Source organism: Castor canadensis, chromosome 2 (genome assembly GCF_047511655.1).
Source record: "Castor canadensis chromosome 2, mCasCan1.hap1v2, whole genome shotgun sequence".
NCBI lineage: Eukaryota > Metazoa > Chordata > Mammalia > Rodentia > Castoridae > Castor > Castor canadensis.
This window is the reverse complement of record NC_133387.1, coordinates 150,830,832-151,119,189: the sequence shown is the minus strand read 5'-3', so window position 1 is coordinate 151,119,189 and position 288,358 is coordinate 150,830,832. Positions and strand designations below refer to the sequence as shown.

At 37.2% G+C, this 288,358-nt stretch overlaps 2 protein-coding genes, 1 non-coding gene and 1 pseudogene across 8 annotated transcripts; 2 read left to right on the top strand and 2 right to left on the bottom strand.

Annotated features, from left to right (window-relative positions):
* The first annotated feature begins 14,165 nt into the window (after window positions 1–14,165).
* Window positions 14,166–14,238, top strand: Trnas-aga (transfer RNA serine (anticodon AGA)). The gene has a single exon. It is a non-coding gene; the product is annotated as a tRNA-Ser (tRNA).
* Window positions 14,239–62,029: 47,791 nt separating this feature from the next.
* On the bottom strand, window positions 62,030–67,209 carry LOC109701562 (C2 calcium-dependent domain-containing protein 4A-like). The gene is given in 3 exon segments (XM_074066106.1): window positions 62,030–65,720; window positions 65,722–66,649; window positions 67,114–67,209. Coding segments are annotated over 2 exon segments (1,056 nt in total). The 5' UTR covers window positions 66,603–66,649; window positions 67,114–67,209; the 3' UTR covers window positions 62,030–65,545.
* Window positions 67,210–76,354: 9,145 nt separating this feature from the next.
* Vps13c (vacuolar protein sorting 13 homolog C) lies at window positions 76,355–265,223 on the top strand. Of its 6 annotated transcripts, XM_074066100.1 has the most exons (86): window positions 76,355–76,570; window positions 85,628–85,671; window positions 88,177–88,219; window positions 95,913–96,008; window positions 99,138–99,239; window positions 105,365–105,427; window positions 106,197–106,232; window positions 109,985–110,050; window positions 110,322–110,431; window positions 113,787–113,846; window positions 116,247–116,306; window positions 117,661–117,741; window positions 118,541–118,598; window positions 121,157–121,284; window positions 126,367–126,473; window positions 127,592–127,763; window positions 128,982–129,044; window positions 139,249–139,378; window positions 139,838–139,932; window positions 141,809–141,951; window positions 142,760–142,952; window positions 144,114–144,228; window positions 144,519–144,655; window positions 144,838–144,961; window positions 145,307–145,424; window positions 148,066–148,195; window positions 148,851–148,929; window positions 152,427–152,566; window positions 155,481–155,634; window positions 157,323–157,402; window positions 158,426–158,485; window positions 160,295–160,454; window positions 161,320–161,436; window positions 162,879–162,982; window positions 163,184–163,351; window positions 163,819–164,123; window positions 167,885–168,032; window positions 168,799–168,907; window positions 169,759–169,892; window positions 171,810–171,966; window positions 172,965–173,044; window positions 174,459–174,518; window positions 175,195–175,357; window positions 176,820–176,936; window positions 178,295–178,398; window positions 179,036–179,203; window positions 185,513–185,817; window positions 186,831–186,978; window positions 190,014–190,164; window positions 192,793–192,902; window positions 195,317–195,486; window positions 197,134–197,381; window positions 198,497–198,726; window positions 199,946–200,038; window positions 202,325–202,690; window positions 203,059–203,145; window positions 204,424–204,573; window positions 204,736–205,000; window positions 205,963–206,123; window positions 207,082–207,203; window positions 208,065–208,359; window positions 209,490–209,879; window positions 211,301–211,405; window positions 212,078–212,242; window positions 217,328–217,456; window positions 217,693–217,826; window positions 221,198–221,324; window positions 225,605–225,840; window positions 238,358–238,499; window positions 239,601–239,741; window positions 240,591–240,672; window positions 240,791–240,860; window positions 241,422–241,533; window positions 241,654–241,767; window positions 243,602–243,741; window positions 246,779–246,860; window positions 247,752–247,865; window positions 248,814–248,889; window positions 249,261–249,424; window positions 250,867–250,912; window positions 253,239–253,362; window positions 253,848–253,962; window positions 259,196–259,284; window positions 261,417–261,540; window positions 262,883–262,966; window positions 263,266–265,223. In XM_074066100.1, exons 1-86 carry the CDS (start codon window positions 76,471–76,473, stop codon window positions 263,365–263,367), a joined length of 11,289 nt encoding a protein of 3,762 aa, XP_073922201.1. In that variant the 5' UTR covers window positions 76,355–76,470; the 3' UTR covers window positions 263,368–265,223. The 6 variants fall into 6 exon arrangements, with proteins under 6 accessions (XP_073922201.1, XP_073922202.1, XP_073922203.1 ...); XM_074066101.1 differs by lacking the exon at window positions 106,197–106,232; XM_074066102.1 differs by lacking the exons at window positions 106,197–106,232; window positions 109,985–110,050.
* LOC141416865 (NADH-ubiquinone oxidoreductase chain 4-like) lies at window positions 218,626–220,054 on the bottom strand (annotated as a pseudogene).
* Window positions 265,224–288,358: the final 23,135 nt, after the last annotated feature.

Below are 288,358 nucleotides of genomic sequence, written 5' to 3'. Positions count from 1 at the left end.
CCCAAGCTCTGTGTGCATTTTACTACCCAAGCCTGGTTGCAATCCCAATTCTGAAGGGTTTTCCATGCAAAAGAAAGGAGGTTATCTTTAGAATTATTGGGCCTGTCACTTAACTGAGTGTAGGGTCATCTTCTGCTGAGGTAAATTCTGCCTGGTAGAAAATCAGAAAGGGGAGATGAGGTGGAGAAGACCAGAAGGACTTCAAATATAGGCTCTGGGGTGATCTTGGGGCAAATGCCTAATTTCCTTGAACACGGGATTTGATTTTTTGAAAACATTGAGGATGAAGTTGGGAACAGCTGAAAGATGTAACTGCACTTGTCACATCACTATTCCTAGTAACAGAGATAGGCAGCCTTTCATTTTCTTTTTTATTTTATTTTATTCATATATGCATACAATGTTTGGGTCATTTCTCCCCCCTTCCCCCCATCCCCTCCCATATCCCCCCAACTCCTCGCTACCAGGCAGAAACTATTTTGCCCTTATCTCTAATTTTGTTGAAGAGAGAGTATAAGCAGTAATAGGAAGGAGCAAGGGTTTTTGCTAGTTGAGATAAGGATAGCTATACAGGGAGATGACTCGCATTAATTTCCTGTGTCTGTGTGCTAACTTCTAAATTAATTTTTCTTGAACTAACCTTTTCTCTAGTTCCTGGTCCCCTTCTCCTGTTGGCCTCAGTCACTTTAAAGTATCTGCATTAGTTTCTCTGTGTTGAGGGCAACAAATGCTATCTAGTTTTTTGGGTGTCTTACCTATCCTCATACCTCCCTTGTGTGCTCTCACTTTATCATGTAATCAAAGTCCAATCCCCTTATTGGGTTTGCCCTTGAAATAACGTCTGCATATGAGGGAGAACATACAATTTTTGGTCTTTTGGGCCAGGCTAACCTCACTCAGACTTATGCTCTCCAGTTCCATCCACTTACTTATGAATGATAACATTTCATTCTTCTTCATGGCTGCATAAAATTCCATTGTGTATAAATACCACATTTTCTTAATCCATTCATCAGTAGTGGGGCATCTTGGCTGTTTCCATAACTTGGATATTATGAATAGTGCTGCAATAAACATGGGTGTGCAGGTGCCTCTGGAGTAACCTGAGTCACATTCTTTTGGGTATATCCCCAAGAGAATTGCTGGATCATATGGTAGATCTATGTTTAGATTTTTAAGAAGCCTCCAAATATTTTTGCAGAATGGTTGTACTAGTTTACATTCCCACAAGAAGTGTAAGAGGGTTCCTTTTTCTCCACATCCTGACCAACACCTGTTGTTGGTGGTGTTGCTAGTGATGGCTATACTAACGGGGGTGAGGTGGATTCTTAGTGTGGTTTTAATTTGCATTTCCTTTATTGCTAGGGATGGTGAGCATTTTTTCATGTGTTTTTTGGCCGTTTGAATTTCTTCTTTTGAGAATGTTCTGTTTAGTTCACTTGCCCATTTCTTTATTGGTTCATTAATTTGGGGAAAATTTAGTTTTTTGAGTTCCCTATATATTCTGGTTATCAGTCCTTTGTCTGATGCATAGCTGGCAAATATTTTCTCCCACTCTGTGGGTGGTCTCTTCAGTTTAGAGACCATTTCTTTTGTTGAGCAGAAGCTTTTTAGCTTTATGAGGTCTCATTTATCTATGCTATCTTTTAGTTGCTGAGCTGCTGGGATTCCACTGAGAAAATTCTTGCCTATACCTATTAATTACAAGGTATTTCCTACTCTTTCCTGTATCAACTTTAGAGTTTGTAGTCTGATATTAAGATCCTTAATCCATTTTGAGTTAATATTGGTATAGGGTGATATACATGGATCTAGTTTCAGTTTTTTGCAGACTGCTAACCAGTTTTCCCAGCAGTTTTTGTTGAAGAGGCTGCTATTTCTCCATCGTATATTTTTAGCTCCTTTGTCAAAGACAAGTTGGTTATAGTTGTGTGGCTTCATATCTGGGTCCTCTATTCTGTTCCACTGGTCTTCATGTCTGTTTTTGTGCCAGTACCATGCTGTTTTTATTGTTATTGCTTTGTAATATAGTTTAAAGTCAGGTATTGTGATACCTCCTGCATTGTTCTTTTGACTGAGTATTGCCTTGGCTATTCATGGCCTCTTGAGTTTCCATATAAATTTCACGGTAGATTTCTTAATCTCTTTAATGAATGGCATTGGAATTTTGATGGGAATTGCATTAAACATGTAGATTTCTTTTGGGGGTATAGACATTTTTACTATACTGATTCTACCAATCCATGAGCATGGAAGATCTCTCCACTTTCTATAGTCTTCCTCAATCTCTTTCTTCAGAAGTTTATAGTTTTCCTTGTAGAGGTCATTCACATCCTTTGTTAGGTTTACACCTAGGTATTTGATTTTTTTTGAGGCTATTGTAAATGGAATTGTTTTCATACATTCTTTCTCAGCTTGTTCATTATTACTGTATAGAAATGCTAATGATTTTTCTATGTTGATTTTATATCCAGCTACCTTGCTATAGCTATTGATGGTGTCTAGGAGCTTTTGAGCACAGGTTTTTTGGGTTTTTAAGGTATAGGATCATATCGTCTGCAAATAGGGATAGTTTGACAGTTTCTTTACCTATTTGTATTCCTTTTATTCCTTCTTCTTGCCTAATTGCTCTGGATAGGAATTCCAGTACTATGTTGAATAGGAGTGGAGATAGTGGGCATCCTTGTCTGGTTCCTGATTTTAGAGGGAATGGTTTCAGTTTTTCACCATTAAGTATAATGCTGGCTGTAGGTTTGTCATATATAGCTTTTATAATGTTGAGGTACTTTCGTTCTATCCCAGTTTACTTAGAGAATTCATCATGAAATGATGTTGGATCTTATCAAAGGCTTTTTCTGCATCTATTGAGATTATCAAGTGGTTTTTGTCTTTGCTTCTGTTAATGTGGTTTATTATGTTTATTGATTTTCGTATGTTGAACCACCCCTGCATTCCTGGAATGAAGCCTACTTGGTCATGATGAATGATCTTTTTGATGTGTTGTTGAATTCAGTTTGCCATTATTTTATTGAGGATTTTTGAATCAATGTTCATTAAGAAGATTGGCCTATAGTTCTCCTTTTTGGAGGTGTCTATGCCTGGTTTTGGGATAAGTGTAATACTGGCTTCGTAAAATGTGTTAGGCAGTTTTCCTTTCCTTGGTGTTTCATGAAACAGTTTAAGGAGGGTTGATATTAGTTCCTCTTTAAAGGTCTGATAGAATTCAGCAGAGAATTCATCAGGTCCTGGACTTTTCTTTTTAGGAAGACTCTTGATTGCTGCTTCAATTTTTTCTTTTGTTATAGATGTATTCAGGTGATTAATGTCCTCTTGGTCCAGTTTTGGATGATCACAAGTATCTACCAATCTGTCCATTTCTTTAAGATTTTCTAATTTATTTGAATATAGGTTCTCAAAGTAGTCTCTGATGATTTCCTGGACTTCCATGGTGTTTGTTGTTATCTCCCTTTTTGCATTCTTGATTTTACTAAATTGGGTTTTTTCTCTCCTCATTTTAGTCAGGTTTGCTGGAGTCTATCAATCTTGTTTATTTTTTCAAGGAACCAAGTTTTTGTTTCATTAATTCTTTGTATGGATTTTTTGGTTTCTATTTCATTGATTTCAGCTCTTATTTTTATTATTTCTCTCCTTCTGTTTGTTTTGGGATTTGCTTGTTCTTGTTTTTCTAGGAGTTTGAGATGTGTCATTAGTTCATTGATTTGACATCTTTCAATCTGTTTAATATATGCACTCATGGCTATAAACTCTCCTCTCAGGACTGCCTTTGCTGTGTCCCATAGGTTCCGGTACGTTGCGTGTTCATTTTCATTGACTTCCAGGAACTTTTTAATTTCCTCTTTCATTTCATCAATGATCCATTGTTCATTAAGTAATGAGTTATTTAGTTTCCAGCTGTTTGCATGTTTTTTGTCTTTACTTTTGTTGTTGAGTTCTACTTTTACTGCATTGTGATCAGATAGTATGCTCGGTATAATTTCTATTTTCTTATATTTTCTGAGGCTTGCTTTGTGCCCTAGGATATGATCTATTTTGGAGAAGGTTCCATGGGCTGCTGAGAACAATGTATATTGTGTAGAAGTTGGATGAAATGTTCTGTAGACATCAACTAGATCCAATTGATCTATGGTATATTTTAGATCTAGGATTTCTTTATTGATTTTTTGTTTGGATGCCCTATCTATTAATGATAATGGGGTGTTAAATTCTCCCACGACCACTGTGTTGGAGTTAATACATGCTTTTAGGTCCATCAGGGTATGTTTGATGAAACCAGGTGTGTTGACATTGGGTGCATATAGGTCGATAACTGTAATTTCCTTTTGGTCTATTTCCCATTTCATTAGTATGGAATGTCCTTTATCTCATTTGAGCAATGTAGGTTTGAATTCTTTTTTGTCAGAATAAGCATTGCTACTCCTGCCTGTTTTTGGGGGCCATTGGCTGGGTAAATCTTCTTCCAGCCTTTCATCCTAAGCCTATGCTTATTTCTTTCAGTGAGATTGGTCTCTTGTAAGCAACAAATTGTTGGATCTTCCTTTTTAATCCATTTCATCAAGCAATGCCTTTTGATGGGGGAATTAGGTCCATTAACATTAAGTGTTAGTACTGATAGGTATGTGGTGATTCCTGTCATTTAGTTGTCTTAGTTGTTTGAAGGCTTGATTGTACCTAAGTTGAGGTTACTCTCTACTTTCTTGCTTTTTCTTTTCCTGTATTTTGGTACTGCCTGCCCTTTCATTGTTATGTTGCATTTCAGTTTCTGTGTGAAGAATCCCCTGAAGTATATTTTGTACTTGTGGCTTTGTGGTCATATATTGTTTTAGTTCCTTGTTAGCATGGAAGACTTTTAATGCTCCATCTATTTTGAATGATAGTTTTGCTGGATAGAGTATCCTAGGGTTGAAGTTATTTTCATTCAGTGCCCGGAAGACCTCACCCCAAGCTCTTCTTGCTTTTAATGTTTCTGTTGAGAAGTCTGCTGTGATTTTGATGGGTTTGCCTTTGTATGTTATTTGTTTTTTCTCTCTTACAGACTTCAATGCTCTTTCTCAATTCTCTGTACTTGTTTTTTAATGATAATATGCCATGGAGTAGTTCTATTTTGGTCAGGTCTGTTTGGTGTTCTGGAGGCCTCTTGCACCATAGATTTCTCTAAATTTGGGAAATTTTCTGTTATTATTTTGTTGAATATGTTACACATTCCCTTTGCTTGCACTTCTCCTTCTTCAATGCCCATGATTCTCAGGTTTGGTCTTTTCATGGAGTCAGTCAGTTCTTGCATTTTCTTTTCACAGGTCTTGAGTTGTTTAACTAATAGTTCTTCAGTTTTTCCTTTAATTACCATTATCTTTGAGTTCTGAGATTCTGTCTTCTGCTTGTTTTATTCTGCTGGATTGGCCTTCCATTTTGTTTTGCATTTCTGTTTCATTCTTTTTTCCTGAGGTTTTCCATATCCTGAGTTTCTTCTTCTTTAATATTGTCTGTTTTTGTCCTGAGTTCATTTATCTCTTTATTTATCATGTTCTTTGTTTCACTTTGGTGTTTATACAGTGCTTCTATGGTTTCTTTTATTTGTTCTTGTGCTTTCTCAAATTCTCTATTTTTGTTGTCTAGGAATTTCTTGAGTGTCTCCTGTACATTTTGGTTGACCATATCCAGTATCATCTCCATAAAATTCTCATTGATTACTTGCAGGATTTCTTTCAGGTTGTTCTTGTGGACTTCACTGGGTTCTTTGGCATAGTTTATCTTCGTTTTGTTGGTGTCTGGATCTGAGTATCTGTTTTCCTCATTTCTTTCTGGTTCCTGTACTAATTTACTACTGGGGGGAAACTGGTTTCCCTCTTTTATCTGTCTTCCCATCATTGTCCTTGCTGTTGTTACTGTCCCTGTACTGAGTGTAATTAGGTATTTTCTAGCTTGTAATAATAACAATGGTGATATCTAGAATGGAAGGGCGAGAGGAGAGGGAAAGCAGAGAATGTAAAGAAAAAGGGAAAAACAAACAAACAATTAAAAAAACTGAAACAAACAAACAACAACAAAAAACAGTGCCAAAGAAATAAACAGGGAGAGATAGTGTACTAATCAACAGTAAGCTAAACAGGCATTAGAGAGACAGGGAGAGGATTAAAAGAAAATTCCCAAGTTCAAATGCAATAAAGTTTCAGTCTTAATAATTGTACTGTTAGGCCTTCAGCTTCCAATCCTGGAGATAGTGTCTCAGAAGTAGTTCTGTCATTGTCTCATCAAAGGGGAAAAAAACAAAACAAAATATCCCAAGTTCAAATGCAATACAGTTTCAGTTAGTCCTTAAGCATGCAGTTTTAGTTCAGTCATTATCTCATCAAAGGAAGAGAAAAAAAAAGGGTCTGGAGACAGCCATGTGAATGTCTATCTGAGGCTGTGGCTCACCTGCCCGCTACTGTCAGCCAGCTGTTGCTGGAGGCTTTATTGATTGCAGATCTCAGGAATGAGCTTAACACTCACCTAGCCCCATGGCTTTGTTTATTAAGAGTTCTCCTGGGTGTGACCGCCACTGTTACAAGCTTTCTCCTCTCCAAGCACACTGGGGGAGGTGGCGCTACACCTGCCTTCTCCTGCCAAGCTTGTTTATTTGCAGTTCATGTGGGAAGTGCCCCTTCCCCACCTCCAGTGGTGCTTTCCTCAGGACAGCCACTGTTACAAGTTTTCCTGCTCCAACTTTGTTGGGTGGTGTCCACCACTCCTGCCTTCTCTGGACAGCTTGTTTATTTAAAGTTCCATTAGGAATTGCCCTTCCCCCCCTTCAGGGCTCAGTGCACCCTGCCCTCTTTGCTATGTGTCTTTTTTTGGTGTTGTTTATTATTCAGTTTGGTTTTTTCTCTTTTTTCCATGGGTGGGGGTCAGTCTGTCCAGGGGGCTATGCTGATCTGGCCCAGGGTAGTTTGTGGGTGTACTGCATGCTGCTTAGCTCACCTGGTAGTCTGCTTCTCTCAAGCCAGTAGGAGCTGGCAATGGGCAGCACGGGACCCCCTCCTGGTTTCTCCATTTAATGTGGAGTGGGGATGTTATGTGTGGATGGGGGGTGTGGAGGTGTTGGAGTTTTGCCTCTTCTTGGTGGTTTTTCCTGCAAGGTGTTTCTCCAGTGTCTCTCCAAGATTTTACTTTAGGAAGCATGCTTTCTGCTTCCTCCCTCTAGTCACCATCTTCAAATCCCAGCTTCTCATTTTCAAATGTGATTTGGACCCCTTCCTTAGTTCATGAAGAGGAGTATAATTTTACAGAAAGGCTTCAGGCACATCTGTGATTCTAATCTTATGTCTGTACAAAGGACAGCTCCACTGGGAACATGTCTGGGTGACTGTGCTAAATGGCATAAACACCAAGAATTGCCTCTTCCATCCCACTGACTGTGCACTTCACACTCCATCTGCCATGTTCCGGGCAGAGGAACAACAGCTTGGCTGATACTGCTTCCCAAATCCAAACATCACCAAGAGGACTTTCATCATTTGTGAACATCAGGGCCTTGGTATCCCCTCCTCATGTGACCAGACACTACAATTTTCCTAAGGGGGAATCCGCACCTTGTTTGGCAAAAAGAGTGGGCTTATTTTGCAATTCTTAATTTTAAAAAGAACCAACATCTCCTATTTCTGTGCATCAGAAGGTGGTTCCTCCTTTGTCAGATCCTTGGTGCAGAACTCTGAATCCCTACCTCCCTCTCCCAGTCAGCTGGGCCAGAGCCTCCATCCTTCCCCTTTACTCAATCATATCACACTAAAGCAAAAAGGGCTGAGGTATGGCTTAAGTTGGTAGAATGCCAGCCAACATGAGTAAGTTCAAACACTAGTATTAAAAAAAAAAAAAGGCAGGCAAAGGCCAAGCTTTAAGAAAAAGAAGGTGAACCTCTGGGAAATTTGGAAGCCAGTTGAGGATGATGCTGACTTCATCATGGAATAAGAAATGTGAAGAGAAAAAACTTATCTCTGGTCTGCCAGGACCTTGAACAAGACCCAAATGTGCTTGCTGAGGAAAGACATTTAAAGCCCTCACTTTCAGATGAAGGTGAAGAGTGGAGCACACTGAAGGGTCCTAATTATTTAGGTTAAGACTCATGGGTGATGGTAATTATGCAAATTTTTCTAAGAGACTACATGCAATACTACACAAATGCAAATTAATGCTCATGTATACATTTTTAAATTATTCATTATGTGGAACAAGCAAAACTGAGGGCAAATTATGCTAATTTTTCACTGATGTTCACCCAATGGAGCTGCATCTTTTCCCTGGTCATGAAGATCAGTGTCTGGTCCACCAGGACTTGAGGCCCAAGCATAACATCTCTTACCACCACCATTCTCCCCACCCAGCATCCCTTACCCCTCTGCTCTATGGCCCTGCTCCCTCACCCATCTTAACTCCTCACATCAGCCCTCCTCTTAAAGTCCCCCCACTGTTCTCCCCACCTCGCAACCCCAGCTCTACTATACTGCATCCTCTCCAACCCCTTAGATGGCCTTCACAGAAGTAAGGAGGGCACCCATTTCTGGTCTGACCCCAGCCTGAATGTACAGAGCTGTGCCCGTCACTCCTCCCTAGGACTCTCAGATCTAGGAAAGGGGAGGTGCATGTGGCTCCCTGGGTCCCCTCATGCTTCTATGCCTTTGTGTCCACTTTTGTGTCCTCCTAGAGAACAGCCCACTGTCCATTTGCCTCAAAATCCCTGCTTATCTGCAGGCCTAGCTCAGACATGCAGCCTGAGCCTGTCTGGAAAGACCGCACTTTCCCAGTCAGTGATCCTTCCTCTCTGGGCCCTCAAGCTGTGTGCAAGTCTATTGTGCAACTGTCCTCCTGCACCTGCCTTGAGAGGAGGGACCACGCCATTTTGTCTTCCCATTTCCAGCACAGGGCATGATGCATATCAGTCACTCAATAAATATTTAGTGAAGTTTTTCACTGTTATGGACAGAGCTTCATGTCTTTGGAACTTTAAAACATGTAGGCAGCTTGGGAGTAACTGTGAGCCGTCAGGGTCTACCCCTAGTGCAGGGAAACAGGTAAAGGGGCAGGCATGCTGACAGTAAACCACTTGGGGGCATTTGGCACTTAATAGCATTAATGATGGTGAAGGATATTGCATACTGACTCTTAAGCTTTCATGTTGACGAATTTATACACAGATTTTATTTCTCACAACAATTCTACAACTAGGACATGAATATGAAGAGAAAACTGAGGCTCACAAACTAACCTGGGCTTTGCAGTAAGGCAATTGCGGAGCTTGGGGTAAACAGGTGCACATAGCTAGGGTTGGAACGCAAGGCTTTGTGCTTGCAAAGCAGCCACTTGCAAATCAGGTGCTCTGCTGGTTGAGCACACCTCCAGTTCATTTTTCTCTGGTTATTTGGAGATGGGATCTTAAGCACTATTTGCCTAGACTAGCCTCGAACCAAGATCCTTCCAACCTCTGCCTCCCAAGTAGCTAGGATTATAGGCATGAGCCACTGGTGCCCTGCACCAATGTGGTTAAATGTGTGCATTTTGGAACCCAGCTGTCTCTCTTCTACCCTCAGGTATTTGTTTTACTTCTCTGGGCTTGTTTCCTTCTTTTGAAATAGAGATGAAATACCATCTACTGTGGGAGCTTGGATGAAGATTAAATAAATGTATAAAGCCAGCCCATTCCCAGTCTAATGCACACATTGGATACCTGGTGATGGGTACCTGGTGACATTGTTCCCACCCAACCAGCACTGAGCTGAGGTGAAGGGACAGCTGACGAGAGCTCATGTTCAGTGGGGCTTCATTCTTGGCTGCAAGTTTAGAAGTCTAGCTGTCCTGGCCAGCTTAGCTGGAAGTAGACTCTGCTCTGGCCCCTGATCCTGTCCCAACACTGGCCCCCATTCTCAGGCTTGGGTCTGCTTTCCTGATCCTGGCTGCTGTGGCAATGCTCAGGTGAATTTATGTGTATGTTAATGTTCTGACCCCAAAGCCATCATCTCTGCAGGGACTTCAGGCCTCAATGATGTAGGTAAGTATTACTGCCTTTCAGAGAACAGAGTGTGAGCACAGGACCTCTGCATGCACCCCAAGTCATTAGCATCAGTGCCTCACACTGCTGGGAGTTGGAGGTGGGATGGAGCAATGCTGGGGAAAGGTGGCCTGCTGCTGGGGGGCACCAGGTAAGGGAAGAGTCTCAACTATGTGCCTAGGAGCCAAGGAACCATATAACCCTTAGGAGTGTCCTGGGCTGTGTCCCTCCTCAACAGGAGAAGAATCCCTGATGGGGGAACATGCAGTAAGGGACAAAGCATCTTCTGGAGAAAGGTTCCCTAAGAAGAAGGGCAGTGCCTGGACATCTTAGACTCTTAAGCAGAGCCAACCTTGGTCTCAGAGGAGCAGGCTTACACCTTATTTCACTCCTCTCTGTAGGAAGGAAGCCTGTGCCCAGGTCTCATCAAATCCTCTTGGGGCTGAAGGCCTTCCATGGTGGGCACCTTTGAAGATGGGCCTTATAAGTTCCAGGCTAAGCAGGATAGGGGAGGCCAAGCTAGATATGGCAGGTACAGTCCATACCCAGAGCTTCATGGCAGCAAAAAAACACAAAGGGGCAAAGGAGCCAAGGTCACTGACAAAGGAGTGGGCAGTGCAGGTGGACAGGGAAGCAAAAGAGGAAGAACTGTCAGACTATGTCCATGAGGCTGTCTCCAACTGTGCTCCATGCAGCTGTCAAACAGTGCAATTAACACAAGACACAGGAACAGGAAGGACAGGGAAGTATGACCATTAATCAGGCATTTTGAGTGTGAGGCATGATTGTAAATGCTTTACATCTAGCAAGACATTTCGTTCTCACAGCAACCTTTTACTACCATGCTCTGCAGATGAAAAAAGCAAGCAACAGAAAGGTCTAGCACTGCCCAAGGTCAGCAATCAGTGAGGGGTACAATGTGGATTTGAATCCAGCCAGTCTGGCTTCAGAGGTCCAGCTCTGAACACATTACTCTCTAGAAGATTCTAGACATGATGGCTGGGGTATGTGCTCCATGGAGTTGAGGAACAGTAGGGTGGTGGGGAGTTGAAGAACAGTAGGGTGGTGGCGGAGGGGGGATATTCACAACAAACTTCACCCATATCACAATGTGTTTCCCCAGATAGTAGCCTCGAATTATAAATCCTGCACGAATCAAGACTTAGAATATCCTAACTCAGTTGACCTGTTCACCTTGAGGTTTTACTGATGTAACTCCAGGAATCAAATACATCTGCCTGTGTTACAGAAACTTTTTCGCAAAGATGGAGAACATAGTGCCTGGCACTGTTTAAAAAAATAAAATAGGTACATACATGCTTAGAAAGGGAACAAATAAAAATGATTTGTGAAACAACTAACTTGAGACAAAAGCAGAGGCTAGCTGTGAATGGAACATCTGATATGGTTTATTTCTGTGTAGATCACATGACAGGAAGCCCAAACAGCTTAATCAGTTCTGTTCTTTGTGTTTCCATTCTGCACAATATGGTCATGGCCGTGGTGTCATTTTTATTTCAACAAACAGAAACCCAAAAAGGGAGAAGACTGGTTGAGAAAAGGAGGTGAAGCTAGGGAAGGAGAGGAGGGAGGTCTCCTGAAAGCCTGTAGGTGGGCTGCTGGGCAATACTGTCCTATAAGGGGCTGCTGCCTGCTCCCTCCTCTGCTAAAGAGGACTGAATGACATGTGTACAGGCTTTAGAGAGGGGGTGTGGAGCACAGACTCTGCACAGTCTCAAGGAACTTATAATCTCATGCAGGAGAGAGGCTGATGTCCCCCAGCTGATGCAGAGATGAAGGTTGATTGGATTTGATGGTCCAGGGCCCTTTGTACACAGCCAATCCTGTCTCTTTCCCATCTGCTTTCTCCCTGGGACCCAGATAGTGCTGTAACTCAGCTCACAGGGTGCTTTACTTTCTTTTCTTTTTCTTTTTGTTTGGTGGGACTGGAGTTTGAACTCAGGGCTTCCCATTTGCAATGCAGGTGCTCTACTACTTGTGCCATACCTCCAGTACATTTTTGTTCTGGTTGTTTTGGAGATGAGGTCTCAAAAACTATTTTCCTGGGCTGGCCTTGAACTGAGACACTCTCAACCTCAATCTTCTAAGTAGCTAGGATTACAGGCATAAGCCACTGGCACCCGGCTCACAAGGAGCTTTTCTTTGCACTCTTTGAGGGTATCATGAGGGAAGATGATGTGGATGGAGAATTTGATTTCTATAGAGGTAAACAGAGAGGGCTGGGCTACCTCAGTACATAGGGAAGCCTGGGCAGATGAGTGGTGTGGGGTACCCTGCTTGTGCCCTAGAGTCAAGCCTAGGGATATGAAGAAAGCGTTTGTGTCCTGTAGGAAGGATGGCTTACTGGGGGTGGAAGGACATGCAGGGCAAATTCATTTAGAACCAGAGAGTGGGCTTGTGAGGAGGAGGGTGGACTAAGGGCAGCAGTTGGACAGATGTCCACAAATAACTGAAAAGGGACCACCCCCATTTCCTGCCAAGCTGCTTATATGGGAACTGAACATTTGCAAGATGTTCTACCCACCTGCCTTCCTCCACTCTGCTTTCTGACAGGCTTTGTCCTTTCTATTGGGTCCTCACTGATTAGTGTTGGCACAAACTTCAGCTTTAATCAACCTTATCCACTTCATTCTCTCCTCCTCATGCCAACTCTCCTAATGGCTCCACTTACACATACACAGCCTGAAATATGAAGGGCAAAGTTGTTTAAAGAATCACTCCATACTCGGAAAGTGAAGATGGCAAGCTCCATGTGGTGACTCATACCTGGAGTCCCAGCTACTCCTACTCGGGAAGCAGAGGTAAAAGGATCGAGGTCCAAGGCCAGCCCAGGAAAAAGCACCAGACTCTGTCTGAAAAACAAAGTGAAAACAAAAAGGACTAGTGGTACAGCTAAAGCGTAGAGCGCTTTCCTAGCAAGCTTAAGGCACTGAGTTTGGACCATTATTGGAAATGCTCCAATAATTCCTACCTATAATTTTGCTTTTATTATTTGGAGGGAAAGCAGAGTGACATCAGACCATCTGTCTTCCACTTAGGCCTTCCAGTCAAACACAGAAAGGCACAGTAAAAATAGGATATGCATCATCTACACTGGCACTCCTGTGTAGGGCACACATGGATGGGGCTGGCAGGAGTAGAAGTGAGTGAGTGGTGAGTGAGGGTGAAGGCATAGGACGTCACTGCGGACTTCCTAACACTGTGCACTCAGGCTACACTAAATTTATAAAAACAGCTTCTCTCTTTAGGAATAAATTAAACATACCTTACTCTAACTTTAATTTTATAAATTTGTTTTTTGTTTTATTGCCAGTATTAGGGTTTGAACTCAGTACCTCCCACAAGCTAGACAGCCACTCTACCGCTTGAGCTACACTCCAGCCCATTTTGTTTTAGGTTATTCAGACAGGGTCTTATGTTTTTTGCCAGGACTTGCCTTGAACCTCAATCCTCCTGTGCTTGGGATTACATGCATATGCCACCACACCTGGAACTTTTTTGCTAGGGTGATCTTACTCCTCAAAATCTCTGCCTCCTGAGTAGCCTGGATTATAGACATGAACCACAGTGCCCTGCTCTCAACTCTTTATTTTAAATGGAAAGTTTTGATAAATATTGCCAAGTGTAGAAAAGCAAGACTCAGAGGGGAAAATTATATGCAGAATGCTACTTGGAAGTTATATATCCTCTGTGATTACAGTGAGAAGTGCTGTTTGAGACTCCCTAGTTAGGAAAGGTAACTGTACCAGCAGCAAAACTCTTATGCTCTTTTTTAGCAATTCTTTGGCAACTTTCTCTTTCCACCAGGAATGTTTATCTTCTCCTTATCTCTTAATCTGTTGAAAAATTATTTTCATGTTTTGCTCTGGGAGTCAATTCTGTGAAGTCATAGCTTAAATTTTCTAATTCAATGCGTTGAGTATGGTGGTGCTTGCCTGTAATCCCAGTTACTCAGAAGGTAGAGACCAGGAGGATTTCAGTTCAGGGCAAACCTAGGCAAAAACTTAGTGGGATCCCATCCCTGTAAACCCAGCTATGCAAGAGGTATAAGTAGAAGAATCACAGTTTGTGGAAGACTGGACAAAACGCTAAAGCAAAAAGGGCTGGAGGTGTGGTTCAAGTGGTAGAACACCTGCCTAGAAAGCAAGAGGCCCTGAGTTCAAACCCCAGTACCACCAAACACCCCAAACTCTCTAACAACTAATGGCTACCCATTGGAGGAGGACTCAAGGAAGAATTGATGCAATCCTTCCTTGAGTCTTCTGGATTCACATCCAGAGCCGATCCTTAACACTGAATTTCTATATACTAAATGACCTGTATACTGTAGTCATTGGTCTGCCTGAGCCCATTCATTCTCCTCAGCAGTTTGAGGAGAAAGAACCCCTCACACTTACCTCCCATCATTTTTCAGGCAGTTCTCTAAAGAGATGCTCCAATTTCCATCTAACTCTCCAACTTTACTTCATTTAGGTTTGCAAATGTTAACAGGTGTTCAGCTCCTCTGTTGGAATCAAAACTGACCCTCTACCCTGCCATACAATTACTTCTTTTTCCCAAATGGGAAGGAAAATATAAACAAACCAGGTTGCATTGGAGATAAGCCAAAAATAGTGAGCTCACCATGTCTACTTTGGTCCCTAAATTAAATGTTTTGTTTTTGTTTTTGTTTTTGTTTTTTGGCAGCACTGGGGGTTGAACTTAGGGTCTTAAACTTGCAAGACAGGAACTCTACCACTGGAGCCACTCCACCAGCTGGTCCCTAAATTAAAATGAAGCTTGAGCTGCCATAACTAAGTCCATGATGTTTTTTCCCTTTTGTTTTTAATTATTGCTGTACTGAGGTACATTGTGACATTTACCAAAGTTCTTAGACTATATCATAGTTGAATTCAACCCACCATCATTCTTTTTTATTTACCCTACCCCCAGTAAGTCCATGTCTTGAGCCTTTGTAATCCCTTTCTCTCCCAATAGGGAAGGGAGGTCACTTGATTCTTTTCAAACGCTAACAAAAATTTTACCCTGACTTTTGCAATGCTGGTATCTGACTATCTGTTATGACTTTCGAGGACACAATAATCATGTAAGGAAAATCACCACGTTTCTACCATGACAAGCAAATGCAAACTAGGTAACCTTGCTAGTATCGAGGACCTCTTCTCTTTAAATATCTGTCCTGAATGTATTTGTTTATTTGCCAGCCTTCCTTCTGAATCTGACTCTGTTGAACTCCAGGGAGAAGAAATTTCTTCTCATTCCTCAGCATTTTCTCTGAAACTTTTCTCAAATACTGTGTGGATATACTAGAATTTCACACTGAAATGTGGGAGTGGTGGGCACCTGTTGCTTTGAAGTCTCAGCCAAAACCATTCTGTACCATCCCACTAACAAGCCAGGTGCAGAACTTGGATTGGAAGCTGGGGAATCTGAAGCAAGCCCGGGTTCTACCAGACAGGTCCCCTGCCTGCCTGAAAGCTAAGTGCCCAAGTCTCTCTTCTCAGTCTAATTGCCTTTCAACTTTCCCCTCCCCTGGTATGATGGATGGTTTGGTCACCAAAGCCTCCATGTCCCTTAGGTGACTTTGGGAAAGGAGGCTGGTTGTGAGAGGCAACTGTCTCAGCATCTCCAAAATCCCAGCATTGGAGCTGCCATGCATAAATTTAATTCTTGGAAAAAAGTAAGTCAGCATTAATCTCATTTTGCAAATGAGCAATAGCTCAGTGGTAACTATGTGATCATCAACAGCCATTCAAATTTCCTAAGCTTTGATAAGACCCTGCCTTCCAGCATTGGAGGATGAAGAGAGGTAATCTGTATGAAGGAGAGTTCTTTGAAAACTGAAATGTGTGACTTGCAATGACTCCAAGATTTGAAGTGTTTATTTAGAGAAAGCCATACACTGGCTCCACAGACAGCCTCTTAAATACCTCTAGCTCTTGGAGAGCAGAGGAGTTCGGCTATGCCCCCCTTCCTGTCTCCTCCCTCCTTGTGTCCTGTGCACACCTGGGGAGAACTGGCCTGGCCCTGCTGCTAAAGTTGCAGGGATGTCAGCTGCTTCTGGGAAACCAAGAAGAGGCAATGAAGAAGAAAGGGCAACAGGCTAGGAAAAAAAGGAAGTTGGCACAGTTGGATGATGATGGGAATTTTTTTTTTCTTTTTTGGCTGGGAGACAAGAGCATTTTTGTTAGGTTAAGTGGGACAGGGGCTCATGGCATTTATCTGGCCAGATCTTGTTTATGGATGGCTTCAGACTTTGCGACCTGACAAGTGCTGGCACTAGGCAAAACTGAATGTTTTCAGCACAGAGGAAAATCCCCAGTCTTCTGATTGTCACTACAGTGCTCAGCCTGCAGAGGGAACAAGCACACAAGTTATATCAAACACACTTAGGAGGTCTCAGGGATGCTGCAGAGTAGCTGCCACTTTTTTTGTTTTTGTTGTTTCTACTGTGACAAAACCAAGGGGCTATCATTACAGTGTGATCTGGAATGAACTACCTGTAATAGCTAATCAGAAAAATATGAACAGGTTTCCCAAGGGCCCAGAGCCTTGGGTGGATGGCTTGACACAGACTGTACACTGTCCTTGCTAACCAGCTATCTAGGCCAGCATCAAAGCCCTTTATGATGGGCTCATTCTTGCCTTCTACCAACCTCACACCTGCCCTCTCTGTCATACTGGGAAGGGAATCTTTGGATGTAAAGAGTGGTGTCTTCAGACTGAAGGAACTCCTGTAACTCTAAGCACATCTGTGACTCTTATGGCCACTGCATTGAAGTCCATAGGAGAGAGGGAGATGTCCCCAATGAGGGTCTGCCTAAGAGTGGCTTGCAGTTGAGAATATGGCATCCAAAGGGATTTGGCAAACCCGAGACGGATTCCAGCAGTGGTTAGCATCCCAGGGACTTCAAGTTTGAGAGCAGCTAAAGCAGAGTTTGGCAATCTATAGGCCTCAGATCAAGTCAGACCTGCCTCCTGTGTTCCTATGGCCTGCAGTCTAAGAATAGCTTTTACATTTTTCAAGGCCAGAAAAAAAAATCAAAACAATAACATTTCATGATGTACAAAAATCATATGAAATCTGAATTTCAATGACTATAAGTAGAATTTCATAGGAACATTGCCATGCTCATATTTTATATGCTGTCTGTGGCTGCCTTCATACAACAGAGCAGAGGAGCTGTGGCAGAAAGTGCTGGTCCTCAAAGCCTAAACTATCTGAACCTTCACAGAAAGTGTGGGGACCCCTGGGATGAGGCCTGCACATTGAACCTTAACTTTTCACTCTAGTTCTCCCAGTTCTAGGAGTGATAGTTTAGACTTTTTCGTTACTACTTTATAGAAAAAGTACAACTTTTGTACACATCTCATCTTTTCAGTCATAGGGATAGAGGACGATGCTCAATTAGTCACCATCAAAGATTCTGCTGGTCAGCCTGTCCTGACGCCCACAACAGCCTTGCTGTCCATTCTGTTGACCATGCATGCCTTGCCTCTAGTAGTTAACTTCTGTCACTTGTCTCGCCATTTAGGGTCCCATTAGCTCCACTGAAACCAGAAGTCAGCAAGACTCTGATTGTCAGCTCCCCAATGGTAGCTGACAGTCACCACAGAACTTTTAATGGATGAAGAACTGGTCTTCCTCAACATTTGGCTTTGTTGAGAAGAGCGCCCTCTTCTCAACCTCCTAGGAGGTATAACCAGAGTTGCTTGTGGGGACCCCACATCCAAACTCATTAATAAGCTACTTTCCCCTTAGCCTTTGGGTTCTTTCTTCTACATTACATGAAGGAAGTGTTGGAAACTCAACTTGACTTTTAATGGAACCATGATTGGGTCCAGGTTTCATCAGAATTTTGCTTCCTTGTTCTATTAATTACCAAGAGTCTTCAACTATAATTATGAATTTCTGTATTTATACCCTCTGAACTTTCCATTTGGGCCATATGCATTTTTAAACTCTGGTGTTATATGCATATGTATTTAGGTTTTGTTACCTTTTTGGAGAATCAAACACTTTATCATCTTATAATATTATCTCAATAATTTTCCTATTGTGAAATTTTTTTGTCTAAAATTAATAGTAACCCCAACTTTCTTTTGACTAGTGTTTGTATGGTATATTTTCCCCATTCTTTTGTTTTTAGCTTGCATCTTTATCTTGTCAACTCTGATAATCTTTGCATTTAACTAGTGTATTTAAACTACTGGCATCCCAACTGATTACTGATGTGGTTGGGTTATAATCTGAAATCTTTCTACCTATTTTTATTTTCTACTTGCTTTTTATGGTAATACTGGAGTTTAAACTCAGGGCCTTGGGCTTGCTAGGCAGGTACTCTACTGCTTGAGCTATGTGTCCAGCCCTGTTCTATTTGGTTTTTTCCCCTACTTTGTTGCCTTCTCTGAGTTATCTGAAGATCTTTATGATTCCACTTTGTCTCCTCTTATTTATTATTTACAACTCTTTTAAAAGCTTCTTCAGTGTTTCCCCTAGGTTTTATAATGCACACCTTAAAATAATCTGAGTCCTTTTTCAAATACAAGTTCACCTGTAAAGATGTGATAGCACTCTTTTCACAATGTCTTCCTCCCATCCTTTTTGCCACAGTAGTCACACACTTCCCTTTTACATATTCTATAATCACGAAATCCTTATTACTGTTATTGTTTCATATGGTCAAATGTTTAGAGCAAATAAAAATAAGAAAGGGAGCTAGGTGTGGTGGCTTCCATCTATGTACCTGGAAGGCAGAGACTGGGAATATTTTGGTTTGAGGTCAGCCTAGTCAAAAAGTTCAAGATCCCATCTCAACCAATAGTTGGGTGTGGTGGTGCACACCTGTCATCCCAACTGTGCTGTAAGTGTAAATAGGAGAATCACAGTCCATGCAAAAAAGGGAGTACCCTATCTCAAAAATAACCCAAGCAAAAAAGGGATGGGGGTGTAGCTCAAGTGGTAAAGCTTGAGACCCTGCGTTCAAAATGCAAATAAATAAATAAATAAATAAAACAGAAGAAAAAGAAATATTTCATTTGACCTTTATTACACTTCTGACCTCTTCATTTCTTTGGGTAGATCCATACTTCTAAGTATATAATATTCTTTCTCCTTGAAGGGCTTCCTTTAATACTACCTATGGTATATATGTCTGCTGTCAACGAATTACCTCAGCCTCTGTGTATCTGAGCAAGTCTATTTCTCTTTCTTTCTGAATGATTTTTCACTGGATAAAGAGTCCTGAGTGGACTCCACTCTCTTCCTGCTTTTATGGTCTGACAAGAGCCTGCCATTCTTTTATTGTTTTCTTAAATGTGACTTTTCTTTTCCTCTAGAGTTGTTAATTTTTTTCTCTTTTTCTTTGGTTTTCAGCAGCTTGGATATGATTCAAAGGTATGACATGTGTGCCTTTTTTTTTTCACTTTTCAAATCTTACTTGATTTTTTTTAAATTGCTATTTTGGTAGCACTTTATTTTCTTTAATCTCTAATAAATTTTTTCTTTCTTTCTCTCTTTCTTTCTTTCTGTCTGTCTTTTGTTCTTTCTTTCCTTTCTTTTTGGCAGCACTGTGTTTAGAACTCAGGACTTCACACTTGGTTGGGAGGTGTTCTTTCTGCTTGAACCACTCCAACACCCCTTTATAATAATGGGTTTTTTTGGAGACAGGATCTCTCGAACTATTTTCCTGGGGCTGGCTTCAAACCACGATGCTAATGATCTCTGCCTCCTAAGAAGCTAGGATTATAGGCGTGAACCACCAGTACTGGGCCTTAAGAAATTTCTTATTAAACAAATGCTATTGGGGGGTTGTTGGTATATATTAATTGTACAAAATAATGGGTTACATTTTCATATATGTAATAATGTACTTTAATCACATTTACCCATGCATTATCCTCTCTTGTTCTCCTTCCTCCCTCCAACTGGTCCTCTTCCTCTTCCAAACACTCCCCTGCTAATTATGAAAGTGGAATCTAATTATTTTAGATTAATCTTTTAAATCTTGATTCCACGTATAACAGAAATCATACCACAAGTCGTTAATTTTTTCCCAGTTCTCATTTGTCTATTTATCTTTTGTGGATATTTCTCATTAAAATTATTTTTTATGTAGTGAGCTTTATCAATATTTTTCTTCCTGTGGCTGGATGTCACATAGTAGGAATATTTTCCATATTCACTGTTTTCTTCAAGTACTGCTGTGCATTTATTTGTGCATTTATGCCAGATCCACATTGATAGTATCTTGATAAATCATGAGAATAACAGATAATAATTCAATCCTTTGTTCTGTATGGTTGCCCAGTTATCCTCAGTACTGGAGTATTATAAAGTCCAGCTCATCTTTACAATTGCACATGTTCTTATGCTGCTATAAAAAGGGTTATCTAATACAAAAAACCAAGCCAATTCTAAAATCTACATGAAATATAAAATCAGTAGACTAGTTCCCCTTCTAAAATAGTTTTGCCAAAAATTAGCAGTAAAGAGGCACTTACCCAATTGAATACCAAGTGTAATAAAAAACTGTAAGAGATAAAACAGTGTAGCATATATATTGGGCTAAAATTAAATATTGAAGAACCTTAAAAATATAAAAGCGTAGTCATCCATAACAAAGATGATATTTAAACCTCTGCGGGAAGGATGGGTAATATTTACTAAATTTTATCAGGGCAACTGGCTATTCTTTTATAGGGAGAATTTATTTCTGGTTTGTTTGTATACATATGTAATGACATGGTCAGAAGAAAGAAATTTTGGGTCTTCTCTTTTGATCTAGAGATTTGCTGGCCTCATGTAATCAGACTCCTTTTGAAGGATTAACAGAATAAACTAGAAGAATTTTAGGTTTCCAAGCATAAACTGTCTTATTATGATGAGCTCTGATGATCTAAGAGTGAACAATAAGTAAGATTGATTGACTGGGATGAGGCAGAGAAGTGCTCTTTCCAGGTACTTCTGGCAATGATCAGCCTCTCCCAGATAAGCCCTTGACAAAGGAAGTGCTTAACTTAGCAGTGCCATGCTGTCCAGGTGTGCTAAGTGCTCCTGGAGAGCTGCTAGTGCTGGGAACTCTGGATGCAAATACTCTGAGTCCCTAATTGGAAGAAGCTGCTCCTCACCTTTGAGGGCTTTTGGTCCTTCTAGCAGAGAAAACAGCTGACGGATATAATTGTGTAATGCCTTCCTGCTTCTCCTCTCCCTCTACAAACTCTTTGGGCCAGGGGATATCAGAAGGCAGCAATAACACAAGCTAGGGGTGTGTGTATTTGTTTGTTTGTTGTATTTTTAACTCTTGGTCCTATTTGCTCTTTGTCACTAGGTCTAACCTAACCTTCACAAAAGCCAGATGTATTGTAATGCAACTGCAGAAACTGGAGGATACAGAGAAAACCTTCAAAGACTGGATGGGAGGGAAGGGGGTAGTAACTAGGGAAGACTTATGGAGAGGGGAGATTTTAGGTTTTGTTTCAGAAGATGAGATTTGATGCAGGAAACTATTTTTAAAAAGGTTTAGGATAGCAGAGAAAGTTCTACCATCTCACCCATGATACAACTTCAGTTACAATTGAAGCCACTGTTCCCAGAACCCTGCCTAATGATCCACGTTACTAACTACCCCCAGCCTTTAGTCTTATCTGAAATGTCTCGATTTCCTTTTCTTTTAAATTAGGATACATTCATTGTATAGGGGAAATTCACTGTGACAATACCAAATAGGCTTATATTGTATATTGGTTAGATCCCCAACATCGTCTCTCCCCCCAACCTCCTCCACCCCACTTAAAGGAATTGCAAGAGATTTCATTGTTTTATTTCATATAACTATATAAAGTCTATTAACCATATCCCCTCATCTTAGTCTCCTCTGTTCATCCTCCCTCTCCCACAAGTACCCTCCACTGTACCTATTTTATAGTCCTGAAAATAGGAAAATAATGAAATGTCTTAATTTCTTGAAAGAAGAATCCATTTGTGTATTTAATGAGTACTTGGAAATTAATTTAAACCCATACTTCCATAGGAGAAAAGCAAGTAATAAAGAGTGAAATACAGAGCCTTTGTGATGAAAGATTAGTCTCAGAGAGGAGTGAGTGAGGACAATGATAATAAATTGCTGTACACCAGTGGCTCATGCCTATAATCCTAGCTACTCAGGAGGCAGACATTAGGACTTGAAAAAAAAATCACAAAAAAGGACTGGTGGAGTGACTCAAGGTGTAGGCTCTGAGTTCAAACCCCAGTAGCACCAAAAAAAATAAAAATGCAAGAGAACAAATGTTGAGAATCCAACAAAAGCTAGCATCTTTCTCTGTGAATTGTAAATACCCCCTTGCCCTCTGGCATGAGTGTCAGTGGTCTTTTCTAATTGAGTGGGAGGTATTCATTCTGGTTTCAATGAAAGGACGTATGGACAAGTCTCACGCTCCACCTACTGGCCAGCTGAATTTGGGAGAACTGAACGCACATAGTCATTTCTTGTAACTTGTCATGCTGAATTCTGTGAATTAGAATTCCTCCTCTAATCTGAGCCAAGAAGAGCTGCTCCCAGGTTAAGCCTGCTGTTATGGACTGGCAGAGGTCTAATGCATGGATAAGCCTACTTGGCCTAGAGGACTAGGAACAGAGTGGACAAATTAGAGAGAAGACCATCTGCTGAGTGTCAGGAAGTGTGGACCAGAGAGGCAGCTGAAGATGGTACATGAATGGAGAAGTTACTTATTGATACCTACAAGACTGATCTGTTAGCATCCAGGCCCAGCTGAAGTTCAAACATCTTAATTTCCTGTTTCATTTTACCTAAAATATCCTAACTTCATTAACTTATTAATACTGCTTAAAAATGACTGTGTCTGAATTTTTCAGGGTGGTGTGTATTTCAAATGCTCACCTGTGTTATCAGTGATTCAGGAACAGTCAATATTTGTACTGTCCTCTCTTACTTAAGGTGTAGCAGGGAAGAGGACCAGAAGAAAACAGACCAGGCCTGAGTTCTGACAAAGTAGCAGGGAGGTAGGGATGTCAAAGCAGAAAGATAAAACCTGAGGAATCTGAACATGGAGAGGGTCACGTAGCACTGGGAGGGGAAAGTCATGTAGCACTAGGGTAAAGTAGCGAATAAAATTGTATATAACCATGTATGGGTTAGACCTTGCTTTCTGCTTCTGAAACCTGCTTGAAAGGGTACATAAGGTGAGACCCCTTTGTTCTCGGGCCTCAGCCTTTGACATGAGTCCACTGGGTCTATGCTGGCACAATTAAACATTGCTTCCTGCTAAATTGCCTCACTGTCCCATATCCCAGCTTGAGATTCCTGCAACAAAAGTTGCAAATCATTGGCTATCACGGTAAAACACAAGATGCTTATTGGTTTTTTTTCTTTTCTTTTTCAGATATTACCTTAGTCTTTTTGTTGAAAAGGAGGTAAAGCGCGCTGGTTACCTCAACATAAGAGTACAGTTTACAGAGAAAGCAAGGTGTGTTAAAGCCCTGTGAACTTGCAATCCATTCAACTTCTCTGGGCCTCAGTTTCCTCACTCTGTATTATGTGAATAATAACAGCATGGCCCCTAGCATTGTTGTGAGGATGAAATGCGACAATCCATGCATCATATTTGCACAATGCCAGGATCTAGCAAACCCTGCGTACATCCTGGCCATATATAATGTGAATGCTATAACTGCTAAGAGAGCTGGTTCTCCATGAATTAGTAACAAACAAATCAGAATTTTAGAGCTTGACAGGAAACCTCGAGAGCATCTTCACTAGGACAGCAATTATCTGACTTCTTTTCATCACTCACCCCCATCTATACCCTGACTGCTGGAAGACTAATGGCACAAAGCAATGTTTGCCACAATGACACTTTTCAGCAGGTAATTTTGTGCATTTGCCTGAAAGGGAAATGTACTTCCTTGTCTCACAGACTCTCCTCATGTGGTGTAGGGCTAATGTCGGGGGTTCAAGCTGACACTGGGTGAACCGACCATGCATGGCCCAAACCTGTGTGAAACCACCGCCAAGACCAAACTGATGTTTGAGCCTGTTTGACGTCATGGCCGTTAAATCAAATTTGCTTACCCTCATTCTTCTGGTGTTAAATAAATTCTAGTTATTGTTCTCTGTTTAGGTAAGGGAAGAAGATAAAAAGCCTCTATCCTGAAAAAACCCTGGGTTATGAACAAACTCACAGTGGCTTCATACCAACCACCCAGATGCCCTTGGGCAACTGGTGGCTGGAGAAACAAAGCCAAGTAGGTTACTCAACCTGTTAAGATTAAGTTGGTAGGCTAATTTATAAAAGCTTTTTCATTCCCCTTGGCAGGGATGAGGGGAAATACATTCATTCAGAGGCCAAGAAAATCAACTGGGCCCTGAGTTCCATGTCTAATGAAAAGCTCAACCATAATGTAGGCCATGAAAAATGCCACTGACCTACATTCTCAGCTGAATTAACACCATTAAGAGATACTGACCCGGTTTTCAGGTGACCTTCTCTTTCTCTTTTCAAATTTGGATGCCTTGGTTTCAGAAGATGCTAAGAGACAAGGGTTCCATTGGGTTAAAGATGGTGTGATTGCCCTTATGCTCCTTTAGGCACCATTGAAATAAAATTTAGGACTGAGCCTGGGATGTTCTTGGATGCTCATGGGATGTACACTGGAGTTTTGTTATTTTTGAGGAAATGGAGTTGAGAGAAATGTCATTTTTAACCAGTGGGAGTTCTTAGTGCCTGGTAGTGATGACAGAGACCAGCATGGGGGGCAAGGTTGACAGCTGGGGTGGATTAGGAGAAATGGGGCGTTGTCAAATAAGTATGGGGCTGGTGGGAGTGGACTGAGGTGCACAAGCAGTCACACTGAACAGAATAACAGCTTAGGGATCCTTTGGAAAGTGATGGAACATTTATTTAAGGAGCAATAGCCCAAGGGTAGATCATCAAGCTAGTGTGTCACTGCCCAGAGCCTCTCCTCTCTGGACTGGACAATTCAGTGTATACTTCCAGTTGTGAGAGCTGTTGTCCTGAGATGTCCCCCCACATTATTGCATTGCTAGTGGAGCTGCAGGACCGCTTTCCTAGACTGAACAACGGTTGGTTGTGGGACTGCCATGTTGGAGGCTGGAGTGGCTGGGCAGCTAAGGAGGCCAGCACACCTGTACTGAGGGTGCAGTGGGCACAGCCTCCAGAGAGGACTCCTGAGAGGGACCAACAGGGAAAGGCTCAAAGCATAATCCTGAGGGCAGAAGAAAAGCCAACCAACTCTAGCTGTAGCCTGGGCTTACCCAACAATGGTCCTGTCAGGCCAAGAGCCTGTGAAGTACATTTTAAAATGTGATTAAAATATAAATTTTAAAGAAGCATGAGCTGCTCACATTAGTGACATACTCTTCTGTGTTGTGGTCTGACTGCTGACTCTATGCCACTTTACTCTGCTCACCCTGTGGCCTTCATTTATGTCATACCTGTTTTCACAGCACCTGCTTTGTTTCAGGCACAATTGTAGGCCTTGGAGGTGCTACAGTGACAAGGAAAAACCAGGGAGGGACAGACAGGAGCCAATGCAGAGTGCTAAATGTCTCTCCCTGGGAAGGAGAGAATGAGGGGCCAGACAGGAGTGCCCTTCTATATTGTACCCCTTGGGGCTCAGCATGAAGCCCCACCTTTTCCTGAAAACGTGGGATGGGGGTGCATATTCCTTTCCATAGGAACCATGTAGAGACAGGAAGTGTGGTGAGATCAGAAGACAGGCACTTCTGCCCCACAGCAGTGTGCAATATTCCTAACCCCTCAGTCTGGCCTTACATATGCTGGAGAGGATGTTTTCAAATGTGGGTTGCCCTGGTGATCATGGTGGTTTAAGGGGTAGCTCCCACTCAGGGCTTCCTGTCCTGCACTCACAGTTTGGAGACCTGGTCACTGCGGACATCAGTTAGACGAGAGGCTGCGGTTCCTCTGTGCTCAGAGGTGACCTGTCAGTCAGCGGAGCCATCCTTACAGTTAGTGAAGTAGCAGTAAGCCTGGCCCTGGGGTTAGCCAGAGGAACTTCATCTCCAGTGTCCTGCTGGTGACAGCTTGGAATTTGGGTGGCAGGGAGGAGTGAGAAAGAGTAAACAAAGCCAGATGGTGTCAGCACACAGTAAAGGGCATGGGGAGAGACTGCTCACGGGTATGGTGTCACTTTATGTGGGAGATTAAAATGTTCTGGAATTAGAGGCTACAGTTGCACAACTTTGTGAACATGATAAAAGCCATTGAACAGTATCCTTTCTGAGAGGAATTTTTATAGCATGTGGATTGAATCTTAATTAACAAAACAGCTCTGGATTTATCAGAAGGGAGGAGGAAATTGGTCTTCTGACTTCAGCTTTTCCTCCCATCATGCCACAGTCACCTTAATTATATTATCATGTTGCTTTGTCATTCATCCAAGAAAGACAAAATCAGAACTGTTTGACCATTCCTGGTGTCTTCTGATTATACTTTTCTAGAAGCTCAGTCATTTAATCCCTGTGCAGGTAAAAATAAGAGCAATACACTAACAGGAAATCAGGCCTGTACATAATAGCACAAGCAAGAATTATCAGGGGAACAACATATTTCTGAGTCACAGGTGTCATCAGTGAGCAGAAAGAAGTCAGGTAGGGTTACAGGATGGCCAAATGTGACAGCAGCACTTTGTTCCCCTAACCAATGTGCTCTGGAGAGAGCTGAAAGGGGCTGCAATTAAAATTAGTAACTCCATATTCTAAAATACACCATGGTAGCACAGCTTGTTAGCAGAGGGAAGACCCTATCTGGAAAATGTCCAACATCACACAGGGCTGGCAGAGTGGCTCAAGTGGTAGAGCACCTGCCTGGCAAATGTGAGACCCTGAGTTCAAACCCCAGTATTGCTGGCTCACCCCCCTCCCAAAAAAAAAGAAAAAGAAAAGGTGATAGCTCTTCTTATCTCTGTGGCTTTAGGAGGAATTATGACCTAGTTGAAGGGAGAGAAAAACCATTGTTAGAATGTTTCCCAAGTTCTTAGGGGCAGAGCTCTATAAATTCCTGTTTTGTGACCTGGCTTAACAGACTTTCAGGGTTCTCCTAAAGACACCATACAGAAGGGGTACAGGGCAGAGGATGGGGCTTCCAAAGCCATTCTCCAGAGAGCCCAAATTGCTTGACATGTGATTCTCTGGTTGCAAAGAGAATATGGAGGGGCAAATATGCAAATGGCAGAATTTGGCAAAAGAAGGATGTAAGACCAAGATGCAATACCTCAATTATCTCCGCAGGGGATAAGATGGAGAAATATTTGTTGAATTATGAGAACACTGACATAAGAATCCATTTCCCTACCAGTGAGGTGCTCACTCTTTGCAAACAGAGCTACAATTTATCCAGCTCTGTAGCTGTAGAGCAGGGTCATTATAGATTCCCTAAAAGAGTTTGTCCAATGGGTGTGTGAGTTAATACACTTTGTCAGGATGACCAAAGTGCAAGATGATCTTATACTTGAAGACAATGATAACAACAATAAAACAAAAGACTGTTTTTATTTGATTCTGAGAAGAAAGAAATGCACAAACCTATTGCTTAGAGTTGATAACATAATGCTGACAGGTGTCAAAGAAAAAGCATTACTCTTCTTTTTAACTTTGCCGTTCTTTCAAAGGTTAACGATCCTGCAGAATGAAAAACATAGAGACTAGGAAACTGAAGCCCAGGATAGGGGAAAGGAATGAGAAAAACACTCAACAGTTTTGAATAGGCAAGTTGTATGCAAGTGAGACTGGAATGCCTGTCAGTCATCTGTGAGGAATTATGAAAAACAGAAAATTACTAAAAGATTAGAGAGGGGGAAACCCTGCCCTCATTGTCAAAAAAGTAAAAGATAGAGTCTAGAGTCATTGTTAATGTATGTACTCTGAACTCTTGTGCAGTGAGAAATTCACTAGGAGCCAGCACAGTTTGTTGTAAATCACACCCAACTTTATTTCTCTTTAAAACAGGACTCTAAGCAAGAGAGATCAGGGGTATGCAATAAGCATAGTGAATCTGGATTATAGAGAGAAAGTAAACAAACAGTTTCATGTAAAGATGTATGATAGTGAGTTGGATGGAAGAATTAAGACACAAATAATTTCAACATGGAGGAGCAGGGCCGATTTCAGCAAGGTGGAATGTCATGAGTGAATGAAATACAATTTTTTGTTTAGGCTTTAAATATGAACCATCCCAGTAGAGAATGGGAGACCTATGATTTGAGTACAGTCCAGGTTCAAGTGACTTTCTTAACCTCAGAAAGTGTTGTATTAGTGTCCACTAACCAGAAAATAATTAATGACATTAAGAAATTGGAGTGTGGTATCTGGATGAAAAACATTCCATCCTGTGTTTTTTGAGACAGACAACATTGAGAGCCCTGGGTCCTGTTTTGCTTATGGTAAGGGTGCTGCATTAAAAGAGTCTTTGGTACACGGGAGGGGATCAGAGGCAGACATTAGGATGACCTGGGGCTCTGCAAACACACTAGAGGGAATAACTGGAGGACCCTGTGATACTTAGCCTCCAAAGGAGACGTATATAGGACAAATGAGAGACATTTTTATAGACCTGAGGAAGACTAGAGGAAGTGAGACCTGCACAAGAAAGGAAGAACTTTCCAAAGGCCAGAACAATCTGCAATGGAAAGAAACAAACTCCCTGGTTCTAGAGTCATCATGTGAGCAGCCAGCATGGCCTCCAGGTCCTGTTCTTATTGCAGGAGCTGCCCCTAAGTTCTAGGTTTCTAGGGGCTGATAGTTTTGATCACAGTGTATCTTTTGTCCTGAAACTATCTTCTTTGGCCATCTGTGGGGACTTTGGGCCTCTTGACTCCTCTGGCCTTTGTTTCTACTTGTCTGTTCTTGGACCTATTGTTCCCTGAGCCTGTGAAACAGCAGTGGGGGTCAGGGCAGGAGGATTTGCTTGAGATGCTGGATGTCCCTAGCTGAGTAGTGTTGCTTCTCACAGGCAGGGAGCTGGCCAGGGAGATGTGACAGCCTCTGGCTCCATGGCCCTGTGACTCAAGATACAGAGTCATGAGCCAAATCCAAGATTGGAGAAGACCTGGATCTAAACTCTAGGGAAATCAGGGTAAACACCAAGTCTGCAGGAGCTTGGGTGAGAGATCATGGTGTGGGCCGTAAAGCCAAGAGTTGGGAGTCCAGTGGAAATGAGACCACTTTTACCATGACAGTCAAAGTAGATGGGATGGGAGAGGGTCATGATAATGGTTTGGGGCACCATTACAATCTGAACTTGTGGGAGGCATGGATGGGTGTGAGACTAAAGAACCAACTAACAAGGCAGACATCTGCAGGGACAATCACTGTCAACCAAAGGACAGCAGGGCTTGTTCTGTGCTGATGTGTGTGGGTGACGGTAATGGAAAAGATGGGACCAGAAAGAGTCAAATGTCAATTACTACTTGACAGAAAAGTGAATGAGGTAATCGCTAAGGGTGGAGACAGTGACTTGTCAAGCTAACTTCGAAGTCAGCAATTCAGGTTTGAATCCTTGCCCTGCCATTAGTCAACTACATGTCCTCAGGCAAGTCATTTCACTCCAGGAGCCTCTGTGTCCCCTCTGGTCTAAAGTGGACAATAATTCTGACTCATGTACTGTAGGGAGGGTTTGGTGGGTTCTCAAGGCCCATGGGAGGCAGGTGCCTTCAAAGGAAATTATGTGGGCTTTTCTCCCTTCCCTTGCTTTCATGTTTTTCTTTCTTCTTTTTCATTTACTTTCTCAACTGCCTTCGGCCAGAAGAAGCTGGTGCAGTGCCCCATTTCTAGGCAGGGTCAGGGCCAAACAGTCCTGAGGCCAGGCATGGACAGGGTCAGCAGCTCTGTGGCTGGCCAGTCACAATCTCTAGAGTTGTCCTTCCAGGGCCGTTATTACAGCAGAATAGCCTGTAGTCCAAGGGATGGCGTGTAGGCTCCGGCAATGTGGTCATTGTACCTGACACTTCCAGAAAGGCCACCTGAGCTCCAAGGGTGTTAGTTCAAGTGGGATCATCTGTCTTTTCTACTCACATGCCAGTGTGTCTTTAGACTACAGGCATCATCCTCATGGTAGAACAATATGCAAGCCAAGTTTCCTGCTTTTTTCATGTCCCCTTCCTTCTCAGACTTTCCCCTTGTCTATCTTTCAGTAGACTTGCTCTGCCTTGCTCCACTCATGAGCATACATGGTTTATATATTTGAGAACACTTGATGCTAGATAGGAATGTCTATATTCCCAGCTATGTGGGAGACACAAGTAGGAGGATCATCACACAAGGCCAGCCCCCAATGAAAATTGTGAGACCTGTGTGAAAAGTAACTGAAGCAAAAGCAGTTGGAGGCATGGCTCAAGTGATAGAACTCCTGCCTAGTTTTTTGCTTTTTCCTTTTTTGGCTGGGGTTTGAAAAAAGGGCTTCATGACGCAAAGTAGGCATTCTACCACTTGAGTCACACCTTCAGTCTGAGGACACCTGTCTAGTCCTCAACAGAAATAATTTAGAAAAGCAAAAAGAGGAACTCACTGGATTTCAGGCAGTTTAGGGGTTCCTGAAACCCAGGGTATAGCTTTAGTCCAACCTTGGGGAGCCACTGAAAATGGGAGAGCCTGACCCTTAGTGACCCATGGTGAGCTTGGGGCTAGCTAAGGGCATGACCTGAATTACTGGTTGGTGGACACTGTGTGCCACCTTCTCTATAGGTCACAGGTATGACCACTGGTGTCAGTCATTATTAGATACACACATCTCTGGATCACACTGCTTCTCTAACTTTTCAACCTAGGCAGAATGACCATCCTACCAATATGTCCCATTAAATTGTTGACAATGTATCTATTTAGAGAAGGAGCCCAAGGGGTGTGTGACCTCCCCCTCCACTGCCCCAGGTGAGCCCGACCTCAGAGCTCAGCCCCACTTATTCTCCTGTGTTCTCTGAGACTCTCCTGTTTCCTTCCAACATAGTCCCCTTGTTTTGTTGAGTTAGTTTGAACTGTTTCTTTTTTTTTGTTCACATGACATAGGGACCAAATGGCAGCATTTTCCTGGAGGAAGAGGGAAGTCTGAGCAAAGAGGATGGTGCAGAGTTGTGTCCCAAGTCCTGAACAGAAGGAAGGTGCCTGTGGGTTGGAAGGGGGGTTGATTTTAGTAAGGCAGCACTAGAGAGGCATTTTCAATAGTTAGGATGGGGGGCGGATGGTGGAATCTATTAATTCAAATGTTGACAATCATCCTTGGTTTCATGATTAGAAATTGTGGGCTTACCCTTTAAAAAACAGGGCTTTCCCAGCATTGGAAATGCCTTTGATTTTATTCTTGTGTTTACTACATCTTTGCTTAGTAGAGAGAAAGCCCAGCCTGCTGGTGACATTCATATTAACACGTACAAAGGGAAACATGAAAAATACTTGGCCTTAGCAAGGAAAAATACACAGTAAAGCTGAAAGAAATGTGAGCACATGATTCTACCAATGACTCAGAAATTCTGCTGCCCCAAATGAGTCATCATAGGAACAAAACAAGCACTAATGCCAAAGACATCATTCCAAACAAAAGGGCACATATGACATTCTGTAATAGCTCTTTTTATCATTTATGTTCAAAACAGATGAGCTTTGGACCACGTAATTTTATTGCTGAAATCAATAAAGGCTGGCCTTGAGCTAGTACTTAGAAAAGCTGTTGCCACTGCCTAGCAGATGGAGAGACAGCTGCTGCTGGGCTCCTAGGAACACCCTTCTACTGTCCCAGATTCAAATAGGGTCCCGGCACCCATCACCTTCTATCCCAGTTCATACAGGCCTCCTCTTGTCCCCTTGTTTAGAGTGGATTTTTTCAGGTGCTAGAAAACTCTATACCTTAGAGTAGTGAGTGCATTTCAGCTTCTCTCTCAAACACCAAACCAAAACAAACCTGACCATTGCTTTTCTAAGTTCTCTAGCATAGGCTCTTGCAAAGGTCCTTGGCTATTCCAGGACTTTTCTTTCCCATGTAACAAAAGGATTTCATGTGTGGCCCTGTGTTGACATCTCCTACAACCCTGACTGTGGAACCTGGATTCTCCAAATACTTTGTGTAGTTGTCAGAACTCTGACCTGGGGGGTTGAGCCCTGAGGTTTTCAATGTGGTTCTGTTACTAATGGGCCAAGACCCTGAATTCATCTAGTCCAGCTTGTCTGCAGAGATGTTTCAAAGAATATAACAACTCTTGAATCAAATGTAATCCAAAAACCAAAGTAACTGTAAGCCATAAGAAAGGAAAACAAGAATAATCACATAGAGTATGTTCTAATTTTAACTATTAGGATGTTTGGAAATAGTCATTTGTATTTCCTTGTGAACTTATTTTGTGGCCTTGGGAAAAGGTCTGGCAGCTCCCTTGTGCATAGATCAAATATTTCCAAATTAAAGATAAGGAGATTGAGAAATGAATAATTTGTTCAAAGGCATCTGGCTGGTAAAAGACAAATTGGAATAGAAAGCTTGGTCTTTCCCCCACATCTCACATTTGCAGGCGGACACAGCCAATAGCCTTTCTCCCTTCTGTACACCTGGAAGCATTGGTGCTTGTCATGGTGGATGATAGTGTGGGCACAGCCATCAGGGAGACCTACCAGGGAAAGTAGAGGTCAGCCGAGTATGGATTATAGGACTGAACTCTTCAGCATGTAGATTTGATGTACAGGGAATTGCTATCATCTGATTTGAGGCACTGTCCTGGTTTTGGCCTAAAGAAGTGTAGATAAAGTTCCTGGCAAAGAAACAGTAGGGAGGAAATAGGATTCTTTCCTATCTTTACACCTATGCATGGGAAATGTAATTATTACTGATTGATAGTAGTTGCACTCCTTGCAGCCAGCTGACTCTGGTTAATGCTTTAATCAGGTGTGAAGTGTTAGGTGGATGCCATTCTAGGAACAAGGCTTTCAAAGACAGCCTGGAGCTCCTCATAGACAGAGACTGTACTATTCAGTGCCCCTCCCCCACCAACCCGTGGCACACCCATTCTCTGGACCAGCTGCCCTAACCAGAGATGTAGTCCAGAAAAGTACACTAAAGCTGGGCCCAGTGGCTCATGTCTATAATCCTAGCTATGTGGAAGGCACAGGTAGGACAATGGCAGTCCAGGAAGTCGCAGGCAAAAACATGAGACCCTATTCAAAAATAGCTGAAGCAAAAAGGGCCAGGGGTTGGCTCAAGTGGCAGAGTGTCTGCTACTCTTCCCAGCACACCAAAAAACAAATTTCCCACTGGTGGATTTGTTGAAGTACAATCAGGACTGACACTTGCTTACCTCATAGGTGGCCAATTTATTTTTTGAGCATATTAGTAAATGCAAGTTTGGATGTTGTAAGCATGGAAACATGCCCCTCCTCTTGCTGGCAGAAGATAATTAGCTGCCAGCTCCAGCTGTGGCCCCTTTGCTTCTACCACTGTTGTGCAAAGTGGGTCCCTTCCCACCAGCAGCTGAGCTTGGTGGGGATAGTTCAGCAGTCCCATTGCTGTGAGATGCTGGGCTTCTCTGAGGGGCACCATCGGCTAGAAAACCCTCCATCAGCCTGTCAAGGGCTGACTTATATGTTGAAATCCTTACCCTCAGGACCTCACAATGTGATTGTATTCAGAAATAAGGTAATTAAGTTACAGGTCAACACGAATCCCATGACTGCATCCTTCTGAGAATATGAGGTATTGATATATACATGCACACAAAAGAAGACTATGTAAAGACACAGGGAAGAAATGGCCATCTGTACACCAAGGTCAGAGGCCTCAGTAGAAACTGAACCTGCCAACACCTTGATCTTGGACTTTTAGCTGCCAGAACTGTGAGACAACCAATTTCTGTTATTAAATTCACCCAGATTGTGGTCCTTTGTCATGGCAGCCCTGGCAGACTAAATCCACTTTGAGTGACATGTCCTTGGAACTGTGTGCTGTAGTCTGAGGCTCTTCCTACCAGCCCTCCTTCCTTCCCCGACTCCAGTCATGGGTGGCTGACCTGTGTTCTACCTCCTCTGGCTCCCCCGGCTCCTTCACCCTCACAGTGCTTCCCCCAGATCTCTTGCATCCCTGATTCCTCTACTCTTCAGAGGATCCAAGCTATAACACATGTCAGGAAGAGACAGTTTTATTCAGAGATGCAATATACTCCTGAGATTATTAAAGATAAATTCTAAGACAATCGTCAGTGGTTCACTCTGGTAATCCTAGCTACTTGGGAGGCTGAGATCTGTAGAATCACAGTTTAAGACCAGTCCTGGCAAACAGTTCACAAGACCCCATCTCCAAAATACCCAAAGCAAAATGGTTGGAGGTGTGGCTCAAGAGGAAGAGCATCTGCTTTGCAAATCCTTGAGTTTGAACCACAGTCCTATTTAAAATAATACAAGAAATTAAAAGATAAATTCTAATACCAGGTGAAAGATTTCTTTTTTTTTTTTTAATAGTTTTATTTTTTTTTGGGTTATTTAGATTAATTCTTTTTTTTTTCATTTTTCTTTTATTATTCATATGTGCATACAAGGCTTGGTTCATTTCTCCCCCCTGCCCCCACCCCCTCCCTTACCACCCACTCCAACCCCTCCTGCTCCCCCCCCCCCAATACCCAGCAGAAACTATTTTGCCCTTATCTCTAATTTTGTTGTAGAGAGAGTATAAGCAATAATAGGAAGGAACAAGAGGTTTTGCTGGTTGAGTTAAGGATAGCTATACAGGGCATTGACTCTCATTGATTTCCTGTGCGTGGGTGTTACCTTCTAGGTTAATTCTTTTTGATCTAACCTTTTCTCTAGTACCTGTTCCCCTTTTCCTATTGGCCTCAGTTGCTTTAAGGTATCTGCTTTAGTTTCTCTGCATTAAGGGCAACAAATGCTAGCTAGTTTTTTAGGTGTCTTACCTATCCTCACCCCTCCCTTGTGTGCTCTCGCTTTTATCATGTGCTCATAGTCCAATCCCCTTGTTGTGTTTGCCCTTGATCTAATGTCCACATATGAGGGAGAACATACGATTTTTGGTCTTTTGGGCCAGGCTAACCTCACTCAGAATGATGTTCTCCAGTTCCATCCATTTACCAGCGAATGATAACATTTCGTTCTAATTCATGGCTGCATAGAATTCCATTGTGTATAGATACCACATTTTCTTAATCCATTCGTCTGTTCTGGGGCATCTTGGCTGTTTCCATAACTTGGCTATTGTGAATAGTGCCGCAATAAACATGGATGTGCAGGTGCCTCTGGAGTAACAGTCTTTTGGGTATATCCCCAAGAGTGGTATTGCTGGATCAAATGGTAGATTGATGTCCAGCTTTTTAAGTAGCCTCCAAATTTTTTTCCAGAGTGGTTGTACTAGTCTACATTCCCACCAACAGTGTAAGAGGGTTCCTTTTTCCCCGCATCCTCGCCAACACCTGTTGTTGGTGGTGTTGCTGATGATGGCTATTCTAACAGGGGTGAGGTGGAATCTTAGTGTGTTTTTAATTTGCATTTCCTTTATTGCTAAAGATGGTGAGCATTTTTTCATGTGTTTTCTGGCCATTTGAATTTCTTCTTTTGAGAAAGTTCTGTTTAGTTCACCTGCCCATTTCTTTATTGGTTCATTAGTTTTGGGAGAATTTAGTTTTTTAAGTTCCCTGTATATTCTGGTTATCAGTCCTTTGTCTGATGTATAATTGGCAAATATTTTCTCCCACTCTGTGGGTGTTCTCTTCAGTTTAGAGACCATTTCTTTTGATGAACAGAAGCTTTTTAGTTTTATGAGGTCCCATTTATCTATGCTATCTCTTAGTTGCTGTGCTGCTGGGGTTTCATTGAGAAAGTTCTTACCTATACCTACTAACTCCAGAGTATTTCCTATTCTTTCTTGTATCAACTTAAGAGTTTGGGGTCTGATATTAAGATCCTTGATCCATTTTGAGTTAATCTTGGTATAGGGTGATATACATGGATCTAGTTTCAGTTTTTTGCAGACTGCTAATCAGTTTTCCCAGCAGTTTTTGTTGAAGAGGCTGCTATTTCTCCATCGTATATTTTTAGCTCCTTTGTCAAAGATAAGTTGCTCATAGTTGTGTGGCTTCATATCTGGGTCCTCTATTCTGTTCCACTGGTCTTCATGTCTGTTTTTGTGCCAGTACCATGCTGTTTTTATTGTTATTACTTTGTAATATAGTTTGAAGTCAGGTATTGTGATACCTCCTGCATTGTTCTTTTGACTGAGTATTGCCTTGCCTATTCGTGGCCTCTTGTGTTTCCATATAAATTTAACAGTAGATTTTTCAATCTCTTTAATGAATGTCATTGGAATTTTGATGGGAATTGCATTAAACATGTAGATTACTTTTGGGAGTATCGACATTTTTACTATGTTGATTCTACCAATCCATGAGCATGGGAGATCTCTCCACTTTCTATAGTCTTCCTCAATCTCTTTCTTCAGAAGTGTATAGTTTTCCTTGTAGAGGTCTTTCACATCTTTTGTTAGGTTTACACCTAGGTATTTGATTTTGTTTGAGGCTATTGTAAATGGAATTGTTTTCATACATTCTTTTTCCGTTTGCTCATTGTTAGTGTATAGAAATGCTAATGATTTTTCTATGTTGATTTTATATCCTGCTACCTTGCTATAGCTATGAAAGATTTCTTGAAAAATAAGCCCAAATTTGTTGGACTTATGTCCAACTTGCCAGTGTAGATAAGTGAAGCTGTGTTTTCTACCCTGACCCTTGGGGTCCCTCACTGTCTTGGGGCGGCCCCTACTGAAAGGGGTGAGAAGGGACATTGGCATCCCATCTGGCAGAATTATAGCATGCCAGAGCTGGAAAGGACCTCAGAAATGGTTACTCTAGTCCAGCCCATTGCCTGGAACATGGGAAACTGAGCCCCCCAAGTGACTCATGCAGGGTCTTATTGACAATCCAGGGATGTATTTTTTAGAAGGAAATAGAAATTGTTGTTTTCAGGGATGTGTTTGGGTAACCTATGAGTGACTAGTCTCTGATACTGGTTTTGCCTGGCTTCCACCCTTGCTATCTGGTCACATATGTGAATTAGGAAGATGCCTTTCCCTTGCATCAGTGCCTGGGACTATTGCTGGTTACAAGCTCCTAACAGTGAGTGGATGGACTTATGAACTGTCAAAGAGGGTAAAGCCTGGCTCAGTAACAGAAGCCATAGTACATCTGCCCAGCACAGCAGGCCTGCTAAGGGCTGGCATCACACTAGGTAGGGGCTGCCTGTCTGCCCATCTATCCTAGGTAGATGCCCTCATCCCCAACAGCTGGCTAAGTCCTCATTATCTTCTGCGTGGGGCTAGAAGCATTTGGCAGAATCCTCAACTGAGTGCAGGGAAAGAACGCCATTCCTGTTCCTTCTACATCCTTTGTTAGTTGACAGCTTGTGCTATTCATATGGCAGATGCTCTGTTCTTCATTACTAGTGAAATGACCATCTTCTCCCTCCCCACACCTTGGATGACCAGGAGGCCAATTTGGAACTGAGTCACAAAAATATTTCACAATTTCTGGCTTAAAAGAGGCCTCAGGACCCAGACAGTGTCTTTTGAAACATTAACAACTTTGTAGACAGTGATGGGACAGGACAATATCTCCCAAAGGAGGTAGCCCCACCATCGTAAAAAAAGTTGTAACAGGCAGCTGGGGAGGGAGGTGGAGTGGCTTAAGTGGTAGAGCACCTCCCAAGCAAGCATGAGGCTCTGAGTTCAAACACAGTACCACCAAAAACAAATGACAAACAAACAAAAAACAGGCAGTTGGCCTGCAGGCTAGAATTTGCCAATTCAATTTATATGTATATATTAAAATACTGGTTTTTTTTTAATGTAGAATATTACTTCTATTGTTATTGAGTTTTTGGTGTCCCTTAAATTTTGCACCTACGACAAGCATTTCACTGGATCCATCACCTCACAGCACTGAGATACCTCTTGATTTCTGTCCTCTCTGGTAACAACACATTAAGTGCTTCAAATGGTTTGAAAATAGTTGCCCTATCTTTATTCTTAGTTATGTGGTTTCTGAGGACATAACCCCACCCCACCCCTAGGAACTGATCTTGATTGGCTTAACTGGTCAACATATTTCTTCCCCCCTGCAGGATTGTTGATTAAAGGGGTGAGGAATTAGGCTGGCTCAAGAAGAATGGAGCTGGGCATGGTGGAGCATGTCTGTAATTCCAGCTGCCTAGGAGGCAGAGGCAGGAGGATCTCAAATTTAAGGCTTGCCTGGGCAAAGTTAGAAAAACCCTATCTCAAAAACAAAAAGGCTTAACTCAAGTACTAGAGAGCCTGCCTACTACGCATGAGGCTCTGGGTTCAATTCCCAAAATCATCAAAAGAAAAACAAAAACAAAAACAAAAAGCAGACTGGTATTTGAGCTGGGAATTCATGACCACAGACTCTTTATCCTCCCTGGGTTTGTAGTGGGAGGATGTATGGCCAGAACTGTGGGGACCATAAGATGCCAGCATAAAACACCAGGACAGCCATTGGCCCCTGCAGAAAATGTAGAGCCCAAGGATGGATGCAGGTTTTGTGAGGCCTGTGGCTTTCACAGTTTTGCTGCTCTCTCTGAAGAAATGAGTGTATAGCTGTGAATACTTGCTTAGAACAAGAGAAGAAATCATAACTAATTGGAAAGAGCTGACAAATACTACAAACATCACAAAATTCAGGGAGGATCTCAGTTCCAGACCAGCCCAGGCAAAAAAGTTTTCAAGATCCCATCTCAATGAAAAAAAACTAGGCATGGTGGTGCACTCCTGTCATCCAGCTATGGCAGGAAAAATACAGGGAGGGAGGAAGAGAGGGAGAAAGGGGGAGAAGGAGGGAGGGGGAGGGGGAGTGGAGAGGGAAGGAGGGGGAGGGGGAGAGGGAAAAGAGAAAAATACCACGATACTGGGAATCTCCATTTTTGTAGAGGCATCATGAAGACTCCAGCCAGAATCATCATTCAGCCTTATGAGCAGTCATGGTACTTTGCAGATTTCAATCACCATTACTCTTTCCTCAGTCTATGTCCGCATATGTTCACAGGTCTACCTTCCTCATAGACTTGGAGCTACTTCAAAAGATCTTGCTGCTGCATTTCCCCCAGCAGTGCCTGGCATATAATGGCCACACAAAGTACGCTAGACTTTAGAATCTCAGTTCTTTCCCTGGCTGACTGTCTATCTTTGGGGAAATTAATCTTTAGGAATGCTTTTAGCACATTTGTTGCTCTTTCCTCTGGATGAATGAAGAAAGAAAAGACTCCCTCCAGTAAACTTAAGGACAGATATGGCAAGAACTCATAACTTTTGGACTTTTGACCCAAGAGTCTTAATGGTCAATCTTTCTTCTGTCAAAAGGAAGTCATTTCTAGAACTCATCTCCCAAAGCCAGCCTTTCTGTGTTTGACAGAAGATCCTGTAACTCATAGCAACATCTAGCCAGGTTGGCTAGAACTCTACCAAAGGAACCATGCAGCTGGATTCTATGCACTGCTGATTAAATATTTGAATGACTCATTTTACAATGTGACTTTACTAAGTGCCTACCTATTGCACCAAAGCCATCGGCAATTAGACGACTCAGAAATAGCCTAAGAATGCGAAGGTACATCTTTCACAGCTTACAATAGAAAAATCAAAAACACTCTCTGAAGGTCGCAAATAGAGATGCCAGGAGTGTGCCATTTGTAATGACTCAGCCAGAAAGAAGCCCATGTCAATGGACTCCTTAGAGGCTGCCCAATGTTACCATTTGATAAGCAGTCATAAAGCAAGATTTAGAATGTGTGTTCTGGTGGTAAAACCCAGTGAACGTAGCCAAGGTTGGGGATTTACATTTATGTTAAGCTCCTGGAGCAATCATTCCTTTTGAGTTGTCCATGGCTGCCTAAATTCCTCTGACGTCAATGAATTAGGCAGACTTCCTTCTAAACACATTTAAAAAAAGGAACCTAATGAGTTGGAATTTTTCACTCATATGGAGCACATTGGGTTATAACCAGAATTTTTAAAAAGTAAAATGGGAATGGAATGGCATAAAACAGAAAGCATCAGTGTTCACATTTTCTAAGTAGGCGCTGTACTACTTGAGCCACTCCGGCAGCCCCAACACTTGTGTGTTAAAGGCATTTCTGTTGTACATTTGGCTTCATCTATTGCCCAAATATTTCAGTGAGGATTATATTTTGTCATTGCTCATTTTGGTAAATATACTTAATATTTGTTGGCAACCTACTTCATTCCTAACAGTGTGGAAGAGTTCATATAACTTGTTTTCAAGCTGGGGCTCTAGTACCTCTATTTTAGCATTACAGCATCTGAAGTTTAAACCTGTTGATTCATGTGTCCATTACCACATCACTAGCAAGTATCTTACTCTAACCCCACCATCTTTTCCTTATGTATAGTATGATATTGAAAAGGTGATTAAGCAGAGCATTTTAATGAAAGGATGAGTAAGGTACTCAAAAATCTGTTGATTTGGGTTTGCAAGAGGTCTGAACCTTGAACTTGAACATGTGGGAATTTTTCCTGGACCCACAGATCTGGACCTGTGGGGAGATTGCTGGGGAAGACAGTGGTAAAAGAATAGATGTCCAGCTGCCTACATTGCGGAGAAACTGACTCCAGTGTTGGAAGGAAGATAAAAATGGGAGAAAGCCTGTATCAACCATGAAATCAGAAAAATCCCCCTCCATGTCTCGTACCTCCCTTAATTTAGAGGGTTAATAAACTTGTTTCTCCAATGATGGTCTTCTTTTTTCTGCCTCTTCCCAGAACTCCTTCCTCCAATACTTACCAGCACATGCACTATGAGTTTGCTATCTGGGCTTGCTTGCTCTTAGACCCCTTCCTTGTCCTTTTCCTGTTTTATTGGGGAGGATTGTTGCAGAAGATAGAATACAGGCAGAGAAGGGACTTTCTCCTCTGTAGGTTGTGTTTCTCAGGTCCCATGTCACTGGCTGCTACCAGTAGAAGATTGGCGGGTGCAAGGGAGAAGCAAGAGCATTTCTTCTCCTCTCTGTGCCTCAGGGTAATCTCCCCCAACAGCTTATTTTCTCTGTGCCTTTTGCTCCTGGCTGACAGACCAAGAACTGGACAAGTCCCAGTTTCTGTTTGTCCCACAATAGGGAACATCATGATTGTCTACCATTGCTCATCTCTGAGTTGCCTTGTGGCACCCTTTCGCTCTCTGATTTTCCAACACCCAAGTAACTTGTTCCCTGCATTTCTTGGTTTTAAGTAAAGTCTCAGGGTTGTTTCTATTTTTCTAGTTAGACCCTGATTGATACACTGCAATGTGTAAACTGGACCAATTAGGTTCAGCTAGAACACCTTCTTATATGTTTATTTGAAGATAGATACTTATGGCAGAGTGAATGAGTAAACAATAAACTGTCTGAGACATATTCAGGGGTGATAGAGAAGAACTCTCTGGATCTCCGGTGATTTATTTCCACAAACAGCATCATGATGGTGTTCTAGGTTTACCTCTGTAAGGTGGTCTCCCATCTCTGGATGGGAACAGAAAAAAGGACTCCACAGTCACCCCCAGTACCACCATCCCCAGCACCCCTACATTCAACATTTCCTGCCTGGTGACTGCAGATCAAATACAATCTTGCCTTATGACTCAGGACAAGGAGCTGGGTGATCCAGAGTTTCCAGCCAAAGTGTATACTTTACCTCATCTCTGGCAGTTTCTCTTTCTTGATTTCATAATAAGTGAAATATATCCTGAAATAAAACATACTTGCTCATATAGCTTTTTAAAAATCAGTATAATGTCACAACTATAATAAAAAGAAATAAAAAGGGCAAGAAACAATACATTTTTTCACCATGTAAATGTAAAATGGTGGTAAATAGAAGACATAATGAAGTGGTTAGATGGCTGTACCTGTGCATAATAAATGATTTGGGCCTTAAGCAAAGGCAGCAGATAAGAAGCCACTCAATACACATGATGCAAAGGCAAGTGAAATGGCATGGGGGTGCAGGTGGGGACACAGAGGGTTAGGATGTGTAATAGCAGTCCAGAGTCATTTGTCTATGATAAGAGAAGGCAGGAAGTAACCTAACTGGAGCAGGGATAACAGACTAAAATAAGAGACATACTGGCATAGTAGAAAAGACAAGAAGTATGACATTTTCACTAATGAGCTGGGACTTATTTTTAGGTGCTGTCATCTTCATTGTCTTTGTTACAACATGGACTGAGGAGGGACAAAAGATTAATGGAAGACACAATCCCTATCTTGCAGTACTGCCACGTGTCAAATTTTACTATTACATCTCTACTCCTTAAAAGGTCTTTGGGGACCATATATGTACTTTAACTGATGATGGAGATTTGAAGATTTTTCTGGAAAAAAAATCATTCAGGAGGCCATAGAGAAGACATTGAGTATTGCTAATAGAGCAAGATTAAAAAATAATAAACCCTGAGATGAGTTTGTGATTTCAACACCAGATTTCTTATCACTGTTTTAAAAATTAGAAATAAATGATGGCAAAACTTTAAATGTTAAAAAAAAACTTTTATTAATGAAATTCAATGTGACTCTTACATGTCATGTACATCCTTAGGTCACTTCCAGCTATTCTGGAGGTAGAGATTGGGAGGATCATAGTTCAAGACCAGCCTGGGCAAAAGTTAGAGAAACACCCATCACAACCAATAGCTGGGAGTGCTGGTGCACGCCTGTCATCTCAGCTATGTGGGACAAGTAAATAGGAGGATTGCAGTAGAAGCCAGCCAGGGCATAAACATGAGAACTTATCCCAAAAATAAGTACAGCAAAAAGGGTTGGGGTATGGCTCAAGTGGAAGAGTGCCTGCCTAGCAAGTGCAAGGTCCTGAGTTCAACGCCCAGCACCACCAGAAAAAAAAAATGTGCATCCTATTTTCATAACATTTAGATATAACTACCAAAGAATCTGGCAAATCTGCTAGCCAGAGTCTCAAGACTCTGTTGCATTTTTTACGCATGACAACTACAAGTACAGACTAACACAGTGTGTGCAGCCCAAAGTATGTGGTGTGATTCCCCACCATGTGAACTCTTGGTGCATTTTCAAACAAAACAAAGTACACACTTCCCCTGATTCACATAGTGGTTGTATTCTTGGAAAATTAGTGTATATACTAAAATGATGCCAAAACAAATTCATGTTATATGTAAAGCACAGATTCTAGGCCCATGTAATTATACAGAAGCTTTTTTTTTTTTCCATTATATGGTATCTGCTGCAACATTCAAAACATGTACCAGACTAGAGAAAATTCTTTTTGGATGAACCTGTGCACCTATTACAGGTTGTTTAGCACCCCAGTCTACCCACCAAATGTGCACAGTCAATGTGCTGCCAAGCCTCCCCCCTCGAATTACCCACCCGCCCCTGAGATAAACTCTCAGTCCACTGAGAACCTCTGCTTTAGGCCATGATTTATCTAATCTGCCTGTTGCCCAGCTGCTGCATACAGACCGCCCCCTCCCCGCCCCCTCATGCTGGGCACAATCCCAGGGACTGAGCTGTTGCCCTGCACCTTACTGCTGTGGCTTGCCTGGGACATGACACAGCTGCTGTGGTCGTTAACAGCCCACTCTATCACCCACTCCCTTCCCCTAGCAGCAAGTGGCAAGAAGTTCATTGACAAGAATATGAGCAAGAGAGGGCAAGGAGCAAGGATTTTTTTTTTTCTATCATTCACTCTGTGAAGCCGTATAGCAGGTCAACTCCTAAGCCTTTTACAAGAATGTTGTGTAAATCACTGTTTATACAGCAGGATTCCTTTTGTTGCTTCCCCAACTCCACCAAGTAATTTAATGGCTTAAGATCTCTTTAAGGTTGAGTATCTGACCATTAATTCCACTATCCAGTGACCACTCAGGCTGCCACTATCACACTAGCTAGTGGTGTCATGTGTCCTTGTGCGAGCTAATAAAAGACAACCATCCTACATGTTTCTGCAGGAAATGCCAAAATATGCTGATATAGTCATAATAAATCCATAGATCTGTGGTAAATACACTGGGATTGCTGCTTATCTCACCTCTGTTCCCCCAACCTGTGATCTGCTGAGCCATAGAGGCAGCCCTGATCTTGTCTGCTGTATGATGCAATTCAGGCCACTGTCACATCCTGATCTTTGCTGATGCTAATCATCTTGCATTAAATTAACAAGCACCCATTGTGCATGTAAAGCTGTGTGCCCGGCACTGAGGGAAAACTGAACGGGATCGAGAAATGATCCCGTGAGAAACTAAGTTTGTGAAAAGAAACTGTACCATAGCTGGGCGTCAGTGGCACATGGCTGTAATCTTAGCTACTCTGGAGGCAAGATCAGGAGGATCACAGTTCAATGCCAGCCCAGGTAAATAGTTGGTGAGACCTTATCTTGAAAAACCATTCACAAAAAAAGGCTGGTGGAGTGGCTCAAGTGTTACAGCATCTGCCCAGCAGCTACAAGGCCCTAGTTCAAGCCCCAGTACTGCCAACACAAAAAAGGGATTATAACAAGCTAAGACAGTGGTCAAGTAATAGGGTTCCTTATTGGTATTCTACATCTCTTGTCACTTCATGCCTTTGACCAAGAACTGACAGGGACTCTGCGTGGCCCTGCCAATGAGTGCCAGCTCCTCTCATCAATTTGTGCCTAGTCCTATCTGGCCACCCTGCCTCTTGATGAATGGACACTTTGCCCATTAACCAGACTTCAGATGATGAAAAGCTAACTCCTTTGTGGGACTCTCCAGTCACTTCCCTCTGCATATCCCCAAGGGAAGGCCAGACACAGAAGTGATCCTAAGCTAGTGTAGCCAGTGTGAGCTCAGAAAGGTCAATGCCTTCTGGATGTTTCAATAGTGGAAATCACAACTATTGAATGGGCTATTGTATTTTAAATGAATATGGTATTAACTATATTAGTCCTGAAAGAAAGTTGTGCTTGGATAGGCACCAATGTTAGCTAGATTTTCTTTAACCATGGCATTATGGCTCTGCTGCCTGGATTTTGATTTACATACTACTAATTAAGGAGTTAATATGAAGCCGGATGCAATGGCTTATGCCTGTAATCCTAGCTCTTCGGAGGTAGAAATTGAGAGAATCACAATTTGAGGCTAGCCCCTAGAAAATTACTGAGGCCCTAACTCCACAAATAAGCTGGGCATAGTGGTACATGTCTATAATCCCAGCTACACATAAGGCAGAGGTAGAAGGATGGTGGTTCAAGGCTAGTCCTGGGCAAAAACATGATACACTGTCCAAAAAATAACTAAAGCAAAAAAGGCCCCAGGGATGGGGGGGGTGGCTCTAGTGGTAGGACACCTGTGTAACAAGCATAAGACTCTGAGTTCAAATTCCAGTCCCACCAAAAAAAAAAAAGTAAATATGGTCATAGATCACTATATTACTCTGTATAACTCAGATTTCCTCTACCTCTGCCAGACTGTTCCTCTTTTATTAGTCACTTGTCAGGATTTTGGAATAGAGCCCACCTAGGTTATAATGCTCAGAGCCCACCACATCAGTTTCACCACTGAGTCCTGACCCTTTCTATGTAAGAGCTTTTGATCTTTGTAGTCACCAGGCAGAGGTTCAGAAGTTTCTGACATCAGTCACTGTCAAGGTGACAAGTAGTCCTTTGATACCTGGCCTCTTTTGAGTCAAGAGGATGTGGACATCCTGATTAGAATCATGTCATATTATAAATGTACAGCACTCCTCTAAGGCCAAAAGGAAATTTATTTCTCAATCTTTTCCTCCAGCAGAAAAGTTCTCTTCTCTGACCTTTATCATATTCAAAGTTATTTTAAATTTTCATGTAAAAGATAATATGCACCAAAACACAAGCAAGGAGCAAAGAGGCAGTGCTGTGATTAACCTCAGGCAAGTCTAGCTGTGTTCCAGCCATGTGGGTCAAGAAATGAATGTCCTTACACAAAAACCTATACACAGCTCCCATCATAATCACCAAAGACCAGCAACACAAATGCCCTTCAGTGAGTGAGAGAATGAGCCACTGTGGTACCATGGAATACCACTCAACAATAAACCATAACTAACTAGGTTGCTACATGGAGCAATTTCTGTGAACATCAAAGGCATCGCAGGGCGTGAAAGAAGCCTTCAAGGCTGACATGCAGTATGATTCCAGAGACGTGATGCTCTTAGAGAAACTGATCTACAGTTACAGAGAGCAGACCCGTGATGACCAGGACTTAGGGGGCAGGGGAGGGTGTAATTACAAAAGGCTACCATGAGGGAGTTTTCTTTGGATGATGCAACCCCAAATCCTCATTGGGGTTGTGATCACATAAATCTATACATTGTTAAAATTCATAGCACTGTATACCAAAAAACCAACCAACCAAACAAAAAACCAAACCAACAACCAATCTTACTGTAAAAGAAGAAAATGGAGCTTGACCAGCACCCCGAAGCCCTCCTGCTTCCCTGGCCCAGTGACTGTCCTTCCTCTCCCTGAAGAGTCAGTCATTTATTCATTGATGTTTTAAATATTTTATATCACCTGTGTTGGCTTAGCAATAGGCTGAACTCCACTCCGACAGCTGTCAGGTGTGTGGCAGTTAGTGCTTTAAGAAAGGGACACGAGTGAGTTCAAGGTTTCAAAAGCTAAGAGCCATGTTGGCTTGTCTGCCCTTCCTGCTCCAACAGATTTCATTCAACTTGGTAATAAATAAATAAATAAAAACACAGGGAAACCCAAGAAATATTCATGGGATCAATAAATAAAATTTTGACCAAAATGTACCATATTTTCAAGTCACGTACAAATCATTTATCAAATCAGTTGTAAATTTGTTGCAATAGCATTACATACTGTCAAATGAGGGTAAATTTTCAAAAACCATACATACTTTCTGGGGTAATGGTGACTGAACTCAAACTCAGGGCTTTGAATTTATTGGGTAAGCACTCTGCCATTTGAGCCATGTCGCCAGCTTTTTGCCTTTAGTTTGTATCTCAGGTACAGGTTACTTTTCTCTGGGCTAGCTTTGGACTGAGATCCTCCTACCTCTGCCTCCTGAGTAGCTGGGATTACAGGTATGAGCAATTACACCTGACTTAAACTATATTCTTTACAAATTTTATTTCTGATAATTTGCCTCCCTATTTCTACAGCAAATAAAAACAAAACAAAAAAAAACCCCAAAGAATTCTGTAGGACAAAACACCTTAACAAGTTACTGCTGCTTATAATAAAACTTAAGCAACCAATTGACAATCATCTGATTAAGATCTCAAAAATTTCTTATATTAACAGAATTTATGTGCTTTATCATTGTTTTCAGTTTTAAGCTTCTAAGTTGATTTACATAGTATTTTTTTCATCACAAAGAATGTTATTTGTAAGCACTTGTGTGTGGCAGAGTAAGCTTATCTTTATGTGCAAGGGTGGTTGTTAGAGACATCTAACATCCCTAACATCCAACATCTGCTGTTTTTGTCTGGCCAGCATTCCCACCTCTCTTCTGGAACAGCTCCCCTCTTTCTTTGAGGACCTGCTCCTCCTCTGCTCCATAAGATTTTATTCAGCTGCAAACAGAAGTCCCCCTTCCCTCTGCCACTGGGTTTGGGGGTGTGGGGGGCAGAAGGTCACATGACTAAGCCTGGCCAATTAGAGGCTTCCCTAGGGATTGTGTTGCTCTTTCCTCTGACACCATTAGCCTATTTTGATATAAGCTATAAACAGCCATGGCGCCCACTCATTACTTCCTCTAGTCTGTGGAAGAAACCTCATACGAGGAGAGGAGATGGAGAGTCAGAAAGAACTGCAGACTGTCTTTGCCATGGCTGAACTTGAATCTTTTAAAGATCCAAGTTCCAGCCTTGCTGGACAGTAAGTCTCTGGACCCCTGCTGCCAGTATGAAGGTGACAGTCAACCAAACCCTGTTCCCAGTTATAAACAATAACAGGATGATAACAGTGAATGCTCACTGAACCTGTATGATGTTTTAAGCTATGCTGAGCCCTTCAGCCTGGTGTCATATTTTGTTCTCACAACCATTCCAGAATTTGTACAAGCTCAATTACAATCCCCAGTGTATAGTGGAGGAAACTGAGGCACAGAGAGGTTAAGAAATGTGTCCTAACACCACAAAGTTAGTAAGAGGTAGAACCAGGATTCAAACTGAAAAGTCTGAGCCCAGAGCCAGATCTCTGTGCTTCCCATGAGAGAGAGAAGCAGATGCAAAGTGTCATGCTTCCTTACTTACACAGGCCACATTGACTCCCTGTGTCTCAGCCTTATTTGCTCTTGTGGCCATTTGACCTCATGGTTAATGTAAGTGGCAATGCAGTGTCATGGTTCCTACTAACAGTGTGACCTCAGCCTCAGTTTCCTCCTTTGGAAAAATGAGAATAAAAATAGTACCAAACTTCTAATGCTGTTGCAAATACTGTATTACAAATGGTAGCACATGCTACACACTGAGAATAGGATCTGTCACTTGAGAAACTCCTACATAAGTGTTGGCATTTATTATCCTGCTGTTCTCCAGACGTTTTTGGTAACCCCTTGGCTCCCCAAGTAGAGTTTAAAGTCTTCCAGTGCTGGCTTTCTTGTTCCCCATGGAAGGAGCTGTTAGTAGAGAGCACACAGTAAGTGCTTGTGAGCTAAATGGTACTGGATGAAGCTTGCCATGTGTTTCTTTTGAAGGCCTTACCTAAAAATGCATTAGGCAAAAATGCTCATTTAAAATTTTGGTTCTTATACTCAAAATTCAAAATACCTGTGTCAATGGACACTCACAATTAAATGTTTCTGCCCTGCAAAGAGCAGAAATGCAGCAGGTTCTGGGGAACCTCCCACTCCTGGCTCAGCATTTGGAAACCTGACACCTGACTGTCCTTCCCAGCAACCATTCTGGCAGGAGGTGGTTTGGGGAGAAGCAGGGAGGGGAGGGGACAAGAGAGGAAATGTGAGCTAGGAGGAAACAGTCATCACTTTCAAAATATCACCAGCAGAATGAGGCACATCACATCCACCTGACATTTCCATTTTATTGAAGAGACGCAAGCAAGTGACTGGGTAAGGGCTCAGGCCTTTATTGAATCATATTAAATTGCCCTCAGGGTTTACTGAGTGAAATCACAAAAATCACCAGGTTTAAGCAACTAGAGTCACCTTTGAGATGAGCAACTTCATGGTTTGTAGATCACTTGGGGACCTCCTGAACTAGGTAATTTCCGCCTGCAAGTGGCTATGCTGAGTGCATAGGGCTGATTCCAAATTTTTTAAACCAGGAAAGAGCCAGGCATTGGAAGTAGGCAGAATTGGATTTGGAACCTTTACCTGCTACCTGAAGCAGTGGGACATCTCAGCCATCTCTGGAATATGGGAACAAATCATATCTACTTTGTTGAACTATGGTGAGAATTGAGATAATACCTAGAAAGTACATAGTTGTGCCTTGCAAGTAGTAAGTCCTCAAAAAGTAACTTCAATGAAAGATATGAAGCCAAAAGGCAGTGGGCAAAATGGCTTAGTTGAATGTTACCAGATTTCACTCAACAATTATTTCCCAACCCAGCAGATTTAGCCCAGGCTACATTCAGTTTAAGGACTGATTTAAGGATAAACTAAGGAGTCAGATACTTCACAAGGAGTTTACCCCCTTAAAACAAATACAGCATTTGAATAGAAACTTGACTGACTTCTTATGGTAATTCCTGCTGTTCACATCTGTGTTTTGACTGGTGCCTTCTGAACAGAAGGCCTTTAACCTAAAAGAGAGGCTTTAAACAGGAATAAAGTGAGTGACGATACTGTCTCAGTGCCCATGGCAGACATTACTAATCAATTATGGTTCTGTTGTTGAAATTGAACCTGGATGTGGCTTCTTTGCCTTCAAATATTGCTTTTAATAACTGATCAGATTTAGGATTTGGGGTAAATCTTATTTGGAATTCTGGCTTAAATTTGGATAATTCCAGAAATAGTGGAGGCCTATGGAGATAGATAACACAGGCAGGTGGGTATTTTATGCTCTTCAAATCATAGTACAAGCAGCTACCTATAAGGTCTGGCTACAGAGGCTAGAAACAAACATCCATCTATCTTTGCAATTTTGGTGTTTGTCATGTTTCTATGTGGAGTTGTTGGCATGGTTTCAAATCAATGCTACCTACTTCCTTTGAGGATCCACATATGCAAAATACCTAGGTACCACAGAAGAGACAGGGAGTATAGTACAGAGGCCATCTGTGTCTTGAGATAACAAGGGGGATGCTGGTCCCTATCTATCATCCAGAGGAGGAAGGGGTAGAATGTGCACACCAGGGACCACTGTGGTGAGGGTGACCTCACCTGCCCTTGAAGCCAGACAGCTGGTGTGAAGCTGGGCTTGGGCCAGATACTGGTGATGACTTATAATCCAAAATGTTTCTCTTTGTCCAAAGTTCAAATATTTAAGCTGGAAATAAAATAAGGGCCAAGAGATCACACCATCCTTCAGGCAGCCTGTTCAACATGAGTGCTCTGGCTGCCCTAGCGCTTGGGTACAGAGCCAGAAAAGAGGAGACTTGCAGCTCATCAGGCACAGGAGGAATTCAGAAGCAGCTGTGGGAGTGAGGAGAAGGCCAAGATGTAGGCCGTGAAACTATATCCAGAGGCTGGACTCATTTCTCACCACCTGCTACTGCCCGTGTCTGGGCCTCATTTCTGGCTGAGTAAGGCACCAGCTTCTCATTGGTCCCATTCTTTCCATTGTTTGACTAGCTAGGTTATTCTCAACATAGCAGCAAAAGCAAGTGTGCTAAGGCAGAATTTGCATCAGTTCTCTCCTCTGCTCAATACCCTGCCCTGTACCTCATTTCAAACTCCTGACAAGACTCTGAAAGGACTTGAGAGATCAGGTCCCCATTTCTCCAACCTCAATTCCCTCTACTCTCCTTCTCACCCACAGCTCTCCTTAAGCCTTGACTGCCTCACTGGTCCTCCAATGTGTCGAGATGGTCCACTGAGGGGCTTTGCTCCAGCTCTATGCCCATCCTGGGACATTCTACTCATTCCTTCACCCCCTACTCAAGGCTTTGCTGGAACCTCACCTGCTCCCTGAGGCCTCCCTGATTCCCTTTTCCATCACAGTTTCCTCCCACACCCTAGGCACTCTGGAGTCACTTTCCTCTGGTTCACTTGTCCTTTCTCTGTTATACATATGGCCATCTAGCACACCATATAATTTGTTGAGTTACTATATTTATTAATCCTGCCTATCATTGCTAGAATATGAGTTCTATAAAAGCTGAGATATTTATCTGTTTTGCTTCCCAGAAAATAAGAACACTGCCACACAAAAGAATATTTCAGAGGAATTTGTTGAGTTGGGAAATGAATGAACTGAAAAAGTAAATGAATAAATAGATTTCTAGGTCCATGACCTCTTCATCAATCAGGCAACCTCATCTTTAAAATTAGCTTTGGTGTTGGGCTTCTGCATAAGATACCACTTGAAGAAAAGACTCAGAACTGAGAAAAAAAATATGTAGAAATTATCACTGTGGTTCAAGTCCTCCCTTTTCACAGGTGCTGGGGGAGGAGCCTGGGCCCAGAGGAGCCACACACCTGGTCAGGAATAGAGCCAGAAGACAACCCTTCTCTCCTGATCAATGATTTCGTTTATTTATGTTTTACGATTTGTTTTTATATTCTATCTACATTTATGAGTTACATTTCACACTCATCATTCCCCCTAACTGCCTTCCCCACTTTGCCTTCTATCTTCACACCTGCTTTAAAGAGGTAGTGTTTCCCAATTACTCTTATCAAGATTTTCACTGCTAAGAAATGGAAACAGGAGCTACTATGGATTACCACCAGTGACAGCTTTGTAAGGATGTGATAAAGTGGTTTTCTATTTCCACAGATCAGGTGTGATTAGGCTTTTTGATGGTGTTATTACTAGTAATTAGTTCTTATACATATTTTTTTCTTCTGGCAACACCCGGTTCCTAGAAATTTTACAAGCATTTCTCACATATGCAAAGATGCAGGAGGTGGTAAACATCAACATCTGCTCTGTTTTTCCTTCCTAGAAGGAGATTTCCCCTTCCCCCATCTTTTCCCCTTCTCATGTCTTATGAAGGAAATAGTTGGCCAATCAACCATCCAGAGTCACAGACACACCTTATGGACTCTGTCTTATTTACAGCTTTAAATAAAAAGGAAAAAGAAAGAAAACTTCCTTTAAAATGTAACTAATGCTTAGCTCAGTAAGATTTTGGTGTTTAAGAATGAATAGTTTGACATAGTTTGCACAAACCCTCCTTCTAGGATTAGTAGCCAGGTTCCCAGGAAGCTCTGTCCCTAGAACTGGAAGGGTTGACCTGAGCTGCCTCAAGTCATCTCTATCTACTAAGACAGGCCTCTCCTGACAGCCAGTCTCTGGCCCTGTTGTATTGTCTTCATGTTACTTCCCATACCTGGATTTACCTTGTTTATTTTTTTTAAATTCATGCTATGTTCAGCCTTTCTGAGTACTAGAGTTATCAAAAGAAAAATAAATAAATAAATTCATACTATGTCTGTCTCCAATCCCACCTATCATGTGGACCCTGTGAGAGCTGTCTTGTTTCTTGCTCCCTACAGTGCCTGGAAGAAGGCTGGTCAGGAGTTAAGCACACCTGTTCATTTAACAACAGCTTGTAAGATTGTAGCTCATCTGGCATTGCTAATCGCTAGGTTACCTCTCTATCCCTCGCATGCTGTCACAGTCCTTCCTACCCTGGCTAAGCAATTCATTGTATTAACTCACCTTTGTTTGGAATACCCAGAGTGATTTCTGTTTTCATGAATGGACCTTGTTAAAGAAGATGAATAAGACCACCACTCAACATCTGAAATTTGAAACCAAACTAAAGGCTGAGTTTACTGCTTACTACAGTGAGGAAACTAGGTTGTCCAGACACATGCTCTCTCAGCATGGTCTGCCAATGCCAGATAAGGCTGTTGGGAAGTAGGGAGCTTAGGGATTGGACAGCTCTTAGAGTTCACAGAAGCAGGGTTATTCTGAGACTGGTGTTGATTGGTTGGCACTCAGAGGCATGTTTGTGAAGTGTGTCCATCCTGACTGACTGACATTTAGAAATGAAGGCTGAAACTGGTTGGATGGCTTACAAAAGCATGTTTCCTAAAGCAAGGCGTTGATCAATGGAACAGGTTTAAAACCAGTTTGGTACCTTCTTGTTATTATTATGGCCACAGAACAATCATTTCTTTCTCATGTGTGTGGGAATATTTTCATTCTCAGTTACTTCCTCTAGATCTCATTTGGTCAAAGCCACAGGAGAGACAATCAAGGATTTTCTAAATCTTCAACAAAATTGCTTATTGTTCTAACAAATGAAGTTCATTTGTGGACATCCAATTGCATGTTGATCAGTGTGATTTCATCCTGTTTTTGTGCATGGTGATGTGGTTGGTTGAAAAATCTGTTTGCATAATCTCAGAGGAGTTTAAAAATCAACAGACATTGAACAACCCTCAGATGAATAAGCATGAAAAGGAATTGGAAAACACTACAGAAGCATAAGCAAGAGTTTCTAGTCCTGTGGAAGAAAAATCCCAGTGGCTCCTGCATCTGTCTCAGATGGTCTTGTGTCATTCCTTCTTTTAGCCTTGATATGAATTGTTTCATGTCACCCACAAAGTTAATTTGGGTACAACATAAAGTGCTTCCATGTGTGGACTACTACCTACTTTGAGAAAAAAAACAACTCCAAACACACAAACTATTTTTCTGGCCACAAACACTTTTGGAATTATAGAAACACAAAATTGGGAATCTTCTTCATTGAGTACTGGACTGTGAATGTCCATATCAGTGGATGGCAATGTAAGAAGAGAAAGTAACAATAATTCATAAGCGTCAAAGTGCTTAGAAACCTAGAAAAAATGTAGGGTGCTTTCTGTTAGCAATGGGGATGTAGTATATGTGGCAAGATAAATTTAAGGGCTTTATGAGTTTAGAGGCTGTTTTAACTATTTACTTCAGCTCTGACACTGAAAGTTGAACTCAGGGCTTCCTCATATTGCTAGGCAGGCAAACACTCTAGCACTTGAGGTATACTTCTATCCATGTTCATGGATCAACAAGATAAATATTGTGAAAATGGCTATATTATTGAAAGCAATCTACAAATTCAATGTAATTGCCATCAAAATTCCAATGACATTCTTCACAGAACTAGAAAAAATTCCAAGAATTCATATGGAAGCACAAACGACCACAAATAACCTAAGCAATCCTGAGCAAAAAGAACAATGCTAGCGGTATCACAATACCCAAATTCAAAGTATACTACAGAGCTGTAGTAGCAAGAACAGGATTGTACCGGCACAAAAACAGACACAATTGAATAGACCAACTGAATAGAATAGAGGACCCAGAAATAAACCCATGCAGCTACAGCCATCTAATTCTCAACAAAGGTGCTAAAAGTAAATGGTGAGTACAGATAGCCTCTTCACAAATGGTGCTTAGAATGGTGCTTTGAATGTCTAGGTATCCACACATAGAAGACTGAAACTGGATCTCTACCTTTCACCCTGTGTGCAAATCAATTAAAAGTGGATCAAAGACCTTAATTTAAGACCTGAAACTGTGAAGTACTATATGGGGAAAACATTTCAAGATAAATGCATAGGCAATTACTTTCTGAATAGGGCTCCAATAGCTCAGGAAATAAAAGAGAGAATTAACAAGTGGGATTGCATCCGATTAAAAAGCTTCTGCACATCAAAGGAAACAAAGAACAAAGAGACAGCTTACAGATTGAGGGATCTCTGGAATGTAACCAACTTGATCATGGTGTACAATCCTTTTAATGTGTTGTTGAATTTGGTTTGGAAATCTTATTAAGAATATTCGCATCTATGTTCATCAAGGAAATTGGTCTAGTTTTCTTGTGTACTTACTCAGTTTTGGCATCCAGGTAATACTGGCTTTATACAATGAATCTGTTAGTGTTTCTTCCTTTCCTGTTTCATGAAGTAGTTTGAGGATCATTGGTATAGTTTTTTTTTTTAAGACCTGATGAATTCACCAGTGAATGTATTCAATCCTAACTTTTCTTTGTTGGAAAATTCTTGTTCCAGATCTGTTTAGGTTGTGTATATCTTCTTGATTCAATTTTGATCAGTCAGATGTATCTAGAAATATATCCATTTCTTGGAGATTTTTCAATTTATTGAAATGTAAGTTTTCAAAATGTTTCCTAATGATCCTCTGAATTTTATTGGTATCTGTAGTAATACCGCCTTTTTCATCTATATCATTCTTTTCTTTCTTTTTTTGTGGTACTGGGGTTTTGAACTCAGGGCTTTACACTTGCAAAGCATGTACTCTAACACTTGAACAATACCCCTACTCTCCTTTTTCATGTCTAATTTTATTAGTTTGATTATTATTTCTCTTTCTTTTGAGTAGTTTTGCTGAGGGTTTGTTAATCTTGTATATCAAGGAACCAACCCTTTATTTCATTGATTATTTCTATTGTTCTTTTGATCTTAATTTATTTCTGCCCTGATCTTTACTTATTCCCATGTCCATATTCTGGGTTTGGCTTGTTTTTGTTTGTCCAAAAGCTTGAGGTTCAATGTTCAGTTACTTACTTGAGATCTTTCTGATTTTTTTTAAAATATAGCTATAAACTTTCCTCTTAGAACTGCTTTTGCTATATCTATAGGTTGTGGTGTGTTATGTTTACATTTTCACATGACTGTAGGAATTTTTTAAATTCTTTCTTACTTCTTCAGTGACCCACTGATCAAAAATTTGTTATTCAATCTTCATGGGTTTGTGCAGTTTCTGTAACTTCTCTTGCTATTTGTGCCTGATTTTATTCCATTATGATCTGATAAGATACAAGAAACTACTTCAATTTTCTTTTATTTGTTAAGACTTGCTTTATAACTTAAAATGCGATCTATTTTAGAGAGTTTCATGGGCTGCTGAGCATAATGTGCATTCTGCAGGTGTTGGATGGAACATTCTGTAGATGTTTGTTAAGTCCATTTGATCTATGGTGCAGTTTGTCTCTGAAGTTTCTTTGTTGGCTTTTGTCTGGATGATCTACCTTTTGGTGAGAATAGGGTATTGATATTACCCAGTATTATTCTATTGGGATCTATCTGTCCCTTTCTGTCCAATAGTGTTTTATGAAATTGGATGTACCTCATTTGGCACATACAAATTTATAATTATTTCTTCTTGAATGACTGTTCCCTTTTATTAATATGTAGTAAATTTCTTAATCTTTTCTGACTAATTTTGACTTAAAATCTACTGTGTCTGATATTAGTATAGCCTTTGGCTTCCATTTGTTATAGCATTTCATTCTTTCACTTTCAGTCTGTGTGTGTCTTTCTCAGTGAGGTGTTTCTCTTGCAGACAACAAATAGTTGGATCTTGTTTTTTAACCCAATCTGTTTTTTGTTTTTTTTTTATTCATATGTGCATACAATGTTTGGGTCATTTCTCCTCCCTCCCCCCACCCCCTCCCTGACCACCCACCCTGCCCCTCCCTCTACCCCCCACCCCCTCGATACCTGGCAGAAACTATTTTGTCCTATCTCTAATTTTGTTGAAGAGAGAGTATAAGCAATAATAGGAAGGAACAAGGGTTTTTGCTAGTTGAGATAAGGATAGCTATACAGGAAGTTGACTCACATTGATTTCCTGTGCATGTGTGTTACCTTCTAGGTTAAATCTTCTTGATCTAACCTTTTCTCTAGTTCCTGGTCCCCTTCTCCTATTAGCCTCAGTTGCTTTTAAGGTATCTGCTTTAGTTTTTTCCAGTTTGATTTGAGTGTTGTTTATTTTTTTTCTTTCACCCTTGTTCATCTTTGGGCTTTGCTGATTTGTTGAATTGATCATATTTGATTCTTTCCTGGTACTAATGTGTTCTTCTATTCTTGTCTTGAAATTTATTCTCTCTGGGGCTTTCATGTTTGTAACTACCTTTATTACTCTTCTGTATGTAGGGTTCCCTTAAGTATCTTTTGCAATGCAGATGTGATGAACATAAACTGCTTTAATTTATGCTTATCTTAGTAGGTATTTACTTATCTATCAAATTTGAAAGATACCTTTGCTGGATATAATAATCTTGATTAGCAGTTATTTTCTTTCAGAACTTGAAATGTATTGTTCCATACTTTCTTGGCTTTTAGGATTTCTGCTAAGAGGTATGAGGTAATTCTGATGTTTTTACCTTTATAAATTGGGGTTTTACTCACAGTTTTCAAAATTATTTGTTCTCTAGTTTCAGCACTTTAACTATTGGAATAGCAAGGTTCTTTTCTGGCCATGTCTATTTGTGGTACCTCCTGTGCATGGATATCTATATCTTTTCCAAGATTTGGGAATTTTCTACCAAAATGTCATTGTGTAGGCTTCCTATGCCTTTAGAGAACCTCAGCTCCTTTTTCTGCTTTATGGACTCTTAGGTTTGGCCTCTTGATTTTGTTCCAGAGCTCTTGAAGGTTGTGGTCATGCTCATTCATTTTTTTCTTTATTGTTGTCTGAGTGCAATATTTCCTCCATCTTAACTCAAATCCCTTATATTCTTTCTTCTCCTTTATCTTGTCTAGTGGGAAGGCTCTCTACTGTGTTTGCTATTTGATTTATTGAGCGTCTCATTTCCAAGTCCATTTTTTTCTCAGAATCTCAGTTTCCTCACTGAATATCTCCTCCATGTTGTTGACTTTCTTGTCCATATTTGAATTGATTTCCTTATTTCACTTATCTGTTTGTTTGGATCCTCTTTGAGGTCACTGATCTTTTTTTTAAAGTAAAGTTTTGTATTCTTTGTTTGGAATTTCAGCTATTTTAGTATCTTTGAATTTACTTGTTGAGATATTTTAAGCTTGCTTTTTTATATTACTTCTGCTCCTACAATGTGATTTGTGCATCTGTTGGGCTGGCTATCTTACACTATCATTCAAAGGAGAGAGAGAGCATACACCAATAATGCACTCACAAACTCAAAACCAAACCACATATATACATGAAGGAAGAAGCAATTGGAAACATCATCTACACTGCCAAAATGCTGATAGAAGAAAGGAATTAGGATTAGTATAGGGTAAGCTAGGAGTTTTAAAAATTAAAGGTATAGTATTAAAAATTAAGTAGTTAAAAAGGAAGCAAGGGAAGTAAAAAAGAAGGAAGCTAGGGAGAGGAATGATTTATATGAAAAAATGTATCAGAAATAATAGTGTGCAATAACACAATATAATCATTACAGAAAAAGACAATATAGTCAGGGAAGAAAAATTGACAATTAAAAAATTTAAGAGTGAAGTAAAAATTTCAAAAGCCCATATTTCTTCCTTGCTGAAGAGAAGACTGCATGTGATTTGTGCTCCATCAGTACAATCTCTGGCTCTAGGAGTTCTGTCTGTGCCTCTTCCAATGTGGTTTTTCCTGATTCCCCTCTGGACCTCAGGTTGCTATAATTCCTCTCTGGGTGCAAACTGGCTACGGTGTTTCATGTTTGCCTAAGGTTCTTACTGGGGCAGTGACTCTAAAGAGGTGGGGCAGGTCCTCTCACTTCGCACAACTCCAGGGGCAGGGCAGTTCCAGCTCACAGCAGTAGTCCCAGTAAGAGTGGGGCAGCTAGGAAGGTGTGGAACAAGCTCTGTGTGCTGTTAGTTCTCCTCACTCAAGTTCTTGGAGGGGTGGATCCTGGGAGAGAGTGAGTCAGGGTTTACTCTGCTAAGTTTGCCCACTCCTGTGGCTTGAACTGTTAAGGAGATAGGGTGTAGGGTAACTGAGAGCAGTCTGCTATCAACCCCCAAGTAGTTAGGATTACAGGTGTGAGTCACTGGCACCTGACGCTTCCTGTGCTTTTGATGCCTTATCCAAAATCTTCTTGCCCTGGAATTAAATGGCTAGCCAATGACTGTCTTCCTTAGGGCTGTGTTTACTCAGGTATTTTTGCAAAGCAAATTAAATTGACATTGCAATTTAATATGGTTGGGTCTGCCTGCATAGAAGCTTAACTCATAATTGTGAATTATCTGACATTTCAGTTCATATTTTTAGCTTTCAAACTTTTTTCTTCCATAGTTAAGTCCACAAAAGATATCCCAGATCTGCTAGAGTATATATCCCACACTGCTACATCCTGGTTTACCACAGGTTAAATCAGTTCAGCAAATGGTGTTGTAATTGTATAAAACCTTCTTGGTAATAGGAAAATACATAGCTGACATTCATAATGAAAGTTCAATTATGATAGCATATGTTTAAAGACATATTTTTATGATATTAGTTTATTCTCCTCCCAATAAATTAAGACTGACTTTAATGCAACTGAATTAATTACTCTTCCTAATTCTCTCTCCAGGCTTAAATGAGCAGTTGGCATACCAGTTATTTTTTTTAACCCTAATACAAATAGAATTTTACTGTTGAAGTAATCTATACTCTGACATGGGAGTAGGGATTGGACAAGAGGGGAAGAGGGGTCCCTTGCTCTGTAGAAGCCTAGACTACCAAATCCTTTCAGAAAGAGTTACTAGTATCTATCAGTACAAAACCACAATCTTTGTAACCACAGCAATTAAACCATCCTCACATCTTGTCATGTATGTTACCTGGGGACACAGTGGGTATGTGCCTTCCACAAATGGGTCAGTTATAACTTTAGTCGTGTCCTATTAAATTTAGGATTCCTCTTCCCTTCCACACAGTGCCATCTTCAGCATTTTACTTTGTAAAATAAAATTCTGTCAACCAGAACAGTCAAATTATGAATGTATATTATGGATCATAATACTGTTCATAGGCTTTGATGCAAGAATCTCATCACCTGGAATTTATTCTGGGAAAAAGTTACAAAGAAAGAAATAATAATAAAGTGGGAAAAGTGAAAAAGTTCAAAAATCAGAAAATAATTATATTAATTTTTACACATTTACTTCAAGGGATATGATACCAAAGACAACTAATGGCAATATGAATAACTCTTAAATTATAATTAAAAATAAAATATATAAAAAGATAAGTGTACATATATTATATGTGTGTATTTGTGTGTGTGTGTGTGTGTGTGTGTGTGTGTGTGTGTGTGTGTGTATACTCATGAGAAAAGGGGATAGGAGACGGGACAGACATGAGATAGGAGATAGTAGACAAAGACAAAAATAGTTTCAGTCAGAGTGGCAGAAGAATGGTTACGTTTTGGTGGTGATCATTTTTCATATGTTCTTTAATAACACAAAAAGTTTATATTACACCAATGTAATTATATCACACCATGTGAAGGAAGAGTTTTGAGGTTAGGAAGTGCCACTAACTAGCTGTCTGATCTCACCTTTCAATGAAAACATTGAGCATAATATTAACATGTAGATTTAAATTCCGTCCTCTCTCATGGCCTTTCTTCTTCATTTAAGTTAATGTTTGAAAATGTATTTAAAGTGTTTAAGGATGGTAAAAATTTGTCGAATTCAGGGCCCGGGTCCAGTAAAGAAGCTCTCAGGCCTTACTCTTAGGCTTAGAAAAGTAAGTTACATAAAACAGAAAGTAATATACCTGTATTAGTGCAAACCAATCATTTTTTAGCACAAAACTTCAGTTTACACACTTTTTAGAAAAGCTCATAGTTTGACCTGCTGCCAATTATGTAAATTGATCATGCAGTAAAATAGCTTTGAAAGATAGAAAGGCAGTATTATGCCAAGGTAATTAAATGTTATGAGTGAGTAAATGGTAGCCTAACTCTTCTTTTCTAGTTGTTGCAAGATAGTCTGCATTTTAGTTTTATGCACTAAGAAGTCAGCAAGTTTACTTTCCCCGCAGGTAGCAACAAGATCACCAACAGAACCTTCCCTAGAGGTGTACCCCAAGGGCTGTTGGGGACCTAAGAAATAATGTTTCTGCAACACATTTTTATTTTGGCTCCAAAATTTGCTTCCTTTTCTCTGTAGACACAAGTCCAGTTAACCTTTTGGGTACACAAGGTCTAGGGGAGTGCCTGTGACCTGCGTGGGTATGCTGCATGAACTTGACTAAGAGTGGCAGGGAATGAGAAATAAGACACACACAGACATACAGACATACAGACATAAAACATAAAACAGAAAGCTGGGATCGGGAGGACTGCAAGTTCCTGTTGGGATACGTGAGTGCCTACCTGAGTCAGAGTGTTTATTTTATAGGTCAGAACAAGGAAAAGACTGAGGCAAAAATCAAGCTTCAATAATTCTTGATCCGAGGTAAAAGGAATGAGGTCTGGTGGGCTAATTTTTCTAAGGCTATAGAAGCTTAATTACAACACATCAGTTCTGGAACAATCACTGCATGAAGGACACCTTATCTAAGGTATTGATTAATCTGGCTTCAGGGAGTCTCCAAATAGTTCTGGTACTTTATCTAGTTTTGTATCAAGGGGCTGGTATGTGGTCACAGCAGGTTGTATTCTTCAAGGAGATGTGAGAACAAAGGTCAAGATAGCAGGTGCTGGGAAAAATATAGTAGAAGAGACTGTGCAAGCTCCTACCATGGAAAGGCTGTGCAAGCTCCATTATTTCCCAGTTCAGGGTTCATGCCTTGTCTCCAACAGGGGAGGCTTTGGGATTACATGTACATGGTATGCATCACTGCCTTCCCCTGCACCATCTCAATGATCACACTCTTCCCAAGACCAGGATCTACTTACAAAGTCCTTCCTTATGTGGCTGTGGTGCAAAGAGATCTAATATTTAATATGCCTAGTACAGTGCCTGGCACATGGGATTTTATGTCAGAACATTTTTCATTTCCTGATTCTTCTTTCAAGCACCCTTGTCTATACTATAATTTTTTAAATCACTCACTTTAGTACCTTGTATGCTAAAATGAATTAAATAACTTTTCTAGCAGCTCTTGTAGATATAGAATCCCAGGGATAAGATTAGCATCTACAGAATGTCCTTGAAAGTTGGAGAAAAGTCCAGTAACATCATCCATTATGAAGAAGCAAAATCTAGAACTAGTATTTATTGAGTGGCTCTAGTACCAGTTCCTGTGCAGAGGACTTTGAATGCATTGTCCCTTCATTCTTCAAAACTCACATGTGCTAAGCTATGTTTTCTACTAATGAAGAAGTGGCATTCAGGATGTCTAAGTGACACCACCCAGAGACAGATGCTAAATGACAGCTGAGGTGTGGAGCTCATACCCTTCTGATTTTGAACTTAAGCTCCTCTCTAAAAAAAATGAATGTGCTGCATTCACCTTGGATTACTGAAAAAAAAAATACTGTGAGCAGCCAACATTAGGGTTGCTACAGAGTAGCCAGGGCCCACCAAGCAATCCCAGATTTGTAGATGGAGTGGGGCCTTTGAGTAGTGACTGTTAGAAATCAGCTCTGTAGCAGTGTGCCAGCTCTGATGTCCCTGGAGAGCTCATGTTCTTGTTCTGCCAGCTGCAGGGTGATGCAGGAAGGAAAGCAGGGGTTGTCAGCTGCTTGACAAAAGAGATCTCTTTACTACCTGGGAGACAAGCAAGAGGGTCTCTAAGCCCCCGTCTGTATTCACACTTTTCTCTAATGATATAATTCTTGTCTCCTTCAATTGACTCTGTGACAGATCTTTTAATTCACACTGGTTTTAAATGTCTCAATTAATGACTTTGGGAAAGAAACACATCAACATTTACTTAACTTTAAAGCTCTTGAATCAGCATTGAGTATCTTTAACTCACAATGTTCCAGGATAGTTTTTGTTTGTTTGTTTGTCTTGATAGGACTAGAGTCTGAAGGTAGGAACTCAGGGCTTTGCACTTGCAAAGCAGGCACTCTACTGTTTGAGCCATCCTTCTGATCCCAGGAATTTTTTTTTTTTTTTGATGGTACTTGGGAGTGACCTCAGGGCCTTGCACTCGTTAGCTAGACACTCTACCACATGAACCACACTGCAGTACTTTTGCTTTTTTAGTTCATATTTGAGACAGGGTCTCATGATACAGGCCTTGATCTTTGAGCCTCCTACCTGCACCTCTGCAGTAGCTGGGATTACAGGCATGTCCCACTATAACTGGCTTGCTTTTCAGAAAAAGGCTCATTAACTTTTGCCGGGGCTGACTTGGAACCTCAAGCTTCCTACCACTTGACACCACACTCAGCAGATCCAGGATTTTTGTTATTGTTGTTGTTACTGGGGTTTGAACTCAAGGCTTCACCCTTGATTGGCTGGCTGTCAACCACTTGAGTCTTCCAGTCTTTTTTCATATGTGTTGGGTATTTTCAAAATAGGGTGTCCAGAAATGTTTGCCTGAGCTGGCTTTGGACATGATCTTCCTGATCTCTGCCTCCTGAGTAGCTAGGCTCTTAGATTGATCACTTGACATTAATGGAGTTTGGTTAGAAGTAACCACTATCATTTCATGGAAAATGTATGACCCTGAAATGTGTGGAAAAATCTACTTAGGAAAATGACATGCATATAATCTAATGACAATAGTGATCACAGCACTTTCTGGAAAAATGCCTTGCTATTTCAACTACCAAAGCAATCTGTTTTATTTTTTAAAAAAGAAAAAGAATGCCCCACAAGGATGCATAGCTAAGGTGTTTCACGCTCTATTTATTTTCCTTTTAAAGGACAATGTATATGACTTCGGTATTAGTTACTTTAGTATTACATGAAGTTAGATATTAAAAAAATATTGGCCTAAGGGCCAAGGAAGTGGTAAACAGGTAAAAGAGCACAAAGGGCTGGTGGCACAGCTAAAGTGGTAGAGTGCCTGCATGCCAAGTGCATGGCCCTGAGTTCAAAACCTGTAGCGCCACAAAAAATAAAAGCACAAGTCAGATGTGGACTAATGTGCCATGTGCTGTCACTCATGTAGCCAACCACTGCAAGCTTCTTGCTTGATAGTCAATAACTACATGGTGGTTCAGTGATCACCTTATAGGATACCCAGTCCATATTCAGTTTACATCTGAGTTGTGACAAAAACTGAAACTTTTCTAAATAGCATTTTTTTCATGAGCAGGATGGTTAAAACTGCTAGCAAGTTTAATGAAAACAGAAACCCTTTCTGAATGCAAACTGGTAATATAGCCATGGTTAACACCATGCCACATATTTTTAATTTGTTGGGTTTTTTTTTTTTTCAGCATTGAAGTTTGAACTTAGGGCCTCCAGCCTTCTATCAATTAAGCCATGTCTCCAACTCTTTTTGCTTATTTTTCAGATAGGGTCTCTGGATTTTTGCCTAGGGCCAGCTGTGGACCTTGACCCTCCTATCTCCATGCCCAGGTTTGTTTATTGAGATAGACTCTGTTTGCTCAGGCTGGCCTTGAACTATGAACTTCCGGTCTCTGCTTCCCTAATAGTTAGGATTACAGACATGCACCACTGCTCCAGCCCGTATTTTAATATTTTCTACTCTCTTTAGGACACATTTCCTCTTACATATAAAAGAAAGGGAGAAATATGCCTGGCTGGAAGTGAATATGAGAAATAAAGAAAAATCATCCTTTAGAACAAGACAAATCTATTATCAGAAGCCAGAGGTAGATCAAAGTTATCTGTACACTCCAGACTGCCTGCCCTGACAGGTTGGCTTAGCTGGTGCCAGTGAGAGCGTGCTATCACTGTGGTTCTAAGCTCACTTTCCTCCTCAAAGTCTCAGAATCACCAGCTCACTTCCATGCCTGATGCTTGCTTCCCAGGAGAGGATAAGGAGTGCAGGGAGACACCAACCTCAGAGACAGCAATTTCAGTGAGATTGCAAAACCTTTCCACTTTAACAAGCTGAGCACTTTAGACACTGGTATTACTTATGTAAGAGTAATGAGTGAGATGCTCAAGGCCTATGTTCAAATCCTGATTCTGCTTTTTATTCTGAACCTCAATATCCTTGTCTGTAAAGTGGGGATTGTAGTGCCTACTATTTAGGAATTGTTAATATTTGTGAAACTCTTATGATTATTAAACTTAGCATATTAAAATTTCATTTTATATAATGGTTTTCCAGCAAGATGCAGCTAAGAGTATCAGATTGGAGTTTCTCCTAACAATTTCACGTTTTGACCTCATTTATTTTTTAATTCAAGATCTTAAGCAATGCATCATAAGTAACTAACACTCTTAAGTCTCCATGGACGAGGACAATGCACAAATGTTAAAATGGGGCTCTTCTAGCACTGTGTGAGATTCAGTATTTCTCAATAGGAGTGTGTGGTACTAGAAAACACTGCTTAACACCACTTCCGCTTACTGAACAGAAATTTCAAGGCACCTATGCAAAAAAAAAAAAGTCCATTTATCATCTCTGCCAATGTTGGACGGACGAACGAAGGCCGGATTAGAAAATGAGTATGTCTATAATGTACAAAGCTGCTGTCCTAGAGTCAGACTCTGTCAGGGTCCCAGAACAGGCACTGTCATGTCCCAGGCAGGAAGGACAGCCGCCCTCAGAGAACCAGGAGAGAGCCCAGCAGCAGCTAGCCCTGGCCCAGCAGGCAGCCCCGCTCCAGGCCTTGCCCCTTGAGCTCGGCCTTGATGCGCAGGGCCAGGCAGCGCACCTGCTCCTCGCTGAGGCCATCAAAGCAGAAATCCTGGTCCAAGGCGGCCTTGCGGCTGCGCCGAAACCCCCGCTCTGCGCATGCGCACGGCGCCCTGCGCCTGTAGGACCAGGCTGAGGCGGCAGCCGAGGGCGCGGGGCTGGAGGGCGCCTCCTGCTGGGCCCTCGATGCACAGCGGCCGGAGGCGGAGGCGCCTGCTGCCGCGAGTGTACTCTGCTACCAGGGGCAGGGCGCCGCCGGCGCGGCTCAGAGTAACTGTGGCCTCAACCTGCAGGCGCTCGGGCCACGGGCCTGGAATTGGCGACCGGCACGCGGGCTCTGGGGAGACACCACGCTCGTCCTTGTCGTCCCCGCTGCACACGGAGCGGGCGCGGGACAGACCGCGACTGCTGCGGGATCGGAGCACGCGGCTCAGCAGCCGGTCGGGGACGCGCAGGAGGCGGCGGCCTCGGGACATTGTGGCGATGACATACCGGGGTGGCCTAGTGCTGGCAAGGGTAGCGCCGCAGCCTGGTCCTCCGTCGCCACCGTCGCTACCACAGGTGTGAGCCCGGGTCTCGGCCGCAGAGGAGCACAGCAGCGCGGCGGCGCCAGCGTCCCCGAGGAAGAGCGACTCCTTGCGGCGCGTGTGCGGGCTCTCCAGCAGCGCGCAGAAGCCATAGGCGGTGCGGGCGCGGGGCAGGTGCGGCAGCGAGAGCGCCGCCTGTGAGCGAGGGTCCCAGTCCGTGCGGCTTGCTCCCTGGTCCATCGCAGCCTGTTCACCCCAAGAATTCCGGAGAGCTGCCAAGGCCAGGCAGGGCTCAAGTCTCGGGGGGATGCAGAACTCCGGGATGCGGTCTGGAGTGAGCACGTTTGCGCACGCCGCCGGCGAGGGGGTCTTGGCCTTGCGGACCCGACCCGACAGAAACCCGTCCCTGTCCCTCAGGAACCTCTGGAAACACCACATCTGGGAGGCAGGTGCTGAATCGGGTACACTCTGCTGGAGATGTCTGTCTGCAAGGCACAAACGCACACCAATCATCAGAGCGAGCCCTACAGAAAACAGCAATTTCTGTCCCCTTTCTTCCACTTAGGGATATTTCTCTTCCGGGACACGCCACACCCTTCTTACTCTAGTTTTGGAAATCTATATTGAAAAACAATCTTTTTTTTCCACTCCGTTGTCATGTGTACTTCGGAGCTTGTTGATTTTATTCTCAATCCTCCCTCTCTGGCCTAAGGCAGAGATTCACAATATATTGGCTTCTGATGTTGGTTGCTCTGACCTCAGTACCAAGAAGCATTTTGCTCTGTGTATGCGTTTCGTGAATCCTTAAGGTGCTCTTGCACTTCAATCCTCACAGAGAATTAAAATAATTTATATCCCTTGTCATTCTCCCCCTTTAGGCACAGAGAGCCCCAGATAAATACCCAATCCCCAGAGAACTAAGCAGTCCACTAGGTCCCCCCTCATGTACCTTGGGTTCTGCCTGGGGCACAGAACCAGAGAGGCGCCCAGCGTCTGAGAAATTGAAAGAGCAAGGGGCTGGGTTCAGCACCAGTGTCCAAGACAGCTGGAGTGTGAGCCTTTATACCAGCTGTTGCCTGCAGAGCTGCCAGGTAACCTGAAGCCAGGCCCTCCCAAGGCCCTGGGCCACGTGGCTAGATTTGCTGAGCAGATCCTGGTGCCAGTTTTCTCCTGCATTGTTGGGAAGTGTTCTCCTCCCAAAAACCCTGAGCAAGTTTGTTTCCCCATGTGCTAAAGAGGACTAAGTCTGGACCATACCACACAGTCTCATTATGAAGATGGACAAACAAAATGAACAGAAACACATAGCCCTTCAAAAGAAGACAGAAATCATCGGGTTTGTCTTGCTCTCACCTAATGCCCTTTCCCAAATCCAACCTTCCTTCTCTCTAGCTTAGGAAATTCTTAACTGGCTTTCTGGTTTTTCAGTTCTGATTTTAGATGCTCTTTGTTGATTTTAAATCTCTCTGAGCTAGGGGATGACCCTTACAGAGTGCCGGAAAGGTTCCACATGTTGACTTGGGTGGAGTTACAAGGGTGTATCCATATGTGAAAAAGATCACTTACTGTATATTTAAGATTATGACACTTTATCGTGTGTGTAATATGCTTCAATTAATAAAGAAACCTACTTAAAGCTGTGTGCTGGTTTTCATTTAGGAAAATACACTCCTTCATACATGTGGGCTATGTGTCATCCTTTGGAGGCACCTGGATAACAATAACCTTTGCACGTTGCGCCTCCTTACAGATTCTTTCCCTTTCTTTTGAAAACTTATTTTTGTCCTGTATAGTTTCTTCCATATAGCAAGGGGTAAAAGATCTGAAGTATTTTGATTCAGGGTTTGGTTTCTCGAATTTCAAAGATGCTGTTTTGCAAATTAGTTACTTCTTCAAGTAATGTTGAGTCCATTAGGCTGAATTCATACAAAGGTGACTTCAGTATAGAACGTACGTATTTTGTTTCTAGAACACACAGGCTCTGTGCTAGATGATCTGCCATTTCCAGAATTGTCCCAGAAACCCTGCAAATTCTGATCATCCTTGTTGAAGAGATGAAAAATTGAGATTCAGAGATTAAGTAACTTATCTATGGTCTCAAAGTGATGGAAGATGGGGTGGGGGGATACCTACCTAGTAAATGTTTAGGGGACTAACATAACATAAAATATGATGCACCATGCCTGGAACATAGCAAATGCCAAATACATAGAAGCATTATGATCGACAAGATAGGAGGAACATTGGAGATAGTGGTTAAGAAAATTGGGTCTGAAATCATGTCTGATCTTGATTCCAGAATGGTAGCTTACTGTGAGCAAGTTACTTAATCTTTCTGAGGGTCAAATGTAACACTGGTAATAATATCCACTCATCGGTTTGTTATAGGATTAAACAAGATAGTGCTTATGAAGTGGTTAGCATAGAACCAGATGTGAATAATGTCAAATATTATATTTATTGTTATGAAAGACAACAAAAGCTCATTAGTTCATTCATTCATTCATTCATTCATTCAAAAGCAGTACATTTGAATCTTCCTGGGTTCCAGTTACTATGCTAGGCAGGTGGGTCTAGGATGTTCTTGCCCATCAAAAGAGGAAGGAAATGAAGATGACATATTTGAGTTCCATATGGCTGAGGGAGGAGTAAGAAAAGACTTCTGAACCCTTTTTTAAGTTTGATTTGGCAGGCAAGATTGGAGAGTGTCCCTGGGTTTAAAATGACCATGACTAGCTTGTTTCATTGATGTTGCTGTAGTTGTAATACTGAGGTTTGAACTCAAAGCCTCACATTTGCTGCGAGGCAGGTGCACTACCACTTGAGCTGCACACACAGACATTTTTGATTTAATTATTTTTATAATAGAGTCTCACACTTATTCATGAATGGGCCTGGCCCTAATCCTCCTATTTAAGTTTCTGTGTAGCTAGGATGACAGGCATGAGTCATCAGTCCTCACTTTTATTGGTTGAGATGGGTTCTGGCTAACTTTTTTGCCCTGAATGTTCTGGAACTGTGATCTTCCAAATCTCTGCCTCTTGAGTAGCTAGAATTACAGGCATGAGCCACTGTGCCTGGCTCAGCTTCTTTACTTGATATTACACCTATTCCTAAATCTGTGGGAGAATTATTACCAAATTACACACTTGAAGTCCATGTGCATGTGCTCTGACTCAACTTTTCTCAAGAGACAAGATGACTTAGCTCTGTGAGAGCAGAAAGACCTTGGTAAAATGATGAAGGGTAAATCAGAGATCACACTGAGAAGTTGTTACTCTGGTTCACTACCTTGTGTGAGTCCATTGTTAAATGAACATAGTATAGTAATGTACACCATACAGAACCCTTGTGGTAGTTAAAAAGATAAGTGGGATCTGGCAGAGTGGCTCGAGTGGTAGAGTGCCTGCCTAGCATTTGTGAGGTCCTGAGTTCTAACCCCAGGAACACAGACACACACAGACACACACACACACACACACACACTATGTAGGAATATACTAAGCAGGTAGCAAGTGCTGGCTCACAGTTAGCTGTTATTAATAGTACTGAGTGTGGTTTTTTTTTTTTTTAGGTCAAGAATTTAGGGCCAGCCAGGGAGATTCCCAGAGAAAAGTTTCCAAACAAGGATGAAGAAGAGGAGGAGGAGAAGGAAGAGAGATCTGCAGTAAATAAAATAAACTCTCACTTGTTAAATTGCGATGGTAGATGCAAATATGTCTGGTATATTGTGTTCTTTTGAAGACTGTTGGTAGCCCTTCCACTCTGTGTGAACACAGTCAAAGGATAGTACATTATAGGAAGAAAGCAAGTCCTTTCCACACACTGAATTTCATGAAGCCTGATCTTGAACTTTCAAACCTTCAAACTTTGAGAAATAAAAGTTCTGCTGTTTATAAACAACCCCATTCTGGTATTATGTTATAGCAGGACAAAGGGACCCCTCCACACACACACAGAAATGCCTCCATCTTTCCCTTCTATCAAAAGGATGTTTTCTCTGCATATGGGAGTCTTGGCTGATGGTTTATCAGTTTGCATATATCAACCCACTGCCTTCTGGGTGCAAGACTTCTGATGAGAAATCAGAGGAGGACCTTTTGGGAAAATCACAGTGAAGCCCTCTTTCTCCCAGGCTCACATATGTTAATAATATGCCCATGGTGCCTTAGGGACAAAGCATTTTGGTATGGTATCACCATGTGCATAAAAGGTACCATTGTTTGGACACTAATCCAATCACTCGGGGTTTAAAGAGAAAGGAATTGAATATCCTGAGTGTAGATAGAATGAGATGTATAAAATCAAATTCTTAAGAACTTTTCAGATTTGCAATGAGAAGCCACTGAATCATGATACTGACTTTAATTTTTTGTGAGTAAATGAGAGTTTCTATTACCAAGCTATGGCAAGAACTTTTGGAGCCTTCTAAAATTAAAGAGCAATTAAGAGTGGTTGCAGCCCAACACACCCAACACTGATGAATCAATTTCTTGCTTGGACCTCAGAAGGACCCATTGTGATGGAATAACAACTGCATGTATATAAGGAGGTGGCCTGGGCTGGATTTTTGCTCATATTATGCAGGGAGCTGGTTTGGTGACCTGCTAGAGAGTATTCACAGTCTTAGCGTTGGTGTTTGTTCATTGTTCTTTGTTGTGGTTTTGTGTTTTAGTTAGCTTTGTTCCAATGAGTGGTGACTGTCCTAAGTGGCTGATTGGCCACTTGGTTAGCTCCACTAAGGATGTCCTGACCTCTCGCTATCAGGTCACAAGGAACATCGGTAGTGGCAGCTTCAGTCTATCACCGTGACACAGGGACCAATGTCGCTGTGAAAGTGCTGAAGAAAGGAAAATGCAACTCTTACATCAAAGGGGAGTTGTCCATTTTGAAGACGCTACAGCATCCCAACATTGCTTGTCTCATTGAGGTGAAGGAAACAGTAGAGAGGGTTTATCTCATCCTTGAATACGCAAGTCGGGGGAACCTGCTACAGTATGTTCAAAAGTCCCACCACCTGCAGGAGACCAAGGCCCACGAATTTTTCAGACAAATTTGTTGGGGATTGGCTTATTGTCACCAGCAGGGTGTCGCACACCTAGATGTTAAGCCCAATAACATTTTGTTGGATTCTACCTACACAATCAAAATCTGTGATTTTGGAATGAGCACCAGGTTCACAGTAGGAGAGCAGCTGTCTCAGGCAGGTGGTGCTTGGTCACCTGTGCGCCTGAAATGTTTCTTTATGGTAAGTACCACGGCCTCAAGGCCGATGCCTGGAGCTTGGGAGTGGTACTCTACTTCATGACTGTGGGAGGTTTCCCCTTTCAGGGCAGAGACTTTAAGGAGATTTGCAAAAATATCCTGCATGCAAAGTATCACCTTCCAAGGCGTGTTTCTGCTGAGTTAAAAAACATCCTAGGTCATCTGTTGACCTGTGACTCCAGCCAGAGGGCCACGGTGGAGGAGATCCTGGAGCACACCTGGGTCCACCAGGATTCTCCCAGTCCTCCTGTCCAGACCCTGGCTGCATCCCTGAACCCCTCCATACTGTCGGGCATGATTGCCATAGGCTATGTATGACTCTAGTGAAATTCTACAATCACTACAAAATAGAGAAATAAATGACACCACTGCGATGTACCTTTTGTTTGAACAGCAGGCACGCCAGGAGTCTGATGGCACTCTGAAACTTGATCCTATACAACCAGCAGTTCCACTTTGCCCATCTCCTGCAGGTCTTTCCACTTGTCCTCACCTGCTAAGGAGGAGAGCTAGTACACCTGCAAGTCTTAGCTCCTCCTTCCTAACAAGAATCTTCCTGCCCACCAGTCCCCTCTTCACCCCACAGAGGAGGAGCCCAAGCACTAGCAGAGTTCCCCTGCATGCTCCCATGGACCCCGAAGGAGGCAAGTCATCTGAGCATAAGTGCTCTGCAAAAAAATGCCCTTCCAGTTGGGCAGCCCCAGGATGTGATCAGAGGCGCTGCACCCAACAGGAGCAGGGGCTGGAGAGGAGCCGCCAACAGAATAGTCACCACCCTTCTCAGAATATGCTGCTTTCTTTCCTGCTCTAAAAAATGCCACCAATGAGGTCAAGAGGAAGACAATGGAGAGCAAGAGGACCTTACCACAGCCCTGGGGGGGATTACCTCCCCAGGTGTGAACTGAAACAGAAACAATTGGTGGGGCTGGGCATAAGTTCAGCTAGCCGGTGCCCAGTAAGCCCCAAAATTCACATACACTGGCACCAGGTACACCCAGCAAAGGTGTCCACCCCACCTAGGGAAAACTGCAGAGTCAGAAAAAGGTAAGTTCCAGGGGCCCAAAAGTGAGACACCCACTCTACGTGGGACCTAACCCTGATGGTCCATTTCCTGCTGTGACCTCCAAGGAGCCACTGTAAAGGAGTGTGTAAGGAGATGGACTTGGTTCCATTTTTGTTCACTAGTGCAGGGAGCTCTTACTTTGTGACCTACTAGACACACAGAGCTAGTGTGTTTGTGGTTTTGTGGTTTGGTGTTTGTTTTTGCTTATTTTTCTTTGTTATTTTATTTTTTGTTGTTTGATTTTTTTGTTTTTGTTTTGTCTGTTTTTTAGTTATCTTGAATCCTTGTCTCAACTTTCTGATTTCTGCAAATATCACAGGAACTTCAAAACCATAATGAGAAGCATTTTGAGAGTTTACCAAAAAGGAACCTCACAAAAAGGAAAACTCACAAAGTGGTTTTCTGGCTAGTATTTATTTAGCAAAACAGAATAAAGTAGGGAGGAGAAATAGAATTGGAAAGAGGGGTAGGTCCTGCTGATATGCAGGATTTGGGAGCAGGGAGGTTCCAATAGTATTCTTATCATGCTTGTTTGCTTGGCCAAGGATTAGCTGATTCACACAGTGGTCCTTTAAAAACATTTCTCTGCCCATCCATGCAAAACAGATTTGCATGGGCAAGTGAACTAAACAGAACTTTCTCAAAAGAAGAAATTCAAATGGCCAGAAAACACATGAAAAAATGCTCACCATCTCTAGCAATAAAGGAAATGCAAATTAAAACCACGCTAAGATTCCACCTCACCCTGTTAGAATAGCCATCATCAGCAACACCACCAACAACAGGTGTTGGCGAGGATGCGGGGGAAAAAGGAACCCTCTTACACTGTTGGTGGGAATGTAAACTAGTACAACCACTCTGGAAAAAAATTTGGAGGCTACTTAAAAAGCTGGACATCAATCTACCATTTGATCCAGCAATACCACTCTTGGGGATATACCCAAAAGACTGTTACTCCAGAGGCACCTGAACATCCATGTTTATTGCGGCACTATTCACAGTAGCCAAGTTATGGAAACAGCCAAGATGCCCCACCACTGACGAATGGATTAAGAAAATGTGGTATCTATACACAATGGAATTTTATGCAGCCATGAAGAAGAACAAAATGTTATCATTCGCTGGTAAATGGATGGAATTGGAGAACATCATTCTGAGTGAGGTTAGCCTGGCTCAAAAAACCAAAAATCGTATGTTCTCCCTCATATGTGGACATTAGATCAAGGGCAAACACAACAAGGGGATTGGACTATGAGCACATGATAAAAGCGAGAGCACACAAGGGAGGGGTGAGGATAGGTAAGACACCTAAAAAACTAGCTAGCATTTGTTGCCCTTAACGCAGAGAAACTAAAGCAGATACCTTAAAGCAACTGAGGCCAATAGGAAAAGGGGAACAGGTACTAGAGAAAAGGTTAGATCAAAAAGAATTAACCTAGAAGGTAACACCCACGCACAGGAAATCAATGTGAGTCAATGCCCTGTATAGCTATCCTTATCTCAACCAGCAAAAACCCTTGTTCCTTCCTATTATTGCTTATACTCTCTACAACAAAATTAGAAATAAGGGCAAAATAGTTTCTGCTGGGTATTGAGGGGGGAGGAGAGGAAGAGGGCGGAGTGGGTGGTAAGGGAGGGGGTGGGGGCAGGGGGGAGAAATGAACCAAGCCTCATATGCACATATGAATAATAAAAGAAAAATGGAAAAAAAACAAAACAGATTTGCTTTTGTTTTAATAAAAACACCTCAGTATTCCTTCAAAACAGTTGAGATGTTCTGTGGCGTCCCTGGTGTCCTGTGATCAAAATAAGCCTCATGTCTTATTTAACATGGAAGCATGAGCCACCCAGTCCTGAGAAGACGGTATTCCAGGTGAGGCCGAGTGCCTGGACCTCACAAATCTAATCAGAGGACGACTGTGGTAGCCATAGGAACATCCAGTAGTGAAGATGCAAATGATTTTGTGAAGTGAACTGAGATTACACAGCATTTTGAGGCTGGGAGGTGCTCTCCGAATTAAAGGAAATTGAACACTGGGAAGCACACTTATTGGGAAGGAAGAATGGGGAAAAACTACACGATGGGTTCAGTGTGTAAAAGAAGCATAAGTTATAGTGTTCTAGGGCATAGTGGGGTGAATATAGCTATCATTTATGTATTGTAGATCAAAATAACTGGAAGAGAGCACTCTGAATACTTATTTGTAGAAACAATAAAAGTTGAAAACGGTGGATATGCATAATTACCCTGTGTAGATCATTTCCCAATGTATACATGAATCAAAACATCACATTTCATTGTACCTAGTAAAAGTGTACAATTATGTGTCAGTCAAAAAATAAGAAAAGATTTACAAAAGTAATACACAGGAGGGTGAGTGTCAAGAGAAGCAAAAAGAGAGTTTATAAGGAATGAATACAATACCAATGTTCTGACTTACACTTCTCATTCAATCCAACTGAGTGTGAAGTACTAGAAAACACAGACCAGGGTGCCAGGTCATTTGTATTTTAGCCCTGTCACTAATTTGAAGGGCATTGGGCAAATCCCTTAGTTCTTTCAGGTACTTAGTGTTTCCTTCTGTCAAATGAGGGTGCTGGGTTAGCCAGTTGCTCTGTAAGCTTCCCTCTGCCACTAATACTGTGCTATCCACTTCTGTCTCTTACTTAACTTTCCTTAGTTTTCATACATTTCATGGTGTCATGGCTTATACTTAGCTTTGTGCGGTTGAGTAATGGTGTGTATGTTGGGGTACTGGACATGGTGGGTCATTCTTGTAAGCCCCTCTATGCAGGAGGCAGTCCAATGCTGGTCCAGCAAGCATGAGGCCAAGTTCAATTCCAGCACTAACAAAAAATGAAGAGATTTTAAAAAAAATTTTAAGAATTGTTACTTTTTGAAAGGTGTCATCTAGTTTTCACTTTTTTTCTTTTTTGGCAGTGCAGGGGTTTGAACTTGGGACTTGGCATTGGTAGGAAGGTGCTGTACCACTTGAACCACCTGCCAGCCCTTTTTGTGATGGGTTTTTTTAGAAGTAGGGTCTCAAGAACTATTTGCCAGAGGCTGATTTTGAAATGTGATCCTCCTTCCTCTGCCTCCTGATTTTTTCTTTTGTATACTGTACAAGTGTATATTGTTTACCCTTTCCCACCTTATGTCAACGTTGCAGCAAGACATTTAATATATCCTTGTGACTGTAAGTAATCTTAGCATGTCTTAGAAGTTCATTGTATGTCAACAGCTTTTTGAAAAATATTTACGAAAATATGTTTCAGAGTGAAAACAAAAAAAAAAGCCTTCAGTTCTGTAAAGAGAGAATTGGTTTGTCAGCGGGAGGTTCAATTTCACCAGCCTTAAAAGCTCTGCTTTGAATGTCCTGCCAGGCAGACAGATGAGGGACAGCGTGGCACAGTCATATAGAAATAAGAGGTAACTCACAGTTCAAGAAAGAGGTTGGCTGTTATTTTCGTAATGGGTAGAAAATGAAAAGAAGTGACTTGTGAATTAACTAAGCTTGATGTCAGAGGGAGAAACTTTGCGGTTCCAAGGCAACGCATTTTGGGGTCCTATTCTACCTTGCCATCTTGATGCAGCTGTGCCCCCTTCCCGCTTTTCAATGATCAAAGTGTGTTTCTGAGCAGCAGCTTCAGGAAGCTGCGGCTTCGCGGCAGGTGGAGTGGGACCCCCCCCCCCGCCCCGGTAGGGCGGCCATGTCCAGCTATATTGCTGGCAGCACCCTTTTCTCCCCGGGTCGTAAGCGCCGCTTTGACAAACGCTGAATCTCCTGCTTGTTGGCCGCGGGGTTGGGTGGGCGGGGTCGGCGACCACGTGCGCCTGCGTACTGGCGACGTCACGCGGGCGCGCGAGGCGCGTCGTGGGGCGGGCGGGGCGTTGTGATCCGCGGCGGGGGTCGCAGCTCTCAGAGACTCTGTGGTTCCGGCTCCTCCCCCTCCTCGCCGCGCCTAGGCTGGCTCATCATGGTGCTGGAGTCGGTGGTCGCGGACCTCCTGAACCGCTTCCTGGGGAACTATGTGGAGAACCTGAACAAGTCCCAGCTGAAGCTGGGCATCTGGGGCGGTAAGCGCGAGGGCGCGGGGCCGCCGACACCCCGCCCCGCCAGGCCGTCCTCGGGCCTCGCGGGGAGGTGGGTGCGGGTGCCGGGCGGGTGAGAGCCGTGTGCTCGGGAGGAGGCGGGAGCGCGCCCTCGCCTCCCTGTCCTTTCCACGGGTCCCCGCGACCACCGCCGCCACGACCGACCTTGGGGCCCTTGCTCAGTAAAGCGGCTCCCAGGAAAAGAAAAGGAGATGGTCTTTCTCACTCATCTTCGCCAGCATCTCACAGCAGGCAGGAACTGGTCTTTTGCTCTGCAGGGCTTGGGGAGGGACAGGCAGGGAAGACAGGCCCATCCCCAGGGACTCTGCTGCCAGCTCCTAGGAAGTGGTTTCGTCCCTTAAAATCGACTTTTCCCTTAGCACGACGGGGACTTTCAGTTTTGTTTTGGAGCGCTAGAGCGAAATTCATGCCAGGACCAGCATCGTCACTTACTGGGTGTCTGCTTGGTTGTATGTTTAGGAAAGTCTGCCAAGGGGTTTATCCAGAGATTAAGTGCATCCAAATAGATAAGTACTGTACTTGGTCATTTCTTTAAAAAGCGTGGTTCGGACTGAGGATGTAGCTCAGTTGTAGAGCGCTTGTCTAGCATGCTTGAGGCACTGGGGTACATCCCCAGCACTGCAACATAAAATTAAAAAGCGTAAAGCTTAATTATTTGCTGGAATTCTGTGTTAAGCTTCGGGGATATTGGCAGTACTTTTTCGCCTTATATGAGATTTGGAGGGCAATCTCCATACTACTCACATGGCTGGAACTGCTTTTAATTGTCAACAAACACATCTTGTCAACAACAGATCTGGGCTGTCCGTCGCCATGATACCCTAAGGGTTCCACACCTTAAATGTGCTTGGTGCCAAACGAGACGTGTTCCAAATACAAAATGCACGCTGGGTTTGCATTAGGGGCGTTTCTCCTTATGCACAGGAAAAAATAACAGTGTCTCAGTAATTTTTTAATGTTAGGATTATGTAATGAAATGATTGAAATTTTTCTTTTCCTTTTTGTTATTTTTTGGTCTTGCTCCTAAAATTACAATTTCACGTACGTACTACACATTTATACTGGGCAGTGCTGTTCGGTGCTGCCCTGAATTGTGGAGGAGCCTGTTTTTCATGGGTGACTGATAATTTTTTGGTTCACTGTGGTTTGCCCATAAATACACACTTTGCCCACTACCCCTTCCCCCCAGTATAAGAAAGGGAAGTAAAAGAAAGGTTGAAGGAACTAAATGTCTAGTGCCTTCTGCAGAGATCTGGCATTTTTTCAGAATATGGGCAGTAATACCAGTTATTCCTTGTTTGTAAACATTTGAAATTCAAAAAGCATCTGCTTAGCAAATGTGAAATCTGAGAGAGCTCTGGATTCTAGGCCTCATGCTGTGCTGTGCTGGACAAGCCATTCATGTTACTGGACCTTAGTTTCTTAATGTAAACCTTCATAGAACAGTGCTTTTATATCCTGAAAACTTTGTGTAATTACCTGGCAATATGATATTCATATGTCACTGTCACTACTCCCCAGGTGAATCTGTTTAATGAAATGAAGTGCATAGATACAGTGACCGTCCCTTCAGCACCAAATTTATCTTTAAAATTAGAGGTTGGACATAGTGGCATCTGACGGGCCTTGCAGTATCAATATCCTGTGATTCCAACTGTCCATGTTTTTACTGTGACATTGAGTGCACTGCCTGAAGATTTTGACTGAAATTCAAGAATCATAAGTTTAGGCCATTTCCTCCTATCACTTTTGGGTGAAATCTAGGAATGGAGACTTTTTTTCTTTTATGCTATTTTCTTTTTGGATGAAATTAGTTGTGGTGGTGGGACTGAACCCCAGTGCCTCATACAGGACAGACAGCCCTCAACCCTGAGCTGTACCCTCTACCTCATCCTATTTTCTGTGTGTTAGAATAAGGTATTCTGCCTGGAATCTACATTAACTGTACAACAGGCCTGAGCAAGTCAATCCATTTCTTTCACAAATGGTCCAGTGAACATTCATTTAGCTATTCCCTGAGTTTATCATCCCACAGCTCTGCTTTTAGAAAGATGTGCTGTGTTATTTTTGTGACTGCTGTATAAGCTAGAAGTCATGTGCTTTTGCAGTTATTGCTCAATAGATTGTCTTAGAACCCTAATTCCCCTTCAGATAGAAAGAACATATCTGAGTTAACTAATTCTGTTCTTTGAAAATATGCTGAAGAAATTAGTCTTAAATGTTTTAAGGTAAACAAAAGGGAATATTCATTTAATAAAATAGCTGATACGACATCTGGTTGGTGTTGACAGTTTTAGGAGAATTGAAAGTTTTATGTAGTTTTACTTGCAAACTATTTGCATTAGCAAATAAGGTTTACATGTTTGTGAATTTGGTTTTCATGTTGAGTTTTCAAGTGTTCAGAAAGGGAAGAAATTCTGTAGAAATTTCACATACTTGTTCTCACTGTTTTTGGAGATAAGTTGCTATTCCTTAACTGGAGTATTTAACTCTGCTAAGGCAGTGGTTTTCAATGGGGGAGGACTTTGTTTCCTTGGGCGATATTGGCAATGTCTAAGATAGTGTTAGTGTCACATTGAGGGCAGACGTGTGCTGCTGGCATATGTTGGATAGGCCCCAGGGATACTGCTAAACATCCTGCAGTGCAGTGGACAGTTCTTTGTAATGCAGAATTACCCAGTCCCAAATGTTAGTTTAGGACCGCTGGTTTAAGGAAAAAACTGACACTGTCTCCTGCATTTAAAGGAGGCCTACTGGATGGTGAACACATCTTAATAAGGAGTGAAAGAGGACTTAGAGAAAACATACTGTTCTTAAGAAATTTCTAATGAGAGAAACAAATGTCTTTGAGAAGTGACAGAAAGGTACCATGCCAGTAAAAATGCATAATATTGCTTAGATCTCAGGAATTACTGTGTTAACAAGGCTTCAAAAAGATTAGGCAGTGTTTATGCTGATGCATATACAGGCATTCACAATGAAATCTACAGTAAAGTAGAAATTGTACAGTGAAAATGATGGGAAAAATCATTGGAAAGTCTAGAATCAGGATGTAAACTCTGGATGTTGCTTTTAAATTGGAGAAGCAAAAACAAGCGAACAAAAACAACCACATCAAAAACAAACAAGCAAAACAGAAACACTACTGTTTTCTTTAAAGACCTTTTTTTTTTTTTTTTTAATGCCAAGCTATTGAGAAAAATGGATCTCTGATTATTTACTAGCTGGGGAGAACATTTTAGTTTTTTTAGCCTCAATTTACTAATGTGTGAAATTGCTATGTAACACTCACTGTGTTTGTGATAAAAATGATGTAAAAATCCTTTGTAATTGTTAATAACAAAAGACAGTGATGATAAACAAACCTATCTGAGTAGATAGGAAACAATGTGCTTTACTTTCTTTCGTTTTCCTAAATTTTGTCTAGCTTCAGACTCCTGGGTTTTATATTCTCTAGTGTAGTATTTTGTGTGGGAGTGAAATTTGAACTCAGGCTTTGTGCTTGGAAAGCAAATGCTTTACTACTTGAGCCACATCTCCAGTCTGTTTTGTTGTGGTTATTTTGGAGATGGGGTCTTGAGAACTATTTGCTCAGGCTAGAGTTGAATCATGATCCTCCTGATCTCAGCCTCTCAAGTAGCTAGGATTATAGGCATGAACTACTGGCATCTGTCTTGTAGTGTGGTAATTATGTATAGAGCTAACATTGCATATCTAAACGTTTCTTATTTTCCAAACAATTCTTACAAGATAAAAGAAAAAAAAAACTCTTTAAATTTGCACTTGGCAATACTTAAACATTTGCTCCAACAGTTTGTAAGTCAAGTTTCCAAAGATAAGAAAAGTGCCTGGTGGGCATGTGCTGCCTGGGCATAAAGCAAAATTCATGTGGTTTTTGTTCCCCATTGACTGGTACCAGGACATAATCACATAGGTCTTAGCTATTTGAGCTGTGTCCAGGACATAATTGTTTATGAGTAATATACATTTGAAAAAGCATGTTGAAATACCAGATCTTTTGCAATTTGGCTTAAATAGAACTGTTGCTTAAGTAGAATGTTTGTCAGTTTGATTTTTCAAAGTGATTTACTGTAGAGGAGCTGGAAAATCCTCCATTTAGAACTCTGCTCTCACTTCCACTGGACAAGTAGAATAAAGTAGTGGCTGAGATGTATGGGATACAAGGGGTGTCTGTGGTGACAGGAATAGGGGCCAAAGAGAAATAGAAAGTTGATGTTTTTGGTAACCATTCTGCCAGGAACCCATCTGCTCTACACAGGACCTTCAAATCCTGAAGTGCATTGAAAGGAGAAAGTTCATTTTTTGCCAACACTTCCTGTTTCAATAGGGAAATGGAAGAGTAAGATTGTTGTTTCCTTTCTCTCCATCTCCCTTTCTCTACACAGTAACTGCGAACTCCTACTAAAACAATCTAGATTGGTGAATTTTGAGTTAAATACTAAATTCCTTTGAAATGAATTGTAGTATTTTCTTCAATATTTACTAAATTGAGTTTTAAAAATAGTTTCCATTTAAAAATTCAAGTAATTTTCATTTCCTTGAAAATGAATGTCTAAACATTTTGATATACTTTCAAGTAAATGATGAATGCTTATGTTATAGATACATGAAAGAAATCTTAATAAATAAGGAGACAGCTCCATATATTCTTTTTTCACAGTTTCACACTATGTAAATGGATGAGGGCATGACCTTTTTATTTGTTGGTTGCCTTTTGTCTTTAGTCACAGTTTTGGATTAAGCTTTATGTTTTATTTTAAGAACATTGACCCAGGGAGTCAGGAGACACGGGTTTTATTAGAACTGTCACAAAGTAATTGTAGAACCTTGGACAAACCACCTCATCACTTTAGACTTCAGTTTCTTGTATAAAGTGAGGAGAAGTTTAGATTAAAGATCTGTATGGTATCCAATGGTGGTAAAATGCAACTTCTGAATTTCCTTTGTTTTGAAAAGAGTAGATTTTTAAAGTCCTGAAATGACCATTTTTGAAGTGCCATCTCCTGCATGTGTTTTCCCCTGTGGCATTGTCCTTTCTTCTGGTAGTGCTCCTGACATAAGCCCTTGACGCTGCCTTCCTTTTTGCTTATGCCTGTGTTGTGCTAATTTTAGAAACCCTTTTCATTGTTGAAGGTTTTTTTTTTTTCACATCTCTTAAAATGAAGAGCTCAAATGTGGAATCTACAAATACACAGGCCACTCAAGGCTGGGTCTGATTCTTCCTTGCTATTGGTGTTTTTTCCCCCACAGGAAGTAGATTAACTGAGTTTAAATCCTGTACCCTTTCTGTTCTGCTGTTTGGAAGAGAGTGTGATGTTCTGAACACAGCATCGAGCATCGGAGGATTGGAGTGCTGACTGTCATTTACTAGGTCCTCATAGTATTCTTAGGCCAGTCATTTAACCTCATTAAGTCTTAGTTTCTCTTTTCTAATAAAGATGTCCTTGTCTCCTGCCCAAGAGGCTGTGAGAATCTAGTCATGTGATAGAACTGAAAATGTTTTCTATACAAGGTTATTTTTATTTATTTATTTTTTGCTGGAGATTGAATCTATGGCCTCATGCATGTTAGGCATGACCTATGTCCCCAACCCCTTTGGGGTTTTTTTTGAGATAGGGTCTCCCTAATTTTGCAAGGGCAAGCCTCAAATTTTTGATGCTACCTCCCAAGTAGCTGGGATTATAGGTGTGCACACAATGCTTGGCCTAAATTTACATTCTTATTGTAGTTACTTCCACCCCACTCCAGCATTAAATGCACTCTAAATCAGTTAAAAGAGCATTGATTGAATACCTGCTATGAGGAAAAGAAGTAAGGAGCTCACAGTGAGGTTGGGGATTTATACAAAGTTAAGTGATAAGTACTGGTAAATGTACAGCATAAACTGCTGTGGAAATTTGGAGAGATTATTTCTGGTGGGAGGTGTTTGACATCACTACATTTCTTGCGTTCATTTTGGAGGTTCTTATGTGTTTAAAAGGCATTCTTGGACTTAGGCTTGTTACATGTCAGTTCCATTTGATTCATAAATACATTAACTTGTTTGTTTTCTGTAAGTTAGAAACTATTCCTTTCTCTTTTTTTCTTTTTAAGATAATTCTAACCCTTGTTGTCATTTTGTAATTTAATGAGATTTACTATCTTTCCCACCTTCTGGCTTATTAACACAAATTATCAGTTATTATTTTTTTTTGTTGTTGGACTGGGGTTTGAATTCAGCTTCATGCTTGCAAAACAGTCCCTCTCTCCTGAGCCACCCTTCTAGTCCATTTTGCTCTTGTTATTGTAGAGATGGGGGTCTTGTGAACTATTTGCCTGGACTGGCTTTAAACCACGATCTTCCTGTTCTCAGCCTCCCAAGTAGCTAGGATTATGGGTGTGAGCCACCGGCACCAGTTTATTAGGTACATTTTGAATAGGGTTTATCCTTTCATGGGTATTTCTTAAGATATCCTTCAAGATGGGCTTTGATTTTTTATGTGTCACTTTTCAGTAGCGTGTGCTCATCCACAATGTTTGAGCATTGTATGGAGGCTTCTGTGAAGCAAGAACATACCTGTAGCTTTTCTAATTCTTAAGGCCTGCCATTCCTGCTCAGGAGACCACAGAGCTTTCCTGCCTGTCCCATACTTTGGTCTCAGGACTTTATGAGGTTGAGGTCCACTTGATGGTGGGATTGGCTGTATTTGTTTCCTTGTTGGCAGTCAAGTGTATCTATCTCCCTTAATTAGTCATCCTGACACCTCCCCACCCTTTTTTTCCCTTAAAGCTTAGACACAAATATTTGCTTTTCTGTTCTTTTTTTTTTGTAGAAACTTCCTGTGGCCTTTGTGTGTTTGTATCCCTGGTGTCTAGCTATAACAGTAAGTTACTTGTATGTGTATACAATTCCTATTTTTCTTTGAAGGAAAACTTCTTTTTTGGTACTTGGAAACCTGGCAGGAGGATGGTGATTTTGAGGCCAGCCTAGGCTATACAGCCAGACCCTTTCTCCCTGCTCTCCCCTCCCCCCCCAAAAAGGAATTTTTGACATTTGTAAGATATGTAAAGAAACTGCAGCATCAGTGTCTGTGAGAATAGCGTGTGGTGAAGTAGGGAATACTTGTGTTAGGAGTGACTTCTAGCTGGGGTACTCATCTTTGAAGGAGTGAACGCACTTTTACCTCTTTTCTCCGGGTTGGTGTTAATCTGAAAGCTGTTGCTTTTCCTCCCTTCTCTTTGTATTAGGACTCATGGCTCCTCCTTCAGTGCAAATAATTATAGAATGAGATTGCTATAGTTACTGTTTGTTAAGTCAAGTACACTGTTTTTAGACAGGAAGTATGTATGCATTTGTTAGACTCTGGATAGCAGAAATAGATCTTTGTTATTTTTGTGTATTTGTAGATATAAGGTATAGGAAGAATTTATATTAAAATATTGAGGTCATATTGACTTTAGAATTTATCTTCATTTTATTTTCCCATTTCCTTTATCATTATTTGTATCATAATTCCACATAAAAGTAATATTGGAGGCTGGGCATGTTGGTGCATGCCTGTATTCCCAGTTATCCAGGAGGGGATGATCAGGAGTATTGTGGTTTGAGGCCAGCCATCAAAAAACTATTGAGACTCCATCTCAATAAACAATCTAGGCATAGTGGCTCATGCCTGTAATGGTTTGATCTGGCAAAATGAGAGACTATTTGAAAACTAACTAAAGCAAAAAAGGCTAGAGGCACAGCTCAAGTGGTAGAGTGCCTGCCTAGCAAGTGTGAGGTCCTGAGTTTAAAACTCCAGTACTGCCAAAAAAGTAGTATATAATACTGAAAACCATTAGTAAAAAAATAATTCTTAATCCTGCCACCCAGTGACAATCACTTATACTCTCCCTATAAGTTTTCTAGATATACTTCTTTAACTTTGTTAGCCATATTGGTAATATTCACTAATCAACCTATCAAATATCACCAATTACTTCTTCAAAGAACCAAAGATCAGTGCAGTCGAAACAGCCCTCTCTGTATGAGGACATTCCTGATACTCACACATTTGTATTAGTTCCTTACCAACTTTTGTGCATATAACTCCTTAGCACTCCTGGTGAACTTAACCCATCATGTGAGAGTCTCTGGAGGAAAGCTCATGCACAGGTTTGCAAGTCTCCATATGGCCCTTAGGCCTTGTTAACTATTTGAATGGCTTAAATAAGGCACCACCAGCTGTGTAGATCCCTTCTGCTGGCATGAACAGAGGTCCCAGTTGTAATTTTATACAATTCATTGTGTAATATCAAACCAGAAATATTTATCTAAGTTTTATAATATTAGAGCGTGTAGTACTTTAGGTTTTTTTCCCCAGTGCTGAGTACCTGTTAGTCTTCCATGATTACTTTAGTACCCTGACACCTGGGCAGTGATGATGCCTGTCAGTTCTGCCTCCCAGATCTTTCTTTCCCATGACCCTACACCTTTGACCCTGAACTTATTGCCTTATTTTAGGTTTTAATTTCTTTTCAGTGTGTTATAGAAGCTGGTGGATTACATTCTTTCCTTTCTCTCTTAATCATAATGTTGTAGTGTTTTTTTGCCCATTTGTGAGGCTTCTTACCTGCTTTTCTTCATTTGTTGCCACTTCTAATTATTTACTTTCGAAAATTAGCAAACTTCATATTCGCAGAAAACAAGCTTTATGAGCATTATGATGTCTCATCTTAAGTGTTTTTGTTGATGCTGTGGACACACGCGCACACACACACACACACACACACACACACACTCCTTTAAATTTGTACCACTCTAGATGTTCTGTGAATGATGTTTTCCTGTGTCTTTCTACATTTTTTTGCTATGCAATATAGGTGTATTAAAAATTCCACCTTCTCCCTGAATGTTTGGTCTTCAGGCCCTTCCTTCACCATGTGTTCTTAGCTCTTAGAATTGTTTTCATAGTGTTTGGTGCTGCATTAATGACAGATAAATGGTGTATTAATGCTGTATTTTTCCTCCTTGTTTTGCAGGTAATGTGGCTTTAGATAATCTACAGATAAAAGAAAATGCTCTGGTAAGTTTTTTTATTTAAATTATGCTAAAAATTCAGTTAATTTGGTAAGCTCTTAGAAACCACTGGTTACTAGGCATCTGGTATCAGATGCCAGATAAAGTGATTGAATCACTAAGAGAAGGATCATGTATTTAAGTATTTGCCATAGGAAAATCTGAAATTAAAGATACAGAGTTTTTTTTTCCTAATGATCAAAATAGTATGCTTTGAAAAATGGAATGTTTTTCTATAACCTAATTTGTCTATAGAGCTTTGTAGTGTACATTTTTCTGAGTGGAATTTCTTTTCAAAATTATCCTTACATGTTTTTCAGGTAAATAAGGCCTTGATATTAACAAGCTACCTAATAAATACTTGCACTTTTGGAGATACTGTATGGATAGTCTAGCCTTGTGGTAATATTAAGAGGTAAAAGAGAACTTTTTACTCTCACTTCAGAAAGTCATTTCATCCCTAACTACTGAGCTGAAAGCAAAACCACACCCCTCCCCCAGTTAGGTTTAAATTTATGCTATTGTGCTTGCGTTTATTTTGTGACGTAATTTTTTTAAATTAAAGTTTCAGGTTTCTAAACTAAAGCAGATACCTTAAAAGCAACTGAGGCCAATAGGAAAAGGGGAACAGGTACTAGAGAAAAGGTTAGATCAAAAAGAATTAACCTAGAAGGTAACACCCTCACACAGGAAATCAATGTGAGTCAATGCCCTGTATAGCTATCCTTATCTCAACCAGCAAAAACCCTTGTCCTTTCCTGTTATTGCTTATACTCTCTCTACAACAAAATTAGAAATAAGGGCAAAATAGTTTCTGCTGGGTATTGAGGGGGTGAGGGGGAGAGGGAGGGGGTGGGGGCAGGGAGGAGAAATGAACCAAGCCTTGTATGCACATATGAATAATAAAAGAAAAAGGAAAAAAAAAAGTTTCAGGTTTCTGAAAATGAAGAAAATTAAGAAAAAATTGAGAAATTTCCAGTTTCCTGATGTCCTTGAGTTTCAGTATAACCATCCTAGAGTAGAGTTAACTGTCCAGCAGCAGTGTATCTGTGTCTTTGTTGCTAGACTGAGATGAAAAGGAGAGCCTGGCACACAGCAGTACTCAAATTAGTTAATTCTTCTTTCTCTCTCTTTGAGAGAGAAAGCATGCCAAGTTTTAAAATTTTATCTAAAAATTTAGAAATGTTGCTAGAGATTGGAATAAAGCTTATTTTTCTTAATTTCTGATTTTTTTTTTTTTTTTACAAAAATCAGCATAAATAGAATTGTGGGAACAGGATACTTAGAAGAGAAATTAAACACCATGCTAGTCTAATTGGAATGTTGGTTATAATTAAATGTAATAAAATATTTTATAATTTATGTTTTCTGTGAATTCAAACTAGCCTCCTTTTTCCATTTTGTCAGATTCGTGAAGTTTTAATTTGGTACAGTTCTTTACATTTTTTTGTTTGAAAATTGCTTCAGGAGTATAAAAAAGAGAATGAGACCAAATTTTTAGAAATAAGCAGTTTCTGGTTTGTACCCTGTGTTAGGTGAATTCTTTTTTTTAAATTTTATTTTATCATTTTTACATTTACTCATACATGTATACGTTGTTTGGGCTACCTCCCCCCAGGTGAATTCTTTTATATTTATTTTTTCTATCTCCTCGGTGGGTAGAGCTGCTTTCTTGTTGCCATTGGTTTGCAAAAGACTTTTCTCAGCAACTGTCATTATTTCATTCCATTCCTGTTTACTTAGGATGCAGGAGTAATCAGATGATCAGGTAAACTCATTATTTTAGCTCATTGTAACCTGACAAACCATATTTCAGGTGCCAGATTTCCAGAGCACTCATATACATTAAGATAGCACCTAGCAGAAGGTTTACTGACTGGTTAAATTTCTAATAATTCTGAAGACTTAGCTGATCATCACAAGTACCAGTTACTATTTAGTACTCTGAATAAAGTCATTTGATCTTTCTGATAGTTTGGAACCTACCTGAGTGAAAATTTGTTATTGTTTGGCCTGTGTTGTAACCTAACTAAATGAAATGGTCATTTAGTAAATAACATGTTGGGAATCGACCATATCGTGTTAAATTGCTCCATTTATTCATTTACTAAATATTTTATTTGAGAGGGAATTGTTCTGTCATTGTTTTCAACTGATTTGTGTGAAGGACTATTTGTCTTCTTGCTGTAGCATTTCAGACAGTGTCCTTCTGTTCTTGGACTCATCTTTTGATTTGATTTGTTGCAAGTAATCGGTTTATTTAATCACTTTATTTACAGATGTTTTTTTGTTTTTCTTATTTATAATTTTACTTCTTTTGTGAATTCTTTCTGCAAAATGAAAGTTTAGTAAAAACATTTTTAGCTATAAAATGTATCCTGTATTAGTTACTCAAATAAGGAAAATTTGCTTTTTGTTCATTTTTAGAAGTATATTTAAATGATGAGCAAAGTAAGTTTTTGGAGTGCTTAATAATTTAAGACGTCTTTTAAATGTTTTTTTCCTTCTGAAGAGTGAATTAGATGTTCCTTTTAAAGTCAAGGCTGGCCAAATTGGTAAGTACTTTACTCTTCATTTGAATTATCCTCAGTCCTTTTAGTTTTTTATTTTGCCTGTGCTGTTTAATCTAAGAAACTTTATTCATTTGACCAAAAGTATTAGAGGTTTTTGGGTTATGTTAATTTCAGAGTTTTTAGCCTAATATATATTGTATATATTACAAATTTTATACTTACAAATTTTATTAACTAATTTTTAAATTAAGCTGATTTCCCTCATGTTTTGTTCAACAACCATTTTCACTTGATATATTATGCAGCAATGTGGTATGGAGGAAATGTAAGTGTAGAGTCTTTGCAGCTGAACCCTTAACACTAAGAGCATTCCTAAGCATATATCTTTGCTAGAGAAATTTTTCAATGAGAAATTTAATCTACAAAGTTCTCCTAAGTAGTCCATATTACCTGATTTTTTTACTTAAAAAAAAGTACATATAAAAATTACAACCCTAGATGCCTTCCATGGATGTAACTTTTTGGGTCCATTTTATATTAGTTATATATGTCCTTTTACTGTAAAGGAACATTTTCATGTTTTTGTCACATGAAATTGAAGATATTAACCTGAGAGTTAAAGCATCTCTATGTGATGTACCACTTTTTGTCTGTTAAGTAGTGCTGACTATAGTCAGGTGAGCAGTGCCCTAGAAGTACTGTTGTTGTGCTGCATCCTTAATTGACATCCTAGCAAATAGAAATTACTACCATTCATTCATCATTTTAGTTTGAAATATTTATAAGCACATGCTCTGTACAAGACTATGCAAGTAGCTGTGGGAGCGGCAAGGGTGAATGTGACACCTTTGTCTTTCAGGAATTATTTATTTATTTATTTAAAATTAGACACAGATTGAAATTGTATTTCCAGTATACTGAATGAGTTTTAGTAACTAAAAAACCTGCACTATTCACTATATTCTTGCAGGGAGGTTTAATAATAGCTCAGAATTTATTCTTTTTGCTTTTAAAGTATCAAAGGATTTAGTAGCTTTTCCAGGTTTACTCCCTGAGTTACAAGAGACCCATTACATATAAGGTTGCAAGTATATTTTATTTTACTCTTTTTCTTAGAGCTTGTATATTATATATTAAATTTCTGCTCAAGTTGAAATATTACTCTTACCCTGTAGAGTCATTTTGGCTAAGTAAGCTCAAGTATGGTTTTATTTTCAAAGAGCTATCCATATTTGAGGGTGCCCCTGAGTTATCCTTTTACTTAAATTTTAAAAAATAGTTCTTGATCTATAAAAGGAGACAGTAACCTAACTAACTGAACTCCAAGACCTTTTTGAGATCCAGGATATAATGAATTATAACAAAGGAGAGAAGAAAACATATAGGGAATTGATACTTTAAAAAATTATATTAATTAAAGGTGTATTTTGTACTTTTTAAAATCTTATCACTAAAAAGTCAACCAAATAAATTTTGCTAGGAGATGACTACAGATAATATCCATTATAAATATGGGTGGTACTGACTAAAATTATCACACTTACAGGCGACTATGAAGTATCTTGTTATTGCCTCTAGACGTCCCGTGACCCTAGAAGCATTTAAGAAACTCAGCAAGTTTATAAGCCAAAGAGAAATTAATTTTTTTTTTAAGCAAACGGGTCTGAACTCAGGGCCTCATGTTTGCTTGCCAGGTGCTCTACAATTTGAGCCATTGCTCCAGCCCTGTTTTGTATTTGATGTTTACAAGATAGGGTCTCACACTGTTTGACAAAATGGATTAAAAAAGAAGATCCAACAATTTGTTGCTTACAGAGATTCATCTCACCGACAGAAATAAGCATATGCTTAGGATGAAAGGCTGGAAGAAGATTTACTAAGCCAGTGGCCCCTGAAAACAGGCAGGAGTAGCAATACTTATCTCTGACAAAGTAGACTTCAAACCTGCATTGATCAAATGAGATAAAGAAGGGCATTCCATACTAATAAAAGGGGAAATAGACCAAAAGGAAATAATAATCATCAATCTGTACGCACCCAATGTCAATGCACCCAATTTCATCAAACATACCCTGAAAGACCTAAAAGCATATATAAACGCCAACACAGTGGTTGTGGGAGACTTTAACACTCCATTATCATCAATAGATAGGTCATCCAAACAAAAAATCAATAAAGAAATCCAAGATGTAAAATATGCAGTAGATCAAATGGACCTAGTAGATGTCTACAGAACATTTCATCCAACCTCTACACAATATACATTCTTCTCAGCAGACCATGGAACCTTCTCCAAAATAGATCATATCCTAGGGCACAAAGCAAGCCTCAGCAAATATAAGAAAATAGAAATAATACCGTGCATACTATCTGATCAGAATGCAGTAAAAGTAGAACTCAACAACAAAAGTAAAGACAAAAAACATGCAAACAGCTGGAAACTAAATAACTCATTACTTAATGAAGAATGGATCATCGATGAAATAAAAGAGGAAATTAAAAAGTTCCTGGAAGTCAATGAAAATGAAAACACAACCTACCGGAACCTGTGGGACACAGCTAAGGCAGTCCTGAGAGGAAAGTTTATAGCCATGAGTGCATATATTAAAAAGATTGCAAGATCCCAAATCAATGACCTAATGATACATCTCAAACTCCTAGAAAAACAAGAACAAGCAAATCCCAAAACAAATAGAAGGAGAGAAATAATAAAAATAAGAGCTGAAATCAACGAAATAGAAACCAAAAAAACCATACAAAGAATTAATGAAACAAAAAGTTGGTTCTTTGAAAAAATAAACAAGATCGATAGACCCCTGGCAAACCTGACTAAAATGAGGAGAGAAAAAAACCCAAATTAGTAGAATCAGGAATGCAAAAGGAGAGATAACAACAAACACCATGGAAGTCCAGGAAATCATCAGAGACTACTTTGAGAACCTATATTCAAATAAACTTGAAAATCTAAAAGAAATGGACAGATTTCTAGATACATATGATCATCCAAAACTGAACCAAGAGGAAATTAATCACCTGAATAGACCTATAACACGAAATGAAATTGAAGCAGCAATCAAGAGTCTCCCCAAAAAGAAAAGTCCAGGACCTGATGGATTCTCTGCTGAATTCTATCAGACCTTTAAAGAAGAACTGATACCAACCCTCCTTAAACTGTTCCACAAAATAGAAAGGGAAGGAAAACTGCCAAACACATTTCATGAATCCAGTATTATACTTATCCCAAAACCAGGCAAAGATACCTCCAAAAAGGAGAACTATAGGCCAATCTCCTTAATGAACATTGATGCAAAAATCCTCAACAAAATAATGGCAAACTGAATTCAGCAAGACATGAAAAAGATTATTCACCATGACCAAGTAGGCTTCATCCCAGGGATGCAGGGGTGGTTCAACATATGAAAATCAATAAACGTAATAAACCACATTAACAGAAGCAAAGACAAAAACCACTTGATCATCTCAATAGATGCAGAAAAAGCCTTTGATAAGATCCAACACCATTTCATGATAAAAGCTCTAAGAAAACTAGGAATAGAAGGAAAGTTCCTCAACATTATAAAAGCTATATATGACAAGCCTACAGCCAGCATTATACTTAATGGAGAAAAACTGAAACCATTCCCTCTAAAATCAGGAACCAGACAAGGATGCCCACTATCTCCACTCCTATTCAACATAGTACTGGAATTCCTAGCCAGAGCAATTAGGCAAGAAGAAGGAATAAAAGGAATACAAATAGGTAAAGAAACTGTCAAAATATCCCTATTTGCAGATGACATGATCCTATACCTTAAATACCCAAAACACTCTACTCAGAAGCTTCTAGACATCATCAATAGCTACAGCAAGGTAGCAGGATATAAAATCAACATAGAAAAATCATTAGCATTTCTATACACTAACAATGAGCAAACGGAAAAAGAATGTATGAAATCAATTCCATTTACAATAGCCTCAAACAAAATCAGATACCTAGGTGTAAACCTAACAAAAGATGTGAATGACCTCTACAAGGAAAACTGTACCCTTCTGAAGAAAGAGATTGAGGGAGACTGTAGAAAGTGGAGAGATCTCCCATGCTTATGGATTGGTAGAATCAACATAGTAAAAATGTCGATACTCCCAAAAGTAATCTACATGTTTAATGCAATTCCCATCAAAATTCCAATGACATTCATTAAAGAGATTGAAAAATCTACTGTTAAATTTATATGGAAACACAAGAGGCCACGAATAGCCAAGGCAATACTCAGTCAAAAGAACAATGTAGGAGGTATCACAACACCTGACTTCAAACTATATTACAAAGCAATAACAATAAAAACAGCATGGTACTGGCACAAAAACAGACATGAAGAACAGTGGAACAGAATAGAGGACCCAGATATGAAGCCAGACAACTATAACCAATTTGTCTTTGACAAAGGAGCTAAAAATATACGATGGAGAAATAGCAGCCTCTTCAACAAAAACTGCTGGGAAAACTGGTTAGCAGTCTGCAAAAAACTGAAACTAGATCCATGTATATCACCCTATACCAAGATTAACTCAAAATGGATCAAGGATCTTAATATCAGACCCCAAACTCTTAAGCTGATACAGGAAAGAGTAGGAAATACTCTGGAGTTAGTAGGTATAGGTAAGAACTTTCTCAATGAAACCCCAGCAGCACAGCAACTAAGAGATAGCATAGATAAATGGGACCTCATAAAACTAAAAAGCTTCTGTTCACCAAAAGAAATGGTCTCTAAACTGAAGAGAACACCCACAGAGTGGGAGAAAATATTTGCCAACTATACATCAGACAAAGGCCTGATAACCAGAATATATAGGGAACTTAAAAAACTAAATTCTCCCAAAACTAATGAACCAATAAAGAAATGGGCATGTGAACTAAACAGAACTTTCTCAAAAGAAGAAATTCAAATGGCCAAAAAACACATGAAAAAATGCTCACCATCTCTAGCAATAAAGGAAATGCAAATTAAAACCACACTAAGATTCCACCTCACCCCTGTTAGAATACCATCATCTGCAACACCACCAACAACAGGTGTTGGCGAGGATGCGGGGAAAAAGGAACCCTCTTACACTGTTGGTGGAAATGTAAACTAGTACAACCACTCTGGAAAAAAATTTGGAGGCTACTTAAAAAGCTAGACATCGATCTACCATTTGATCGAGCAATACCACTCTTGGGGATATACCCAAAACACTGTGACACAGGTTACTCCAGAGGCACCTGCACATCCATGTTTATTGCGGCACTATTCACAATAGCCAAGTTATGGAAACAGCCAAGATGCCCCACCACTGACGAATGGATTAAGAATATATGGTATCTATACACAATGGAATTTTATGCAGCCATGAAGAAGAATGAAATGTTATCATTTGCTGGTAAATGGATGGAATTGGAGAACATCATTCTGAGTGAGGTTAGCCTGGCCCAAAAGACCAAAAATCGTATGTTCTCCCTCATATGTGTGGACATTAGATGAAGGGTAAACACAACAATGGGATTAGACTATGAGCACATGATAAAAGCGAGAGCACACAAGGGAGGGGTGAGGATAGGTAAGACACCTAAAAAACTAGCTAGCATTTGTTGCCCTTAACACAGAGAAACTAAAGCAGATACCTTAAAAGCAACTGAGGCCAATAGGAAAAGGGGAACAGGTACTAGAGAAAAGGTTAGATCAAAAAGAATTAACCTAGAAGGTAACACCCACGCACAGGAAATCAATGTGAGTCAATGCCCTGTATAGCTATCCTTATCTCAACCAGCAAAAACCCTTGTTCCTTCCTATTATTGCTTATACTCTCTCTACAACAAAATTAGAAATAAGGGCAAAATAGTTTCTGCTGGGTATTGGGTGGGGGGAGAGGGAGGGGGCATGGTGGGTGGTAAGGGAGGGGGTGGGGGCAGCGGGGAGAAATGAACCAAGCCTTGTATGCACATATGAATAATAAAAGAAAAAGAAAAAAAAATCAAGTTTAAAACCAGGCAAAATGAATCTTCCCTGTTCCCTGTATTTCGTGAATTCATTGAGCTCTGTTCTTAACATACTTATCTCTTGTAAGTATGGTATGTGTCAATAAATTTTCTTTTAACTTAAAAAAAAAAAAAAAAAACAAGATAGGGTCTCAGGAACTATTTGCGCTGGCTGGCTTTGAACCTGATCCTCCTGATCTCTGCCTCAGAGTAGCTTGAATTGTAGGTATGAGCCACCGGTGCCCGGCTTAAATTCATACTGGAGAAATAATTTGATGTTTTAACCCTGGAAATAAGTTCCCAGGTAACACTGGCTTGGTTACATCATCATCCAGGTGATCAGAATATCCTCTCTTACATAACATTCTTTCTTCAGCTTGGTATATTATCAATTGTATGAACTTTGAGCATCTTTTTTAAAAAAGCTGGTAATTCTAGGGTGACTCATTCATTCACATATGAGTTAAATCAGATTCTTTTCTCCTTAAAGTCTTGGTCACCAGCATCAAGAGAACCAAAGCTTTAAAAGTATCATTATTTTATTACTTTATTATTTTGTGGTACTGGGATTTAAAATCAGGACCCATACCTTGAACCATGCCACCAGCCCTTTTTGTGTTGGGATTTTCAAGATACAGTCTTGCGAACTATTTGCTTGGGCTGGCTTCGAACCGTGATCCTTTTGATTTATGCCTCCTGAGTAGCTAGGATACAGTTGTGAGTCACTGGTGCCTAGCAGTACTAATATTTTAAACAAATGACGAGGAAGGAAGGTATTTTATTTTTGGAACATGGAAAACTTTAGGTGTAGATAAGGTTTGGGCAAAATCACTGTAGTACTATTGAGGGAAGACTAGGCCATTAGACCTGCCTAAAGACCAGGAAAGAAGGTCATTAAAGATTGGGAAAAGGATAAACAAAGAAATATGAGAAGATACCCAAGACAGATTTTACCCATTTTAAAATCGAGCTGTCTTTTCTCTTCTGTTCCCCAAACAGGTTAATAATATTAGGACCCTAGTTCATCTGTGTTGTGAGTGAAAGTTTTTGTGGGCTCATTCTCAAGGACATGACCTTAATTCCATTGTTTCTAGGCAAGAAAATGTGTTCTGTGTCCAAGTGATTTATAAATATAACTTACCTGAGTTGCATAACATTATTCACATGACATATATAACATGACAGTACTTGATAGTACATGATGTAAAACAGTATGCCTTGCGTTTAGGCTGAAAATTTGCAGTTGTGACATTTTTACTTACTGTTCAAGTTCTGGTACTTAGGACACTTCTTAAATTCCTGGAATCTTGCACAGCTATTTTACAATTGATCTCTAGGGCTTTGGTTGTTGGTGGGGTGGGAGAGCATGTGCAGTAGTGAGATGTCATGCACTGAGTTCTGTTTCCAGCACCCTCACTGACTTAATTTTCCTTTTTGTCCAAAATTGAAATAACAGCTACTTTATTTTTCTTACAGTTTGGGAATATTAAATGAGATAATAGCTATCAAAAAGCTTGAAATGCATAAAGTATGTGAATATATATTTTTAATAAAATCAAAAGATCTTTGTAAACTTTAATGTTGGAGTTTTCTTCATTTTTTTGGTTGATATACATAATGTATTCATGGAGAGTCTTGTTATACTTTTACTGGAAAGAGAAATTTGTATCCTCTTGAGCAGTCAAATAAGGATGTAAAATTTTAATTATGTTTCTTTAGATAAATTAACTTTGAAGATTCCTTGGAAAAACCTTTATGGAGAAGCAGTTGTTGCTACCCTGGAGGGATTATACCTGCTTATTGTCCCTGGAGCAAGTATGTTGTTGTTTTTTTAATCATTCCTACATCACAGTAAAATTAAATTGTTTTCTGGGTTAAGTATTCTAATTCTAAGACATTAGATAGTATAAATAAATGAACATATAGATACATGGAACATACACACACACACACACACATATATACACACATTTTATGTATGTAGTCACATTATCTAGCTGTATATAGAATTTTTTATGTTATTGTTGAAAAGAATAAATTCAACCTATTTTAGATTTATTCTGTTCTCTGAGTAATCATTTTGCATCTATAGCATTCTTTTGAGATGTATTAGTAGATTCACTATTAAGGAATGAAATGAAATAAAGTATTAAGAAGGTAGTGATGAGGTGGTAAGTTGTAGATATCTGGTGGGAAATTTTATTTTGTCCTCATTTCGTTGCTTCTGATTTTAAATGAATGCTTCTGTTCTAAAATATGTGCGACATAATAATTTTTGATGGCAATGATAGTATTTTAATTGGAGTATTTTAAAATATTAAAGTTTAAGTAGTAGCTTCTGTTTTTAATGTTTTTTTCAGTTAGATGTATACATCTAACTGAAAAGTTTGGATGTTTTAGGGAAAATTACTTTTAATTTCTTCACTATAACACAAATACAATTTTTAGTTTTGCATTTTGCTTACCAGTCTTCACCATAAACAAAATTACAAAAAGTAATAGTTACCATATTATATATACAGCATTGATCTGGCTTTTTTACCTAATGTATACACTTTTTATATGTTTCATAGTTTTCATGGTCAAGTGACAATTTTGTAAGGCTATCTGATAATGTACTATGGGCTATCTACTGTTTCTTATTGTCTTGGAATTTCTTGAGTGTCTCCTGTACATTTTGGTTGACCCTATCCAGTATCATCTCTATAAAATTCTCATTGAGTACTTGTAGTATGTCTTCTTTTAAATTATTCTTGTGGGCTTCATTGGGTCCTTTGGCATAGTTTATCTTCATTTTGTTGGAGTCTGGATCTGAGTTTCTGTTCTCTTCATTCCCCTCTGGTTCCTGTACTAATTTTTTGCTGTGGGGAAACTGGTTTCCCTGTTTTTTCTGTCTTCCCGTCATTGTCCTTGGTGTTGTTACTGTCCCTGTACTGTGTGCAATTAAGTATTTTCTAGCTTGTAATAATAACAATGGTAATATTTAGAATGGAAGAGTGAGCTGAGATGGAAAGCAAGAAGTTAAAGAAAAGGGGAAAACAAATATACAGACAAGAGGGAGAAAGCAGAACAAGGTATCAGACAAGAGAGTTTCAAAGGTATAAACAGGGAGTGTTAGTGTACTAATCGACAGTAAGCTGAGCAGACATTAGAGAGACAGAGAGAGGATTGAAAATCAAAGATAAAAAAATAAAAAGTAAATGAAAGTAATATCTATATATAAAAATGAATTAAAATAAAATGGAAAATAGAAAATTTAAAAAAAACCAAAAAAAAAAACCAAAAAACTTCCAAGTTTATATGCAATGCAGTTTCAGTCTTAATAATTTGGGTGTCCGTCTCAATCTCGAGTCCTGGAGTTGGTGCCTCAGATGTTGTTCTGTAGTTGTCTCATCAAAGGGGATGCAAAGAAAACTACACACACACACACACACACACACACACACACACACACACAGCCCCACCAAGTGTCCCCAGTTCAAATGCAATACAGTTTCAGTAAGTTTTTCGGCTTGCAGGTGTAATTCAGATGTTCTCTCATCAAAGGTAGGGAGAAAAAGAAAAAAAAGCGTCTGGAGGCAGTTCTGAGAGTGGTATCTGCAACTGTGGCTTGCCTGCCTGCTGCTCTCAGCCCGTAGCTCGCAGCGTTATTTATGCACATCTCTGGGGTGAGCTAGCTCTCACCTGGTCCCACAGGCTTTGTTTGCTCAGAGTTCTCCTGTGTGGGAGCCTCTGCTACAGGCTTTCCACTTTCCAAGCACTGGGAAAGGTGACACTGCCCCCGCGTTGTCAGGCCTGCGTGTTTATTTACGGCTCACATGGGAAGTGGGTCTTCCCTCCTCTCACAAGCGTCCCTGCTCCTGGTTGCTGGGTGCGCGCCCTGCTCCTGCCAGAGGCTCTCCGGCCCGCCCGGCGCTCGTTTATTTACAGTCCCGGGAAGGATTCCCTTCCCCCAGTCTTCAGCGCTTAGGACGCCCCACCCTCTTTCCAGCGTGTCTTAACTGTTCTTATTGCTTAGTACTCAGTTTCTCTTTTTTCCCGGGTGGAGGTCAGTCTGTCCAGGGGGCTATGCTGCTCTGGCCCAGGCTTGTCTGTGGGGGAACCGCGGTACCGCGAAGCTCACCTGGTCCGCGTCTTCCCAAGCCGTATGGGCGCCGGCCACTGGCGCCCCGGGGGCTCTCCTCGTTTCTCCGTTTAACGTGGAGTGGAGATTCTCTGCACCGGCTGGAGATGTGGAGGGGTCAAAGTTATGCCTTTTCTCAGTGATTATGCCTGCAAAGTGTGTCTCCAGCGTCTCTCCAAGATTTCACTATAGGAGGTTCGCTTTCTGCTTCCTACCTCTAGCCGCCATCTTGGAATCCCCCCTATCTACTGTTTCTTATAGTTAGTGAACCCAGTAATTATCTCCTCCTTGTAGACACTTTTTAGTTGTTTGCATTATTCCTTAGTATACATTATCAGACATAAGATAATTAGCAAAAAGAAAGTTTAATATATCTGATTTACATGTCTGAACTATTTTCTAAAGGTGTTTTTAATAGTGTACATTGATACCAGCTAATATTTGATATTACGTCGTTTTTGTCCTTAATTAAAAATTTTACCACTGAGGTATAATAGCTGTCAATAGTCTCATACATTTTTGTCTTCTTTCTGTTTCTCTTTTACCTATGTGACCTTCTCCTTTGTTTTTTCCTATCTCCCTTTCTCCTGGTAATTTCTTTCCCTTCATTTTTTTCTTTTTGATTTAAGCTTCATAAATAAATAGGAATCATTTATTTTTAAACTTTTGCAAAACCAATCTAAATAATGCAGAAGTGTTTTTGTACTTACAGATAATAACTTATGTTACATGTACATAATTGTAATGAGGCTAAGCTTTTCCCTTCACTTATTTATGTATAATTCCACTTCCCTTTGTATAAATTAATTATATATTTTTAGGTATTGAATATGATGCTGAGAAAGAAGAAAAATCCTTGCAAGATACTAAACAGAAAGAGCTTTCTCGAATTGAAGATGCCCTTCAAAAAGCAGCAGAGAAAGGTAAATAAATTAATGTTTTGGATAAGTTGTATATACTTATATTTTATATCTATTTAATGTAACTGAAAGAGGGTACTTTCATAGGCCTTCTTAAGCTACAGTTCTAAAGACAGAATCTTTTAAAATCCTCTCTCAGAGTATTGATTGTAAGTATTTTAGTGACTCATTGCCTTTTTTCTGTGATTGATTTATTTCACTGCCAGTTTGATACTCCCTTTTCAGTTAAATAGCGCAGTAAAACTGCTACTGTAGGAGACTTCAAATTCTGTACTTTCCTGCAGGCCTCTTTATTTTGGTCAAAGTTAAGATATTCTTTGTGTGCATTCTTGTACTTTTGCAAGATAAGAGGTTAAGAATATAACTGCAGTAATGAAGTGATGTTTGGAGAAAATGTTATAATTTTAGTTCTAGCTGTTTTTTCCTATTGTATAAGATATCTAAAAAAAAATTACTTTTAGGCCTCAACATTTCAACATCTTCAAGTTTTAAATTTTGTTTTTTGTCTAAACATAAATATGGTGGATTATTAGTTTAAAATTGATTTTGGTGAGGACAGAATTAGGCATTTGGACTTTTTCTATGATAGGTAAGACTAGGTCATCATTGAGTATTGTAAGAACCCCAAGGACATCAGAATGAAATAGCAGTTGTCAGATTCTTTTAATAGTGTCTTCAACATTGTTGCTTTAACATCTAACAAAGGGTTTATTTTCTCATTTCAAATACATTAAATATTCTGAGTGAAACAAGTCAGTCATTTGCCTAATGATCTTTCAAAGAAAAGTTGTATCTATGCTTAGTCTAAGTTTGCATGGTGTATGCTTTAGTGTATTAATGGTGAACTTGGTTTCTGAAATTAAACTTTTTATTTGAAATTTTCTAAAATTTTTAAAAATTTGGTTTATAAAATAACAGGATGAGATGAAAAATGGTAGTCTGTATGTTGACAAGGTGAAGGACTTTCCCAATGTCTGATCTGTTTAATCTCTTTTTTTATTGTTTGTTCATTTATTCATATGTGTACACATTGTTTGGGCAATCTCTCCTCCCTGTCCTCCCTCCCCTTCCCGCCATCCCTCTGGAATCCAGGCAGAACCTGTTCTGCCCTCTTCTCCAATTTTGTTGGAGAGAAGACATAAGCGATAATAGGAAAGACAGCGTTTTTGCTAGCTTGAGATAAAGATAGCTATACAGGGAGACTCCTAGCATTGCTTCCACGCACATGTGTATTATAACTGAAGTTGGTTCATCACTACCAGACCTCTTTATTATTTCCTGGTCACCTTCCCATAGTGGCCTGTCAGTTTAAGATTTCTTTATTAGCTCCTCTGTAGTAGGCTCATCAAATACTTTCAAGTTTTATGTTTCCTTCCCTTTCCCTATTCCTCCAGTACGCGTTCTCCCCTTAGCATATGACCCATGTCCAGTAATATTACTGCATTTGTTTTAGCTCTAAAGTCCGTGTATGAGGGAGAACATACGATTTTTGGCCTTCTGAGCCTGGCTAACTTCACTTAAGATGATGTTCTCCAGTTCATCCATTTATTTGTGAATGACAAAATCTCATTCTTCTTTGTGGCTGAGTAAAATTCCATTGTATATAAATACCACACTTTCTTAATCCGTTCATCGGTAGTGGGGCATCTTGTCTGTTTCCATAACTTGGCTATTGTGAATAGTGCTGTAATAAACATGGGTGTGCAGGTAGATGCATCTGGAGTAACCTGAGTTGCATTCCTTTGGGTATATCCCTAGGGGTGGGATTGCTGGATCATATGGCAGGTCTATGTTTATTTTTTTAAGAAACCTCCATATTGTTTTCCAAAGTGGTTGCACTAGCTTACATTCCCACCAGCAGTGTATGAGGGTTCCTTTTCCCCCACATCCTCACCAACGTTTGTGGTTAGTGGTGTTTTGATGATAGCTATTCTAACAGGAGTGAGGTGGAGTCTTGGTGTCGTTTTGATTTGCATTTCCTTTATAGTCAGGAATGGTGAACATTTTTTCATGTGTTTTTTGGCCATTTGGATTTTTCTTTGAAAAAATTCTGTTTAGTTCAGTTGCCCACTTTATTGGTTCATTGATTTTGGGGGAGTTTAGTTTTTTGTATCTCTTTTAAGTCAGAGCATTTCCTAGTTGCTGATTGGAGTACAGGAGTTCTTAGTATTTTGCATCATTTTTGTGTCATTTGGTGGCATGCGTATATGTATGTATATAAATATACACATATATATGTACATATATACAAATATATGTGTATATATATTTGTACGTGTATGTGTATATATATAAAAAATATATATATTTTTTAACATGGACTGCTGACTTAATTGAATTCTTCCCAAGAGAGGATCTTTCTGTGGAGTTGAGGCTGGCTTGGAACTTGAGATTCTCCTGCCTCAGCCTTCTTAGTGCTGGGATTACAAGTGTGTACCACTATGCCCAGCTCAGAAATCTCTTTTAAAAGTAGTTTTCCCAACTCAGTGTGGTGATGGTAATTCTAGGTATTTGGAAGGCTGAACTTGAGCCCAGGAGTTCACAGACACCTGGGCAACAAACAGTGCCCTTCATTAGTGTTCTTCAGCACTGATTTGAATCCTTTTTGTACAAAGTATGTTCATTTTATGCAGAAATACTCTTTTATAAAGAGTTATTAATACTACTCAGAAATAAAGAGGCTACAATAATGGAAGAAATATTTTAAAAGCCTGAACATTTTTTCCTTTTCTCTTTCACAGTTAATAATGTTTTGCCTTTCTACTAAAACTTAAATATATACAGTTTTAGGAAAACAGTTTCTCCGTTTGTATTGTTTTTGTGTGTAAAATGAAGCAAACTGCAAATGGCTTTTTCAGTGGCACCTCATTTTTTATTTCTTTTCATTCAGTTGTTATTATATGTAGAAGGAGCACTGTAGAAATGAAAGACTTGGACAGCACTAGAATTTTATTTCTTAAAAGTCTTCAGGTTAAACATATTGCCTCTCCATGTAATTTTATATATTTATGAATAGGCATAATGATATATATTTATATATGTTGATAAAACTTAGTTACACATTTCTAATTTATATTACATATAATTTATATTTTCTCTTTTGAGATTAAATCTGAAAGTCATTTTTGACTTTTTTTTGATGGAAATAATTTGTTACTAAAAAATATTTTAGTGGGATGGATGAATGCCAGTTGTTCATGCCTGTAATCCTAGCTACTCAGGAGGCAGAGATCAGGAGGAATGGCAGTTTGAAGCCAGCCTGGGCAAATAGTTTGCAAGACCCTATTTTGAAAAAACCCTTCACAAAAAAGGGCTAGCGTAGTGGCTCAAGGTGTAGGCCCTGAGTTCAAACCTCAGCAGTGCAAAAAAGAAAGTTAGTGTTTGAGTTTCCAGTGATTTGTAAGAAAGGAATGGTACAGTTTCATCTGCTTTAATAGTTGTCAGTTTAATTGGCAAAATGATAACTTCGTATACATTTTGTACTGAGTACCTATGAAAATTTTGCTCCCAGGTCTTTTAATGCTTGCATTAAATTAAAACTAAAATTCTCATGTTGATCTGCTCTAAAACATGGATTTATTTTAATTTGTTCCACCCGCTAAAACACGAGTTCTGGCCATTAAACTTTGGAACAAATATTGAAATATAAGTATAATTTCATTTCTAGAGAATTTGCTTAACTGAAAATGTACTCAGATCTCCTTTTTCATTGGAGTGAGGTCCCCTCCTCCCCACCGTGAAGGCTATCATAAAATAAAGGGTTATAATAATTTTCTAGTAAGGCCAAAAGATTTCCAAATGCTTGTTTCTGTGCTTAAAATGTTAAGTTTACTAAAGTGATAAATATGTACACCTCAAAATCAGATAGTTTTGTGGAAGAACCTCTTGATGGAAAGTAGAAGTCTGCTGTTGCACACTTTGTACTCTTGGGACCCCCTCGTTAGACGGAATCACATTCTGTCATCATCTGGTTCCCTGACATAAGGCATTCTCTAGTAATTCTTATTATGCTAGGCAAGGACTTTACATCTCTTACTATCTCCTTTCACTCTAAATCCCCTCCCTGTCTTCTCATAATATGGATATATTGTAATTTTTAGTAAATTACCAGTCAATTTTTATATCACTATGCTAGTATAATTATTGTCCACTGCATAGGTCAGATGGTATACTATGGTTATATTTTCTTTTTTTTTTTTGTCTTTTCTTTTTTGGTGCTGGGATCGAACCCCAGGCTTCTTGCGTGCTAGGCAAGCACTGTACCACCAAGCTACATCCCAGCCCTTATATTTTCTTTACTATGCAATGATTTGCTTTTCTTGAATTATAAATACCTCTTTTTTTGGCTTGTTTGTGTAAATTAATTTACCTCTAATTTTTTTCATGTATTACATGCAATTTGCCTGTTACACAAGTGTTGCTATTATTTTCCTGTTGCCATAACCCATCTGTTGTTCTTCTTCACCAATCTGTTCTTTTCCTTGGCATTCTGTCTTTGAACTGCTTTGTTTCATTTTTACAGTGCTGTGGAATTAAACCCAGGGCTGCACATGCCAGGCAAGAGAGATCTACGACTGAACTTTTTAAAAAAATGAACTGTTCTCTTCGTCCCTTGCTTTTTTTTTCTCCTACTTTTCTTTTTTTGCTAGATACAGTATACAGTGAGTAGCTTCAAGAATAATTCTGAAAAATCCTTCAAAGGCTGAAAGCCTTTGTATTTTATTTCTAGAATTGCTTTGTCCGGCATATACTACTAGGTTTATAATTAGGAGTTTGAAGACAATGTCTTCTAGCTTCTAGGGGCTTTTGAAACATCAGATGTCAGTCTGCTCTGTACATCCTCAGAAACAGAAAAATTAGAAAATCCCTGAACCCTATTGTCAAAGCCCTCACATTTGAATTGGGCAAGTGAATTGCTTAAAGATAAGCAGGAAAAATTGTTGAGTCCTATCAAGGAGGTACACAGTCTGGGAGTTCAGAATGAACATACTGTGTTCAGCCAAAGAGATCAGGATAGGCAATGTGAAGTTACGTATTTCAGCAGGGTGTAAAGAATGCAGAAAGGAGAGGGCATTCTAGGTAGAGGGGACAGTGAAGGAGGAAAAGTATAGAGCATCTATGGGGAACAGGTGATGGTTTGGTAGGTGATAGAGTGTAGTTGGATGTAAGGTTAGGAAGCCAAGTTTAGGTCAATTTAAAGAGATTTGAGTGGCTTAATGATGAAGATAATGATAATGACAATGACAGCTAACATTTTTTGAACATTTACTAATGCAAGTCACGATTCAAAATGCCGTGTCTGAATTAACTCATATCACAGTTAGCACCCTATAATATCAGTGCTGTTATTTCTGTTTTACAGTTGAGGAAGCTGTGAATGTCAAATAAGTTGTCCTAGGTCACATAGCTAGAAAACGGTAGAACCAGAAATTGTACTCAGTCTGGCTCTAGATCCTGTATTGTTAACCCTGCACTATAGTGCATTTAGTCTGTAGCTGTTGAGGGGTGTCAGTAAGTTTTCCTTTTTCTTTCTTCGTAATCCAGGGAGTGGCTAATCAGAGCTGTGTTGTATGGAGGTTAAACTCGTAGTGATGTCTCGCTAAGCTAGATTTGGAGAGGAAAATTGTACTTGGTGCTTCTCGCAGTCATTAACAGAAAGAATAGAAAGGTTTCAGCCAGTCTGTCTAAAAGGAACAGATCACTCTAAAGTAAGGTGAGATCATTTCAGCCGACTCCTAAAATCAGTGTCAAGTATCACAGTTTCTGAAAATGGGCCAAATGACAGGCAAAAAGAGAACTAAATTGCAGATTTTTGTTCTGTTTGAAGATTTTTCAAAGATTTCAATGTGTTATTAGCCATAATTGTTTTCGTGTCTTGCTTCATTTGAAATGATTGTTACAATTTTAACTCAGAATTTTTGTTTTATGAACTCATATGCTAAAAGAATGAAAATGGAGTCGCTGTGAGTATTTCCTTAGAAATTATGGTTTTGGCCTCATTGAATTTCAGTTGCATAATATGTCATTTCTAATTCTTTGAAATTCAGTGCAGGCATAGTTCACATGTGAAATTGAAGATGTCTTTTAAATGCTTTGCATTTTGATTACTGCTGCCATACGGATTTCAGGTGCACATTCAGGGGAGTTCATATATGGCTTGGAAAACTTTGTCTACAAGGACATCAAGCCTGGTGGGTACGCATGGTTAATTAAATTCCACTGCATAAATATTACATGCTTGCCTATGCTTGTGCTTTTACTGGAGTCTATTTGATGTTGTGCCGTCCTTTCGAAAAATATGGAAATGTATTTCATGTTTTCCACCTGGACCATCATTTCCTTTTCCCTACCTTCTATAGTCATTTATTCATTCACTAAATGTTTGAGTCTCTTCGTGTGGAAGCTGTGCTGGGTGCCTGCTGTTCTTGGGTACACAAAAATAACTCACTGGCTTTTTGAAGTTCCCAGTTTGATCCATAGATAATTGTGAAGTTTGTACTGCCTTTGGGCTTTACTAGTTTTCGAGTACACTAGTAGTTTTTCAAGTAAGCACTTCTTTCCTATATAGCAGCGGTACTGAAACTTGTGTAAAGTAATAATGTGGAATTGTTTTTGGCCAAGCGTTTTTAGAACTTGATGGGATACCCGTCTTCATTTCTTCTCATATCTCTGATTCACTCTACAGCAGCTCTGTAGGCACCTCTAGACCGCTATCCTGTATAGCATACTGTGATTTGAAGCTTCACAAAGGCAAATTGAAGGCTGTTTGCTTTAGGATTTACAGCAGGATTCTTTTATATGCTAGGAAGTCTACCAAACACAGTAATAATTTTTAATATTATAAGTAAAGTTTGATTTATTAAATTTTATGCTTTGTATAATTCTTCAGAGCTTGTTAATACTTTAATCACAGCAAGCATTATTTCTGTTAGAGTTTATTTCTGATTTTTTTTGTTGTAGTACTGGGGTTTGAACTCAGAACCTTGTGCTTGCTAGGTAAGTGCTCTTCCACTTGAGCCATGCCTCCAGCCCTGTTAGTTACTTCTGAAGATAGAAATTTCTTTAATATGAAAATTCATATGACAAGTAGAAGAAAAATTTGCATGTCAGATTCCCAGCATTAAGTGATTATCCTGAAAACAAGTTCTTTTTTAAAAAATCTACCCCTTTAGTAAGTGTGGCTGACTATGTTGATTTGTTGCTTTGTTCAATTTTGAAGATAGTATCTGGATTCTTACGGGTTACTGTCCAATTTTGGGTGTTGTATTTGAACCAAGTTTCTGTTTTTGGCCAGTGGCAATGTTTTCTGTTCCTTTTAACCTACCTCTAAGATACAAATGAATTCCAGTGGCCCATTGGAATATCGGAAAACCACCAGGTCTTATTTTTACAAGGAGCAGGCTATGGTCACTATAAAGAACAAAATTGATTCAGTTTCCTTTTTTCTTAAATGATAATAGTTCTTTCTGTTAATGATATCTTCATTCACTTGGTTAGGAATTAATGTGTCATATTTCTTCTTTTTAGTTTCTGAGTGTATCTTCTTTCCTTATTTGATGGCAGGTTTTTTTGTTTGTTTGTTTCTGTTTTTTTATTCTTAAGCAGTGGTTCTCAAAAAGTCATAATAATTTGATTTGTCACTGAGTTGACATTTGTGCTGTTGGTGTAAAAGCAATGGTTTATGAAATTGCTGGCTAATTTAGTGTGATTCAGTGCAGAAAACCGCAGTGTACCAGTAGTCATTGTTTTCCTCACTACCCTGCACTCAAACAGAAAAGAAAACACAACGATACACAGCAGTTCTATTGAAAATTTTTTCGATGAATACTAAATTTTAAATTTTAATAAACCACCTCAAGTACATCTCTATCATATTCATTGCAACAAAAGATAATGTGTGCATGAAGCATTTGTACATATTGAAGTATGTTGACTGTGCCATGGAAAAGTGTTTATGTACTTTGTGTTGTGAGCTCATTGCTTTTTTTTTAAAATGGAAAACCATTTTTGCTTAAAGAATGACACATTATCATCATTCAGATTTAAGTGAGTGATAGATACTTCAGTGAAACAACTTAAAGCAAAAGAAGGTAGCAATTCTTGGTGTGACTGATAAAATTTGAGCTTGAGAAAAAATTAGAATTTTAGGAAACTTCTTTTTGCTCCGAAGTACTTAAAGAATTTTCTGATGACATGGGTGCTGATGTAACATTTGGGAGATTTGCATAATTCAGTGAAGCAGTATTTCCAATGAATGATAAAAAAAAATGCGTGTGTAAAACATTCATTTAATGTGCAATGTGGACCAACTGATTTTAATTTGGATGAAAAATTCATTTAAAGATTTCAGATTCTGTGATGCAACTACCTTATGAAACTCCAGATTGCTGAATCAGGTGTGAATGTTCACAGTTCCATGAAAAGGCCATGAAAGTACTCGTCCCTTTTCCAATTGCATATCTGCAGTGAGGTCATATTTTCAGAAAACACTTTAATTCTAACAACATGTCCCAAAAGGGTGAAGGCAGAAGCATTAATGCAGCTGTCTTCTAGGCCAGACATTAAAGGAATTTGTAAGAATTGAAAAACATGTGACTCTTCTCACTGCAAGTTATTGTTTTGAGCTGTATATTTAATTTTTAGAAATATATGTTATCTGTTCAGTCATATAGTTTTAAATAAATTAATAAAAGTGCTTAAAATATTGGTTTTGAATCCCAGCATGATCAGTAACCAATAGTTATAACCCATATCAATAAAAAGCTCTTTAGAATCCTCAAGTTTTAAATGTGTGAAAGGGTTCTGAGACCATATACTTGAGAATTGTTTTAGAGTGCAATCGAGAATTAGAAAAACTACATAGATCTGAAACTGGAGAGGTTTGCCCCGGTGCATCTAACATTGAGATCAAAGGTAGGACATGGTGCTAGAAAAGCTGGAAAAATTGGAAGATAACAGGTCAGGTATGAGGAGAAACTACACGTCTCTGAAAGTTGCTGGCTGCCTTATTTCTTTTCAAATCATATTTTTTATATTTATTTTTGAGAACTCTGTTGTTTTCTGTGTTTTTAATTTTTGAATGAAATAGTGTCAGGGACTTTGCTGTGGCAAGTAGCATTGGTATCTGTGCCATCCAGACACAGTTATGTATTTACTAAGTCATTTCTTCTTAAAACTCAAGAGTTTTATTCTTGTAATCAGAATTGGGTTCTTAATTTTATAGTAGAACCATTTGCAAATATCAACAGGATTTAGAAATTTCAAGTTACATTTCACATATATTTTTTCAAATATTATAACGTTGAGTTTACATAGTTTTTTACAAGTTATTTTTGATTCATTCGAACAGGTAAGTATTGTGTACTTTGTGTCCATAGCTTAATCCTTGTCCTAATGGAAGGTTCCTACCAAATAAAGCCTCCTGCCTGATGCCAAGAGAATTTTTATAACACTACAAATACAGTGTAACCACTGTCAATTGACATTCTCTATTTGGTTCAGTTCCTGGAGCTGATTAAAGTAGTTAGGATTCACACAGTAGTAATCTTAGACTTGGATTGAGAGCCCCTAGAAATTTGTTTGGTAAAGAACTTCAGCGAGGGCAGCCCAAGTTCAGGGAATGACATGTGTGGAGAGGCATTGGCCTTACTTAGAATGTACGTCCTGTTCTGGAAATGACAAACAACATTTCTGTACTTTTCAGTGTAAGGAGATAGAGGAGGACAGGTAGTACCTTCTATGTCATGAAAACATATTTTAATTTTCTCTGGCATGCTGCATAGCACCTTTAAATAATTGTGAAGAGGGGATTAGCAGACTCAATTAGTGTTTTAGAAGACATCAATCTGGCAGTGTTACTGAAGGACCTTTAGCAGGAGGTGAGGTTCAGAGGTAAAAGATCTGTGCAGAGATCTCAAAAAGGTCTGCTTTCTGTGCAGAGAGCTCAAAAAATTTGTGGACTTGAGGTGATGCTTAGTAGGCAGTTAAATGTAAAAATTGCAAAGTTGGGTAAGAAAGATATTGGTTAATGACAAAATGTACTGAGGGAATACCAAATAAAGAAAGGATGAGGTTTTAAATAAATTACTGAACTAACTGAATGTACAGTCCAATGTTCATTTTGTGCTGTTCTTATTTTTATACTTAGCTCATTGAATGATTTTGTTTGTTCATTTATTTATTTTGAAAGCATTTGGGTTTGAACTTAGGGCCTCATGCTTGCAGAGGCAGGTGCTCTTACGGCTTGAGCTACTCCACCAGCTCATGATATGATTTTGTGAGTTGTATGATGGAGAGGAGGTCATCTGTCAGCATTATACCCATTCATTTCATTTGTTCTTAATGACTGTACCACACATTTATCAAAACCTTTTCCTGAAAGTTTTGTGTTATCATGATTACATTTCCAATATTTTGATAACATTGATGTTAAAGTGAAACTTCATGTTGTAAAGTCATAAATAATTATAAAGGACATTGAGAACGGACATTTTATCCAGTTTCTGTATAATTGTACCCCACAAGTCGTTTTTTAGATTAAAGAAGGTTATTCTTTACTGCAGAATGTTAGTCTAGACTAAAGAATATTTGTGAACTTGAGTTTGTATTGAAATAATAGGTCAGTTTAGGATAAGGTAACAGTGAGTTTAATGATTTGCTGTCAGGAAGAATTCTTATTTTCTTTTCTGTCCTCTTGTCTACTAACTTGAATTTTATCCTTTTCTCACTAAAATGCTTCCACTGAGAAGGACGTAAGCGTAAAAAGCACAAAAAACATTTTAAGAAACGTTTTAAAGGTCTTGATCGCTCAAAAGGTAGGTAAAAGTAGTTTTTATGCCATGTGTTTTTATACACATTGCCACTTGATTTCCGTCTTGGAAGGTAAAATTAATGTTAGATTACAATTTAACTTCATATGTAAGTTTTAAGTTGGAAATGCATATTACATTCTAAAATACATCTTAAAGAAAAAGACAAGAATAGGTGTAATTTCTATTGAGTAGTACCCCAGCTCTCCTTTGTTCTTTATTTAAGAGGTATGTAAGAATTTCAACCCCTGAGCTTGTATTTGTCTGTTTTTTATAGATAAGCCAAAAGAAGCCAGAAAGGATACATTTTTGGAAAAATTGGCAACTCAAGTAATAAAAAATGTACAAGTAAAAATTACAGACATTCACATTAAATATGAAGATGATGTAAGTCATTTTAGTTTCTTGGTTTAAGTTGGTAATTAAATGTGTATCTTGACTTCTTGTGTATGTATGAAGTATTATGATTGTGTATTATGTATTGTATTATGATTTCTTGTGTATATGTGAATTACCTCTACCCAATTTAAATCCAAAGTTGAGTTTTGTTTTTTTTTTTAATGATTATGTTTCCGTAACTCCTTTATCTGTGTTAGGCATCTACAAATGTAAATATAGCTTAAAGCCACCACATAGATTGTTCTCTTCTTTTTTTGAATTTTGCCATTTTTGTGTGTGGTATAATTTAAAGAAACTAATTTCCTTTTATGTCCACAAAGTGGGACTCTTAAGATTCTGGCCACTTGGGTATAGCCCATGGAGTTGGAATGAATTACCCACAAGCAGTCACATTCCTTACATGCACAAGTTTAAATCAGTTGAGGTGTTTAACTTAGTTAATGTTATATCTTGAGATTAATATATGTTGTTCAAAACTTTGAAGAACATGTAAGAAAGCACATGTAAGAATTTTATCATTTACTCAGGAAATTGGAAGTGTTTTTCCATTTCTTCTACAAATGAGTTTGCATTTTTTTTTGATTTTTCATTTTTCTAAAGTTTGAGTTGAATTAAAGCAATACTGACATACAGGTTTTTCCTTTCCTACATTCTCTATGTAGCTTAATATTCAGTAGCACATCCTTACATTTTTAAAATACTCTATTTTATTCAAACTTTACTTTTTGGTTTTATGGTGTTACTAATGAGAATTTTTAGTAGCAAACAAATGTCTTAAAAAATCTAAGTTACAAGTGTCCACATTTATAACAAACTCAGGAAAATAAAGTGTATTCAACATATGGACTTAAAAAACTGATTAAAACTGTGGAGAAATGGGAACACTTACACACTATAGGTGGGAATGTAAATTAGTATACCTGTTTTAGAAAACTGGGGAGTTGCCCTAAAAAACTGGAAATGAAATTAATGTAAATTCCAGCAATCTTACTTCTGGGTAAATAGCTAAAAACATCAAAATCACTATTTTGAAATACATGACATGCAGTCATGTATTCATTGAAAACATTATTCATAGTAGCTAAGATATGGAAACAGCTGAAGTGTCTTTCAGCAGATGAATGGACAATGAAAATGTGTGCGTACACAATTAAATTCTGTTCAGCCTTAAAAAAGGAACAACATCCATCAACAAAATGGATGGAAATGGAGATCATTATGTTAAGTGAAATTAGGCATAGAAAAAACATTTCTTCGTGATCTTACTTGTATGTGGTGTCTAAGAAAGTGAAACTTCTCAGGAGGCAGAGATCAGGAGGACTGTGAATTGAAACCAGCCTGGGCAAACAGTTTGTGAGCCCCTGTCTAGAAAAAAACCCATCACAAAAAAGGGGTTGGTGGAATGACTCGTGTAGACCCTGAGTTCAAACCCCAGTACTGCCAAAAAAAAAAAAAAAAGTCAAACTCATTGAAATGGAAACTAGAATGGTGGTTATCAGAAATTGGGGGCAGGAAGGAGAGGAAGAAAGTGCAGTTAGACAGGAGAAATATTGTCACTATAGTTAGTAATAATGTGTAATTCAGAATTGCCATAAGAGTAGATTTTAAATGTTTTCACCATAAGAAAATGCTAAGCATGTAAGTTGCTAAGTATGTTTATACCCTGATTTGATTTTCCAGTGTTTACATATACAGAAACATCACATTGTGCTAGGTTTAATACATGCAGTTGTTCATGTCCACTAAATCAACAGAAATTCCCTAATGATGTGACTGAATGAGAACCTCAGTTTGAGCCTAATAAGCTTTTTACTGATTAACTACAATTAGAAAGGCACATTATGTCTCTTCATTTAATAGGAAAAAAAATGTGCAGGAGTCAGATAAATAGCATGAATCATATTTAAATTGATACCAGTGATAAAATAAAGGGAAGAAAATGAAAAAGTGCAAAGCGCTCTTATATAAGATATCTTTCAACTTGATTATCTTATTTGTATCTAGGATATGAGAAACAGTTAAAAATGGGAGAAGTAATAATTTATCATAAAGATGTTTGCTGGATAATTGTAGTAATTTGGAGTTGTGTTTTGTTAAAGTTTCTTTTGAAATAGTTGCAAGTTATTCTGAAGTAGTTATTTGTAGGTATAAAAAAGATGAGTATACGATAAAAGGAATATGTTACTGTAAATCATTATATATTCGATATTAATTAAAAATAAGACCCATAGCTTTATGTGTGCTTTTCAACTACTCTAGAGCATATACATATGTATACTTCCTATTATTTGCGAGTGGTTCATGTGACAAAACTATGGAGTTCCACTGGATGATTTAGGACTTTAGCGTTCCCTCTCCTGAGTTTCCTAGTTTCTGTCATGGCCAGACAATTCTATAAGAAATTTGAACATCTCTAGGATGTCCTAGTCAATGATACTGTGCACATTGTTGAGTAGTTTAAGCACAGTGTATAAATACAACTTAGGTATTGAAGGTTAGAAATAGAACAACAGCTTATCATTAATAGATTTTGGGAATAGAGACTGAGGAAATATTAAGAATTTATAGGCCATTGTGGAGGTGCATGCCTATAATCCCAGCCCTCAGGAAGCTAAGGCAAGGGGATTGTGAGTTTGAGGCCAGATTGGCCTACATAGTGATACCCTATCTCTAAAGAAAATCTAGTTTATTCCTAATGAAGCTTTTATTTAAGTGTTAAGAAAAGTAAAGGCTTGCAGGTAGGTGTGGTGGTGCTTTCCTGTTTTTCCAGCTCTGAGGAAGATGTGGTCTGTGGCTGGCCCCTGGTAAAAACTCAAGAACCTACTTGAAAAAGAACTAAAAGAAAAAAGGATTGGGGATGTGGCTCAGGAGGTGGACATCTGCCTACCAAGTGAATATGAGTTTAACCCAGTACCACACCCCCAAAGAAAGAAAGAGGAGGGGAGGCCTAAACAGTTCACATCTCCAAGGGTGAAAATCTTGCATGTTTGATCAGGTTTTTAGTGGTAGTGTCTTCTTTAGCATCTGGTTTTACTTTTCGGTGAAGAACATCTTTAATGACACACTTAAAAAGACTGTCCCTTTCTACTCTAGCAAAGAATCTGTTTGATCATAGTTACTTCTAGTAAGAAGAGTCCTACAGGGAAATTGCCATACTAGTGTCATAGCAGTGTTGGTACTGTGAAAGATGAATAATGCCAGCATGCTTTTGCCTTCCTCTCCTTCCTTTTAACTTGTGTCATTTATTTGTAAATACTTTCCATCTGCTGCCTATTGTAAAGGGTATAATGTGCATTCACTTTCACATTCAGTGTATTTAAATGTCCTTTTTCTTTTTTGGCAGGTGACTGATGTAGCGAGACCTCTTTCATTTGGTGTCACATTGGGAGAATTTAGTTTATTGGTAATTTTGCCTTACTTAAAATGTCTGTGCAACCTGTAAAATACTATTCTGAAGTCACAAGCTGAATCAACCAAAATCAACTATTGCTACAAATAGCTATTACACTTTTTATGAATTATCTTGCTATAACTTTTCTAGAAATTGAACATGTTTATTGGTGCTATTATATTTTCTAATTATTTTTGTTTCCTGGGAACAAATATCAGAATACACTTATCAAACAAATTGGAAGTAATAAAAGTGGTATCATAAACTCGGGGGAAGTAGGAACATTTGAGTTTCTGTGGAGTTCTATACTCATACTTGGTACAGGCTCACGGGATTGGGGCAGGTGTGTTTGTTTATGTGCACACATATGTGTTCCACTAGGATGTGTGTCAAGTTGTTTTGATTAGATACTTCATAATGCAGTGTTTTTCTCCTAAAGGGTAGAGTTATGCATACACAAGATAGACATTTTTTTTCTCTCTTATTGGCAACTAAGTTGTAAGAAACCTGTTTTGAGGTATGAAAATGAAAAACTAGCTAAACTATGTTTTTCTGTGGATAAAAAGATGTGTTTCACTTAAGTACTTTTAAAGTCAATTGTAACAAACAGTAAAGTATACTGTGCACAGTTTGTCTTGTGACTGGTTATATGGGGAGGTCCTCAGTAGGGAAAGAAGAGGAAGATAACAGAGAAGCAGACAGAAGGACATAATTATATGGAAACTTAAGAAAGATAGGTGCATGTAGAGAAGTAGAGATTGACATGGAGCCAAAGAACAAAGTAGAAACAATGAAGAGCTGGAGACAGAAAGAAAGGGAGTCTGGAAGCCTGTGCTTCATATTGATTATTCTCTGCTTATTTCCAAAGTGCATTTGAAGTAGCTTTTGATAAAAGATAGAAGTATACCATAATACCTTTTAAGAGAACAGAAACTGAGTTCTTAGACTAACACTCATTGAGGTCATAAGTACCATAGTATTTAACTTTGAGCTTCTAACAAAGAAAGCAAAGTACAAATAGCATGTACTTTCTAGAATCTGATAAGAGGCCCTAGTGCATAAGAATGTGTAGTTTTCTTAGTGAGTGCTGCTTGATTCTCTGTATCTTTGATTAGACTCTTCATTCTGCCTTATTTTCTGTATCACTCTTCCCTTTGTCTGCCTGGTGATTCTCCTCAGGTTTTCATACTTATGTGAGATATTACTTTGTCTCTCTCATTCTTTTTGTACTTCCCTCATAGGATTTGCCATTGCCTCTTTTATGTTCCCCATTGTATTTTATCAAAGACCTGTAATGTTTTATTATACTGGGTACCACGTTGATGCTTCTATCTAAACTACATTTATTCCCTGGTTGAGAGGTACCTTCCTTTTAATGCTTTTGTGATTAAATGAGTTAGTCTGGTTAAAGTCCTTGACACACTGTCTGGCTCAATTACTTCTTCAACTACTAGAGTGGCTGTTATTAATGACAGTAACAGGAAACCACCTATCTCTTTTGTGTCTATATCATTCTTCCATCTTTCCGATTACAACCTAACATTTAAAGCTACAGTAGTCTTCCACTTCTGATCAGGATCTTACCTACACTTCCCTACCTTCATCCCTTTTTCCTTCTTTCCATCACTCTCCCTCTCTGTCCTAAATCTTCAACCCCCCCCCTTCTCTCTCTCTTTTTCCCTCCCATCTCCTTCATATAAGCATTTAAACACATTTTTTTTTTCTTTTTGTGGTACTGGGGTTTGAACTAAGGGCCTCACACTTGCTAGAGAGTTGTCACTCCACAAGTCTTTTAAACACATTCTTGTCTCTCCTTTACAACAAAATTAAAAAGACCCTCCTTTCCTTTCACACACCCAATTCAGACTCCTTAACTACTGCCTTCTCTTTGTTTCTAACCAGACTTTGAGTTTTCTTTCTTCCCATGCTATCCTCCTTTCTCACCTCCTGCCAGTTCCCACCCACTGTACTCTGACTCTGTCCTCCCTCTGAAACATCCCACTAGTTTATTAGTAATGCCCTTGGTATTAAGTAAGTTTAGTATTTGGCTTGCTGACATGGTAGAACTGTGATTTCCATGCTCTCCTGGTTTTTATCCTACTGTACAGTAAAGTTTCTTAAGACCTTATACCTTCTTCAGTAGAGTAGTTGCTGGCTGTCTGTTTTTAGATAACTAAAAACAGAATTCCTTCCACAGTTCAGACACATAGTAGCCCAATAATTATTTTCTGAATCAAGGAACTCAGTTTTTCATTATTCCTTTGTTTATGCCATATAAATAGGTAGAGAAACAAGTAGCTGACATTAGCTAGATGTCTTTTGTTACTTAATTATTATGCCACTGTTTAAAAATATTATAGCACTGTTGTGTGACATTTAGAGCATATTTCAGTTTCTCCCTTTTCTTTTTAGACTACAAATGAACACTGGACTCCCTGCATATTAAATGAAGCAGAAAAAATTATATACAAGGTATTATATTTTAGTAGAGTGAAAATTCTGTCTCTTTCCTGGTACAAATACTTAATATACCTTCTTGAAGAAGTGGTGAATCAGAATGTGCCATTAGTGTGAATTACAAGTCTAGATATTTGTGTTTTTAAAAACCAACTTGCTATATATAAAAATTTCAAATTTCTTTTGTGTAGATTAATTTTTACATTTGTATAGGTATGAAATGTCAGGGTTTAAACAGATTAAAGTCAGAATTGGGCAATGAAAGTCAGTATACAGCGATCAGAACTTCATAGAAACCCCTTATCTGGTTCTACCTTGCCCTGAAAGTATCATCAATTTGAAGTTTGAATATTTACTCTGCAAAAATGTCTTATCTAGTCTTAGATAAGATGTGTCTACAGATACATCTTATCTAAGACTAGACCAAAATCAATATATCAGAGCTTCAAACACTTTGGGAAATGCTGAAATTAAGTACAAGCTTATAGTAAATGGACTGATTTTTATTAACTGCTTTTGACTATATAAAATACTGATATTTACAGAAAACCTGGCCACCTTCGTGTTACGATAAAAGTGCCAGCTGTAATGCCAGAAGATAATGTCTGTTTCAAAGAAGATAAAGTCTGTCTCAAAAGTGAAAATACACTTATTTTAAATGGTCACTGTCAATAAAAATAGATCAAGTGGTGGATAAAATGTTTTGACTCAGCTTCTTCCTATGTGATGCTCTGTAATTACTACTTACTTGGTTTCTTCACCATTGAGTGAAGAAACTAGATAAAATTAATATTTCCCAGTGGTATTTGTGAAGCTTTAGTCAATTGAGATATAATTAGTTGTTGTAGGAAAAATATTTTCTTATCAAATAAGAGTACTTATTAAAGTACTAATTAAACAAGTGTGTTCATTTTAAAAAACTGTAGGACTTTACAATACTTTTAACTCTGCTAATAAATATTGTGAATATCTAACAGGGATATTTATTTAGTATGTAGCTATCCCCACTTTATTAATTATAGCTACCTCTCTCACCATCCCTCTTTTGAAAACAGCCCTTGGTATCTGCTTGGAGGATGATGTCTTTTTTTTTTTTGCCAGCAAAACATTTACTGAGTCTGCTCTTGCTAAATTATTAATAAATATTTGATATTTTAATGAATGAATCTCTTCAAAATTGTGTTCCCAGAAACACTAACAAATGCCAAACAATAAAATTTTGTGAATGTATTTTTCTTCATTTGTACATTATTTTCTTTGAAAGTTCATAATGGCAATTGGTAATCTGGAAACATGAGAATTATCTTTTAATGTTGATGTATAGTTCCAGTGGGTTTGTTGCTTGATTGCTTTCATTTTTCTTTTGTAGCTGATCAGACTTGACAGTCTTAGTGCCTACTGGAATGTAAACTGCTGTATGTCTTACCGTGGATCAAGGGAGCAGATCTTGGTAATTTCAGTTTATACCTGAAAGAGTTAACTACATTCCCTAAATGTGCTTGATAAGAGAGGTCCTTGACAAGGACAGGATTTCAGACATTTGCTTTGCTGTACAGCACTAAATCAGAAGTGTGAAAAATTGTTTTTGAAATCTGTTGTTTGATTTCAGAGATCTTTATGAAATCATTCACAGTGACATGAGAGTCTATTAAAATTTCACTTACAGCCTTTCATACTCATTTTGATGGTATTCTTGTTAAATTGTGTTATTTCATAGGAGAATGATTCAGAATACTATAAGGAAAAATGATACCTTTCAGATCTAAGCATATATCTTTGGCAAATATTTTAAGTATTTGTGATGATGATTTCCTGAATAGTGGAAGATTAAGTCAACCCTTCAACATGCTGAGCTAATCTTAGTCATGTTTCTTAGAGGAGAAAGGCAGAATAGTTGGATTTTCTGAATTGGATAAATTTCAAGGTTCTATCTCTTACTTCTCAGAAAAGTAACATCATTCGCTTTTGACTAGAAATTTGTGGATTTATATGATTTTGTTTTCAAAATCAGAACATTACAACGTTTCTAGATACTTAGAGGTTGAAAGAATAACCTGCTTTTATGTATTTATAGTAAAGAAATGTGTCTGTAAATAATGCTCTATGCATTTTCCTTATGGACTAGTAGTTACAAAGAGTAATAAAGATACTGATGTAAGAAGCAAGATTTCTTTTTTGTATTTGTGGCTGAATATGTGTGCATTTTCTTTTTCATTCTCATATAATTAAAAAATATTCTTTTTGTTTAGGATCAATTGAAAAGTGAAATTCTTACAAGTACAAATGTATCCCCAAACCATCAGTACAGTAAGTACTAGTGACAGTTGATTTCATGCTATAAGAAGGAACATGGAAGTAAATATTTTAACAGTTTTTCTAATAAAGTCACTTTAACAAACAGAAAACATTAATTTTATACTCTAGCTTTACACTATATAGCATTTTTGGATTACATCTAATTATTTAGGAGTAGATCATAAATGTACACCACTGGAGAATGAGAGAGAAGGGCCAGTATAGCTACGGTTCTTTCCTGCAGCTGACTTCCTTTGACACCCTTGTTTTCTTCACATTTTGTTACTGCATTTGTTGTTTTAGGACTTAGATTTTCTTCCTTCCTTTTTTCCTTCCATTCTTTTGAAATCTCTGACATCTTGGTATTGAGGTTACCCTAGGGTATCACTATTGCAGTGTTAAGATAAACCAACCACTCAGACATTTTTAAAAGTGAATTCAAAATTTTTTTAAAGTGATGGATTTTTTTAAAATTTAACACTTTTATTAGCATATATTAATTGTATGGGGTGAGGGGTGTCATTATGACAGTTCCATGCATGCTTATAATTCACCTTGGTTTGGTCATCCCAGCATCACTCTCCCTTATCCTTCTTCCCCCCTACTTAAAAAAAATTCATGTTTCATTGTTTTATTTTTATCAGCCATATTCACCTTCTTTTACCCCTTCCATTCTTCCTCACACTAATACCACCCACTAGCAGGACCTGTTTTATAATCCTGTGCTTTGTTTTTAAGTGTATATTCATTGGTCAAAGGGTTTTTACCATGGTCTTTCACCTGTGAATATACCGTACTTCAATTAGATAACCCCTTTATTACTCTTCCTTACCTCTTCTCCCTTACCTGCTATTATCAACAGCTTTCAGTGTGTTTCATTTTGCTTTCTTCCTATACAGATACAAAGTATTTCAGTATTGCTCACTCCTTTATCATTCTTTTCCTCTTCCTTTTCCCCAGTCCCCATTATTATAACCTGTTCAACCTGTGCTCGGTCTCTCTCTCTCTCTCTCTCTCTCTCTCTCTCTCTCTGTCTCTCTCTCTCTCACACACACACACACACACACACACACACACACACACATGATGTTTGTATTTGTGTATATGGTTAGCTTCTGGATCTTCCACATATGTGAGAAAACATGAGACCTTTGTCTTTCTGAACCTGGTTTACTTCACTTAACGTGATCTCCAGTTTTATCCTTTTATTTAAAAATGATATAATTTTGTTCTTCTTTACGATTGAACAATATTCCATCATATATATACCATGTTTTCTTACTCCACTGATCTGTTGTTGGGTATCTGAGCTGTTTCCACAACTTCGATATTGTGAATAGTGCTGCAATAAACATGGATGTGCAAGATCTCTGTTGTAGAACTTTTCTCTTTTTTGGCACCCTCTTCTTTATCTAAAAAATAGATCTAAACAAAGCTGTCTGCTTATTTAGCTGTATTCTCCATTTCAGTTTCATTCTAAAGACACTATCGTTGTTATTTGTGTCCCTTTTATAACTGCCCTCGGCTGTCATACCCACGTCCTTCCTTTTCCCATGCCTCTCTGGCTCACTGTTGTTTTCTTCCTGTTCCAGTAACTGTCACTGGATAGTGGTACTTTCTGTTAGGGTCACAGACTTCTCTGATTAATGATGATAGAGTTTTAAAGTGCTCCCAGTTTGTGAAAGAACTAATTCAGAAAAATCTGCCACTTCATTCTTAGGCATTTATAAATAACCTATAAATCAGTTAAAATTTTTGTACAATCTTATACAAATTTTAATTCTCATAAGGGGTCATAGTTTACATAGTTTTAATGCTATTTGCAGTTAATCATCTTACTTTATACTACCTGTTATCTTCCCTAATATGCCTTTTATTACTGCTACTCAGCCTCAAGAATATTTTCTCTAATTGACTCTAAGATTATATATCTATAATCAATTTAAAAATGAAGGGGGGAGAAATGAACCAAGCCTTGTATGCACATATGAATAATAAAAGAAAAAAAAAAGAATTCTTTGAGGATGAACCAATTCAGGTATAATATACATACATATATATATATGAAAATGTCACAATGAAATCCCTGTATAACCATCATAAACAAACAAACAAAAAAATCAAAGTGTTGAGTAATTTTTTTCCTGGGATAATTTTATTTACGATTCTGCTCCTACATTCTGCCAGTGATTTAACTGAGACAGAAAGTAATTATATTTCATTTCCTTCCTTGTATTAACATATTTAATGAATAATGAAATCATTAAATGTCTTTTAGCAAGGAAGAGAAACGTAATTCTATAAAAGGTTATCTCTTTATATAAAATTTCTCATTTCTTACCTAGAAGGATAGGACTCCAATTTCCTCCTTGGAGATTCTGCATTAATAGATGAGCTTGATAATTGATACGATACTGATACTTAGATGTTTTAGTGTTGGGGGAGTGATTTTGTTACCTCTACTGTGGATTATTTTTACTTTCAGAGTAACAGTGTTCTCATAATTACTTATGGTTTGTTGATATGTAAGAGTATATAAACATATCTTATGTCTTCTCATGTGATGTAAGTTTTCCAGCCAATATCTGCCTGTGCAAAACTCTACATGAATCCATATGCAGAAAGAGAGCTCAAAACGCCTAAACTGAATTGGAACATAGAAGTACAAAATATTGCCATTGAACTGACCAAGCCTCAAGTAAGATTCAGTTGGATATTTCTAGCTTTGATTAGGCTTGAATCTGGACTTTATTGTGATTATTCCTTCTCTAATGGTTTATGTGGTTGTACTTTTGGTTCATTATGTTGAGATTTGACTCTTCAAAAAATGTTTTTAAAAGAAAAAAATTTCAGATTTAAGAAATGTTTTTTATTTAATCTGTTATTTTCAGAAATGAAGGGGAATCTTCTCAAACTATAGCAAATAACATTTGTATTTAATTTACAATTAAATGGAGTATGTAATGTGTTTTTCTTAGGTTTTAATAGCAGACACTCTTATATTAAATATTCTTTATTTAATTTTTAGAACAGTTCTGTTAGCAGCTTTATACTGCATTTGTTTCCCAAGTGTGATTATATGCCCAGAGAGTTTGGATAGCAGACCTGGAGAACTGAACTGAAAGAAGAAGGGCAGGAGATTTAGCTAATGGAGCTTTCAGCCCAGTGCTTTCCAATAAATATAATGCAAATTGTTTTGTAATTTTCAATTTTGTAGTATCTACATTAGTAAACTAAAACTGAAAAGGTAAAATTATCTTTAGTAATGTATTTTACTTAACATTTCTATATATCATTTCAGAATATTATGAACATAAATATTGTAACAAAATATTTTATATCACTTTTCTTTCCGTTAAGTTTTTACTAGACGTGTTTCAAGTGCTGAATAGTCATGTTTATAGGTAATCTTTAGGTAGAGTTGCATTAAGAAAAATTAGGAGGAAGCTTGACTTTCTCATTGTAGCCACAGTTTCCCTTTTGTGTATGTGTGTGTGTTTGTGTTTTCCTCCATTTGAATTATTTATCAGATTACACAAAGTTGCTGATAAGATATGTGATTACATAGCTTCATCTTGCTTCAGTTATGTGGTAAATTGGTGGAGCAATGAAAATCAGCTCATTTATAGCTACTGCTAAAATGATGATCCAAATTAAAAATAAGTAGTTTTAGAAACAGGCATTTTCTTTTATTTTTTTTATAGCATATAATAGTTGTACAGGGGGCTACATTGTGATATTTACATTTGTGCTTACTGTGTATCTTAGATTTACCCCCTCCATCATTCTCCCTTCTTCCCCCCTTTCTTGGAACAATTTCAACAGGCTTCATTCTTCTGTTTTCATATATGAATACAAAATATATCCACTATATTAACCCTTATTTACTCTTTCTTAGTCCTTCCCCTTTCCACTGGTACCCACCCTGGTAGAGACCTGTTTCACCCTCTTGTCCTTCGTTTTTTAAAAAAAAGTGTATATTGATAGTCCAGGGGGGTTTCATCTTGTCATTTCAGACATACACATATCATGCTTTAATCAGATTAACCCTCCCATTACTTACCAGTTCCTCTATTATCACGCTCCCCTATTCAACAGCTTACAGCACCTTACATCATATTATAGTCACATATAGAAGTGATGTTTCAATGTTTTTCATTCTCTAACATTTTCTTCCCTTTTCCTGCCTCCTGAGTCCCCTCAGACAGACCCATTAATACAATTTTGTTCTTTCTCATTATATATATTTTTGTGTATGTATGTGTATGTATGTATTTATATGATAACATGTATTTATGTGTACATTTAACTTGCAGGTTTAGCTTCCACATATGAGAGAAAAATGTGACCTTTGACTTTTTCAGCCTGGCTTACTTCGCTTTACGTGATGTTCTGCAGTTCCATCGTTTACCTGAACACAACATAATTTCATTCTTTTTTATAGCTGAATAAAAATCCATTGTGTATATATACTACATTTTCTTAATCTATTCTTTAGTTGTGGTGTATCTGGGCTGTTTCCAAAGCTTGGCTGTTGTTAATAGTGCTGCAATAAACATGGGTGTGCAAGTGTCTCTATCATATCCTGGAGCACATTCCTTTGGATGTATGCCCAGGAGTGGTATCGCTGGATTGTAAAGTAGCTCTGTTTCTAGTTTTTTGAGGGATTTCCATGCTGCTCTCCATAGTGACTGTACTAATTTACATTTCCTACAAACAGTGTAGAAGTATTCCTTTTTCCCCATATCCTTACTAGCATTTGTTACTGTTTGTTTTATGTATGAGAGCCATTTTGACTGGAGTGAAGTAGAATCTCAATGTAGTTTTGATTTGTATTTATTTTATGGCCAAGAATTCATGTAGTTATTGGCCATTTGTACTTCTTTTGAAAATTGTCTGTTCTGTTCATTTTCCCATTTACTCAGTGGGTTGTTGATTCTTTGGGAAGTTAGTTTTTGAGCTCCCTGTACATTCTGGTTATTTATCCCTTTTCAGATATATAGCTGACAAAGATTTTCTTCTATTCTTTAGGCTGTCTCTTCAGTCTAGTGACGGTTTTCTTTTCTGTACAGAAAAGTTTCATGCAGTCCCATTTGTTAATCATTTCTCTTAGTTGCTGAGTTTTGTTCATAAAGTTACTACCTGTGCGGTCCAGTGTGTTCCCTTTTTTTTCCTGGAGTAATTTCGCCATTTCGGATCTTACATTAAGATCTTTAATCACACTGAATTGTTGCTAGTACAAGATGAGTTGACTGGGATCTAGTTTCAGTCTTCTTTGGGTGGATATCCACTTTTTCCCTACACCATTTGTTGAAAAGGCTGTCTTTTCTCCAACAAATATTTTGGACTCCTTTGTTGAAAGTCAGACAGCTATAGTTGTGTCAGGGTCTTCTGTTCTATTCCATTGGTCTTCATCTTTTTTTTTTTTTTTGCCAGTGTCATGTTGAATTTATTACTATGGCTCTGCAGTATAGTTTGAAGTCAGGTATTATGACACCTCTAGCATTGTTGCTCTTTTGGCTCAGGATTGCTTTGGGTATTCGAGGTCTCCTGAGCTTCCATATGAACTTTAGGATTGATTTTTCTATCTCAGTGAAGAATGTCATTGGCATTTTGATAGGGATTGCATCAAATAATATAGATTGCTTTTGATAGTGTCGCCATTTTCACAATACTGATTCTGCTGATACATAAGTACAGGATGATCTTCCATCTTTTAATGTCTTCATTGATTTCATTCTTTAGTTATTTATAATTTTCACTGTATAGGTCATTCATCTCCTTTGTTAAATTTATTCCTAGGTATTTTAATTTTTTTGAAGCTGTTGTGGGGGTTTTTTGTTTTTGTTTTGCTTTTCATTGGGATTGGGGTTTGAACTCAGAGCTTCGTGTTTGCAAAGCAGGTACTTTTACTGCTTGAGCCACACCTCCAGTCCTTGAAGCTGTTGTGAATGGTATTGTTTTCCTGATTTCTTTCTCATACTGTTTATTGTTTTTGTATGGAAATGCTTCTGACTTTTGTGTATTGATTTTGTACACTTATTTTGCTGACCATGTTTATGAATTATGAGAGTTTTTTGGGTTTTTCAGGTATAACATATCATCTGCAAATAGGGACAACTTCTTTCTTTCCTATTCGAATCCCTTATATTTCTTTCTCCTATCTTACTGCTCTGGCTAGGAATTCCAGCAGTATGTTGAATAAGAGTGGGGAGTAGACACCCTTACCTTTTTCTTGATTTTAGAGGAAATGATTTCAGTTTTTCTCCATTTGGTATGATGTTGTCTATAGATTTGTCATCTATCGCCTTTATAGCAGAATGTGCCTTCTAGTTCTAGTTTCTCTAGAGCTTTTATTATGAAATGATGTTGAATTTTGTTGGAGGCTTTTTCTGCATGTATTGATATGTTGATGTGATTTTTATACTTGATTGTGTTTATGTGTATATTGTGTATGTTGTACCATCCTTGCATTTCTGGGATGAACCCTACTTGATCATGGGGTATGATCTTTTTAATGTATTGTTGGATTGTCTTAGGAAGGATTTTATTGAGAATTTTTGCATTTGCATCAGGGATATTGACCTATAACTTTCCTTTTTTTTTGATGGGTCTTCACCTGGCTTTGGTATTAGGATAATAATGTCTTTGTAGAATGAGTTTGGGTAGTATTTTTTCCCTTTGTACTTTATGGAATAATTTGAGGAGCAAAGGTCTGGTAGAATTCAGCAGTGAATTCATCAGGACCTGATGTGTGTATGTGTATGTGTTTTTTTTGTTTTTTGTTTTTTGTTTTTTTTTCAGGAGGTTCTTTATCACTTTCTCAATCTCTTTATAGATCTGGTTAAATTTTTAATGACTTTTTGGTTCAATTTTGGTTAGCCATATGTGTCAAAATGTTCATCTATTTCTTCATTTTCCAGTTTGCTAGAATTTAGGTTTTTAAAGTATTCCCATATGATCTTCTGAATTTTGTTGGTGTCTGTTGTAATATCCTCTTTTTCATCTCTGATTTTATTAATTTGGGTCTTTTCCTTTTCATTTGAATCTAGGAATTTCTTAGTTTCTTTCCTAATTTCTTCAGTGACCCATTCATTATTCAAGTGTGGTGTTTAATCTCTATGAGTTTGAATGGTTTTTGTGATTTTTCCCTGCTATTGTTTTCTAACTTTATTCCATTATCGTCTGTTAGGATACAGGGGATTATTTCAATTTTTTTATATTGTTGAGGTTTGTTTTATGACCTAAGATGTGATCTATTTTGGAGAAAGTTCCATGGGCTTCTGAGAATGTGTAATCTTCTGCCTTAGGATGAAATACTCCATGACTGTTAAGTCCATTTTGTCTATGGTATTGTTTAGTTCTAGGATATCTTTGTTGATTTTTTTTTTTCCTATTGAAGGGAGTGGGGTGTTGAGATCTCAAACTGTTACTGTATTTGATTCTATTTAGAAATAGGCATTTTATGCCTCATTTTCAGATACAGTATTTTATTGTTTCTAAGATGTACGTTCATTTCATATTTTAATGTATTAGAAAACAGGATACATATTATTGGTAAATGTGACAGTTTTATTTGCAACATTTCTTTTGTAGTGGAACCTAGAATTTATGTTATAATTAATAGTTTCTTAAGTTTGATTAAAAATAGCATATTATTTTTACCATGCATTACTTATTGTTCAGAACTTTGGAATCTCGGAATATTGAAAAATAGAATAATTCTGGTCTTTATTCATGTATGCAGTGTGATAAACATAATTTTGTGTTTGCTTTATAGTACTTAAGTATGATTGACCTCTTGGAGTCAGTGGATTACATGGTTAGAAATGCTCCTTATAGGAAATATAAACCTCATTTACCACTTCATACCAATAGTCGGCAATGGTGAGTTAAAGTTTTGGGTTTTTTGTGGTGGGACTGTGGTTCAAATCAGGGATTTAAGCTTCCAGAGCAGAAACTTTACTGCTTGAGCCAAACCTCCAGTCATTTTTCTCTGGCTATTTTGGAGATGAGTGTCTCTCAAACTATTTGTCCTGGTTGGCCTTCATCCTTGATTCTCCCGATCTCAGCCTCCCAAGTATGTGGGATTACAGGCATGAGCCACTGGTGCCCATCAAATTTTTATTTTAATGAGGAACATAAATCATATAATTAGGGACTCTCAGAATTAAGAAACCTATAAAGCCATATAGTTCAGACCAAATACATCCTCTTATTTTCTGCTTCTGGATTCCCAAATTTTTAGCATCCAGTACTTTGCCTACATCAACTCAGTGTTACAACTCTATATGAATACTGTTATGTGTTACTTAACAGTAGGGATATGTTCAGAGAAATCGATCGTTAAGTGATTTCATCATTGCATAAGCATCATAGAGTGTGCTTATATGATCTAAGAAAGCCATGATGTCACTAGGCAGTATAATCATATTGGACCATTATGGTGTATGTGGGCTGTCAGTTACCAAAAAGTTGCTGTATTGTGCATGACTACCATGTCCCATAATATGTCATTTTGTGTGTTTATGATTTTGCTTTGGTATATCCTATTCCTGGAGGGGTTCCTTATTTTTATTTTTCACTCATTCATTCATTTAGGTGGGACTGTGGTTTGAGCTCAGGGCTTCACACTTGCAAACTAGGCACTCTACTGCTTGAGTGGCACCTCCAGTCTATTTTGCTCTGATTATTTTAGAAATTGGGTTCTCTGGAACTGTTTACCTGTGCTGGCCTTGACTCTCGATCCTCTTGATCTCTGCCTCACAAGTATCTAAGATTACAGGCATGAGCCACCACACCTGACTACGGTTACCTGATTTTATCTGCTTAAGTCAGAGAATTGTGCTAAGAACTTGCAAGGATATTGCTGAATCCTTACTGGAAGATAGTGAGGAAGTGAAAAAAGTTTAATAGTATGGGATCTCTAAAAAAGTCAAAGCTGTTTTCCTCCTTTTTAAAAAACCTTTATATTCAAATGTACATTAATAAACCTTGATTTTCAGGTGGAAATATGCAATATATTCTGTCCTTGAAGTTCATATAAGAAGATACACACAGATGTGGTCATGGAGTAACATAAAAAAACACAGGGAGTTACTCAAGTGTTACAAAGTTGCCTACAAGAACAAACTAACCCAGAGTAAAGTCTCAGAGGAATTACAGAAACAAATTCAGGTCTATTTTTTTTTTTATGTTCCTGAGAGCTGTTGTTTGTCCAACATATCTTTATGCATTTAATTTGAAACAGAATATAATTTTAGAAAGAACAGAGCTCATTTCCCAGAGAGAATGTAAGGAAAAAATGCTGAGTGTTGTTTCTCATTTTTTTCTTCTAAAAAAACCTCTTTTCTCCCACCCTACTATCAGATAAAATAAGGCTACTGGAAAGTCTTTGGGGAAACATATCTTCTTTTTGTAATATTTAGAAAATACTAGACCCTTTTAAATGTTTGTTAGATCTTAATTGTTTTGTTAATAAAAGTCCCTATGTGTGTGATAGTGGCTTTTTCTCAAAGTGTTCAAAATATTATTTATAAAAACAGTTTTTCATTGAGAAACAACAGGAGTATTATTTACCCCTTTTATAAAAAGAATTTAAAAAACACTGAATACGTAATTTGCTTAGTACCATTGTTTTAGGTTATAGAAGTTTCTGCTGCTGATTACATAATGTGAGGAATGAGTTGATTTCTTATTCTGAAATACATGGCAATCACTAGTATGATCTGTAGGGAAAAACACAAGTATTGGAGTCCAATTGACTTGGATTCAAGTCCTTGTATATTTACCAAGTGTTCTGATCATGGCTTCAAGTTCCTCAGCTTCTTAGGTCTAGTGTTCTCATGTATAAGATGGAAATGGTATCTGTCTTACAGAGTTGTGAGAAGTTGTTTGAGAAGATTACATGAATTACCTGGAATACAGGTTATCCAGTAAATCTTAGATTTATATAAACACTTTTACATAAATTCCTAGAATTGTTTCTACTTTAGTCTACTTGTTGACTTGTTAATTTGCATTCTTAAATTTTGTGTATTTTACAGTTGGGGAGAGAAAGAAGTGAGAATCATAAGGATAATACCGAAATCACATTACCTTCATAAATATTCTTGTTTCTACATGCATATGTGGCTATCTATGAATAACAATGATCTCACAGAAAACTTATTGTTTTATTGTAGTTGATGAAGATTTGCTTTGTGGGCAAAATTATTTCTCTTACTGTAAAAATGAAGCATAAAACCACATATACATATATGTGTATTCAAATTTATACTTTCATTAAATCACAAGTACTGGTAATGGACTAGATAAATCTACAAATCATAGAAGAAAAATGTTTTTAATCTAGTGGTTATTTTCCCTGTTTATAACTGTTTCTTTGTTTTGTAGGACTTGGAGAAAAGTCTGGATGTTTTTAACATAATTTTAGCAAGGCAACAAGCAGAAGTTGAGGTAATAATTTTTATTAGCTGATTTCATGTTTTAAATATGTGAATACCACTCCTTTAAACCTAGGATTAAGAAATCACAGTATTACGGAAAGTTGCTGAGATTTATCCAAATTAGAATAGAGATTGAATTTTTGTTGCTTAATTTAATTTCTGGAGAAGATTAACTGGTATACAGGGAAAAAATCTCTCACATGAAGGGGGAAAATGATTTTAAATCTTACAACCAAGTATTTGAAAAACCTCAAAAGATGAGTAAATGTTATTCACCATTATAGCAACTTAGAATGCTACTCTATAGATTTCCAGTTTTTATCCCATGCTTATTTATCTGCTTACTTATGCTTTTTATCCCCACTACTTTTACTTTCTTTTTCCCTTTTCCTCTCTTCTTTCTCTCCTATCTCTTCCCTATCTTATTTCCCCTCTCCTATTTATCATCTATTCTTTCATTCCAAAGTTGGAGTCAGTTTGTTCATAATGGTTCACAATGCTTATTAGTACATTGTTTCATTTCATTTCTCTGTCTTTTAAGTAATTAAAAGCATAAATTCCAAATTAAGTAAAATTCATTATAATAACTATACAATGTTAGAAAATATGGATCAAAGAAGAAAGTAGAAACACTTATGTCACATACTCTTTACCTCTCACACTAAAGATCACTAATGTTTATACCTTTCTGCATTCCCTTTTAGTCATTTTTATAGTTATTTATACACACTTTATTTTTTTTTGGTTTATTCATTTATTCATATATGTATACATTGTTTGGGCCATCTGTCCCCCTGCTCCTCACCTCCCAACCCCCTGTTCTGCCCTTTTCTCCAATTTTGTTGAAGAGAAGACATAAGCAATAATAAGAAAGACGTAGCGTTTTTGCTAGTTTGAGATAAGAATAGCTATACAGAGAGATTCCTAGCATTGCTTCCATGCACATGTATATTACAACCTGAATTGATTCATCTCTACCTGACCTCTTCACTATTTCCGGGTCACCTTCCCATAGTGACCTCTGTCAGTTTAAGGTTACTATATTAGCTCCTTTACAGTGGGCACATCAAATACTTTCAAGTTTTGGGTTTCCTTCCTTTCCCTATTCCTCCTGTATGTGTTCTCCCCTTAGCGTGTGACCCATGTCCAGTAGTATTACTGCATTTGTTTTAGGTCTAAAGTCCACATCTGAGGGAGAACATACGATTTTTGGCCTTCTGAGCATGGCTAACTTCGCTTAAGATGATCTCCAGTTCCATCCATTTACTTGCAAATGACAAGATTTCATTCTTCTTCACGACTGTGTAAAATTCCACTGTATATAAATACCACATTTTCTTAATCCAACAGAAATTGCAACAAGGAAGATAAAGAAATGAAATTTAGAGAAAAGCTATGGAAAAACAGCTTCTTGGCTGTTTCCATAGCTTGGCTATTGTGAATAGTGCTGCAATAAACATGGTTGTGCAGGTGCCTATGCAATAACCTGAGTTGCATTCCTTTGGGTATATCCCTAGGAGTGGGATTGCTGGATCATTCGGCATGTCTATGTTTAGGTTTTTAAGGAGCCTCCATATTTTTTTACAGAGTGGTTGTACTAGCTTACTTTCCCACCAGCAGTGTATGAGGGTTCCTTTTTCCCTATGTCCTCGCGAACATTTGTTGTTTGTGGTGTTTTTGATGATAGCTATTCTAACAGGGGTGAGGTGGAATCTTAGTGTGGTTTTGATTTGTATTTCCTTTATGGCCAGAGATGGTGAGCATTTTTTCATGTGTTTTTTGGCCATTTGGATTTCTTCCTTTGAAAAAATTCTGTTTAGTTCAGTTGTCCATTTCTTTATTGGTTCATTGATTTTGGGAGAGTTTAGTTTTTTGAGCTCTCTGTATATTCTGGTTATTAGTACTTTGTTTGATGTATAACTAGCACATATTGTCTCCCACTCTGTGGATGGTCTCTTCAGTTTAGAGACCATTTCTTTTGTTGTGTAGAAGCTTTTTAATTTCACCTAGTCCCATTTGTCTATCCTTTCTCTTAGTTGCTGAGCTGCTGGGATTCTATTGAGGAAGTCCTTGCTTATACCTATTGCTTCCAGAGTATTTCCTTTTCTTTTCTGTACTAGCTTCAGAGTTTTGGGTCTGATATTAAGGTCCTTGATCCATTTTGAGTTGATGCTCGTTCAGGGTGGTGATAGACATGTATCTAGTTTCAGTTTTCTGCAGGCAGATAACCACTTTTCCCAGCAACATTTGTTGAAGAGGCTATTTTTCATTATATGTTTTTGACACCTTTATCAAAAATAAGGTGAGAATAGCTGGGTGGATTCATATCCGAGTCCTCTATTCTGTTCCACTGGTCTTCATATCTGTTTTTGTGCCAATACCATGCTGTTTTTATTGCTATTGCTTTGTAATATAGTTTGAAGTCAAGTATTGTGATACCTCCAGCATTGCTCTTTTTGTTGAATATTGTCTTGACTGTTTGCGGTCTCTTGTGTTTCCAAATGAACTTTAGGATAGATTTTTCAGTCTCTGTGATGAATGTCATTAGAATTTTGATGGGAATTGTGTTAAACATGTAGATTGCTTTTGATAGCATAGCCATTTTTACTATGTTGATTCTACCAATCCATGAGCACAGATCTTTCCACCTTCTGTAGTCTTCCTCAGTCTCTTTCTTCAGAAGTTTGTATTTCTCCTTGTAGAGGTCATTCACATCCTTTGTTAAGTTTACTCCTAGATACTTGATTTTTTTTTTTTGAGGCTATTGTAAATGGAATTATTTTCATAAATTCTCAATTTGTTCATTTTTGGTGTATAGAAAAGCTTATGATTTTTGTAAGTTGATTTTATTTCCTACCACATTACTGAAGCTGTTTATGGTTTCTAGGAGTTTTTGGGTAGAGTTTTTCTGGTCTTTGAGGTACAGGATCATGTCGTCTGGAAATACGGATATTTTGACTGTTTCTTTACCTATTTGTATTCCTTTTATTTCTCCTTTTTGCCTTATTTCTCTGGCTAGGAATTCCAGAACTATGTTGAATAGGAGTGGGGATAGTAGGCACCCTTGATTCATTCCTGATTTTAGGGGAAATGGTTTCAGTTTTTCTCCATTAAGTATGATGTTGGCTATAAGTTTGTCATATATAATCTTTATAATGTTAAGGTACATTCCTTCTATTCCTAGTTTTCTTAGGGCTTTTATCATGAAGTGATGTTGAATCTTATCAAAGGCTTTTTCTGCATCTATTGAGATAATCAAGTAGTTTTTGTCTTTGCTTCTGTTAATGTGTTGTATTACATTTATAGATTTGCATATGTTGAGCCACCCTTGCATCCCTGGGATGATGCTGATTTGGTCGTGGTGAATGATCTTCCTGATATGTTGTTGGATTCGGTTTGCCATTATTTTATTGAGGATTTTTGCATCGATTTTCATTAAGGAGATTGGCTTACAGTTCTCCTTTTTGGATGTGTCTTTGTCTAGTTTTGGGATGAGTGTAATACTGGCTTCATAAAATGAGGTACGCAGTATTCCTTCCCTTTCTATTTTATGGAAGAGTTAAGGAGAGTTGGTATTAGTTCTTCTTTAAAGGTCTGATAGAATTCAGCTGAGAATTCATCAGGTCCTGGACTTTTCTTTTTTGGGAGACTCTTGATTACTGCTTCAATTTCATTTCATGTTAGAGATCTATTTAGGTGGTTGATATCCTCTTAGTTCAATTTTGCGTGGTCATAAGTATGTACAAACTTGTCTGTTTCTTCAGAATTTTTAAATTTATTGGAATATAGTTTCTCAAAGTAGTCTCTGATGATTCCCTGGATGACTTCCATGGTGTTTGTTGTTATCTCCCCTTTTACATTTCTGATTTTACTGATTTGAGTTTTTTCTCTCCTCATTTTAGTCAGATTTGCCACAGGTCTGTCAATCTTGTTTATTTTTTCAAAGAACCAGCTTTTTATTTCGTTGATTCTTTGTATTTTTTTTTTTTTTTGGTCTCTATTTCGTTAATTTTGGCTCTTGTGTTTATTATTTCTCTCCTTCTGCTTGTTTTGGGTATTGCTTGTTCTTGTTTTTCTAGGAGTTTGAGATGTAGCATTAGGTCATATATTTGAGATCTTTCTGTTAATGGCTATAAACTTTCCTCTTAGGACTGCCTTTGCTGTGTCCCATAGGTTCTGGTAGGTTGTGTTTTCATTTTCATTAATTTCCATGAACGTTTTAATTTCCTCTTTTATTTAATCGATGACCATTGAGCAATGTGTTGTTCAGCTTCCAATTGTTTGTGTATTTTTGCTGTTGTTTTTGTTGTTGAGTTCTAGTTTTAGTGCATTGTGATCAGATAGAATGCAGGGGATTATTTGTATTTTCTTATATTTGCTGAGGCTTGCTTTGTGCCCTAAAATATGATCAATTTTGGAGAAAGCTCCATGGGCTTCTGTGAAGAATATATGTTGTATAGAAGTTGGATGAAATATTCTGTAGACATCATCTAGGTCCATTTGATCTATGGTGTGATTTAGTTCTAGAATTTGTTTGTTGATTTTTTTGTTTGGATGACCTATCTATTTGTGATAGGGGAGTATTAAAGTCTCTCACTACCACTGTATATGGAGTGTCCTTCTTTATCTCATTTGATCAATGTAAGTTTGAACTCTACATTGTCTGAGATAAGTATTGCTTACTCCTGCCTGTTTTCGGGTGCCATTGGCTTGGTAAATCTTCTTGCCTTTCACCCTAAGCCATTGTTTGTTTCTGTTAATGAGATGGGTTTGCTGTAAACAACAGATTGTTTGGTCCTCCTTTTTAATCGTGTTTGCCAAACAGTGTCTTTTGATGGGGGAGTTGAGTTCGTTGACATCCAGTGTTAATATTGATAGATATCACACTTTATCTTTTTGGCAGTGCTGGATATCCTTCAAATCCAGAGCCTTGCTCTTGCTAGGAAAGTGGTCTGTCACTGAGTTATCCTCACAGTCCATATTCATTTTTAAATGAGATTAGAGCATATATACTTGTGCTTTCATTTATTTAATGACTGCTCATTGAGCTCTTGTCATTTTAGATTATGGTTAAATATGTGCTTTGAGGATCCAATGAATCTGGATGCTAATCCCAGTTTTGCTATCTAATAATTGTATGATTTGGGTCTAGCTATTTAACTTCTTCATGTTTTGGTTCCTTCATTTGTAAAATGGAATTTATAGAGTTATTGTGAGGAGTACATGATAATCCATTTAAAGCACTTAGACTATTATGTGTAATTACTAAATAAGTGATGTTTTGCTTCTTATCATTAACATTTGTATTAACATACAGAAGTGAAAAAAAGACAAAGATCAGTTATTATTTGGTAGTAGGAGAGAAGGATAATACATAATTAAAAATAAAGTAGGCAGGAGAGTCCTGGGGTGAGGCAGTGATGATAATTAAGGTTGCAGTTTTATGCTGGGGGGGGGTCAATGAAAGCTTCACTATGAAGTAGACATTTGACCAAAATCTGAGGAAGGTAAGAGAGTCAGCAAGAAAGTTGTGTAAGGGTAATGTTTAACCACGCAGAAAGAATAAAGTAACTAGCTCAAAGGTTTTGGGCTGAGAGTTTATCTTACTTATTTAGAGAACTAACAAGAATTGTGAAAGGGGAGGGGGTGGCCAGTGTGGTCAGAGAATAAGGAAGAGAGTTGTGGGAGGGATGCTGGTGGGATTTGGGGAGATTGCCAGATTTTGTAGTATCTTATAAGCTGTGGTGTGGATTTTGGCTTTTATTTTGTATTTATAGTTCATTAATCGGATTGGAGAACAGGATTATATGATTTGATTTGTTTTAAAACTCATTACAACTGTTTTGAAAAGACTGTAAAAGGGAGAGCAAAGGTGAGAATAGAGAGATAAGTTACGATCCTATTGAAATAATTGAGGAAGGAGGCTATTGACAGAATGAATGCAATGGAGGTGATGAAAAAGGGTCAGATCTGGATATATTTTGAAGGTAGAGCCAGTATTTGCTAACTGGTTAGATGTAAGAGAGAGTCAAAGAGCCTTTGGAGGATTTTTGGCCTAGAGCAATTAGAAGGATAGAGTTGCATTAAATGTGATGGAAATGGATGGAGCAGGCTTGATGAGGTAGGAGAAGATCAGGAGTTCCATAGACAGTTGGATATGCAAGAGTGAATGTGGAGTTCAGAAGAGACGTCTGTGTTGTTTGTGCACATTTAGGAATGGTCAACCCTTAGATGTCATTTATAGGCATGAAATTGGATGAAATCACTGAATGAATTAGAAATAGCTAGAGAAGAAGAGCGTTTCAAAGTCTAAAGCATTCAATTGTCACGGTCAGATATATGGGAAAGTTCCAGCAAAGGTGGCCATACAAGGGATTGCCAGAGATGATGGAGGGACGCTGTATGAATACCTTTGGAGAAAGAATTTCAAGAAGAGGTGATCACCTGTAACACATACACCTGTTTGGTAACTGAGCTTGGACTGTGAATTGAACATTACCAAATTTGGGATGTTTTCAGGCATTAGTTTTTCAAATAATTTTTTGGTCTTAATTTCTTTTTCTTTCTTCTCTCCTTCTTAGACTCTTAATTTCTCACACACTCTCACACACTCACACACACACACATATATATAATATTCATATACACATTCTTGATATATACATATACTGCAATTAAATATGTATGTAATGTATCTATACATATATCTATAATAGGTGCATTATTTTTATGAAGACGGGTGAAAATACCATCTGTAAGTTATATTTGCATATCTATTTATATTTATATTAATTAAATATTATATATGACATACATATTTATTAGACCTTCTGATATTGTGCCATAGGTCACTGAACCCTATTCATTTTTTTATTCCCCGGTCTTTCATCTCTATGCTTTTTAGGTTCGGTAATTTCTGTTGATACATCCTCTGGTTCACTCTTTACTCTGTAGTTTTCAAGTCACAATTCATCTTGAACTCTTCTTTTTTTTATAGTTTGCATTTCTTTGTTAAAATTCCAATTTTTTAGCAAATTCACATGTGTTTTTCCCTTGCCTCACATAATACACTTAAAAGTGGCTCATTGTTGGCTATTGTTGATATTCTTTTCCATGAAAATCAGTAATATTTTTCCTCATTTTTAAAAATTTGTTTTCATCTTTCTGTGTTAAATAATTTTGGATTATATTCTTGACATTACAACTGTTTTAGAGTATTTAGTCTCTGGGTCCTATTATATAATCCTCTAGATATTTTTCGTGTTTTGTGTTAGTACACAGCCTGTTTAGATTCTGATCCTGAGTTGTGTTTTGCCTTGTGTGGATGGTTCAAGTCTCAATTCAGTCCCAAATCTCTTTTGTAGCTTTGGATCTGTTCTGCACATGAATTTTATAGGGCTTAGTTGGAGACTTGTACAGATGGTTTGTCTTTCAGTTCAGGTCTCTGAATCTTAGCAGCTTTGGTTTGAGTCAGTTTCATAGATGCGGGTTTTGAGTTAGCCAGAGATTTGGATAACTTCCTACACAGAATGGAGAGATTCCCCACCTCTGGTCTTTTCCCTTTGGGATTTCTTCCTATGCCCTCTGCTTCATTGGCCACAAATAGAGTTTTTCTCAGGGTTTTAGCTCCTTGCACAGCTATCCTTCATATGCTCCTGTATTCTCCCATGGTGTGGTACTTTTCTATGGCCATGTAGGAAACTTAAGGCTTACAACAATACACTTGTTACCTGAGAGTTTCTGCAGATCTGAGCCTTCTGCTTACAAGTCTCAGCTATTGCAAGATGTTGGCTGGGACCATCATACTCTCCGAAGCATGGCTGACAGAGGCTCCAATTGCTTTTGTAGAAGTTAGCTCCTTGTGGCTTTGGGATGGAAGACCAGTGTTTTGTTGGCTAGAGGCTATGTCAACTCTTAATGTATCATCTTTTGTTCCTTTCCTTTGGGCCTCCCTGCATAGACTGCCCATGACATGGCAGTTTGCTTGTTCATAGGGAAGAAGAGAGTCTATCAAGAGAACTGCTGCAAACTTACCCACTTAATAAAATGTAGCTCATTACCTATGCCACGTTTTGTTGGTTAAAGAAATCATAGGTCAAGACTGAAGGGAAGGAGTGGGAGATCATAGGGCACACCATGTGAGAAAAACTAAAGACATAAGAAACTTATTCCTGTGCAGATTACTTCTCCAGTTTTTATTCCTTTCCACCATCTCTGCTTTACCCACTTTTCAGAGTTTCAGGTAAATACTTTGTATTTTGTCCAGAAGTTTTATTTGTAATCAGTAGAAAGGAAGGACTAAAGAAGACTTACGTCAGTATGGAATGGAAACATTATCTATGAGTGGACTTAGTAATGAAGAGTAATTTTAATCGAGTAGTGGGCAGAAACATGATAGTAATTAGAGAGAATGGAAAATTAGAAAGTGGAGACTGTAAGGGGAGCAGATAAATGGAGTGGAACTGGTGGGGAATGGGGACTGAGATGGTCTGCAACTTACTTTTCTTCCTGTTTAAAAAAATATTTCAGTGTTCCATTTCCAATGTCAGCATATTTATTTTATGACATCATTTTAAATGGCTGAATAGTATTCCATTCTGTGAACATACCAGAATTTATGTCACTATTTTTCACTGTTATATTTAAGTATGTGACATTACAATAAATAGCCTTTGCTATACATTTTCTGAAACATTTGTTACTTGCATAAGGACAAATTCATCAAGTACAGTTGTATTCAAGCATGTGAATATTTTTAAAGATGTTTGCTACTGCTGTTTGGATTGTTCTCATGAAACAAATGAGTTACTGGAGAAAAAATGGTTTTAATCCTCTTTTAAGTAGCTTCAGTTTAATTCTGTGTTCTTAAAACCAGTTACAGTTGCTTAAACATTGAAGGAGGATTAATTATTGGACAAAGTAGGCAATCAGGCATGGATGTAGGAGAGGAGAAAGCAATTACATTTCTCAGAGCATCACATTTGTTCATTGTGATGGACAGTGCATAGGTCTAGAGAAGTTTAAAATACAGACTGACGACTCAAAATATTTGTCCTGGGCTCTAAGCTGGTCAGGGAAGGAAGTGCAGGCAGCAGAGGAGTATTTGGGAAAAAAGTGATGAAAGGGTTCTTCATCCATCTTCCTATTGTTTTATTTTTATTTTTTTCTGATTTTATTTTTTCTTTATTCATATGTGCATCATTGTTTGGACCATTTCTCCCCCCACCTCCCACCCCTTTCTCTTCCCCTGACCCTCCTCGTTTCCAGGTAGAACCTGTTCTGCCCTTTTCTCCAGTTTTGTTGAAGAAAAGACATAAGCAATAATAAGAAAGACAAAGCATTTTTGCTAGTTGAGATAATGATTGCTATACAGAGAGATTCCTAGCGTTGCTTCCATGCAAGGTGTATTACAACCCGAATTGATTCATCTCTACCTGACCTTTTCACTACTTCTTGGTCACCTTCCCATATTGACCTCTGTCGTTTTAAGGTTACTCTATTAGCTCCTCATTCCTATTGCTTTATATGTGTATTTTAATGTAGTTTTGGTCATACATATGTAAAATATATTTTTACTTTGAAATAATTACCGTTTCATAGAAAGTAGCAAAGATACTTCATAGAAGTCCTGTGTATCCCTCACCCTCTTTCCCCAGAGATTACATCTTACATCATTTTACTATCAGGTAAAAACCAAGAATTTGACATTGGTAACATGTCAGTGTATAGTTTATGACAGGTGTCATATTTTCAAACAGTAATTCTTAGTGGTAGTTGTCAACATACCGAAAAGCTTTAAAATATTTTTATTTGTTGATTTTGTTCACATACTTTGTCATTGTTTGAAATTAGTATTTTTAATTGTGTTCTTCCTTTTTTGGATCTTTTCATTCTGTTAACCTGAAGTTATAGTGGTTTCTTAAAATCCTGAGTCACAGTGCTCAGAAAAATTTTGCTTGAAACCTTAAGTGCATTGCTGATAAAATGCAGCCTACTGAAATGCTATCAGTAGGTGTAGAATGTAAATTAACCAGGTTACATTCACCAAATCATATCGTGACCATCATTTAAGAAGGAATTGGCTCCTTTGTGTGTTTCACTCTGATCAGCGATTTAAAAAAAAATGAAAAAAACAAAAAACTGATCATGTCTCACCTGGAAATGAACACAGTACTTAGTCTTGAAGCAATTTTTCACTTTAAAATTTTTTTTAGGTGATTCGGTCTGGACAAAAATTAAAGAAAAAGTCTGCTGACACAGAAGAGAAACGTGGAAGTTGGTTTAGTGGGTTTTGGAGAAAGAAGGAGTCTAAGAAAAAAGATGAAGAATCATTGATTCCTGAAAGTAAGTACCAAGTCAGGTAATTTGTTGTATGTTGATAAGAAAAAGGCTAAGAAAAATCTTAGCTTGCTCAGATGTAAGCATGTGTAAGACATAAGATACATTCCTATGTTTATCTAACAAAAAGCTATTTTTTGAGAAAAATTCTTTTGTACAAAATTCGAAATGTTCTCATCATCTAGCATTTCTTATTATTAACTTTTATATGGATATTTAATGACAGTTAAGTTTTATAATCCGTAGGGAATTTAAAAATCCTTATGTGTATATTGAATTTCCTTCATAGTAAACAGGCAAATATAGGGTGCTTGCTTTTATTATATTAGAGGAAATTCCCTGGTGGACTTTATTTTAGCATTTGTGTGTATTGATTTAGGGTGCTGTTTATTTTGGTTTGACTTTTCTGTCGTATCTGTAAAACTGAAGAAATTAATTTCTTAAATTATTGCCTTTTCTTTATAGCTATTGATGATTTTATGACTCCAGAGGAAAAAGATAAACTCTTCACTGCTATTGGTTATAGTGAAAGCACTTACAACTTAACTTTACCCAAGCAGGTAATTATTTGAGTGGTTTAAGAGGCATTTTGATTCATTTTTATTGTATTTTTGAGTTGAGGTAAATTACTTTTAAGTAACTAATGGAGGTCAAGGTTTATTTTTTCCTTATGCCCATTCAATTCTTTGAACTTTGTTTGTAAGGTTTTTTTGTTTTTCTTGTTGAATTGCATTAGCCCCTTGCTTGGAAATAATTTCACTCCATATGTGTAGGTATATTGTGGGATTCTTTGTAATTGAACTCTTCTCTATGCTTATACTAATGTTCCCCTTAACCCTATCTGATTATTAGCCATTCAAAGTAAGACCGTCAACTTAATTTTCTTTCTCTTTTTTTTTTTGTGGTGCCAGGAATCGAACCCAGGGCATTGTGCATGTTAGATAAGTGCTCTGTCACTGAGCTGAGGCCTGGAGATCCAGGCCTTAGTTTTCTTTCTTTCTTTCTTTCTTTCTTTCTTTCTTTTTTTAAGGGTGCTTTGACTTTTTAGATCATTTGAACTTACATATACTGTTAAAATCATTTTGCCAGTGTTTTCAAAAAGTACCTGCCACAGTTCCGTTAAATTACATTGAATCTGGAGATTATTTTTGGGAGAATAGTAATTTTAGCAATAGTAATATTCCAGTCACTTAATTCCTTTCTGTCTTTCTGACAATCAATCTGTAATTATTTCTCTTGTGCCTGAAGAATGTTCATTTTATCTTTTTCTTTAATGATGGCATACTTGTAATTAGTCTTTGTAATTTTTGTTTTTCTGGAAATATCTCTATTTTCCATTCTTTCTTGTTGGATACTTTTCCCCCTGTGTTTAGAATTCTAGGTTGCTAATAATTTGTTTTCAAAGTTTGGAGTATATAAGTGTGTTGATGTTTGGCCTACATTGTTTTTCTTGTGTATTCAGTTGTCAGTTTTACTTTGTCACTATGAAGGTCGTTTCTAATCATCTCTGCCCGTTGTGTGTCTTTAAGGTAATTTCTTTACTTTAGGTTTCTGTAGTTTGACTGTGATAATCATTAGTTATTAGTTTGTTGTTTCTGCTCTTAATGTCTTGAATCCTATGAGTATACTTATGTGTATGTATGTGAGTACATCGTACGTGTACTGGAGATTGTTTTGTAAATAATGGACTTGTTGTTTTTCTTTTTAAGAAATGTGGAAATAATGTCTCTAGAATAGATGGGTTTTTTTTTTTTTGATTCCAGGACAAACTTGTTTCTTCCTGGTGTGTGTAGCTACCAGCAGGTGGAATCAAAATAATCTTTTAGGGACTGAAATAATTTGATGCTGTGCCTGCTTCTAGCTCACATTCTTTCCAGGAGGTAGTCCTTAGGGTCCTAGCCAGAAGAGAGGGACCCCTATTCTTTGGTGGGAGCAGTTTCCAATTTCTATCATGTGAGCCTCATTTCACAGGCTCTGAGCTGCCTCCTCTTAAATTTTTAAATGCCTCCAGGTGAAACACATCCCCAATTTCCAGAGTCATTTCCCTGGTGTTTCTCTATCCTTCCTCCAGTCTTGACTCGGCAATTTTAAAATTTGTGTGTTGTTAACTCTCTAAATAGATATTCTTCATAGTGTTTTTCTTTTTCCTCAGGTTGATCAGAAATACTTAGTTTGCTTAAGTGAAAACTGGTGAATTGAATCTTTCTGCCATAAAATGTTTTGTTGTCTTTTTACTATTACCTTCAAAACTAAAAGAAAGGAACTTGGATAGGCAATTTCATTGAATTTTCTAATGGTCATTTATTGTGAGTATATGGATATCAGAACCAACGTGCCTGGTTGGACCACTGTATAATTTAACATATTCAATTAAGAAGAAACTATTAAAGCAATTATTTAAACTTTAAAAGTTTTTCATTTTTCCTTCCTATTTAGTATGTTGCTCACATAATGACCCTGAAGTTAGTAAGCACTTCTGTCACACTCAGAGAAAACAAAAATATTCCAGAAATATTAAAAATTCAGATAATTGGCCTGGGCACCCAAATATCTCAGCGACCAGGAGCGCAAGCTCTAAGGTAAGTTTAAAAACTTATTATTTCAGTTTTTGTTTTGTATAGTTATAATTCTAGGTCCAAAATGTAGGATGTTATTCAGCATTGAAAACTGAGTTAGTAATAGCTCTTCTTTAATTCCTTTTCTTTGTGTATGCCAGGATAGTCTTTTATGTTTTGTTTTATAATGGAACAATATAATTCATGATTTATTCCACCCTTCATCCTTTCCTGCACATTTATCATAACAATTTATTTATAGTCTCCATACCATGAAAACTGTGCATATGTACAGTAAGTTTCTTTTTTCAAGACGTTCACACTGCAGTTGATCAGAGAGGATATACAAAACGTTAATAGTTTAAGAACTATGTAGCATATTACATAACTCAAGTGAGTAGGTGCTGTGACATTAAAAATCTCAGTACTACGCAGGCTCAGTTGTGGGCGAGAATAACTGAGCTTGGAGGAAGGTTAAGCTAGTGAATGGAAAGCACACTGGGAGATGTAGGGAGGAGGTAGAGGCATGAGAGTGGCATGAAAACAGGGAGATGTGTTCATCTGTGACATACGAGCTTTTACGCCTACAGCAGTGATCAGAACTTCTGTAGTGTTCTGGGCTTGGCTAAACTGGGTTTTTCATGTGGCTGATGAGAAGTTAATAACAACAGTAACAGCAGCAACAAAAGCAGATTATGTGCGTAAATGAATGCCAGGCTGAGGCAGTGGGCAAACGTTTGTCTCTCAAGGGAGTTCTTAAAGGAAAATTTGTAATTTAACCCATTGCATTATAAAGGATCTTATTGCTTCCCTTTTCTTAATTGGATCTTAGAGTAGAAGCAAAATTAGAACACTGGTATATAACAGGTCTGAAGCAGCAAGATATTGTACCATCACTTGTAGCTTCAGTTGGCGATACTGCATCATCCTTATTTAAAATTGAGTTTGAAACCAATCCGGAGGAGAGTCCTGCTGACCAAACTCTAATCGTTCAGTCTCAGCCTGTGGAGGTCATTTATGATGCTGTAAGTGCAAGGAGAACATGACTCTATTAAAATTATTTGTATATCTGACATGTAATTTTCTTATTTTTCCTCTTTCACAGTTAGCATTCATTAAAAGGTAACTCTTCTAACAATTTTTTCTTATTTCAAACACAGTACATGTTTAATTTTTATTTTTCATGTAGTATAGACATTTTTCTACAATAAGGCTTGTTTATCTCTGCTTATGTAAAACTTAGAACTCTAATACATCAAAAAGAGATCCATGTTTACCATATCAACTACTCCTAATTTGGTCACTGACTTCCTTCTCCAGTTCCTTTTGTTGTATTTTCCCTTTGCATTCAATGTTTGGATCCAACAGAAAAAGCCTTAGGAGTAATGAATTTCATATGTTCATATGGGGGGAAAAAAGCATGGGCATTTAGATGCTACTGAAAATGCTGGCTCAAGTTCTGTACCTATGGCTTTACCTTTGATTTATCTTGTCTTCACTCCAACCCCAGTTAGTCAGGAAGATGGGTGTAGCTCACTACTCATTGTATTGGTTGAATGTGGGCCCCATCCTCACTGGTTTTTACTTTACAGTTTAGAGCAGGATTCATGTTATGTGTGGGAGACAATAGGTAAAGAATCCAGAATTCATTTATTTTCTAATACTTAAAAACTGTTTATATTGTGGCAAAATATACAGTATTTTGAACAATTTTAAGTATGATTCAAGGATGCTTAGTATAGTCACACAGTTGTACAACTCATCTCCAGAACTTTTTCCATTTTGTACAATCTAATTTTTTTAATTCAAGTTTTGTATGTGGTAACAGTGAACAGCTTTCCTCTTCTTATTTTCTCAAAGTGTGACAGAATCCATTTAATGTTAAGTGGCGTTCTGACTAATCAGAGGCCCAAACTAGAAGTAATGTCTGTTGCTTCTTCCACATGTCAGTATAGAGTGTCTCTGCTTCTGTAATCATATGCACACGCCTGCTGCCCCTCCAGCAAGTGTACTTGCCTGTTCCTTTCTCAAGGTTCTCTCTCCCAGAGAGGTGCAGTAGGACAAAATACCTTTGCATTCCTTCCTCAGTTCAAAGCCACAGTTGTTCAGAATTGAGGTGAACTATTCAAATCTATAATGGAGAAAGAATTATGTATAACTTTTTATATTTTATAATTCCATTATAGAAAACCATCAATGCAGTGATTGAATTCTTTCGATCAAACAAAGGGTTGGATCTTGAGCAAATAACATCAGCTACATTGACTAAGCTGGAAGAAATTAAAGAGAGAACAGCTACAGGTGAATTTGATTGTCTAACATAAACACCAACTAGACTTTAAACATGTTGTCTATTCTGATGTAAAGAGTATCTGTATGTTGGATTTATTCTGTTTGCTGTGATAGGATTGTTTTCCAGTGACTTTATGCAGTTTTCACATTATATGCTGAATTGAGACTTAATTTGTGACAAGAACTTGTACTCTTCCTTAATATTTTTCAAGCAAATTATTAGTCTAGTTGCTAATAGTATGATACGTATTTCACCTTGATTACGTAATCTTTTTTCTTTATTTTTTGACCTTCTTTAGGACTCACACATATTATTGAAACTCGAAAAGTCCTTGATTTAAGGATAAACCTAAAGCCTTCTTATCTGGTAATTCCGCAGACAGGTTTTCACCATGAAAATTCAAATCTTCTCATTTTAGATTTTGGTACATTTCAGGTAGGTATAGATGCATTTTTGTTTGCCCATCTTTGACAATTTATTACCAATAAATTCAGCAAACTGTGTATTCATTAAGGATAATCTTCTCACTTCAGTTAGATTTTAATAAAAAGCAACTACAGTATGTTTATATACTTTTTTGTTCAGAAAAAAATTGAGCTTTTTCCCCTCCATTTTAGCTCAACAGTAAAGATCGAGGTTTACAGAAGACTACTAATTCATCTATGGAAGAAATAATAGATAAAGCATATGACAGGTTTGATGTTGAAATAAAGAGTGTGCAGCTACTCTTTGCAAGATCAGGTAAACAATTCTCAACGTTTAGGATGTTCAAATTAAGTTGAGTAGCATTGGTAATACATGTGTATATGTTTGCACATGGCTATCAGCCAGGAGATAAAGTCCTTCTTTTTCCCCATTCATTTTGTTATCACTATAAATATTTCCATTATCCAAAATTATTTTTATCACAGTGTTTGACTTCTGCCAGTCTGTATTAAAATAAAGATTATTGTACTTGTATGTTGAAAGAAATAAAAGTTGGTATTCATTGAATATGCCTATTAAGTTTTCTATTAATATAGAGTAGTTTTGAATGGAGTATCTGGTTTTAAAAAGTCATTTAATATCTCATATTATTTTTTGTAGAGAAAAATTGGAAAAAGTGTCGATTTCAACATCCATCAGCTATGCATATATTGCAACCCATGGATATTCATGTTGAGTTGGCCAAGGCGATGGTAGAAAAGGATGTTAGAATGGCCAGGTGAGGTATAAGTTTCTATTATATTAGAAATGAACAATGTGAACTATATCTGCATCAGCTACTGATACTTAAGGAAGCAAAGATAGATATTTGTGGGAGATAAAAATTAATGATTATTCTCTCTTTAGAAAAGTATTTTTTAAGAAAATATGTTTTGAATGATACTTCTTTTTTTTTTTTTTTTTTTTGATCCATACAGGGCTTTGAATTCAGGGCTTTGAACTCAGTACTTCATGCTTGCTAGGCAGACTCTATACCACTTGAGCCATACCCAGCTCCAATGATAATCTCTTTTATTTTGGAATTTGTATAATAATTAGTGATCTGTGATTTTGAAATGATGCAATTCAAGGTTCAATATTAATGAAATAAAGTCTTTAAAATGTTAGAAGCTCTTTTGGTATGAAATCACATAAAAAGTCTGAAGAAAATCCAAGGCAATAAAAAATAGAACCTGAATTTGTATTTAATTAAATAATTGCAAAGTATTCGTTCTGTTTTTTTTTTCTTGTCTCTGCTGGGGTTTGAAGTCAGGGTATTGCACTTGCTAGGCAGGTGCTCTACCATTTGTGCTGTGCCCTCAGCCTGTTTTGCTTTAGGTATTTTTCAGATAGGGTCTCATGTTTATGCTCAGTTCCAGCTTGGACCACACTTCTCCTGTTTTTGCTTCCATCATAGCTGGGATGACAGGCATATGGTCCCACACCTAGCCTCATTGTTGGAAATGAAATCTTGCAAACTTTTTCCCTGAGCTGATCTTGAACTGTGGTCCTCTAATTGATGTTTCTCAATTAACTAGGATTTATAGGTGTGAACCACTGCACTCACCTTGTTTTTTGATACTACAGATTTGGTAGAATTTTCTAGGATTTTGTGTGATGGGAATTTTAAGTGTTTCGTTTGGCTTCTTTCATCATGATTAATTGAGATTCATTTATGTCTCAGGTGGTTATTAAACCAACCTTGCGTTAACTCACTTGGTGTTTGAAAATTTTGTTACGAAGTTTTATAGCTATGTTCATAGGTGATACTGGTCTGTTCTTGTTTTGGTATCAGTGATTCTGGCTGTGGACGATACTGAGCAGAGCTGGAGTTATTATTTCCTTGTGTGTTCAATGGAATTCACTTGTAAAACCATCTGGCTCTGGATTTTTCTTTTTGAGAAGATTTGTAACTAATGTCAGTTTTTTTCTCTGTAGGTCAGTTCAGAGTATCCATTTTTAAAAAATAATCTTTTGTGTGTTTCAAGTGTTTTGAGTGATTTTTTTATATATTTCAAGCAGTCTGTCCATATTGAGTTCATTGCCAAAAATTATTTATCATATTTTAGAAACCTGTAGTGATATTATTTCTGGAATTCCTGATATTAGTAATCTGTGTCTTTTCATTCTTTTTCCTAATCAGACTAGAAGTTATTAGTTTTGTTGACCTTCTGAAAGAACTAGCTTTTTGTTCCAGTTATTTTCTTTCTGTTTTTTTATCATCCTGATTTTCACTCTGAAGTTTATTATTGTTTTCTTCTTCATACTTTCAATATTTTTTTGTGTGTGTCTATATTAGTGGAGTTTGAACTGACTATGCAGGCACTCTACCACTTGTGCTGTGCCTCTAGCCCTTTTTTGCTCTAGTTGTTTTAGAGAGCTTGCTTTTAAAATGCTCAGGCGTGCCTGAACCATGATTTTTTAATTTTAAGCCTCCCACTATAGCTTGGATGACAGGTACATGCCACCACATCTACCTTTTTTCCAGGCTGTGCTGGAACTGCGATCCTCTTGATCTCATCTTCCTAAGTAGGTAGGATTGCAAGCATGAGCTGTGAGCTCATGAAGACCTTTCTTTTTTTTTCTAATATAGGCATTTAGTGCTGTCACTTATCTTCTAAATACTGCTTTACTGAACCCCAATAACCCATCTAGAAGGATTCACAGATGAGACAGGAGTACAAAGAGATCCCAAAAGATCTTTGTGAACAACAATACTGCCACAAAGCTATTGATACAAACAGTTGAAAGGTACTTACGCTAAATAGGAAGTCCAGTAGAGCAAAAATGATTGAGGAAAGCAGGCTGATAACTCAGAGTAATACAGATATCCTCATGGCTTATGCTTTAGTCAGAGAAGACATGGAATAAGCAAGTGTCAGAAGCTTCCAAGTGGTTTGTCTGTCTGTCTGTTCTCTCTCTCCCTCCCCCCCCCACTCCCTGTTAATAAAGCAAGACAAGGAGATAGTGATGAGGTAGATGCTCTTTGATATTGATAATGAGAAGTCTTAGGTATGAAAAATAAAATATATGTAATGTTTTAGGTTTTAAAAAGTAAAACATAAGAAAATTATGTTTGGAAGAATTTTAGTTTAGGGCTGGCAGAGTGTCTCAAGTACAAGGCCGTGAGTTCAACCCTCAGTAACTACCCCCCCAAATTAGCTACTTAAGAAGGATTTATTTTAATTATCTGGAAATTTGGCTTACACAGAACTTCCCATTCCTTGACAGTGTTGTCTAGGTCAGGCATGGATGTAATAGGATTAAAACATGTCTAGAAAAAATTTGACTCTATAATGTAGTCTCTTTTCTAATCCCTTCCTCCCTCTATAATACAGAGAAGCTGAACTTGAATCTTTACAGTTGTATTGTATTTTTAGATTTAAAGTATCAGGAGGACTACCTTTGATGCATGTGAGAATTTCTGACCAGAAGATGAAAGATGTGCTGTGTTTGATCAATAGTATACCTTTGCCACAAAAATCACCTGCATTGCCTCCAGAGAGACAGGTAATTGGATCTAATAGAAATGCTAAATTTCCTTTTTCAGAAAGCGACAATTGTAGAGTAGTGGTGGAAAGTTTGGTTTAGGGCAAGCTTTTTAACCAGAAGGACCCAAAGTATAGAAAGGGAAGGAAATTGCTTTTAATTATAAAATGTACTTTATATAAAACTAGGAATATGAATATTTAAAATAAAATACACTTGCAAATAAGATAATAGCTATATAAAATTTCCTTATATGTTAGGCTTAAAAGTTCTAGGTCACTTCAGTTGGAATGATCTAAAGATCATAGCATAAAAGAAATACTGAATTTTTCATTTACTTTGAAATGAACTTTGACAGTCAGCTGATGGTGATAACTCTTTTCCAGGGACCTGTGATAAATATGTTCTTTAATATTGTTATTTACCACAACTAAATGATACACAATGATGAATAGACTTACCTACTAGAGATGTACATGTGCATCTTTATATATGTGGGTGATAACTTTATTACTGTGAATTTCAGCCTATCTCTGCCATAATTTGTTCTGTTGGAAGATGTGTGTATGGTGTGTGTATCTCTCTTTATTCTCTCTTATGTTTCATTCTGTCTCATGTATGTATATTTAATCCTGCTAAATTTTTTTTTAAGAAAACCTTTTTAATTCTTTGCTAGGTGCCCTCAATTCCTGTTCTTTTTGGTGGGACAAAAGGTTTGCTCAGTACTTCTCTGTTGCTAGATGGAGTGGAATCAGGTGAGGAATGTAAAGTATTATTTTTTCGTTAAAACCAGGTCTACAAATTATTACATAGAGATACCATTTTCAGCAAATAAAGAAATTCTGAAAGTGTTCTAGTAACTTCCTGGTTCTGGCTTTAGAGTCAGTGAGACTCTAGGTTACTTTTTTTTTTTTTTGGAAGTACTGGGATTTGAACTCAGACACTTCACCAGCCCTAGGTCACTTATTTTTTATTTTCTTTTTGTGTTGAGTATTTTCTCTTTTTTTTCCTTCTTTTATTTTACCATTTTTACATTTACTTACATGTGTATACATTGCTTGTGTCCACTCCCCCCCACTCCCTCATCACTTTATCCCTGAAGAATCTATTCTACCCTCTTTTTCTACGATTTTGTTAAAGGGAAAACATAAGAGATAGTAAGAAAGACATACCGTTTTTGCTATTTTGGGATGAAGATAGCTATGCAGAGAGATTCCTAGTGCTTCCATGCACTTGTGTATCACAACCCACATTGGTTCATTTCTACCAAGTCTTCACTGCTTCCTAGTCCCCTTCCCATTGTGGCCTCTGCCAGTTTTAGATTACTTTATTTGCTCCTCAACCGGGAGTACATCAATCACATTCAAATTTTAGGTTTCCTTTCTGTTCCCTATTTCTCCTATGCGTGTTCTCCCCTTAGTGTATGACCAGTGTACAATAGTATTACTGTAATTGTTTTGTGTCTATAATCCACATATGAGGGAGAACATACAATTTTTGGCCTTCTGAGCCTGGCTAACTTCACTTAAGATGATGTTCTCTAGTTCCATCCATTTACTTGCAAATGACAAATTTTCGTTCTTCTTTCTGGCTAAGTAAAATTTCATCATGTATAAATACCACATTTTCTTGATCCATACATCGATTGAGGGGCATCTTGGCTGTTTCCATAATTTGGCTGTTGTAAATAGTTCTGCAATAAACATGGGTGTTCAGGTGCTTCTGTAATAACTTGAGTCACATTCATTCAGGTATATTCCTAGGAATGGTATTAATGGATCACATGGCAGATCTATGTTTAGTTTTTTAAGGAGCCTCCATAATGTTTTGCAAAGTGGTTGTACTTGTTTACATTCCTACCAGCAGTGTATGAGGGTTCCTTTTTCCCTACGTCCTTGCCAACATTTGGTGGTGGTGGTGGTCTTGATGATAGCCTTTTTAACAAGGGTGAGGTGGAATCTTAGTGAGGTTTTGATTTGCATTTCCTTTATGGCCAGAGATGGTGAGCATTTTTTCATGTGTTTTTTGGCCATTTGGATTTCTTCCTTTGAAAAAGTTCTGTTCAATTGCCCATTTCTTTATTGGTTCATTGATTTTTTGGGAGTTTAGTTTTTTGAGCTCTCTGTATATTCTGATTATCAGTCCTTTGTCTGATATATAGCTAGCAAATGTTTTCTCCCACTCTGTGGGCAGTCTCTTCAATTTAGAGACCATTTCTTTTGTTGTGCAGAAGCCTTTTAATTTCATGTAGTCCCATTGTCCATCCTTTCTCTTAGTTGCTGGGCTGATGGAGTTCTGCTGAGGAAGTCCTTGCCTATACCTATTGTTTCCTGGGTATTCCTGCTCTTTCATGTACTAGCTGCAAGGTTTTGGGTCTGATATTAAGGTCCATAATCCACTTTGAGTTGATCCTAGTACAGGATGACAGGCATGGGTCTAGTTTCAGTTTTATGCAAGTAGATAACCACTTTTCCCAGCAACATTTGTTGAAGAGGCTGTCTTTTCTCCATCGTATGTTTTTGGCCTCTTTGTCAAAACTAAGGTGGGCGTAGCTGTGTGGATTCATATCGGGGTCCTCTGTTTTGTTCCACTGGTCTTCATATCTGTTTTTGTGCCAGTACCATGCTGTTTTTATTGCTATGGCTCTGTAATATAGTTTGAAAGTCAGATATTGTGATACCTCCGGCATTGTTCTTTTTGCTCAGTATTGCCTTGGCTCTTTGTGATCTCTTGTGTTTCCAAATGAACTTTAAGATATATTTTTCAATCTCTGTGATGAATGTCATTGGAATTTTGATGGGTAGTACATTGAACATGTAGATTGCTTTTGGTAGTATAGCTGTTTTTACTATGTTGGTTCTACTAATCCATGAGCATGGGAGATCTTTCCATCTTCTGTAGTCTTCCTCAATCTCTTTCTTCAGTGGTTTGTAGTTCTCCTTGAACAGGTCATTACATCCTTTGTTAAGTTTACTCCTAGATATTTGATTTTTTTTTTGAGGCTATTGTAAATGGAATTGTTTTTCTGTAATCTTTCTGAGTTTGTTCATTGTTGGTATATAGAAAGACTACTGAGTTTTGTAAGTTGATTTTATATCCTGCTACATTGCTGAAGATGTTTATGGTGCCTGGAAGCTTTTGGGTGGAGTTTTTTTGGTCTCTGAGGTATAGGATCATGTCATGTAGAAATAGGGATATTTTGACTGTTTCTTTACCTATTTGTATTCCTTTTATTTCTTCTTGCCTTATTGCTCTGGCTAGGAATTCCAGTACTATGTTGAATAGGAGTAGGGAGAGTGGGCACCCTTGTCTCATTCCTGATTTTAGGGGAAATGGTTTCAGTTTTTCCCCATTAAGTATGATGTTGGCTATAGGTTTGTCATATATAGTCTTTATAATATTGAGATACATTCCTTCTATTCCTAGTTTTCTTAGAGCTTTTATAATGAAGTAGTGTTGAATCTTATCAAAGGCTTTTTCTCCATCTATTGAGATGATCATATAGTTTTTGTCTTTGCTTCTATTAATGTGCAGTATTACATTTATTGATTTGTGTATGTTGAACCATGCCTGCATCCCTGGGAAAGAGCCGACTTGCTCATGGTGAATGATCTTCGTGATCTGTTGTTGGATTTGGTTTGCCATTTTTGTATTGAGGATTTTTGCATTGATGTTCATTAAGGAGATTTGTCTGTAATTCTCCCTTTTGGATATGTCCTTGTCTGGTTTTGGGAGGAGTGTAATACTGGCTTCATAGAATGAAGTTTCTTCAGTGGATAAAGATTTTTTTTTTCTTTCTTTTTTTGGGTTGACAGTGCTTAAGATTCTCAATGAGCTACTTTTTTGCTCCTATTTCTATGTGAACCTTTCCTCTATCTTGGCCTAACTGGTCTCTTAAAATTGCAAACTATAAGGCAAGCTATGTAAAACAAGACCAAGGGACAAGACTTGGCCACTGTGGTGTTCTTAGTGGCTGACACATCTTAATATGTGGTAGATGATGCTAAGTAAATATTTTACTAGATATTGAATGAAGGAACTAAGGCAGAAAACACCTCATAATTATTGAAGTGAAAATAGTAGTGCCATTGGATTTTAAATTTTATTGTCACATGCCAGGTTGAGTTAATTTGGAACTTTAAAGAAGCATTGAAACTATTTTAATTCTGGTTATAAAGGTTATATTTAATCAATTTTAGTTTCTTGCAAGTTTTCTGTGGTATTTTCTCAAATGATTGTCTTTTTCCTTTAGAGTCTGATGAAGAGTATTTTGATGCTGAAGATGGAGACTCACACACGGCTAAAAGCATCAAAGGGTCAGAACTGAAAAAAGCTGCAGAGGTTCCCAATGAGGAGCTCATTAATTTTTTACTCAAGTTTGAGATTAAAGAAGTATGTGTGTGTTTTGTCCATAAATATATTCTTGACACTGTCTTCTGCATGATGTTAGGGTAGACCTAAACTTCAAGTGTATTAAAAACGTGATACTCTGTCTTCCTTACTGGACAACACATGTACATGTATACATACTTGCAGTTTCAAAATAATGAAATATTATTTGTAAAAGACTGAGGTAAGGATGATTGATCGCATATCCTATCTATTTTGAAAGAGGTTAATACTCTTAATTAGGATTTGTTTTTCTACTCAAAGTTTCTGTGACCTTTTTTAACTTCCTTTTTTTTTTTTCTTGTGACACTGGGGATTGAACTCAGAGTCTCATGCCTGTTAGGCAGGCACTCTACCACTCAAGCCACTTTGCCAGCCCTTGAGCTAAGTAATATTGCTCATTGTCATGTTTATAAATTGGAAAAGTATAAACAACCTAAATTTCTAACATGTTTTTTATAGGCTTTTCAAGTCATGTAGGCAAAGAAAACCTCAAAAGATGCCTACAATGTATTATTATTTGGGATAAAAAGATTACAACACTGAGGGTATAATTACATGTATTTGTGTTCTTTGATAAATGACAGTGTTCATCTCTGGGTTGGTGGGATTACAGTTTTTAATTTTTGCCTGTTTGCTTTTCCATATATTCTAAATTTTCTATAATGAATTTTTATTACATTGATAATAAAACACAAAAGATACAGAGATGTTCCTTATTGAATGCTTTTATCTCTAAGTGATAGCCTGTCCTAAAATGTTAGAAATATCAGGTTTGAATTTTGTGTAGAAATTTAGGTTTTACAGGTATTTGTTTAAAGAGAGGTGCTTTCTACCTTTATCCTTCTTTGACTTCTCTCTTTTCTCATACTTTGACCCACAATATCAGATCCCTTGGTTCTTACCTTCCAAACGTATTAAGGTGATCACTCTTTTCTTCCACTGCTACTGTATTGTTCAAGTCACCATCATCTCTTACCTGGATCATTGCATTAAGATCTTACCTGTCTTTAACATCCATCAAATGCTGTTTTCTCCATACAGTGGCCAGGGTGATCATTTTAAAGTGAAAATTAGATCATGACAGTACTCTGTTCAAAACCTTCCCCTGGTTTAATGTCTTGCTCAGAGCAATGACTCAGTTCTTCCTGTGATCTCCAAGGTTTTAAGTGAGTCACTGCACAGGACCATTTGGCTTCATCTTCAATTCTTTCCTGCCTTGTTCACTGTGCTTTACTCATATTTCACTTGTTCCTTCAATAAGTATGTACTAAGTGCCATGCTATGCTATCTGCCAGGCACTGTTTTCGATACTGGAAAAAAGCAATGAGCAATGTTCTTATCTCATGGAGTTTGCACTTGTCTTTTGTTCTTGGTTTTGTAGACCAAAGCACATTTTTTGTGCTTGCCTTTTTCTTTGCCTGGGACACACTTATTCTGCATGGCTCAGTTCTTTACTTCCCTGAGGCAATTGCTCAAATGTCTTCTTATTGAAAGAACTGACCATCTAACACAAGATAGCAAGGTTCCCTTTCCCCAACTCTTCCAAGAATGTGTGCTTCATGAGCACAGAGACCATGACCGTTCATCGTGGTATCCTTAGTGGCTGGCAGACCTCATAATATGGTAGGTGATACTTAAGAAACATTTTACTGAATATTGAATGAATGAACTAAAATGAAAAACAGAAGTATTGAAGGAAAAAAAAATCATCGAAATATTTTCCCTGTGTGGATTTTTTAACTGTTTTGAAGTTTTAAATGTTTTTATAGAGGAATTTATCAAAATTTCTTTATGTTGTAGTTTTAACGTATGTTTAGAAAATCCTCCTCACAAAACATTTCCTTGTTAATTTATGATTTCATTGCTATAATTTAAATTGTTAATTTATGTGAAGCTTTTTTTATATTAATTTTGTATTTAATATCTTACTATACTATCTTTGTTACCTTGTTCTTCAGTTGATACTCCTTTTTTTCCTTAAGTATCTAATTATGTCATTGGTCAGTAGCATTAATTTTTGCCTTTTTTCAGTATTCATACTATTCTGACTACTATTGCTGCCTATCAAGTACCCTAATACTTAGCATTAGTTTGCTCACAATTTGTGGACTTGGGAATCTAGAAGGGCCCATCTGAGTAATTTTGTGTACATGGGTGGCAGTCATGTGCAGGCTTAGGCGGAATGTCCATGGTGGTAGCTTTGTAAGGCTGGCAGTCAATACTGGCTGCTGACTGTGGGATTGTGAAGTTATTGACTGAAACACCTACACGTGGCCTCCATAGCATGATCATCTCAGGGTAGTTGAACTTTTTACGTGGCAATGAGCATTCAACAGAGAGAGCATACCTAGGTGGGAGTTTTACAGACCCATTTTGCCATCAGAATTCATCATAGTACCACTTCTTTTGTACTCTATTGATTGAAGCATTCATAGCCTACCTACATTCAGATGGTGGGGATAAAGACCAATGGTTTTTGATTTGTCACACGTTTCATTTTGTTTTGTCTTGTTTTTGTTTGGCTAAACTTACTGGTTTTTATTTCCAGGGTTAATTTAAGTAGGAGGATGATGGTGACCATTCTTGGTTTTTACTTTAATGGAAATGTTTCTGCTATTATCAGATATGTTTTGTATCTTAAAAAAACCATATGAAGAATCCATAAATACTTATTTTTCTAAATTAAAAAATCAGAATTGAATGCTAAATTATACTCTTTTATTCATATACTTATATTCTTGACAATAGAATTTAAGATGATATTCTCCAATCATAGTACATTACTTTATGGTAGTACAGTGATATGGGCCAAGTTCTCACTCACGTTGATATATATGGAGGAGAATTTTGTTTTTGTTATTTTAAGGATGAGTCAACTTTATCAACTTTTCATTGATTGTGTTAATTCTTTTAGGTGATTTTGGAATTTACTAAACAACAGAAAGAAGAAGACACAATTCTAGTATTTAATGTTACTCAGTTAGGAACAGAGGCTACAGTGAGAACATTTGATTTAACTGCAGTGTCTTATTTAAGGAAAATCAGCTTGGATTACCATGAAATTCAAGGTAATAGCCATAAAAATAGAAATAATAGCCAATAACAACAAAGCATTTTTATGTATCTAAAACAATTTCATTTATATAAAATATTTTCAATAAACCATAGTGAGCACTGTTCTTAACACTTTATAAAATCTTCGTTCTTATAAAAATGCTATATGGTAGGTGGTGTTATGATCACCAGCTCATATGTAACTTACCCCTTGTAAAACAACTAGTGAGAGGCTGAATCATGATTCAAACTGAAGTCTGACCCTGGGGTTTAATATCCTTAGCTGTTGTGGTACTTTGCTCTAGAGTCCATACAAACCACTTGTTAGATAGGAGTATTAGTCCCATTGTATAGACAAAGAAAGATGAAGCGGCACACTCATTGTCATGTGTCTCATGAATGGCATAACTTTGAATTCATCACTGGACTTAAGATACTGAATGCCTTTTTCTTTCTATTAAATAGTATTCATGTATTACAAGAAGTACCTGTTATAAAAATAAAAATTATAAGATGCAAAGTTAACTGTCTTAGGAGCTCTTATCATTTATTCATTTTTAGTATATATCTTGTGTGCTCAGATATTTGAAGTGTGAAGGAATGGATTAATCTGTAGTAATTATAATTTGCCTCCTACTTTCGTCAAATGTAAAGACCTACATTTTACAATTTTTTAAAGTAGTCGAAACTAAAATAAACCAGTTTAGGAGAAAAATAATATTTTATGCGATTAATTTTTTGCAGGCAATGTCTTAAACTAGAATTTACATTATATTGGGGTAAAAATTTAGATAATAAATTTTCTAGGCTATTTTAAAATATATTTTCCAGGCTGTTTTTAATTTGGGAGATTAAGGTCTCAGTGATCAAGGGAGACTGTTGAGATGTCTCATCAGCAGGAATTGTAGAATTAGATGTGGTGAGGATGGACAGATGGTGGAGTGTTACTTCTCCCTGTACCACCATTGGAGGCAACCCCTTGGCAGCTGCACAGGGTCTAGAGGGCAGCTGGGAGTACTTGTTTGTATGCTAAAAAGAAAATTGAGCAGATCTCCCTTGAAGTCTTTTCTATGTAAATCTTTTCTCTCTCTGTCTAAACAAAGAAAAATTGTTTAAGTTCTCTAATACATATAAAATGAAGCATTTTTCATAGACTTTTAGAATACAACAGGATATTGTTCCAGTCCAGCCTCCTTGATATGTAATTGGGAAAACTGAAGTTAAATTAGTTTTGGTAAGGATGGAGATAAACCAAAATTCGTATTTCCTTATTGTTATTCCTGTTAGTACATTGTATACCTTTAAGTGCTCAGATGGCCTTAAAATTATCTAGAAAAGTTTTATTTTTGAGTACATATTTGAAATCATATAAAATAAATATTCATGTTTTTAATAAATTAGATGCCTAAGGTAAAGATTTGGATTAGTTTATTTCTCCACCAGTGATGGTTTTAGTGTTTGATAATCATGAAAAATATTTATAGATAATCTTTTAAAGCTTAGTTAGCAGTATTTATTATTTCTTTTCTTACAGCATGGTGTTTGAACTAAGGGTCTTGCACTTGCTAGGCAAAAGTTCTACCACTTGAGCCATGCTTCAGCCCCTAATTAACAATTTTTAAAAAGAAAAAAATATCTAAAAAGTTCCATCATTTTATAAGAACAATTTATTAAAAAATCTTTCCCCTTTTCTTCAAGCTAGGTTCCAGAAAGAAGCCCCTTCACTTGGTTAGCTCTTCTGACAAAACTGGATTAGAGCTTTTAAAAGTGAAATATATTAAGGTAAGGGCTATAGAATGATAATACATTTTTTGTGTACTCCAAACTGTATCTCTGGAAAGAAAAAGATGACAGTGTATTACTAATAGTTCTGGATGTTCATTAGGTTTTAATTACCGAGATGTCTACTACTGTTTTTCCATTTGTCTATAGTTATATACTGACATTGGCTAAGTATGCTACATCAAAAGAAGAATTCAAATTGGATTGAGTTCAGAAGAGAACTGTCAGAATTTGTAAGGGTCTAAAAAATGTAGCATGTGAAAAAATACATATAGCACATGAGAAGTGCTGAAAGAACTGATGGTATTTAGCTTCATTCAAGATTAGTGGATTTGTTTGAATCATTCACAAATTCTTTATTTAATATGTGTTATTAAATGTCTATCCTGGCAGGTCTTAGGTGCAGAGATTAAAAATATTCCTAAAATAAGGGAAATATATTCCTTGTTCTTGAGGACATTATAAACTAGAAAAGAGGAAGAGGCAAGTAAAGCACAATTAAGATGAAATATCAATTCATTGTAAATATAGTGACTGATTCTCTAGTAAAGAAAAGCACAAAGCAGTATGGAAGCAGAGAGGTAGGGAAACTAGTCAGTGCAGAAGCTTCTCAGAGGAAATAAATCTTTTGAGTTTGAACTTACTATGCTTTTTTCCAAGGGACAGAACTAGGGACAATGAGTAGTTAAGATAGGAGATAGAGATTTTTTTTTTTGACATAATATGAAGATCTTATTATATCAAAGCTATTTCCAGTGACTGAATTTCTAAGGAATCGAGGTTTCTTTCATTGGAGTTATTAAAAAAATAGACTTGCCAAAAACTTTATAGAAGGATTTAAGCATTAGGTTATGTCTGGACAAGATGACTTTTACACCTTCCAACCTCAGTTTCCCATAAGTAATGAGTAGGGCACATACATTTACAGCTAAAACTAAATGAATTAACATAATAAATGAAGGGTTTATTTACTTTGGTTTTAGCTCCTTCTTCAGAACTTTTGGTTTGTGTTTTTTTTTTCAGGCGGATAAGAATGGACCTAATTTTCAAACCACTTTTGAAAAAACTGAACAAACAGTTAAGGTAATAAATTTTTATTAAGGTAATATATTCTTTTTGAAAATGCAGTAAGCCTGCCTTATTTGTAGACTTATTACACATGGTCTTGACTAAGAGTAATAAAAAAATAATAAATCAAAAGAAATTTCAAAAACAAAAAATTTAAATTCCTTTGTACACATTACGTTGGCCTGGAGAAGCTCTCAAGTCAGTCCAGTGTTATGTTAGTTGTGCTTAAGTGGTTGTGTGATCTGCTAAGTGTTTTCCTGCCCTTAATTTTGTGAAAATATGTCTCCTAAAAAGCAGACAGTACCCCAAAAGCAAGGTAAAAGTTATTGTGCTTAATTTAAAGGATAAAGTGAAAATTCTATGTTTGTTGAAAGGTCTTTAGAAGAAGTTGAATTGTGTAATTGGAAAAATGATTGGTTACCTGTAGTAATTGAGATAAAAGCATAGAAAAAATAGAGTTTTGGGTGAGTTGTATTAAAGTGTGCAACAGTAATTTTTGTGACAGTAATGTAGCCTGCTCCACGTGGTTTGAAGTTATGGATTCTCAAACCTACTGCACACATAATACAGGTAAACTTGAGTAATTTCAGGGTGTGAGCTCTGTGCATCCTGAGCATTTGCGCTTTTCTTGATGTCGGTCTTCTGAACCACATGCTTGTGGATACACCGGTGTACTGTAGTCTACTCTGGAAATCTTCAGTGTCCTTTAAGGAATATTGACTGGCAACTTGATAACATAATCAACAAACACTAGAAGTTATAAATTAACCTTGTAGATACTCACCATGATTTGTGTCTATGATTCAGCTTAGTAAAGTTGTTGTTTTGACTTACTGTTGTATCCTAATGTTTAGAAAAGTTTCAGTAACATTTGTAACTAAGGAAATGCTACAGACAAGAGAATTTTGATTTATAAGAACTAGCAGGATTCTAAACAAACCACACTAGATGCCATCTAGTAATACCAGCGCAAGAAATTGTATCAAATACCAGGAGAGACATGAAATACGTTTGAAGCCATTACTACTTAGGCAATAGTGTAGCAGAAGAGGAAAAAAATGCTTGTGGGTTTCTTGAAAAAGAAAGTGATGAGCTTTTGTTCCCTCTTGGAGAGATGAGAGAAGCTGCTGTAATACTGCAAACTTTCCTTACTATTTTATGTCCACTTGGTGTTTTGAGGAAATGAAAAATTTTGTTCTTTAAAGAGATTTTTATTTGATTTTATTTCATTTTTAGGAAACCATACATTCCTGGAAGGAATTTGTGATGTTATTTTCGTTTTGTAGCATCATTTTTTTGAATGTACTTTTTCTCCTAAAGGCATTTGTTCTGTGCTTTTTTTAAATGCTAGGACCACAATGCTAGGACCACTGTGATAGTTTTAGAAGATCATTTAATATCAGAACTTCTTGCAGTTGTACTTTTTATATTTAAATTTCATGGATACCATATTTGAAATCATTTCTAGACATAGCGCATAGTGGTTCTGAAGTTTGTTATTCTGACTTACATGTTTTAAATAATAATAATAATAAATAGTCTATTGAAGATCTGAGAAGCTATATGTATACTGAATACTGGGATAGCCACAGGAGGCAGGTTATTGACTCCCATCACCATTTTTCTGGGGAAGTGCAGTGATTAGGTTACTGTGATTCTTTCTTATACCCCTGAGTATATGTCCTTTGTTCTTCATATAGTCCCTGCCTGAGGGAGTTGTGGAAGCATTGATGTGAGTTTGGCCGGCAGCCTTTTGTGTTCATTATGAAGGCTATAGATACAGTTGGCCAAGAAGAACTAATTTTATTTTTCAAACCATTTTAGGTGGCCTTTGCATCTTTAAATCTGTTGCTACAAACACAAGCTCTTCTCTCGTCTCTTAACTACTTGACCACCATTATTCCATCAGACGGTCAGAACATGACTGTCACCAAGGAGGTACAGAGTTCAGCTGAGAAACAAAAAATCTCATCTCTGCAGAAAGGTATTTGTCAATACCTGATGGAAACAATGGGGGAAAGTCTTACTTTGGCTCACAGTTTTAAACATTTCCGCCCCATGGTCACTTGGCTTGGCTGCTTTTGGGATTGTGTGTGGTGAGGCAGAATATCATGGTGGGGAGCATGTGGTAGAGACAAAATAAAACAGCCCTTCTCCCCCCAAAACTCATAGGCAAATATAATACTGTTGTTTTTAAGAACATACTTGTTATATCATAAGAACATTTGTAAATGGCACAGTGTACCCCCACCCAGCACAACAAGTAAAAAATATGAAATTTTAAGAAAAGAGAATATACTAGCTTTTTGTTCTTATTTTGGTGGTAAGGGTTGCCTTTGTGTAGGTAATATGGAAAGACCTGAGTTCTTCTTCCACCCTCAGTGGCTCCTAAAGGGGTTCCATAAACGTTCTGTCTTTGAGGAAATGAAGACCCAGAGACACAAAGGTAGGGGTTCAGGGATAGCATTTAATTGGCCAACACCTCAGATTTCAGATCAGAAAGAAGAACTAAGTTTGGCTGGCAGAGTGGCTCCAGTAGTAGAGTGCCTGCCTAGCAAGTGTGAAACCCCAACTTCAAATCCCAGTACCACAAAAAAAAAACTAAGTTCAAATTCTGACTCTGCTACCTGAACTACTTATTTAGCTTCTTTGAATTTCAGTGTTCTTATTTATTTTAGATGTGTTTTTGCATTTAAGTTACAGAAGCAGCATCTCATAAGAATGAACTCTATAGGCTGAAGTAAAAGAAGTATTAAAAGAGTTGTGGTTCACTTAATATAGGGAAGAACTCTTTATAGAATTTCGATTACTGGAATCCACCGTGATAGAATTTTTTGTTTTATTTTTAGTGACAGTATCCTCTAAAGATAGTGACATTATTGGCTTTAGGCTGTTTGCCAAGTTGAATGCTTTCTGTATCTTTGTATGTGATGAGAAGAGCAGTATCGCTGAAATCAAGATACAAGGTAACTGTTCTCATACTATTTAAAAATAAGTATTTTTCTTTCTTTTTTTGCAATGCTGAAGAATATACAAATAGAGGGCTGTGAGCAATGTAACAGCTGGCGGGATGGAGTTGGAACTGGATGCTTTCTTCTTGAAATGTAGATATTGGTCAGGATCTTAGCAAAAAAGTGAACCACACACACAAGCCTGTGTTAGGGACCTGTGTGAGAGTTGACTAGTAAGTGGAAGGGGTACTAGTGTTAGTGTGGAAACACTTTTGTTGGGCTGGAGGAAGTGTCAGTCCAGCATTCAGGGGAAGGTCTGTGAATGTGCTTGACTTTTATTGGGCTTTATTTACCTTTTGTTAATATCTTACCTTTGTATTACTTTTATATGTGCTTTTATATAGTTATGTGTAACTATCATTTCTCTTCATTTATGCTGGGGATTGAGCCTTGTGTACACTCAGTCATTGAGTTACCTCCTAAGCCCCAAAAGCAACCCTTTAATGAAGAAAAAAACCTGTGAGGTCATTATGTTCTTTTAGGCAAGAGGTACTGAAGTTCCTTCTAGTTGTTTTCTGCCCCTTACCGTTATTAGCCTATTGTAATGTTAAAGGTAAAGAATACATATGTTTAATGAAATTCTTTACAAACCAGAAAGCTAGGGTTTTTTTCTTCATCCTTTCCAATCTAATACATCTACTAGTCTGAGTATATTCATGAAGTTTTTGTAGCCTCCATGTAAATGACTAGATATGAGGTGTAAAGGATTAACTTTATTTACTTTGCATTACTCATCCTGAGATGATCTCTTTGCACTAGGTATGTTTTGAAAGGAATAGGAGGTCTCAGTGGGCCCCAACCCCCTTGTTGGAGAAACCAGTACCAAACACCCCATGTAGATAAGATAAGCAATGCGGCAGGGCTCAGTTAGGGCATATAGAATGTGGGGAATGTGAGCGGGGGGTACATGCAAGATGTGAAGTACGTGCAAGATGTGAGGTACGCGCAAGATGTGCTCTGCCTGCTTGCCCAATGTTGATAACGAAAATATGCATGCCACCGCGGTCTATATAAGATTTCCCCTAAAGAGGCTCAGGGTCGTGTTTTCCTAACCGGACATATGTCCGTGTGGGAGCTCGACCCTGGCTAGCCAGCCCAATAAACTCTGCTTTGTTGATTGCATTCACGCCTGGCTCTCTGTCTCTCGGGGGAATAGGATTCCGGGTCCTAACAGTTTATTCCCATGAGACTGAAAATTCAGACAATTATTTTTAATCAACTTACAGATTTGGTTTTTATAAAACTGAAAATAACTAATATTGTAACTTATTTATCAGTTGGGAGTTCAGATATTGCTAAGTTAAAAAATAATACCCCAAAATAGTATCATACTATGGAAACAAATATCTTATTCGTGATAGAGCTATAGGAATTATAATAATACATTTTTTTTTCAGGCCTTGATTCTTCCCTTTCTCTTCAGTCAAAGAAGCAGACACTTTTTGCCAGACTGGAAAATATTATTGTCACAGATGTTGATCCTAAGACAGTTCATAAAAAAGTAGGTAATAGTAAATAGATAGTATTTTTTGATTATTACATAAGATATTCTATTTTAAAATATATTTTATTTAAAATATATCTCAATAAAATATTTGTTTCTATAAAGATTATAAATATGACCTTTTCTTTTTTTCTAAATGAGGATTTTATTTTGTCATTGCTTTCCTGGATAGAGTACATTCAGATTTCTGATTTTCAGGCTGTGTCACTTATGGGAAATGAAGTTTTTCGCTTTAACTTGGATTTGTATCCAGATGCTACAGAAGGGGATTCATATGCTGACATGTCCAAAGTGGATGGTGTGATATCACTGAATGTTGGCTGCATTCAGATCGTCTATCTTCATAAGTTCCTTATGTCACTTCTGGTAAAATCACTACATATTGATTTTTCAACTTTAAAACAAATAAGCCTTATAAATAGGATTTCAAGTGTTGTAAACTTTGGGTTTATGGGAGTATTGTTTTGATTTTACATATTTATGTCTGAATGTGTAGATCAGAAGAACCCTTCTTTTACAGTTGAAATCTGAATCATTTAGTGATTTTTATCTAGGACTGAAATAATTTTTGTTTGAACATAAGACAAATTTCTTGAGTACTAAAACTTTGAATTTTTCCCTCCTCTGTCCCTTAGCAATATAACATTAACCATAGCTGAACAGCTTGTAACTATGGGTAGATGGTCAATTATTCCTTCCTAACACTAGAAAAATAGGGCTCAAATGAAAGTTGTTTGTTGGAAAAAAGTTAGCATGTTTATGACAGAGGTGGTGTAATTCTTTATGTGCCTGTTTCTGTTAGAATTTCTCCTTTTATACTCTTGTGTCCACAGAACTTCCTGAACAATTTCCAGGTAGCCAAAGAGGCTCTGAGTGTTGCCACGGCCCAGGCTGCAGAAAAAGCTGCCACAAGTGTGAAAGATCTCGCCCAGAGGAGCTTTCGTGTTTCTGTCAATATTGATTTGAAAGCACCAGTTATCGTCATTCCCCAGTCTTCCATTTCCACCAATGCTGTTGTGGTAGATCTTGGGTTAATTAGAGTTCAAAATCAGTTCAGTGTGGTGTCTGATGAAGACTCTGTAAATCCTCCAGTCATTGATAGAATGGATGTGCAGCTCACAAAACTTAAGCTTTCCAGGTATGCTTGTTCAGTAATTGTGGGTTTAAGTATTAATTTTTTCCATGAAATTTATGGTCATTGAAATTCATACCCATTGTACTTCTATTATATAGATCTGTTTATTTATTTATTTATTTTTTTTAAAATGGCAAAGTTTATTTACAAATATCTGTACAACTTGAGTGACAAGTCAGGATTTCACAGAAACAAAGAAAACAAAAGCATTCTTTTTGGAGGGAAGTTGTAGACAGCAGAATTTCCCTGCATCTGTCAGAAGCAAGACAGACACACAGACCTATATCTGCCATGAGCTAGGTATGAGAACATTGGCCCTCTTGATTCTTGGAAAGAACTGAACAAAGTATAGAACAGCCTTGGGTGCCGCGCCCTCCAACACTGAAACCACATTAGGGGTGCAGGGGGTACTGAGGCAATTCTCCAGCACAAGAAATACTGTGACCCACCCAGAAGCCCAGCCAGTAGACAAAGCTAGTGTCATGCCTGGTGGAGACCCTGACTCAGAGGCCCTGCTGGGCTGTGACAAAGCAGATGCTGGGCCTCCATCCAATCACCAGACAGGCTACCTGGCTGCCATGTTCACTTGCAGTCTTCTTTGGTTGGCTTTTCTCCCTGCTCTGTGCTTTGGCATCTTGGCATGAAGGTTTTAGCAGCGGCAGGTGGGGAGGTAGTGGCAAAGTGGCTACAGGATGATGCAGTTTTAATAAAAATTTTATTACACAGCCATAATGTAATTGACACTTCTCCAAATCCAAATGATACTAAATACAGATCTACGTGGTGGATCAGAATGACTCCAGCAAATTATATGGATTCTAGGATTTTGTCTCTAAAACCAGTAAGGGAAAAAAAAAAAAAGGTCCAAGTTTGACATGATAGGAGAGGTCCCAGCAGCTCTTGGACTCTGTGCCAGAGTCCCAGCAATGTTTAACAGTCTGTGATTCCGCACTTACACGACAGTCTATAAAGAGCTTTGGTCAATGGACTATTCAAGTATATATGATTTTAATGAGTCCATCACCACTCCTTCGCCCAACCGAACTGTCACAGCTGCCACACAGCTGTGTTACACTCATATTTACCAATTTTACAGTCACAATACTTCCTTAAAACAATCCGTTGCTGCTTATTTAAAAGTAAAAAATGTAAACTAAGTTAAAGCAACACTGACGCTCTACTCAATCAAGGAGAGTTATCAAGTTCATTTTTATGTTTAAATACAATGTAACTCCATGATTTCCCATCATCCCCCTTCCCTATACAAAAAGTAGAGTGAAGTACAGAGTGGAGCTTCTGGATTCCTCTCCCTCTTGTGGAAATCTGCAGCTCTCAACCATTTCTTTAGCGTGGTTCTTGGTATATACAGTCAGCTGTACTTTGTTCTGAACAGATTTGTTAAACGCCACTTTTATTTACACTTGGAGCTTTACACCTGAGAATGATTATCAAGCAGTCAGCTTATCTCTTTTCAAACATTTCATAGTGACATACACACCTCTTGCTGGCTTCACCCTAGCTGCACACCGAATATGCTTACCATATTCATGGACACACACCGCACGTGCTGGTAACATTTGGAACCTAAACCTTTTTGTGTTTGCCTTCCACATTCCCGTTGAGTAATTTTTCTTGAAAACAAAATGTTATTCTTGCCAAAACATCAAACATAGTCACTAGGGAGAGATAGGTACACTGGGTTGGAACAAGACACGCTCTATGTTCAGTCAAGAAGCTGCTGGCTGTCCCATGGGATGAGCAACGCTCATGTTTTTTTAAATCAACTTTTTATTTTGGAAAATTTTAAAACTATGGAAAGATTGCAAAAATAATTCTGTGAGTGTATGTATACATCCTTAATGTACATTCACCAATTTATTTACTTTTGCTTTAAAAAAAGGTTTTTTTTGTTGTTTTTTGGTTTTTGGTTTTTTTTTTTTTTTTTTTTGAGATAGGGTCTCACTGTGTTGGCCAGGCTGGACTGGAACTCTCTAAATAGCTCAGGCTGGTCTTGAGCTCATGATGTTCCTGCCTTAGCCTCTTAAAGTGCTGGAATTAAAGGTGTATGCCAACATACATGGCTGTATCTGCTTTAATCTATGTATATGTTATTTATTTTTTGGTGAGTATTTTTATTGGTGTAAAGTAATTTTATAAAGGGGTTTCATTATGATATTTCTGTACATGCATATAATGTACTTTGATCAAATTCACTCCCTTTATTGCTCTTTTTTAATATCCTTCCCTCCTTTCCATCTTTTAACAGGTTTTAGTGGATTTCAATTATATGTGTATATATATCTTTATGTTATTTAAGACAGTTTTTGCTAAATCATTTCAGGATAGCCATCTTGACCCTTTATCCCTAAATATGTTAGTCATGTATCTTCTAAAAACAAGAATATTCATTAACATTAATGCTAATGATGATGTAATTATTAAATTCTGGAAGTCTAATATTGGTATAATACCTAATATGCAGTATTCAGGCTGTACCAGTGTATCAGTTGTTCCAGTGATATCCATTATAGTGAGTCTCCCACATGGCATTTATTTGTGTCCTCTTCTGCTGAGGGGGATTTCTGTTCTAATAGACACTTCTTCTGCAATAGTTCTTTAGCCTTTCTGTATCTGTCACGATGATGGTAGTTTTTAGAACAACTCTCAATTTAGGTGTGATGCCTCATGATTTGATTCTGTTTTTAGACATTTTTGGCAGGAATACTGTGTAAGTAATACTGTATCCTCAGTGTTCACACTACATGGAACATGAAGACACAAAAGATTTTAATCATTTTTTTGTCTTATCAAAGAATATGTAATATCTGGAATAAAAAAATGAATATAAACCGAGTAAAGAAAATAATCCTGGAGAAGTACTCTATGAAATGCCTTAGAAACTGCTACTGTTTCACTTTGATAGTGTTTCCTTCGCCATTGTTGTCTTTAGTATCAGAACCAATAGCGAGACCGTCATGCACATGCATTGCTTAATAATAAACAAACACTTTAAGAAGGGCATTTTTGATAATTTTATCATTGTGTGAGCATTACCGTGTGTTCTTACACAAATCTAGATCAATTATTTGACATTGTCTCTTGATGCACTTGGGATACACAGTAAACATGCGATGTATGAGACTGCTACCAGTGTAACGTGATAAAGTTTTTTATAGTAAACTTTTTTATAAGTAGGAGTACATTCTAAAATGGACGATATAGTAAATACATAAACCAGTAACACAGTCTTTTATTATCATTATAAAATACTATGTACTGTACATAATTGTATATGTTTGCTACAGTTTTACATGAGTGACAGCCAGTAGGTTTATTTATACCAGCATCTCTGTGAAGACATGATTAATGAGTTGTACTAGGATTGCATGGCAGCTACAATGTCCCTAAGCAATAGAACCTTTTCAGCTCCATTTGCTTATGAGATCACTGAGGTACATGTGTTCTATCATTGAAACATTGTTATGTGGCTCATAATAACTATATTGGCTCTTAGCATGTCTTCATCAGTGTGAATTTCTTTTAAAAATGTGTTCATTTTTTCATATACTGATTTTTTTTCTTAATGGTTTATTGTTTATCATATACTTTAATCTGTCCCTCTTAATGGATGATAGGTTAAGCTAATTTCAAATTTAGTTTTTAAACTACTCAAGCAGCACTGTTTCAAATCAGTAGCTAGAGCAGAAAATAATTGCTTTAAAAAAATTCTTCTGTGTATACACTTCATTTCTGTTTTTCACTAGGACAGTGATCCAGCCAGGTATCTTCCATCCTGATATTCAACTGTTGAACCCAATTAACTTGAAGTTTTTTGTAAATCGGAATCTAGCTGCAAGTTGGTACCACAAGGTGCCCATTGTGGAAATCAAGGGACATCTTGATTCAGTGAATGTAAGAACATGAGTGAGGGAAATTTCATTATTGACATTTTAAACTCTGAATATTTTCTTAGTATAGATCCAAGTAAACGTAGACTATTTTATTGAACAATACAAGAAGAATTTCAGTGAGACATTGGCCCACAAGGCCATTATTCTTTTCAGTGGAATTTAATCTTCAGTTAAGCATGTCTTAACTTCTAAATTTTCCATCTATACACACTGGCAGAGATTATTTACAAATCATTTATTAGCATATTATATTCCCTCTCATATGAAATTCATGCATGCTTTAATTTTAGGAATATTATAGGATTGAGGAAGTGTGTATTTTTAATCTTAAATTAGCCTTTTTATTTCACTGGAGTTTGAAAAGTGAAATGAATGCATTTTCAGAATTTGTCACTTTTTAAATAAAGATCAGATTCCTTTAATCATAATTAACTTTGTCTAGATAATATAAGTTATTGGAGCTAAGATTGACTTAGAATCATACTGTTTTTCTATAAACATTTTCTTATTTTTGAAAAACATAGGTAGAGGTAAGATAAGGTAGTGATTATATAACTTCAATTTTTTTTTTTTTTGGGTGGTACTGGTGGTTTGAACTAAGGGATCCAAGCTTGCTAGGCAGGTGCTCTACCCCTTGAGCCACTCCATCAGCATACCTTTTCAGTTAATGTTAGGATTATTCTGTTTTATTACTGGAAGTTTATTTTCTGTTTTAAAATTATTTCACTTAAAAATGAAATTTATTTTTTTAATGTACTATTTCACAGGTTTGTCTAAATCAGGAAGATCTTGATCTTTTATTTAGAATACTAGCAGAAAATCTTGGTGAGGCTACCGCAGACTTGAATAAAGCGAAACCAAAAGTACAAGAGACAGGTAAGAGACTGACAGTAGGTGGCATAATGTACATGTGTCTCTTTTGCAGTTTAGTAGATAAGCAAATGGTAATTTTTTAATTTGTTTTGTGGCATCAGGAATTGAACTCAGGGTCTTATGCTTGCTAGGCAAGTACAGTATCACTTGAGCCACATCCCCACCCCTTTTTGGTTTTAATTTATTTTCTGCTAAGTTCTTATGCTTTTGATCAGGCTGGCTTGGGATCATGATTCTTTTATGTATGCCTCCTGCATAGCTAGGATTAAAGATACACACTCCATTATGCTCAGCTTATTTGTTGAGATGGAGTCTCCATAACTTTTTGCCCAGGCCAGTGTTGAACTGTGATTCTTCTGATCTCTGCTTCCTGAGTTGCTGGGACTACAGGAAGGATTGTCTTCTCTGTGTGAATGTCTTTAGCTCTACTTGAATGTTATATTCTCTGTTAATCCTTTCTTTTCCTCTCTGTAATAATGTTATGCTTCTTTCTGTTCATTTTATGTATGCATTAACATTTTCCCACTTAATATGTATGGCCTGCCTATTTTTTCTTTCTTTCTTTTTTTTTTTTTGCAGCACTGGGGTTTGAACTCAGGGCTTCACACTTGCTAGGCAGGCACTCTACCACTTGAGCCATTCCGCCAGCCCATGGCCTGCCTCTTTTTGTTTGTATCTTAAATGTTTGTGTCTCTTATAACAGGCCATGAGTTTTCTGAAGGCCATAGCTATTACTTACTAATGGATTTTCGGTGCCATCACCAGGTTTAGAGTACTCATAGATGTCCTTCAGTAAGTATTTGTGAAAGAAATGTGTGAATAGAAGTGAATGAATTTCTTTAAAATATTTTTAGGTGAAATTATAGAGTCCTGTGAAATCTCCATGTCACAAGATGTGTGTGCGTCACAAGATACTTTAACAGCTAGAGTGGGAGAAATCAGATCTGTAGACATCATTAACATACTGCTGAATTTTGAAATAAAGGAGGTGTGTAATTTTAACCTGTTTTTGTAACATGAATGAATAAATGGATATTTAGAATTACTTCTATTAAACTAAACTTTTTCAGTAATTAATATATATATAATTAATGTATATGAGAAAGATCTTCCATAGGCTATTTTCATGTCACAATGGTGCTTTAAAATTTGAGTTTATTGAGGATGAGTTATATTTGGGAGACACAATATTTCATAGAGAAAATGGTAGCATTTTCTATAACCAGCTTTCTTTCTCTCTCTCTCATTTTTCTAGTGACAGTAGGTTTTGAACTCAGGCCTTCATGCTTGCTAGGCAGGTACTCTACTGCTTGAATTATATCTCTAGTCTTGTAATTTTCTTTTTAGTGAGTTCGGGACACTTGGAATGAGGTTGGTTTTGGATTTTCATATGAAAAAGACAGGAGAAGGAAATAGTGATTACAAAAATCCTTTGTAAATTTTAGAAACACTTTTTCTTTTTTTCAGCAAGGATTTATTTTAGTATAACAAGATGGAGTAGGGAGAAGTGAGGGAAAAAGGACTCTTCCCTTTTCCTGCTACCCACACAGGAAATGGGAGTAAAGGCTACAAATGTTACAAACTAGATAGAATAAAACACAGCATGTCAACATTTTAAAAATGTTATATTACTACTATGCGCTTTCCATTTATAGAGTTTTGAGGAAAGGTTAAGTAGATTTTCCTCTTCTTTATTTACACATTCACGAATATTCATTGGATATGTGAGATGCTAAGGACATATTGGTAAAACACATAGACTCTGACCTCAAATGAAGTATTAATGTTTCCATTGAAATTTGGTCAGTGTGGGGTGCTGTTGGCACTTGTGGTGTTGATGGTAAGGAGGGGTCATCTAAGCAGACTGAGAGGGTAAGGAAACATTTCATGGAGGAAGTGACATTTGAGTTGAGTTTTTAAAGGAAAATAAGAAATAGTCTTAGAAAAGGGCATCAGGAATTGGGCTGGGACAAAGGAGAAAGGAACAGGTCCGTATGTGAATAAGTGAGGAAGCATAGTGGTTACCAGGAGCTGCAAGGACCTTCTCCAAAACCTCTTTATTATTAAATAGCTCTGTAGAGGTTATACTTTTTCTCTGAGCTGAAAATAATCAACTTTTAAACAAATGAGTTCTAGTTTTCAATCTGAAATACATGCTTTGAAATTAATGTTAAGCTTCCAATATTTTTATGGTTAACACCAGCTACTGAAGATTTTTAAGCTTTGGCAATTGAAACATTGATCAATAAATCATTTTTCTGGCAAAGTACTTAGCATGTCTAAATAAAAACACCTGCAAATCCCTTTTAATATCATTTTTCATATGTGTTGTAATAGTTCCTGTCCCTTAGGACAGTGGGTAGAATGGAGGGGGAGCAGTTTGCACCTGCTAAGTGAATATTTAGCATTGTCTAAAACGTTTTGGTTGTCACTATACATGGGGAGGTTGCTACTGGCAACTTGTGGTAGAGGCAAGGATGCGTCTAGAATGTCTTACAGTGCACGAGACAACTTCCTACTAGAAAGACATATCAACCCAAAATGTCAGTAGTGCCATGATTGAGAAACCTTGCTTGAGGACTGTATAAAAGTTAACTGCTGATCTCTCAGACTTTTAGATGAAAAACTACCCAGCACACTATGACTTCTGGAAATTAGAACAAATTGCATTTTTTTGTTTTGGAACTTTACTTTTGAAAACCACTAGAAAATAGTGATGCTTCAAAACTGAACTAGTATGTTTGCCTTCTGAGGTAAGTAACACTAGGCAATTTTCAGGCAAAAATGAAAGTAAATGTCTTTACGTTGTGTGAATCTCTTTGTCTTACCATTAAGGTGATTATTAAATTCTTGCCTTGAGTGTGTTAGTGAAGTTGTTTGTGGCAATACTGGTACATTCTTCTAGGTTGTGGTTACTCTAATGAAAACAGCAGAAAAGAAAGGAAGACCTATCCACGAACTAAACATCCTGCAGCTTGGAGTGGAGGCCAAAGTGAAAACCTATGACATGATTGCTAAAGCATATCTAAAAAAAATTAGCATGCGGTGCTTTGATTTCACTGGTAAGCATGCAGCTTCATCTGTGGGCATTCATTAGGCAGACAATCTTTATCAGCATCAGCATTAAATATAATCTCACCATAATTACTTAGATTTAATTTATTACACTGATACAAGGAATTTGATACTTAAAAATTTGCTATATGTGTAGTTATCATTAACTAAGGCTATAAATATGTACTTCATTTAGCACAAAGTAGAATATATCTAAGAAGTGAACCATACATCTTCACTGTCTGTATTTAATATGTCAGTACATATAAAAGACACCATTTCATCAACACTATGTCAGAATCCAGGGACAGAGCTGAAGGATTCCTTTTGAAAAGTTGAGTTAATTTACTAGGAAACCTAATTTTTATTTATTTACTTATATTTATTTTTAAATTACATAAACTATAAAATTTGTTTTCAATCACATTAATATATGTTTGTAAAAAATGAAAATTAAACAAGGAAGTATGTGGATGAAAAATTTAACAGCTTGTAATTTTACTCCGTTCTTCCCAAACAGATACTAAGTTGTTTAGTGTCTCTCTTGAACCTTTTTAAATTATAGCTAACTAACTTTTAATGTTGCCGTGGGTGATTAAAGTTTATAGGATCTGTACAGTATCTTTAAAAAAAGAAGATATTAATCCCTACTTTTGTGTATTTTATGGCTTTTTTCTTTAGTATATTATGATTTGTTCAAATGGGAGTAATATAAGTACCAGATATTTTAAGAGTTATAATTGACTGGTCCTGATTTTTGGTTTTTTTGTTGTTAGTTTTAATCGAGTTTCTTTCCTTTTTCTTTTTGTTCAAAGTCAGGTTTAGTGAAGTCTGATTTATATACAGTATTATTCATTCACCTTTTTTGGTGTATCCTTATTTGAGCTTTGATAAACATGCATGTATACATATATATGTACACATATATAAATCAGGCTGTTCTTGTTTTAAAGACATTGGGAATGTTGAAGAGATGTAATGATCAGCCTTGCCTTTTTCCTTCTAGACTCTAAAGGAGAACCTCTTTATATGGTTAACTCCTCGAATGTAACCAACGAACCCCTCCTGAAAATGCTGCTGATGAAGGTACCTTGTTACATTTAGGATTCTTTATTATTTGAATATATAAAGATCTATCTATCTATTTATATCTATCTATCTATGTGTCTGTGTATCTATCTATCTATATATCTACCTATTTTTCCCTTGTCAAAAACCTGTGGCTGGTGAGTGTTTGTGAAGTTTCCCTTTAAGTTAGGGACATGCCACTCAGGGTTTTGTCCCAGGTCCTTGACTTTGACTGCAGAATACAATTTCTGGACAAGTCACAATAGTTAAGAAAATTTGATAGAAGTTGCTGAGTAAGCAAGCAGAAAACAAAGACACATTCTTATTAGATAGAGCATGGGTAGTCTGAGGGAGACACACTGAGCAATTTTGACATCTGGGTATTTATGATAAGAAAGGTGGATTACAGGTTTTGGCTGTAATTCATCTTAGCACAAGTGCCCCCCTTTGTTCTGACACCTGGTATAATTAGTCATTTTTGCTGTTAAACTGTCTCATCAGTTAGGCCTAGTGATTTCAAGGTTGTCCTGCTCATTAAATTTGGGTCACTATAACATAGGTGTTTGAACATCCCTTTAAACTAAGGATGGGCCCTGCCAGATGCTACCTTCAAAACATGTGTTCATCTTTGTGATAAGTATTTTCCTTTGTAGACATTTTCCCAAGATATCCTCCTTCTCACCCTCAGTAAGTCTCTTTCTTTAAGGTACCCTTATTCAGTTCTCAGCATACACTCATTATTTTGGGGCAAGCCAGCAAGATTGGGAGAAAGAACTGCTCTTCTTCCCCACCACCCCTCCTCTTTTAAAATTTTTACTAAATATTACAGTATAATGGTGAATTGTGAAGTTTAGAGCAAAGAAAGCAGTATCTACATGCTTCTAATCAAGCTATTCATTAGTACCATGTTTATTTTTAAAGTCTTGGCTGCTGTTTCCCATGCCTCAGTTTCCGTGATTTATCCTGCCTCTCCCTCATGTGTAATATCCCAGTTTTCTCCCTTAAAATTTTTCACTCTGAATTGGTTAATAGTGGTGAATTGTGCAAGAATCCTAAAATTCTGAATGATTTTATTAACCTTCTGAATTACCCTAGGGTTCTGAATAAATGGAAATAGTACAAAGTTCTGCCATACTCTGAAGCAAGGGTGTTACAATTTAGATATACCAGCATTTTTCCTTTTAGATGGTCCACCTAATCTCTATAACACTAATGTTTTCTCCAGAGTACCATAGGGAATTTGAGGTTTTGCATCGATAGAATACTAGACATGCTTATCTGGTTAGCGTTTTGGGCATATTTTTATTTGCCTATAAAAATATGTTTATGCTGTTTTAATAGCATGGTTCGAAAACTTAAAAAAAATGAGTGTTTTCAATGTGTAAAATTTTACTGTTTGTAACCCAGTTGTTTAATTATTCACTATTTGTAGGCAGACAGTGATGGACCAGAATTTAAAACTATTCATGACAATACTAAACAAAGACTGAAGGTAAATCTTTTATAGTTTACTATAAGCCTGATTGTTATAGTTCACTATAAGGCTGATTGTTAATGATTAAACATAGCTTCATAGCCATTTTCAGTTTTAGGATGTGAGTTCTAGAATTAGAGTAAGGGTTTCATTGATAAAATAAGTAGATTGAAATAAAGTTCTTACTAAAATTGATTTCTGAAACAATCGTTTCCCAAAACTCTTAATTAGTACTTGTTGAGTAAGCAAATAATATATTTTTAGGGAATTTTGTTCATTTTAGATTACCATGGTTATTTGGCCTGGTATGAATGGATGCTAATTATGTATTAGGTTTAGTAGTGGAATAAGACTAAGGACAAGGATAGAGCAGGGCCTAGTACAGACATTTTCACAATTCATTTGTGCATGCATAGTCCATCTAGGACTATGATCTAGTATCTAGGAGTGCTTTACTTAAAGCCCATCAAATCCTATTGAAGTTAGAATTAGGGATGCACATGGCAGTGGGCAGGGTATTGTTTTTAGCTGGTAAGGATTAACATTGTAAAAGTAATTCCAAGAATTAAATGTAATTCCTAAATTTTTAAAGGTCCTTAATTGAACTATTCATGTGCTAGTTGTATATGTCAGAGTTTAGCATAAAAATGTTATCCTATCTGAAATCTGCCTCTTTAATTGTTCATTGTCATAGGTTTCGTTTTCATCCTTAGACTTGGTTCTTCACTTGGAAGCTTTACTTTCCCTTATGGATTTTTTGTCATCTGCTGTTCCATCTTCTGAATTGCGTTTTTCTGAGAAGGAATCTGAGCTGAAACCACTTGTGGGGGAGTCCAGAAGTATCGCTATCAAAGCTGGTATTAATTTTTGAGTCCCAGCTAAGATTTTCTCTTATATTATAAGCCAGAGTAGAAGAGTTTTCTTTCTTTATTTTTAATGTGCTTGCCACATTAATATCCTTAGAGATATTATCCTTAGGAACATCTCTTCTTTATGTAACATGTACACATAACATATATATAATACAATTGAATAAATGAAAAAGTCAATGTTTAAACTCACAATAAATTACAAATAATGCTACTCCAAAGAAATAGTCTTCTGGTTTTGCTACCTGATTTGTCTTATACCACATGAATTATAAAGAAAGGAAAATAACTTGTCTTCATATGGGGATTGAGGGCAGATATCCCCAATAGTTCTACAATTTTATAGGAAGGTCTGTCTTCTACAGTAAGACATTTGTAGGAAAATGTTGCCTACATTTATAAATCAGGACCTGCCCTAAGGTAAATCAATAGAGTTCATTCAGTTATGATTCTTATACATAGTTTTTGTGTGCGTTTTTTTTTTAACTCCCTTTATGGCATTGAATTTATTTTAGAGTTACTTACAGAATTGTACCATGTAATCTTGTGAAACTAGATTGGTTTTATAGTTTAATAACGTGTTGTAAGTGCCAAAGTTTTAGTAAATAATACAAATTTTATTAACTATTCATCACTTTCAGTTTTACTAAATACTCTTTGATTCAATATATGCTATGAGGAGTTCAGAAGAAAAATTTTGTATTGGTAAGATTTGAGAATTCTGATTTGGAGGGTTTTCTTTTTTCCGAGAAGATACAAAATTACAGTAGGATTTCTATCTAGTAAAATAGTGAAATTAAGGTGTCATTTATAGTTGTGTTTATTGTTAATTTGGAATGGAACATGCTAGTTTTGTCTGATGGCATTTGAAAATTAATACTGCATACTATTTTAACATTGATCTTTTGGGTTGCTTAAAATACATTATATAGTTTTATTTTCATAAATTTAAGATTATTTTACCCATAGTGGGGGTTGGCACAGGTGGCAGAGGGAAGTGGTGTTGAAACTTTCAGGAAACTGATTGATGGGGGCTAAAGGACAGTGGTGGAGAGGGTGAATTCGAATATCATATGTTTGATACATTGTAAGAACCTTTGTAAATGCCACAGTGTACCCCTACCCAGCACAACAATAAAGAAAAGAAAAAAATTAAAAAAAAAAAGATGTGAGGAAAGTAGTCTTGATGTAAATTGCTTAGTTAGCCCACTATGGGAACTCCACTTGGTGTCTGCTTATTTGAGATAGCAAATCCACCAGTTGTTCAAGGCATTTTGGAGGTTTTTGTTTGTTTTTACTTGAAACATTATTAAACAGTATATGTATTTAGCACACTGTAAGATCAACAATGACTTGTTTGCTTCCCATCCTCAAAAAAAAAAAAAACATTGTTTTGTGTTGTATAGCATCTTAGCATTTTGCCAATCACAAAGTTTCTATTACTTTTCAGTATCCAGCACTATTTCTAAAGAGGATGTGTTCGATTTAAAGGTCACAGCTGAATTAAATGCCTTTAATGTCTTTTTTTGTGATCAGAAGTGTAACATAGCAGATATTAAAATACATGGTGAGTAATTTTCATTGGTGTAGGTCTTTCTGTTTCTTTACATAAATATCCAGGAAAAATGACCTCATACATGTGGGGAGTTCTTTGATTTGCTTCTATGGAAGACTTGCAAGCACTGTTAAAAAAAAAAACACACTTTGAAATGCTAAAGATAAATTTGTTCTTTTTTTTTTTTTGGCAGTACTAGGGTTTGAACTCAGAACCTTTTGCTTGCTAAGCTAATGTTCTAGCACTTGAGCCATACTCCCAGCCAAAGTAAATTTCTTCTTATTGCCTGGAAACATTCCTTATGTGTTTAAAAATTTCAGAATATGGGTGGCGCATGGTGGCACACAGCTGTAATCCCAGCTACTCAGCAGGTGGAGATAGGATCATGGTTTTTGAGACCAGTCTGGGCAAAAAAATCAGTGAGACCCTGTCTGAAAAATAATTTAAGGCAGGAAAGGGCTGGGGGGGACATGGCTCAAGCCCAGTACTGCCAAAAAAATTAAATTTAAAAATCAGTATCTGTCTATCTGAGGCTTAATCTCTTATTGTGGTTACATTGAAATGAATATCATTACAACATCTCACAGAGTTAAAAACATGTCATGTACCTGTTTCTCTTATATTTCATGCTTTTATATGTATAGATAGGTATATATATCATAGAAAAAGAAGTTCTGGAAAACATTTGCAAACTTTTCCTGTCAGGAACTTGATACAAGATGAAGCAGCTTGCTCTGATTGTTCAGATTTTACTACAAGTTCTGGAGTACCTGCTGGGGTTCAAATCCTGACTCTAACACTGGCTCACCTTGAGCAAATTAATTAACCTTTCTATGTCTTAGTTCCCCCTATTATAAAATGAAGTAGTAATTATCTGTAAGGTTGATATGAGGTTTAAGATACCTGATACATTGTAAACAGTATTTAAAAAGGCAAAAAAGTCAGCACTAATACTACTACATAGTTTATGTGTAGAAATAAAAGCTCTTATAAAATGATGTTCATGTATTTGTAGTTACTGGAGCAACAGTTTTAATAGTAAATACTCGTGAGATGCTGTTTAAAAATATAAAATCTTCCCAAGGGCCCAGTTCTGATCTTGCCAGTGCACAGGGTATTGTTTTTGGGTAAATGTTAATTTCCTTGAAATTGGGTGATATTTGTTTTAAAATCTGCACAATTTTTGTGTATGAGATACAGGTAGTATTTAAAGGTATTATAACCTTTCTTGGGTACCACATACACAGAAATTGATTCTGCTAATATGTCTACTAATGAGTCATTTTTATTCACCCTATATCTTAAATCTTAATTGTTTTTTGAATTTTTTTTTTTATTTTTAAATTTTGTAAATGCTATGTCTCCCTCAGGAATGGATGCCTCTGTTTCTGTAAAGCCAAAGCAGACTGATGTGTTCGCCAGACTTCAGAATATTGTAGTTACAAATGTTGACTTGCTATCCATTCACAAAAAGGTGATTTGTGTATTGAAGTTTATTTTTTTCTTTGGATTCGAGATGCCAGTGTTCATTTGATCAGTATACATTATTAGTTGTGTGTCACATGTTGGGCATTTTATTAAGGTTGAAAGTGAAAACGGTAGCAGTTTGCTTTCACATTGTCTGTAGACTAGGCCTTCTGCTACACAGTGATTTGAAAATGTTATTTTTGAGCAGTTCAGTGATGGATGTGTATTTATATTAATAAGATGATTTTTATAAAAATTGGAAGAAGTTATTGTCAACTAAAAATGTTTTTGAGTAATAATGTTTAAGGTTGAGCTTATATGTTACTTCTTCATATATCAAGAATTCTGTGATTAGCCGGGGGCCGGTGGCTCATGCTTATAATCCCAGCTACTTAGGAGGTAAAGATAAGGAGGATGGCAGTTCAAAGCCAGCCTGTGCCATCTTGAAAATAACCAACACAAAAACAGGGCTGGTGGACTGATTCAAGTGGTAGAGTACCTCCCTAGCAAGTGTGAGGCCCTGAGTTCAAACCCCAGTGCTGCCAAAAAAACAGAATTCTGTGATTAGAAAACTCATTTATGATTCAGTGACAAAGACTCCACAAGCTCTTTTAATGTAATACCTGATTATCTCATGCTTTTAGGTTGTCTCTATTTTGGGAGACGAAGTCTTCAGGTTCCAGATGACTCTGTATCCAGATGCCACAGAAGGAGAGTCCTATGCTGATATATCTAAAGTAGATGGCAAATTGAGTCTCAAAGTGGGCTGTATTCAAACTGTTTATGTTCATAAATTCTTCATGTCTCTTTTGGTGAGTTTATTTTTTTAGATGTTATTTCTTTTCTCATTGAGGCCTAAATATTTTGCTCAAACATCTGAACCATAGGGTATGTGTAGCCTTTCATCACAGTGACAACATACCTGAGATAAGCAGCGTAAAAGGAGGAAAGGTTTATTATGGTTCATAGTTTTGGAGGTTTCACTCCATGGTCACCTGGTTCCCTTGTTTGTGGGCCTGTGGTGAGGCATAATAATATGGTGGAGAGTGTGACATAGAGGAAAGGTGTTCATCTCATGGTTTCCAGGAAGCAGATGGGGAAGAGGTCCTAATACATCCATCAAGAGTATGCCACCAGTGACTTTACTTCCTTTCACTGGGCAACTCTTCCAAAAGATTGTACCACCTCCCACTAGTAACACAGATTGGCACCAGGTCTTCAGCACTTAAGATCCAAACCATAACATAGTGCTATGTGGTAAACACACAAATGCTGAGCAGAATGTTGTGAGTAAGGAAACCTTTTACATGATAATTAACCAAATGAAAGTTTTTAAATCATTGCTTTGAATGTACAAACTATCATTCTCTTAATATTTTCATAGTTATGTATTTTATAGGTACTTTTTGATGTTTTAATACCCTTAACAGTATTTAGTTAAAATAACTTTTTAGGAAATGTCAGCAGGCACTTGAGAACTAATATTAAACTTATAGCTCTTGATTGCATTTGTGATCATCAAAGCCATGAAATTCTTTTATTTTACACTGTGCATGTAAGAATTTAAATCTGCCTGTGACTCTCAGCAAGGCTGCTAGCTAAGCTTTCCAGTCATGAGTTTATAACTAAACCCTCCTGTTCACTTTTCTAGGAAGGAATTTATTTTGTGATATGAAGTAGATTAAGTTGTTTTTGTATTATTAATTGATGAACATTAAGAATATTGCTTCTAAGAATTATTGTTTCTTTATTGGGAAAAATGTTTTTGTTCTTAGTTGAAATTGGGCGAAATGTATCTTGCCATAAATAAAGTTGTTTTGATTCTTATTAATGATTGCAGGATTATAGACAATATGTTTGCTCATTTCTAGTACATTTAAACAAGTAAAATTTCAAAAATAAAGTACCAGAACCTTAGTTCTTAAGAATAAAGTTTATATTTTTTTCTTTTTAACTTTTTTTTTAAATTAAAGTTTATTTCTATGACGGGAATAGAACAGAGCACACTTTAGGAGAAATAGAGTGCGCTCCTCCATCCCTTTCATTTAAATTGAATTTAAAATGACCAACAGTCATTAATAAAAAAAAATAAAAAGAACTGTTATAAAAATTTGTCAAAGAAGACTAATTCTAAAAAAATACAAATGAAAATCAATAAAACTCTTCTTTCCTAGTGGTAGGTAGATATTGTTACTAGTTATTAGCTCAGAGAGTGTCATTCCCAACTCTACTTTTGTCCATCATAAATAATAGCTCTTTTTATAGCACCTCTATTATTGAACTTTTTTATATTAACTTTTTATAGAACCTTTGTTATTTATTTATTTTTTTCTATGTTTTTTTTTAAAAAAGTTTTTATTATTCATTTATTCACATGGGCGTACATTGTTTGGGTCATTTTGCCCCGCTGCCCCCTTCCACCACTCTCCCCTCCCCTCCCCTCCCCCCCTCACTTCCAGGCAGAACCTCTTCTGCCCTTATCTCTAATTTTGTTGAGAAGAAGACATAGTTGCTAGTTGAGATAAGGACAGCTATACAGAAAGATTCCTAGCATTGCTTTCATGTACAAATGTGTTACAACCCAAGTTGATTCATCTCTAACTGATCGTTATACTGGTTCCTAATCCCCTTCTCAAGATAACCTCTGTCGCTTTAAGGTTTCTGTATCAGACGCTTTCATGTTTGGGTTTTCTGCCTATTCCCATATCTCCCATATGTGCTCTCCCCTTGTCATGGGATCCAAGTCCAATCACATTGCTGCATTTCCCCTAGATCTTAAGTCCGCATATGAGGGAGAACATAACAATTTTTGGTCTTCTGAGCCTGGCTAACTACGCTCAGAATGATATTCTCCAGTACCATCCATTTACCTGCAAATGATAAGATTTCATTCTTCTTTATGGCTGAGTAAAATTCCATTGTGTATAAATACCACATTTTCTTGATCCATTCGTCAGTAGTAAGGTATCTTGGCTGTTTCCATAACTTGGCTATTGTGAATAGCGTTTCAATAAACATGGTTGTGCAGGTGCCTTTGGAGTAACTTGTGTCTCATTCCTTTGGATATATCCCCAGGAGTGGGATTGCTGGATTGTATGGCAGATCTGTTTAGATTTTTAAGAAGCCTCCAAATTTTTTTCCAGAGTGGTTGCACCAGCTTGCATTCCCACAAGCAGTGTATGAAGTTTCCTATTTCCCCCACATCCTCACCAACACATGTTGGCGGTGTTGATGGTGTTTTTGATGATGGCTATTCTAACAGGGGTGAGGTGGAATCTTAGTGTAGTTTTGATTTGCATTTCCTTTATGGCTAGAGATGGTGAGCATTTTTTCATGTGTTTTCTGGCCATTTGAATTTCTTCTTTTGAGAAAGTTCTGTTTAGTTCACTTGCCCATTTCTTTTTTTTTTTAATTTTATTATTCATATGTGTATACAAGGCTTGGGTCATTTCTCCCCCCTGCCCCCACCCCCTCTCTTACCACCCACTCGACCCCCTCCCTCTCCCCCCCACCCCCTCGATCCCTGGCAGAAACTATTTTGCCCTTATCTCTAATTTTGTTGAAGAGAGAGTATAAGCAATAATAGGAAGGAACAAGGGTTTTTGCTGGTTGAGATAAGGATAGCTATATAGGGAGTTGACTCACATTAATTTCCTGTGCATGTGTGTTACCTTCTAGGTTAATTCTTTTTGATCTAACCTTTTCTCTAGTTCCTGGTCCCCTTTTCCTATTGGCCTCAGTTGCTTTTAAGGTATCTGCTTTAGTTTCTCTGCGTTAAGGGCAACAAATGCTAGCTAGTTTTTTAGGTGTCTTACCTATCCTCACCCCTCCCTTGTGTGCTCTCGCTTTTATCATGTGCTCAAAGTCCAATCCCCTTGTTGTGTTTGCCCTTGATCTAATGTCCACATAAGAGGGAGAACATATGATTTTTGGTCTTTTGACTTGCCCATTTCTTAATTGGTTCATTGATTTTAGGAGAGTTTAGTTTCTTAAGTGCCCTGTATATTCTGGTTATTAGTCCTTTTTCTGTTGTGTAGCTGGCAAATATTTTCTCCCATTCTCTGGGTGGTCTTTTCAGTTTAGAGACCATTTCTTTTGTTGTGCAGAAGCTTTTTAATTCTATGAAGTCCCATTTATTCATCCTTTCTCTTAGTTGCTGAGCTGCTGGGGTTGTACTGAGGAAGTCCTTGCCTATACCTATTAGTTTCAGAGTGTTTCCTGCTCCTTCCTGTGCTAACTTCAGAGTTTTGGGTCTGATATTAAGGTCCGTGATCCATTATGAGTTGATACTAGTACAGGGTGATAGACATGGATCTAGTTTCAGTTTCTTGCAGATGGATAACCATTTTTCCCAGAAACATTTGTTGAAGAGGTTGTCCTTTCTCCATCGTATATTTTTGGCACCTTTGTCAAAAATGAGGTGGGTATAGTTGTGTGGATTCATATTCTGTTCTCTATTCTGTTCCATTGGGCTTCATGTCTGTTTTTGTGCCAGTACCATGCTGTTTTTATAGCTATTGCTTTGTAATACAGTTTGAAGTCGGGTATTGTGATACCTCAAGCATTGCTCCTTTTACTGATTATTGCCTTGGCTATTCGTGGTCTCTTGTGTTTCCAAATGAACTTTAGGGTAGATTTTTCAATCTCTGTGATGAAAGTCACTGGGATTTTGATGGGAATTGCATTAAACATGTAGATTGCTTTTGGTAGTATAGCCGTTTTTACTATGTTGATTCTACCAATCCACGAGCATGGGAGATCTTTCCATCTTCTGTAGTCTTCCTTGATCTCTTTCTTCAGGGGTTTGTAATTCTCCTTGTAGAGGTCATTCACATCCTTTGTTAAGTTCACTCCTTGGGAAAACTATAAACTTCTGAAGAAAGAGATTGAGGAAGACTATAGAAAGTGGAGAGATCTCCCATGCTCATGGATTGGTAGAATCAACACAGAAAAAATGTCTATACTCCCAAAAACAATCTACATGTTTAATGCAATTCCCATGAAAATTCCAATGACATTCATTAAAGAGATTGAAAAATCTACTGTTAAATTTATATGGAAACACAAGAGGTTATGAATAGCCAAGGCAATACTCAGTCAAAAGAACAATGCTGGAGGTATCACGATACCTGACTTCAAACTATATTACAAAGCAATAACAATAAAAACAGCATGGTACTGGCACAAAAACAGACATGAAGACCAGTGGAACAGAATAGAGGACCCAGATATAAAGCCACACAGCTATAACTAACTTGTCTTTGACAAAGGAGCTAAAAATATACGATGGAGAAAAAGCAGCCTCTTCAACAAAAACTGCTCGGAAAACTGGATAGCAGTCTGCAAAAAACTGAAACTAGATCCGTGTATTTCACCCTATACCAATATTAACTCAAAATGGATCAAGGATCTTAATATCAGACCCCAAACTCTAAAGTTGATACAGGAAAGAGTAGGAAATACTCTGGAGTTAGTAGGTATAGGTAAGAATTTTCTCAATGGAACCCCAGCAGCACAGCACCTAAGAGATAGATCGCATAGATAAACAGGACTTCATAAAACTAAAAAGCTTCTGTTCATCAAAAGAAATGGTCTCTAAACTGAAGAGAACACCCATAGAGTGGGAGAATATATTTGCCAGCTACACATCAAAGGACTGATAACCAGAATATATAGAGAACTTAAAAAACTAAATTCTCCTAAAACTAATGAACCAATAAAGAAATGGGCAAGTGAACTAAACAGAACTTTCTCAAAAGAAGAAATTCAAATGGCCAAAAAAACACATGAAAAAATGCTCACCATCTCTAGCAATAAAGGAAATGCAAATTAAAACCACACTAAGATTCCACCTCACCCCTGTTAGAATAGCCATCATCAGCAACACCACCAACAACAGGTGTTGGCGAGAATGCGGGGAACAAGGAACCCTCTTACACTGTTGGTGGAAATGTAAACTAGTACAACCACTCTGGAAAAAAATTTGGAGGCTACTTAAAAAGCTAGACATTGATCTACCATTTGATCGAGCAATACCACTCTTGGGGATATACCCAAAAGACTGTGACACAGGTTACTCCAGAGGCACCTGCACACCCATGTTTATTGCGGCACTATTCACAATAGCCAAGTTATGGAAACAGCCAAGATGCCCCACCACTGATGAATGGATTAAGAAAACGTGGTATCTATACATAGTGGAATTTTATGCTGCCATGAAGAAGAACAAAATGTTACTATTCGCTGGTAAATGGATGGACTTGGAGAACATCATTCTGAGTGAGGTTAGCCTGGCCCAAAAGACCAAAAATCGTATGTTCTCCCTCATATGCGAACATTAGATCAAGGGCAAACACAACAAGGGGATTGGACTTTGAGCACATAATAAAAGCGAGAGCACACAAGGGAGGTGTGAGGATAGGTAAGACACCTAAAAAACTAGCTAGCATTTGTTGCCCTTAACGCAGAGAAACTAAAGCAGATACCTTAAAAGCAACTGAGGCCAGTAGGAGAAGAGTACCAAGAACTAGAGAAAAGGTTAGATCAAAAAGAATTAACCTAGAAGGTAACACACACGCACAGGAAATTAATGTGAGTCAACTCCCTGTATAGCTATCCTTATCTCAACCAGCAAAAACCCTTTTTCCTTCCTATTATTGCTTATACTCTCTCTTCAACAAAATTAGAGATAAGGGCAAAATAGTTTCTGCCAGGTATCGAGGGGGTGGGAGGAAAGGGATGGGGTGGGGGCAGGGGGGAGAAATGACCCAAGCCTTGTACGCACATATGAATAATAAAACAATAAAAATTAAAAAGAAAAAGTTCACTCCTTGGTATTTGATTTTTTTTTTTTGAGGATATGGTAAATGGCATTATTTCCATATATTCCTTCTCAGTTTGTTCGTTGTTGGTGTATAAAAAAGCTAATGATTTTTGTAAGTTGATTTTGTATCCTGTCACCTTGGTATATCTGTTTATAGTGTGTAAGAGTTTTTGGATAGAGTCTTTTGGAGCACCTCTGCTATTTAACTTTTCTTTTTAGAGTAAATGCTTCTTGAAGTTTTTTCTTTTAAAAATAGATGTTCTTGGAGAACTGTCTGACTATCAGTCTCTTCCAACAGAACTTCCTCAACAATTTCCAAACTGCAAAAGAAGCTTTGAGCACAGCCACAGTCCATGCTGCAGAGAGAGCCGCCTCCAGCATGAAAGACTTGGCCCAGAAGAGCTTCCGCCTTTTGATGGATATCAACTTGAAGGCACCTGTTATTATTATTCCTCAGTCTTCAGTATCACCCAATGCTGTTATAGCAGATCTGGGTTTAATCAGAGTTGAAAACAAATTTAGCTTGGTGTCCATGGAACATTATTCTCTTCCCCCAGTCATTGATAAAATGAATATCCAGCTCACTCAGTTGAAGCTGTCCAGGTATAAATATGTAATCTAATTGTGATTGTCTTAGTAGAAATGGGATTTTCATCATATTTGTGCCTGGGATAAAATAGTAATTTGTGATTCTCATTCCTAATTTATTTTTATGAAACCTTTTAGTAAGTAGCTAACAGTTGTGTGCTTCATAGAATCTGCATTTTACACTGCTAAATAATACAGTGTGACTTGTTTTCCATTCTATAAAATTACTTGGAAAGTTATAATTTACTGTTTAAGCATGGTGTTGTTGCATGCCTGTAGTCTGAGCTATGTAGGTGGCTGAGGTGGGATCATTTGAACTCACAGGTTCCAGACCAACCTGGGCAACGTAGTGAGGCATCATGTCAAAAAAAATTGTAGTTTACTTAGTAATATTTATTTTCATTTTTTAATACATGTTTTCTTACTTTTCACATAGCTACTTCCTTTTCTGTAGGTGGGGAAAAACTTCCTAAAGTCTAATAAGACTTTAAATTTCTCACTCTCAAACCTTGTTGCATTTGGGAATTTTCAGTGAGGTATCTAAAGGATTTTTGAATCCAAATGAAAAAGTGTTGACTTGGTTGAGGGGCAAGCAGACTTACTTGGTTGTGCAAATGGTCGTTAGTAGGTCATGCTAGAAATGACTATTGCCATTTACCTTTTTGATTTGATGTATTTTTCCCCTTGAGTTTGAAGAAATAACAATAACATGTTAAGAGCTAAGTATGTAATCATTTTCTTGAAGATAGTAGAAAAAATACAGTAATCAGAGTTATGGGAAATATGTCTTTCAGATCATATAAAAAGTATATAAATAGGCTTTGTTTTACATAATTTTGTACATAAAGCTGATTTACTCTAATTTTAATTTATTTATGATAAATAAGTTTTAAAAGAATTCCGATAGCAGCTTTTTAAGTGTTTAGGAAAATGCTATGTGGAAGCTATTACAAAATATGGTAGTCCTCATTTTAAAATGTAACTTAAAAGTAAATATACATGTTAGTAAATCTTTGTTTTTCTTTCAGAACTATTTTGCAGACTGGCTTGCCACAGCATGACATTGAAATTTTAAAACCAGTAAACATGCTTTTGTCCATACAACGAAACTTATCAGCGACATGGTATGTGCAAATTCCAGGGATGGAGATAAAAGGAAAACTAAAACCTATGCAGGTATGTATCTGTTATTAAATTTATTGATCAATAATGTATGAACACTTTGTTAACTGCAAGTGAGGTCATCCATGTTTCCCACACTTTTCTCTATTTCATTTTAGTTAAATACTGGTAAAAACCAGCAAGAAGTGTGAGGTGAAAAACTTGCTGGAATTTACTGAAAATTTTATTCTTAATTTTGGAAAATTATCTTTAAAGTCTTAATGTAGTTAAATTTTAAGAGAATTCAAAGTGATGTTCAGATATCACATTCAAAGCACTTTAATTTTTTTAATTCTAGAAAGGTTTGTATTGACATAGTATTTGTACATAATTAAAAGGTACAATGAATTACTAATTTAGAAAAGTGGACATCATTCTGAATAGGCAAGTCTATTGATTTTGGAAACATATCAATGCAGCAGTGTTTTTAATGGCATAGTTAACATGCTATGACTGCCTATGGAATTGGCAACACTGGTAGTCATGGAATGTAGAAACCCTGTAATTCTCCTGTGCCTGTTTGTGAAACTGTTAAAGCTAAACATCAAAGTTGGGGTAGGAGGGAGAGATTAAACAAGTAGAGTATATAAAAAGCAAATAGACATTTCATCTTTTTGATACATGTGATTATTTTAGAGTAGGTTTTGAGCTAAAATAGGAAGGTTCAAAAGAGCAAAGTTGTACTAGAAAAGAAATTAAAATTGAAACTTGTTAAAATGAAGGTTTCTGTGTGTATGTCCTAGTGGATATATTATATGAGAAGGAATTACTGAATTATGTCTGTTCAGGGTATTCATAGAGTAGCTTCTGTTCCATAGTATTGGTACCTTCTCTTAATTTCTCCCTTACTGCCCAGAGATTAGATCCCAGCACTAATACTTGACCCTTCTTTTATAGATCATGTAGTTTTTGATTTGCTAAAAGCAAAAGGAAAACATGAATGTTTATCAGTAGGAGAATGTAGACAAAATTATGATATATTCTATATGGACATTGTAAAGCATGTAAAGTGATGAACTAGAACTGTATGAAACAAGTGGATATATCTTAAACATAAAAAAATTTTAAATCACAAAATGATAGTAAAGTTCTATATTTGAAATTTTGCAACAAGCAAGGCAACTGCTATGTGTGTGTGTACATTTGTACATATTTTATAGGGTGTACAATAATGATAAATGTAAAAGCATTTATGAGAATGATAATTCTCTTATTGTAGAATGTGGAGATGAAAGAAAGGGGTGGGATGTGAAGAATTATACCTGGGGTTTCAAAGCTATAAAAGGGAGTAAAATATCCAGAGGAAATGTAGTGACTTGTTCAAGTTTCCATAAAGCTGGATGGTAGGTACACAGTGGAGGATTACAGTATTCTCTATCCTATATTTATGATAGAGTATTTTTGGTTGAAGTATTTCAAAGGAGAAGAAAGTATCAGATCCAACAGGTTAGCATATAAGTGTGATCATTACTTTAACCAAAAGGACCCTTGCCAACTGAACAATGCAGCCACAGTGGATATTATTCCACTCCTCACCCATCAGTGATTCAGGCCTCTTTAGACACTGTCTGTCTGTTGTCATGGTCTGGATAGTTTTCCTAAGTCAAGGGTGTAGCTAAGAAAGAATTTCAGGACGGTGACCTAACAAGTTGTTTTCAGTAGATCAGTTTGCTTGTTTTCAGTAGATCAGTTTGCTAGTTTCTAAAGAACTGTGAGGCCACCTTTCAAATTTGTTCTCAGACTTGCTAAAGGTCTGTCTAATATATGATAAACTTACTCTTTCTTTCCACAGCAAGCAGGAGGTGGTCAAATTAGCAGGTGTTCAGGCAGCTGTAATAGCTTGTTTGGCATCACAGATAGAAATGGTTATCCAAGGACGTTCTAAGGAGTTAGTATTGCACCTGTTATCTGAGGACTGTAGCTTGGGATAAACAAGAAGTCTCTGACTACTACCTTGTGCTAAATATTTTCCTGTTTTCATTTAGGTAGGGAACTATGCAAATTCCCTGGCCATAGGGATCTAATTTTGGGGACACAGATTACTGTGGCATTCAGAAAAGGAGGTGTGCTGTATATGCAGGCATGTTTGTATGCATTTATGTGCAAGCACTTAAAACAAGCCTTTTGAACCATGGTGTCTGTAGAGAAAATTTACAAAAGGTAGAAGGATGTGAAGCTTCAGAGAAAGTACTAATCTTGATAGCCACTAGCAGCTTTGTTTGTTCTAGCTGCTTCATGTTGTTCTAAAGCCACCTGCGAAGAAGAAGCTATAATTCCTCTTCTAAAGGTTAAAAAAAGACTTGAATTAAAGAAGCTGAGAAACAGCCCACAACACAGCTTGAAAACAATATAGCTGATACAGATCTGTCTGATTCAAATGACTTTGATTTTTTGTTTTTCTTTTTACTACACCTGCCCTTTTGTAAAGTTAAAATACAAGTAAGATCCTACCCTCATGGTGTGTGTTTTGGTTTTTAAAAAAATATGTTGTACTTTCACTTATTATTCTAAGCAGTGTTATTTTTTGTAAGATAAAGGAATGGTTATTTTATGATTGTCCAGATACATGTATTCTAAAAACAGAGATACATAGCATGAAAATACCTTTTTACGTATTAGTGGAGACCAGAATCTGAATAGTACTATTCCTGTATTGAGTTTGGAAGGAAGTAAATAATGTAGAAGGAGCTGGTGCTGAACTAGATGAGAGATGCATGATGGAGACAGGGAGAGGAGAAGTCAGACTTGGGTCCAGGACAGGACTGCACAGTTACCATTAGGCAGGGAGGGTGCTGGAGTTCCAGAGGCAGGGGCAGAAGTATGTTTGCACACAGGAGCCATGTCTCCCACTAGATAGAAATAAATGATTCTCTCCTGATGATTCTCGTCTGTCTGTCATCTTTCTCTCTCGCCTTCCCATCCTCCCTACCTTCTTCTCTGTACTTAAAATAGATGAACAGTTAGTTAACTTGAGAAATTATATATTTAGACATAGTTATATTATTCTGATTTTTATTATTTTATGTAAACCAAGTATTGGTGGTTTCTAGGTTGCTATCAGTGAAGATGACTTATCAGTTTTAATGAGAATTTTGCTGGAAAATCTTGGAGAGGCTTCTTCACAACCAAGCCCCACACAGTCTGCACAGGAGGCAGTAAGAGTAAAGAAAGATATTCTGAGTGGGCCTGACCACCTCAAAGGTATAAGTTGGTAAAGATTGTTGTGTTGATTATTGAAAAATTGTGAGTGTCATATTTACATTTAATGTTTTTTAGTTGTCCAACATAATGTGGTACAAACTGACTCAATATTACACAGTTTCCTGTGGGAATTCTGCTCTGGCTATGGCTAAATCTTAAAGCCCCCAGGGGAAGAAGGTGTGTCACTTGTCTGTGATGGGGAAAGGTCATCTTGCTGCTTGCTGCTTGTGAAAGCTGACTTTGCTCAGTTCACCAGGCTCTGAGGTGTGACATGCGTTGAGAGAAAGACCAAAGCAGTACCTCAGAGTAGTAAAACCCTCTAAATAATTCAGAGAGGAAAGGATCTTGGTATGGTGCCTGAACCTCAAGAAAGGAAGGTATACTTTTATAGTAACAGCTTTATTAGTCTGGCTTCGTTGGAGAATGATCTAGTAAGATACATTACAGAAATTTTCAGATTGCTAAAACTGAGTTTTTTAAAGAACTGAGCCTTTTAAATTCAATCATTTTAAAGTAATTTCCCTAAAATATAAGATGCTTTCTAGCTTCTTAAATATATTATGCAAAATATAATTTCACTTTTTTTTGCGTGTGGTTCGAATTCAGGGCTGCATGTTTGCTAGTCAGGGGCTCTACTACTTGAGCCATACCTCTTGTCCTTTTTTCCTCTGGCTTTTTAGGATCTCTCCTTTTGCCCAGGCTGACCTGGACTGTCCTTGTCTATTTTAGGCTTCCTGCTGTCACGGATGATGGACACACGCCACAATGCCCAGCTTTTATCCATTGATAGGAGGTCTCTCAGAGTTTTTGTCTGGGCTAGAATGGAACTGCGATCCTCCCAGTTTCATACTTTCATGTAGCTGGCATGACGGGCAAGTGCCAGTGCCCACTTATTGGTTGAAATGGAGTCTCTAAAACTGTTTGCCTGGGCTGACCTCAAACCTCAATCCTCCCAATCTCAGCTCTCCAAGTAGCTTGTTTTTAAAGACGGGCTCACTTTGTAGTTCAGGCTGCCTCAAATACGCAATCCTCCTGCCTCAGCTTCCTGAATGCTGTGATTATAAGTATATACCATTGTGCCTGGCCTTTTTATTATTTAAAGTCATTGATGGGAATATCAGATTCTTTAAATCTGTAAATAAGTTAATATTTTCATGACTAAGAAGAGTTGAAATGCCTCTTGCCCTTATAAGAAATGATCTCAGGCTTTTTGTACTTTTATCATGTTCTTAGTCCATAGCTTAATTGGTGAAACTACCAGTTAGTAATGGTTCCGACACTGCTTCTCCTATAATTAGGCCAGATATGTTTTGGAATTACACAAATGACTTGTAGCAATGTACAAAATAAGGCTTCTAGTTTAAGTAGACAGTTGTGGGTGTTTCACGAGCTTGATGAAGCCAGCATCTCCCAGGTTGGGTTCATGCTGCCGTGTAGACAAAGGCCAGATAAGTAGGCTGTTACAGACAGGCCCTGTGCAGAGGTGAACAGACTATGACAGGCAAACTTTATATACTTAATGAGCTCATTAGGTTCAGCTGAAATCACATTTGTCTTTCTGATTGTCACCATTTGGTCAATCTGGCACTTGGAAAAATTTGTGAGTTTATATGCAATCTGCAAAGATGATGAAGATTGAAATATAAATTATTTTCAGGAAAAGTAGAGAAAGAATCCCAGGAGTTTACAGCTTGGAGAAGCTATACATGGCTAAAGTTATGTAGTTTTCATTTTTCTGATAACTTGTAAGAGGAGACTTTCCTAAAGATTGACCAAAAAATAGTTAATCTTCAAAAGGATTACAGAATTACTATGATTGAAAGTAGGCTCTCTTCTATCTAAAGATGAGAGAAAAGACTAAATTACTTCTTGAAGTTTCTTTGACTTCAAAATTCCAAAGGCTTCTTCCCCTAACATATTTCACTTCTGTTTGATTTTGCTGTTGGCTTCTATTCTTACAAAGAAATGGGCTGGGTAAAATAGGTACGATAATGAGAAGTACACTTGCTAGCAGAAGATATTTTATTCCCTAAGCTAGGGCAAAGTGTTTGTCTTTTCTGTGCCTTCAGTTTCATAATATCTTGAGGATGTCTTGGACTAATTAGGTAAAGATACCTCAGTGATGAAAACTAAGTCTGACTTTGAAGGAACCTTTTAAAAAGTTGTCTTGAAGCCAGGTGCCTGTGGCTCACACCTGTAATCCTAGTTACTTGGGAGTCTGAGTTCAGGAGGATCACAGTTCAAGGATGGCTTGGACAGATATTTTGTGAGGCTCCATCTCCAAAATAACCAGAGCAAAAATGGACTGGAGGTGTGGATCAAGCAGTAGAGTGCCTGAAGCCCTGAGTTCAAACCCAAGTCCTTCAAAAAAAAAAAGTTGCCTTGATACTGCTTTTTTTTTTTTTTTTTAAAATATAAGTAGTTTGTCTCGGCCATGTTGCCTATATTACATATATGGAATAGTCATTGCCATTTTTATTAATTGTCTCATAATCTATTTCAAATACTGGAAAGCGGTATGAGATAAATTCTGAATAATAAATTATTATTCCAGCTTTTAAAATATGTATAAAATAATATCCCTCCTTAAAATATTTATGATTTTTATATTCATGTTTGGACCATCAGAACAAGATTTGACAGACTCAAAGCCTTCTGTGGACCAGAATGTCACTCTTCAATTTGACTTTCACTTTGAATCTCTTTCTATTACTCTTTACAATAATGATGTCAATCAGGTATGTAGTAAATTTTTATACCTAGAGATAAATACTTAGCAGTTTTACAGTATTGGCATTTTTTGTGTGATTTTATTTAAAAATTTAATATGTCTGCAAATTTCTAGTATAATGCATGAAAAATATGCATGGTGCCACCCTCACTGTTTACTTGGTTAGTGTTTCTAATCTTATGAGGCTAAGGGAGATCATTCAGGGTTTATTTCTTTCCAGCTAACCTCAGCACCAAAACACATATTGATCTGTCACTGATAGAGCAATTTTATATATGAATGACTGATTATATGTTCAATTTTATCACATAGAGAGATATAATTAATCAAGAGTAACATAATGATGGCTTTTGGAGCCTTAGATGGTTATTTTTAAATTCATGATTATTCATGGTACATAAGTGTAAATTGTATTTCTATTCAATAAATATTGCATGGAGTAGATTTATATTAAGAATGTTAAGAATTGAAGAACTAAGATCTGGTGCCACAATAGAACTAAATAATGGCTTAGTGGCATTTTAGAATTGTATTTTTATTCTAGAGTATCTTCTAATAAATAGTTTTATTATATCAATTAATAATTATGCTGAGATCCACAATATGTTATATAATACCCATAATATATTTATTATAGATATTACGTCTGTTAATTTTTATTTTATACTAAATTCATATTTTATTTTCTAAAAATTACACTATTCATACATTGCTGCTGTTGAGCTTTGGGTTAATAGCTGTTATTTGTGCAGTGAGCTGCCTAAATTTCCAATGTTTAAGATCACAGAAACATCAAAAAATGACTTTTTAAAAAATGACTTTAAAAATGAACAATTAAATACACTCTTAATTTCACTTAAGGAACATCATCTGTTGGTTTCCCACCCTTAGAAACTTGCTATCTTCTTTTACTTCTTTCTTTCTTAACTTTGCTTACTCAGTTAGACCCTGAGTACTGTCAGTTTTCTTTCTTTGAGTGAACATTGATTTTTTTTTTTTTTTTTTTGTCAGTCTCACTGCTGCTTTGAGACTCATTTTAGCTCACAGCTTTACTGCAATGGCTTCCTTTCATCCCTTCTAGACGTTTGTATAAGTTCAGTGTCTTAAATGAATCTCATGTAGCTACTTACAACTTCCCATTCTGTTTAAAAACATTCAGTATTATGGTGTGTGAGCTTCTCTTTATGAAAAACAAAAACAAAAGCTATTCGTTGGCCCCAAATTGTCTGTATCAGTAACCATTATAGGAAGCATTAGTGGTTATGATCCATTTCTATCAATAGTTAGACAATTTTGTGAATTATTTCCATTTTTGTAAGTTAAAGGCTTCAAAGTTTGCTAGTAATAATGTCATTCTGACCCATTTTCATGCAGTGTACAGTCTGGAATGAGAGAAGATATGGAGTACTAAGCCTTGTGCCAAGAAGGCACATGGCTGGCACACCTCTTAATAAGGCCATGGTCTCTAGTGATCAACTGTGGTGGTTGTTTGAAGAATTGTCCCTGACAGGTTTTTGTTTGTTGATTGGTTGGGGAGGGTCTGTTCTTTATAAAATCTGGACCTACCTGGAGTATTTTGAGTTATGTGTTATGGTGGAATAAAGATTAAAGCCTTTTTCCCTATGAACAATATTTAAATCTTTCGTGTGGGATTTGAGACCTTAATTAAGCTTCCATATCTCTTTTGAGTCTCACACTCTACTATTATTTAATTGGAATGTTGAAGCCTGATCTCTCTACCCTGTGCCTTGAGGATATCTACATCATTTACTCATGCTTTTTTGCCATACAGAATGCCTTCTACCTTTTCAGCTTGTCATTAAGTCCCCATTTTCTGCCTCAAGTTTTCGAAGCCCACAGTTATATAGTTGACCTCCCTGAGCTTTTACTGTTTATACTCTTGCTTAACCACACAATATCCTTTGTGGAATGCAGGAAGATACTAATAAAAAATTAGTACAATTCACAAGGTATTTGAGCATTTACAATTTATGATATTCCTCTTAATGTATTTCCATTTTGCTTTCTCAACTACAATATAAGCTCACTGAGAATGCCTATCAGACCTTATCCTTTCTCATAAGCTTTACAGTTCTTATGACTTTTTAATAGAAGAGTTCATTAAGTGTTTATGTTAACTCATGATTAACTGACTACAGTGTTTGCTGATTGTTTTATTTGCATCAAAATTATATCAGATTTTTACATATTGACTATTGAATACCACCACACATACATATGTATTTGTATTCATATATACTCACACCATATTACTCTGCTGTATTTATGTGTTTTAGCACCCATACTTTTAAAATTTTTGAGATTGTTTTGCCTTTCAGATCGGACGTAATAAATGTTTTTAAAAGTAATTATATAATATTTAAAGATAATTGATTCCTTTGCTTGAAAAATGTGCCATAGGAGTCCAGACTTTCATTTCATAATGACAGTTTGCGTCTTGGTGAGCTCACACTGCACTTGATGGCTTCTGCAGGGAAGATGTTCAAGGATGGCTCAATGAATGTCAGCCTTAAACTTAAAACGTGCACTCTTGATGATCTCAGAGAAGGCATTGAGAGAGCAACATCGAGGTTTGTCAGATCTGAATTTGTCATACATTATTTAAGGTTGACATTGTTATCTAGCATTGTTGAACTTAGGATCATCAAAAAGGGTTCTATCTTTGGTCATTCTTCCTGAGTTAAATTGCAGCAAGAAGTAGTGCTGATATTGGATTCAGCTGCTTTAGAGTTTAATTAAAGGAAACTTTATCAATAAAATGGAGTACCATCTTAAAAATAAGAATGAAGAGAATATGAGTTTTAATAGTTAAATCAACATGGATGATATGTTGGTAGTATATTTTTCCAAATTGTCTCTAGTAGGCAGAATCCTTTTAAAATCTTTTTTAAGTTTATGAATCTTTCCTTTATCTTGTTTATTTTTTCTGTGCAAAAATTTCTTTAGGTTTTAGGGAATAGAATCCCAAGCATGATCACATTATTAACCCATTTGAAATATTTAAAGTGTATCAGTCTGTCATAAAGTTACATGTAACATACTGAAATATGTAATTTCAATAACCTTGTTAGGTTTTTATCCTTTTTCAGTAATGGGACCCATAATGTTTTATACTTCGTTTTTTTTAAAGAAAAACTGTACTGCTACTTAAACTTGGACTCCATTGACTAGTTACTGGATACTGCTGAGCCTTGTGTTTTCCTGAGAAATGACTAAATGAGGAAACTGTTCTGTCTTGCAACTAGCTTTTCTAGTTTGCAGATTTCATGTCCAGGCTAGTAGTCCATAGCTGTATAGACAAGGATGAGAAATGTCACCATCTGTTTGGAAACCCAGTCTTTCCAGCACATGTGAGGATGTGTAGGGTTGTCACTACAGTCACTAATTTGAGTTGCTTGTACACTTTTGGACTCAAATTAAAAAGAATGATCTTTGGAGATAAATTCCTTCAGGGAAGTTTTATTTAGTAAAATAATGCAAAGTGGTTGTCTTGTATTTTGTAGGACCATATTCATATGTTTTGCTAACTGCCCAAATTCATTTCCAATAATTGGCTCCTGTAGTATTGCATTATAATTTTAAAACATTCTATAATGGAGGGGGTAAATCCAACTAAGATATATTTTAAAAACTTATGTAAAATCATAATGTATCCCCGTACAACTATTATATGGTAGTAAAATCATAAATAACAAAAGATTAGGCAAAAAAAAGAATTTTGGAGGCTAGATGGCAATGACATTTTGGTCTTTTTTTGCTGCATATTTTCCTATATACTTAAATTTTATATTTAGCTTTGCTGTAGATGTGCCTAGGAAAAGTCATCTTTCCATAGCACAGGTTTTAACTTACTCTTTATTCCAGTCATTGATCCTCAACCTTTGGCCACTCCTTGGAGCCCCTGGGAAACTTATAATAAAAATATCAATGCCTGTTTCCATCCCCAGATAATCTGATGAAATTGGTCTGAATTGTCCCCGGGTTACTGAGATAAGTTTAATAAAATAATCTTTTGTAAATAAAAAAAATTCTGTCATTGCTTAATTACATGTTTCTTTGAATATTAGGAGATATTTTAGTTTCTAATTGGCTGAAGATTCCATTAACATTGTCCTATTTTCTGTTTAGATTAGAAATGGAAAGACAATGTATAGGAACATTTTCATCTGTTTTTTTTATTTCAGCAGGACTAAAATAATGGTATATTTTTGTTTCAGGATGATTGACAAAAAGAATGACCAAGATAACAATAGTTCTATGATTGATATAAGTTATAAACAAGACAAGAATGGAAGTCAAGTTGATGCTGTTCTAGACAAGCTGTATGTATGCGCCAGTGTGGAGTTTCTGATGACTGTGGCAGATTTTTTCATCAAAGCTATACCTCAGAGTCCAGAAAATATGGCAAAAGAAATACAGATTCCATCAAAACAGGCTGCCACAGGGAAAGTCAAGCTAGAGAAAGGTTAGCAGAATTTAGCTGTCATAGATGACAACTTGTATATTTTAACAAAAATTGCAAACAGGAGAAAAGAGAAGTGGGAGAATTTGAGAAAGTAAAATTAGGCTTTCAGATTTAAACATAATCTATGTAAAAACTTTAGTAAGGAAACTAAAGAGAGAGACGTAGTAGAAATATATTGGGTGAGGGGCCAGGAAACTCTGCTCTGGTTCCTACTGTACCATTCAGATTTTTTACTACCCAGAAATAGAGGGAGTTAATCTAGGTCATTTGGTTTATATAAGGGGATATTTTATCCAAAGAAAATATTTTGAAAAAGTCTAGCACATTGAAAAATAATTGAAAAGTTAACAGGAAAAGGTGAGGACATGAGAGGACCCAGCATGACTCCTGGGCATCACCTTTAACTCTCTAAACTCTGTGAAGCAGGTTACAACTGTGTGGCCTAGGTGTGTGCGAAAGCAACTCTCAGCTCTGTAATGTTTATATACCAGCACTACCAACTAGACCAGTGATTGATTTTGTGTTGTAAATTATCATTATTTAAGGTGAGGCATTTTCTCTGAAATGCAAAACTCAGCAAGACTGGAAAACTATCATTTATTGGCAAAGTCAGAATATTATTTTTGCATTTCCCTTTAATATTGATTAAGTAGTAATCATATCTGTATCTCTGCGTTCATTTATATATTGAGTGTATTTATATGACAGATTATGATACCTACTATGGGCTTTGGGTGAAACCAAAGTAAATGAGTTTATCTCCTTCATCAAAGTCCCTTTCTTCCTCTTAATAGTTCTGGCTTTAGTTTTCTCCTCCTTGCCCCTGATAACACACCTTCATGTATGTGTACATGCACATACCTTAATTCTGATCAAAAGAACTCCAAAACAAAGGCCAAAGTGGGAATGATCTTGTTAGGACAGGTTTCAGATTACATTTTCTTGAATAATCAGAATTGGTTAATAATCATTATTAGTGTTAACCCACCAGTTATTAATATTATTAATTTCATCATACCCATCATAGCAAAATACTATGATTAGCAACTTGTAGATAGCATGTAATCGAGAAAATTTACTTGAAATTTTTCTGCTCCCTGTTTTTGTTTCTTCAGATGATTCTGTAAGACCAAATATGACTTTAAAGGCCAAGATCACAGATCCAGAAGTGGTGTTTGTTGCCAACCTGACAAAGGCTGATGCCCCTGCTTTGACAGCCTCCTTCCAGTGTAACCTTTCTCTGTCAACATCCAAGCTTGAGCAGATGATGGAAGCCTCTGTCAGAGATCTGAAAGTGCTCGCTTGCCCTTTTCTCAGAGAAAAGAGAGGGAAGAGCATCACCACAGTAAGAAACACCTTGGATGCTAATCTTGAAGAATCCCAGAAATTAAATAGTTGATTCACAGAATTCTAGAGTATGAAAGTTCTCTCAGACTTTAGAGATTATTTACTGCAAACTTGGGTTTCCAGATAAAGATGTTGGATTCCAAAGATCTTAAGACATGGCTGTTAATGACAGAGCTAGGGACCACTTCCAGACTAGTTTCCTTTTAATTATATCATCTTCTGTTAAATAGTGTTTGAATTTTTTTTTCACTGTTTTATTCACTATAGTGTACCCAATGAGTGAATGAATGACAATTTAAGCTTAGAATGAAAAATTCACTTGGAGTCATGTAAACAAAAAAGATGGTGTTCTTTGTTATTAAAGTTAATTTCAATTATGTTTTCACATTACTATTAAAAAACAGGATTTTAGTTAATTCCCATACCAATTAGTTTTTAATATTAAATTGATAATTTTATGGTAGAAGGTTCATTTTATTATTTATACATTTGCAGTGTTATTTTAAATTTAAGATATTTTTGGGCTAAGTGATTTGTGTAAAGAAATGCAGTTCTAGGCCTTTCTACTCTTCACTATGAACTATTCTTTGACATATCATCTTTGTATATGTCACAGAAAACTGTTAGCAATCACTTCATTGAAAGCTCATCCTAATTATTTAAAAATAGTTATGTCATACTAACTACACTATTTAGTTCAAGGGCAAGAATATTTAATTTCTTAATGATGTATAAGAATATAGGCTTCATCATTGTAATAAATCATTAAGTTTGAAAAAATGGGAATTTCTTCTAATTAAGGATCTTGTATGATACTCAAGACTTATCTTTTACTCATCTGGAAAGTGCTCATTTACCTACCTTACCAAAGTTGTTAGCTAGTTTTTATATGTAGTTCAAAAGCAGTATTACAGAGTGTATCATTTAAAAAAATATTCCAGCTGAAGGAAAACACTGTAAATGTCCAAGAGTAAACATACATCATTACTTGTGGACTTTGAGTGAAAAAATCTGTGAGAACTGCTAAGTTCTCTTCAGCATCCACATATTGTAGTGATTTGTGGAGATTCTTGGCTAATTTAATGTGCTGTTTTGCTTTTCGTAGTAGGTTGTAGTTAAAAACTCCAAGTTAAGTAACCCTGGTTTTTGTACTTGTGTACTACACACTTAATGGACCAATTACTAAGGAAATGTGAATTTCATTTATTTGTTTCTAGGTCTTACAACCCTGCTCTTTATTTATGGAAAAATGTGCATGGGCCTCAGGAAAACAAAACATAAGTGTTATGGTTAAAGAATTTACAATTAAGGTTAGTGCCTATCACATTCTCTGAGTGAAAAATTCTTATTTTTCTCACAGTATTGTATATTTGCAGTTACTTGAAACAAGATCTTTTGATACTGATGTCTCTCATAACTCCAGTGTTACGCTAGTCACATGTCCAGTAAACATAATACTTCTAACCTTAAAATATATTTTCTTTAATGCAGGTGTTTATTTTTATTTTGTTTTTAGTATGTACAAATGATTAGGGTAGTTTTCTCTGCTCTCTATTTTGTTTGCCAGTGTGTGTTGGGGAAGTTCAGTTGGAAAGGAAAGCAGAGACTGGATGAGAAGAGAGAAGGAAAAAAAGGATGGAGAGATAAACTGCTATCACTTTATTTGCAGTAAATTATTTTTGGCCTTCATTTGATGTATAGTTTAATTAGTTTAATGTGATTGTCTTGTTTGGCTTATGAAGTATTTATAATGACAGGCATATACTAGAAATGAATTGTTAGGATTTGCTTTTTTCTCTCATACATAAAGTATTTAAAAAACAATCTCTAGTGGGATGACTTTGTGTCTAGTTAGAAATGGAAAATATAGAATAGTTTCCTTTGGCAGTACTGGAATTTGAACTCAGGGCCTCACACTTGCTAGGCAGGCACTCTACCATTTGAGTCACTCTACCAGTCCCTAGAATAGTTTCTGTAATCTATTTTTCTCCCTTTCCAAGGGCTGAAAAATGAGGTGATTTATGCCATTAATGACAGTAGCTTTACTCATACAGGTCACTGGCCAGTGACACATCATTTGACACATCATGTAAATAACAATGTAATTTTTTTTCAGTTAAAAAAACACACAAAGTAGTCTTAGATTGTTTTTCTAATGGGCTTTTTGTTTTCAGAGATGTAAAGTAATAGAAAATTTTTTGAATTTGGATGTAGTTTCTCTTAAGGCACGAGGTGAAGTGCTGACGGGACCTTTCATGTCTTTGTAAATAAATTTATTCATTGGGTAAACATTTTTTTAACTCTTACTATGTGTAAAAAATGTCTTGTATAAGACATTGAGAATAAGTGATCCCTGCCATTAAAAACTGTGGCACATGTGGGACGAAGAAGTGAATCAGTGACATAGCTGTCAGTGATGTGGACTATGCAAGATGCTGCTGAGAATACAAGCAGGGTTCTCTAATTCAGACCTGGACTTCAAGAAAAGTTATCTGCAAGTGGGACATCTTCAACTGGGTTTTGAAAATTGATAAAAATTATATAGATGTAAAGGAACGGGATGGGTTATCCAAATAGAACTGGCAATATGCACAAAGGCAGTGGGGTGAAAAAGTTCTTTGAGAACTTTCAGCCCATGTGGCTGGACAGATAGTGTGGTAGAGTTGTAGACTGGAAATATTAATTATAGATAATAAGTGAAAAGAAAAAAAGATTCAGTTGTCAGGTTTTAAAGTATGCAGAAGAGACTACTTTTGATGATGTAACTATATCTGTTGAGCCTATTAGGTAAGTAAGGGTTGTAAAAAGTAAAGAGAAATCCTTTTGACTTATTCAACCCCACATTTCTCAAACTTTGGGGGAACTCTGCAGCTAGTTGAATAGGGTCTTAATTCAAAAGGAGTTTTGTGCGATAAACTAATGAGAGTTTGAATTTTACTCTGAGATTGTGGGCAGTTGCTGAAGATTTTAAGCATAATTCTTATGCCCAGATTTAGGTTTTAAAAAATAAAAGTTATGTGGGTGGTAGTTTGGAGGGTGGCTGAGAGGGTACTGGCTGGATATGAAAGATACGACCTGTATAGAACAAAGTACAGTGATAGTGATGAGAAAGTGAACAAAGGTACTATTCAAAGATGATAGCAGGCACAATTCACAGATCTTGAGGTAAATAAGGGAGAGCTGAGATTTTAGCCTTCCTGTTTGTTTGTATAAGACAAGTGGAAGCCATCTACGTGTATCTTTTTGAAGATTGCACACTTTGGTTTAGGGAATGCAGTTGGTTTTAAAATCTGTAAAATACAGTTGTGCCTTTACATTATTTTTGTTGTTGTTCACATAATACCATTTTGATCTGACTTGATCAGTTCATCCTGTTGACATGCAGTATTAGTTACTTACTCAGGTTCCCAGGGAACCTGAGCAGAAATCAGTGCAGTGCAGTTAGTTGACCTCACAAATGAATTCCTGTTTTCCTTAGTTGTGAAATTAGTACATTTAAATCTAAATTTGTTACTTTAAGTTTTTTCACATCATATATATTAATTTGTATCTAGAAAGAATCTGTTCTAAATATTTTTTTGCTTTCCTTTTTAAAGATTTCACCCATTATTCTTAATACCGTGCTGACAATTATGGCTGCTATGTCACCAAAGACAAAAGAAGATGAATTGAAAGACACGTCTAAGGAAATGGAAAATCTTTGGGGTGTCAAATCTATTAATGATTACAACTCATGGTTTCTTGGTGTTGACATGGCAACAGAAATAACAGAGCATTTCAGAGACGTAAAACATCCCTTGATAGAAGAAAATTGTGCTGTTTCTGTGGAGACAGTTCAGGTTACCTTAGAGTGTGGCCTCGGGCATCGGACTGTGCCTTTATTATTAGCAGAATCTAAGTTTTCAGGAAATATTAAAAATTGGACTTCCCTAATGTCTGCTGCTGCTGACATGACACTACAGGTATGACCACATCACTTAGTGCTGCCAGAGCCAACTTCTTTAAAGTACAGCTCCAGAATTAAGATAGGAACTTTTTGTTGCTTATGCATGGCTATAGTAAGGCTATATGTGAATAGATAATATATTCTGACTTTTAATTTGTTAGTGAATAATTATGTTGAGTTTTGCTAAATTGATGGTAATAAAGTTAGAGAATAACAAGAAATATGCTATATATATATTGCTATATATATATATATTTTTTTTTTTTTTTTAGGTCTTCAGGTAATTTTTAAAAATGACTGTTGACATAACACTAGTTACCTAATTTTTTTCTACTGGTTACAGAATTATGTAATTTGACTTAATGTAATTGTGTGGTCTTTCAGGTTCACTATTACAATGAGATCCACGCTGTCTGGGAGCCATTGATTGAGAGAGTAGAGGGGAAGCGACAATGGAATTTAAGGCTTAATGTAAGGAAAGCATAAAGTGTCTTTGTACAGAATGACTCTTTGTACTTTTATTAATATTTTTTAGCTTAATGATTCTCAAGATGTGGCCCAGGATCCTTGAAGAGCTTTCAGGGGTCCATGTGGTTGAATAGCCCTTTTCATGCTGGTACTGAGACTTTATATGTATTAATTGTATTCTCGTTCTCTTACGAATGTCCAATGGAGTTTTCAGGAAACCATGTGACTTTTGATACTGCAACAGATTGAATGTGGAGGAGAAATGAGAATTCATCTGTCTTCTCTCAAGTTAGGCACTAGAGAGATGTATAAATGCTTCTCTTCTCACTATGTTTTCTAGTTATTTTTCACTAAAATGCCCTTTATATTAACATATCTTACTTTTACATGAATATTAAAAATTTCAGGGTTCATTTCTAACAGTTCATATTGGTAGATGTAACTCACATAATGGAGTTTGATACTGAGTGATTTTTAAGAGAGAGACCAAAAAAATCTGAAAATTATTACTTTATAAACTATCTTCTCATCTCTTTATGGTATTTCTTGTGAGCACTTTAGAGTGTTAGATATCAAAATGTATTTTTCTAGATTATCCAGAATGAGAGCTATATAAGATTGTTACAGCACACCTCTCCAGAGCACAATGAAATTGAGGTAACAGTTAAAAGTAGGAATTCAACTTAACTGTGTCCCAGTGTTCTCTAAATGAGGTAGAAATATTTCTACCTCTCCCTTGCATACAGAGGTTAACACAACAGTAGTTTATAAGGCTTTTAATTGCAGTTAGAACAAAAGCCTGAATGTAATATTGTACCATATTGAATCCGATGGCTGGTTGAAAGCTTACTGTATTATTTATAGGTGATACTGGTTAAAAGCAGAAGGAAGGAAACGTGTTATTTCCAGATAATGCCTCCAGTAAGGATCAACTTAGACTTCAGGGTCACCTTAGATTGCTAATGAACTTATAACCATCAGATACACAACACTGAATAGCTAGTAGTATTTTGAAGTTGCACAGGAGACAAATATTATCGCTATCTTTCAGTGCTTTCATGGCATAATTCTATGCATTTCCCTATGTATGGACTATTTACTGAAAGAAAGATTGCTAATCTGCATTAAATAAAAGGGAAGCTCTGAATACTTTTGAAAATGAGACTTTTGAGGAGCCTTGATGTAGAAAAACCAGTTTTAGAGAATTCAACACTATTGCATTTTAGATTTTATTATTGCTTGATTGATAAATTAAATTTGCTGTGTTATTTATCTTCATAGGTGAAGAAGAACCCAACCCAAGATAAAAGTTTGATGCCAGGAGATGATTTTATTCCTGAGCCAAAAGTGGCAATTCATATTTCTTCAGGAGATACGATGAATATAACAATATCCAAAAGTTGTCTTAATGTTTTCAATAATTTAGCAAAAGTATGTTTGATTCTTCTTTGGAATATCTCAAGTGAAATTTAAGAATGAAATGTATAGATGTTTTTTGCATCATGAAAATGAGTTTCAAAAATATATAGTCATGGTAAAGTGTCTGGAAGAAATGTACACTTTGCAGAAATGTAATGATATGCTTCTTTGCAGGGCTTTTCAGAGGGTGCTGCTTCTACTTTCGACTACTCTTTAAAAGACAGAGCTCCTTTTACAGTAAAAAATGCAATAGGTGTTCCCATTAAGATACAGCCCAACTCTAATCTCAGGGTAATGAGCTCCCCTGAGAAAAGTGATGTTTATGATGTGAATGCTGGCCAGAATTTGGAGTTGGAATATGCTAGTGTGGAGCCCTCACGGCACGGGAAACTGTCTGTATTGAGCCGACAAGAAAGCTCCTCCTTCACTTTTACCTTTGGTATGATAATTTTATTTTAAAGACATCTTAGGTATTGCATCTCAGAAGGTTTTTTTTTCTTCTGATAGTGGTACTGGGAACTGAACTCGGGACTTCACATTTGCTAGGCAGGCACTCTACTACTTGAGCCATGCCCCCAGCCCTTTTTGCTATAATTATTTTTGAGATAGAGTCGCGTTTTTTGCCAGGGCTGGCCTGGATGGCAGTCCTTTTATTTATGTTTCCCACATAGCTGAAACAACAGGTGATCACCACCACATCCCAGCTATTGGTTTAGATGGGAGGTCTTGCTAACTTTTTACCTGGGTTGGCTTTGAACCACCATCTTTCTGATCTCTGCCTCTCAGATATCTATGACTATAAGTGTGAGTCGCTATGCCCATCCTTTAGGAATTGTTATTTTGGGCTGATTTTAAAATATTAAAATAAATTTTGCTATAGATATGTTGGGAGACTACATTTTTAAAGAGTTAGAATAAATAACTAATAAATTCATCTCTTGTTTTCCTCTAAACTTGAAATGATTAAACTTGATTATAGGTCAGAGAACCTTACTGAACTAGATTGTTTCTATGTCCCTAAATATTGCAATATGTAGCATTCCTCAAAAAGGATGAGAATTTTGTGAGAAGAGATAATTACAATATTCAGAATCCCCTAAAATACTGATTACTATTGCAAAGAAAAGGAGCTTGTCTTACTCCATATTGAAATAATAAGAAATAGGTTGGATTTTGTTTGTTTTAATATACTCAACTCCCCCCACCGAGGATTCTCTTGTAAAATCCCCCAAGATGCAAGGATTCTCTTATAAAATCCTTGTATCTTAGAAAAGCATTTTGTAATGATTATTTCTAGTCATAAGGAAAATACCCTTGTATATTATTTTGAGGTACTGATGATTATCTTGATAGACATATTGATAAATAAGAATTTGGCATTTTATTTACTTACTGTCTTAGTACCACATGGGTATACAGAAGTTGCAAATATCCCTGTTGCCAGACCTGGACGGCGATTGTATAATGTGTGGAATCCCAAGGCCAGTCATTCTGATTCAGTCTTGGTACAGATTGATGCAACTGAAGGCAACAAAGTAATTACCCTCCGCTCTCCTCTGCAGGTAAGGTAGCTCTTGATGGGGAATTGTGTTTCTTGTAGTATGTCAGGAGTTGGGATACAGTAAAACATCATTAAGTTAGTTAGTGCTGATAAATCATTAGTAAATACTAAACTCAAGCAGCTTCTGTTCCTCAACTTGCTTTTGTAATCTTCTTTATTTTAAATGTCTGATAAAATAGTTTTGTACATTTAAAGCCCATTTTTGTTACCTCTAATGAGCTTTTTTTTTCCTTTGGCTTATTCCTTAAAGATTCAGAACTAAGATATTATAGTTGACTGTCAAATAGGATAGCATGCCCTTCTCTTTGTACTTGGGATTTATTGTTCAAATGTGTTTGAAGGAATGTTGGAATGATCTACTCTCCTAAAAAAATTTTTACCATTTTAATTTGTATAAATAATTTTTCTTCATTTAAAGTTTTATCAAACATTTTAATTTTTCTGTATATTATTAAAGGTTTTAGCATATGTCAATATGTGAATAGCAAAAGGACCTTTTTTCTTATATCAGCTAACAAATTAGAATATTTCAAGTTTTAGACATGGCTATCTCTTACTTTGTGATTAGCTCCAGCATATTGCATACTATAGTCTTTCACTTTTTTTCTGTTCAGTCATATGGTTTACTGATCAAAGGTTGTAATGGAGAAAAAAATGGCTGAAATCTTTAAGAACAATACATATTTGAAAGATACTATGTAGACTTATGATAAACATAAGCACATTATATATAGAATTACTATCATAATAACTTTCAACTGTTACTTAAACATCAAGTTAAAAAATTATATGTATATTTATGAAATCCTTAAATATTCTAAACATTTTCAGTTGTTAATAGAAATACCTTCTAGTATTGAGTTTGAGAAGCTTTTTAGATTTAAAGTAATTGTGTGCAGCTATTTTCTTTTTAACTTATATATCCTTTTAAAACATTTGTATGTCTTTTTGTCAAACAGATTAAAAACCATTTCTCTATTGCATTTATCATCTATAAGTTTGTTAAGAATGTTAAGCTGTTGGAGCGCATTGGAATAGCCAGACCTGAAGAGGAGTTCCATGTCCCTTTAGATTCATACAGGTAGATCCTTCTTTGAATTTATTAAGCCATGTAAGGGAACAGTGGTCACTAGAGATGGGGTAGGGGACAGGGAGAACAGATTAAGAAGGACTGGGAAGAGTACGGGGGCAGGGAAAGCGGGGAAAGGGATGTATGGAAATATCACAGTGCGTCCCATTAATTAGTACAATTAATATATGATGATTATAATAAATTGTTAAAAATTCATAATGTATATTATTTTTTACTCATTTATTTTTTTGTATATTATTTTTAGTTTTATGAATTGGGGAGTCTATACTCTGGAAAAATAACCTCATATTTTTATTTAATGATTTATAAAAGCCACTTTTAGGACATTTATAGTTTATTTTCCTATAGAGAAATACATTTATATTATCTTTGAACTTGCCAGCTGAAAATTTTTATATTTGATATAAAAGATGTATATTTATTAGGTGGTTATTTGAAATGAATTTTTTTTTCAGTACCAGGGTTTGAACTCAGGGCCTACACTCTGACCCACTCCACTAGCCCTTTTTTATGAAGGGTTTTTTTCGAGATAGGGTCTCACAAACTATTGACCTTCCTGATGTCTTCCTCCTAAGTAATTAGGATTACAGGCATGAGCCACCAGTGCCCAGCAAAAAAATTTTTAATTGTTTTTGTTTGCAGTTTTTTTTTTTCTTTTTTCCCCCAACAAGTTGCTCTGTGAGTTAGCTATGACTTTGGGCAAGTTTTTAACCATTCTTGGCCATGGTTTCCTCTTTTGTAAAAATAGCAAGAGTAGCCCTACTTTGTAGTTATCAAGAATATTTAGTGAAGTTCTTCTTATGTTCTTAGTCTAAACTTTCCCTCCATTCTGGTTCCTTTTTTCTGCAGATGTCAATTGTTTGTTCAGCCAGCTGGAATCCTAGAACATCAGTACAAACAGTCCACCACTTACATTTCCTGGAAAGAAGAACTTCACAGGAGCAGGGAAGTGAGAGGAATATTGCAGTGTCCTTCCACAGAAGTCAACTTCTTGCCACTCATAGTGAATACGGTTGCTCTGCCTGATGAGTTAAGCTATATAAGTGCCCGGGGTGAAGACTGGGATCCAGCCTACATTATTCATCTTTACCCTTCTCTCACTTTGAGGAATCTTCTCCCATATTCTCTAAGATACTTACTTGAAGTATGTCTCCTGCATTTTGTTTGACTCTTACTATTGTACAATGTGACTTTTAGTTTTGTTTGATGGTGTTTTTAGTTAAAAGTCAGTGTTTTATGTAGTATACTTGCACTGCTTGAATAGTGTTACTCAAAGCTAGAGCTGGCATAGCACTGATTGCATGTCAGGCTCTCTACTGTGTGCTGTATGTATATTAACGTGTTTATCTTTAAAGTAGGGTTCTGCAGTAGGTACTGTTCTTGGACCCATTTTACTGATGAGGGAACTGAGTCCCAAAGGGATTAAGTAACTGGCTCCAGGTCCCACAGCTACTCAGTGGTGCAGCTGAGATTTAAATCAAGGCAGTTCGGCTCCTTGATTCCTACCACTTTTCCATGCTGTGTCTGCCATAAATTAAGAAATTCCATTGTCTAAAAGGGAGGAAAGTATTTCATCTTACAGTTTTTATTTTAAAATTAATATTATGATTATTTGGTCAAAGGTCCTATTGAATATAAAAATAATTATTATATGTCTTAAGAAATAATAAGAAACATTTTCTTGTAGTGAGTTATTTTAAAACACATAAGTCCTAAAAGTGTTTGGAATCTAAATTATTTCTCTTCTTTATTTGACAATGAACCATTACTGGGTCATGGAGTCAAAAATTAATTAAATGAATTAAATAGTATTTATATAAAAGAAGATTTCTGTAAGGAAGCCTGATTTATATGTTTCCTATTACTCATTTAAAAAATAATTCTACTTTTCTTCGATAGCTTGTCAGAATAGCTTGACATCCCTTTCTTTAATCCACTCAGTGAGAACCATGAGCCGTATGTGAATAGAGTATGAACTGGAAGTGCAGGTGGTTAAGTGGCTCATTAGTGACACAGCGCTAATGGACAACAGATGGGGCTCTTTAATCCAGTCTTTGATTCTTGATATAACTTCTGACTGTTGTCCTCCAAATGGCCAAAAGACATCCTGCCTGTGGCGCTGGTGTAGTGTTTACTCCTAAGTCCAAACCTGGCTAGAATTGGCTGGTTAGACTCTGGTAGGTTAGTTAGCACAAAAAACAGATTTTTCTTTTCACCTGTTTTTAAAAATTGTTAAATTAAGAAAAAACAAACTTGGTTTTTGTGTGCTTTTAGGGAACAGCTGAAACTTATGAGCTAGCCGAAGGCAGTGCTGCTGATGTTCTGCAGTCACGAATCAGTGGAGAAATCATGGAATTGGTCCTGGTGAAATACCTGGGCAAGAACTGGAATGGACATTTCCGCATATGTGATACACTTCCTGAATTTTTTCTTGTGTGTTTTTCTTCTGACTCAGCAGAAGTGATGACAGTTGACCTATCAATACATGTCAGGAGAATTGGCAGCCGAATGGTGCTGTCTGTCTTTAGTCCCTACTGGTTAATCAACAAAACTTCTCGGGTTCTCCAGTATCGTTCAGAAGAAACTCATGTGAAACATCCAGCTGATTTTAGGGATATCATTTTATTCTCTTTTAAGAAGAAGAACATTTTTAGTAAAAATAAGGTATGGTTTGTTCATATAACAAGGTAAAACAGGCAAATTTCTAATTTTAGAAACTTTGGAATCTAAGCCCATGCTTACCTATTTACTAAGTGTCATTGGCACGAGTTAGGTCCAAAGAGACATTCAGGAATGCAAAATCAAATGGGATATTAGGAACTAGCAGCAGCAGCTTCCTGGGACTGAGTTGTCATTTCTCCAGGGCTCTTGAACTCCTGTGGCTTGTCTGAATATGCAGCACTTATTTGGCTTATATTAGTTGAGCCTTGCTGTGCATGAAGCACTTAGCCAGTCTTTGAAGAGAAGCCTCATCCTTCATTTATTGGTCCCTTCTTTCCTCTTCAGACTCATGTCTGTATTTCTCACTCACTGCATGCTTTCCCAAGTTCTTACCTCTAGGTTTTTGTATATGCTGTATCCTCTGTCCAGTCTGCCAGTTCCTCCACTCCCTGTTTCCCTCATCTTTCCTGGTTATTGGATGTTCATCCTTTTGCATTCTGCTCAGGCCTAATTTATGTGAAGATTTTCTGATCATTTAAAATGAGTCTAGACATCTTTCATATTCTCCTAGAGTAATGTACATTAGAATCAAGGGCTTTTAAAACTGTTTTCTGAGTCCTCTCCCAGAGTTTGATTTAGTAGTTCTGGATAGGACCTGAGAATCAGTATCCCTAAGAGGTTATCTGGTGATGCTTGTACTGGTGGTGTGGATACCACTTTGAGAGCCACTATTGTATTGTTGATTAACATATGGTATTGTAATTCCCAGTTTATGTGTCTCACCTCTGCTTATCTCATGTCTTCTATAATCTAATTAGGTGAATAGTGGTGAAATTATATGGGTACACATGTATGTCTCTTCTGAAAAACTTTATCGTAATCCCAGAGCCATAAGTAAACTCAGTGTCCTCTCATTTTGTACCTCTTTTTGGCTTGTGTCATAATTAGTAATAGTAGGTCCTGTTCTCTCTGTTTAGTTCAATTCTTGTTGAACTAAATAAGAAGTTTAGTCTGAAGACAGGAACTTTGTCCTACTATCATCCATTCTGCCTTTCAGAAGACACTTTAATTAGTGCCTGCTGAATAATGTTAAAGAGAGCAACTCTGTATTGCTAAATACAGCTGCATTTCATAACTGTAACACTGCCTTGCAATTACATTGCAGTTCTTTCTAAAAACAACACAAGGCCTCACTGGTATACATCTGCACTCTACTCAGGTGAATGGGAAGGTCAGAGCTATATTTTTGTTATTTTGTCCCCTAGAGTTTCCTGTGGTTCTGTTTTTCATTTGCAATAGGATTGATTATATTTTTCTATGTCTCATGATTCTAAACAAATTTCCAAGTCTAGCAAGTTCCCATCAAATAAAGTTAATATCATCTTTTAGGTTTCTTATATGATAGTATGTGTTCTCTGGTATAGGTACAATTAAAAATTTCAACTAGTGCCTGGTCCAGTAGTTTCTCATTGGATACAGTGGGAAGTTATGGCTGTGTCAAGTGTCCTGCCAGCAATATGGAATATCTGGTAAGTCTCCTTGCTTAATTATATTTGAACTCCATTCACCTTTTTTTACAATTCAGTAAGCAGTCTGACTCTTAAAGTTTACAGAAATTTGAAATAAAATTATTATGTGGAGTGCTACCTACAGATTTCTAAGACCACTGTTACTAACCAGCAAAACTTGAGTTTGCCAAATTTAAACAATGAGTTGAATCCACCTAAAGAGTAACGTCGTAAATATTCACACATACCAGAATCTTCATTCCGTATCTACCCGGTCAAACATTGCTTAAATCTTAAATTTTGACTAGTATGAAAATTTGAATAATCTGATGCCATCTGACATATTTTACTGCTTCAAAATTTGAGTCTGTCCACTAATTAAAAAGCAATTTATGTTTGGAATATTAAAAAAAAAAAAACAAAAAGTACTTGCCAGATTGAATCTGCCATTGCAAGTTGTCATTAAATTACTGATTGATATTCTTGAATTGGTTTCTGATGGAGCCAAACTAAGGAACAAAAAATTTTCTTTTATGTGAGAAGATAATCAGTAGTGGAATATAACATGTATTTGTTACTGTACTTAACAATTCTTATTTTAATATATTTTAAGATCTCTCTGTGAATGAGGGAGTATATGTATATATCATAGAGATTAAAGTGATGGGAAATAAGCTTGCTTCTTTCCTACAGGTTGGTGTTAGCATCAAAATGAGCAGTTTTAATCTCTCACGAATAGTCACTCTGACTCCCTTTTGTACCATTGTCAACAAGTCATCTTTTGAACTAGAAGTTGGGGAGATTGCATCTGATGGCTCAATGCCAACCAACAAGTGGAATTATGTTGCTTCTTCAGAGGTAAAATTTCCCTTTAACATACTGGATTTCTAAGTTATGCAAGTAAATATGAACATATTTGTTGTCACTCTGTCATACTTAATACTTTTGTGTTAATAGCTTGGAAAAACTTTAAAAAGAGAAAGATTATTAATGATTTTATCACTAGCTCAGTCTGCGTGGCTAGCAGTCTTTGTCCAGTTAAAGTGTGAATATGTACCATGAAAAGTCCATAGACATAATATACTATGTATTGTCTGAATTGTCTAGATAATTTTTCTATACTCAAGAAACTATAATCTTGTTGGCAGGGCCTGAGATGCCTATAAAGTAACCCATGGGGAAAAAATGATAGTATAATAAGTTACAGGTTATTATAGAATTCCTGAACAGGTGAGCTGAAAATTCTCTTGAAAATTAGCTAGAATTCAACTCTGTTACTTTTCAGAAAAGGAAATTGAGGTTCAGACTTTTCCTGGGTAAGGCCATGATAGCGGATTTGGTGGACATTGGTGGTCTACATAAAAAGGTCAAGTTTCTTTTTTTTCTTTTATTATTCATATGTGCATACAAGGCTTGGTTCATTTCTCCCCCCTGCCCCACCCCCTCCCGTACAACCCACTCTGCCCCCTCCCCCCCCCGCAATACCCAGCAGAAACTATTTTGCCCTTATTTCTAATTTTGTTGTAGAGAGAGTATAAGCAATAACAGGAAGGAACAAGGGTTTTTGCTGGTTGAGATAAGGATAGCTATACAGGGCATTGACTCACATTGATTTCCTATGCGTGGGTGTTACCTTCTAGGTTAATTCTTCTTGATCTAACCTTTTCTCTAGTACCTGTTCCCCTTTTCCTGTTGGCCTTAGTTGCTTTTAAGGTATCTGCTTTAGTTTCTCTGCGTTAAGGGCAACAAATGCTAGCTAGTTTTTTAGGTGTCTTACCTATCCTCACCCCTTCCTTGTGTGCTCTCGCTTTTATCATGTGCTCATAGTCCAATCCCCTTGTTGTGTTTGCCCTTGATCTAATGTCCACATATGAGGGAGAACATACGATTTTTGGTCTTTTGAGCCAGGCTAACCTCACTCAGAATGATGTTCTCCAATTCCATCCATTTACCAGCGAATGATAACATTTCGTTCTTCTTCATGGCTGCATAGAATTCCATTGTGTATAGATACCACATTTTCTTAATCCATTCGTCAGTGCTGGGGCATCTTGACTGTTTCCATAACTTGGCTATTGTGAATAGTGCCGCAATAAACATGGATGTGCAGGTGCCTCTGGAGTAACAGTCTTTTGGGTATATCCCCAAGAGTGGTATTGCTGGATCAAATGGTAGATCGATGTCCAGCTTTTTAAGTAGCCTCCAAATTTTTTTCCAGAGTGGTTGTACTAGTCTACATTCCCACCAACAGTGTAAGAGGGTTCCTTTTTCCCCGCATCCTCGCCAACACCTGTTGTTGTTGGTGTTGCTGATGATGGCTATTCTAACAGGGGTGAGGTGGAATCTTAGCGTGGTTTTAATTTGCATTTCCTTTATTGCTAGAGATGGTGAGCATTTTTTCATGTGTTTTCTGGCCATTTGAATTTCTTCTTTTGAGAAAGTTCTGTAGTTCACTTGCCCATTTCTTTATTGGTTCATTAGTTTTGGGAGAATTTAGTTTTTTAAGTTCCCTGTATATTCTTGTTATCAGTCCTTTGTCTGATGTATAGTTGGCAAATATTTTCTCCCACTCTGTGGGTGTTCTCTTCAGTTTAGAGACCATTTCTTTTGATGAACAGAAGCTTTTTAGTTTTATGAGGTCCCATTTATCTATGCTATCTCTTAGTTGCTGTGCTGCTGGGGTTTCATTGAGAAAGTTCTTACCTATACCTACTAACTCCAGAGTATTTCCTACTCTTTCTTGTATCAACTTAAGAGTTTGGGGTCTGATATTAAGATCCTTGATCCATTTTGAGTTAATCTTGGTATAGGGTGATATACATGGATCTAGTTTCAGTTTTTTGCAGACTGCTAACCAGTTTTCCCAGCAGTTTTTGTTGAAGAGGCTGCTATTTCTCCATCGTATATTTTTAGCTCCTTTGTCAAAGATAAGTTGCCAACTATACATCAGACAAAGGACTGATAACCAGAATATACAGGGAACTTAAAAAACTAAATTCTCCCAAAACTAATGAACCAATAAAGAAATGGGCAGGTGAACTAAACAGAACTTTCTCAAAAGAAGAAATTCAAATGGCCAGAAAACACATGAAAAAATGCTCACCATCTCTAGCAATAAAGGAAATGCAAATTAAAACCACACTAAGATTCCACCTCACCCCTGTTAGAATAGCCATCATCAGCAACACCAACAACAACAGGTGTTGGCGAGGATGCGGGCAAAAAGGAACCCTCTTACACTGTTGGTGGGAATGTAGACTAGTACAACCACTCTGGAAAAAAATTTGGAGGCTACTTAAAAAGCTGGACATCGATCTACCATTTGATCCAGCAATACCACTCTTGGGGATATACCCAAAAGACTGTTACTCCAGAGGCACCTGCACATCCATGTTTATTGCGGCACTATTCACAATAGCCAAGTTATGGAAACAGCCAAGATGCCCCAGCACTGACGAATGGATTAAGAAAATGTGGTATCTATACACAATGGAATTCTATGCAGCCATGAAGAAGAACGAAATGTTATCATTTGCTGGTAAATGGATGGAATTGGAGAACATCATTCTGAGTGAGGTTAGCCTGGCTCAAAAGACCAAAAATCGTATGTTCTCCCTCATATGTGGACATTAGATCAAGGGCAAACACAACAAGGGGATTGGACTATGAGCACATGATAAAAGCGAGAGCACACAAGGGAGGGGTGAGGATAGGTAAGACACCTAAAAAACTAGCTAGCATTTGTTGCCCTTAATGCAGAGAAACTAAAGCAGATACCTTAAAGCAACTGAGGCCAATAGGAAAAGGGGACCAGGAACTAGAGAAAAGGTTAGATTAAAAAGAATTAACCTAGAAGGTAACACCCACGCACAGGAAATCAATGTGAGTCAATGCCCTGTATAGCTATCCTTATCTCAACCAGCAAAACCCCTTGTTCCTTCCTATTATTGCTTATACTCTCTCTACAACAAAATTAGAGATAAGGGCAAAATAGTTTCTGCTGGGTATTGAGGGGGCGAGTGGGAGGGGGTGGAGTGGGTGGTAAGGGAGGGGGTGGGGGCAGGGGGGAGAAATAAACCAAGCCTTGTATGCACATATGAATAATAAAAGAAAAATGAAAAAAAAAAAGAGTTTGGGGTCTGATATTAAGATCAAAAAGGTCAAGTTTCATAGGAAAGGTTGGATTTGAACTAAACTGTGTAGGTTCATTAAGATTTGGAGAGGTGAAGAAATTAAGAGAGAATGAGGGAAGAGGCAAGGTGTAAGAATTTTATTTTACTCTCAGCCACGAAGAAGAATGAAATTTGTCATTCGTTGGTAAATGGATGGAACTGGAGACCATCACCTTAAGTGAAGTTAGCCAGGCTCAGAAGACTAAAAGCCACATGTTCTCGCTCATTTGTGGATTATAGACCTAACACAAATGTAGCAATATTATGAAACACTGGTCACACTAAAGGGAGGTCAGCATGAGAGGAGTAGGAAAACTAAAACTTTGAATAGGGTTGATATACTTACTATACAAGAATGAATATAGAAATCTTAAACTGACTGAAACTACCATAAGAAAGGGACTAAAGTAGAATGAAGAAAATTAGAGGAGATAAACCGGTTGAGATTCTAATGTATATATACATGGAAATATCACAGGGAAACTCCCTGTGTGGCTAACTATCTCATGCTAAAATGTCATGTTTTTTGTTTTCTCTTTTTTCTCCTACAAAATTGGAGAACAAAAGGGTGGACCAAGCCCTGCCAAGTAGGGAGGGCTGGTGCCAGTGGATTGGGGGGAGGTGTTATGGAAAGTGGGTAGGAAGGTGAATCAGTGCAATAAAATGTGTACACATGTTTGCAAATGCAAAAATGATACCTGTTGTGAACTACTCCAGAAATTGGGAGAGGGAAATGAAGGAGAATGGTTGAGGAGGTGACTTCATGTGTGATATATTTGATACATTGAAGGAACCTGTGTAAATGCCACAACGTACTCCCACCCTTCACAACAATAAAGGAAAAAGAATAAGTAATTTCACCTGACTTGAGTTTTGCAACCAAACCAGCTGACCTTCATGATAGCTAGAAATCATTCTTCCATTCTTCAGGACAGCTCAAAAAGAAAAAAAAGATTCTAATCTTATTTTTAAAAATAGTAGAATGCTCAAAAGAAAGGAGAGATCCCAATTATACAGAGTTCTAAGGGGCATGGTCTTTTCAAGGCATTTAGAGTGATTTCTGTTTTGGTAACAAATAAATATTTATCTTTTTTTTTCATCTTTGATGTGGGTTTGCCAACAATAGCATTTTATTCAGAAATAGAACTTACCCAGTATTCTATAACAGCAGGACATTTTGTATTAGAAACGGAACCCCCCCAGCTTCATAGATAAAGAAACTGAGACTCAAAGAATATAGTTTGATCAGGGTCAGACACCCAGAAAGGCGATGTCAGGACTTGGGGCAAGGTCTGTGGTATCAGTCCTGTGCCTTCAGTTGTCTCTCTGACATATCTAGGATAAGAGATTGTGAAAGAACTCTTCATTCATTAATGAGGTAAAATAGAATATGCACACAAGCAAATGTTATTAAGATTATAGTTTTTAAATATTCAAGATATTTAAAGCATTCTTAGTCTAGAGGTTCTTTATTTTCTCATATTGTAATTCTATTATAATACATTAGTATATCTGTATTCTTCTGATAAAGTGTCTTTGGTTTCATAAGTAGTTACTATATTATCAATTTGTTTTTAAAAAATGTAACCCAGGCTGGCCTCAAACTGACATCCAAGTGCTAAGATTACAGATGTGTACCACCACACCCAGCTTGTCAGTAGTTTTACTCTGAGATATGGAATGAACATTAAAAGATACAATGATAATTTAATCAAGATGAGATACAGAGTTGACAGTGTTTTAAGACTAATAATAACTTTTATATTTTTAGTGTCTTCCATTTTGGCCTGAAAATTTGTCAGGGAAACTTTGTGTGAGAGTGGTAGGCTGTGAAAGATCTTCCAAACCATTCTTTTATAACCGACAGGACAATGGCACTTTGTTGAGTTTAGAAGATCTGGTAAGTTTTTATCTTTTAAAATACAATGTCTTTGACTTTTAAGTTTATTTTAAATAGTTTATTAAACCATGCTATAGAAACCTACTGGTGATTGTTTGAAGACATTGGTGCATGAATATATAACAACATACATATGTTTGCAAGGAATTGGAGACAGTTTGCTTTTTTGTAAGCACTTTAGAAAACAAAGCTTTTGTATTTACAAACTGATTAACATGCTTTTTTTTCTACAACAGAATGGAGGTATCTTGGTAGATGTAAACACTGCCGAGCACTCAACTGTCATAACTTTTTCTGATTACCATGAGGGATCTGCACCTGCCCTGGTAATAAACCATACACCATGGGACATTCTCACATGTAAACAGAGGTATGAAAAAAATGGGTTAATGCAAACTCTGATTTTTTTATTTTTTTAAATTGATACTGGGATGAATCCAGTTCCTTGCTCTTGAATTGAAGGCCTCACTCTTTGGTTTTTGAGCTAGAGTCTCAGTAACCTTTAACCCAGCTGACCTCAAATTTTTTGTTTTCCTGCCTCTACCTCCCAAGTAGCTGGGATTGTAGGCATGTGCCACTGAACCTAAAGGTTTTTCTGATTTATTTTTCTTGGTCCACAGTCCCTTCTGGAAAACATGTGGGTTTCACATACCAAATGTTTTTAGGTTTTAGATTTTAGAAAGGTAATGTGGAGCATGTTCTGCGTATAACTAATTCCCTGGGCTAGTCTTGCAGTAGTACTTTGTTAATACACATTAATATTTCTGCAGCAAAACTAATGGATGTTCATACCAAGTGGAGCAAACAGAGACTATTAATAGCCTCAGGTCAGTGCAAATCAGGTTTTACTGCCTAGTGACTCAACAATAAACTTGTAGAAAAGTCTTTGGGCTTTTGGAGCTTTTCAACTTATTTCAGAATAGCAAACAAAAGACCATAAACTTGATTAAGCATTATCTTCTTTTTAATCCTGGTAACCTCAGTGAAGCTTGTTCTACAAATTCACATCTAGTTTATGATTAGGGGTAGCAAAGGTTAATAAAAGCACAGTGGGTAGAGGGTGATACTGAATTTTTAGAACAGGGTGATAGGAATTTTTGTTATTCTTGTCCTCGTGCATGCTGTTATTTGGATACCTGTATTTAATTATAACAAATAGTTTTAAGTCCTTAAAATATATAATGTGTGAATCTAGAATCAGATTCACAATCTAGTATTTTTGTTAAACTATATTTACAGAATATTGTGCCGAGAATGATCTTTGGATTTAAAGATAGTAGGAGTAGGGGGAGTAGGTGGAGGAAGACTAAGGAGTTTTCTCGTGTGAATGATGGGTGAATGTTATTTATGTGATAGGTAGGTTTGCCTCGTTGAGTTGTGGTTAGTATATATAGGGTATATAAGGCTGTGATTAGTGTGTTAGTTCCTATAAGGAGGATGGTGAAGTTGGATCATGAAAATGAAGAGGTGATGGTTATTAGTTCTCCCATTAGGTTAATTGTTGGGGGTAGTGTGAGGTTGGTTAAGCTTGCTGTAAGTCATCATAGGGCTGTTAGTGGGAGTATTGTTTGTAGGCCTCGAGTTAGGAATATGGTTCGGCTATGTACTCGTTCGTAGTTTGTGTTTGCTAGGCAGAATAGGACTGATGAGGTTAGACCATGGGCTACTATTAGTGCTGTAGCTCCTATAAAGCTTCATAGGGATTGGATTAAGATGGCGACGATTACTAATGCTATGTGGCTGACTGATGAATATGCGATTAGAGATTTTTAGGTCCGTCTGTCATAAACAAATTGAGCTGGTCATTACTATGCCTCATAGTGAGAGTAGTATAAATGGGTATATTGTGTGGTTTGTGATGGGTGATAAGAGGATGGTGATTCGTATTATACCATATCCTCCTAGTTTTAGAAGAACAGCTGCTGGTACTATGGGGCCGGCAATAGGTGCTTCAGCATGGGCTTTAGGTAGTCATAGGTGTAGTCCATATAATGGTATTTTAACTATAAATGCTATTATACATGCTAGTCAGAGCAGGTCATTTGATCATGATAGGTTTAGTTGCTCTGAGTAGTTGTTTAGGATGTGAAGGTTTAGGGATCCTAGCGAGTTTTGTAGGTAGATTAATGCAACTAAAAGGGGTAGGGATCCAATTAGTGTGTAGAATAAGAAATATAGGCCTGTGTTAAGTCGTTCTGTTTGGTTAATAATTAGTGTAGGAATTAGTGTGGCTTCAAATAAGATGTAAAATAAGATTAGTTCTGTTAATGTAAATATTATAATTAATAGGACTTGTAGTACTAGTATAGTAATACACATTTTTTTTCGTTCTACTGGTTCTTTGTTCATGTGTTGTTGACTGGCTATAATTATTAGTGGTAGTAATCAGGCTGTTAGGATTAAGAGAGGGGTGGAGAGGGAGTCTGAGGAGAATAATAGTGAGAAGTTAAGTCTGTTTTCATTTTATTGGTTTAGGGTAAGTAAGGATAGTATACTGATTAGTAGACTGTAGGCAGTGGAGTTAATTCAGATTATGTTGTTCTTTGAGAATCATGTTATAGGGATGAGTATGATTGTGGGTATAATAATTTTTAGCATTGTAAGAGGTTTAGGTTTTGTACATAGTCCGTTCCGTATGAGTTTGATATCGTAACTAGCAGGGCCAGTCCTACTGCGGCTTCGCAGGCTGCGAAGACTAGGATGATGATGGGGAACATAAATGATAGGGTGATGTTGAAGTTCAGGGTGATTAGGGTTGAGGTGGTAAAAATTGATAATATTATACGCTCTAAGCATAGGAGTGGGGATATTAAGTGTGATTGATAAATTAGTGCTCCTAATAGGGATGCTAGGAAGGCTAGGAATAGGTTAATTAGGATAGGGGACATTTTGGTACTTATGAGTGGTTCATAATTTAATGAGTCGAAATCATTTGCTTTGTATTAAACTAAGCACCATATTTATTTCATTCTAATCCTTTTTGAGATCATTTGTAGGCTAGCCCTAATGATAGGATGATGATTAGAGCTAACGCTAATCATTATATATATGTATCAGTTCCTTCAGTTATTTCCCTGTTCTTAACTCTCTTGGTATGAATCCAGTGAGAGATTTAAGAGTACAGATCCAATATTGAGACCTAGTTGGATTATTTTTTTTTATCTTATATGGACCAGTACTTCTCAAACTTTAGTGATCAATTTTAGAATCTGGGAATCTCGTTAGGATTCAATAGATTTTGAATGGGGTGCAGGACTTTGTATTTTCGGCAAGTCCAGGTAATACTGCCGGTCCACAGAGCACACTTTGATTAGGAATGGTATGGACTCCTCCTGCTTTTTTTTTTGGGCAAGACTCATAATATACCTTAAGTATTGCATTTTATTGAAAAGTTGAAACTTAAGCACTGAGTGAATTTCTTCTGCTACTGAAGCTATTTCTTTAGGTATACACTGATTTACCAATTCATTTACCTTAATGAAGTCCAGTAGTATGTTTTTGCTTGGGTCATTTCAGCTTACTGAAGCTTTACAAGCAATACCATGCCCCAATATTCTATCTCCCAACCTTCAAAACCATTAGTTTTTTGGGCATATTATGGTACCTGTTTTTAGGCAGCATTGTGCTTTATTAACTAGGCAATTTCATGGGACTTCTGTGTCAGTCCCCATCCTACTAAACTATAAGTCTGGGATTCTCAAGGCCAAGGAGTTCTAATCTTTCTTTGTTGTTGTGTTTCAGTGGGTCACAGGAGGAAGTGAAATTGCTACCAAGAAAAGCTCGACTCTTTGCCTGGGCAGATCCTACCAGTACCAGGAAACTGACCTGGAGATATGCAGCAAATGTTGGGGAACATGACCTGTTAAAGGTATCAGTTGATATGGATAAGTGTTGCATGAGTTGCCTAATGGTAAGGAAATAGACAGTCTAGCCTTGCTAAGTCATCTTGCTTACTGAACTAAAAGTGAGTTGGAAGTATTTTCAGAATAAGTTACTGTCAGACTTTAGAATGCAAATAGTTTGTACTGATATCTTACCACTGATGGATCAAAAATAGTTTATAATTTAAAAAATAGGCTGTTCTATCTTGTCCAAGTAAAGACTAGTAAAGCACTTTTCAATTTATCTTTTTTTTGGTGTCACTGGGGTTTGAATTCAAGGTTTCTCACTTGTGAGGTAGGTACTATACTGCTTGAGCTATGCCTCCAGCCCTTTTTCTTTGGTTATTTTAGATATTGGGTCTTATTTTTTGCCTGGGCCAGCCTGGATTGCAATCCTTCTATATTATGCTTCCTGTCATTGCTGGAATGACAAGTGCACACCACCATAACCAGCTTTTTTCTGTTGAGAGGAGGTCTTACAAACTTTTTGGTCTATGCTGGCCTCAAATTGTAATCCTCCTGATCTCAGCCTCCTAAGTAGCTACTAGGATTACAGGAATGACCCACCAGCACCTGGCTCTGTATAAGAAATTTTATGAAATATTTATTTAATATTTAGGTAGCTAAATTAATTAATGCTATTTCTTAGACCGAGGACTAAGAATTCACTTCCCTACCTCCCTCTAGATATAGGAATTTCTCTTGCACTAATAGTACTCATCCAGTTTCTGTAAGGAGATATTCCATGATGAAATAGTTCATATAGTGTTATATTCCATTGTCCCAAAATGCCAGTTATTTAAAAAGCTTTCTTGAGTTTTACCTTAAAATGGTAATTAGCCAACAGTGACTAAATTTTTTTGAGATACCTATAAAAGAGAAAGATGAATTTAATCTTTGAAAAATTGAGACTGATACTTCCTATGGCAGGGGGTTCCTGAGTTGTTTGATAGAGCTCCATTGGTTTGCTTCTGTTTTATTTTTATATCAGAGAGACTCTAAAGTTTACAAGTAGAAGAGAGAGTCTTCAGTGCCTGCCTCTCTGCTGTGGGACTCAGATGTTCAGTTCTTCTCAGGACTCCCTGTACTGTGTGGGAGTGTTCCTCTGTCCTTGCATTTGAGAGTACTTGGCAGCCACAACTCCCAATAAGTAGCAGAGGGACACTGGAGAGGAAGCAGCAGTGTTGTTATTGCAGAAGAGTGTCAGTGTAAACAGGCATATTCCTGATAACAGGATTTTAGTTTTTAATGTTTTCTTTTCTGTTTGATTTTAGAGAATCAGGCAGTAGGAAAAGTTGATGGCTCTACCTCAGTTAACAGATAGTCTTCCAGGTGTGAAAATGATCTAGAAGCAAGAAAATTACCCATTTCCTTGCTCAGTAAGTTGATGTGAAAAGAGGGTTCTGCCCAGACCTGGGTGGACATGACAAAGGAGTCTAAAAAGAATCCATACATTGTTAACAAACAGTAGGTCCTCTCAGATCTTTCCCCATTTAAACTCTTATTTTTGAGTTTATGAAAAAAATACTAAGCAAGAAAAATGTAGCATTACCTTATAGATCCAGAGGGAAAATAGACCTCTGAAAAATTTTTTTACCAGAACAAAAATTTTAAAATATATGCTGGCATCCTCAGTTAAGTTAGATGTGATACAACAAGGGGATTGGACTATGAGCACATGATAAAAGCGAGAGCACACAAGGGAGGGGTGAGGATAGGTAAGACACCTAAAAAACTAGCTAGCATTTGTTGCCCTTAATGCAGAGAAACTAAAGCAGATACCTTAAAGCAACTGAGGCCAATAGGAAAAGGGGAACAAGTACTAGAGAAAAGGTTAGATCAAAAAGAATTAACCTAAAAGGTAACACCCACGCTCAGGAAATCAATGTGAGTCAATGCCCTGTATAGCTATCCTTATCTCAACCAGCAAAAACCCTTGTTCCTTCCTATTATTGCTTATACTCTCTCTACAACAAAATTAGAAATAAGGGCAAAATAGTTTCTGCTGGGTATTGAGGGGGGGGAGAGGGAGGGGTTGGAGTGGGTGGTAAGGGAGGGGGTGGGGGCAGGGGGGAGAAATGAACCAAGCCTTGTATGCACATATGAATAATAAAAGAAAAATGAAAAAAAAAAAGTTAGATGTGATAACCATGAAAAGGAAGAAAAAAGGGAAATACAAGATGAAGACAACAAAGTAAAATGAAAGGGGAGTGGGTGAACAGTATATTATGAACATAGTATATACATGCCACTTAATCCTTTGTTGTTGTTGTTGTTGTGTGTGCAACGCATTACCACTTGAGCCACTCTGGCAGTTTTTTTTCATTGGTTGTTTTTGAGGTAGGGTCTCACTTTTTATGCCCTGGCCAGCTTGGATCATGATCCTTCTATTTGTGTTTCACTGCACAGCTGCGATGACGAGCATATGCTACCATGCCAAGCCATTGGTCGAGATGGGGTCTTGCAAACTTCTTGCATGGGCTGACCTTGAAGTATCATCCTCTCCATTTCCTGCTTCCCAAGTAGCTAGAATTACAGGCATGAGCCACTGTACCCAGCTTTTCCTGAATTTTAATTAGATTGTCTTTTAAAAAGTTGTCAGTAGAACTGAAATCAGTGAGGAAGGAATTTCAAAACAATCAAGAAAACTGAAGAAAAACTCACTCTTACAGCAAAAGAAGGAAATATAAGAAAATATGTAATCCATGAGGGATGATGTTGAATGGGTATTATGTATTGATGCTTTTCATATATTGTCACTAATTCTTAATGGTAGGAATGTAGTACTGTTAGATGGGAATGAAAGCCAGCTGTGTCTAGTTTCATAGTCCATAGACTTTTCCTACTAGGCTGTACTTCCCATCAGTTATCTAAGTAAATGAAATGGCTTAAATTCTCCTACTAATAGTCAAAGACACTCAGATTAAGTTAAAAAATAGTATCTAATGCTATTGCCACACATGGTGACATGTGCCTATGGTCCCAGCTACTTGGAAGACAAAGGCAGGAAGATTGCTTGAGCTTAGGAGTTCAAGGTCAGACTGGGCAACATAGTGAGACCCTGTCTCTTAAAAAAAAAATACTTATCTGACTGTATGCTACTTACAGGAGAGTCAAGTTAGTCATATAACCTGACTAACAAGGAAATATTAAGCATGAAGAGTTGGTAAAGATATAATAGGCAAACAGAAGTAAAAAAAAGTAGAGTTGTTATTTTAATTTCTGATCAGCTATATAATTCAAAGTACAGCCATTAAGTAAATTATAACAGTAAAGAAGTGATAGCCATAGACTTTCATATAATGAATAACATTGTATCGAAATGTAAAACTGGAAGTTAATTGAAACACAAAAGGCTGGGGATATTTTAACATACCTTGTTTAATTTTAACAGATCAAATAGATAAAAATAAGCAGTCAGAAAATACTAGAATAGTGATTGAGTTGAACTAAGATACATGTCGCATTTTGTAGTTTAAAAGGGGAATTCTTACAAGGTATCTCTGAAAACTTGAGTACATATTAGAGTAGAAAAAAATTGGATAGGCTACTTTGACCATATAAATACACTTTAAAAGTAATAATAAATTTGAACAATACCAAAAGCAAAGCTTTTTCCTTTTTTTTCTAAGAACTTTTACTGCCTGTTGAAAGAACTGTGGTTACATTTATGTTAATTCCAGAATGGATTGGAATTTATTAATAATTTATAATTTTAATCTCTGAAACACCAACCAAATCAAGGCTCAGATTTTTAAGTGCTAAATGAAGCCTTCAGCCAAGAAGGTTCAAATTCGTGTAAACTGATTGCCATTGTTTGACTACTTGGCAATGTGATTAACATAAATATCTGCTGTTATAAATTATTAAAGCATAAAAATAGGGTAGGTTACTTTTGCCAGTGGTTACTTTTTAATATACTTCTGAACCATCCTGTTCTCCACTTTGGAGGCAGATAATCACCTCATGGCATTGGTGTCACCAAAGTGGGCTCTTGTTGCATGCAGGTCAGTGCCCTTTGCTAGCTAGTAACTTAACCTAAGGTATAAAATATTAAGACTCTTATTTAATCTTTGTTGTCATTTGAAAACAAATGATAATGTTTTATTCAATTTATGGTTTTATTTATGTCAATTCGATGGTTAGAATTTTCCAGCTTATTAGTCATGCTGTTTTAAACTTCTCCAATATTTCCTAGTTTCTATAGTTCAACTCTAAGTCATAGAAACTATGTGTGGGTTTAATGAAAAGTCTTTCTTTCTCCCAGGATGAATGTGGACAGTTTCCATATGATGTAAATATCCAGATACACTGGGTATCATTTCTTGATGGGCGCCAGAGAGTTCTGCTTTTCACAGATGATGTCGCCTTGGTTTCTAAAGCACTGCAGGCAGAAGAAATGGAACAGCCTGAGCATGAAATAACCTTGTCTCTCCACAGTCTTGGGCTTTCGCTGGTTAACAATGAAAACAAGCAGGAAGTTTCGTATATTGGAATCACCAGGTATATAAAAGGAAGATAAGATACCAGAACTCTTTAAAGGGCATTGAGTTGATAATGTTCAATTTGATGAGAGTAAAAACAGATCCCTATTCTAAATTTGATATATTATACATTCATTCAGCAAAACTTACTGGATAATTGTTTGAACTAGTAGGTGAAAAGCACTAAAGATGACTAACATTCTGCCTTCATAATACTCATTGACAGTTGGTGGAAAAAAAGTGGTTTCCTTCTTTCTTTCTTTGTGAGTGCCTTTTTAAACTGAATGATGAAAACACTGAAAAATGCTACAAGGAAGTATATTCTTATGCAGTGGAAATACAGAGATTGAAGTAAATAATTTGGGCAGTGAAGAGTAGTTTCTAGAAACTAGCTTATGTTGGGAGAAGTTAATAGAAATAAATTAGAAACAAGGATCATACAGGAAGAAGCAGTATTTTTTAATGGGTGGTTATTTACAACCTTACTTATGGAACAGATTATTTTTTCTGGTTCTGTTTATTTTACCTGTATAGGAAGGATATTCAAATATTTATTTTTGTTTTTTTAAGTCACAATGAGTTTGGTTAAAAGACTCATTCTTTTTTTGGAGGTTGATGACTGGAATACTGAATATGATACAAAATATAGCCAGCACAGAATCTGTTGTATGCTTAGGGAGGTAAAGTTAAATGAAGTTAAAAAAAAAAAAAAGAGGCAGTATATGTAATGTACCTTGACCATATAATTGATACCAGTACATTTATGTATTTACAAGTAATATATTCTCTTGGTTTTACATTTCAGTATTATGTAGGATTTTAAAACTATATATAAGAATCCTTTTTTAGTTATATAAGATCAGTTTTCTCTCTCCTCTTTTGTGCTTTGATATAATTTGTTTTCTCATATTTTATATGCGATCATAGTTTAGTTGGCCTTTATAAGGACACTTGTAAAATTCATCTAAATAATTTGATTACTTTTTGACAGTGTATACATTCACTTAACATGTAGGCTTCTAGGGAGAAGTAAATCAGTTGCATAATTTTTAAAAGTAGACTTTGATTTGCTTGCAGTTTTAGGTATAGAGCAAAAATGAATGTAAAGTACAGAATGACCAATACCCACACCCCAGGGTTCCTTTGTGATTAACATTATGCAGTGGTAGTATATCTTCATTACTACTGATAAGCTAACATTGACACATTATTATATTATCCATAGTTTACATTAGGATTGACAAATGTCTAATATAAGCCTACATTATAATAAAGAGTAGTTTTAGGACTTAGAAGTCCCTCCCTCCTCTATCCTGACCCTCTGGAAGCTACTTACGTAGAATGGTATCTGTGTTTGAATTTTCAGCTTCCTGATGGTGTATGATGGTGAACATCTTCTCATATGCTTATTTGCCACCTGAATCTTTTCTTTCCTCAGCTGTTCAGATTTTTTGCCCACTTAAAAGTTTTTTATTAGCGTATATTAGTTGTACAAAATAATGGATTTCATTATGAAAGTTCCATATATTTACTTAATGTACTGTGATCAGATTCATCTCCCTTTTTTAGTCTCTCTTGTCCCCTCTCCCTCTGGTCCACTTCCTGTTCCAGAATAGTTCCCTTTCTACTTTGTCCTTTTTTTTAAAAATCTGGATTCTGTGCCTATGAGACACAACATATGATACTTATCTTTCTGAGTCTGGCTTATTTGACTTAACATGCTGATCTACAGTTCAATCAGTTTTCTGCAAATGACATAATTTTGTTCTCTATGGCTGAACAATACTCTGTTGTGTATATGTACCATGTTTTCTTTATCCTTTCAACTGTCAGCAAGCACCTAGTCTAATTCCATAATTTGGCTGTTGTCAAAGTGCCATGTTAATAAACATGAGTGTGCAGATATCTCTGATGTTGATATCTTTGGGCATATACATAGAAGTGTTATAGTAGTTCCATTTTGAGTGTTTTGAGGAACCTCCATACTGATTTACAGTGACTAGACTAACTTCCATTCCCACCTGATGTATACAAGGGTCCCTTTCCCCTGTATTCTTGCCAGCATTTGTTTTTCTTTATTTGTTTGTTTGTTTGTTTTAATGGTACTGGGGTTTGGACTTAGACCTCATACTTGCTAGGCAGGTGCTTTACCACTTGAGCCATACAACCAGCCATTTGTTTTGCTTTAGTTATTTTTCAGGTAGTGTCTGGGCTGGCCTAGAATTATAGTCCTCCTGGTCTCCACCTCCCAAGTAGCTAATATTACAGGTTTGAGCCACTCTGCTTGGCTTAGATTTTTTATTCCTGATGATAGCTATTCTGACTTGGAGTGAAATAGAATCTTAGTGTAGTTTTGATTTGCATTTCCTTGATGGCTAAAGATGTTGAACATTTTTTCATGTATTTATTGTTCATCTTGTACTTTTGAGAACTGCCTGTTCAGTTAATTCTTTCATTTATTGATTGAATTATTCTCATGATGTTTAATTTTTTTGAGTTCTGCATATTTTCTGAGTATTAATCCCCTTTGGCAAGGTTTAATTGAGCAAAATTTCTTGTTGAGTTTTAAGCGTTCTTGGTTTTGGATACCAGTCTTTTATCAGGTATGTTTTTTGCAAATGTTTTTTCCTAACCTATGACTTCTTTTCATTCTCTTAACATTGTCTGTTAAAGAGCAGAAGTTTTAAATTTCAATAGAGTCCACTCACCAATTTTTCTCTCATAAATTGTGCTTTTGGTATTGTCTAAAAAGTCACTGCTATACCCAAGGTTACCCGGATTTTTCTCTTGTTATCTTACAGAAGTTTTATAATTTTGTGCTTAACATTTAAGTATCCAATCCATTAGAGTTAATTTTAGTATATAACCTCTGTAGCTAGATTCATTTTTGTTGCATATGGATGTCCAGTTGTTCCTAACACCATTTGTTGAAGAGATTATGCTTTCTTCATTCAAGTACTTCCATTCATAAGTCTTCTGTTCCTTCCCATTGATCTTTCTGTCTACTCTTTCACCAGTAGCACATTATCTTGATTGCTGTAGGACTTTGTTGTTATTGTTGTTTTTGTTTTTATTTGTTTGGTTTTTGGCAGTACTGGGGCTTGAACGCAGGGCCTCACACTTTCTAGGCTCATGCTGTACCACTTGAGCCACTCTGCTAGCCCTGTTTTTTTTGTATTTGGTTTTTGAGATAGGTTCTTGCAAATTGTTTGCCTCCTCCAGATCTCTGCCTTGTGAGTAGCTAGGATTATAGGTGTGAGCCACCAGTGCATGCTTTGCTGTAGTTTTATAGTAAATCTTGAAGTAGGGTAGTATCAGTCTTTTGACTTTGTTCTCTCTTCAGTATTTTCTCTTTTGGGTCTTTTTGTCAGTCTACATAAACTTTAAAATTAAGGTTTTTTTTTTAATATATCTATCAAATATTGGGATTTTGCTTGGGATTGCATTGAATCTCTAGATCAACGTGGGCATAACTGACATCTTGACAGTATTGGGTCTTCTTTGCCATGGACTTAGAATTTCACTGTCTGTTTAGATCTTTGATTTTGTTCACCAGACTTTGGTAGTTTTTCTAATATAGATTGTGTACATATTTTGTTTACACCTAGATATTTCACTTTGTGCTAGTTTGAAAATATTGTAATTTTAACTTGAAATTCTAAATGTTTATTCCTGTAATATAAGAAAGCAATTGACTTGTATTTTGATCTTGTAACTTACCTTAAAATTGCTTGTTAGTTACAAGAAGCTTTTTTGTTGTTAATTCTTTAGGATTTTCTTTATAGATTACCATGTCAACTGTGAACAAAGGCAGCTTTATTTCTTCCTTCTCAATGTTTGTACCTTTTGTTATATTTTCTTGTCTTATGCTTTGTATAGGACTCTGAGTACAGTGTTTGGTGGAAGGGGTGAGAGTAGACATCCTTACCTTGTTTCTTATTTTGGTAGAAAAGCATATTTTCATATTTTGTTATTCTGAAAACCATATTCTGTGGTGTAAATGACAGCAAAGTATGGCCTATAAGCCAGATCTGTCCCACTCCCTGTTTTTTGTGTAATTTTGATCCAAGAATGATTTTTCACATACTTAAAAGATGGAAAAGCTAAAACAATAATATGTGAAATTCAGTTTGTTGTCCCTACGTAAGGTTTTACTGGAACCCAGCTACGTGCATTTTTTCATATGTCTGCAGCAGCAGCTCATTGCACTGCAGGTCGCAGTAAATGGCACATTGCTATACTGCACACCAATTTACTTAACTTTTACTAATGGACTGTCATCATGCCAAAAGATGAGAAACTGTACTTTGAATGTCACTCTCTTAGGGCCTAATAGAATGTGGATTATCTTCTTAGTGAATTAAATGCCAAAGGATTATTTCATTATGTCATGCTGTGCTAAAATAATACAAAATATATTGTCATTTCCGAAGTCAGCACACAGGACAGCATTCCAAAATCACAGGTAAACAGCAAATAGAAGAATGAGAACATTTAAGACAGAATATCTCTTCACAGCAATGCTTCACAGCAGAATTTCTTCACAAAAATAAAAACCAAACTGAGTTTAACCAAAGTAAGTTTTGAGTGACTCATTCGTTAGCCAAGTGAGGAAAGTCTTAGCAATAGTGAGGTAATGGAGTCATGTCTGGTTCAGCAGCTGAAGAAATGTGTCCAGGAAAGTAAACTTGTTTGAGGCCATTAGTCTTTCAGTGAGAATAGTTGTATAAAGAATTGAGGATGTTTGTAGCAGCATCAGTAGTCAGTTAAAAAAACAAGGCAAATGATACTGACTGGTTTTCTTGCACTCTTGGTAAGTCAACAGATGTTCCTAATAGTGCTCAGTGGAATATTTGAGTTGTGCCGAGTTTGAAGTGACTTAAGAATTAATTAGCCTTTATCAGTAGTCTGCCTAGAACAACTGTAGGTAAGAATATCTTCACACAGGTTGGAGAAGTACTAAGTCAGTACAACTGAGGTGGAGCCTTCTAACATACATTACAACTGATCATAGGAGCAGAAATAGACTTGGACAAATTCACAAAGCTTTGAAGAATGTGAAGCATTTGAAGGCTGTGTTCATTGTGTTACTTGTCCGCAGATTCTTTATGGGACATACTGAAATCTGTCACGTGTTGACAAACCAGCAGTGTCCAACAGAGCACATCATTCAGTCTCATGGACTCACCCACTGTCACTCTGTGAATTTTTATTATAAACAGAAGCTAAATGCCCTGACTTAACTTACCACATAGCAGTTTGATGACTTAAAAGTGGTAACTTTTTTACTTCACTCTCTTTTGAGTTCTAAGCCAGGATGAAAATTCTTCTGAACACAATGATCCATCCATAGTCACTATTAATTGAATATTGAATGTCTTTGGAAATTATCTTTTGCTGAAGAGTTGATAATGTGAAGACAACTAGTGTTTGAATCACCGCAGATACCAAGGTTGCCTCATATACCTCCTGTGCAGTCCAGAGTTAAAGAAATAAGATCTCCAATCTCTGCAATTTCAGAAAGGCTGTATTTTATGATCTACATCATCACTTGGTAGCAACATTTCAAACGCAAGGGAAATTTCCCCATTTCCAAATCTGTGTGTGCAGTTGAGGGACTTCCACCTCATCCTCTGTGGAAGTGAATGATTTTCAACATAGTGAAAAGCTAAAAGGCAGATATCCAGAAGAATTTAATAGAATTTTAGAAATGTCTAACAAGTAATATATTTAAATAATTAAAAGATAATATAATTAAATAAATAATTCCCACAGAGCAATATCAGTATCTGACCATACCTGTCTGTGAAATGACATTTTAAAAGATGTTTGTTCTTTTTTTTTTTAATTCATTTATTTATATGTGCATACATTGTTTGGACCATTTCTCCCCCCTGCCCCAACCCCTCCTTTTCTCCAATTTTGTTGAAGAGAAGACATAAGCAATAATAAGAAAGACAAAGCATTTTGGCTAGTTGAGATAAGGATAGTTATACAGAGAGATTCCTAGCATTACTTCCAGGCACAAGTGTGTTATAACCCACATTGATTCATCTCTACCTGATCTTTTCACTAGTTCCTGATCACATTCCCATATTGACCTCTGTTGCTTTGAGGTTTCTGTGTTAGCTCCCCTGCAGTGGGGACATCACTTTCAACTTTTGGGTTTCCTACCTATCCCCATACCTCCCGTATGTGCTCTCCCCTTATCCTGTGACCCAAGTCCAACAACATTGCTGTATTTCCCCTAGATCTAAAGTCCACATATGAGGGAGAACATACAATTTTTGGTCTTCTGAGCCTGGCTAGCCTCACTCAGAATGATGTTCTCCACTTTATCCATTTACTTGAGAATGATAAGATTTCATCCTTCTTTGAGGATGAGTAAAACTCCATTCTGTATAAGTACCACATTTTCTTAATCCATTCATCTATAGTGGGGCATCGTGGCTGTTTCCATAACTTGGCTACTATAGATAGTGCTGCAATAAACATGGGTGTGCAGGAGCCTCTGGAGTAACCTGTGTCGCATTCCTTTGGGTATATCCCTAGGAGAGGGGTTGCTGGATCATGTGGCAGTTCTATGGTTAGATTTTTAAGAAGCCTCCATATTGTTTTCCAGAATGGTTGCACTAGCTCGCATTCCCACCAGCAGTGTACAAGGGTTCCTTTTTCCCCACATCCTCACCAACACTTGTTGATGGTGGTGTTTTTTGATGGCTGTTATAACAGGGATGAGGCACAATCTTAGTGTGGTTTTGATTTGCATTTCCTTTATGGCCAAAGATGGTGAGCATCTCTGGTGGTGTTTTTTGGCCATTTGAATTTCTTCTTTTGAGAAAGTTCTGTTTAGTTCAGTTGCCTATTTCTTTATTGGTTCATTAATTTTGGGAGAGTTTAGTTTTTTGAGTTCCATGTATATTCTGGTTATCAGTCTTTGTCTGATATGTAGTTGGCAAATATTTTCTTCCACTCTGTGGGTGGTCTCTTCAGTTTAGAGACCATTTCTTTTGTTGTGCAGAAGCTTTTTAATTTTATGAAGTCCCATTTGTCCATTCCTTCTCTTAGTTGCTGAGCTGCTGGGGTTGTATTGAGGACATCTTTGCCTATACCTATTACTTCCAGAGTACAGCTCTTTCCTGTACTAACTTCAGAGTTTTGAGTCTGATATTAAGGTCCTTGTTCCATTTTGAGTTGACACTAGTATAGGGTGATAGACATGGATCTAGTTTCAGTTGTTTGCAGACAAATAACCACTTTTCCCAGCAACATTTGTTGAAGAGGCTGTCTTTTCTCCACCATATGTTTTTGGTGCCTTTGTCAAAAATAAGGTGGGCATAGTTGTGTGGATTCATATCTGGGTCCTCTATTCTGTTCTACTGGTCTTCATGTCTTGTTTTTGTGCCTGTATCATACTGTTTTTATTGCTATTGCTTTGTAATATAGTTTGAAGTCGGGTATTGTGGTACCACCAGCATTGCTCTTTTTGCTGAGTATTGCCTTGGCTGTTCGCAGTCTTCCAAATGAACTTTAGGGTAGATTTTTCAATCTCTGTGATGAATATCATTGGGATTTTGATGGGAGTTTCATTAAACATGTAGATTGCTTTTGGTAGTATAGCCATTTTTACTATGTTGATTCTACCAATCCATGAGCATGGGAAATCTTTCCACCTTTTGTAGTCTTCCTCGATCTCTTTCTTCAGGAGTTTGTAGTTCTCCTTGTAGAGGTCATTCACATCCTTTCTTAAGTTTATTCCTAGGTATTTGATTTTTTTTTTTGAGGCTATTATAAATGGAATTGTTTCCATATATTCTTTCTCAGTTTGTTTGTTAATGGTGTATAGAAAAGCTAATGATTTTTGTAAGTTGATTTTGTGTCCTGCCACTTTGCTGTAGCTGTTTATGGTGTCCAGGAGTTTTTTGGTAGAGTTTTTTGGGTCTTTAAGGTATAGGATCATGTCGCCTGCAAAAAGGGATATTTTGACAGTTTCTTTACCTACTTGTATTCTTTTGATTTCTTCTTCTTGCCTAATTGCTATCACTAGTAATTCTAGTACTGTGTTGAATAGGAGTGGAGATAGTGGGCACCCTTGTCTCATTCCTGATTTTAGGGGAAATGGTTTCAGTTTTTCTTTATTAAGTATGATGTTGGCTATAGGTTTGTCATATGTAGCCTTTATAATGTTAAGGTACATTCCTTCTGTTCCTACTTTTCTTAGAGCTTTTATCATGAAGTGGTGTTGAATCTTATCAAAGGTTTTTTCTGCATCTGTTGAGATGATCAAGAGGTTTTTGTCTTTTCTTCTATTTAATGTGCTATATTACATTTATAGATTTGCATATGTCGAACCACCCCTACATCCGTGGAATGAAGCCAACTTGGTCTTGGTGAATGATCTTTCTGATGTGTTATTGGATGCAGTTTGCCATTATTTTACTAAGGATTTTAGCATCAATATTCATTAAGGAGATTGGCCTATACTTCTTCTTTTTGGAGGTATCTTTGTCTGGTTTTGGGATGAGTGTAATACTGGCTTCATAAAATAAGTTAGGCAGTGTTCCTTCCTTTTCTATTTCATGGAACAGTTTAAGGAGGGTTGGTATTAGTTCTTTAAAAGTCTGATAGAATTCAGCTGAGAATCCATCAGGTCCTGGACTTTTCTTTTTTGGGAGACTCTTGATTGCTGCTTCAACTTCATTTTGTGTTAGAGATCTATTCAGGTGATTAATATCCTCTTGGTTCAATTTTGGGTCTTTGTAAATATCTAGAAATCTGTCCATTTCTTAAGATTTTCAAATTTATTAGAATATAGTTCTCAAAGTAGTCTCTGATGATTTCCCGGATTTCCATGGTGTTTCTTATTATCTCCCCTTTTGCATTTCTGATTTTACTGATTTGAGTTTTTTTCTCTCCTCATTTTAGTCAGGTTTGCCAGGGGTTTGTCAATCTTATTTATTTTTTCTTAGAACCAGCTTTTTGTTTCATTGATTCTTTGTATGTTTTTTTTTTTCTATTTCATTAATTTCAGCCCTTATTTTTATTATGCCTTTCCTTTTGCTTGTTTTGGGTTTTGCTTGTTCTTGTTTTTCTAGGAGTTTGAGATGTAGCATTAGGTCACTGATTTGAGATCTTTCTGTCCTTTTAATATATGCACTCATGGCTATAAACTTTCCTCTTAGGACTGCCTTTGCCATACCCCATAGGTTCTGGTAGGTCTTGTTTTCATTTTCATTAACTTCCAGGAACGTTTTAATTTCCTCTTTTATTTCATCAATGACCCATTGATCATTGAGCAATGTGTTGTTCAGCTTCCAATTGTTTGCATGTTTTGTATTGTTGTTTTTTTGTTGAGTTCTAGCTTTAATGCATTGCGATCAGATAGAATACAGGGGATTATTTCTATTTTCTTATATTTCCTGAGGCTTGCTTTGTGCCCTAAGATGGGGGAGTTATATCCATTAACATTCATTGTTAGAATTGATAGGTATGTGGTGATTCGTGTCATTTAGTTGTTTTTGTAGTTTAAGGGTTTTACTGTGTGCAGCTGAATCAGTGTTACTCTCTACTTTCTTGTCTTTTCTTCTCCTGTGGTTTGGTACTCCCTGCCCTTTCTTGGTTTTGTTTGTTTTCATTTTCTGTGTGCAGAATTCCTTAGAGAATCTTTTGTCATGGTGGCTTGGTGGTCATATATTGTTTTAGTTTCTGCTTATCATGGAAGACTTTTATTGCTCCATCTGTTTTGAATGATAGTTTTTTTGGGTAGAGTATCCTAGGGTTGAAGTTATTTTCATTCAGTGCCCGGACCCCTCACTCCATGCTCTGCTTGCTTTTAAGGTTTCTGTTGAGAAATCTGCTGTGATTTTGATGGGTTTACCTTTGTATGTTGTTTTTCTCTCTTATAGCCTTCAATATTCTTTCTCTCTTCTCTGTGCTTGTTGTTTTAATGATAATATGTCATGGGGTAGTTCTGTTTTCGTCAAGTCTGTTTGGTGTCCTGGAGGCTTCCTGTACCTGAATGGGCATAGTTTTCTCTAGATTTGGGAAATTTTCTGTTATTATTTTGTTGAATATATTACAGATTCCTTTTGCTTGCACCTCTTCTCCTTCTTCAATGCCCATGATTCTCAGGTTTGGTCTTTTGATGGAGTCCTTGAATTCTTGCATGTTCCTTTCACAGGTCTTGAGTCATCTAACTAGTAGTTCTTCAGTTTTTCCTTTGATTTCCATTTCATCTTCAACTTCTGAGATTCTATCTTCTGCTTGTTCTAGTCTGCTGGAGTGGCCTTCTATTGTGTTTTGTATTTCTGTTTCATTCTTTTTTCTGAAGTTTTCAGTATCATGGGTCACTTTCTCTTTAATATTGTTAATTTTCGTCTTTAATTCATTTATCTATTTATATTGTTCTCTATTTCACTTTGTTTATTTAGGGCTCTGAGTTAACTTACTTGTTTTTTGTGTTTTCTCATATTCTTTATTTTTGTTGTCTTGGAATTTCTTGAGTGCCTCTTGTACGTTTTGGTTGACCATGTATAGTATCATGTCTATGATATTCTCAATGATTACTTGCAGAGTTTCTTCTTACAGTGTGTTCTTGTGGGCTTCTTTGGGTTCCTTGGCATAGTTTATCTTTGTTTTGTTGAGTCTGGAACTGGATATCTGTTTTCTTCATTTTCCTCTGAATCCTGTATTAATTTATTTTTGGGGGGGAGAATAGGTTCCATTCCTTTTTCATCTTCCCATCACTCCACTTGGTACTGTGTAACTATGTTCTTGATAGGCTATCAGAGGTTTCCATCACCTGTTTTCTTCCCTTGGTTTAATTTTGTTTTGTGGGTTTGTTTGGTTTTAGGTTAGTGTATGTATGCTGTTTCCGTCCCTGATACATGTGTAATTTAGTATTAGCTAACTCACAATAGTAAAACTAACAAAACAAAGAAAGAAAGAAAAAACGAAAAAGAAAACCAAAGAAATCAGCAGGGAGATGTGGTGGACAAACAAACAGGGAACAAAACAAAGAAACACATGAAAAAAATTTCAAGTGCAGGAACAATAGAATTTCAGTTTTAGTAGTTTTGGTGTTACTCCTTCAGCATCCAGGGGTGTTGGTATTTAAGCAGAAGCTCTGTCTTAGTCTTGTCAGGTGGGTTCGGAGACTCGACAGTTCTATTTCCTGTCTTTCAGCAACGGCTGCTTAGTCAGCTCTTCCCTCAGTGAGGTGTGCCATGTCCTCAGGTTCCAGAGATTAGCTTTGTGGCCCACCAGCCGTCCTGCTTTGGAGTTGGGTTTTTGCTGTGTTGGTTTATTGGGGGCTTGTTTCTTTGCCTCGCTTCCTTTCTCTGGGGCAAGGTCAGTGCCCCATCAGCTGGCTCCCTGCTGTCAGCGTGTTATGCTGGTTTGCTGATTATTTTTCAATTTTGCAGTGTCATTTGACTTTGGATGTTGCTTACTGGCTCAGGAGATGAGATTTGTGTACCTCTACCTGCTCTGTTTCAGGCAGCGGCCTATCACCCGCCTGCTGTTGGCCCTTCTGCCTTTCCAACCTTTGTTTACTGAAAGTTTAAATGGAGATCAGCTCCTTGCCCCTCCCCCCTTCTCTGGTGTGCTTACAGCACCCCAACCCCTCTGCCACGTGTCCTTTTCTGTTCCTTATTCATTATTCAGGTTTTTTTTGTTTGTTTGTTTGTTTTTTGCATGGTGGGGATCCGTCTGTCCGGGGGCTATGTTGGTTTATCCCAGGGGTGGTTGGGGGAATACCCTGTGATGATTATTTGCTCACCTGTTGGTCTGCCAGATGTCTCCCAAGCAGGTTTGGAGCCAGCGTCTGGCAGCGGAGGAGCCCCCCCTTTTTCTCTGTAACGTGGCCTGGAGAAGCTTTGTATGGGCTGGGCTTCAGGGTGTCAAAGTTTTGATTCTTCTTGGTGATTTTGTCTGCCAAGTGTTGCTCCAGCCTCAAAGCAAGATTTTTGATTTATGGAGCTCATGCTGTCTGCTTCTGCACTCTAATCGCCATGTTGGATCGCAACAAGATGTTTGTTCTTAATCAGCATTAACAGATGAGAATTTGCAATAAATTTTGATAATAAGGAACAGTGATTAAGTAAATTAGTGTTACCTCCACAAGAATACTGTTCTCATTAATATACGTATTTTTTTTTTGAAACTTGTACTCAACTGTTATATTTTAAATTCCATCAACTAAAAATTTATGGAAATTTTTTTTCTCTTTTTTAATCTAAGAACCTACATAATAACATTTATACTGTCTCAGGCCACAAAACCTAAAGCCTCTTTGATCCTCTGTAGAAAAAGTTTGCTAATCCCTTAGGTGATTGGTGCCAGAGTGTGATAGAAAACTATTTTCTCCAGACCTATTCTTTATATACCTTTGCAACACAGTCATAGTTTGGTATTTACAAAATCTTTTTATCAATATTCTCATAGGGATTGATAATTGTGCTAATCTAGAGTTGAATAAGAATTCCACAAACTTAAATATTTATTTATAATTTAATTTTCTTTGTGAATTATTTTAGTTCTGGTATTGTTTGGGAGATGAAACCAAAACGGAAATGGAAACCTTTTAGTCAAAAGCAGATAATCTTATTGGAACAGTCCTACCAGAAGCATCAAGTGTCACAAGACCGTGGCTGGATAAAGCTAGACAATAATTTTGAGGTATATCAAAATTGTTTAGTGTTTTATAGGTTTATAGTTTTATAGCCTGTGTTTTGTTGATGGTAGTAGTGGGAATAAATAAAATTTTTATGTCCAGTGTGTATAGAAACTAAATTATATTTGTAAATATAATCTTACTTATTAGGAGCATTGTCAGTATAGCTTAACTATACTTAGTTAAGTTAGTTTATTATAGTAAAACAGGATTTAAACCAGTTTCTTGTCCATATTTTTATAATTTGTTCCATTTACAAATCAGTTTCATAGAACTTGTTTTTGGTAAGTTTATGGACAAATTATTTGCTTATTGAAAAGTTTTCTCATACTTTGAATAATATTTATATATTGCTAATAAAGACTATTTCATTATTACATATTTCATTGATGAAAAACATACAAAACCCTACTCAGTTAGACTCACTAAATGTGAGTGATTACTGAATGTCAGTTGCTATGGGTTCCCAAATAAAGATGTGCTCTCCACGGAATCAGACAGAGCTAAAACTCACAGTCACCTTTGCTCCAAGAAGACTCCAAAAGTTTGACTTACAACTTCCAGCTGGCTCTGGTTCAGTCATGTACTATGGTCAGTCTTGTCTTTGGTATTTGAGAGATGAATTTGCACTGGCCCCTAGTTATGTTCCCTGCCCAATACCCATCAGTGTTGACTGAGCTGGAATGAAAAAAACAAAAAAAAAAAAAACAACTATATCATTATTGTCATAAATAAATAAGGTATTGACTATTCATTTTAAAGCAAAGTTTAAGAATTATATGGAATTATCCATTACTATTAAAGTTTTTTATATAATGTATATTTTATATTACTGTTTTACATAGTATTTTATATTAAAAGTTTTTTTTTTACTTTAAAGTACAATTTCTATAATTGAAAGCTTTCAGAATTCTTATTTTCCTAAAAATTATTTAAAAAGCGATGCTTCTGTTTGAGATCCCAGTTGTAGCTGACCTTAAGACAAGACTTCTAGTGAGAGACAGAGATGGAGTGTTCCTCTCTCACTATAAGTAAGCAAGTATTGTTAATGGGATAGGTGCTCTTCTAATAACAGCTCATCATGAAAAACTGCCTTTTTCTTCCAGGTCAATTTTGATAAAGTTCCGATGGAAATGCGCCTTCCTATTCGATGCCCTATTAAACGAGACTTTTTGTCAGGAATTGAGGTTGAATTTAAGCAGTCTCCTCATCAGAGAAGTTTAAGGGCCAGATTGTACTGGCTTCAGGTAACATTGTCATTCTCAATTAAGTACATGTTTCAATTTCTTTTTTTGCAAGGTTGAAGTGTGTATGAAATTGGTCTGTTTTGGGGGGTTGCGAATGTCATTCAGAGGTAAAGAACATGTGGCTTCAATACCTGGCAATAATATTAAAAATAAAAAATAAATTGGTATTTTTTCTCTTTGTATGTTTTTTTTCTCTTCTCTCACATATCCTGTGAATTCAACATCTTATCTACAGCCCAGGTCTGAAGACCTCATGATTGTTGAGACTACTGATTTGAGCAGGGAGCCTACCAAGGGTGTTTTCTTATACTGACATTATGTCATTTTTAAAGGTTCCTTTGAATTTGCATTGAGATCCCCAGCTAAGACTTTCCTTTGTCATTTGTCATGCAAATAGCAGAGCTTGTTTTTCTATGGTTACTTGCTTGCCATTTCCCAGCTTCCCTCTCCTTTTCTTCTTCCTTTTATAATTGTTAAATATTATCTAGGACATTTTAATTTTCTTGCTTCTGACTACCCTCTAATTTCATATTCTCTCCTTACATTTCTTTTAAGTCACAGAGTCAAAATCTCACATGATCCATAAGTACAGATATTTGCACCGATGCTGTGCCTGCTACACGATGTTAATGCAGTTATGAGGGTGTTTGGATATTATTTTATATAAAGACTTTTCCTTGCTGAGGCATATAAAAATTGTTCAAATATAAGGTGAAACTTCGAGTGTCACTACATGTAATTAGATACTTCCTTATGATGAGACTGTAGCTTCGTCTACAATGTCTCTGAAACTATAAGTTTAAATCTAAACTATTTTAAATCCTCTAAAGCAGGTTTTCTTTTCTTCAGGTTGATAATCAGTTACCAGGCACAATGTTCCCTGTTGTTTTTCATCCTGTGGCTCCGCCAAAGTCTATTGCTTTGGATTCAGGTAAAAAACAAAACACAGCAAAAGAAATGCAGGCACACCTTGTTTATAAAAGCTAGGTAGACATTGGTTTGACCTAGGGTAAAACTGGATTTTTCCCTTTATTTTTTCTTCCATTTAGAACCCAAACCTTTCATTGATGTGAGTGTAATCACAAGATTTAATGAGTACAGTAAAGTCTTACAGTTCAAGTAAGTAAAGATTCTTACTGTTTTGAAAATAAATTTTATTGTTTTTGAAAGTGACTTTTGTATAAGAATTATTTTCCAACTGACCATACCAATTCACTTTTGGTAAAGTAATTTTTTATGCTTTTCTTATTTTAAGAATTATCTGTACACATTTTAAAGATGCAAAATTCCTTCAACTACCTTCTCTTTGTAATTCCATTTAGAATATAAAATAGTGAAATATGAATGATGTGTATTTATGAGCTGTGTTCTTTAAAGCAATTGCTGTGAGCTTTGAAAATCGGGTGATACATGCTACATCTTCTAGTTGTAATTATCTCCACTGGCATGATGAATATGGGCATTTGGTACTTTTAAGTGCTAAATGTTAATGCAGCACTAGTACTTCAATTGAAGCTTTCACTATAATGAAGAAGTCTCAGTTTAAGTATACTTTTACTAACCTAATTTTTAAGGCATGAAGAAACAAGATTACTGTGGCTTTTGGCTAACATCAAAGTTTTTACATTGAAAATTACCAATTTTTATTGAAACCCTTTCCTGTCTTATATTTTTCTATAGGTATTTTATGGTCCTCATTCAGGAAATGGCCTTGAAAGTTGATCAGGAGTTTCTTGGAGCTATTATTGCTCTGTTTACCCCAACAACTGACCCTGAAGTTGAAGGAAGACGGGTAACAAGATTTTTTTCTTGGGCCAAACACAAAATTTAAAAAAAATTAAATCAGCCATTTTTTTGAGCAAATTGTTATAGTAAAGAACTTTTTTTTAATTCTTGATTTAATTTTTTTCAGACAAAGTTAATCCAACAGGATATTGATGCTCTAAACACAGAATTAATGGAAACTTCAATGACTGATATGTCAATTCTTAGTTTCTTTGAACATTTCCATATTTCTCCTGTTAAGGTTTGTTATAATTGTTATTTTTAAAACTTAGCATAATTGTTTTTGAACTTTTTAAACAGTTTGTATATAAATGTAGCTTTTAATTTGCTGCATGAAATATTTGGTGGGAATTTTGTTTGATTAATCACAATCCCCTGTAACATATGTACAGCAGTAATTCCCACAGAGAAGCCATTAGAACATGTTCTCTAGTGTTGAATTAATAACCCCTTTACTCAAGGAAGAAGCTGACAAAGACATTTCTTAATTAAGCATAGAAGTGCTCACCAATGTCTAATGTTCTGCTTGCACTTTGTAACTACGATCACTGTCTAAACAGAGAGCTATAATGGGTGCCCTGACCAAAATGTGAAAATGCTGAAGTAGGTATTATACTGTTGATGCGGTGTTTCCCTTCCTAAATTCACTTGTAACTAAGGGAGTGGGAAATTGGATCCCTTTCACTTGCCTGACTTTGTACTTTATGAATGCGTTTCCTTTTCCCCTTTTGTTGTTCTTTGTAGCTTTTATGGGGAAAGGTGACTGCTTAGTAAATTCACAAATGCTCTCAACCGTAATGCTCTCAACTTGTGTAATGGGCCAGATTTATAATTGAACAACTCTTTTAAAATATTGATGATCCTTTACATTCTTAGATACCATTTATGGCAGTTTATTTTCAATTGCATTTACTGATCCATTCGGCCAAATGCATGGATTTATAAAATAGAATTGTTTTAAATTGTTCAGTGGTATCATACATTTCCAAAGTGTCATATTTTCAATTGATAACACTTTATGTGATATGTCATGCACAATTTTTTAATTAGTAAGTGAAGATCAGCTATCTATAGAATTAATACTTCAGTAAGAATTTACTGAATGTCTATTACCAAACTTGCTGTAGAGGTACAAAATGATTTTGTGGAGTTTATAATCTAGGGGAATATTAAAAATTGGTAATTTACCTACTTATATTCTTTGGCACATTAGAAATTGTGCATTGAAATTGAGTAATGATGATTATGAATCAGTTATTTTCTTAGTCCATGATCACTTTGCCCCAGAGAAAGGTGGGAGCTTTGTCCCAGCACTCCCCAAGCCTGCATATAAGTAGACATGTAATTAAATTAAAAACCAGGCTTTCCTGGCATTGCCCGAAGTCCATTCTCCTTGAGCGCAATACTAGTGAGGGAAACTACCTGGGAGATACAGAATGGAAAGGTGAGTCATCTGCTCTGTTTACACATGTTGAGTTACCTTTTACCTGTGTCTTGTGTTATTGCCCTAAAGTAGATACACAGCACAAAATGTAAGCCAAGTGGGAATGTGAAATCTCATGTTTCAGTGCTATGTTGTAGGTTCTGTGGAAGCTGAAAACTTTATTTATCTTTCAAAGTTTATTTGACAGTGTGTTCATTGTTGTTAACTGTTATGGTATGATTATAACAATCATTTTTGTTAATTATTGCCACAAGTTATTTACCTTAGTGAATGAAAATAAAGTTATATAGTGTTTTCAGTGGCAGACTACTTGTGTGCCAGTGGACATATTTTTTTAAAATGATTAGACTGTTTTGTAAGGGGTATTATTAGTTTCCTCCATATGAACACTATGGCATTTAAAAACTTGGAATGAAAATCGAGCTGTATTTTTAGATTAGAGTAATATGTATTTTATCAAAAAATAAAAACCAAATATAAGTGAGTTCTGAATAATGTATACAGGACAAATTACAGGCTTTACTAAGACACTAATTGAAACATACATTTGGTCATGTTGGAAGATCTGGTTTCCTAAGTATGTAATTTTTGGTTTTGAGCTTTTATTTGTTGAGTGCTGTTTTTCTTTCAGTTGCATTTGAGTCTGTCTTTGGGATCTGGAGGTGAGGAGTCAGACAAAGAAAAAGAAGAAATGATTGCAATTCATTCTGTTAACCTGCTGTTGAAAAGCATAGGTGCTACTTTGACTGACGTGGATGACCTCATTTTCAAGTAAGACTTCTGTTAAAAGTACATTGGGCAGCTTTTGTACCTAAGTTTGTGTTTCTGGAAATTTTCTCCATTTGTGCAATATTAGCTTTGAAAATTGCACTAAACTCTTATCTACTTATATTTGGAGAGTTTGAGGTCAGGCGCCCGTGGCTCAGCCCTGTAATCCTAGCTACTCAGGAGGCAGAGATCAGGAGGATTGTGGTTTGAAGCCAGCCCAGGAAAATACGGTTTTTTTGAGACCCTATCTCAAAAATAAATAAATAAATAAATAAAATCACACAACAGGGCTGGTAGAGTGGCTCAAGCAGTTGAGTGAGTGCCTATCTATTGTGAGGCACTGAGTTCAAACCCCAGTGCCACCAAAAAAAGAGCCTTTTATTTATAATTCTTTGGTTATTCTTATCCAAACAATAAATGAATGTTGAATAAAAATTGAATTATTTTAGTGTATTATATTAGGAATTGACCTTTTTGTGGTTTGGGGACTTGAACTCAGAGCCTAGCATATGCTAGATAGGTGCTCTACCATTTGAGCCATGCCTCCAATTCATTTTTGCTTTAGCTACTTTTCTGATAGGGTCTTGCATTTTTGCCCAAGGCTAGCCTCAGATCATGATCCTCCTACCAGTAGATCCTGCTACCCAGTAGCAGGGATAACAGCAATACAACACCATGCCTGGCTTATTAGTTGAGATGGGGTTTAGCTAACTTTTTGCTCAGACTGCCCTCAAATCACAATCCTCCCCATCTCTGCCTCCTGAGTAGCTGGGATTATAGGCATGAGTACTATGCCTGGCCCTTAGTTGACCGTGTTATACTACAAAGTTATATTTAGAAATACATAGAACAAGGGTGAGATTTCAGTATAGTTACATAGCAAAGCATAGAAGTAAGAACTCCATGCTACCATTAATGTGAGAATATTTGTGTACTCCATATGTACATTCAGTCCGTATTGAATATTCAACAAAGATTGGAATAAGCTGTCACTTGGGAGAAGAAAGTTCTTTTAGATTATTTGTATTTCACACATATATGACTAAATTTCAGAAGTATATTTAAACTGAAAACTTATAAAAAGTTAATTATTAAATCTGTGAGTAGAGGAAGTCTTTAAAAGCAATGAGAAAAATCATTGTGGAAAATATGTTGTTTGACTACATAAAAGTTAAACACTTGGGCTGGGGATGTAGCTCAGTGGTAGAGCACTTGCCTAGCATGCCTGAGGCCCTGCCAACCAACCAACCAAAAAAATCCAAAAACTAAAACAAACCACTTTACAACGAAGTCAATGAGAATAATTTAAAACAAAAACTGGGAAAATGTAATGACAAGTATAACAAACAGATGATTAATAGTCTTAATATTAAATACTGACAATAAGAAAAACCTAAAGATACAATGGCATAATAGCCATAGGACAGTAAGAAATCATTCACATAAAGCAAACGTGAAGTGGTTGACACGTATTTGAAATGTCTGCCTTTTTACTTATTAAAGAAAACATTTATATTACTTTATTTATTTCTAGTAGTTATTTTCTCTTTATAAGCATCAGGAACATTTCTGCAGGTTCCTTAAGATTGTTTCCTTCTTTTTGCTTCCTACCAGTTTTACTGAGTTTAAATAGATGTGGTTTTGTTTTAATTTTTTTGTTTTCTATTTACTAAACTTCCTTTAAATTTGTAGATTTATACCTTCATCAATCTATGAATATTCACAGCTGTTACCTCTTCAGATATTCTGTCCCGTCCCTCCTTTTTCTCCGGTAATGTAATTATAGATAGTTTGAGGAATATCTGGCACATGGGAGGTTTATTATAAGTATTCCCTGTTATAGATTATTTTCTAAACCATTCAAACATCTGTACAAACCTGAAAAGGACATGACAATAGGGCAGAGTTTTATTGCTATGTTAGTACCCCTGTTTTTTTAAATTACTGTTCATGTTGTTTATACCAATTTCAAGCTATGTAGTTTGGTGAACAAAGAGTCTTTGGGAAAGTACAGTCATGCCCTAGCTATATATAATCTAAATTAGACTATGTGCACCTTGCAATTTAGTGAATTATATGTAGAAGTAGCAAATCTCTAGTAACTCTTTATGTATAATGAATATAAGTAAATAATTGATAACATCTAAAAAAAAAAGAAAACATTTATGACCGACGGTGTGGCTCAGGTGGAAGAGAGCCTGCTTTGCAAGTATGAAGGCCTGAGTCCAAATCCCAGTCCCACTAAAAACAGATAAAAGAATACATGCAAATTGTCAAAGTGCCAAGTAATTTTAGTACTTAAAGGGATAAGTCTAAGAAATGGGTGTTTTGTTTATACTGCTGTATGAATGAAAAGCTTTAAAACTCTTAAGTGATTTTCTGATGTCTCTCACTCAGTAATTTTTTTCTTGGGAATTCAGTTAAAAAAAATCTTGAAATGCAACCAAAGAGTTATGTTCAGTGTGTACATGGCAACATTAATTATTATACCAAATATGATGGAATAATGTGTCCCCATTCAAAATGGTTACATGGAACTTTGAGTAAAGATACAGAGAAAGATTTTAATCTACAAAGTTGAGTGAAAAAGTGGCATACAAAATGTCTTAAATATTTTATAGTTGCATAAGAAAATAAAAGAATTCAAAGTGGGAAATGAAAAGAACAAATCTCTGTACCTACCATGTGGTAGGATTGTGGTTGACTGTGTGTGGGTGCATGTACAGTGCTGGGGATGGAACCCAGGGCCTCGTGCATCTAGATGGGCATCCACCACTGAGCCACACCTTCATTTCTATGGTAGACTTTTAAAGCTGTTTCATTCTTCTTATGTGCTTATGAAAAGCTTACATGACAATTACCATTTTATAACAATTTTTACTGTAATGTTAAGATACCAACCATAAATTGTGGAATATGTACAAAGTTAATTGTGAAAAAATTAACTATAATTAGAATTAGCTGTTATTGAAAATATGTGTCCCTTTTCTTCAGAATATAATCTTTGTATCTTTGAATCTTTTTTTTTCTCTCCCCACAGACTTGCTTACTATGAAATTCGATACCAGTTTTACAAGAGGGATCAGCTCATGTGGAGTGTTGTTAGGCATTACAGTGAACAGGTAATTTCCTGTCATGATAACCCATGAAGAATATACTTCATAAAATATCAAAATGGAGCATTTGTATGTCACTACATAGTGTGTGATAATGTTTATGTAATTTATCTCATTAGTGGTTTTCTTAAATGACTACTTTGTTTCTTTAGTTAGTCCATCCTTTGTATACTTTTAAAATGTCCTCTGGTGCCTTTTTCCCTTTGTGATTATATCTTTATCACTTTGGGACAGAACAGTGATTTTGGAGTCATTATACTTGAGTTCTTCAGTGACTGTAATTTGTAAATGTAGAGGAATTCTTGTTATGCATCGGTTTCTCTGTGGTACCGGGATGGACACAGAGAATTGTTGCATGCCATGTGGGTACCATTTCAACTACAGAGTGACATTTCTCTTTCCATCCTCTGATGGAAGATATTTCTCCTATAGTTTATACATTATGGTTATTACATGTTCAAACAATAATCTGTTTTCCCTTATTTTTTGTTGTAGCTACTAATTTTCCCTATCTAGTTTAATAGTAATAGCGATAAGATAATAAAACAGCTAATAATTACTGAATTACATACTCATTTAATATGTATACTCTCCCATGCAAAGTCAGTATAAACTCTCATTTTGTAGATGAGAGGGCCAAAGCTTCTAGGGACTAAGTGACTTGTCCAAGGTCACATATCTTCTGACTGTGTCTCACATGTAGCAGTGTTTGATTTGAAAACCTCTTGTAAAGCCTAGTGTAGTGCGCAGCCACAGTGAAAGCTGAGTGATGATGTGGTGCTGATTACTCTACACAGCTCTCCTTTAGCACAAACTTATGAACTAGTATCACCCTTTTGTTTCCTATTGCATCATGGCATTTCTATAAAGGACTTAATTTACTTTTTTTTTTCTTAGTTCTTGAAACAGATGTATGTCCTTGTATTGGGCTTAGATGTGCTTGGAAACCCATTTGGATTAATCAGAGGTCTGTCTGAAGGAGTTGAAGCATTATTCTATGAACCCTTCCAGGTACTGATATTTTATTTACTTTAGGTATGAAAAAAATCGACTTTATATATGTATATATATATATATATATTTTTTTTTTTTTTCTTTTGGTGGGACTGTGTTTGAACTCAGGGATTCACACATACAAAGCAGGCACTCTACCACTTGAGCCACACCTCCAGTCCACTTTGCTGTGGTTTTTTTGGAGATGAGGTCTGGAGAACTGTCTGCCCAGGCTGGCCTTCAACTTTGATTTTCCTGATCTCATCCTCCCAGGTAGCTGGTACCCAGCAATTTTTCAATGTTAGATTGTATTTTGATTGTACTTAGGGACTGAATAATATTTAATAAAAAAATCAATTTAAAATTTTTATTTAAAAGTACTTGAGATGACATGGAAAGATTACTTTAGAATTAAATGGTCATTTCTAGTGCTCAGATAGGGCAATAAAGAACACCCATGTTTTCCAGGATCTAATGTAGTTGTAAGGGTACTTGGAGTACTAGGTATACTAAAGACTGTTTTAAGGCTGTTCCAGTACTGTGGAAAGGACTACTGAACATTAAAAACTGACTGTTTCATACTTTAGCTTTTGTCATGCTTGTTTCCTTCTATTTAGAGCTCAGTGTTGTGTTTAGAATGTTTAGAAGGACAAAGCAGGGAGAATAAATGGGAGAATGAGAGCCAAAATATATGGACTTAACCATGTTGGCTTTGGCAGTCCAACTTCACATTGTGATTAAAGCCAATGATTTGCACCCATCCAGTTTTTTCTTCCAGAACTTGCTGACATGTTTTCAATCAATGAGTGTTCTGTCAGTATTTGGAATATAGGATGAAAATTTTGTCTCAGTGTTTATGGATGTTTGCACATTCTTTGTCTTCATAGACTCCCTGAAATACTAGGTTAGAAGTCTTAAACTTATGTAAATTGTAAATAGTATGCCTTTTTTTTTTTTTTGAGCCAGGGTGCTGTTCAAGGCCCTGAAGAATTTGCTGAAGGATTAGTGATTGGAGTAAGAAGTCTCTTTGGGCACACAGTAGGTTTGTATCACCTATTTGAATATATGTATATGAGTTTTTTCATTATGTTACTATATAATGCATCATTTATGACAAACAAGGTTAAATTTAATAAAAAAGGTATCACTTTCCTAATAATCTCTTTTAAAAGACAGGTTCTCTTGTTTTAAATGAAAAGTAATTTGATAGTGGCTTTTTAAATGTGTCATTCTAGTGTTGAATCAGTGTACTCTAAATACCTTTATTCCTCTTCTTGATAGGTGGCAAAACATAATGACTGCATTTTTGTGTATGAGCTAGAATTTTAAGCACCTGTGTGCTTAATGCAGTTGCTCACTGCTGTGATGGCTCTTCCTAAAGAACCAGATTACTTCTGTGCACTTTTTTGGTAGGTGGTGCAGCAGGAGTTGTATCTCGAATCACTGGCTCTGTTGGGAAAGGACTGGCAGCAATTACAATGGACAAGGAATATCAGCAAAAAAGAAGAGAAGAGATGGGACGGCAGCCTAAAGATTTTGGAGACAGCCTGGCCAGAGGAGGAAAGGGCTTCCTGAGAGTAAGTCTCCTGTTGAATTTTCAAGAAACTCTGCACTTTCATGTATGTACACTGTAAAACATGCTCTCCAGCTGTTTGAAACTTAGAAGGCCGCTTATGAGTCTAGGTCTGTCAGAGTAGCAATAATGACAAATTACAGATTTTGGGGCTTCCTTTTTGCTCCTCTTCTCTCTTATCTCTACCAGAGCTATCCCCAAATTCCTGTAATTTTGCATTTTGGATGCAGTGACAGTACAGTGGTGACACCTTAGCACTAGTGTGGAAGGTGAGGAAGGGAACAGCAGGGAAATACGGTAGAGATTCCAGCTGGAAGGAGGAAGAGCTCTTTAGGTCATCTGGACTGACCATTTCTGTGGAGGGGAATGTGTGGAAGTTAACCAGGACAGGCCTTTCATTATTATGTTAATACTTTCAAATTTACACAGGTAAATTTGAAAAATATAAATGCTGCTTAATTACACAGGTACTGTATGGATGGTCTCCTTATGATTATGACATACAAGTTCTCCTTTTAATTAGTAATTAAAACTTCATAGGAAAGGCTATAAGATTTGATTACCTCTCACCTCTTCTCAGTTTAGTATATAGCCTTCAGTTCTCATTCTGCATGTCTATAGAACATATAGGTAATTTTATTTACTATCATTATTTGATAGTTATTAAGAGTGTATGCCAATATTAATATTTTAGTTGGATATAATTTCAAGAGACTGTATTTGCTGAGGATGAGCCAGTGATTTTAAATGCTGTATGTTTTAAAGGGCTTTATTTGTTAGGTTGTTCGCTATCCTTGGGAGCTCCCTTTATTTTCAGTTTCTATACTTAAGTTACAAAGTAAATGTCAGTAAAATTTATAATTAGGCTATAGAGATTATTCTACTTAAAACATTTTTATTGATGTGGAAACTAGGGCTTAAGGAGATTGAATAAGCCGAGGGTGTAATTCAGTGGTAGAGCACTTGCCAACCATGCATAAGGCCCTGAATTTGATCCTCAGCACTGCAAAAACAACAACAAAACCAACCAAACTTAATTGGCTAAAATTAAAAAGTTAGATTGAATCAACTGATTCCAGAGCCAGATTGAGAATTGTATCATCTACTTTATGGCTCTTTCTGCTATGAATTTTCTATGATTTAGTATTATAAATGAAAGTGTTCACTTATGACAAGTTCACATTATCATTGATTCCTTAATCTTTTTAAAAATATTTCTAGTGGAGTCTTTGCTCCCATTTCCTGTGTGGGGAACAGGAAATGTTTCTCTCTCTTCCTGCTCCCCCCACCCCCATCGCCCCATCTATACTTTGTGCTGTTATATTAAAATAAATCCTTGCTAAAAATAAAAAAATATTTCTAATATGTCTGTAGAGACCCCTAGTGGTTGGTTTAAAATTAAGCACCTTCCATTCAGTTGAGATTTTATAATTGATTCTCTTTCAGGGAGTTGTTGGTGGGGTGACTGGAATAATAACAAAACCTGTGGAAGGTAGGTTGAGAATTTTACTTCCTGTATCAAGTCTGAAGGGTTAATGCATGGTAAATATACTAGATGTTCTTGCTAATAGATGCTTGATTGGATTACTACATTTTATATTTTTATAGTCTTAAATTATTTATTATATTTTCCTCAAAAGCAGAGATGCTAAGTAGTAGATGGATTCAGACTTTGAATGCTATTTTCAACAAGCCCAACTAGATTTTTTTGGGACCCTCAATAGCAATTTACTTGGGGTTATTATTTTTTTATCCCATTAAAAAAGTACATGGTGTTCAGTGCAGTCCCTATAAAATCCCAGTTGGCTTTTTTGCATAAATGGGCAAACTGAATCTGAAATTTGTATGTAAATTCAGGGAATCCAAAAATAGCCAAAAGAATCTTGAAAAAAAATGAGCAGTGATAGAGGACTTATATATTTCCCTATTTTGAAACTCATTGCAGTATAAACCTAGAGTAAAGTAAGACAGTGATATTGGCATAAAGATAGACATGTAGATCAGTGGGATACAATCGAGAGTCCAGAAATAAGCCTTGACCGCTGTGGTAATAGATCTTTGAGAAGAGTGCCAAAATTAATATGTAAGGAAAGAATAGTCTTTGCAACAGATGGTGCTGAGACAATTGGATATCTGCGTGTAAAGAATTGAATCCTTCTGCACACTGGATGTGAAAATGAACTCAGAATGGATTGAATACCTTAATGTAGGAACAAAAGTATAAAACTCCGAAGAAAATATGGCAGTAATTCTTTATTACTTTGGTTATGTATGACACCAAAAACACAAGTGACAAAAGGAAAAGCAGATACGTTGGATTTTATCAGAATTAGAAGTTTTTAGGCTTTGAAGGACAAGACAAAGGAAAAGACAGCCCACAGAGTATGAGAAAATGTTTTTTAAATCATATATTAAATTTAAAATGAGCAGAGGATATGAGTAGACATTTCTCCAAAGAAGACATACAAATGGCCAATAAGCACATTTCATTAGTTAGAAGGGAAATATGGAAATGTAAATAAAGCACAGTTTGATATCATATTGCACCTACGAGGATAAGTCAAGTGTTAAAGAGAACGTGAAAGAATTGGACCCTTAATGTACTGCTGGTAGGAATGTCAAATGGCGCAGCTACTTTGAGGGAAAACAGTCTATGCCTCAGAAGGCAAAGAATTGAGAAAACGTGTTCAAACAAAAACTTGTATGTGAATGTTCACAGCAGCATTATTCACTATAGGTCAAAGGTTGAGAAACCTTAATGTCCATTACTCATCACCTGATGCATGAGTAAATAAAACAGGGCAAATCCATGCAAAGGGATATTATTCAGCCATAAAACAAAGCCAAGGCCATGTGCTGTGGCTCACACCTATAATCCTAGCTACTCAGAAGGCAGAAATCAGGAGGATCGCAGTTCGAAGCCAGCCCAGGCAAATAGTTCACGAGACCCTATCTCAAAAAAACCCACCACAAAAAAAGGCTGGCGGAGTGACTCAAGGTGTAGGTGCTGAGTTTAAGCCCCAGTACCGTGGTGGGCGGGGGGGGGGGGAGTGGGGGCCAGAAAAAGAAAACAAAACCAAGTACTAGTACATGCCACAAATTAGATGACTCTTAGAAGCATGATGCTAAGTGTAAAAAGCCCCATCACAATGACCACATATTGAATGATTCCATTTGTATGTAATGCTCAGAATAGGCAAATCCAGAGCTAGAAAGTACCTCTAGGTGGTTTTCTAGGTCTGGGGAGGGATCCTGGAGGAGAAGCAGTATTAATTTAGGTAGAATCACATGAGTAGGGCTTGGGGGAAATGGAGAAGATGGGTTTCTAATGAACATAGCCTTCTTTTTGAGATTGTACGTATTTTCTAAAATTGATTGTGGTGATGATTGCATAATTCTGAATAGCATTTAATACTGTAACAAATTTTATGGTATGTAAATATTATAATAAAGTTGTTATATATAATAAAGTACACTGCTTGAAAAGTCTTTGTGGTTGTCACAAAAAGGAGAGTATTTTCTGGTCAGTTCTTAAACCTTTCAGTTATCCTTAACTAGTACTTCTCAAACTTGGTCTTACATCAGGATTTCTTGGAGTGCTTGGCTCCACCCAAGACTTTCTGATTTCTAGCTCAGTAGGTCTGGGGTGAGGATCAAGAATGTGAACTTAACCACTTTGAAAACCACAATTTTATCAAATTAAGATTAAATAGAAAGCCATATTCTTACTGCTTCCTGGGTTTAGCTCAGGTTTTTATTGAGTTCATACTTGCTTATTTTAAAATATCTTTGTATATTCGTTGTCTGGTTTTCTGAAGGTGCCAAAAAGGAGGGAGCTGCTGGTTTTTTTAAAGGAATTGGAAAAGGGCTTGTGGGTGTTGTGGCTCGTCCAACTGGCGGAATCATAGATATGGCCAGCAGTACCTTCCAAGGCATTCAGAGGTAACAGAGTGCATCCTGTGTGGAGGGTGTGTTGCTTTGTGCTAATTGTTACTGGGAACACACACCTAGGTTAGACATTTACCTGCTCTTAGGCCTTTTAAAGTCTAAGTGGAAGCTAAGAGAGTTTTAAGTAGAGTCCACAAGAAAGGAAAAATGAAAAGATGTTTTTTACGGCCCAGTTTCTCTTTTATTCAACACATGCTTATTGTTGTGCCCTATGCCAGGCACTGTGCCAGCACCAAGGATACAAAAAGTAAATAACTTAGTCTTTGCTTTTATTATTTGACATTTTCTTTTCTTTAAGAAAAATGTGGGAACTTATAGTCAGACTGGGAATTGAATACATTTTACCTTATTTTGGGCAAGTTATTTAAAATCACAGGCTATTTTTATCGAACATCTATGAGCTTAATTAGCATGCATATTTGTATTCTTTTGAAAGATTCTCCCCTATTTTCTTACACTTTTTCTGCTGCATTGTTCAGGGCAGCAGAATCAACAGAGGAAGTGTCCAGCCTCCGTCCACCTCGCCTGATCCAAGAAGATGGCATCATTCGTCCATATGACAGACAAGAATCTGAGGGCTATGACTTATTTGAGGTAAATTCTGTTCATGGACATGAATGAGATTTAAAAATTTTAAAGATTTCTGGGACTGGAGTTTCATGGGTTGTTCTTAAAGTTCCTGATTCATGAATTTCTTTCAAGGGTTGTACATGGTTTGTAGAGTAGTGTTTGCTTCTTGGTTTCTTACTTTAGCTTAACATGCTTAACATGTTAAATGGAAATGACTGGCAACTTTCTGTGCAGAAACAAAGCTTTTTGTGTGCAGAAAAGATATTGTTAAAAGAAGTCATAGGCTCTATCCTGTCACTATTTCTGTAGGCAGTTCATTTAGTTAACGTTGTTAGTTTTACTTTCGTGCTTTGTAGTTAAGTATTGGAATTTTACTGCTTCTTTTTCTCCCAACCAAATTCATTTATCTGCATTACTTTGTAAGTCTAGATTTATTCAGATATATTGAACTGGAGGAGAGAAAAAAAGATTATATACTATTATAATCTTGTTAAATCTTAAAGGGTAAAGGATTTTTGGTCTTTTATTTTAGTTTTAACTTTATTATATTTAAATGATAAATACATTTAAATTGATGTTCCCCCATGACTGGCTTTTTCCCATGGAAAATTTATTACTTTCCTACCTAGACTTTAAAATAAAAATGACTCTTAATTGTTCTTAGCTTTGGTTTTTATTGTACATGATTACTGTTTATCTTTTTGTATGCTTCTAACTTTATTTTCTTTCTTTTTCTGCCTACACAGCAAGAACTGGAAACACAGGAGTAAATGTTTCCTATACTACTACTTGATTTCATCCTTAAAAATCATAACAAACTGTGGTATTAAGTGATTGTCTGTGAATTAGATTGGGAGTCAGTTTTAATGAAATTTTCTTTGTAACTCTCACCGCCATCTAAACTTTTTATAGTAGTGACTTGGCTGCAGTGAAAATGGTACTGTACAGGACTATGAGATCAGTATAAAAAACTCAAGTATGCAGGAAATCAACTCCTCCATTTAGAGGGTGAAAGACTGTTGAGTCCACAAGCAGATGCTTCTACTATCATTTTGAAAATTTTGTCTTGTTTTTGGTGTTCATGTGCATGTCAGATAAAGTTGAATAGGTTAGTTATGTTCAATCTAGTGAATGATTTCTCTATTTTTGTGAGTCCTAATGATTGATACATCACTCTTAAATTTACTAAGGTGTGGGACCATTAGCTAGGATATGTTTTAATAACTGACACGTCAGTGGCTCTGTGTCTCCTTAGACATCAGATGATAATTGACACATGAATTTTGACAATATGCTCCTTCAATCTTTTTTTCTCTTTTTTAACTCCTTAGTACTATTGCTAATTAAATAGCAATAATTTTATAATGATCTTACATACATTCTCAGCCTTTAGCATGTATGCTTTCAAAAAATTTAGTCTCCTTATTGGGTATACTTATTTCATAATTATTTTAATTAGTATAAACAGAAGTGAAACATATAATTAGGCAAGTTACTTATGTGGCAGTTGAATACATTATTGTCTTAAAAACCAGTACTTTGCTTTTAAATCCTTAGAGAAGATTCATCTTAACGAGAACAAAAATAATTATAATAATAATTTATAATATTTATAATAATTATAAATTACTTGAAATTAGTGTTCCCATAATTAATTTTCAAAATAAGTTATATATTAATTTCCTTTTTTTTATAAATCATGGAAATATTTTATTTGATCTAACAATGTTTTACCTGACAATTTTTATGCTTTCCCTAAAATTGAGACCAAAGTATAACTTTGATTTTAATGTTGTATACTTGAAAATAATGAAACTGTTAACATGCAAGTGTTCAGTGGATTATATATTTTTAAAACTAAAGTTATCAAAATAGTTAATTGAATGCTTCACATTTAAAATGATCTCTTTAAAGATAAAAGAATGGCATCAAAGACCAGCTACAAAGATTGGCTAGTGCTGAATATACAAAAAAAAAAGACTTCTGTCATTAGGGCTGAGGATGTAGTTCAGTGTTCAGTGGTAGAACACTTGCCTGGTATATGCAAAGCCCTTTACTCTATCCTAGCACCTCACACACAAAACAAACAAACCACATCCCCTGCACCCCCCCAAAAAAATAGACAAAAAAGAAAGATTCCTTTGTTTAAAGGATCAAGTATAATAAAACATGTAAACATTAAAAGTATGTGACAAGCTTTTGTTGTACCTAGAGGGTAGGCAAAGATGTCAGTACATGTACAATTTTCTATGAGAATCAAGCACACAACTAATTCCGAATGCTGTCTTAAATCATCATTAATTATTACCCTTCCTAAAATTCTTGGGTAAAAGTAGTGGTTTTTAATTTTCCTTAATACATGGTGATTTTAATGAAACTTAACTTTTGGGAACTTCTGTAACTTAAGATTTTTTTTCTTATTTATCTTTTGTTTATGTAGCTTCTTACATTACTAGCCTTTTCCTTGTGGTTTTTTTTTTACAACTTTATATCAATAAGCACAAAACTTCAAGAAACTTTTTATTATCTTAAACATGTAGTCATCTTGTCTTAGTTATTAGTTTTTGTTAAAATATAAAACAACACTTTAAACTTTAACTTTTAATTACTGGGAGAAACAGAATGTGTACTACTAAGAGAACTAGAAAGTTCTTTTTTATGAACAACAGGGGTAGCAGGCATTGATAAATAAGAAATTTTGGCTATTTTACCCCTTGCCCATTCGTCTGTGATCAGTTAGTTGAGAAAGAACTATTTATTATTTAGATTCTGCCAAATATACAAAAGAAAATACTTCTGTCCTTAAGAGACCAAGTATTAAAAAGTTCTAGAGTATTAAATTTGCCATTCTGGCTCTAATTGTAGTAATATGTGTATATTCTAATCTATTTGGGGATCTTTTGATTCTCATTGTTTTTCTCCCAAATAGTCCTCTGTATTCTTTAATACTCACCTCTGAGAATTACTCAAAAATACAGCATGTTTTCATAGACTACATTCTGCTTGTTGTCTATTATCCTGACATAATCTCTATTCACACTATACCCACATGTGTAGGTATATGTATGTATTTATGTATGTGTATATAGCCAGTTTCTAATTTATTATTCAGTTTTGGTTTACCATTTTTATGATATTGAATGGTGGTACTTGCTTTTTCTTTTTTCTGTGTATGGAAATGCTTCATTAACATTTTTAAATTGCTGCATTACCATCTATTGAAGTAACTTTACATTGTGTCTTTGACCATTTTCAATGCCTGCCATTAAAGTTGTTTCTGTTATTTTGCTAGCAGTAGTAATGCTGTAATACACATTATTATTACATGTTTTGCTTTTTCATACCTTGTGTTATTTCCTTAGAATTAGTTTGTAAAAAAAAAATTAATGGCTTTTGCAAAGTATTGTTAAATTCCTCAAGCAGTGTTTTGGGAAGGGGTAGTAAATATTTTATCAACTAGTTTGATCTGCTGCTGTCAGTGGCTGAATATCTTTCCCTGAGTCTCAGAGTGTAGTGGAGTTTTAGTAGTACTGAAAAGAAGGTTTTCTAAATGTATTGTGATGATAAATTATACATAAAGAGCTCTCAATGGTTGAAGCACAACAGCCTGATAACTAATGAAAATTCATACAGGATAAAAAAAATAGGTAGTATTTCTTGGACTTGCATGTCTGATTTAAATATTTTAATATTTAAATTTCAAGCTGAAGATAGATGCACTAAATTCTTATAGTGCACTATTACATTCTTTCCTCATTTTCTCTGAAGAAATTGAGGCATCAATAGCAAAAGGTTTTAAGTAATTCACACAGGTGAGCTGTGAAACAAGTGACCATTGCTTTGAAAACTACACTCCTCTGAGATTCATTCTGAAGATGAGACCTCAGTTCTGTGGGGTTCCTTTCCTTGTTCATGGCTTTTTGTAATTGTCAAGAATGAAGAGAGACTAACATCTCTTAAGAATGTGCATTTACACATTGAAATAATGATATCAAGTATGCTTTCTCTGCTGGTGATTATATTATTATGTTATTCTTTAATAATAATAGTGTTGGCTGGGCGCTGGTGGCTCACTCCTGTAATCCTGGCTGCTCAGGAAGCAGAGATCATTAGAATCACTGTTCAAAGCCAGCCCAGGCAAATAGTTCATGAGATCCTATCTCAAAAATCCCACCACAAAGAAAGGGCTGGTGGAGTGGCTCAAAGTGTAGGCCCTGAGTTCAAACCCCAGTACTGCAAAAAAAAAAAAAATAATAATAATAATAGTAATAATAGTAGTAATATTGGGGTTGTATTCTTGGTTATAAAATGTTTTGGTTTTATTCAGTCAGTATGTTTATATTCTATATTTTCATATAATCACTTGATCTTTATGCATTATAGATACTTTCAATGGTATGCATTAGCATTCATCATAAAAAATATTTTGCTGTTTTCAGTGTGTGTTGGCTAATTCAAGTCAATAGTTTTAAGATAGTTGAAAAGGAAAATAAATATTTTAATGTGCTATGCTTTATACTTGAATTATTTTATGCTTGTATTTTTCTTTAGAAATAAACTACCAACTATTTTGAAATCTTAGAAATTCTTCACGTTGTCATTACATTTTCTTTTTTATCAGAAATATTTTATATATAAATATATTTTCCCATGTGTATTTTAATCTGTACAACTATACAACTGAATACCCCAAAGCAGTAAACATCACTTATCTTGGAATTTGGTCCTGCATATAGTATCTACCTCTATATAAGTCAGTGATTGAGTCTTTCCTTGTGAGGAATCACAAGATCTCTTCAAAAAATCTGATGAAAAATATGGACCATACTCTGAAAAAAGTTTTAGAACTACTATTTCAAATTTTTATATTCCATAATAGTCAATTATAGATCCGTTCCAAAGTGCTGACCATAGATCTCTATGTAAGAGAGTATTAAGAAATGCCAGTATTGTATTTTTACATTAGTATGTTTGTTCATGCCTCAAAATATGTGATGATTTCTGGTGGACAGTTGTAAATTTCTAAGTTACTACACAATAAAATTTATCAGATCACTTGGTAAGCATTTTTCTTAAGGCAGTAATGGAAGTTATAAGCATATTATGAGTATTTTTCTAGTTTCATATGCCAATATGTAGAATTGCACTTTTGTTCTAATAAATTTTCCATAGCACTATGGTTATAATTAGCTATTATATAAGTACTACTTGAATATATGTGTGTGTATATACATATACAGTCTTGCTGCTTTTTCAGAATCATGTCAAAAAGTTGGAAGGCGAGACTTACCGGTACCACTGTGCTGTTCCTGGAAGCAAGAAGGCGGTACTTATGGTTACAAATAGGTATTAGTGACAAGCAATGTTTTTTCAAATACACTTTAGTTGTGTATATAATGGGAATTTTGAAGGCCAAAATGATCTGGATAGGTCCTTTGAGGTCATCTCTTCCAGCCCACTCATGCTAGAGATCCTGAAACTGAGACTCCAGAGGGTGTCAGGAATTGTCCAGACAAGCCAACTCCCGAGAGTCTAAGATAGGCTTCCTGCAGGACTGACTCCACTGTGAGTTATAAATCGCAGTTGTAGAGGGTCAGGAACCACTTTTCCTTATTGGGGTTATTGGAAGATTCCTTTAAAGGCTAGTGTTATTTCTGTGTGTTTCAGTTTTTCCTGAGTGTGGCCTTCTCCTTGTCTGGACTATCACTGCCCTTTCTTTTTTTTTTTTTTATTATTCATATGTGCATACAAGGCTTGGTTCATTTCTTCCCCCTGCCCCCACCCCCTCCCTTACCACCCACTCCGCCCCCCTCCCTCTCCCCACCCCAAAACCCAGCAGAAACTATTTTGCCCTTATTTCTAATTTTGTTGTAGAGAGAGTATAAGCAATAATAGGAAGGAACAAGGGTTTTTGCTGGTTGAGATAAGGATAGCTGTACAGGGCATTGACTCACATTGATTTCCTGTGCGTGGGTGTTACCTTCTAGGTTAATTCTTTTTGATCTAACCTTTTCTCTAGTACCTGTTCCCAGTTGCTTTTAAGGTATCTGCTTTAGTTTCTCTGTGTTAAGGGCAACAAATGCTAGCTAGTTTTTTAGGTGTCTTACCTATCCTCACCCCTTCCTTGTGTGCTCTCGCTTTTATCATGTGCTCATAGTCCAATCCCCTTGTTGTGTTTGCCCTTGATCTAATGTCCACATATGAGGGAGAACATATGATTTTTGGTCTTTTGGGCCAGGCTAACCTCACTCAGAATGATGTTCTCCAATTCCATCCATTTACCAGCGAATGATAACATTTCGTTCTTCTTCATGGCTGCATAAAATTCCATTGTGTATAGATACCACATTTTCTTAATCCATTCATCTCACTGCCCTTTCTTAAAGAACTCCTTCCTTTCAACAATTACCTCTCACTCACCCACTTCACCAGTGCAGTTTGCTGCTCTCTCCTATGCTCTGAATTTGCTATCGCATTTGTTTACAAGTTCAAGTCCCCTTCTAGTCCCTGAGTACTTCTCAAGCAGAGACCTTAGCCAGTGGTGGTATAAACTGTAATCCCACCTACTTGGGAGGTGGAGGCCAGAGGATCTTGAGTTCAAGGCCACCTGGGAAAAATTAGGGAGACCCCCCCCTCCCAATCTCAAAACCAAAAAATACCAAGTCAAAAGGACTGGGGGCTCAAGTGGTAGAGACTTCCCTAATATGTGAAGCCTTGGGTTCAATCCCTAGCATTGTAAAATAAAAATCCCAGAAACTATACCTTCTTTCTCTGATATCCCAGGTATTTGTTGAATTAACAATTCTTCCACTTTTCTAGTTTTGCTTCTCCAGTGGAAGCGTAAACTCAAGTATAGTTACATCAGTAATTAATCTGATTCACAGAGTAGGAAATCAGTGCAGGTACACTTGAAGGGCTATCTTATTTTTATTGCCGTTGAGGAAAATGAGATACTTTGTCTGTGATTCACTACATTAGCATTAAAGTGTTCAAATCTGATATTCCTTAGTAGCAAAAAGTGAATCCTTGCTGACATTTGAGGTTTGTGACATTTCCAGCACATTCTTTTTTTGACTGGAAGGCATAAATGACTGACAGTAAAGAACAATTAATAGTTTTCCAAGTAAACCATTTTCAGGGGCTTCTGTCTTTACTTCTTCTTAGATGACAGTGCAGTCTGTTCATTGCATGTTTCAAAGGTGATTTCCCTCTCTTTTGGCCAGTTCTTTTTTTTTTTTTTTTAAGATACACATTCTTGAATTCTCCAAAATTGGCAGAAAGGAAAATTTTGAAAGTCTTTTTGGTTTGATACCAGGTGTCATGTTTGCCGTTCATTTGACAGTTATGTAGACTTTTTTTTTAATGGGAAGCATACTTTCTTACTAGTGCCAGTTTTTATTGTTCACTAACATGTGCTACCTGTGCTGTTCAGCAGAATGAAATGCACTGTATGTTTTTTGTTCTCATTTGCAAAATAGGCGAGTGCTATGTATAAAGGAAGTTGAAATTCTAGGCCATATGTCTATGGACTGGCAGTGTCCATTTGAAGATTTTCTGTTTCCTCCTATTGTTGATGAAAATCTGCTAAAAATTTCAGTTAAGGTAAGAAAACATGAATCACACCTTTAGAACCAAGAATTCATTAAATGAGTAGAGGTCAATGCTTCCCAACTCTTACAGATTAAATACACACAATGTTTGAAGGCATTCAGCATTGTTATTACTGTTGTTGATCTCTTACTGAGATGTAAAAAAAAAAAAAGATAATCAATTTATATCTATAACTGTATTTTTTGACAGTCCTTGATTGCAGAGTGAAATACCAGTTTATCTGCCAAAATAAATTAAGATGCTACTATCTGGTAAAAGTAAGCATTACTAAATAGGAGGAGGGATTTTTTTGTTCTGTTTGTTTTTACCCATTTTACTGTAATCTTAAGCATTACTGGAAAATTTTCCTTTTTTTAGGCTTTTAAGAGATTAAGTGCATTGGTAAAAATAAATACTAGGTCTAAAACACCTATGTTTTGTAATATTTGGCATAAGTATGCAACAATACTTCTGTGTCTTTCCTTCCCATCATTTTCTGAGGAGGAACTTTTGTTTTAATTACATAGTAATTAGCAAAAGCGATACTTGTTCTTTAGTTCTCAGACTCACTCAATTTTGAAGTATAAATCTATTATATATAGTGTATCATAAATATATTTTCATCCCTTCAGAAAACCTACAACTTGTCCTAAGTATGGTAATTTCTATGCTGTTCGTTGTTTTTTCTAAATAATAATGATATTATCCCTATTACTGAAACTCTCTGAAAAAGTATTTACTACAAAAGTTAGTGGAGATGAGAGCACTGTTATCTTTTAGTTTGTATTTACTTTTCTCTTCATGGAAATTTACAAATAAAAAGAACTAACACATCACCATCCCCGTTGTATTTCATCATACCCTCAAGTAGAACATCGCAATTTGGAATACCTTGGTATGAAACAGTTTTTAAGCTAGGACAGACTATGTCACTGTGCATATTTTACAGTTTCCTCAGTTACCATTTTTCTTTTACATCACTGGTGAGAATTGACTCAATGTATTTTCCATTATATAAGAATTTTATCTATCACCCAAGGAAATAAAGTAAGGATTTTTTGATTTGCCAGAAGTGATGAGTTATCAAGTGATGTTTTTATAGGCTATTTATCATTGCCTGCAGAAAGTTATTATTTTATACAGATAGATGTATACTCATCCAATTTCATAAATTCTAACAGCTCACATATAGAATTACCTTGTGCTAAGATGATTTATTTCATATCATACTTGAAAATGTATATTCTGCTAGCCTACTGGTTATAAAATTGACATTTAAGCATCCAGTTAAAGGATGTATAGTTTTTTCTTTTCAAGAATAATTTCTTTTCTGCCATTATTTCTTTTGAAACAGGAGCAGGGTCTATTCTATAAAAAAGACAGCGCCAATCCAGGCTGTCTTCGGAAGATTTACCTGAAAGATCACACCACAGCAGAGGTAAACTATTCATTTTAAAGAATGTCCCCTTAATTTGTTTTTAAGCCTGTTACAACTAATACCCGTTATTCTCCCAAAAGCTGTTCCAGTTATAACTTTACATTTTTATTTACATGTAAATAATGTACTATAGACTTGCTGGAATGAAAGGGTTGTATTTCGCATTGCATGTGGAGATGATAGCCTCACCCTTAGTTACTGTAACTCTGTGGAAACCACCAATTCTGACCCATATTTTTCTCTTCCACCATATGAGCCTGAGCTTCTTTCCAATTCATAATATGCATTTTGCCTTACAGAGAGTGTTTAATGCCATTGAGGATGCGCAGTCAGCGAGACACCAGCAGAAACTGATGAAGCAGTCATCACTGAGACTTGTCAGGCCTCAAGTCCAGTCTTAATCACAGACCTTGGAGGGCTGCTACTGGGGGGCAAAGCAAACCACTGTTTTATTGTGCTAAAGAGAGTTTTTCAAGTAATTCTGTAGTATTATTTTTCTAGAATACCTTATATTGGATTTTCCTTTACCCCTTTAGTTTTGACTTTTAATTTTGTAACCCTGCATATGTCAGCAGTTCACTTCTACACTGCTACCTGCAGGGGTCAGACTTCCACAGAAACATCACTTCAAACTCAGCAAAGTTTTCATTAATATTAAAATTGTGAAAAAAAGGGCAGTAGGCTTATTTTTAATTAGAAATTTTTGCTGAAGAGTATAGAGTTTAATATGACTAGTGTCCTTTGAAAGGTTAGCCAGTCAAATGCTGAACACTTTGATATTTAGTTTAAAGGTAAGTTGTTCAATAATTGAACCTAGAGAACATTTTTGGTAAACCAAGTAATTGAAGAAAGGCCACTAACTGGAGAAATGCATGTTTTCTACTTTCTTTTCATGAAAACATTGTTTTTGTCCTAATAGAAAAAGTTTTTCACATTGGTGCTCATTTTTCCTCCTTGCACTATAATAAAAGAAATATAAACAATCAAATCTTGAAAATAGTTGTCTGTAATGTAACACATTCACAAAATTTTGGAAGTTGTTTACATGCTCTTTTAAGATGAGTTTATATGGCAGGACTATAATTTGCTGATAAATGAAAATATTCCACTTTAGATTTCTCAGGACTTGGAAAATAAGTAAAATCCAATATTTTTATATAGTTCTAGAAGTTGTGTTTTAGAAGTAAAAGGACTTTTAAGGATGTCATAAATTAATCCTAGTGCATATCCATAAATGTATTTTAAGTACTTATTAGGCAGAATGAAAAATCTCTAGTTGCTTTGTATACAAGTAAAATATGGTATATATAACACACTGGACAATAGATGTTACATGTGTTCTTTGAGGAGCAGGCCTGCGAGAATCAATTCAGTACAATATATTTTTGTCCTTCCTGCACCTCTCATATGCTGATCAGAGACATATTGCCGATTAACACTTTTTAAAAAACTACTCAAAAGGATTTCGTTTTCTGGATGAATCTCTAGATTTACTCATGGTCTTGAACATGGCATTTATTTCAAATCACTGAGTCAATGATGAGAGGAAGATGTGGACACACATGGTTTGCTCTGGTTTTGTTGATGTGTGATAATGGTTATGTAATCGTTATTCATGTTTTTTAAGCCTCACCATAAAACTTACTAAATTTTCCTACTGCTGTCTAATGTTTAGCCTAAGAAAAGGATGCAATAACCAGTGCTCTAAATGTTTGAATTCTAGCAGTTCTTTCTCTCTCCCTCCCTCCATTTCTTCCCTTCTTTCTTTCCTTCTTTTTTCCTGTAAAGAAAAGCATCACAAATAAAACTTCAAGTTTTAAACCTAACTTCTGTATTTCTGATTAATTATAGTTTATTAGAAAGGGAACATCATAAACAAGTTTATAGCAAGGGTACTAGTATTTTGTGTCTTTAAAGTGAGTTAATCAGGAATATAGGATATCTGATTATATTTTATGTATGAATCACAGCTATTGACAGTTTCCTAAATATTTAAAGAATTGTATTGTGCTGATGGCTTATTTTAAAAATAAATATAAAGAAAACTGAACCAAGAAAAATAGCAGAAATCTATAAACTATCTCAGTTGGCTTAAAAGTAAACTTTCAACTATCTGTAACATTTTTATGATGTAATCTCCTGGGACAGAAAATGATCCATTGGTAAAGTGTGATAAAGTTTGTTGTGTTTTTAAACTGCTTTTGGAGTGGGTTACTTGCAATGAACTACTGGGAGAAATAAAACACTTGGTATATTATTTATATGTGTGAAAACTCTGTGTTAAATGTTCAAGTAACATTTGCTTTTACCTTTTGTCTTTCCTTTCTCGTTTTCCAATTTCATAACAATGTGAAGTTCGATTATTATGGTGCTAGTCAGGGAAAGCTTTTCCCTGGGTCTGCTTGGCCCCTTTACCACACGGGCAATCTGTGGCAGGCCCAGCCCTGCACCTCGAAATCCACAGCTGCATCTGCATTGAGACCATGCCTTCCAGGGCTTCTCTCAGACTCCTAGGGAGTATGTCAAGGACTAAGACAAGTCCTTCCAGGGAGACATAGAAGTCTGGCAGCCAACTTCGGCATGAGGACTTTTCAGTGACCTTGCAGAACCTTTCTTAACTGCATGGTAGTCCAGTATGTTCCTACCCAGTTGCCTACTCTTCCTTCCCTTAGTCCCTTTCTCTACCCTCTCTCCCCTTCTCTCATTTTCTCCACCCTCTCTCTTCCTCCCTTCTCCTCTCCTTTCGTTTCTCCCGCTACCCTCTCCTCTCCTCTCCCCTCTTTGTCTCTCTCCCTTGTGTCTCTTCCACTAGGGGCTCAGAGTACAAGTCTGGAGCGTCACCCCACTACTGGATTATTTAGTAGGAAGAAGAGGCCACACTGGGACTGCAGCAAAGCAGGAGCATCAAAATCAAAAGAGAACAAAAAAAATTAGAAAAAGAGCACTCTCCAGCTTTATAAGAAAAAGCCAGTCTAGGGCAGATTTAGTGTTGCTTTTATTTTGAATTATGTATGAGAGAGAATAGTAATATCTTTTCTGGTGCTTTGAGGCTCTGAGTGTATTGATCTGGGGCTCCCTTGGACATCTGTATTTTCAACAAAAGCTCCACATCTATTTCTAAGGCACACAGGACTAAAAATTAGTGCTCTGGACTTAATATAATCAGACTCTCAAAGAACTCTACAGATTCTGTGCCTGCTAATGTAGAGAATTGCAGTTACTGCCTGAACTACAAGGACTGTCTTTACATTGGGGCAAAAACTAAATTTTTAAAGGATAGGAGGTTGCTTATTCCAGAATCATCTGTCCTTCACGGACAACCCATTTGGTTGAGAGTCACTGCCAGGATAAGATTACTACTGGTGAAAGTGGGTTCTGTGCCACATGTGTGGGCTCTGGAAAGAAAGACTTGCTGGAGCAGAGGGAGCAAACCTCTTGGTGACCATGCTTGGTACCAAGAGTGGCAACACTTATGGTTTCTTTTTTTTTTTTTATTCATATGTGCATACAAGGCTTGGGTCATTTCTCCCCCCTGCCCCCACCCCCTCCCTTACCACCCACCATGCCCCCTCCCTTTCCCCCTTACGCTCTCAATACCCAGCAGAAACTATTTTGCCCTTATTTCTAATTTTGTTGGAGAGAAAGTATAAGCCATAATAGGAAGGAAAAAGGGTTTTTGCTGGTTGAGATAAGGATAGCTATACAGGGAGTTGACTCACATTAATTTCCTGTGCGTGTGTGTTACCTTCTAGGTTAATTCTTTTTGATCTAACCTTTTCTCTAGTTCCTGGTCCCCTTTTCCTGTTGGCCTCAGTTGCTTTTAAGGTATCTGCTTTAGTTTCTCTGTGTTAAGGGCAACAAATGCTAGCTAATTTTTTAGGTGTCTTACCTATCCTCACCACTCCTTTGTGTGCTCTCGCTTTTATCATGTGCTCATAGTCCAGTCCCCTTGTTGTGTTTGCCCTTGATCTAGTGTCCACATATGAGGGAGAACATAACGATTTTTGGACTTTTGGGCCAGGCTAACCTCACTCAGAATGATGTTCTACAATTCCATCCATTTACCAGCGAATGATAACATTTCGTTCATCTTCATGGCTACATAAAATTCCATTGTGTATAGATACCATATTTTCTTAATCCATTCGTCAGTGGTGGGGTATCTTGGCTGTTTCCATAACTTGGCTATTGTGAATAGTGCCGCAATAAACATGGGTGTGCAGGTGCCTCTGGAGTAACCTGTGTCACAGTCTTTTGGGTATATCCCCAAGAGTGGTATTGCTCGATCAAATGGTAGATCAATGTCTAGCTCTTTAAGTAGCCTCCAAATTTTTTTCCAGAGTGGTTGTACTAGTTTACATTTCCACCAACAGTGTAAGAGGGTTCCTTGTTCCCCGCATCCTCACCAACACCTGTTGTTGGTGGTGTTGCTAATGATGGCTATTCTAACAGGGGTGAGGTGGAATCTTAGTGTGGTTTTAATTTGCATTTCCTTTATTGCTAGAGATGGTGAGCATTTTTTCATGTGTTTTTTGGCCATTTGAATTTCTTCTTTCGAGAAAGTTCTGTTTAGTTCACTTGCCCATTTCTTTATTGGTTCATTAGTTTTGGGAGAATTTAGTTTTTTAAGTTCCCTGTATATTCTGGTTATCAGTCCTTTGTCTGATGTATAGCTGGCAAATATTTTCTCCCACTCTGTGGGTGTTCTCTTCAGTTTAGAGACCATTTCTTTTGATGAACAGAAGCTTTTTAGCTTTATGAGGTCCCATTTATCTATGCTATCTCTTAGTTGCTGTCCTGCTGGGGTTTCGTTGAGAAAGTTCTTACCTATACTTACTAACTCTAGAGTATTTCCTACTCTTTCCTGTATCAACTTTAGAGTTTGGGGTCTGATATTAAGATCCTTGATCCATTTTGAGTTAATCTTGGTATAGGGTGATATACATGGATCTAGTTTCAGTTTTTTGCAGACTGCTAACCAGTTTTCCCAGCAGTTTTTGTTGAAGAGGCTGCTATTTCTCCATCATATATTTTTAGCTCCTTTGTCAAAGACAAGTTGGTTATGGTTGTTTGGCTTCATATCTGGGTCCTCTGTTATGTTCCACTGGTCTTCATGTCTGTTTTTGTGCCAGTACCATGCTGTTTTTATTGTTATTGCTTTGTAATATAGTTTGAAGTCAGGTATTGTGATACCTCCTGCATTGTTCTTTTGACTGAGTATTGCCATGGCTATTCATGGCTTCCTGTGTTTCCATATAAATTTCACGGTAGATTTTTCTATCTCTTTAATGAATGTCATTGGAATTTTGATGGGAATTGCATTAAACATGTAGATTACTTTTGGGAGTATCGACATTTTTACTATGTTGATTCTACCAATCCATGAGCATGGGAGATCTCTCCACATTCTATAGTCTTCCTCAATCTCTTTCTTCAGAAGTGTATAGTTTTCCTTATAGAGGTCTTTCACATCTTTTGTTAGGTTTACACCTAGGTATTTGATTTTTTTTTGAAGCTATTGTAAATGGAATTGTTTTCATACATTCTTTTTCCGTTTGCTCATTGTTAGTGTATAGAAATGCTAATGATTTTTCTATGTTGATTTTATATCCTGCTCCCTTGCTATAGCTATTGATGATGTCTAGAAGCTTCTGAGTAGAGTTTTTTTGGGTCTTTAAGGTATAGGATCATGTCGTCTGCAAATAGGGATATTTTGACAGTTTCTTTACCTATTTGTATTGCTTTTATTCTTTCTTCTTGCCTAATTGCTCTGGCTAGGAATTCCAGTACTGTGTTGAATAGGAGTGGAGATAGTGGGCATCCTTTTCTGGTTCCTGATTTTAGAGGGAATGGTTTCAGTATTTCTCCATTAAGTATAATGCTGGCTGTAGGTTTGTCATATATAGCTTTTATAATGTTGAGGTACTTTCCTTCTATTCCTAGTTTTCTTAGAGCTTTTATCATGAAATTGTGTTGGATCTTATCAAAGGCTTTTTCTGCATCTATTGAGATGATCAAGTGGTTTTTGTCTTTGCTTCTGTTAATGTGGTTTATTACGTTTATTGATTTTCATATGTTGAACCACCCCTGCATCCCTGGGATGAAGCCTACTTGGTCGTGGTGAATAATCTTTTTGATGTGTTGCTGAATTCGGTTTGCCATTATTTTGTTGAGGATTTTTGCATCAATGTTCATTAAGGAGATTGGCCTATAGTTCTCCTTTTTGGAGGTGTCTTTGCCTGGCTTTGGGATAAATGAAATACTGGCTTTATAAAATGTGTTTGGCAGTTTTCCTTCCCTTTCTATTTTGTGGAACAGTTTAAGGAGGGTTGGTATCAGTTCTTCTTTAAAGGTCTGATAGAATTCAGCAGAGAATCCATCAGGTCCTGGACTTTTCTTTTTGAGGAGACTCTTGATTGCTGCTTCAATTTCATTTTGTGTTATAGATCTATTCAGGTGATTAATTTCCTCTTGGTTCAGTTTTGGATGATCATATGTATCTAGAAATCTGTCCATTTCTTTAAGATTTTCAAATTTATTTGAGTATAGGTTCTCAAAGTAGTCTCTGATGATTTCCTGGACTTCCATGGTGTTTGTTGTTATCTCCCCTTTTGCATTCCTGATTCTACTAATTTGGGTTTTTCCTCTCCTCATTTTAGTCCGTTTGCCAGGGGTCTATTGATCTTGTTTATTTTTTCAAAGAACCAACTTTTTGTTTCATTAATTCTTTGTATGGTTTTTTTGGTTTCTATTTCATTGATTTCAGCTCTTATTTTTATTATTTCTCTCCTGTTTGTTTTGGGATTTGCTTGTTCTTGTTTTTCTAGGAGTTTGAGATGTATCATTATGTCTTTGATTTGTGATCTTTCAGTCTTTTTAATATATGCACTCATGGCTATAAACTTTCCTCTCAGGACTGCCTTTGCTGTGTCCCATAAGTTCCGGTAGGTTGTGTTCTCATTTTCATTGACTTCCAAGAACTTTTTAATTTCCTTTTTTGTTTCATTGAAAATTCATTGTTTATTGAGTAATGAGTTATTTAGTTTCCAGCTGTTTGCATGTTTTTTGTCTTTACTTTTGTTGTTGAGTTCTACTTTTACTGCATTGTGGTCAGATAGTATGCACGGTATTATTTCTATTTTCTTATATTTGCTGAGGCTTGCTTTGTGCCCTAGGATATGATCTATTTTGGAGAAGGTTCCATGGGCTGCTGAGAAGAATGTATATTGTGTAGAAGTTGGATGAAATGTTCTGTAGACATCAACTAGGTCCATTTGATCTATTGCATATTTTAGATCTTGGATTTCTTTATTGATTTTTTGTTAGGATGACCTATTGATGATAATGGGGTGTTAAAGTCTCCCACAACCACTGTGTTGGCGTTTATATATGCTTTTAGGTCTTTCAGGGTATGTTTGATGAAATTGGGTGCGTTGACATTGGGTGCATACAGATTGACGATTATTATTTCCTTTTGGTCTATTTCCCCTTTTATTAGTATGGAATGCCCTTCTTTATCTCATTTGATCAATGTAGGTTTGAAGTCTACTTTGTCAGAGATAAGTATTGCTACTCCTGCCTGTTTTCGGGGGCCATTGGCTTGGTAAATCTTCTTCCAGCCTTTCATCCTAAGCCTATGCTTATTTCTTTCAGTGAGATGGGTCTCCTGTAAGCAACAAATTGTTGGATCTTCCTTTTTAATCCATTTCGTCAAGCAGTGCCTTTTGATGGGTGAATTAAATCCGTTAACATTAAGTGTTAGTATTGATAGGTATGTGGTGATTCCTGTCATTTAGTTGTCTTAGTTGTTTGAAGGTTTGATTGTGTGTACCTAAGTTGAGGTTACTCTCTACTGTCTTGCTTTTTCTTATCCTGTGGTTTGGTGCTGCCTGTCTTTTCATGGTTAAGTTGGGTTTCACTTTCTGTGTGCAAAATCCCTTGCAGAATCTTTTGTAGTGGTGGCTTTGTGGTCACATATTGTTTTAGTTTCTGCTTATCATGGAAGACTTTTATTGCTCCATCTATTTTGAATGATAGTTTTGCTGGGTAGAGTATCCTGGGGTTGAAGGTATTTTCATTCAGTGCCCAGACGATCTCACCCCACGCTCTTCTTGCTTTTAATGTTTCTGTTGAGAAGTCTGCTGTGATTTTTATGGGTTTACCTTTGTATGTTACTTGTTTTTTCTCTCTTACAGCCTTCAATATTCTTTCCCTAGTTTCTGAACTTGTTGTTTTAATGATGATATGTTGTGGGGTAGTTCTATTTTGATCTGGTCTATTTGGTGTCCTGGAGGCCTCTTGCACCTATATGGGAATATCTTTCTCTAGATTTGGGAAATTTTCCGTTACTATTTTGTTGAATATATTACGCATTCCCTTCGCTTGCACCTCTTCTCCTTCTTCGATGCCCATGATTCTCAAGTTTGGTCTTTTGATGGAGTCGGTGAGTTCTTGCATTTTCTTTCCACAGGTCTTGAGTTGTTTAATTAATAGTTCTTCGGTTTTTCCTTTTATTACCATTTCATCTTCAAGTTCTGAGATTCTGTCTTCTGTTTGTTCTATTCTGCTGGATTGGCCTTCCGTTTTGTTTTGCAGTTGTGTTTCATTCTTTTTTCTCAGGTTTTGCATATCCTGGGTGGTTTCCTCTTTAATGTTGTCTATTTTTGTCCTGAGTTCATTTATCTGTTTATTCATCGTGTTCTCTGTTTCACTTTGGTGTTTATACGGTGCTTCTATGGTTTCCTTTATTTCTTCTTTTGCTTTTTCAAATTCTCTTATTTTTGTTGTCTTGGAATTTCTTGAGTGTCTCCTGTACATTTTGGTTGACCCTATCCAGTATCATCTCTATAAAATTCTCATTGAGTACCTGTAGTATGTCTTCTTTTAAATTATCCTTGTGGGCTTCATTGGGTCCTTGGCATAGTTTATCTTCATTTTCTTGGAGTCTGGGTCTGAGTATCTGTTTTCTTCATTCACCTCTAGTTTTGTACTAATTTTTTGCTGTGGGGAAACTGTTTTCCCTGTTTTCCTGTCTTCACGTCATTGTCTTTGGTGTTGCTACTGTTCCTGTACTGTGTGCAATTAAGTATTTTCTAGCTTGTAACAATGACAATGGTAATATTTAGAATGGAAGGGTGAGCTGAGATGGAATGCAAGAAGTTAAAGAAAAGGGAAAAACAAGTACACAAAAAGGAGAAAATAAAACAAGGTATCAGACAAGAAAGTTTCAAAGGTATGAACAGGGAGCATTAGTGTACTAATCGACAGTATGCTGAACAGACATTAGAGAGACAGAGAGGATTGAAAATCAAAAATAAAAATAAAGATAAGAATAAAAATAAATAAGTAAATGAAAGAAATATCTATTTATAAAAATGAATTAAAATAAAATGAAAAATAGAAAATTTAAAAAAAAAACCCAAAAAACCTCCAAGTTCAAATGCAATGAAGTTTCAGTCTTAATAATTTGGGTGTCCATCGCAGTCTCCAATCCTGGAGATGGTGCCTCAGATGTTGTTCTGTAGTTGTCTCATCAAAGGGGACGCATAAAGTAGAACAAAACTACACACACACGCGCGCACACACACACACACACACACCCCACCAAGTGTCCCAAGTTGAAATGCAATACAGTTTCAGTAAGTTTTTCAGCATGCAGGTGTAATTCGGTTGTTCTCTCATCAAAGGTAAGGAGAAAAAGAAAAAAAGTCTGAGACAGTTCTGAGAATGGTATCTGCAGTTGTGGCTTGCCTGCTCGCTGCTGTCAGCCTGCTGTTGCTTGCGGCATTATTTATGCAGATCTCTGGGGTGAGCTTAGCACTCACCTGGCCCTGCAGGCTTTGTTTGCTCAGATTTCTCCTGTGTGGGAGCCTCTGCTACAAGCTTTCCCCTTTCCAAGCACACTGGGAAAGGTGACACTGCACCTGCATTCTCAGGCCTGCGTGTTTGTTTACAGTTCATGTGGGAGGTGGGTCTTCCCCCCTCTCCTGTGGGGTTTTCCTCCCTCCACCACTCTCACAAGCTTTCCTGCTCCTGGTTGCTGGGCATGTGCCCCCACTCCTGTCAGAGCCTCTCCGGCCCACCCAGCTTGTTTATTTACAGTCCTGGGAAGGATTCCCTTTCCCCAATCTATGGCACTCAGGGCGCCCACCCTCTTTCCTGTGTGTCTTTATTGTTCTTATTGCTTATTAGTCAGTTTCTCTTTTTTCCCCCGGGTGGAGGTCAGTCTGTCCAGGAGGCTATGCTGCTCTGGCCCAGGCTTGTCTGTGGGAGTACCACGGTACCACGAAGCTCGCCTTGTCCGTGTCTTCCCAAGCCATCTGGGTGTGGGCGACTGGCAGCCTGGGGGCCCTCCTGGTTTCTTCGTTTAGCCACGTGGAGATTCTCTGCGCCAGCTGGAGGTGTGGAGGAGTCAAAGTTATGCCTCTCCTCAGTGATTATGCCTGCAAAGTGTGTCTCCAGCATCTCTCCAAGATTTCACTATAGGAGGCTCGCTTTCTGCTTCCTCCCTCTAGCCACCATCTTGGAATCCCATGGCTTCTTCTTGAACTCATACTTGAAACTCTCTTCAGTGACCACAATCTGTCAGTCACATAATTAGCATTTGGGTCTCTTTGAACTGAGAAAGTCTTTAGAATGACATAGGTTTTTTATTTTTGTTTTTACATACCTCAGGCCTTCAGTCCCTTATCCAAAAGATAGCTCTGAAAACAAAAATCTTTCTCACAAGTTTAAAACAAAGTCATTTGGCAGCAAAATCTGAACTGACAGGTTGTTTATGCTCTTAATTCCCTTCGATGCAAACAAGTTTGCCTGTAGCAAAATTACTATTCAAAGTTATGCAGTGCTGCTCAAGATTTCACTGGATGTGAACGGCCACTGTATTATGAACCTTTTTAAAGGTTTCGCCCCAGGCCTCCAGGGTTCAGATAAAGAGATTGTGGGTCTCTGTTCCCTCACATTTCTTCATTTATAAAATTCGATTCTCCAATTTTAGAAAAATCATAGACTATAGGAGAAACCATGAGAAACAACAGAATTTTCTTCCGTTTTTGTACTATAACAATATTTCATTTTACAGTTATGCTGGCAAGTTGTTTTGACAAAGTGTTGGACGTAAGTGATGTTGACATGGAAAAGACTGAAATTATTACCTCTTGATTGTGCATCATAAGGGTTTATGACACTCAAGAAGAAATACAAAACGAGAATGTAATTTCTAGCCCTCTTGTTAATCAAATATCTTTGGCTAGATGAAAAGATTTTAAAAATTGACCTCTAGTAAGAAAATAGAGTAGTGATAAAATAAGTCAGTGTGGTCACCTAGCTGGGTAATACTCACTGAGATGCTAATGAACCCTTTACAAGAAAGACTTGGCTTCTTGCTATTGATTCTTTTAAACATGAAGATCAGGTGACATCCCTCCAGAGACTGCAATGCCTAAAATCTCCAAATTGTGTCTTAAATTTCATGATAAATAACTTCATCAAAAGTAGATTTTAGATCTTGGTCTTTGGGTTTTGATGCTTTTATAGAAAACCTTATGATACCAATTTTTCTCTTAAATATTAAATTATTTTCTTCTTTTGCCATCTTTTAAATCTCTATGTTTTATCTGTTTGATGGCTCTTTAAATATGAAATTATCTGTATTAAATAAATGTCCCACTGCTTGGCAAAGAACCACCCACAGGCCAAACAATGTGTTCTTATAAATACAGTTTTATTGGAACACAATTATACCCGTCCATTGGTTTTGACTGAGTTCAGTAGTTGTGGGACAATTATAGCAAAGCCTCAAAACTTAATCTCATCCTTTACAAAAAGGTTCTTTAATCTCTAAATTATACCATAATTCATCAGATGGGACAGAAATAGACACCATTTGATGTTCCCAAGATCATGAATTGAAAATAGGATCCAATAACATCTACCAACTCGTATATCTCCGTCTCCCCCACTCCCTCTTTCTCGAAACAAGGCTACTTACATCAGTGTGGAATGGCCAGTTTTGGCCTCCTGAATCTTTTAGAACTTTCTACTCTTACCCTAACATGTTTATTTCCTCCTCATTTATGTTATAAGCCTAACAGTTATGTAAACATTTCTCATAGTAATACTCAAAATCTAAACCAGCCCTGAAACTGCCTGTTACCACCTTGGAGAAGTCTTACATGTGGTGTAAAATTACTGTGACTGGGATGGTGGAGTTCAAACTCATTTATTTATTATTGCCATAAATAAATAAAATTACTGTGTCAGTTTAATAGCATATGTAGCTGTTGAATTATAACAATGAAATAAAAACTTTTGACATAAGACATAAAACTTCCCTATTTCTAATGAACACTCAGAACTAAGAATCAAGTGATCAAATGTCTGGAGTCCTACCGTAAAACGATTGGAGAGTTCTGCTATTAGAAGCTGCCTAAGATAACATTCTTTGTCACAGCTAGCTTAGAGGCTTGCCAAGGAAGAAATGATATTTTAGAGCATGATGCATGATGTTATAGATTAAGTAAAATAACAAATGAGCAGGTGTTCAAAGATTGCAATTTGAATGGAAGCTATAAAGTTTTAGCTTCACCAGAGAGGGTGTTGCAGGAAATTAGTTAAGCAAGCAGTTATTGATGGTTTAAATTAAGCAGCCACACTCGAAAAGGGCACACTTCCCTTTCCTGTGAAGTACTTTTAGAGAGGTTTAACCTACTTTGACACTTCTGATCAAATCTTCCCTGTTTCATTCAATTCACAATGATTCATGCTTTCAAAAATAGTTTTAAAAAATAGGACACAAGGTAGTGGATTAACATCCAACTTCTTAACTTTTTCAATAATGATTTTTCTGGACTCTAGTCTTCAGTAATCTATTACTAATGGCAGTAAATCTTTTTTCCTCTTGTGATAGGGAATCACTCCTGAAAGCTTCTGAAATACCTATAAATTCTGTGGGACATTTGAATTATCTGGAATTATTTCCAGCAGGAAACAACTGCTTGCGCATGTAAGAGATTCTGATTGTGGAAGTTTAGGGACCTACGGAACACTCCTTTCCTTCAAGCTGACCCCAAATGAACAGAGTAGAAATCTTGCATGTTTCTTATTCCAATTCAGATGGAGAAGGGAAACCATTGAAAACACTGTTTGGTAAGGGCTGTAGAGACTGATTAACCATGACTTAGACTGGTGAATAAGAATGTATTTCTCATGCTACCTAAAATTAATGCTCAATGTCAAATTATAAAACAGCTCTTCTAGAAGCACTGTGTAATTTATGTCAAATGAATTAATTTTAATTAATATTACCACTCTTTTTTGGAGAAAATAATCCTCTTGGGGGCCTTGGTTTTAGCTGGGCTTAAATTCATAGAATTATAATGATACTTGGTGGCTGGGAGTTCTTTCTATTCACCACAGATCTATTTTCTTACAACTTCCATCCACTTAGCTCAGCCCCAAATCCTTGGGGCTGGCAGAATGAGAATGCCTCTGTCTGTGGAAGTCTGTGTAGAAGAACAGAGTAGAATTGAAGACTGGCCTTGTGTCCTGCTGTTCACTCAGCAATACGTTCTTAGTTTTTCTAAAATGCCCCTAACATAATTTATTAATCTTGTAGCTTCTACTTACATAGAAATAATTGAGTCATATCTTTTATTGCTTTTATTAAATGTAAGAGTGAATTTGTGCAGTACTGTAAACTTAAAAATCAGAAGACCCTAAGAAAATCCCTTTACCTCTCTTAGCCTCTTTCTTCATTGAAAATAAGACATTTTGTCCAAATATATCTTTCTGTGATCCCTATGGGTTTCACAAATGTTGATAAAATGACTAGTTTTTATATTACTTTCAGTGTGATATGTGTTTCTTGAAGAAACTTTTTTCCTCTTTCTCATAATACCCCATAGACATTAAGTACATATTTTTAACTCTCAAGAATTTTTAAAATACAAAGCCTTTAACTGAATGACAAATGTGGGAAATTATTGTTAGCCTCTCACATGAAAATGGCCTGGATGCAGAGAGTGGATAACCAAGTCCATAGAGTCCTGGAGAGGTCTGAGAACAGGAATGGGCAAGTGTGGAACCAGGTCATTGTTGAGGTTCTGCCCAGTCTTCTCAGAGACACACCCTTTGCTGTGCCCATTAATTGTCTGAGGTCATAGTTCATGAGGGTCATATGGTCATAGATCATACCAGGACAACCTAGGCATTCCCTAACACATCACCCACTCAAAAGACTTCCCTACTGGCCAGTCCATTGGAAACTTGTCAGTCATTGCTTTGAATAAAGGAATGCAAATGTTGACCAGGTAGTTAAATTAGCATGGGTTAATTTTCCAAATCAGAAAAGGACAGATCACTTTAATAACAGTAAAGAGCTTTACTGCTTATAAAGCTCTTTATATACTGTTTAAAAATTTCCATAGTTCATTTCTTTCAATCTTTCACAGCAATCTCATGTTAGGTAGTGATATTTCTGTGTTACACAGAAAAGCAAGACTGTTGAAGTGTTTTACCTAACTTCACCTAACTAGAAAGTTCAGTTTCAGGAACTGATCCAAATATCATGCCTTTTCTGTCACACCACACTGCCTCTTTGTAAGTGCAACAGACTGCAGAGCTGGACCATCTTTAGCTGGAGAAAGCAAGATAGATAACCACATTCTTACACAGATGCAGCTATGACCTTGTTTGAATCTAGCTATGCATGTGTTTGGAGGTGCTCCTCTGACCTACTTCCTTCACAAGAAATAAAAAGGTATCTTGCACTTCCTTGTGGCATCAGTGTCTCATACTTGTCATCCTTCCACAGGAAAGTTTCATGTTCTCTGGGCTTTTGTATCACCTGGTCTTTTCTCAAATTAAGGCCAGTACATAGGCTTGCACAGAGAAAATGTTGGTTCCTCCTGCACCACTAAGCCAGTTGTCTGGTTAAAGCCTGAAGTCCTCGTTCACTTTTGTCCTTTAGATGTTCACACAGTAGATGCTAGGTTTATACCATGGTTTTGTCTATGTGCATGTTTTCATTAGCTTAACAAATCAGGGAATTTATTATCTAACATATTGGAAAGTGGCATATCAAGATGGACAGCTTTTTGTTTTGTTAATTCACCAACACAACACTACCATCTGAGGAAGTGGAATCCTTACTTCTTTAGCTTGGTGGCTATCTCTACACATGGTCTCAGAATGACCATGACTATTTCAGATAACACATCTTGAAACAACTTGCAGAACAAAAGCTTAATTTTGCAGAGTAAATGGTATCACCATGTATGAGCCACAGGAGAGAAGGGTGGAAATCCAAACAAAATCAATTCTCTTCCAGTATGAAAATATGGGGGTTGGGTACTACATGGATGACCAACCAGCATTGTCCACCACAGTTAGCGCCAATCATTTCTAGGAATTCACATGCAAGTACTCACATACATATACTAGGGAACATTGCATTATTTTTCCCAATTGTTGTCTTGGCAATAATCCATAATAGAGATCTGGACCTCCAGTCAAGATGTGCCTGTTGACCTTTAAAGTCCTTTGGTCTGATTCAAATACATACTAATAGAAGGTGAAATGTAAAACATGAAAATTAAGCAACATTGCTCAAAAACAAGGAAACCATATATAGAATATGAAACATATATAGAACATAGAACAGATATAGAAAACATGGCACTGTGGAAGACCAGATATCTGAAGGCAGTCCACTTATAAAGTTCCTAGAAATACCACATCCTGAAATGAATAGCTGATCTCAAAAGAATATAAAAGAATTCCCTATGGATCAAAAAGTGAAAGGAAGTTAAAACCAGACCAATAAATGTGATATGTTAGAATTGTAGCACAGGGTGATGAAGGATTTGCCAATTTTAATTTCAAAGTCTGGATTTTAATACTTAAGAGATGGGGTCTTAAGGAAACTCATCTCTTATATGAGGAACTTAGAACCCTGCATAAAGTCTAGAACCTCCTCTATGGTAAAATGGTGAATAAGGAAAAATATTACCAGTGGCCTGGTATATTGCCAAGAAAGTTGTTTTGCCTCATTTCTGATAAAAATAACATTTTCCCCTGAGAATATGTAGTTCTTACCTTCCTCATGGATTTGTGAATTGAATGCATTTTTGTGTGGTCCTGGAGCTCCCAAGCATATAATTAACATTAAAAGCATCTGAGGATTAAAAGAGTAGAGGACATGACTGCTAGGTTCCAGATTTGAAAACTGGAGGAAGCAAAGTGAACTTAGGAGAGGATCAATAAAAATAAACCCAAGAGACATGGGATTGAAACCATAGCATTGTAAACACAAAGAGAAAAACCAGAGAACTAGAACAGAAAGATAACTGACAAAGAGTCAATAATTGAGATTGAGTGCAAAATTCTTAACAATTGCACCATGAAACAACTGAAAGAAAAACCAGCTATTTTGTTGTCTTTAATCAGCTAAATTATCATTCAAGAGTGAGGACAAAATAACCCCGTTTTCAGAATAAGAAGACTGAGAAAGTTTTCCAGTCTCAAATAATTCCTTAAACTATGAAACAATGTCCTTCAGAACAACAGAAATCGAGCCAAGAAGGAATAAAATATAACAATAGTAATAAACAATTGTAGGTACATGTTAGAGTTAAAAGGAGCAATAAAGGTGCACAGTTTTCAAGACTTTCCAAGACATTTTTAAATAAAATTGTAAAAACTTACTAAAACAGTTTAAACTTTCTTAAATGCTAGGCTCATGAGTAGTGAACTTATTAAAAGGTTAAGATATTCAAATTCATCTAAAAATTTGATGCAGTGTTAATCAACATCCCATTAATTCATGAAACTGAATAGGAATATATGGAAACAAATCCATTTACAATAGCCTCAAAAAAAAAATCAAATACCTAGTAGTAAATTTAACAAAAGATGTGAACGACCTCTACAAGGAGAATTACAAACCCCTGAAGAAAGAGCTCAAGGAAGACTACAGAAGGTGGAGAGATCTCCAATGCTCATGGATTGGTAGAATCAACATAGTAAAAACGGCTATACTACCAAAAGCAATCGACATGTTTAATGCACTTCCCATCAAAGTCCCAATGACTTTCATCACAGAGATTGAAAAACCTACCCTAAAGTTCATTTGGAAACACAAGAGACCATGAATAGCCAAGGCAATACTGGCAATGCTGGCGGTATCACAATACCCGACTTCAAACTATATTACAAAGCAACAGCAATAAAAACAGCATGGTACTGGCACAAAACAGACATGAAGACCAGTGGAACAGAATAGAGGACCCGGATATGAATCCACACAACTATACCCACCTCATTTTTGACAAAGGTGCCAAAAACATATGATGGAGAAAAGACAGCCTCTTCAACAAATGTTGCTGGGAAAAGTGGTTATCCATCTGCAAGAAACTGAAACTAGATCCATATCTATCACCCTGTACTAGTATCCACTCAAAATGGATCAAGGACCTTAATATCAGACCCAAAACTCTGAAGTTAGTACAGGAAGGAGCAGGAAACACTCTGAAACTAATAGGTATAGGCAAGGACTTCCTCAATACAACCCCAGCAGCCCAGCAGCTAAGAGAAAGAATGGACAAATGGGACTTCATAAAATTAAAAAGCTTCTGTTCATCAAAAGAAATGGTCTCTAAACTGAAGAGAACACCCACGGAGTGGGAGAAAATATTTGCCAGCTATACATCAGAAAAAAGGACTGATAACCAGAATATACAGGGAATTTAAGACACTAAACTCTCCCAAAATCAATGAACCAATTAAGAAATGGGCAACTGAACTAAACAGAACTTTCTCAAAAGAAGAAATTCAAATGGCCAAAAAACACATGAAAAAATGCTCACAATCTCTAGCCATAAAAGAAATGCAAATCAGAACCACACTAAGATTCCACCTCACCCCTGTTAGACTAGCCATCATCAAAAACACCACCAACAACAAGTGTTGGCCAGGATGCGGGGAAAAAGGAACCCTCTTACACTGCTGCTGGGAATGCAAGCTGGTATAACCACTCTGGAAAAAAATTTGGAGACTTCTTAAAAATCTAAACAGATCTGCCATACAATCCAGCAATCCCACTCTTGGGGATATACCCAAAGGGATGTGACACAGGTTACTCCAGAGGCACCTGCACACCCATGTTTATTGCAGCGCTATTCACAATAGCCAAGTTATGGAAACAGCCAAGATGCTCCACTACTGAGGAATGGATCAAGAAAATGTAGTATTTATACACAATGGAATTTTATTCAGCCATGAAGAAGAATGAAATCTCATCATTTGCAAGTAAATGGATGGAATTGGAGAACATCATTCTGAGTGAGGTCAGCCAGGACTCAGAAGACCAAAAATTGTAAGTTCTCCCTCATATGCAGACTTTAGATCTAGGGCAAATACAGCAATATTGTTGGACTTGGGTCACATGACAAGGGGAGAGCACATATGGGAGGTATGGGGATAGGTAGAAAACATGAAAGTATTTGATGTCCCCACTTCAGAGGAACTAATACAGAAACCTTAAAGCAACAGAGGTTAACATGAGAACCAACACAGGAACCAATGTGAAGATCAGTTAGAGATGAATCAACCTAGGTTGTAACACATTTGTAGATGAAAGCAATGCTAGGAATCTCTCTGTATAGCTATCCTTATCTCAACTAGCAAAAATGCTATGACTTTCTTATTATTGCTTATTTCTACTCTTCAATGGAACTGGAGAAAAACACAGAACAGGTTCTGCTGGGAAGCGAGGGGGGTGGGGGGGCGGGGGGGGAGAAATGACCCAAACAATGTACGCACATGTAAATAAATGAATAATAATAAAAATAAGTAAATAAATAAATAAAATAAAAATAATACAATTGGGCTAAATAAGAAAAAAAATTATGAAACTTGATAGACTGTTCCCAAAATTCATAGGGGAGAAAGACCAATAATTATCAAAACAATTTTAAGAATAAGATGAAATAGATGTATTCTGTTCTTCTAGAGTTCAAAGTTTACTAAGAAAAGAAAAACCAGTAGTAATAAAAACAATCGCCTATTTTCAGAGAAATAGAGAAGTAGATGGTACAAAATAGAGACTAATGGCAACCACTTGTAACATATATGTAATAGAAGAAGACTAATAAATAAGTTATATAGTTCCTACCATATAATGGTTAGGCACTATTCTAAATGCTTTATAGAAATTCATTTATCCTCAAAAATGACATTAAATTTCAGTCAGTCTTGGCAGTAGTTTTCATAATAACTGAAAAGTAGAAACAACCCAAATTTCTATATGAAAGGACAAGCAAATTGTGATATATACATACAGTAGAATATTATTCAGTCATGAATAAAAATGAATGATGGACTACAAGGTGGGTGAACCTTAAAAACAATGGGCTAGTCAGGTCCCAGTAGCTCACACCTGTAATCCTAGCTACTCAGGAGGAAAAGATCAGGAGGATCATGGTTCGAAGCCAGCCTGGGCAAATGGTTCTAAGAGCCCCTATCTCGAAAAAAAAAAAAAATCACAAAAAGGGGCTGGTGGAGTGACTCAGTGTACAGGCCCTGAGTTGAAACTCCAGTAGTGTAAAAAGAAAAAAATAGCTAAATGAAAGAAGCCAGACTCAAAAGATCACTACATCTTGTAGGATTCTTTTTAAGTAAAATATCCAAAACAGGCAAATGTATACATATAGAGCAGACTAGTGGTTGCCAAGGTCTAGGAGAGAGGGAAATAATGATTACTTAACAGGAACCAGGTGTTGTTCTGCTTGGTGAAAAAGTTGTGAAGCCAGTGAGGTTGTGGTTATACAACACTGTGACTGCAGTCACTACCGCTGATCTATGCCCTTCAATGGTTTATTGTTAAGGTGAATTTTACCTTTATAATTTTTTTTTCAGTCAATAAGGATGGACTATTCAATAAATATTGCTTGGCAAATTGCTTCATTCATATGGTAGAAAATAAAATTGGATTTCTTTCTCAGACCACACACTAAAATAAATACAAAGTTTATTAAAGCACTCATTTAAAAAAAAGTACTTTAAAACTTATGGAAGGAAATGTAGGAAAACATCTCTATGGTCTTGAGAAGTTAGAATTTTCTGTGAAAGAAGAAACCATTAAAAAGTTGAGGGGTGAGACACAAGCCCGGGGCAACATTAATACAGCTGCCAAGAGTTATTATTTGGAACGTGAAGAATTCCTTTAACTTACAGGAAAGACAGCAACCCAATGGGAGAATGGGCAGAGGCCATGGACAGACTTCATAGGAGTCTGAAGCTAATTCAAGGGCATGCAAATGAATGGTGGGTCTGTCAGGTTGGCAAAAACCAGAAGGTTGAGAGCAGCTGATGTTTCGCAGGGTGTGGTGTGCGGTAAAACCCAGCTGCTGGTGTAGTCACCTTTGGGGAACAATTTTTAACACCCGTCTGCTGGACACATGCCTGCCAGCACAACAGTGCCTGCAGATAACCAAGCTTGAGAGAGTCATACAAGCAGGGAGAGAAATATTAAGTGTATGAGGGTCTTCACCGAGACACTTTAAACAAGAACTGAAATGAGGATTTAAAAATACGCAAAAGAAATAGAGTTCAGTGTAAGCAATGAACTCTGTCTCTCTGTCTGCTTATCTATCTCTATACTCAGAGAGAGAATGAGACTATCCACATACATCAGCTCTCCATATCCGGGGGTCCCATAGCTGTGGATTTGATTAACTGTGGATGGAAAATGTTAGGGGGCAAAAAGTACATTTGTACTGATTGAACAAGTACAGACTTGTTTTTTCCCTTGACAGTACAGTAGAACAGTTATTTATGTAACATTTTCATCGCACTGAGTTTAGTAATTTGGAGATTAAAGTATAGGAGAGAGAGAGAAGAGACTAAGAAACATTTTGGCAGTACCAGTTGCCAATATGGTTCCCATTCTGATATGGCTCATGCAGATTTAAGGCACATGATGCATACATGAAAATCATACATGCTGACATGGAAAGTGATGGTTTCTGAGAAGGGAGGGTGAGGGTAGGCATGGAGTAGGAGAGAGATGGGTTTTAATGATATCTGCGAAGATTTGTTCATTAAAACTGGCAGAATGTTGACATCTGTTAAATCTAGTGATGAGTGCATGGGCAGTTCTAAGATTACTTTTCATACTTTCTGCACACGAAGCATTTAGTATTTAAAAGAAAAGAGAGGAGAGAGAAAAAAGGAGGAGGAGGAAGAAAAAGGAGAAGAAAAGAAGGGCGGGAAGGGGAGAGACAGAGGCCTGTGGTAAGGCTGGAAGTGAAGAGCCCTCCAGCACAGCAGAAGCGTGGGAGCCCTGCTCCCTCTTCGGCAGATAAGCCTGGCCCAGCAAGCAGTCAGGCTTCTGTGCCCGAGCCAGGCTGGCTCCATGAAGGACTGCTGTGGAAGGGAGGGCTCCTGCTTAGGGTGGAGACCTTGAGGAAGATAGCAGATGTTCAAACAACTGTGTGTTGTGGCAAAAAAACAAGGAAGGAGTAATGGTGAGGTGGAGGACCCTGGAAGTGTGGGGCTAAATGGCCAGGTTTAATCCTGTGTGCCTACACTCTTCCTGTGCCCCACTAAAATGCCAGGGAAGGAGTGACAGGAGTCACCCTTCAAGGTGCAACAGTGGCTGAGAGATGTCAACATGGCCGAAGCAGTGGTAGAGGGGTGACTGTAGCTTCAGCAATTGGCTGAAGGAGAAACTGTGCCAAATAGCAGTTGAGCTACTTACAAAGCACAGAAAAGGCCATGTTTGGGGTAGAACTCAAAACAGTACTAATAGAGCCATCTCCAAATGAGCAATGAAACAGTATTAAGGCATCTTTGTGTCTCCCCTCCCCCAGCCCAATCCCAGCCAGTTTGCACAGCTCTTCCCCTGACTTGGCAGGACATGGGTGGGGACAGGGGGTATGTGGGGATTATGGTGGGTAGGGGGTGGCAATCAGCCCCTAGAGAAACAGGCCCAGAGTCCTTCTGTGCTACAGTTCACGGTGCCAGGGTGGGCCGTCTGAGGCACCACCTTGGAAATGGGGAGGCGTTAAGGAAAATGGATATTGTGATTAAGGAGACATGGGCCTCCCTTTATTGTTCCACACTCCCTACTCAAACTTGCAAGTAGGGTCAGAACCCAAGACAGAACTATAGATATGTTTTTCCTCTGGAGAAAGTGATTTGCCCAAGAGACGGTTGACATTTTTTAGATTTGGACATTTGAGACTTTTGACATTGAGGTCCCCCAATGGAGTGTCTGGGTTTGATTCTGACATCTGATGGCCACACAGCAATGGGAAAGCATAAGTTCTAAGTGATAGTGAACTTCAGAGATGAGGTCCCTCTGGTCACAGGAGGGTGACCAGGACCCAGGGCACCAAACCTGGGAAGAGGTTGGGACAAAGTCAGACATGAGACAGCCACACAACAGTGCAGATATTTTTTCCTCTTAAGATAGAAGCACTATATGTACAGTAAAATACATGAAGTCAGTCTGTATGGAAGGCAATTTCTAAGGCAAACTGGTTGTAATACATTTAGGTACAAATAGTTTCAGTCACTTAAACTAGGTTATCAAAGTATGGTCTGCCCAGGGCTCTGGGGGATCTGCCTTAATGAATTAGATAAAGTTGATTCATATCTCACATACCAAATGATTGTCAATTGCTCCTTCTAAGGTAATTGAGAATGCTTGAAAGGTAATTTAAGTGATACTTTATACTATTAATTAGCTCTACCTAAACTTCTATATTTCATTGACAGAGCAGAAGCCTGTCTTGAATTGCTTTGGCAAGGCATGCTAATGAGGTTTTCTGGGTAGGGAAATGTCTCTGGACTGAGTAAGCCTGACAGGAACTTGGTTTGGACTTAGAAAGCTTTTGCTCTTCTGTGGACACGCATTTAGCATTTACACCTGGGAGCCAGGCCATGACTGGGGCTGTTTAGCCACTAATGAAACATTTTGATTGGAGATCTCCCTCTTCTAAGATAGGACCAGATATCTGAAGCCAGCACGCTCACAGGCTGACCCAATTAATTAAGAAAGCAGAGCTGTGGGCAGTTAGCTTGCTGCTTCGAGAAACATTTGATTTTACCTCTTTGTCAAAACAAAGATAAACAAGGATGATGAGGTTTCCTAGAGAAAAGATAAGCTCCCTCCTGTGTTCTCTGGGGAGTGTGCCATGACTTCTTTCTTCTTGCTAGAGCCAAGGATGTGCCTCTGCACAGAGACACCTTTATTGTGTCCTCCAGGGTGGCTAGACATTGGAGGGGAACGTCAGCACCACCGCTCATAAAAACAAAGGGGAGGCAGACAGAGATCCCACCACCTTTTGATCTTCCCTCTGTCCCCTGTAGTGAGGTCTTAGGATTTTATGTTGCCTTACCCCTGTTGTAAGTGCAAGTTTAACTGTCTCAAACTGGAAGCAGGGCTTGGTTGCTCTTGACATGACACAATGTCTAGTTCAACCCCACCCCAACCCAGTTCCTCCATGGGGTCCATCCAGGTTTCTATCTTATACAGCTTCTCCTGTGCCCATGTTCCTATGGTCAGCTACGTAAGCCTGCTTAGCTGTCCCTACTGACCGATCCCCCATACCCCATAGACTGTGCAGATATTTACAGTGACCTCCTCTTTGTCACAGGGTGACTTTCTGGAACTCTTGCCTGCTCACTTTAAACCCACCTGCTAGCGCTTCCTGAGGGGACCCTCTTTAGAACTAGAGTGCCTACAGCACTTTCGCTCGCTCTCTCTGCTCCCTGACCTTCATCTATGTCTCCTGATTCTTCTTTTTTTTTTGGTGGTACTGAGGTTTGAACTCAGGGTCTCTCATGCTTGCTAAGCAGACACTTTGCTGGCCTATGTACCTCCTAATTCTTGAAGGGTGCTCTCCATTTTAAAGATCCTAAATTGAAACATTCCCAGGACCTCTTTTGTTTCTGCCCTTTTTCTTCTCATTCCCAGTTACTGAGGAGGAAAGACTCAGACATCACCTACACTGGCACCCAGGTGGCCAGTGTGCTGCCTGCTGGATCTGCCTGATTGCCCCACTTTGAGAATGTGACAGTTGGCTTGTCACTAGGGCAGAGAAAGACATGATTATCTCACTGGGGAGTACAGACTAAGAAGTTACCAGGCTTGGGGGGAGATGGTCTCAGGGCTTTCTTCTTTGGGGTTGTCAAAGAAGAAAGGACACAGTGTCCTTGATGGGAACTGAGTAGGTTGATTCTGAAAGTCCTTTAGAGGACTGAGAAGTTTGATCCCTTTGTAAAACACCCAAGTTGAAGTCAGCCCAGGCAAATAGTTTGAGAGACCCTATCTTGAAAAAACTCTTCACAAAAAAAGAGCTGGTAGAGTGGCTCAATGTGTAGGCCCTGAGTTCAAACCGCAGTACCAACCCCCCCCCCAAAAAAAAAACCCAAGGTGAGATGAGCTTGGAGGTTTTTTTCACCTTTTTATTATTTTATTTTATTGTTTTTGCATTTACTTACATGTGTATAAATTATTTGGGCCACCTCTCCTCTCCCCCATGGAGTTTTTTGATGTTGTTTTTTTTTTAGAATGACAGATAGGTTTGTCCCGGTGAAATTTACAAAATCTCACTAGTGATCAGACCTTCAATATAGAAGTTGTTAGCACAGGTCAACTAAAGAAACAGTAAGTACTGACCGTTTAAGTTGGGGGCCCAGGGGTACCCAGACTTTATCTGTGCCATTTGGCCTAGGGAGCAGCCCAGAAAGAAAGAAACAATGGCACTCAGGCTCCCCAAACTTTGTCACTTTGATCTTGAAATAAATCTGGAGCATAAAGCTTCCTTTATTTCATTCTCTTGCAATAGTGTGTACTGATACATATAACATATTAATATATGCAGATTATTATTAATCTAAACATACTTGAATTGCACCCTTTAGAGGTAAATTATGAAGCACAGTCTTGGACATGTCTGTTGATGGATTTAGTTACCTTTTATAACTGCTGAATTGGCTTCCTGAGTGAAAATAATCGCATGTCTCTTGAAAAGATATTTACACTGACAGTTTATAAATGCTAACTAAGTTCTTTGCAGACCCAGCACCTGGGCCCTGGGACTGGGAATACTTAATTTTAGGAAAGGTGAAGTTTAAGATTAATCATTTTAAGTTTTTTTTTCTTTTCATTTATAATGTCTGGGTAAGTGGGAAAGCCTTACCAAAGGAGAGCCAAAGTCATCTTTTTCTGGACCCTGTCCATTTGTGTTTTCAAGTCTGTTATTCAAAAGCTGTGCTTTTGGCAAATTTGTGTTTTGTGTCTTTCGGGGATTACTTACCACTGTTTTGTGCACAATTCAATTTTTGTCTTCAAGGTTCCAAATGTATCCATGTAGTTAAGGTGGG

Bases quoted from the DNA above. Each gene is read 5' to 3' on its own strand.
- Vps13c (XM_074066100.1), top strand. From the start codon at position 76,471: ATGGTGCTGGAGTCGGTGGTCGCGGACCTCCTGAACCGCTTCCTGGGG. The intron at 241,768-243,601 runs GTTTGTTATAAT...TTTTTCTTTCAG, and splicing joins TCCATATTTCTCCTGTTAAG to TTGCATTTGAGTCTGTCTTT. The intron at 253,963-259,195 runs GTAAATTCTGTT...CTGCTTTTTCAG, and splicing joins AGGGCTATGACTTATTTGAG to AATCATGTCAAAAAGTTGGA.